Source organism: Macrosteles quadrilineatus, unplaced genomic scaffold, assembly GCF_028750875.1.
Source record: "Macrosteles quadrilineatus isolate MER2022 unplaced genomic scaffold, UCM_ALF_1.0 Scaffold_2__2_contigs__length_208266976, whole genome shotgun sequence".
NCBI lineage: Eukaryota > Metazoa > Arthropoda > Insecta > Hemiptera > Cicadellidae > Macrosteles > Macrosteles quadrilineatus.
Genome location: NW_026542595.1, coordinates 48,015,370 through 48,257,846, shown reverse-complemented (window position 1 = coordinate 48,257,846; position 242,477 = coordinate 48,015,370). Strand labels below are relative to the sequence as shown.

Here is a 242,477-nt window from a genome sequence, read left to right as displayed (position 1 = left end):
ATCATGAACCCCACTCTTGATGCTTAGCTTTGTGTTTGTAGTCTCCTCCAGAGATGAACTTAGCCCCAAGAGTAGGTAGTAAAAAATCTGTCAACATTTTCAGAAGTCATGCATTCCAAGTAAACTATGGGGGTTTTAATTGGCATTTGGTGAGCATACAAGTCAAACTACCGGTTTCAATGAGTAAAGGGGAGAAAAATTCTCTGGGAGTAGCAGTTAAAAGTGTATCTTATTTTGGTTAAATTGCAAACTTTTACATTACAGAGTTGTTATTATTTCAGCGATCATATATCTATGGTTTGTAATAAAAATATTTTTCGTAAATTATAAAGTTATGTTAACGATATTGTTTTAACGATTAAACCCAATTAACCACAACTGAGCAAAGGCTCTGCCCCCGGTACTATGGATTAATCTTAACTAAACAACTAAAGCAATAAGAAAAAATATATTTATCCAACATATGTTCATATTTCTACAGATAATTTATATAGGCTACACAGATTATTATCACTACAAAACTTGATTATACGTGAGTGTTTAGTTCACTTTTCTCATTTACTGAAAATGCAAATACTGTACTTTACGGTAAGAAAAAACAACATTTTGTAAAAATATGTAATATCGTCGATCAATAGGCTTATTTTTGTAAACAAACAATTTGTTATGTAATCATTTTTGTGACATTTTGAAACCCACTGTTCGACCAAATTACATTGAAATATACTGTACTTAAAATAAACAGTTATTTATGTCGGCTAATAATATTTCATAAATAATAACTTGACATCTAAAATACCCCCGCCGCAGAAAACCTGCAGACTTAGCGAATTTCCATTTGCCTGATTGGATTTACACTAAAATGCCTCCTTAAAAATATCATATTTATTCCCTATTTAAATAGAATTAGTTTAACGAGTACTTAGGTTTGCTGCAACAGGGAGGGTAAAAGGTGGTTTTTTATGTTAATAGTTTAAATGGGTCCCGGACCTAGGTCTTACCATGAGACCTACGGTAATAGCTACTTCCTCAATAGGGAAATTCGCTAAAATGGGTAACACTAGGTATTAAAATATCAGCAATTAGAAAACGAGAACTTCATTGGGAATCAAAGTGGAACAAGAATCTGTTTTTTATTGAGTATTTTAAAAATTACAAAAAAATATTTAAGTCAGTGACTAATCTTTCCAAAAGAAGGACAAACAAAGATTATATTAAAAACTCAAATTGTAAGACCAAAGCTTCTTGGGCAGTTGTAAAGAAGGAGTTGGGCCACAATAAACTAAATAATGAGATACCATATAATGTTCAGAGCGGCCTGAAAAATAACTGCCAATCTTTGAAAACTCTGGCAAATTATTTTAATCGTCATTTTTTGAACTTAAGTAATTCAGCAGCAGTAGCTCCGAATAAGAACAAAGCATTGATGTTCATGGTTCGTAACTTAGCAAAGATTGATGAGCCTTTTAAGTTTAAAAAAATTAAAATATCTGATTTGAGAAAAATTGTTTATTCATTGAAAAATACTAAATCTGCAGGATGGGATGAAATCCTCCTATTTGTAATAAAATATGTGACTGATTTGATTCAAGAATCCTTGTGCAAAATAATAAACCAGTCCCTAGAATGTGGAGTTTTCCCTGAGAAACTCAAATTTTCTGTAATCAAGCCTCTTTATAAAAAAAATTGTGTTAATGAATTGAAGAATTATCGTCCAGTAGCTTTACTTCCGTGCTTTTCTAAGATATTTGAGAAGGCAGTTTAACTACAATTCAAAAATTATATGGGAAACAATAATATATTTAATATATCACAATTTCGTTTTAGAAAAGGACTTAATACCCAAACATCAATAACACAAATGGTTATTGGTTAATCATATAGCTGGGGCGCTGGATGGGTCGCACAAGGCTGCGGGTGTGCTGTGCGACCTATCCAGCGCTTTTGACTGTGTTAACCACGACATTTTAATTGAAAAGCTAGGCAAAATTGGAGTTATAGGAAAAGAGCAACTGTGGTTTTCTTCCTATTTAACTAATAGATATTATCAGAGAACTAAAATCAGCAAAAATAGTCAACAAGTAAATTCATCTTGGGATAAAGTGCAATGTGGTGTGCCACAGGGGTCAATATTGGGTCCCTCTTTGTTTTTAATCTATGTAAATGATCTGCCAAATATAACAAAGATGAAACTTTTTCAATATGCAGATGACACAATGCTTTTGTGTAGAGGACCCACTATTGACATCCTGCAGACTAGCATAGACAAAAAATTCTCTGCTCTGGGTAACTGGTTCCGGGCAAATGGTCTGGCCCTAAATGTGGAAAAAGCACAAATTATAAACTTTTCAGCTAACTACAGGGAAGATGATTCAAATCACATTATCCTTTCAAATTATCAATTATCTCCACAAAAAAATGTAAAATTCCTCGGATTAATTTTGAATAAAAATCTTAACTGGGCATCTCAAATTGAAAATTTAAGTAAAAAATTAGACCCTTGCATTTTCTCAATAAGAATAATCTCACAAGTAACGAATCTAGAAACCCAGCTAATAATATATCATGCATATTTCTCATCATTAATGACATATGGTATCTTGATCTGGGGTAACTCTCCTTATTCAAAAAAGATTTTTAAATTACAAAAAAAGTAATACAAATTATTGGCAAAGTTCCTCCTAGAACCCCTAGTAAAAAACTGTTTGAAAACTTTAAAGTTCTTACTTTTTACGATCACTATATTTTGGAAATAGCATGCTGGGTCCATAGAAACCTCTCCACTTTTATGGAGACCCAAACTCAACATAATTACAATACAGGAAAAAAGAATATTATCAAACCTGTAGCACATAATTTACAAATATTCGAGTCATCACCACAATACATTGGTCCAAAAATCTTAAATAACTTAATATCTTACTAATACAGATGTATTAGTTTTATCTATTAGTTTTAAGTCTTTATTTAACCATTGACAATATGTCCTGTTATTATGATGTACAGTAGAACCTCTTTAATCCGAACTAATTGGGACCAGGGGTAGTTCGGTCTATTGAATAGTTCGGATTACAGAACATATTGTTGTTTTTACATAACAATAGCTAAAACATGCCTAAAATTTATCAAAATTATTTTGGGAAAAGTAAAAAAATGTTTTAAAAGTAAAATAAAGTGTTTATTTAATACAGTAGTAAACATGGTGAATAAACAGTACTGTAAATTAAATACAGTATACAATAAAAATTGCTGTACTGTGTATAGAGTACAGCATTGAGGGGTTCGGATTAGTGGACGTTCGGATTACGGGGGTTCGGATTAAAGAGGTTCTACTGTACTGACATGTAACTCAATAAATAAAAAATAATGTCTTTTTAATTGCCTTTAATTACTTTGGACTCTAGGTAGCTACGATGGAATTTATTTTATCTTTACTGCCACTGACATTTTTAAATACAGCAGTGTAAGGTTATTTCGTCGTACAGAGTTGGTTAGTGACTACCAGAGTTAGCGAATTCTGCCGTGGGACAAAATCCAGTTAGCGGGTTGCGGATTTACCCAATTCCTGACTGGGATGGTTCGCCAGTTCCGCAACCCGACCGAGTTAGTGAGTTCCAGAGTTAACCAATTCCTATGTCTCCTCTTTTTTAAACTTTTCCTTAACTTCCCTGACCCTATACCAGTTTTCCTAACTTTCCCAGGTCTGTGTTAACCCTCTATAAACTTGGAATTTTCCAAAGGATGTAGTTAGTAATTTAATAAGGCACTACCCACCCAAGGGGGCCGAGCCATAGGTGAGGATCTACACTAGTACAAAATTTACTTTACAGAATTGAGTTTTTAATTGTAATGGCAATAAGAAATAGTGGATCGATTTCAATTTCCACCTAACTAGGTAGATCTGTATTTAGGTGATTCGACCACCACATGCTAAGTACAGCTCAGATTTTCCCCTATTGTGAAAAAAAGCAAGCGAGAGACATGTACCATACTCATATCATATTTAAACACTTTGGCCAGCCAACGTGGATGCCGGCATCGTACGTGAATCTAAAAAGGGTTGAGAGTTCTATGATCAATATCGTATGGCCGAGTCTGCATCCACTGACGCAGTTCCATTAGTTCTCTTTTAACATCACAAGGAAATTGTGATCACGATTTCAGGAGATCCTAAGATCTAAGATTTGAGTCTGCCTCCAAGTAGGCATACTAAATGTTAAATGTTTTGTCGTACAATGTGTCGTCTTATATGTGTATTTATTTGAATGTTCTTGACGAGTCTGCAATGGATGAGTTGTTCTTGATGGATCACTTGACAATGCCTATGTATAGGCGAAACATGTAGTGAGTTTGACCATACTATTGAACTGTGAAAGTAAAGGTATGTACCTTAAAATAATAGTGATCCTAAGATAGGTGTTGAATCCAGTTGACATTCCCTTGATACCACCGGTTTACATACCGCAATCAGCCCATCCTTATTTTTAACGGTTATAACAAAATTCACAAAACACCAGTAGCGAAACAAAAATCCTGGCTTGTTTTCATGGTTTTCACGGATGTGTAGAACATCAAGAGGAATTGAAAAAACACAATTGTCTAAGATATTAAATGTATTTTACATAATGCATGAATGTATCAAGGTTGTACGGCCAAAAACACTGGAATTGTCATAATTAAATTAAATATTAATTGATAACGGTGATGCTCAGACTCCGGGCAGTCCAGGTTTCCAGTCCGCAGGACAACCGGTTTCTGTCTCATCCACATACTGAAGGGCCCGGGTGATCCGCAACAGTTCATCAATGTTTCTTCCTACACCAAGGTCGTTCACCAACATGTGACGAAGGATACCTCGCCTGTCTATTATGAAATGTGCTCTGAAACAATAATTAATTGTCAAACTCAATTATGATTTTTGGCAAATACAACCATTTTGCTAATAATGGTACGGTAGAAAACGTTTTCAGTACTAATAGCACCACAAAACATGTTAGACGTCCCATCTATATGGACCAGCTGTAGCCAATTTTTTGTTAAAAAAGATTGTAGTTGTGTGAGCCAGACATAGAATGCGCTAGTGGCTAAAACTCTATTTTCTACCTTATTTTTTGTTGCTGGCCAAGTTGATGGGTCATAACAGTTGCTATAGCTCACAATAAGTAATTCCATTAGTTTGAATTGGTTAAAAATATTGTGCATTCAACAGAAATCAGTAATTTAGATCAGCCACAATCTGTCAGTGGCTCACATCAACTATGACGATTTTGGTAAAAAAGCTGGCTACAAATTTAACATGGGGATGGAATGTCTAATGTTAACCAGCAATATCTATATACTTATTTAATACGCAAGCAGAATTTTTGTGACAATTACTCCTCCGAAACTACTGAACCGATTGACATGTTTTTGGTGTCATTGGAAAGAGCGTAACGTGAAGTTGTGCAGGAAACTTTCTTTTTGGGAAAATAATTAGAGAGTGAGGCCTGGGGGCCCTTTGAAGTTTCGTATTTCTCCATAAGATTAACATGGGAAAAAACATTGTTATGAAACTACAGCTGTTGTCAGAAATGCTGTTCTGCTATTTAATTTAATTTTTTTACAAGGAGAATTGTTTCTTGGTACCATGTGGTCAATGAATTATAATTTTGCATATATTTTAAATGCTATACACTATATAAAATGATAGTAATGTAATTAAGAGATCTTAATTTAAATAATCAATAAGCAGGATTGAGCTTTTGCCTATATGTTTCCTGGTGTTGCTGGTGTTGTAACTGTTTCTCATAGTATATAATATTATAGTATCTTAAAGTAAAACCGAATTATTCTTTTCTGCATTCTCACCCCGTAGCGAAGCACGGGCAGAGCAACTAGTTAGGTACTAAAATGAAAACCATGTTTTATGCAGCAGCTGATAAGTACAAAACAAATTTTAAAAAAGTTTTAAAGGGTGGGATGAAAAAAAATACAAGTACTGGTGCAGTTACCTGCTGTCAAGTGATTCTTATGGCCTTGAAAGGAGACTGGTTTCGATCCTCATGGGGTCATCTTCAGGCAAACGTCATCATCTTTATATCATTTATACGAACACACCGATTTAATTTTTAAAACACTGAGAAATTTTTTATGATACACTTAGTGACACACATACACTAAACACTTAACTATTCAACCGATCGTTTATCCAGCGGGCCACACGGAAGTATAGTCTAGGGAATGACCGCTGCATGCTGGTGTCATTGCCTCCTTCTAACCTTAATCTTTCTTATCAGGTTCACGCTTTCTGTTCAGTATTCATAAGTAGGCCAGCTGATCATTGTGTGTATGTGTGTGTGTGTGTGTGTGTGAGAGAGAGAGAGAGAGAGCATATTACAAAATCCCCACATGGCCGCAACAATACAATAACAAAATTAAAATGTAAAGATTGCTGCTTTCAAGTGAATTGCTTCCTCGTAATATAGTTTCTTTGAGTAGCATCTTTCATTTCTTTCACATTTGGACATTCATTGAACATATCTTCTCGATGGACTAAATTACACCAGTGCAGTGGAACATATGGCCATACAACATTTGAATTTGACCAATCTTCCTTCAAGACTCCTAGAACTTCATATGGGGTGGTAATAGTAACTTAACTGTATCTAAATTAAACCAAAAGTCCATAATATTTATGTCATATATGTATGTTCTTATTCTAAGTTGTATTATTATTTAAGTTGAGTTGATACTCTATGTCGAGTCTATATAAGGAAGACCAATTGAATTCTCGATCTCTTTGTTACTTATTGAACTTAATAAAATGGCTGTAACTGAGTTGGGACTATTATTAAAACATCCCATCATTATATGGCGCAGTCAAAATTAAAAGTAATGTTACAGCCACTATACATAAAAAGGAATAAAAATGCCTAAAAGTAATAATGAGCAAGAGGAGATAGATGTTAAAGGGCACAGTGTAAAAGGTTCAAGTAGTGCACCTCACATTCGACCGCCATCAGAACTTCAATGGTCAGGTAACTTAGGAGAAAATTGGAAATTTTTCCGACAGAAATTCGAAATATATCTTGTTGCATCAAAATCTCAAAATGAAGACTCAGAATATCAAGTATCTTTGCTTTTAAGCATAATAGGTGATAGGGCTTTGAAAGTATTCAATAACTTCACTTACACTGGTACAGAATCGGCTAAAGACTTAAAACATGTTCTTAGCAAGTTTGATAACTACTTTTTGCCTGAAGTTAACGTAACTTTTGAAAGACACAATTTCTTTTTAAGAGAACAAAAGGACAATGAGCCTATAGATGAGTATGTGACTGACCTCAGGGATTTAAGTTCAACCTGTGATTTTGGTTCATTAACAGATAGCCTTATTAAAGACAGGATTGTGTTAGGCATTAAAGACAGGGCAGTGAAAGACAGACTTTTAAGGACTAAAGACTTAGATCTTAATAAAGCTCTAGATATATGTAGGGCGTCAGAAATTTCAAAGCATCAGTTGAGTGAAATCTGTACCGGTACATCGACCGATGCAGGTTTAAGCCTACATAAAATCAAGGCTACCAAACCTACGAAGCAGTGGTCGGACAAAGGTAAGGGAAACCAATATAAACCTACCAGTAGCACAGGCGCTACGAGAAAATCTACAAGGCCTATGGGAAAGGTATGTGGAAAGTGTGGTTATAATCATCCGATGTTTAAGTGTCCAGCCTATGGCAAACGATGCATTAAGTGCTCTAGATTGAACCATTTTTCTAGCCAGTGTAAAAATAAAAATGTAAGTTCAATAGAAGTTAAATCAGAGGATGAGCCTAGTGAAGATGAACTTTATCTAGGTTGCATAAATGAAATCGGTTCTAACAATGAATGGTCTGTAAAGCTATTAACGAATGATCTTATTTACATTCCTTATAAGCTAGATAGCGGTGCTCAGGTCAGTGTTTTGACTCAAGACTATCTTGATTTACTTGAAATAGATAAGCACAATTCGTTGCCTACCAATATCAAACTGTCATCATACACGGGTCAGAAATTGTCTGTATTAGGCTTATGTTACCTTGATGTAGTGCATAAAGGTGAAACTCATAAATTACCTTTCTATGTCGTTAACTACAATGCACCATGTATACTAGGTCTTTCAGCTTGTGTAAAGTTAAAGTTAATATCAAGGCTAGACTATATGACAACTAAGCCTAGTGAAATAGGCCTAGCCCACAGTCACAAGAGTAAAAGCGGTAACACTAATAGTGAGTCGATACTAAATCAGTACAGTGACCTTTTTGAAGGTGTAGGTTGTTTTAAAGGAGAATGCAGCATAAAACTAAAATCTGACTGCAATCCAGTAGTACATGCACCAAGAAAGGTACCTTTAGCTTTAAAATCTAGACTTAAGTCAAAACTTGATGAACTTGTTAGGCTTAAAATAGTAGATAAAGTAAGTGAACCGACAGAATGGGTAAATTCTCTGGTTATTGTAGTAAAACCTAATGGTGAGTTGCGGTTATGTATTGACCCTAAAGATCTCAATAATGTCATTTTGAGACCACATTTTCAGATGCCAACCTTTGATGATATTTCCTGTAAATTGTCAGGTGCTAGGTTTTTTAGTACACTAGATACAAAAAACGGGTTTTGGCATATAAAACTCACAAAAGAAAGTTCTCAATTGTGTACGTTTAATACTCCATTTGGGAGGTATAGGTTTTTGAGGTTACCCTACGGGTTATGTTGCGCTAGTGAGATTTTTCAACAAAAGATGATGCAAATTTTTGATGATATGGATGGCGTAGAAGTGTATGTAGATGACATTATTATATGGGGAGCTACTAAGAAACAACATGATGAAAGATTAAAACTAGTCTTAGATAAATTAAGATCTGAAAACATTAAGTTAAATTATGGTAAATGTAAGATTGCTATTACCGAACTTAATTATCTAGGTCATAGAATTAACAGCGAAGGGATTCACATGGATGAATCAAAAATTGAGGCCATAACTAATATGGCTGAGCCTAAGGACAAAAAGAGTCTCCAACAGTTTTTAGGCTTAATCACATATGTCAGTAAATTCATTCCTAAGTTGTCAGAGCATACAGCACCTTTGCGTGCTCTTTTGAAGAAAAACGTTGCATTTGTGTGGTCAAATGAACAACAGGTAAAATTTGATTTGCTTAAAAAGTTGCTTGTGTCTAAACCAGTCTTACAGTTTTTTGACATGAAAAAACCTGTGACCATTACGGTTGACAGTTCTAGCTATGCTTTAGGAGCTTCTCTCCTTCAAAATAATCTTCCGGTTGCTTATGCATCCAAGGCTTTGAATGATGTACAACAGCAGTATTCTCAGATAGAGAAAGAAACATTAGCTATATTGTTTGGTTGTGAGCGTTTTAGGCAATATGTATATGGTACTCATTTCACAGTTGAGAGTGATCACAAACCCTTAATTTCTATTTTTAAGAAAAATATAGATTCTTGTCCTCCTCGCTTGCAGCGAATGTTGATAAAATTGCAAGGTTATAGTTTTGATCTAGTCTATAAGAAAGGTAAAGATCTTGTCATTGCAGATTTGTTGTCAAGAGCTAATTATGATGTGTCTCAGCCAGTTGATGTAGATAATCAAACGCAGAGTATTGAAGCCCATGTATGTACAGTTGTAAATAGTATAAATGTTTCCAATGATCAGTTAACTAAGTTAAAAAAGTTGACAAATGAGGATGAAACCATGAAAGTCCTTAAATCTTACATTGTAACTAATTGGCCTAGTCATAAGAAAAATGTTCCCGACAATGTGAAACCGTTTTGGAAGGTCAAAGACGAGTTGACTTTGGGTGAAAATTTAGTTTTCAAAGGTAATGCATTAGTGATTCCTCATGATCTCAGGCGTGAAATGTTACAGCGTTTACATTTCACTCATTGCGGTGTAACTAAAACAGTTCTTCGTGCAAAAAATATTGTATATTGGCCTAACATGGAAAATCAAATAAGGGATATGATATCTCAGTGTGAACCTTGTATAACTTTTGCAAATAACTATAGGAAGGAACCTTTAGTTCCACATGATGTACCTAAACTTCCATGGTATAAAGTAGGTTTGGACATATTTCAGTTGAATGGTAAAAACTATTTACTAGCAGTTGACTATTATTCTAAGTATCCAGAACTAGCCTACTTGTCCAACATAACAACATCAAACATTGTAAACCATTTGAAGCAAATCTTTAGCAGGCAAGGCATTCCAAAAGAAATATTTGCTGATTCTGGTAGCCAATTTACTTCAGAGGAATTTAAAGACTTTTCTAAAGAATGGGGTTTTGTAGTTAGTTTGTCCAGCCCTTATCATCATCAATCTAATGGTATGGTTGAAAGGGCTATACAAACTATAAAAAGGACTTTAAAGAAAACAATGGTTGAAAAAACTGATCCTTATCTAGTAATGCTTGAGTATAGAAACACTCCTCTTGGTAATGGACTGCCTTCACCTGCAGAGATCTTGTATAACCGCAGACTGCGAGGTATTCTACCTTATCAGAATGTGCATCTTAAACCTAAAATCCCTAGCAATGTGTGTAAGAATCTTAAACAGAGGCAAAATATACAGAAGTTCTATTATGATAAAAAAGCCAGACCTCTGAGAAAGTTGTATAAGGGTGAAAGTGTTATGGTAAAAGTTGGTAGTAATTGGGTAAAAGCAAAAGTAGTAAATGTTGATGTAAGACTTAGGTCATATACAGTCCAGTCAGAAAATGGTAAATTTTACCATAGGAACAGAATTCTTTTGAGACCAGTCAAGAGTGAAAAAGATGCAGAGCTCGACGATGAGGACTACTCCATAGATGATAACCAGACGCCTCGATCCTGCGAAGGACAGCAAGGACCAAGCCCGAACGCTTCTCCACGACAACCTCATGATGTGCGCTCGCCTAGCAAGTCACCTTCATCGAAAAGTCCCTTAAAATCAAATTCAGGTTCTTTATCTCAAACAAAACTGTCCCCTCAAAATTCTAGGCTTATCAAAGAACATGATGGACAGTATATGACCAAGTCAGGTAGAGTCGTAAAACCTAGGCAGCTTCTAGACTTGTAAGTAGGCCTATCTTAGTAAAAAAAAAAAAAAAAATAAAAAAAAAAAATAAAAAAAAAATAATAAAATAAAAAATAAATCAGTGCAGCAGCTATATTTAGAAAATTATATAATTTAGAAGAAATTTGTTTTGGTTTTATTATTGTTTAAAAAATAAAGTGGTAATGTAATTATTTTATTTGTAAAGAAGGGAGATGTCATATATGTATGTTCTTATTCTAAGTTGTATTATTATTTAAGTTGAGTTGATACTCTATGTCGAGTCTATATAAGGAAGACCAATTGAATTCTCGATCTCTTTGTTACTTATTGAACTTAATAAAATGGCTGTAACTGAGTTGGGACTATTATTAAAACATCCCATCATTATAATTTATAACCAAAATTAAACTAAATATCCCATCATACAGTCCACTTTATTATTGAAAAAGACTTCTTTAGGATTACGCAACACTTTCGTTTGTATCCCTCCTAGACTATTTTTAGCTGCATCGAATATAATTTTTAATGCGAAAGAGAGCTTGTAGTTCAAAACTGTTTGCGGGTCCTGTTTAACGGCCTTGTGTATTTTGAATTCCTCGATTGTAGTCATGAATGGCCCTTTATTGCATTTATGGAGTACAGTACAGGGTGAGGCAATGAGAGCGCCACTTTTTGTTTAAGATGTCACATGTTAATTGTTGCAAAAACGAATGATCAGCTGTGCTTATGACATCCATTAAACTATGCCATTTTAGTAAATATTAAGCCTGAGGCTATTAACACTGAGAATTTTATGTGGAAACCTATTTTTAAAAAAGTGATTCTTGTGCAAAAACCCTGAGATTGTTTGGACCACATTCCATCCTTGGTCAACATGGTGCTGTTCCCGATTGGAAAACAATGGTAAACTGGGTAAAATTATTTAGGATAAACGCTGAAACCTAAAAAATAATCGGTGGGTGCCGCAAAACTCTTATACAAGCAAATGTTGAAAGAGTGCGAGTCGCAGTAACTCAAAGTCCAAAGGGATTTTCCAGGAAGCTTTTGTTGTTGAAAGCTTTACGTTGGCTCCTTTTTTGGGAGGGGGGGGGGGGTTGTTCTAGTAAGCTACTTGAAGTTCGAGGTTTTTCAAAGTCACCCCATAGATTTGCTTGAACTGAAGCTAAGAATCGTCCAAAAACTAAAGTGAACCTGAAGAAATGCTGGAGGAGTATTTGATGGAGTTGTCCCTTAAAAGGAATGTCAAGTAGGAAAAGGTCGTCACTTGCAGGATTTTGTTCTCAAGAAATGGAAAAATGACTTTGTTAAGTTAAAATGGCAAAAGATAAGCTGTGTTTTGATGTGCTATTTATATCTATAGGGTGAATATTATTGAGTTTGTACAGCTTATAAATTGGGGTGCTTTCATTGCCCCACCCTGTAGAACCCTGGTTAACCGAATTCCGTAAAGTAATAAATTGCTAAAAATATAAGTAAGATGTAATGTAAAATGCTTTAGTAGCTTCAGTTGTATATTTTAAAGTATTTTCTTACCCATTGTAACATTTCTGTAGCTGAAATAAAACACTGTGTTATTAAATTAATTTTTCCTACACACGGTGGTAATACATAGACTATTTTTAGCATATGATAGGTTTAAAAAACAATTGTTTATCCGAAACGGCGCTTCCCCTTTATTTTGGTTAACCAGGGTTCTACTGACTCTACTGTATTTCTAAATTTTAATCGATTTTAGCGTAGCTGAGGTTATTTATTATTAATCAAGTGGTTGGCTTATGCTAGTAAGTTATATAAGTTTGATTTTTGATTCGACTGTTTAGGTAGATGTTACTTAGTTTTTATGTTGAATGACCTTGCAGTCCGTCCTATGTAAAAGATAGGGTAATCGTTAAATTTCAGTTTATATATTCTCGTTTGTTTATTATCATAAGGCTTATCTTTAAGAATGCTGGCTAATTTGTTGGATGTTTTGAAGGAGATACATCCAATATCTCCTTGAGATCTCCTCAAAAACATCCACCAAATTAGCCAGCATTCTTAAAGCCTCAAAAATATCTCGAAGCTTTTCAAAAAATCGACATGCTCGTAAGAATGAATTAAAGGGAATGACGTTCGCCTGGAGATGATCCCGAGAGGATCGAAACTAGTTGACTTTCAAGGTCATAAGGATCACTTGAGAGCAGGTAAATGTACAGTACATTTATTTGATCAGTGATTCGAAGGCTTAACCCATACAAAATCAAGAAAAAATTTAGATGTGGAAAAAAGTCTGTGAGTCAGAGGTAATTATGTGGCAGAACCTAAATACTAAATATCTCTTAGCAAACCATTAAAGACTATGCTTTTGGAACAAAATCTGATAATTTTACTTGAGTTATCATTCTTACGGTCACATATAAGAGGGCTATCCAGTTAGTGACAGACTATTTGGCTGGTGCGGCAGTGGGCGGGGCTAGGACCGCCATCTTGGCGTCAGAGTGTTCCTACACTCAGTACGCAACCAGCCGTGATAGCAAGAGCATCGTGAAGTGACTTCTGTACTTTGTATGCAGTGGAGTTTAGAGATGAGCTCTACAACTGTATATTCCGCCAGTTGTGAAGTGCAAGGTGTGATAAGGTTTTTATTGGCAAAAAATTACAGACCTATTGAAATTTATCGCTAGATTTGTGATGGCCAAGGAATAATGAGTGAAAGCCGAGTGAGGCAGTGGAGCATTGATTTAAAAAATTGCCGAACCAATATTTAAGACAAGGATCGCAGCAGTAGGCATAGTCATGTGACTGATGAATTGGTGGCAAAAATCGATGAAAAAATCTGTGAACATTGTCGTTTTACGGTCACAGAACTCTGAGAACATTTTCCTCAAATTTAACGGGAGTTTAGTCCATGAAATAAATGAAAATGCTTCTTTATTGAGGCGAACTTAGGACCTCATGGTCCTTTCTTACAGTTAACCTCTAAAAAACTAATACTAGCAACAAAAAATACAATAAAGTTTGTAACATAACTAGTAATAAAATGGCATAAATGTATTCATCTTCCCTTTTAATTTATAAATAGTGCTTGATAAATTTTGGTACTACAAATTTTGTGCCAGGTGGGTTGCAAAATTGCTAATAGAAGACAAAAAAAACCGAGTTGCTGCAGCACCGACATGTCTGGAAGAGTATGACAAAAGTAAAAACCATGTTATTAATTGTATCGTAACTGGTGACGAGACTTGGGTAAAGCACGTAACTTTCAAACAAAAAGGCAGTCAATGGAATGGGGTCACACGTATTACCCCAAGAAACCAAAAAAAGCGTTCACAAATGCTATCAGCAAGAAAAATCATGGCTACGGTGTTTTGAGGTGCTCAAGGAGTGATTTTGGTACTTTCTTGAACAAGGCCAAACAATTAACTCAGAGAGGTATTGCAAAACACTCTGAAAATTAAGACATGAAATCCAAAACAAGCGTCGAGGTAAACTGAGAAAAAAGGTTTAGATTTTTCATGACAACGGCCTTCTACACGTGGCCAATCATACCCTACAGTCCGGATTTGGCACCGAGTGACTACTATCTGTTCCCAGCGATGAAGACGTGGTTCGATACGCAACACTATGACACTGACACTGAACTCTATGCCGGTGAAAACCAGTCCTTAAACTTACAGGTGGCAGTTTTATTTTATGAGGACATTGAAAAGCTTGAACCACACTATGATAAATGCCTTAATAAATGGTGATTATGTAGAAAAAAATATTAGCCTAAAAGTTTGGCTTCAAAATTTATTAATAAAAATAGTTTATTTTTCATTTTGTATAGCCGTCTACTAAACGTCTACAAAACGTCTACTACTTTCTGTATAGCCCTCGTATGAAAACAAAAGTTACTAGGAGACCTACAATAATAACTTATTCCCAAAAAACCTATATACCTGAGAGTGTGACCCAAGTCAGGCAGTAAGACACCGTAGTCGCGGGCAATGCTGTGTGTGGGGTCGGCCAGCAGAGGTATCTTGGGGTTGCCAAGGCCACCCTCATTACGCGGGGTGCGCGCCCACGCCAGGTGTGTTAGGTGAGAGTCCACAGAACAAGCCACGATCTCAGTCTGGACAGCTCGGAACTCCAGCACTCGGTCACTCAGTGACAACAGTTCCGTGGGACACACTGCAGAACTGAAAAATCATTAATTTTAATGTAAACAGGTACAGACAAATGTTTGGACAGTAATATTATCTTATTATTAAACTCTTATCATCAAACCGAAACCATAGTTAACAAAAATCTACAAATAAGCAAACAGCAAGGCAACAGGGAATCGTACACAATGGCACAGATAGTTGGCGCGGCTTGGCCAATGAAATCTAATTGAACAGGCAAAGACATTTAACACAACGAGGCATGATAAAGTTCATACCGTAACAAAGATTCAGAGAGTTTCAATTCTTCAGGTAGTGTTGATCTATGAAAAATTCCCTTTATTTGAGTAAAGTCTCTCCAGTAGACATCTGGTAAGTGGTGTCTTGAGAATCTTGATGGGCTCCTTTCTAAAGTGGTCTGGAAGATAAATTAAGCATAGGGCTCCTTTTTAGGGTGTTTTTTTTTTTTACCATACGGGCTGTTATAAAATGGTGGAAGCGTAAAAGTTTGTAGGGTTGCATGTGTTGTGTTGATGGAGGTCTTTGTGTTTGGTGTGCTGGGTATAAACTGTATGATGTGTGTGATGTGTGTAACAACTGTGAGTATTTTAAGGTCTTGCAGTTGTCCTGGTAGATGCGTCTGCTATAAAATCTGATTTATAAGGGTCTTATTCTGGTGTATAGGGGTAATTCAAAGTTTGTGTTAGGGGTACTGTCGCACAGCAATGCAGTACCGAAGATGTGATTGCAACAGTGCCAAGTAAGAGGTGTTTCCTGTCTCTAAGTTCCTTGACTACTGAGTTTGTCTAATAATAACATAGGTGGCGGAACTAAGCTTCTTGCCCAGAAGGTCAATGTGATGTTTCCAGAAGAACAGAGTCAAAACAGTAACTCCGAGGTATATTTGGTTAGGCTTGGTTAGTTTAGAACAGTTTCAAATGATAATCAACACTTATTTTTTCCCATACAGGTTTAAGAGTTCCTAAGAGGCACATGTTTAAATTTAAAGCACAATTCTTTCCTATTGAAACCAGGAATTTGTGGTACAGTGACCTGTTGCTGCATTGCTATTGGTTGTAGTAAAACAGGTGATGTAAACATGCAGCATTCTTATTAGCTGGTAGTTTCTTTATTAGTTCTTTATTTAGAACTGTCTCCTTTTTAAGTTCAAAGTGAAATAGTGACAATGGCGGACCTAGCTCAAGTTGATAAAGAAATTTGTGATTTACGTTTATACTGATTGTGTCGGGAAGTCGTGTTAGGACATTGTATCATTCCTTGTAGGAAACGATGTCAGGGCACGGTGGTGATTGATGTGTTCGTTGGACCAAGATAAACAGGAAACTTTTGTTTTGTTGTAGGCTAGTTGCTAGGTCGCAATCAGCAAACCAAAGAAGACACGGTGCTGTCCGTGCGTGCCGGTTTTGGTTATTTTTGAGACAGCAGAAAGTGAATACTGTTATTGTTGTTTAAAGATTTTATTGCAGAGTTTGTTATTGCTGGAGTGTGTTATTGTGTAAAAATGATGTTTATTGAGGTTTTGGAGGAACTGTGCTTAGGGTCGGTTTTATTGAATTCCAGTCAATTTTTGTTACCGATATTGCTCTACCCCCTCTTATAATCCCCCAAAACTTCATTTTAGGCCTATACACTTTTTTACACAATTTCACACTTCGGGAAGTGCATTTAGGCTGATGTCAGGGTCCTAAATTTTCCTAAAAAGATACAAGTTTAAAAAGACTAATTTTGAACCAAACAAAGAACTAAAAGTTATATTTTAATTCGTAAACCACTTACAAATCTTGTGGGTAGAAGAACAAAATAAGATATCTGCCTTTGTAGTCATTGAGTTCCAATCGAGTAACATGACCATTTACAATGGCAGTAGCTTTCCACGGAGGAGCTGGCTTGGTCACTAAAAAAACATATCAACAAAATTAGCTCAACACGTCCATAAGTTACTACACTGTTGTAATTGTATTTATACTTAAATTAAAACCCTAATCTATTAAAAAAGGATACAGATTATTATTAAATAGGGATAGTCGGGTCCCAACATTTCGGGAAATTTTCGGGAAAAAAATATTCCCGATATTCGGGACGGGATTAAATTTAATTCGGGAATTTTTCGGGACGGGATTTGGCCCGATCGTCGGTGATTTTGCCGCTTTGCACCCGACGATAACGCCGCTATCGCGAGAGATGTTCCGCGAACGCAGGAGGCGAAGTCATTTTGACGATCGCGCCGTGACCACGGAGTCATACCGACGATCCCGCCCAAACCGCGAGTCATACCGACGACCCGACCGGGACGTGACCGCGGATTCATACCGACGATCACCCCGTGACCGCGAAGTCATACCGACGATCGCGACGTGACCGCGGAGTCATACCGACGATCCCGCCGATACCACGAGTCATACCGACGATCGCGCCGTGCCCGCGAAGTCATACCGACGATCGCGCCGTGGCCGCGGAGTCATAACGACGATCACGCCGTGACCGCGAGTCATACCGACGATCACCCCGTCACCGCGGAGTCATACCGACGATCGTCCCGTGACCGCAGTCATACCGACGATCATGCCGTGATCACGAGTCATACCAACGATCGCGCCGTGACCACGGAGTCATACCGAGGATCGCGCCGTGGCCGCGGAGTCATACTGACGATTGCGCCGTGACCCCGGAGTCGTACCGACGATCACGCCGTGACCACGAGTCATACTGACGATCACCCCGTGACCGCGGAGTCATACCGACGATCACCCTGTGACTGCTGGGTCATACCGACGACCGTCCTGTGACCGCAGAGTCATACCGACGATCACCCCGTGACCGCAGAGTCATACCGACGATCATCCCGTGACCGCCGGGTCATACCGACGACCGTCCTGTGACCGCAGAGTCATACCGACGATCACCCCGTGACCGCGGAGTCATACCGACGATCACCCCGTGACCGCTGGGTCATACCAACGACCGTCCTGTGATCGCGAGTCATACCGACGATCACCCCGTGACCGCGGAGTCATACCGACGATCACCCCGTCACCGCGGAGTCATACCGACGATCGTCCCGTGACCGCAGTCATACCGACGATCATGCCGTGATCACGAGTCATACCAACGATCGCGCGGTGACCGCGGAGTCATACCGACGATCGCGCCGAGGCCGCGGAGTCATACTGACGATTGCGCCGTGACCCCGGAGTCGTACCGACGATCACGCCGTGACCACGAGTCATACCGACGATCACCCCGTGACCGCGGAGTCATACCGACGATCACCCTGTGACTGCTGGGTCATACCGACGACCGTCCTGTGACCGCAGAGTCATACTGACGATCACCCCGTGACCGCAGAGTCATACCGACGACCGTCCCGTGACCGCAGAGTCATACCGACGATCACCCCGTGACCGCTGGGTCATACCGACGACCGTCCTGTGACCGCAGAGTCATACCGACGATCACCCCGTGACCGCGGAGTCATACCGACGATCACCCCGTGACCGCTGGGTCATACCGACGACCGTCCTGTGACCGCAGAGTCATACTGACGACGTCCCGTGACCGCAGTCATACCGACGATCGTGCTGTGACCGCGGAGTCATACCGATGATCGTGCCGTGACCGCGGAGTCATACCGTCGATCATGCCGTGATCGCGAGTCTTAATGACGATCACCCAGTGACCACGGAGTCATACCGACGATCACCCCGTGACCGCGGTAATTTTGACGATCGCACCGTGACCGCGAGTCACAAGTTTCTATATGTACCTGTAAATTGTTGCAACCAAACCATTTTTTTGTTTTTATAGATCAGTGCCAAAAACGTTAAAAATTGATTTCGTTTGTCTTTTTGGTAACTGCAATACTCAAGACTTTCTTTTTATCCACAGGAAAAAAATCCCGTCCCGTCTCGTCCCGAAAATCAAGAAGGAAATAAAAATCCAGTCCCGTCCCGTTCCGAACTAAAAATTCAATCCCGTCCATCCCTATTATTAAATGAGAAAAAAATCATCCAAAATGTACTTAGGTACTTTTAGTTGTTAAAATAAAGTACAAAAAGCAACTTAGTAGCTTAAGAGGGTTTTATAAAAATAGTTTCACCAAGGTTTTTGGCGACCGTAGGTTTCATGGAAAGACCTAGACCCGGGACCGGTTTACTTTTTCGTTTTGAGGTCTCCAGAGGCCAAAAACACCCTCCGTTCAAATTTATATATATATATATATATATATAGTAGGCCTATATGTGTTAGTTAGTGCGATAACCCCGATAACTCAAGGAAAAATTATCCAATTTTGATAACATTTGGTACAAACGTGTAAACCTACATTTATTCTAACGAGTTCGCGAACCAGCATGATCGGACAATGAGAACGGGGGTTTATGGGGGGTTTTGTGGGGTAAAAATTGGGTTTTCCCATTTTTGACCCCAAAACACAAAGTATCACAATTTCTTTCTAGAAACCATTTTGTAGAGATTAAAAAAAGAAATAATTTTGTATATTGAAGCGTAGTTGAATGCCTAACGGTTACGAAGATATTACAAAAATTGTAAGTAAATGAAAATTCTCATGTTATTTTTATGGAGAACTAGCAGAGTACCCGTCCTTCGTATGGGGTTGGCATCTATCTATCTATACTATTCTAAAGAAGAGGTGGTTTCTGTGTGTGTATGAGATAATCTCAAAAACTACTGAACCGACTGGGCTCAAATTGCACAAAAAAGAAGCTACAGCTCTGAGGATACATATAGAACTGTTCCCGCTTCGATACTGTCCTAGGGCTCTGCCCCGTGGGCTTTCAAAAATTTGAGGTGAGAGATTTAAATGTAAATATTGATTGATGGTATCCATGGTAACAAAGAACAAACCTACAAAGTTTAAAAATGTAAACAAGCAGAACTAACTGTCAAATGAATTTTGATTTCACAATTCCACACAGCTGGTTCAAATATATTAAATACTGCATGAATATTAGAACAGATAGGGTAAGGATTATAAATTTAAAATAATGATGTCACTAGCTCGAATGTTAACATTATTTAACATTACTTAAATGGAGCTGTCAAACCATATGTTAATGTCATTTCATTAGTATATGATTCTTTCAGTTACTTAATTTGTTTATGTTTATGATCTATTATACTGAGTGTGTTCTAATATTTGTGAAATGCTGTAATAGCTATTTACCTTACAAGTGTAGTAAGAGCGTTTTTACATCACGCAGGTGAAGGTTGTGCAACGAGCGGAAGCGAGTTGCATAATTTACCTAAGTGATGTAAACACGCTCTTGCGTAACGTGTAACGTACAATATTTTACCTGACCCGACAATATACAGGAGGTTACGAACAATATTAATCATTATCCATTTCACTCATCTTTTAACAGTAACGTTAATTTACAAACAAAAGCTAGGTTAGGAAAATTCTTCAAAACGTAACAATAAAATTCAAGAGCACAGCTGATTTCTAGCGTTGAACGTCGTTGGCTCCATAGAGGTATATTTTTTAAGTTAATCACTCAATGTTATTTAAATGGGTTTCATTACATCACCGAGTGAGTTTTTGATACTTTACATCACTCGAGAAGTAAGGAAGTTGTATACATCACGCTTGGGATAGGGAAGTTTAACATGGCGGGTTAGGTAATAATATTTTACCTAACCCGCCATGTTAAACTTCCCTATCCCAAGCGTGATGTATACAACTTCCTTACTTCTCGAGTGATGTAAAGTTGGAAAAAACTCACTCGGTGATGTAATGAAACCCAATTAAATAACATTGAGTGGATAACTTAAAAAATATACCTCTATGGAGCCAACGACGTTCAACTCTAGAAATTAGCTGTGTGTTTGAATTTTATTGTTATGCTTTGAAGAATTTTCCTAACCTAGCTTTTGTTTGTAAATGAACGTTACTGTTAGAAGATAAGTGAAATTGATAATGAAGCAATGAACGTTACTGTTAGAAGATGAGTGAAATTGATAATGAAGCATATTGCTCGTAACCTCCTGTCGGGTCAGGTAAAATCTTGTACGTTACACGTTACGCAAGAGCGTGTTTACATCACTTCGGTGAATTATGCAACTCGCCTTCGCTCGTTGCACAACATTCACCTGCGTGATGTAAAAACGCTCTTACTACACTTGTAATGTAAATAGCTATTACATGGAATAATTTGTTGTAAAAAAAATCATTTTATGGATATAGGAACTAATTAAGATTCTATAATCATTGCCGTATCAACCTAAGCCCTTATCCTGAATTTTATGAGGTTTATTTTTGTGTGTAAACAGTAATATAATCCCCCTGCCGCAGCAAATCTATAGACTGAGCGAATTTCAATTTGACTGATTATAATTTCACTAAAATATGTTAGAAAATGACCCTATTTTCCATATTTATTTCTATTTTCCTAGTTTTCGGTTTGGAACTATTGTGATAGCTTTTTTGTTTACAGTGTAAACCATAAAAACATTCTTTTATCATACCTTAGAATCTATCATTGGTTTTGTATCGTAGGTAGCCTAAATAAGTATTCACAGTATGAGTAAAAAAAACGTACTATTATCAAATTAAGTAAAACAGTTAAATTTTGTTTCTAAATTAAATGGTAGGAGTGAAACCATTTGGCATTTTCAAAGAACCAACATTGTCTCTTTTGCATACTGACACCGTTGCAATGCAAGGGCATAGCTGCTAGCAAATACGAATAGTATCCGCTAGCAAAAATAACAAGCGGCCAGCGCTACTAACTGTGACCAACGGGATTGATTTATTTAGTAGGCTATCTTATATAAATTAGAGTTAATCATGTACTATAACAAAGTCTTCTTTCTACATCAATTACAATTCCATAATACCCTCACTGCAGCAAACCTGCAGCCAAAACAAATTTCCATTTGTGTGAATTTATTTTCAATTAAATCTATTTCAACAACATTATGTTTAACGAGTACCTAGTTTTGCTGCCTACAGGGAGGGTACTAACGAAGTGTGATTTTTAGGAAAATATTAGTAGCTTAGTATGAAATAAATAAATTTACCAAGTTTAATAAAAAATCCATCCATTAAAAAGCAATATTACAACAGTTTACTTATCATACTAATATTATAATTTAGAAAGTTTGGATGTTTGGATGTATCGATGTATGGATGAATGGATGCATGGATGGATCGATGGATGAATGGATGGATGGCTGGATGGATGTTTGTGACAAGTAAACGCGAAAAATACTACACCGACAAGGTTGAAATTTGGTATGATGATAGCTGACATTCCCGATTAACATATAGACATATTCATACCTCAAAAATCCTTTCAGGCTCCGCCTCAGTGGCTCTGGAGTTTCTCATATTAACCATATGAGTATTCATATTTAAAGATTAATATCATAATCATAAATTTTAATATCATAATATCATAAGATCATAATTTTGTCAGCTGTTTCAACTGCACAAGTTGGTTCTATGATACTAGACCTCAAACGTCAAAATCGGGCGAATAATAACGGAGGAGTTCGATTAACAAAAAACGGCTTAGCCTATTATATATATAGATGCCAACCCCGTACAAAGGACGGGTACACTGCTAGTATAAGTATAAAATGCTTATTGCAGTTATACTCAAGCTTCGCATTTTCAATGGAGTGGACACAGTTTGATAAAATTTGCTTCTTTAAGTCAACGGTATACTATAGTATTACACATCTACCATAACCATTATGTTCTACCCCTTCACCTTTAAACAATAAAGAAAAATTATTTATTAAAAATTCGCAAAATATCACAAATTGTTCATGTAATTAAAAACATAAACAACTGTAAACAATCCTACTTTGACAGTTCTCATTGCGTATCACAGCTTTTTGTTGCTGCTTAGTTCAAATTAGCTGTTTTCATAAATACAAAGAAAAAAATAATAGTGCTGCACTCTGTTGGTAAATCTTATAACTTTTTAATACTTTTGCATATCATAGAACCAACTTTTTTTAGTTGAAACAGCTGACAAAATACTTTAATTCCCTTTAAATATGAAAACTACATGAGGAACTACAGAGCCACTGGGGCGGAGCCCGAAAGGATTTTTGAGATAAGAATATGCCTATATGTTAATCGGGAATGTGAGCTATCATCATCCCAAATTTCAGCCCAATCCCTCCAGTAGTTAATGCGTGATTGAACTCCAAACACACAAACAAACAAACAAACAAACACACAAACTTCCACATTTATAATATTAGTAAGAGTTATTTACATAGGAAATACATCTGAACATTTTAGGGGAATATTTTAGTAGAAATCCAGCCAGGTAAATGGAAATTTGCTTCGTCTGCAGGTTTGCTGCGGCGGGGGTGTATTTATGCATAGCCTAGGTATAGAAGTTAAAGAACTTAAAACAAATTTCAACTGAGTGTCTACCAGGGAGAGTATTCTAAATAGTGTAGGGCCGCACCTACACACAAAAAATAAGTAAAAAATACTCGGGACTCATCAGAATTATTCCTATGTGTGAAGCACATTGCTTAACAAAATATCTACTCGTACACTCATCCTTTAATACATCTGAAATATATGCCATTAAATGCTAACTACGTGAACAGGGACTATCTGTTGTTTTAACACTGTAAATTATCTAAGCCTCTAAGTCTAACTTTAGACATTTATTATTATCAGCATGCAACCTCTCTCTATTCGACTGCGATGCTGTGGTGTCGCACACTCACCTATAGCTTTGCTGGTGTAGGACGGAGGCTCGGCTACAGGCCTTCTCCCGGACATGGCTGACAGTTGCTGTCCTTCCGAATGTTCTGTATAGTTCCCTTCTGCACTCAACTGCTCCTGGAGATGATCTATTGTACAAAACCCAAGTACAGTCATTTACTTTGTTATATATAATACAATATTAGCTAAATAAAATTGTGCTTATATACATTATTTTAAAAAATATAATAACCACACTGTTTGGTGGTTTTGAGCATGGGCAGACCACATACTAATCAGCTTTTGCTTGGAAAATAATATTTGGTTCTCTTTTAAATTGTAAGTCGGGTGGATGTGTCTGGATTATTGGCCTGTGTTTGTCTTATTGAGGCAGTATGTGATATTATATATTATATTGTAATTAAATTGTGTCTCATTAAGGAGTAGAGTAATATTTCAAAAGGATATTATATCATATCTTCAATACTTTACTATTTTTTTTTATCCTGAAAAACCACATTTAAATAGGCCAAAACCGTTTTATAGCCCAACACATTTTAAATTTCTTCATGGGCCTAAGTCAATTTCTGATTAGGCCTATGTTTTGGTCCCATAAGAGCAAGGTGCCTGTAGAAGATTCACCCATGAATTCTGATTGATTTGAAATAATTTTGTATGTTATTGAGAGGAATAAATGGTAATAAAATGTTTTAATATTGATATTTAGTATAATTCGCTCTTAGCTTTTTTCCAAATGTTTAGATTCTAAAACAATTTTGAACTCTATTATTGCTATCCGATGAGAGCTATTTAAAATGAATATAATTGTTCAATTATAGCCTATGCATTTGAATTTAAAACTCCTGAATTTTATAGGCTACTTTCGTTTTACTCCATATTAGTTAGATATATATTTCAATTTAACTGAATTTGTAGGGCAATTCATTGTTTTTTTAAACACTTAAACAAAATAACTAAAAATATGTAAAATAGGTTTTGGTACTTAAACATAATGATAAAAGACCCAGACTCCCTTAGAGGCTTTCTCAACTATGTAAGGCAAACTAATTGTTCAGTTAAAATATCCCCTCAAAATATTTTGGTAGCATACACCCACAATGATGTATTTGAAAGTAAAGCGGAAAATGTGAACAAGGTTATGGTTGCGAAAGTACTCCAAAGAATCTGAGTCTTATGAATGACTTGAATTTTCAGCCAACCTGATATGGACAAACAGTCAAAGTCAATGTCCTCAGCAACTTCTTTGGCTTTCTGTTCTTCGTTTGCAGATTTCCTTTGAAACAATGATCTGGAGGGGGGGTCACTTGATCGCCCACTTCCCACCCCACTTAATGCTTCCAACGTTTTTATTCCCTGACGGAACTCTTCAGAGTTATTTAAATGTTTTATCGCTTGAGAGTGAGATTGAAGCACACTAATATCAGCAACCAGAACCTTGCTGCACACTTTGCACCTCGCTTTATAACAGTTATTTTCAACCTCTTCCAACCAAAAGCTAAACTCCGGGAAATGTTCCCAAGCTTTTCTATACTTTTGCTGTTTTCTTGATTTACGCTTTTTAGGAGGGGTGGCTATAGATTGGGTTGAACTTTCATTTCCGGTATCATCTTGACTCACAGAATTAGCACTTTTCAAAACAAGTAAATCTGAATCAACATCATTCACTCCAACATGTTCTGCCATGTCTCAGTTACTTTTAGGTGGAGTTATGTAAGTAAGGTACAAATACCTGGAGAACAAACAAAGTTTAAAACAATTTGATTGAACAAATAAAACTAAGCCACATTTTAGCTTTTAAAACATAAAAATTATCAACCTAAAAGTGCAATCAATTGAAGATTACACTTTGAAATCTTAAGAGCCTCTAAGAGAACCCGGCCCTTGAGTTGGATTTATCATTTAACCATACACACCGTTGTGCCGTTGTAGAAAAGAGCTGTGAAGTCCATTATCAACATCGGTTACATTGGATTCCACAAGAATCACATTGGGTGTGTTGTTATCGACCTCATATTCGTATCTTTGCTGCTGCTTTAATTCAATTACTTTCTTCTGATGTTTAATAGAGGTTGCATGTTTTTCCAGTTCACTTTTTCCTGCATTCAATACTATGTTGCATGCTGTACACATGGCTCTTTCAGGATTAGGATGAGCTCGTAGCCATCCTTTGAACATATCAAAGGAAAGCCATTCGGCTCGGAACCTCTTTCCTCCTTTGCCTCCTCTCTTTTTTTTGTTTGGTGTTTCATATTCTAAAGTTTGAGACTCATCGGCTACATTAGTTTCGTCTAACAATCGTGAGGGTTCCCCTTCTGTGGCTGGTGTTATGACAATGGTACCAGTTTCATTTATGGTACGTTTGGGAGCAACGGCTGAGGGTTGATTGCTACTATAATAAAAAAGAACACTATTGACATACTAATAGCATAATATGGAAGAATGTGTGAAAGCTTAGTGCAAACTTATTTTGAAACACACTTTAAAAAAGCTAGGACTAATACTTGCGGCAGCAAAGCAGGCCAGTAGCCTTGTTTAAAATGTTTTTGACAAATTTTTGAACCAATTTCAAATAATAGAAGTTAAAAATACAAGCATTTTGATAGTTAGTTACACAAACTGGTACCTACATATTACAAAAGCAATGTTAAGGTTGCCTAATATGTGCGTATGACACATCACACCAACATAGATGGTGCTGCTTTTAAGGCACACAGTAGCCACCAGTCAAACATGATTTTTTTTACATTCCGTTTTTTTGTACATTCCGTGCAATGAAGTACTTACCGTGCTTTTTTAATTTTTAATTTTAAATCAACTAGAATGATTGAAATGCCCAGTGAGCAAATACTGTAAGCAGGCTGTGACAATACCTATAAAAACTTGTGAATTATCTGGTGACAGGCCTAAAATACTTTGTTATAGATTCCCTAAGGACAAAGAACTATGCAAACAATAGGCCTATAGCTGCAAACGGGCAGACAAATAATTCAAGTTCCAAGTGAGATTGCAAAATTATTATTTGCATTTGTAATATAACTTAGCCTATATTAAATTCTTTAATTTTATCGCCTCATAAGTCATAATCAATAGGCCTATCGTAAGGTAGATTCATTGTAAATATAGTAGAATTTATATATAATTTCTATGTACGCTGAAATTGTTTGTAAAAATATATTAGGCTAGCCAAAATAGTTATATTCAATGATTAATCTTGCTGTTTCTCATGCCAACAGCAATAGAGGGAGTAAAGCGATCAGGTCAGCGAATAACGTGACAGTTCCGCAGCCGGTTAGCTGTTTTATATAAGAGTCAGCGTCAAAACCTTTTCATGCCCTCGTATTTTCCAGATTTCTCTATAGGTAGACAGCTGGAAATGCACCCACCGGCTTAAGAACCTCTTGGGGCCAAATTTAACAGTTCATTTTATATGTTAAATCAGTAGGCCTACTTTCCTGTTCAAAGGAACATTCATTATTATCGATGATTTTTATCGATATATTGATATTTTTGTTTTTCTTTACGATCCATATTCCTTCTGTTATAATATCTTCAAACACATTTAAATTACAAATTGACAACTGATCTTGTATAATCAAAAGCAATATACCTATGGATGAAGAAATGAAACCGTTCTAAACTAACCTAACATAACTAACCAAACTTGCTGTACCATTTCAAAATTTCGTTTGATAACAGAAAAGTCATTAGTGGCATAACAAACAGAATTTTGAAATGTTACAGCAAGTTTGTTTGGTTAGGTAAGGTTAGTTTAGAACAGTTTCATTTCAATCCTAATATTTTTATGATTGTTTGTTGATACTGAACAATATTTATTTATCATAATTGCATAGAGCGGGTTCTAGACATTTTTCTAGTGTAAGCGAACATCATTCAGGCATAGTGACATACTTTTAAAAAACTTAAATGTTAAACTTGGTAGTAAGGATTATCTCTGGATACATCTCAAAATACGAATGAATAAGTGCTTAAGAAAGTCTGAAATGTTCGAACGTCTGCTGGACGAGTCCAGTAGAGGGGTGCCCAACAAACAAATCCACTTGTTTTTGTATGTGGTCATTGTTATTTGGGAATAACAATAATAAATTAAGAACATAGTGAGAGTATGGGCATTAGGCCCACCTTCTCACGATTTACCCTAAATCCTTACTCCTATAGTCCTACAATTTGGCAAGTTATAAACTTTTTACTTTGAGTAGGAAATATAGGCCTATAACATTATTTTTAACGAGTAATAGCTAATAGCCTAGATAAGATAAACCATTCTCCCCTTGTGTTGGTTTGTCTGAAAGACAAACTCTGGTTCAACCAAAATGTTTACGTTAACGATAGCTTTATAATTATGTAAAATATGACATATATTTGTGAGACAACTGTGAGATTTGATCTACTAAACCTCTGTTTTGGGTACATCCTGAATTAAAAAAAATTCAAATACCTACTTGTAAGTTATTATCAAGGAAATTGATAGGAAAGCAGGCTCCATAGAGACACATAAATACACAACACAACCTCGTGGCACTAACATTTAACGTAAATGCGCCAGTGCTGGGTGCTACCTCAAGTTGTATTATAGCTCATTGCGGGTAAAGCTTGACAGAACCTCTGAGATGTAGGTTTTCTCTATCAGCCACAAGTGTCGCCCTCGATAGCATTGGGGTTTCGCTTCTTATAGTGTTACATATTGAATGTTTCTAGTCTCTATCTCCCTTCGCAACCGTGTACCTTGCCTACCGCTTAAACCGGCTCTGCGTAGTTGTCGGGTGATATGTTTCAATTTGATAATATCGATATATCGGTTCAAAAAATAAAATATCGTTGTAGACTATGGAAAAAAATTCATCAATAATAACGAAAGTTCCCTTTAACGGGAAAGTACCTACTATTAAATCTTATTCGTAATCATCCACAGTAAACGCTTGAAAAAACAGAAGTAAGCAGATTAAATTATTAGTCTGCCCATTTGCAGTTAGTGGGGGGGAGGGGGGGGGGGGTAGTGTTTGCATAAGTTAGTTCTTCATCCTTTAGGGAATCTATGATATTCTTTAATACTTACTTAGAACAGAATAGAATAGAATAGAATGTTTGTTTATTTTCTCTTTCAGATCGGATACATATAATCATTGACTTTATATCTACACACTGTGTAGATATAAAGTCAATGATATAATACACAGGTCACAATTATTGCATAATAAATTCACATTAATAAAAAGATACAAAACAAATGAAGTTCATTACGACTATAAAGGTTTTAAATAATTATGCTATTTTACTTACCTACTTACTATACTTAAATACTTTCATATGAAACTATTTTAGGCCTGTCACAAGATAATATTCTACAAATTTTTATCCAACAATTGTTACAGAAAGCTACAGCACATTTTTGACAGGCAGATTTTAATTACTTTAATCGGTAGTAGAGGTGTGCAAAACAGATCCAGGATGAGAACCGTTCTCGGTGACCTTCTTCTCGAATAGACCCATAACAGGTTAATGAAACATAGCGTATTTATATCAGATTTTATTTATGGAAATTATCCCCAATGTCTACACTGGGAAACTTAGATGTAATTTTTAAACGTTTTTATAAGCTCGCTTTCTTGTCTGTTCGGTACAAATTTTGCGATCAATTTTTTTAAAACTAACTTCCCGATGAGCTATAGACTTGAAACATAGCTCACAAATTAATGACAATGCAATATTAAATCATTCAATTTCCATATTATGAAGGGTGTACTAACTATGGGCTACACCCCATGTGCGCTCAAAGTTTCAATGTTTACATTTTTGAAGAATGTATCGATTGGAGTAAGATGCTGTTAATTTTGAAACTAAACTTAAATTCATGACAGTTTGTTCAAAGACCAGAGGTTTCTAAGTTTAATGATTATGAGAATATAAGCAACAAAATCTGATTACAGTTAATAGGGTTGGTTTTTATTCACAGGCCATATAAAATAGATTTAATATATTTACACATTCAAGACTAAATACCCCTGCGGCAGCAAACCTACAGGCTTAGCGAATTTCCATTTGCCTGATTGGATTTACACTAAAATGTCTCCTTAAAAATATCACATTTATTCCCTATTTAAACAGAACGAGAGGTCGTCCAGTGGTCGAAACTCGACCAAAAATATGTAATGTACTCACTTAACTATTTTCACCCCACACTGTAAATAAAACATGTGATTGGAGTTTCCTCCATTTGTTTTGATTTTCTGTTTATATTTCGTTGTTATTTCGTAACCAGCATAGCAACGCATAAGATCCATGTTATTTTTTTACAACTTTTAAACTTATTTTTTGTGCTTATCTTTGAGCCTATTTAAATTTATAAAGGGATTCTGCACACCTACAGGAAAATAGCTTTCCAACGGTATGCGTAGATTTTCCCTACGATGCACACGAGCTGAGAAAAAAGGTTTTAAAGAAACATGCTTGCCTATTAATATATAGATACAGTTTTCTGTACCAACTAGGTTGAAGCACAATTTGCCCTATGCATAATGACACTATAGGACGATTATTACCTTATTACCATGTCTTCATCTTTTACCCAATAAGGGATTGATGGCGTCAGAATTTCAATATATACAAAAATACATAATAACAAACTGAATTTGAGTAGATACAAACATATACATATATTTACAATTGCGATGTTGTTATAGAAGACAATAACACTTAATGTCTTCTAAGTGTTATTCATAGAACAAGTAACTTATCACTATGGTTAAAAGTTATAGCAATGTCATTTTTAACATTAAAAGTAAAGAAAGGCAATAAACTCCAATTTCAGTAGGCTAGGCTCTGTAACACAAAAAAGTATTTTTAAATAATCGTTTTACAGTTTTATTGATCTTAATTGTTGATATAAGACATCTATAAATGAATCTATATTAAAGAAATAAAATGAGCTTTTAAAATATAGTTTGGTTGTATGACCTTTGAACTTAATGAAATTTACATATAAGATGCTTAAAAATAATGCAATATTTAAAAATAAGTACTAAGTTTAAATATGATGGGACACCCAAATATTTAGTTCTGTTGTTGTAATGTTAGTTTTATAATGCCAACAAATTAATTACAATCTAGGAATAATTTGTTTTCCAAGTAACGTTAGATACAATACTGACATTTTTTGTTTAAAAGTTTGTTCAATAAAAATGTAGTTGCAATTAATTTTACATTTACCTAATGTGCGTGATATAAAAAGTAACGTCTTTGGAAAAGTAGCTAAAATTGTAGCTGTAGCTACATTTCATTGTAGCTGTAGTTGTAGCTAGCTACTTTTTCGGACCTGTAGCTGTAGCTGTAGCTAAGCTACTTTTTTGGAAATGTAGCAGTAGTTGTAGCTAGCTACATTTTAAAAGTAGCTTCCCCAACACTGAAAAACGTACCTTAGAAAATGTTATATAAATGCATATTTCTTTAATATATATCACTTTTTGCATGCTACAGTTTGTAGCCTACATTATGTATCTAAGAATAAGAGTGCCAAATATCAACACTGTAGGTTTCTAAATACCCCCGCCTCAGCAAAACTGCCGACTAAGTGAATATCTATTTGTCTGAATTGATTATCAATTGAACCTATTTAAATAACATTAGGTTTAAATAACAAGTAGCTAGGTTTGCTGCTAAAAGGAAACAAATAAAGTGTGTTTTTAGTAAAATATTAATAGCTTGGTATAAAATAAATAAATTTACCAAGTTTGATCAAAATATATCCATAAACAAGCAAACTACAGAAATTAAAAAAAAAAAAACATTTTACAATATTCTGCATAAGAATAACAAGGGGAATTTTAAATTTACAAATGTTTGAATTTTCTCCGTTACGGTACCGTACCTACCAACAAACGTACAAAAACACTTTGATATACCTACTATATTATTTGTTTTTTAAGCTCTTTTAATACAATACAACTTGTCCAAAATAATTCTGAGGAGAATCAAAATCTATGCTAAAGAATGTGTAGAAGACCATCAGGCAGGCTTTTATAAGTGGACGCTCAACAGCAAACCAATTACATGTGTTGCAGCGTTGCAGCAGATAATATCAAAGTATTGGGAGTATGATAAAGAGTGCCACATCCTGTTTATTGACTTTATAAAAGCATACGATACCATAAAGAGACCCAAACTCTGGGAAGCAATGCACAAGTTTGGGATACGGGACAAGCTGATTAAGTTTGACAGTTTGACAAATATATGTGTGGATGGATCCAAAAATAAAGTCAAGGTAGAAAGTGAATACTCTGACACGTTTCAGACTAACACAGGAGTTAGGCAAGGTGGGAAGATTTCAAAATGACGATTTGGGACCATTTAAAGTCGACAACCTGACGTTTGAGAGAGAGTTTCTGAATTTAAGTACTTAGGAATAACAGTTAACTCCATTAACAAAACAGAAAATGAAAGAGAAAAGAGACTTATCGCTGCAACTAACTGCTTTCGAAGCATGTCAAAAATCTTAGGATCCAAATTACTGTCGAAAGCCACAAAAATAAGAATTTATAAAACCACTAGCAGAGTACCCGTCCTTCGTACGGGGTTGGAATATAAAATAAAATAATATAAAATGCTTATTGCAGTTATACTCAAGCTTTGCGTTTGCAAAAAGGGAGGACACAGTTTGATAAGATTTGCTTTTTTAAATTTACAGTATTCTATAGTATTACACATCTACCATAGTCATAATGTTCTACCACTTCACCTAAACAATAGAGAAAAATAAATTATCAACAATTCCTAAAATATCACAAATTATTCATGAAATGAAAAACATAAACATACTGTAAACAATCCTACTTTGACAGTTCTCATTGTGAATCACAGTTTTTTGTTGCTGCTTAGTTCAAATTAGCTGTTTTCATAAATGCAAAAAAAATATAGTGCTGCACCCTGTTGGTAAATCTTATAACTTTTTAATGCTTTTCCATATCATAGAACCAACTTTTTTAGTTGAAACAGCTGACTAAATTCTTTAACCCTCCGAGTGTCCCTTGTTTTGGCCTTAATTTCTGCCTATTTTTAGCTCATTTGCAAGGTTTTATTAAATTGGATCTGAGAAGCTTAAAAACAATGTTAATTATACTGTTCTATATACCATTTTGTTTGGAAAATCATGGGCTTCAATATTATATATAAAACATAAGGAACATTTGTTTAAAAAAATATTTTGGAAAATTTTCCCAAAAAAATAAGTTTGCGCTCAATGAAATTGTATAAATTATAGGCCTATAAATATTTGAAAATAGCCACTTTGTTCTAAATTTTATGAGGATTACAAATATATAATCATATAGTGAGGTAAGTTATCAAATAAATATGTTATGAGTGAAAAACAGATTTCAGTCCATTGCGTTTAGCTAAGAATGCATAGCCTAACCATAGCTAGGAATCTGGCTGATAATTTACATCAATATCACTACCTACTTCTTCAGGATCATCAACCAGCCCTTCAAAATCACTTAAATCTTCTTATAATGCACCACGTATATCACTACTTTTGATTTTTAACACTAAAACAATGATAAACGTAATAAAACACATCAGTCATCGGTCCGAGGATAACCAAGCTGTTTACAATTACGCACGTCAGCTGTCTGCTACAATTACGATCGGCTCGGAGAACATACAGCGCTGAGACAGACCTCTGGAGAAAGCTTATAATTTAACGAAAAGAACGATACCTAACTCGATCCAGTTCAATCCAATTCAGTCAGTCATAGAGCCTTTGCCGTAAACAGTGTTCGTGAGTCGCTGCAGCGACGCATGACACTCGGAGGGTTAATTCCCTTTAAATATGAATACTCATAAGGTTAACATGGGGAATTACAGAGCCACTGGGGCGGAGCCCGAAAGGATTTTTGAGATAAGAATATGCCTATATGTTAATCGGGAATGTAAGCTATCATCATGCCAAATTTCAGCCCAATCCGTCCAGTGGTTTATGCGTGATTGAACTTCAAACAAACAAACAAACAAAAAAACACACAAACTTTCACATTTATAATATTAGTAAGATTATCCAACCGGTTCTCTTATATGGATCTGAGGCCTGGACCCTAACCAAACAAAACAAAAGGAGATTAATCTTTATAATAATATAAAGATTAAAATCTTTAATGGTTATTCACCTCCGTATATGAAGGTCGTTATTCACCTCCGTATATGAAGGTCGTTATTCACCTCCGTATATGAAGGTCGTCATTTAATAAATAAGTAGGCCTACATATAGAACACGAACACACACAAAAAAAGATGCGTTTTTGTGTCATTAAAGGGCTTAAATTAAAGGTCTCAATCCCGTGACGGCGGGGAAAATAGTGAAATTCCCCAAATTTAAAATTATATATAACGGAAATATTCTCCATAAGAATAGCATTAGAAGCCATTACTTCTGATTATTGTTTACTTCAATACAGCTGATCGTGATTTATCAATAACCCAGAAAGCAATATTACATTTGGATTAGGTACTCATTTGCCAGTCAATTCTACAATGTACTGTATCACAGCCACCTCTAATACAAGGCCGCGGCAAGCGAAAAGTGGCAACGTCGCATCCGTGTCTTGGTGCGTGGACGTCTTTCCATTACAGTGAATGGAGGAGTCTCGTACCGACGTACGTAATCGCGTTTCTATTACCCTTAATCATTAGTAATGACATTGAGCTTGTTACTACACCATGCCAGATAGATGTGATGTGCCTGGATGCAAGAATAATTACGAAAGCTCAATTAAAAATGAATAATACATACAGTGTTCTAAGATTCTAAGCGATCTGCCGCGTCAGCAACAATGTCTTCCTGCTATTCTTTGGTCAAATAAGACATCTTAAAACAATTCTCGTTTTTGTGTGAAACATTTTCACGAATATGAACTTAGATTTGTAAAAAAATTTAAGAATAAGACATTGATTCGTGTAAATATAGACGCGAGAAGTGATTTTTAGATGAGAATGCCGTACTATTTCCTTATTTATTTGTCTATCTTATTGATAAAAGCTGTTGTTATGTGATAAAAATAACTTAAATAACTGGCACTTTAAAGAAATAAACCGGCGTAAAATATGTACAGTATTACACTATCTAACAATAAAAGCATCATAGTCTCAGACTCAATTTTGAATGTTGATGTTATAAAAAATTCTATTAATATTGTGGAAAGCCATATTATGGAGGCTTAGATTCTGAAATCGTTTACAAAATATTCAAAGTAAATAAATTATTTAGTCAGTATGCCTTCCAAATGAAAACTTCAAATTTTGTTGTTGCTAACTTATGGTTTCCTTGGGTAGTCTAAAACATAATATTTCTATTGAAAATTGAAAATTAATTTTATTTGAACAAATTGTTAGATGTTGGTCTCTACAAATCTCAGAGTCTCTACAAATATTGAAGTGGCAATAAGTTAGTCCTACTGAATTACCATTCTTGGTATAGTAGTTATATTTTGAAAAATTTAACCCCAGTCTGTCTAGTAGTTTTTACTATGTTGAATAACACACATATATACAGACACCATGAGATTGCTATATAATAGTATAGATTATCAAATTGACAAAGGAAATATGTAAATCCCATTTATTTCCACATTCATCGTACTTACAATATGATAAATGCAAACAAAAACATTATGTTTGTATTTTAGCGAATTTCCCATATAGGGAATAAGCTATTACCGTAGTACTCATGGTAAGACCTGGACCCGAGACCGATCTAATTTTTCATTTTGAGGTCCCTAGAGGGCAAAAACACCATCCGTTCAAATTCATATATATATATATATATATTTATATATATATATATATGTGTCCGTTAGCGCGATAACTCGAGCAAAAATGATCCGATTTTGATGAAATTTGGCACAAACGTGTAAACCTACGTTTATTCGAACGAGTTCGCGATCCAGCATAATCGGACCATGGGAACGGGGGATTATGGGGGTTTTTATGGGGTAAAAATGGGTTTTTCCTATTTTTGAACCTAAAAACAAAAAATTTTGCGATTTCTTTCTAAAACATTTTGTAGAGCTTAAAAAAAGAAATAATTTAGTATATTGAAGCGCTGTTGTATGCCTAACGGTCACGGAGAAAAATCAAAAATAGTGTAATTAAAAATTCCCATGTTATTCTTATGGAGAAAATGAAAATTGTTGTAGTTTACTTGTTTATGGGTATATATTGATAAAATTTGGCAAATTTATTTATTTCATCCTATACTATTGATGTATGGTCAAAAAACACTTTTTACCTTCCCCGTAGCAGCAAACCTAAGCACTTGTTAAACCTAATGTTATTTAAATAGGGAATAATATGTCTTATTTATGGAAATATTTTAGTAAAAATGTAATCAGACAAGTTGAAATTCGCTTAGTCTGCAGGTTTGCTGCGGCGGGGGTATTTAGTTTTATACATATTGTGGTATGTTGCAATTATTCACTAAATAAACAACCTAGATTCTAATTTGTATATTTTACCATACCCCAAAATCCACTAAAATATGTGATTTAAATACTTTCATTCATTGATACAGAGCAGTACTCTCATTGATGTTTATAGCCTAGCATGAGTGCCGGACTCAGGCGGCGGGTGAATGCGGGGTTGCCAGTTCGAACGTCGCGGCCTTGTATTAGAGGTGGCTGTGACTGTATACTATAAAACCAGGGATAACGTTACCTATAATAATTCAGACTTTTAGAAACATCTTAGAAAGTTGAAATCAATAGTTTTACTATGAAATTTGCAAACTTGTGTATTTTAAAGTAAAATGTGTTAAGCATATAATAAGTAGTAGAATCATAGGATATGGCGCAAATCAAAGGAATGGAACTCAGAATGGCTGGAAAAATAATGAAGTTTTTTCTTCTCATTCGAAAGTTATTGTTGTGTTGAAGGAATGTTCAACATGAAATAACCCCATTGACTAAATAATAAAACGATTCAAGATTGACGTAGAAAAGTCCAACTGTTAAGTTTGCAGTGCTGGCAACAAATTTCTAACAATCAGAACAGTGTAGTAGGGATTGCTAAATCATGGTATAGAGTGGAGGGTGTACGACTTACGTAGGCTACTAAATGAAGAAATAAATAGGAAAAAATATTTGCATGCTTTATTTTTGACTAAAATTGTTTTAAAGTGTAAGTAAGATACTAGAGTATAACCAAGCAACAAAAAAATGCAATAAGTTACAAAAAATGTTCACAAATTTTTAATGTTTTGGTAAATGGCCCCCTTAATACAGTCACGAACCCACATAAAGTCCAACCTATCTTCCTCACATGTATTTTCTGTCATCAAATGGAATTTTGAAAATTACGAGTGAGGTAGGGTTAGGATAGGATAGGTTAGATTAGAATAGCTGAGCTTAATATTACTGTAGCCTAATACAAGCTGTTGGCCCGCCCTACGTACGGGAATCAAGTAGACCATTTTTTTTTTCTTTTTAAAGAGGTTGGCGGCCTCTTTTAACCTTGCATATGCCCGTCCACATAGGCTAAGCGCCCGTGCGTGGATCGTTTACAGCAAAGCAAGGAGTGAGCCGGTACAGTACAAAGGTGAAGTGTACTGATAAAATGTTATCAGCAGTGACCAGGATCCGAACCCACGACATCGCTGCCTTGGGCCCGTAGTCCGCGACGCTACCGACTGAGCCACCGACTCACTAAAACTGCTCATTAAAACTCATTGAACTCATTAAAACTGTATATAGTGTGTCTATTAGTAATTCAGGCATAGTTTAAGCAGTTCAAAATTGATACGGTAGTAAAAAAAAGCTTCCAAGATGAGTTAAAACATATGATCATTGTTATTTCCCCATCCTTTCCTCAAAAAGTCGATTAGTAAAATAATTTTCATAAGCTTTCTTTTCAAGATTCGTGAGCTTCGATTCGTATCCAGCAATAGTTATAGAATCTTACTTATTTCCTATAATCAATGACAAAATCTCAGAGTAAATAAACTTACCTCATAGGCTAAATCTATAGAATATTTTTTATTCAACCAGCTGTTAGTTATATCAAATTATATTTCACTAAAACAAACTAAATATTTTAAAGACTGCTCAAAAAAATAAATTAGAACATCTATTATTTTACTATGTAGGTAGGGTGAAGTGGGGTAAGTGTGACCTAAAAATCATAAAGTTCATCTTTACAATTTTTTTTCTCGGTTATTTCTAAAGCTAGAAACTTGAAATTTTTAATACTTAATCTTTGGAAATATCTTTATTGGTAAAAAAAAACCAATGTGATAAACTTATGCCTTCACTATTTTTTTTTTACTTTACTTACAAAAAATGCCTGCCAGCTGTCACACTTGCCCCATGGGGTCGGGGCAAGTGTGATAGCGGCCTCTATAAAATTCTGTATCTCTTTTATTGGTAAATGGGGCATTTGTGATAAATACCCAGTTAGTGCTCTTTCAGGAACATTTTGATTTAAGTCCCTATCATTCTTACTTTTTGAGATATTTACAAATGAAATAAAGACGTACAAATCTGCGGAAATTTGTAAAAACTTGCATCAGATCACACAGATTAACATCAGATTACATCAGATCACACTTGCCCCGGGTGTCGGTGTCACACTTGCCCCAGCCATTGAAAATTTCCGGGGTAAGTGTGACATGTGGTTTTAAATTTAATAATAAATTTGTACACGTTTTAAATATTTTTTTTCTAAAAGTTTAGCTTTTAGGCTCTTAAAAAATCTGAGTTTGATATAAATTTGTCAAAATTTAAAATAACTACAAATTAAACAAAATTTCCGAACAAACTTTGATTTTGACCTAAAATGTCGGACTTATAAAAACCAATAAAATCAACATATACAGTACCTAGTTACTAAATTGATAAAAAACTATGTAACTAGATACCTTATATGTCAAACATTATTTCTATGACAAAACCAATTTTTTTCAGTGATTCCCAAAAACAAGATGGCCGGCTATCACACTTACCCCGCTGTCACACTTACCCCACTCCACCCTATATTTAAATAAACTCTCATCTTCTTACCGATTAAATAAACGTATCAATGGTTATAGCATTACACATAGTATAAATAAGTAAATTCTACGTATGTCATTTCATTTTCATCCAAAAGCTGAATTTGTGTCGAAAAACAGGGAAGGTTAACAGCTATTATTATACCAAAAGCTAGAGTAGAATGTTAGCGTCGGCTGTTAACTTAAAAAAAGCTAATATTCATCGGGCAAATGTTTTTTTTTTCAATTATCTTTACCGCATAGCAGTTAATACTGTAGATTTTTTTAAATTTAAAACTTAAGATTTTGGAGCACACAGACAGATGTCAGCTGGTGTGGCAGTTAACTTTTAAGAGACTTTTTGGCAAACCACTTGCTTCTAACTGCTTTGACTATCTTGCCTTTCAACAAGTCCCAGGTGGAGCTGGAGTCTATGGTCTTGTTACAAAAGACAAGTTTAATGCCAAACCTAAACATCCAGATTATGATTCAGCTTTCGAAGATTTAACTGAAGACTTAAAAAAAAAGAGATTTTATAAATTAATCTGCTCGTCCATGGGGTGTGTGCGGGATGGAATACCAGTGGAACATTTTGCAGCCAATATTGTGAAATTTCATAGGCTCACTGGAGCCCAGGTAGAAATAATATCTTACAAACAATGCTGGGCCTTCAGAGTGCCATGGAATGGACTTTCTTACGAGGAGTTTAGTGCCAGTTTGAAACATAACATTCTAACTAAATATTTACAAGCTGAACCTTCCCCTGACGCCTTTCGTGCAAACCAGCCTGAGACCTGTTCTCCTTTAGCCTAACTGTGGCATCTCTACATCTGGAGACAATACCAGTACCACGGATGACTTCCACCCTGACCAACCTCGGACCTGCCCGAGGGGCCACCTCAGGGTTGCATTTTTGAAGTATGTAGTTATTTGAAGTGTTTTTTCTGGATTTTAATTTTACAAAAACAGTCTGCAGGCGACTTTAACTAACAACTCAATACATTACAACCTAAACTTTACCTTCCTAATCTAACCTACCTTCAAAGGACTTGATGCAGTCACCAATTCATATAAAGCACGATCTACCACCCTGACATACCTTTTCTGACGTTAAAAGGAGTTTGCTTACATTCTAGAGGTTTGGTTAGGTTAGGTTAAATATTAACTTACTAGCTGTTGGCTTACTTAACCCATAGTTAAATCCACTTGTAAATGTCATCCATCCTACCTTGTTTATTGTAATGTTGTATATTATTATGGAGAAATATTGAAAAATATCCATCAGCTGTGAAAAATAATGGTATATTTGGATTCAGGGAAATTGTTTAGATGAGGGTGACCAAGCGTTCTATAGTAAGTTATATATCATTGGAAACTAGATTTTTACCTGAAAATAATGGTGCAAAAATTTTTCTGCTTCCACAAAAACTCAATTTTCTACGATTTTTTAAAGTTTATTACTGTAATGCCTCTTGTCGGCTCGTCACTGTCGCCATAACTTTGCTGTGAATTGACTGACCAACACAAACATGAACATGAACGAACGGAGTGACTGAAATTGAAAGGATCGTCTAGGGAAGAAGAAGAAACCTAATATGACAAAGAGTAAGTTTATGCAAAGAGGACAAAGAGGTAGAGGCATTTATAAATTCAACTGAGCGTTGATTATGAACTACTTCAGTTCTTATTTAGACATGTGAGGTTGGTAGGTTGGGTGTTAAAAATGCGGACTCGTGACTGTATTAAGTGTTTTGAAGTTAGGTTAGATTAGGAAGGTAAAGTTTAGGTTATAATGAATCGAGTTGTTGATTTATATTATCTCCAGACTGTTTATACACTTTGTAAAAAGTACTACAAACACAATAAATAATAATTTCAAAAATGCTGCGCATTATTTATTGTGTTTGTAGTACTTTTTACAAAGTGCATAAACAGTCTGGAGATAATATAAATCAACAACTCGATTCATTATAACCTAAACTTTAACTTCCCTAATCTAACCTACCTTCAAAGGACTTAATACAGTCACGAGTCCACATAACATCCAACCTACCAACCTCACATGTCTTTTTCAACTAATTAACTAATTTTAAACTGTCCGAGAAGTTTGGTTGGGTTAGGTTAGGTTAGAATAGTGCCAATATGTTGGTTATACATTTTATATAGCCTAATAAGTCTCATTACGGTAGTTTTTAAGGCTAATCAAATAGGTTAGCACTAAATAAATAAGAACTAATTAGCACTCATTGATTATAATCCAGTTGTATATTTAAAAGGGTTTGGATGCATGGTAATATTTATATTCCAAACTACTTTGAAAAGAGGCCCTTTTCCATAATGAATTACAAACTAATACCTATTATTAGTAAATCAGCTGATTGCTAAATTCAAATCTAATGTAAATAAAACATTTCAAGTTACAGCTTGTAACATTCAGTTTATTATGAAACAGCGTTTAGAATAAATGATACTCCGCGGTGATGAAAATTAACCATTGTTTAGCATTAATCTGACCTATTAAATCATTCCGCATTATTTCACCAGTTTTTGAGAGGTAGGAAGTGTGAAGGATTATGGATTAATTTCTTAAATTTAATTTTTATATATTTATGTGAAGTTTAGATGGCAGGTGGTTGTTTAGGTTGTGAAGTGAGCTATGTTGAATCAATAAGGAAAGACGAATTTAATATTTTACAATTTTACGTTGATCACGGGGTTTACAGCCGTACCAGACGTTGCGGCAATCCTTTGTGCGGTAATGAGTTGGTGGTGAACGATTTGGAAGGGGATTTTAAATTTAGGTGTGGGAAAAGATACGCTCCAAGATTAAACGCAAAGAAAGTTAAGAGTAGATTTATTGCGAGTGCTAGAAAAGGAACCTTTTTTGAAAGGGCCAAACTTTCGTTGCCTGACATTTTTTATATTGTAGCAACCATATTATGTGTTCCACCGCCACGACAGACATTTCTGAGGCATAATTTCGGGTTGTCTTCAAGTAGCATAGTTGATTGGTACAGTTTTTGCAGGGAAGTGTTTGTAGATCACGTGGCCAACAGTGATATTAGATTAGGCGGTGTTGGTCACGTGGTTGAGATTGACGAAGCAAAGTTCGGTAAGCGGAAATATAACAGAGGACGATTGGTAGAGGGGCAATGGGTGTTTGGGGGGATTGATAGAACGACAAAGGAAACCTTTTTAGTGCCAGTGGACAAACGAGACAGGGACACGTTATTAGCTATTATTAAAAGGCATATCTTGCCAGGAACCAAAATAATTAGCGATTGTTGGCGTGCGTATGACTGTTTGGAAAACGAGGGGTTTTTACACGAAACCGTTAACCATTCCATAGAGTTTGTGAACCCACATACGCACGCCCACACTAACACAATAGAAAGAACCTGGCGAGGTGTAAAGGACAAAATACCCCGTTACGGACGTAAACGCACTCATTTTGTGGGGTATTTGGGCGAATATCTGTTCAAAACCAAATATCCAAATTTAAATCAGAGGATCCACCACTTTTGGGTTGCGGCAGCGAGTCTCTACCCCCCTGAGCTCTAAGGTAACTAACTTAATTATTACATTAGGCTTTACCTAATTCAACAAGATTTGGTAAGAGATGACTTACTAAATACTACATTTCCTATTCTGTAGTAACGTTAATGGCTTCAATTATCACACGATTGGTGTTGGCCACACAAATTAGAGCTAGACTGGTTGTAGACATAGCTCTCAGTGATAGGAATGTTTTGAATGATATATCATAAGTATTAATCAATTTACCTGATTAATAGCACGGTCAGTATTTTGCCCTAGTTTGAATATTTCAACAAGCTGGTGAAAATTAAATTTTAGGCTAAGTTGAATTAAAAAACATCAACACACTCTGGTGTGGCCAAAATCAATCACTCTGAAAGTTGTCTTCAGCTGATTCATGACACATGTAGGCCTAGAGTGGAAATCTACTTTTAAGTTTAGTAGTTTTGTTAATGGTTTGGTCATAGATTAAACATATTGGCTAGTGTAGGGTTGGTTAATTCTGCCACTACACTATTATCATAATGGAACATAACGGCTACATGGTCAAAACCGTAGCTTAGCCACTCGGTGAAGCGAAGAGAAGAACGAAAATTTATTTCTTGATGCCTTCTTCATTTTTCATGATCATAATTCATAATCCAGCCCAGTCCATTTCCATTAGTCCGGATCCAGATTAAATATGTCCGCCCGTGAGGGGTTTATTTTAAATCTTAATTAAATTTAAATGAATATAACATAATAGCCTGCTTAAATTAACGTATTTACCTTTCTAAGTGTGGTTTGTGAGGGTAATATTTAATTTCAAATGGAATATAATTAATCAATAAGTGACTTGGGTTATTATCTTTGATTTTACAGTGTAAACGAAGTGCAGATTCAACGTAGGCCTACTGTACCTAAGAAAACATTAAAAAAAACTTCAAAAAATCGTAATAAATTCAGTTTTTGTGGCAGCAGAAACATTTTTGCACCATTATTTTCAGGTAAAAATCTAGTTTCTAATGATATATAACTTACTATAGAACGCTTGGTCACCCTCATCTAAACAATTACCGGATTGAGGAGGTAAAAACCTATAAAGTAAGATATCAAAATTAAAAATTCGTTTGGAGGCACCTATACGGAATAATTACCCATTGATAGGCGTAGTAGGCTATATTTTTACAGACAGTCCTAGGCAAGGCCTAAAAACACTCTTACCTCAATCTCTCCTCAGAATTCATGGGAGATGCTGTTTCAGTAATTTCAGGCAAAATTGACACCTCCTTATCCTCAGATCTGACAACAAATTTCATAAGGTCCATGAAACCAGTACAACAAACCTTATGAAATGCAAAGAAACGGTACTGTCCATAACCAACATTCGAAATGAGATTGATTTAAGTTTTTTGTTTACAAATACAAAATAATTTAAGTTAATTTCAGAAAACCGAGATTCGAGAAGCCCAAACTAGAAAATACGTTTAGTTTAGACAGAGAAGTAAAAGAAGAAAAGTTCTTTTTCTTTCAGTACAAAAACAAGTTAAGTGAACAAACAAGGCAGTTAACGAACCTTCATCTTGGAGAGTGACGTCAGAGCAGAGCTTGTTTACAGAAACACAGGGGGAAGTGGAGTTGACCTAGGAGGCACAAATTGTAAAACAAATTACTGTATTGTAATATTTATTTAAACAAACTCAGAATCAAATTATTCATGTGTCAGGATGGATATCCCGGGATATCCCAGTACAACACATCTTTTGTGTAAAAAATAGTGTGTTGTTTGTCTTTGTTTGCTCTTGTTGATGTTATTTTCAACAAATAAATATTTATAAAGATTTTCAAAATAATCAGTAAATTAAGGGCTTTAATTTGAGCTATTGATCACTTGATTTAGTTATCTTCAAGAATCTGTATTACTCAATTAAAAAAAATTAATTTAATTATTTCTCGTATATGATATTTATTTCAACGCTCGCTGCGGATTAGCATGGGTCCTTTAGTTAGTATATGAATCCTGTGGGGTTTTAAAAACACAACCACGTGTCTTAGAGCCTTATTATGCGCGGCCACTCGAGTGGCGCGCGACCGCGACTGCTCAAAGGCCACATTTAGCGGGCCATGTTATTATATGGCGCTTATTAAGCGACGCGACTGCGGTGGCGAGGCACGCGACAGTCGCCGCGACTGGCCACTCCAGTCGCGCACCCTCGCTACTAGTCGCGAGCCCACGCGACTGTCGCACCACCAGCGGGCCATGTTATCATATGCTGTTTATTACGCGCGGCCACAGTCGCGGGCCACAGCGGACCCTACTCTCTGCCCTCGCCTCAGTACTGATTTTTGTTTCATCATTTTATTTAATTATATTACCTATATATCAATAAATATTGGTTTTCTTTTCCGAGTCGGTTCGGCTCTTCTACCTGACCGATGTTCATAATTTTGGTCTTAATTTCACGAACAGATTCGCCACCAAGCATCATCATTCATATATCTACTGTATCATTCGACAAAAAAATAAATCAGATTTTTTTACCAAATTCTTACTTCAATTAAAGCCGTATCTCGCCAGTTCTGACTACATTATCCTATATGTTTTGGTCTAAGAACATTCAGTGAAATGTCAGCTTTAATTTTGACCTATTAATTATTAATATCGGACGTATACGCTACTGAATCACGAATCAACAATAATAATAATTATTTTAACACTTACCTACAATTGCACTTACGTAACTCCAATTTTAGTTATTCTACATGTCTTAGTCTTAAAATAGGTTTTAAGTTAAGTTATCTGCTGTAGCCCCCTGGTGAAAGTGTTTTTCCTTTTTAATTATGTATTGGTATATGTAGAGTAGTATAAAGTATTGTAAATTGATTATAAGTTGAATGGACATCAACGATTCTGTATTAAATGGACTGATACAACTCGTTCCGCACGCACAGGCTTTGCCTATGTGGGGACCATCCTTTATATGTATATTATAATTTTTGTAACATATTTTTTGTCTGGAATAAATGATTTTTATTTATTTTTTATTTTGATAGGCCTACCCTTCAAAACAAAGGCTTTCATTCGAGATGTTAACCATTTGAATCAGTTAAGTTCAAGATACTGGCTGTATTATTACTCAATTATTACCATTATTGTGAATACAATGTTGACCCGGGCAACACCGAGTTTTGCTGCTAATACAGTATTAATATTATGATTAAATCAAATCAAAACCATTATAATATTTAATTTAAGGTAAGTGCTAGCCTCTCCTTAGCTGAAATAAAATTATTCATTTTCCTATGCGATACGGATAAGTCGCCTTATATTCTTCCTAAAAGGTTATAAAAAGAACGTTTCGTCTCCTGGAAACAACCAAAATACATCTTGTCGTAATCTCTGAAATCATCATATAAAAACTGAAAACCGGAATTTTAGTAACGGATTGCCTCCCAATACTTTTTTCGTCTACGTTTACGACGCTTAAGCAAAAGTAAAATAAACAGTTCAGCTTCTTTACTTATTTACTCTGAGAAACTACATGTATGTCTGTAAAAAATTCTGTCAGACGCGTGACCTCGCCACACCTGTCGCTACCCCAAGCCACACCAGTCGCTACCCCAAGCGTCTGGCAGTCGCGGTCGCGAGCGACTCGAGTGGCCGCGCATAATAAGGCTCTTAATGCGAACAATGTGTATGTGTTTACATGGTAATACATACAGCTTTGTAAATAATAGTGTCTGAGTTGATATTTTTTAGATTGGCTTACTTGAGAAAAACAGAACTTTTAATATTAGTTTTTATAAAAAAAAGTGATAAAATTAGTTTGAATGAAAACCATACACGTTAACAAAATTTACATACATCCATACGCTGGTTTCCTTGAGTAATTGTGGATTTCATCATGGTGGAAGGAAAAAACATAGGTGTGCTTTTCCCACATATTCTGACGTCACTCGGATTGCAAACAAAAGATCACCTGATTGTAACTGTCAAATTAGTTTTCACCACACTATGATGTTTTTGGCTGTATTACATACGTTAATTGGTGGCTGTAAGTTACGTTTTGCTGGCCATGCCAGCTGTCATCGTAATTTGGGGACCGAGCAGGTTTTTACAGGCCGGGGCCGCAAAATCAGCTGTCCGCTTACTTACTTAAAACATGAATGCATTTTAAATACACAATCAAAATCCATAGCATTGCAATAGAATTGTGTTATTGTCACCGTTGCCTAGCAACTATTTATTTTTATTTTTGCTGATTCCTCAAATTATTTCTTCACATAACCTTAAAGTTGTGTTGACTATCAGTGTGCATTAGTATAGTGATGAATAGTGGTAATAGGGTAAAGTGTGGTGAAAAATAGCGTTCGTACCACGGACCGAAATGGTTTTGCAGCTCTCGATCGATTTAGGTTCTCGACTTCGTCTCAAACTTAAAAACTATCTCGAGCCAGCAAAACCTCATTTTCGGCCCTAGGTACGAAATATACTATTTCGTATTTGTTTTTATTTGGTTGTTACATACTAATCTGACAGTTACAATCAGGTGATCTTTTGTTTGCAATCCGAGTGACGTCAGAATATGTGGGAATAGCACACCCATGTTTTTTCCTTCCACCATGGGATTTCATAATATGTTTGAAATGCCGCTACGAAGCAAATAGTTCGATCTTGTCGGGATCAACAAGGACGACTAGGAAGCACAACAATTTTAGCCAAAACTTGACGGCTTCTTCGTCTTCGATCACCTTCCGATTGATTATTCAAATGTATTAACGTGTTACATGGGTTATGGTTTAAACGCTTGAATCAATGCAAATGTTAATGGCAATATAACTTTTGTAACGATAATATATGTCGTAGTTTCACTTATATACTCACCATCACATAAAACCCTCTTATGCAGTTATTAGTAGCCAAAATGGTAGAAAATCCGAAGCTGTAAAGGGTTGATTTCTAGGTTATAACATAGACTAACCAACACAAGTAAGGGAGTATGTTTTATCTATGGTTATAACTAGCTAGAACTGTACCACCCTGTTTTAGAATAAGTTGATAATCTAACCCTGAGGGTTTAAAATTAAAATGTAAATGCAGGTCTCCGAAAATGCCTAAAATTACATCTCTGTGTTTTTTACTCCCCTTTATTACGAAACAACATGTAGCTAATCTAATTACACCAATATTTATCTTTACAGAAATTGTAGGTAAAATAATTATGAAGCTTGATCGTGAAGGTCAATAACTATTATATGGAACCCTTATGCCTGCAGTACACTATCACCGAATGTAGGCGAACTTAAGACGAACGCGATAGTGTACTCGGTGTGCTTGTGTACGTTCGGGGTAGTTCGCATCGCCAACATTCGTGTTCGGGTGCGCTCGCTTTTTTGGCGGTCTCCCGTCGCGAATCAAAGGAGACGAACTAGGACGATTGCCGAGCGCAGAGCGCAGACGGGCACGAACATATAGCCAGTACACACTCGCTGTCATTCGTAGTCACGGACGCTCTCTTTATGGAGTATTACTGCAGTGGTTGTGTAGTTAAGAGTTACTTTTAGTTTTTGTTATTTAATTATTTTCTACTAGATCTTATATAGATAAATTAATTGTACAAAGTACGGAGTGTTCTAATGAGGAAACACTGTTATTTTTGGAACTGTACCATAGTGAGCCTTTTCTGTGGCCGTGGGACATGGTGGAAGGAAAAAACATAGGTGTGCTATTCCCACATATTCTGACGTCACTCGGATTGCAAACAAAAGATCATCTGATTGTAACCGTCAAATAAGTATATGTGTTTGTTTTGATTTGGTTGTTATTGTTTTTATTATTATAAAAACAATAACATTCAAATAAAAACAAATACATACTAATTTGACAGTTACAATCAGATGATCTTTTGTTTGCAATCCGAGTGACGTCAGAATATGTGGGAATAGCACACCTATGTTTTTTCCTTCCACCATGGCCGTGGGATAATTTAATTGAATATATATACATATATTAAGTATCGCTTAGTAAAACAAACATTTTAATAAAAAAAGCAAGCTTTAATTTTAAATTATTAAGCCACAGAGAAGTAAGAATCTTAGGATACATTCAAGTGGTGTCTAACACCAAACGGAAATTCCTCTATAATTACCTAGAATAGTCTTTGACGTTAGCGTCCATGTTGCACAAAGTTTGGTGCGAATGTTTTGCCGAATACGCAATATTGGGCTCAGCCTCCTCAGCACAGTTCGACCGAAGTTAGCTGATAGTGTACTTGGTTAGTTCGGAATGGTTCGGGCTGCACATTCGTCAACATTCGTGGTCGCAATCTTACCCGAACATTCGGCGAAACATTCGGGTGAATGTTCGGCGATAGTATACTGGTAGCATTTTACGACTCCGCTCAATTTTGTGGATGCCTCTGCGAACGCCACCAGTATAGTATAGTATACAAGACATGTTAGCCATAGTCCCTCCCGTGTGCCCCACCACCCACCGGACTATATGATGGACGGTACGCACACAGAAACAAAATAATCACCTGTTCAGTTGTTGTTTGTTTATGTTAGTGACTTTAGCAGGTAGGGCCTATTTTGTGTCAGTATTCAGTGTCAGGTATTTTCCGTTCGTATGTATGTACCACAACTGCTACAGTTACAGTTAGATCCTTTTATTATGTAGCCTAGGCTCTAGTAATATTCGAAATCTAATCTGTTACTTTAGAATTAAATCTGCTTATTGATTCATCCGTAACTTTAACTTAGTTTGTGCAAAGCAAATTAGGCAGAAGCACCATTATATATTTCGAATAAAATAATTCGTCATTAATAATAATAATAATTAATTATTAGTCATGATCAAAGTAAGTAAGTTAGGCCAATACTCTGTAGCATCAATTGTGAGAAAAGGTAAGAAATTAACTTACTGGCTATTTAGCAAGATTTACAATCGGTGTTTTTTAGGCTTACATTACTGTAATTTTTGGTATCTGATAAGTTAGCACTCTGGCTTACTTTTAATGGGTACAGTTTCTTAATTGGGCTATGCTAACTTAATATCGATTGAAACCACCGAATCAATTAGTAAACCTTCATTCGAATTTTTCATTATCAGCAAGTTTGGTTAGGTAGTTAGGTTAGGTTATGACATTTTCATGTTATAATTGATATAGAATCTTTGACCATCGTTGTAGAGGAATAAGTTAACTTCTTGATCAGCGTCTTTTGTGTTATTAACTTGAATTACCTTCAAAAATAGATATACTTCTTATAACACTTGAAATATATCTACACTTAAGCATACTAAGTTATTTACTCACAGAACAGAAAACAGAAAACTCGCCTGAAACACAAGATTTGTTTGTCATTTGTCTGTCAATTGTATGCAAACTGTTTGCAAACTGCAGACTATTTCCAAACATCACACTCCTGTATGAAATGTTTCTCGATTGTTTTCAAAAAGTCTGCAAAAGATCTCGCAAACGAATGAGGAACATTTAAGAATCAATTTTGCAAACAATGTTTCTGGAAACAAATCTGTCGGTGTGGACGAGGCTTTACAGACTCCAAAAGTAGTACAGTTTGCAAACAGTCTACATATAGTCTGCAGACACTGCCGGTGTGGACAATTAAAGCTTTAGCCTCATTTACCTCAAAGCTGTACTTTTAGCGTATTTCCCTATATGGAAATAGCGATTTGCGTAGGTGACACGGTAAGACCTTTTAGTGTAAATCCAATCAGGCAAATGGAAATTCACTTAGTCTGCAGGTTTGCTGTGGCGGGAGTATTTAGTTCCTATGTTCAGTATGATAGTGGTGTAAGTCAATAGTTCAAAAACTGGCCCCCAGGAGCAGCGCAAACAATATTTTTTTAGCGAATTTCCCTACAGGGAAGTAGCTATTACAGTAGGTGGCATGGTAAGACCTAGGCCCAAGACCGATTTTCTTTTTCATTTTGATGTCCCCAGAGGTCAAAAACACCATTCGTTCAAATTTTTACATAAGTATGTATGTATATACGTCCGTGAACGTGATAACTTATAAGTTAGGGCAGCCTAGCCTATCAGTGTCAATAAAATAGTGCAATTAATTCGAGTACAACCAAACTTGGATTTACAACCAGTTTTTATAGCCTACCTAAATTTCCTTTTTGGTACTCACCAACATGGATCAACCCGGCAAACGTTTATCCCTTAGTTCATCTAGACCTAGCCTACGTGGCTTAGCTACCCAACTATCTTAGGCATATGTTGTGGCCTTCTCTAAGAGGAGGCTAATCTCAGGCTCTATGTTTAGCTATGTACAATTTGTAAGATATAGGCCTAGGTTATACGTTTTCAAACTGAGCTAGGATTGGCAAATTGATGATAGGTTAAGTTAAAAATAAAAAAAAGTTTTAAAATAGTGGCGCAGCATGCGTCGCCTATATTATCTTTACAAAGGAGCATGATGATTTTAAAAAGTGTCAAGGGATTTTTCTCCTAAACTACTTACAGTAGACTCCCTCTCATCCGGGCTCCTCAGGACCGAGGCCAGTCCGGATAACGGTTTTTCCGGTTAAGCCGACGTCCCCAAAAACTCATTAAAATGGACCGTTTACGGTGATATTCGACTTAAATTTAGGAGAGCATATTCAACATTATTTCTATTTCAACTTCTACTTGGTTGTGTTCTATGACTTTTTCTATGTTTCCATTGTTTGCAAATCGGCTCTTTCAATGATTGCTCATGAAATGTAGGACAGTGTTAATTAAGTTTTATTTTTAGTACGCCTATATCAAATTGTCCAGGATTTCTCGCTTTTTTCCATTGTAATAATTACACCAACCCAAGTATCATCTACAGATGCAATACGCCAAAGAATATCATCTACGTGCAACACGCCTACGTACAATATCCAAGAATTGGTAAAAAAAGGCAGAAACCAACCCATACAATAGACATAAGTAAATCATTTTAAGAGTTACTGTGATATTAGGATTTTCCACTGATTTGGCAATAGAAAATTATATTGCAAAATATGACACGATGCAGAAGAAAATCTATTTTAAAATCAGTAAAAACCATTGTAAATACTTCATTTTGACAAATCCAGTAAATCACAATTTAAATATTAACAGCTGTATTATTCAAAAGCAGTGTAAAACTACGGTGGGGCACACGGGAGAGACTAAGGCTAACATATCTTGTAGTGTCAGCGTTCGCCGCTAGAACTGCTAAGTTGAAAAAATTTAAATTAATTTTTTTTTATATTTTTAGTTATAAAATTAACTTTTTAATTATAAAAAATTGTTTTAAAATTATAAAATAAATTTGTAATTTTTAAAATTAAACTGTCATAACATAACCTAACCAACCAGACTTGGTGATAATATTTAAAAACTATATAAGATAAAATTCTAATTAATGATTACTTATATTTTTTTATTAATTATAAAATTAATTTTAAAATTTAGTATTATAAAATTAAACTGTCATAACCTAACCTAACCAACCAAACTTGCTGATATGAAAAATTGTTTGACAAAAAGTTAGTGCTGCCAGCGGGATTCGAACCCGGGACCTTTTGAACACCAACCCGAAACGCTACCAACTATGCCACAATCGCCGTTGAAATCACATCGTTTCGTTACGGTAATTGTGTCACCTCAAGGGAAGACATTAGCCACTAGAGATATGACGTCACTACACCTTTAGCCTTAGTCCCTCCCGTGTGCCCATTCCGTAAAACTATACATGGTCATAATGTAAACAAATCTGCTGAGGGGACTTTAAAGGCCTCTGGGGCAGAGCCCCAAGGGAATTTACTTCGTTTCTCTTTTGATCTACAGCCCAAGACCTTTTTTTAGAGACCCCTACCAAGTTTCTACGCCCAGCCGTTTTCTGAAATTAGCTGTGACAAAAACCAGTTTTTCCTCCATAAGAATAACATGGGATGGGAATTTAAAGGCCACTGGGGCTAACACGTTTCTCTTTTGATGTCTCATCTACAGACCCAGCCCTTTCTTTAGACACCTCTACCGAGTTTCTACGCCCAGCCGTTCACTCAAATTAGCTGTCACAAAGAAAAACAGTTTCAAATGAATATATAGACTAGTGTACCTGTTGCTCGAATTCGAGCAATTGCGAAGCATTACTTGCGTTATTTTAAAACGAATAACGGTAATAATTTCTGATGATTTTATAAAAGTCGACTCAAAGATTATGGAAATACTCACAATGTAGACAACAGTTAAATATAATCAAAATTGTTTGTAATAAATATCTTATCTTTTTTCAAAAGCTGATCTTGTTTTTTAGAGTTTTCTACAAATGTTTCCCACTCATAGCCGCATTAGGTTCTCTATAATAACAATTATAAATGAAGAAAAAAACATTATTTCTATTTCTTCTACTTGGTTGTGTTCTATGACTTTCTTATGTTTCCATTGTTTGCAAATCGGCTCTTTCAATGATTGCTTAAGAAATGTAGCACAGTGTTAATTCAGTTTTATATTTAGTAGGCCTATATCAAATTGTCCAGGATTTCTCGCTTTTTTCCATTGTAATAATTATACCAACCCAAGTATCGTCTACAGATGCAATACGCCAAAGAATATAATCTACGTGCAACATGCCTACGTACAATCTCCAAGAAGTGGTAAAAAAAAGGCAGAAACCAACCCATACAATAGACATAAGACATAAGTTAACTCCATGAGAAATAATTGAGTTACTGTGATATTAGGATTGTCCACTGATTTGGCAATAGAACATTATATTGCAAAACATGACACAATGTAGAAAAAAATTGATTATTGATTGATGATTTTAAAATCAGAAAAAACAATTTCAAATCCTTCATTTTGAGAAATTCAGTAAATCACAATTTAAATATTAACAGCTGTTTCATTAAAAAGTAGTGTAAAATTATACATATGGTCATAATGTAAACAAATCTTATGAGAGGACTTTAAAGGCCTCTAGGGCAGAGCCCCAAGGGAATTTACCTCGTTTCTCTCTTGATGGCTCATCTACAGACCAAGACCTTTCCTTAGAGACCCCTACCAAGTTTCTACGCCCAGCCGTTCTCTGAAATTAGTTGTGACAAAAACCCGTTTTTCCCCATAAGAATAACATGGGATGGGAATTTAAAGGCCACAGGGGCAGAGGCCCAAGGGAGTTTACCACGTTTCTCTTTTGATGGCTCATCTACAGACAAAGCCCTGTCTTTAGACACCTCAACCGAGTTTCTACGCCCAGCTGTTCTCTCAAATTAGCTGTCACAAAGAAAAACAGTTTCAAATTAATATGACAAAAACCCGTTTTTCCCCATAAGAATAGCATGGGATGGGAATTTAAAGGCCACTGGGGCAGAGGCCCAACGGAATTTACCACGTTTCTCTTTTGATGGCTCATCTATAGACCAAGCCCTTTCTTTAGACACCTCTACCGAGTTTCTACGCCCAGCTGTTCTCTCAAATTAGCTGTCACAAAGAAAAACAGTTTCAAATCAATATACAGTGATGCAGTGTGGTAAAAAAGTCCCAGGACAGTTAAATATTAAAAAAAATAATGCAGATAGAGCTACAATACTTGGTACAAAGTTACAGGGCATAAAACTCTATTTTAACACATATTCAGTGATCCAATAACTCTTCAGGGGGACGGCCCACAAGGAGTCGGAAGAAAATCTTAAATAGAAGCATAGTCCAATATGCACATTAAATTAAAGGTCTTTTTTAGTAGAATACAATGCCACAAACCGCACTTCAAAAGGTTGATCCTGCGCAAAATGACAGTTGTTCAAAGATTCATTTAATTTACATTACTATTATACGCTTACTCCTCAGGGGGCACAGCCCTAGGAATCGGAAGAAAATTGTTAACTTAAGCATAGGTCGATATGCACATCAAATTAAAGGTCTTCACTAGTAGATTACGATGCCGTAAATTCAAGCTCAAAAGAATGCATGGGTAAAAAATGGCAGTCTTTCAAAGATTCAAAATGGCGGATTCAAGAAATCGTTGAACATCTGCCATTTTGCGCAGGATCAACCTTTTGATGTGCCGTTTGCGGCATTGTATTCTACTAAAAACGACCTTTAATTTGATGTGCATATTGACCTATGCTTCCATTTAAGATTTTCTTCCGACTCCTTGTGGGCCGTCCCCCTGAAGAGTTATTGGATCCCTGAACATGTGTTAAAATAGAGTTTTATGCCCTGTAACTTTGTACCAAGTATTGTAGCTCTCTACATTATTTTTAAAAATATTTAACTGTCCTGGGACTTTTTTACCACCCTGTAAAGATACTCATAAGGTTAACATGGGGAACTACAGAGTCACTGGGGCAGAGCCCGAAAGGATATCTGAGAAAACGGATGAGAAAATTCAAAAAATTGTTTAACCCAAAATTCCCAATTTATTTGTATGGAGAATATTGTATAATTTATTTTTGTAAAAAAATACGACCGACTTCAAAATGCTCTAAAAAGAATGAAATAATTTCAATAAAGTAAACTTTTGTATTAGGCAAACTCACGTATTTCAAGTCAGCGCGGCTCAAACTGCAAATATGATTGAAATTAAATATTGTGTGTGTATTTTGAAAATCAATAAATTGTAGCTGGATAACATAAATATATAAAAAACATACTGAACTGTTTTGTTTATATATTAAAGGAAATATTTTCTTGTATTTTATGTTTACTTCAGAATAAATGCATTATGAAAATAACACACACAAATGTTCTATATGAATAGAAAAATAATTTAGTTTGATATTATGATAGGGAAAAGAAGCTAGCTTAGTATTAAAACGTTACTTTTCCAAGTTAGAAACATTTAAATAATCTAAAATATTATTATATTATGTTATAATCTTTTTAAAGATACTCGTTAATACCACTATAATGCCGATTTCTGATGACGGTAATAAAATAACACTTAACGCATAACTATGAAAAAGACATGCAGATTAACACCTTTAGTTATAGATAGTCACCTGCAATATGGACACACTCTTTCAATTTTGTATCAAAAATCATCATAGAGCCGCGCCGACTTAAAATATGTGAGCTTGCCTAATACAAAAGTTTACTTTATTGAAATTATTTCATTCTTTTTAGAGCATTTTGAAGTCGGTCGTATTTTTTTACAAAAATAAATTATTTCATGATTTTTAGTGACTGTATAATTTGTTATATATTAATTACTTGAAGTTTTTTGATAAGCAAAACTGCTTGAAACAATCAAAAGTGCCACAGAACAATCATTATTTTTAAACTGCTTGAGTCACCTGTTCAGTTTACATAATCAATGGGTATAAAAATTAACATTTTTGGATTTTCCTTAAAAAAAAAACAAAGAGTTGTCCATTACATTAGGCCTAATGAAAAAAGAATGTCTTTCCTAGAGACATTGAAATGCCAGACATCGTTTCCTGCAATTGGTGTACTTCTACATTATAAAACGAAATACAGTAATGTCTCAAGCCTTTTGGAACAATAAGAAAGTTATTCCTCAGCCACCAGCACTAAGAAATCTCTTAAAAGTAGAAAATTGGTTGTTATCACGTATATTACCTTTGAAAAATACGTGTATGAAAGATTGGTTCAGCTAAAAGTGGTGTAAGGGGTAGGTGGTTTTGTTTGCTCAAGATGTAGTTGAAATTGCAAATCAGCTTCCCATTTCCGAAGCAGGCATAATATTATAGACAGTGAAGAATATTAATAAACACTCCACGTCTTCAAATGCATGTTTAGTAATAAAAATATTTAACACTTTTAAGACGATTGACGATTATGCAATCTCACACCTCTTATGTCGTTTAAGGAATAATTGCATCTAATTTATGTTTAGACCTCTTTTACAAATGCTTTGGTTTTCACAATACACATTAAATTGTCAATATCATACAGCTATTCACTATGTTTTTATAAGTCAGAACATTCAATACTCAAAACAGAATCATACACAAATCAGGTCAAACGTTGAAATACCTTTTTTATAGTCACCAAAACAAAATGCATTTTTTCAATGTAACTTATTTAGTCTCCATGGCAAGAAATAGTTTATTAATCAATATGAAGCAACTGTTTCATGAAGAAACTGTCTGTAGCTTCATTTAAATGGTTTTAACTAACAGCTGTAGGAATGTTATTATTATTTATTGCCTTCTCTGCACAAATGTAAACAATCTGCACAAATGTAAACAAAATGAATGTTGAATATTTAAGGTTTTCAGAACTATTCACCGAAACAAATATTATACTTAAACATAATATATAAGGTACCAAATAGAAGCTCTCCTGGTTATTTTGGTGGTGGAACCACACTGATCGGTAAAAGAATCACAGAGAAATTGGTGAACATACATAGAAAAAAAAAAACATCGCCACAAACAAATTGAGAACCTCCTCCTTTTGTTGGTAGTGGGGAAGTCGTTTAAAAATGATGTAGTTTCCTTGTTTATGGATTTATTTTGATCAAACATGGCAAATTTATTTACTTTATACTAAAGCTATTAATATTTTACTAAAAAACCCACTTTATTAGTTTCCTTGTAGCAGCAAACCTAGGTGTTAAACCTAATGTTATTTAAATAGATTTGAAAATCAATTCAGACAAATGGAAATTCACTTAGTCAGCAGGTTTGCTGCAGCGGGGGTATTTAAATTCCTTTGAATATAATTGAATATTCCTTAGAGTATAATTTAAAATAATATGGTATACTATATGGCATGAATAGTTCTACATTTATTTGTAAAATATGCATTGTGATTCAATACTTTTTTCAATACTAGTGTATTTTTTACTTTACTAAGTTAAGTTACATAACTTGTAAGTAGTGGAAATTATTAATGATCTGAGTGTTAAAAAATATTTGCCCTGGTTACTTATGTTTAAACTGAAGGTTTGGTATCATTTAGTGTTATCACTATCAGTCCAATATAATTCAAGCACAGACTATAGAATACTGTAATGGTTTACTCTATAGTCTGTGATTCAAGCCTCACTGGATAATAGTAAGGTAATCAAGATTTTTAGTGTTAACCATTTGCACAAATATAACTGGTAAAAAGGTCAAGTAAAGTTAAGTATTATTTATACATATAAAAAAAAAAATTGAAACTGTTTTAAGTCAACATCAATGTGGTAAAATATGCATTGCAAGAAAAGTTATAATCTCTAACTATAAGATAAGAAACGTAGTGTAGTGCTTCCGACCTTTTTTATCTAAAATTTTATGTATTCATTTGAACTCAAACTTAACTTATTTTAAATGGTCTTTTTCTTTCTCATTTAATTTGACTACGGTACTGCGCTTTTAGCGAATTTGCCTATACAGAGAAGTAGCTACTGCCGTACGGACGGGGATCTTGTAGTCAGTTTAAACCTTCTTATATTCAGAACAGCAGTTGGTTTGCATATTAAGTGTGCATTTTTCCATATATGCTGGGGGTTGCTGGCAAAAATATTATAGGAGTAAATAAAAACCTTCGCAAATACATTATGTGACCGTTTCAAGCCAAAACAAATGCTTTGCCAAAAAACAGATTTATAGATATATGAGGCATAGCCCTAAGGTAGGCCTATAATTGAAAGCTACTTTCCACACTGTTCAAGAGTAGTCATGCTACTTACTACCTCAACCTCACCATTGAACACTTTATTCCGGTTGAAATTTTCATTAACAAAGGTGCTCTTGTCTTTTCCACGAAACACTGAAAAATAAGGACATTATAATGTGTTACCAATAGACATACACACAAATATACAGAATTGATTCAGGACATTTACTTCGCTTTCCAAAGCTTCCTTCATACCTATAAATTTAGTTCCGTATTTGAAATCGTTGTTAGTGTCATCAAATTTTATCATATCGTATACTTAAAGTGCAGTGATAATACCAACCTGAACATAATAACAATTTATATTTGCTAATCCGAAGACGGGAAGCGGATATGCCTTCTCTTCAGACAGACTGGCAGGTGCTTGAGCAGTAACCAGATGTTCCGCGGTACCAAGGCGCCACTTTCCTGCTCTTTCCATGGCTGCCCTCTCTCCCGCACTCCCACCTCTCTCCCGCGCCTACTCCTCTCCCGCTCCTCCCCCTCCCCCGCGCACCACTAACCTCTCCTACACTCCCCCCTCGACGTTTCGCGCTCAACACTACGTTGTCTTTATTTATTGTTTACATTTTGTTCTTTTTTTATTGCCTAACGTTGTCATGGTCATATCTTCAAAGACGGGTAGTGGATATATCCTCTGCTTTTCTACTCATCCGCGGACGGGTAGCAGATCTGCATATTTAAAAACGAGTAAAAAATTATTTTGACGGTATGAAGTGTTTATTTTATGTATACTTGTATAACAAAATACAATTAAGGAAAATTAATTTTTTTTCCTATAATTATTTCCCGTTCTATGTCACGATTTCGCCCGTCCGGGATGGGTTAAAGTATGTGGAAGTAGTTAGGCTAGCCAAGTTTGAAGTCAGGTAAAGGTTGTGGCCTGTGGGAGTGGCCAAGTCTGAGGATTCCTCAGCTGTGCTAGGCTAGTTTACCACAATTTTCACCCTAGTTATGTCAGAGGAGAGAATGGGCAAGATTCCTGAGCCATTTAATGTAGGCAGTGAATCAAAGCAGCAATGACTCACTTGTTACACAATTGTTTTAACTAGTGTTATTAACTTTTAGCTTATACAGCATTTTATTTCAGTTAATGAATGTTGCTCATGGTTGTTCTTTTAATTGCAGCAAGTAACATACCCATGTCAAGATCACCTTTTTCCGGTGGCCCAGTGGAGATGGTAATTCGTAAAAAGCTCTCAGAAAAGTTAAGACCAATCCATTTAGAGGTGATAAATGAATCTTATAAACATAATACTCCTCCTAATGCAGAGACACACTTCAAGATGGTGGTGGTTTCTGAACTCTTCAAGGACATGACTCTTGTCAAGGTATACTTCCACCTACTATTCTTGTTTTTCAGTATACCATTTAAAACCATTGTTTATTGAGATTGTATAATTACTGTGCACAGTGACAGTGAATAATTTCCTAACATTTAATAGTCGTTTTGGCTGGACTCTTAACAACATTGTGATGTACTTAACCCTTTCAATGCTACAATTTTTTTTTTAATTTTCCAAAAAATGCTAGAGTTATTTACTTATTTTGTCTGAAAAGTGCTAGGCTTGCCATGGGGGCAAAGTCTAGTGTGCGAGAAAAAAAAATGGTAAAAATAATTTATTCATTTGAAAAGTGCTAAGGAACGATATATTGGGCCTCGACCATATGAGCAATAAAAAAAAACCATCGCTGTTTCGAAACTACAACCGAGTCAACCGATATGCTCATTTAAACTCACATGATCAAAAGGCTTAGCGCTTTTCGGATGAAACGCAAACAACGATACATCGTTCCATAGCAATTTTCTGGAAAAAGACGCACAAGGATATATCGTTGCATAGCATTGAAAGGGTTAAACTAATCATGGTTAGTTGTATAAATGTTTAACAACTCACAGAACCCTGTGAAGACGTATTTGAGTTGCATTAAAGCATTTTACTAGTGCCCTACATGAGGGGTCTCCAACCTACAGCCATAATCCGGCCCATAAACTAATTTTTCCGGTCTGCCAAAAGGTATCATAGGCTAATACAAATATTATAGTGGAGACGATGATCTACTAGTGGTCTTGGCAACACTCTTGACATATATTTTGCGGTCTCTGCAATATCATGTGGTCGTTTTCATATAACATAAAGCAATCAATACCCTATTTTAACCCGTACAAAAATGGAGTCTCAGTCATGTGCTAACAATGATCATACCGGAATTCAATATAAAATTGAAAGATTATACCGGCCATCAAAATTCATTTAAATTTCTGGTTTCCAACTTGTAAATCTGTTTGGATTTGGTTATTACAGGTCTCTCATATGCTACTTTTTCTTAATAAAAGAAATAAATTAGCTGTACAAACATTGTAATGGAGGCATCTAAATACAAGGCCATATGCCTTGATGAATTGTAATTTTAAATCAATCTTAATGATCAGAACTACAAGGGCTGACATTTTATGGCCTTTATGAAGTATTGAAACATATAATAGTCAAAGTCCTCACCAACTCACTAACTGACTGACTGACTAATCAATAAGGCTACGATTATACTCGGACGCTGGCGTCCGAGAGGCTAGCATCCCACTTCGAGCCGAAAATGACGTAATTTGTGTTGGGATTCTTGCCTCTCGGACTGCCATTTTATTTCAATGTTTTGTCACTTTTTGTTTATATCTATTTAAATAACATTAGGTTTAACAAGTACCCAGTGTGTTTATACCTAGTAAAATATTTATTTATATAGGTAGATTAATAACTTAGTATAAAACAAATTGGCCAAGTTTGATCAAAATACATCCATACGCAAACAAATTCCAACAGTTAACAATATTTCCTATAGAATAACATGGCAATTTTTAATTTATATTTTTTTGAATTTTCTCCGTAGCTAATAACCATACAAAAACACTTTAATATACTAAATTATTTGTTTTTAAGCTCATTAAAACTGTCTAGAGAGAAATTGGGAAATTTTTTTGTGTCAAAAATGACAAAACCCCTTTTTTACCCCATAGGCCTAAATGGTTTGCGAACTCATTTAAGTTTATTCCGCCCTTCACCTTTTAAGCCAAATTTAATCAAAATCTGACAAAAATTACTCAAGTTATTGCGTTTATGGACAGATATACAATATTTAAATCTATATGAACCAGAGGGTGTTTTGGGCCTCTGGGGACATCAAATCGAAAAAAGTAAATCGGTCCCTCGTCCAGGTCTCACCATGTGACCTATGGTAACAGAGTATTCCCTATATTCTTGTACATGTCGATAGAGAGCGTCTCGGATACTAGCCGCCTAGTATAATGTGCCACATTTGAACCAATGCCCCACAACCGATTTTGTGCATCCGGGGAGGCAAAAAGTCACCGGACACTCGAATTTCAGCCTCCCAGCTGGTAGGCACAAAATCGAGCGTCCGGTGGCTTTTTTAGCATCCGACGCTGGCATCCCTAGTATAATCGCCCCCATTTGATTTAATGCCCCCCTAGCGTCCCGGACGCCAGCGTCCTAGTATAATCGTAGCCAAATTCTCTAATTTCCAGACTAGCTAGAAGTATTAAATTTGGGATAGGCCTACTCATTATTGAGGTAAAAAATGGAAATTCAAACAGTTTTTACAATGATTTTACTAAAGGGATAAGCCCTTAAAGTTCCTATGTTATTCTTATGGACATTCAATTAATATTATACCATCTGATAGAACATTTTGATTTAAAACATCTGTCTCAACATTTTTGTTTTAGAGAATTTATCATATAGGAAAAAGCTATTACCGTAGGTCTCATGATAAGGCCTAGACCTAAAAACCGATTTAATTTTTAATTTTGATGTCCCTAGAGACCATAAGCACCATTCAATAAAATTCACATATATAAAATGTGTGTCCGTTAGCACAATAACTCGAGCAAAAATGTTGATGAAATTTGGTACAAACATGTAAACTTAACGTTTTTTTAAAACAAATTTATGAACCAGCAAATAAGACCATGGGAATAGGATGCTATGGGAGGTTTTGTGAGGGTAAAAAACTCGGCTAATTGTTTACTCTAATTGTTCTGGATTAAAATATTACTGGCTCACCTTTACTCCATAAATTTACATTGTGGCCCTTGAGTATAAAAGTTAGAAAACCCCTGCCCTGAATGTATCTCAATTAATTAATTATCGAGAGCAAAAAGTTGAGACACTGAGGAAAGGGTGTAGAGTAAAATTGTAAAATTTGTTAGGTAAGGTAAGAAGACTTTTTCTCCCGACAGCGTCATAAGCTTTTGTATAAAAGCAAGGAGAAAAGATGTACGGTATAAGTTGATCACAGCAGTTGCGTCCAGTCTAAAACTACCTTGTTTGGCAAGTATATGCCAAAGCTGCCAGCACAATTTAACAAGTAGGCTGGGACGCTGTACATTTCTTTAGGAAATTGCAAAAAATGATTTCTTATATACTGTACCCCTTATTTCATTCTTAACAATTAAATATTTTCCTTGTGACGGATGTATATTGTATATAATATCTATCTATATTGTTTGTGAGGATGGCAATGCAGCAATGTACGCTAATTTGTAATACATTGTTGAGTCTTAAATGATATCATATTTCTAGCGCCATCAAGCAATTAATTCACTGCTAACAGAAGAACTGAAAACCTGTGTCCACGCCATCTCTATTGATGTAAGTTATTTTTTACTTCTTATACAGTACCTTATAAAATTGTATTGCTGCTACCTAATAATCAAATCAAATCAAATCAAAAATTCTTTATTGCCGTATAAAACACAGTAACATGCATGGCTTGAGTCACATTATTCAAATACAATACAATAAATAAAATACAACATTCACATGAGTAACAAACCTCTTTACCACCTATTTTTAACACAATTTTCTACAGAATAAAAACGTTTTTCGATTAGAAATATTTTAATTTTTCGTTTGAATAAGCTGATGTCACTTATTGACTTAAGCTTGTTGGGCACGAGGGATGTCCATAAATTAAGGTCTCTAATGAGCTCCTGTCATTATTCAAAGAAGACTTGAAGTATATACGGATTCCTTTGTCGGTGAACAGCAGGCTGGATTCACCAAAGGCAGGTCCACTGTGGATCAGATTTTTATACTTAAGGAATGCTTAGCAAAGTACTGGGAGTTCAACAAGGAATGCTATTGTTTATTTATAGACTTCAAAAAAGCGTATGATAGCCTATTCAGAGCAAAGATATGGGAGAAAATGGAAAAATTCGGAATACCAGATAAGCTTATTAAATTAGTAACCACATGTGTTCAATAAAGTTCTTCTTCGTCTTCAATAAGTTCTTCGTCTCAATAAGGTTCTTTCTCGTTGTAAAGTGAAGATAGATGGAGAAACCGCAACTAAATTTAATGTGAATACGGGGGTGAGACAGGGGGATGGACTCTCCCCCCTCCTATTCAACATTGCTCTAGAGGAAGCACTACAAACAATAAAAGATGCACACATAGGACTAAAACTAGGAACGAATATTAATATATTAGCTTTTGCAGATGACGTAGTACTGATGGCTGAAAGAAAAGAAGATCTTAGGGTTTTAACGGAGATACTAATAAATGAAACTGAGTTCGTAGGGCTAAAAATAAATGATGCAAAAACCAAATTCATGATAGTAACAAGAGGAGAAGCTGGAAATAATGAAGAGTTTTTTCAAGTCAACAACCATGAATTCCAAAGAGTAAATAATTTCACCTATCTAGGCGTTCTACTATCTGACAAAAATACGGAAGACATGGAAATTCAGAATAGGATAAATTTAGCAAATAAGAGTTGGTACGCATGCAGTGAACTAATGAAATCAAAACTTTTAACGAGAAAGACAAAAATTAGAATCTACAAAACTATAGTAAGACCTGTACTTTTATATGGAGGGGAAAATTGGATCCTGAGCAAGAACTCAGAAAAGAAAATAATAACTTTTGAGAACAAAGTTTTGAGAACTATACAGGGTGGTAAAAAAGTCCCTGGACAGTTAAATATTTAAAAAAATAAGGTAGATAGAGCTACAATAATTGGTACAAAGTTACAGGGCATAAAACTCTATTTTAACACATATTCAGTGATCCAATAACTCTTCAGGGGGACGGCCCACAAGGAGTCGGAAGAAAATCTTAAATGGAAGCATAGGTCAATATGCACATCAAATTAAAGGTATTTTTTAGTAGAATACAATGCCACAAACCGCACTTCAAAAGGTTGATCCTGCGCAAAATGGCAGATGTTCAAAGATTTCTTGAATCCGCCATTTTGAATCTTTGAACGACTGCCATTTTTTACTCAGGCATTCTTTTGAGCTTAAATTTACGGCATCGTAATCTACTAGTGAAGACCTTTAATTTGATGTGCATATCGACCTATGCTTACGTTAACAATTTTCTTCCGATTCCTAGGGCTGTGCCCCCTGAGGAGTAAGCGTATAATAGCAATGTAAATTAAATGAACCTTTGAACAACTGTCATTTTGCGCAGGATCAACCTTTCGAAGTGCGGTTTGCGGCATTGTATTCTACTAAAAAAGACCTTTAATTTGATGTGCATATTGACCTATGCTTCCATTTAAGATTTTCTTCCGACTCCTTGTGGGCCGTCCCCCTGAAGAGTTATTGGATCACTGAATATGTGTTAAAATAGAGTTTTATGCCCTGTAACTTTGTACCAAGTATTGTAGCTCTATCTGCATTATTTTTTAAAATATTTAACTGTCCAGGGACTTTTTTACCACCCTGTATATGGGCCAGTATGTGAAGATGGAGTATGGAGAATCCGCCACAACCGGGAGCTAAGAGAATTATTTCAAGACCCTGATATCATTGGAGAAGTTAAGAGTAGAAGATTAAGGTGGGTTGGCCATATCCTAAGGAGAAAGGAGGAGAGTCTACTGAAGATAGCACTCAGAGGAAATCCGAGGGGAAGAAGACCAATAGGTAGACCGAAAGCCAGGTGGTGGGGTCAAGTACGAAAAGATTTGGAAAGGATGAGGCTTGTAGAGGAAGATGCATGGGACCGAGACTATTGGCGACAGCGTGTTGGCGAGGCCAAGTACCAGCTAGGGTACAAGTGGCCATGGCAGTAAGCAGTAAGTAATGAGCTCCTGTCAGGGTTGATGGAGAGCTAGTCTGAGACACACTAACTCTGTGTTCTTCACAGAAGATCACTGTGCTTAACCACCATGGTGTTAAAGTATTAGGAAATCAAACAACCTTAGTCACAAAATTAATAGTGTTAACCATATTCTTGTGTCAACGCAGTTGATACTATTGTGAGTCTTGTATAGCGTTAGTTGTAGTGTGCTTGTGGGCCGTAGTGATGGCAGACAGATATTCATGTTGATAGATTTTTAGTTTTTTGTTGAACTTAAACAGAACATTACAATATTGTTTTTTATGTAATGTATAGCATACTGTAGTATTATCAGTAACGTGTGTATTGTTATACATGTTTTATGTTAAATGATTGGTTTTTTACTTATTCATAGTACTGTATAAGGAGAATTTATTGGTTTTGTCAACATGTTCATGTTTGAGTTTTGGGTGGGAATATCTGTTTTGGGTCTGCACTGAACCAAATACCTCCGCCGTAGCAACCCTGCAGACTAAGCAAATTTCTACTTGTCTGATTACATTTTTACTAAAATACTAGTGGCTTGTAGGGACATAAGACCCTAAAAAGCTCAAATGTAAAACAAATTATTTTAATATTTAAACAAACTTAGAATCAAATTATGTGTCAGGATAGATAACCCAGTACAACATATCTTTCGTGTATAAAACAATTTGTTGTTTGTCTTTGTTTGCTTTTGTTGCTTGATGTTATTTTAAGCTTAGTTCTTGGTCAAAACCGTTAAGTTCATACTGTACTCCTTTTGTAAAGGGTAAACAAAATTAGTGTAAAATAAAGGCATCTTTTGACCAAACTTAACCCTTCTTTAAAAGCATAGGATGAAATAAAAAAATTTGCCAAATTTTATCAACATATATCCATAAACAAGTAAAATTATGATGTTCCCAGGGGCGAAAAACACCATTCATTCAATCAAAATTGTTATATAGGTATGTATGTACATATACAAACGTCCGTGAACACAATAACTTGAGTAATTTTTGTCCGATTTTGGTTTAAATGTGTAAAGTGGGATAAACTTTAATGAGTTCGCAAACCAGCATGATCGGACCATGGGAACTGGGTTTTATGGGGGGTTTTGTGGGGTAAAAAATGGGTTTTCTAATTTTTGATTCTCAAAACACAAATTTTCCAAATTTCTCTCTAAACCGTTTTAAAGAGCTTAAAAAACAAATGATTTAGTTAACCAAATTTTTTATTTTAAATTCCCATGTTATTCTTATGGAGAATATTGTAAAATGTTGTAGTTTGCTCGTTCGTTTATGAATATATTAATCAAACTTGGCAAATTTATTTATTTCATACTAAGCTATTAATATTTAAAAAAAACACACTTTTTTAGTTTCCTTGTAGCAGCAAACCTAGGTACTCGTTAAACCTAATTTTATTTAAATAGATTTGATTAAAAATCAATTCAGATAAATTCAAATTCACTTTATTGTCACATAAAAACATTTGTACATAGCAAAGCTATTAAACTGGTGACATTGTCAATTCAATATAAACCTAAAAATACAATTAAGTTACAGAACATTTTTGTCTGACTCTAAAACAACAATTACATATAACAATGCTGCTTAATTTTGTAAAAAGTCACTTACAGAGTAAAATACTTTGTTTAAAAGATAACTTTTTAGAGTATTCTTAAAACTCTTTAAACGGATTTGGCTTTTAATGTTTGTCGGTAGATTATTAAAGAACTTCATACCCATGTAACTAGGGCCCTTTTCATAGATTGTTAAGTTATGTATTCGGTATTGAAAATTGTCTTTGCACCTTGTATTGTATGCATGTAAATGCTGCTGTCCACAAAGAAGATCAAAATTCTTCTGAATGAACAGTAAGCATGAATATATATAGAGAGAGGGAAGGCTCAATAATCCTAACTGTTTAAAGATTGGCTTGCATGAGACTCGTGGCCGCGAAAATGTCATAATGCGAACAATTCTTTTTTGAAACTTGAATATTTTTTTCCAATCAGCTGATGAACCCCATAGCTCAATTCCATATTTCATAATGGAATAAAAATAGGCAAAATAAACCATTAATCTATAATAAATGATAAATCTATAATTAATTAATCTATAATCTATAATTGATTAATCTATAATAAATGGAAATTCGCTTAGTTTGCAGGTTGTTTGCTGCTGCGGGGGTATTTTTAAATGTTCTCTGAATCCTTTAGGCATACAACCGACCTTCAATATACTAAATTATTTCTTTTTTTAAGCTCTACAAAACGGTTTAGAAATAAATCACAACATTTTATATTTTTAGGGTCAAAAATGGGAAAAACTCATTTTTCATAAATCCCCCCATAAACCCCTGTTCCCATTGCCCGATCATGCTGATTCGCAAACTCGTTCAAATAAATGTGATAGGTTTACACGCTTAGACCAAATTTAATCAAAATTGGATCATTTTTGCTTTGAGTTATCACGCTAACGGACACATATATGGTAGGCCTATACTGTACAGGGTGATTGATACAAGTGTGCCAGCTGTTTTATTCGAAAACTATAAGAGATATCAAACAAAGTTAAATGGTAAGTGCCTTGGATTTTTTTGTTTTAAAAATTGTAGTCAAGTTTAAAAAAATATTTTACCCACCATTTTTCCAATATGGCCGCCAACTTTGATTTTTCATATAGAACACCCTGTATTTTATGGTGTATTCCGGTAGAAAATGTAATTTTAAGGCAGTTTTACTCTTGTGTCTTTTTTCATTTCAAAGATAATAATGGTTAAAGTTTTTAAATTTCGGCATGAAAAAGAGTTTCAATAAAGGTCTAAGCTAGCATGCCAGCTGTTTTATTTGAAATTTCACAACTTTAACCATTATTATCTTTGAAACGGTTAGGTTTATGAAAAAAACACAGGAGTAAAATTGTCTTAAAATTACATTTTCTACCAGAATAAATCATAAAATACAGGGTGTTTCATAAGAAAAATCAAAGTTGGCGGCCATATTGGAAAAATGGCGGCTAAAATATTTTTTCTACTCTACTACAATTTTTAAAACAAAAAACCCAAGGCACTTACCATTTAACTTTTTTTGATATCTCTTATAGTTTTAGAATAAAACAGCTGGCACATTTTTATCAATCACCATGTATAAATAAATTTGCAAAAAATGGTGTTTTTGGCCTCTGGGGACCTTAAAACGAAAAAGTACGTTTTACCAGGTCTTACCATGAGACCTACGGTAATAGCTTATTCCATATATGGGAAATTCACTAAAAAGTGGTCTTAGAAATTATGTGTGTGTGTGTCTGTCTGCATGTGTGTGAGTGTGAATGTGTACAGGGCTACAAACTACACCTTTTGTCCGATTTTGATGATATTTTTATGCGGGTACCAAACTATAGTATCTCCATAAGTTTTTTTTTTTTTTAATATCTTCAATTTTTAATTTTCTTATACAAAACACAAAAACGGCTTGTTTGATTTTGGTTAACATTTAGTATGCTATAGTACTTAAAACTCCAAACAAAATGGCATAAGCCTCAATGCTGTACAGATTACAGTTCAAAAGATAGTGCTTTTTTTATTCTTCCCATGAAAACCAAGTTACTCCTCCTGCTTACCCATCAAAATTGTTTTCCCCTTAAAAAATTAGTAAGATTTTTGATTTTAATGTCAGGCCAATGTAAGGAAGTATACGTGTCTGTTTTCTAATCCCGTTTTATAATTTGTGATTACCTACCAAAAACATGTTGCAACTGTTTATGGAGATAAATAAAGGTTTTGTTACATTAGGACAGGTATAATAATATCCAATACAGTAGAGTCCCACAAACTCGATAACCCGGCAGTCTGGATAACTCGGCCATCACCTGGCTCAGAAAATTAGTGATTTTTTGAGTCCGAGTTAAACATGGACTCAAGTCAAATAGTTCGCAGCTCATACCAAGGATTTGTCGTACTATATCTGATAACTTAATATTAACTTGTATTATAAATATAAATAAAAGAGGGAGTTAATAAGCTTAAAAATGTTATGGTTCTTATTTTTAACCCTAGTTTCCGAGAACCCGGCACCCTTCCTTCCAGCCCACATTACGCCAAGTTTGTGGGACTCTACTGTATAGTATATTTCGTTCCTAGGGCCGAAAATGAGGTTTTGCCAGCTTCGAAGTCGAGAACTTAGAACAATCGAGAGCTGCAAAACCATTTCGGTCCGTGGTACGAACGCTATTTTTCACTACACTATACCCTATTACCAGTTCACCACAATAATAATGCACACTGATAGTCAACACAACTACAACATTAAGGCTATGTGAACAAATAATTTGAGGAATCAGCAAAAATAATAATAAATTGTTGGCTAGGCAGCGGTGACAATAAAACAATTCTATTGCAATGCTATAGATACTGATTGTGTATTTAATATGCATTCATGTTTTAAGAAAGTAAGGGGGCAGCTGATTTTGCAGCCCTAGGTATGTATAAACCTGCTCGGTCCCCAAATGACGATGACAGCTGGCATGGCCAGCAAACTGTAACTTTCAGCCACCAGTTAACGTATGTAAAACATCAAAAAACATTATAGTGTGGTGAAATAGTATATTTCGTACCTAGGGCCGAAAATGAGGTTTTGCCGGCTCGAGATAGTTTTTAAGTTCGAGACGCGAGAGCTGCAAAACCATTTTGGTCCATGGTACGAACGCCATTTTTCACTACACTATACCCTATTACCACTATTCACCACCATAATAATGCACACTGATAGTCAACACAACTACAACTTTAAGGTTATGTGAAGAAATAATTTGAGGAATCAGCAAAAATAAAAATAAATAGTTGCTAGGCAACGGTGACAATAACACAATTCTATTGCAATGCTATGATTTTGATTCTGTATTTAAAATGCACTAGTTAACCGCCTGTGCTCCGCCACGGGAATATTGTCAGCAATAAAACACATAATGATTAACAAATACTGTTTATCTTTGTATTTTATTTAGGGGCTGCCTAATTTTTTATATAAAATAGAACAGGTAGTTTGCCTGTGTAAACTATTTTATGTTAATCAAACCGATATATTAATTTAACCAAATGTATGTTTTATATTAATTCGAGTTTCGTTTGAAAAATAAATAGTATACGAACTGCGCAATGCTGATAACCTAATAAGCAGGCTACTTATGCTAAGGAGATAATTTGTTCAATTATATTCCTGTATTCGTTGTTTTTTTCGTTACATTTGTTGTTAAGGAATAAAGATAGTCACTTACATGTAAATCACGCATCAGCAGTTGGTCGCATTTCACGAATCTTTGACCCATTCTGTGAGTAACAGCTGTGTTTACATCTTATATATAAAGTTGGGCATACTTTGGTTCAATGTTAGAGTGTATTAACGGTCCAATCCGATTTATAGACTAACACTACCAGAAAGATGTTGATTCAAGTGAGACTTAGAACTCGCCATTTCAAATGCAGATTTGTATGATATTATTAGCTTTTTGTTTCTTTTGACCCTTAATACTTTTTTATAGTCGCTGTAGCCCTGTTGATTTTCCATAAGCTCAAAATGTTGATAAGGAGCTCATTTTACCTTCCCCTTGTGACAACAAAGGAGAATATATTTGTGTCCTTTTTAGTCTGTTCTGACTGGAAATTCATAGATTTGCAGTAGTGAAAAATCCAATTTAACAATCCTAATTGGTTGGTATATTTTTAGGGACTTCCAGAGCACATTTAACACCATTAATGCTCTTTACCTTTTTAGTTCGATGGTTCTCTACGTGTTTTTTTTTCGTTCTGTATGTCTCTTACGCCCGGGTTAATGATTACCTTTTCTTAATCTTTTTGTACTTTTCACACCTTGGGGTTAATGATAAAGTATTAGCCTATAACGCTATAATGACCCGAGTCAACATTGCCATTAAACATCAAGTCACATACTTCTTCGCCAGAACCGTAATCGTAAGTCACAGTTTCACAACAAGCAACTTCCCTGTGTACTCGAATGAAAAATAGGGTATAGTTCACTGATATATTGTAGTTCCACGTATCCCAGCGTACTCGCCCATCTCGAGAAGGTAAAATTTGGTACTGCTGAACGTCAAACATTGATCTTGAGTAAGATTAATCACTAAGATAAAATGTTTTCCACTCATTAGCAATTATCTGTACAACTTGCAAGCGGATTTCCCCATGATTGTTCTGGTGGCTATGGAAGAATAAATTATATTGATCAAAAACAATAAGTTTCCGTCCCCTACTATGGGTATTATTTCACATTCCATACTCAAATTGTAAACTCAATTACCACTTTCCTTCAGATCACTTTGCAGGAAAACTAAAACATTTCAAAAATACAAAATTTACACCAAAACATACAAATAATGTACAAAAATACACTTTCCTTGATCAAAATTGTGTGTTAATAAATAGAAACTCCAAGATTAATAATTACATACTGAAAGTGAGGTTATAAAAATAATAACAAATGTCTGACAAAAATTAAACAGCTGACGAATAATTTATAAACTGTGTATTATATTCTTCAATAAGAATTGTATTGACTCAACCTTTGAAGGGCTGTATGTCTTAACCCTTAGAAAGAACGTTAATTCTAATGAAGTTCAGCAAATCTATGCATTATTCCCTTTAATTTGACACATAGATCTTGTGGATCGGTTCAGTAATTACTGAGAAAACAGTGTTACAACTGTGTATTAAATATATAGATTCATGTTTTAAGTAAGTAAGCGGACAGCCGATTTTGCGGCCCCGGGATGTAAAAACCTGCTCGGTCCCCAAATTACGACGACAACTGGCATGGCCAGCAAAACGTAACTTTCAGCCACCAATTTACATATGTAATACAGCCAAAAACATCATAGTGTGGTGAAAAAGTATTTGTAGAATTTGCAAAAATTTCAGGTTTGCCACTGTACATTCTTGCTTTGTGTATGTTCTGTAAGACTTATTTGTCTTTTTAATATTGCTCGAGTTGTATTTTTAGGCAAAAACACCTGATCAGTGGAATGCTAACCCAGAAGTAAATCCAACCCCTAAATGCCTTGGAGGATTTGGTAGGTGATATAGCAATATCTACTAAAAATTGATTAACTGTTACCAATGTATATTTTACATAGATTGAAATAAAAATTTCTAGTAATTACATTTTAGTGTAATTTTTTACACGAATCCTTTTTTTACAATTGAAATTTTAAAATGGTACTTCTTATGTATGATTTTATTATTATACAGGCTGTAATCACCAAAGGTTGATTTATTGGCCAAGAAGAGCCCACTTACAAGTGTCTGTTGCAACCTAGGAGTCGCCTGAGTCTACCTCAGTGTTGTTACAGTAGTGTGATCTGATCAATGGCCAAGTTGTGGCAGAGCTTGGAGGGAGAGGATGGCTCAGAAAGAATTTCACAGGATTAGTGTACTCTTAGTGAGTTGTGCCTTAAATTAGACATTTTACCTATCCTTACTTGTATCCATGTATCCACCAATAGTATATTTCATTACTAGGATCAAAATCAGCATTTTCTTACACACTCAAGTTCCATGTGTAAGGCTTTGCCTCACACAGGAATACCAAAATCAGAGTTATTTTAAGTATGGAGCGAAGGCGAGGATGTAATTATTTTCAGTAATTGGGAAACATATTTTCAATTTGAGAAACCTAAAACTTTTAAAACAAATTAAAAAACCTCAACATCTTAATGCGTGGGAACCTTATTTTATAGAAAATACCGCCGCTGCAGCAACCCTGCCGACTAAGCGAATTTCCATTTGCCTGGATTGATTTTCAATTCATCTATTAAATCAACATTTATGTTTAACAAGTACCTAGGTTTGCTGCTACAGGGAAACTAATAAAGTGTGTTTTTTACTAAAATATTAATAGCTTAGTTTAGAATAAATAAATCTGCCTAGTTTGATCAAAATATATCCATAAACAAGCCAACTACACCATTTTACAATATTCTCCATAAGAATAACATGGGAATTTTAAATTAAAATTTTTAAATTTTCTCCGTAACCAATAACCGTACAAAAACACTGATATACTAATTTATTTCTTTTTTTAAACTCTTTAAAAAGGCCTTGAGAAAAATTTAAAAATTTTGTTTTAAGGGTTAAAAATTAGAAAACCCCATTTTTATCCCATAAAACCCCGTTCCCATGGTCCAATCATAATGGTTCGCGAACTCATTCAAGTTTATCCCGCCTTACACCTTCAAACAAAATTTTATCAAAATCAGTCATAAATTACTCAAGTTATCGTCTTTATGGACACGTAAACGAATAGTGTTTTTGGCCTCTGGGGACATCAAAATGAAAAAGTAAATCGGTCCGGGGCCTAGGTCTTACCATGAGACCTACGGTAATAGCTACTTCTCTATAGGGGAATTCGCTAAAAACACACCAAAATGATTTAATAATGAAGACAGTCTAATTATTAACTTGGAATTACTGAAAAATATTACATCATGAACAATACATCCAAAATTAGATTATTTGTCCAATATCCTTTACATTATCCGTTTTAAATTTATTTAAAATTAATTTATTACTAAGTAAATATTTACTTTTTGTACTAGTGTAAACACAGCCTGATGATGGAAACCTAGTTTCCGAAAGCGCTTGTAAATAAAACAAATTTGTATATAAATCAAATAATAATATCAAATAATAATTCCTGGCAAATGCCCTATCTTTTTATAAAATTTGTATATTAGCCTTGTTGAAAATTAAAAAAATTAGTTGCCAATTGCCAATAACTCCAATATAATGGTTATCATGTTGGCCTCGATGAACGTATCAATAACCAATGAGTCTTTTTGCATTATCTCATTCTGATGATAACAGATATTGGTGGCAAAACATCATTCAGCCACACACCTGATTCTGCTGACCACTCGTACTCCTGTCTCATAATAAACTAGTTGAACTAAATTCTTCCTCTTATGTTGAAATATAATATAAAAAATCCCTTTTGTTGACCATAACCACTGAATTTGAACAATAACCAGATAGAAGCTGTACTGAACTTGGTTTTAGTACCCTCCTTTAAACGTACAACTATGTTGATATATGCACACAACCGAGGTGTATTTCAACCCAAATATGGCTGGAAGTTCATCAGGATGATTTGTGTGGTATTTTTACTTCCGTTTCATTTGCTAAAACTATTAATTACTAAAAGTGCAATAATAAAAGACAGTTGGGTTTAGCTTTGAACCATCAAAGTGCTTCTTTCCTCAGAATCAAAGGCAGAACACTATAACCACTTGACAGCCAGCAGATAAGGGTGGATACTCCATTGCTGGTCTTAAAACATTCTTGCGATCTGCTTCCATTTTCCCAAGAAAGTAACAATAGGCTAGGACTAGTTTTTTAATCTTAGCTCACATCTAATGCCCGTGATTTGTCCTCCATTAGTCGCAAGAAGTCCCCTAGAATCAAAATACTATGCATAATCTGACAGGTTATCTTCACTTTTCTTTTGCCGTAGAAGGTTGGGCAAATTAAAACAAAATCACTACCAAATGTCTGTCTTTAATATATTAATCTATATTATGATGTTTTGACATACAAATAAATAAAAGGAAAATACTGGATAAATCGTGAGACTAACCTAAAAACAGCTAGTAATATAGGGAACAATTAGGCTTTAGTGATTTTAATGGTACAATTACGCTTTAGTGATTTTAATGGTACGTAAAAACAATAACTGATTGAGGTTTTTCATCAATAAAATTTGATAGTGTAGCAAACACAGAGCCAGGAGAAATCGGAGGAGCACCACCATAAATGTTTTGTTGTGGCACACTAACAACCAACCGTCTTTGAAAACCTAGCTTTTATCACAATTTGGTTGTGTAGGTTGAAAGGGTATTCAGTTGCCTTCTTGTTTCTTGAAATCCTCCTGGAAAATGAATTAGTTACATTATTTACAAAGTTTTGAAAACATATTAGAATTGAAATAGGACAGTTCGACACAATCACTCCACAATTATATGCATAGACTAAACATGTTTAACATACTTAACGGTTTTTAAATCTCCATAGCCATGTTAAAAGAACATCCATAATATGTGAATTAAATTATAAACTTAAAGTGTAAACAAAGCTTAAGCAATTTCAAGCTTTCTTTTTAATTCAACTTTTAGTAATTGGCTAACTATGAAAACATTTGTTTGGTAATATTTCATTTTGAGAATAAGACACCTACCAAAAAGAAACATAATTATTCAAAATAGGCAAGGAAAAGTTGAATTTTTGTTGACATCATCCCAATAACACAAGATACTTTGTAAGTTTAAGATTTTCTTTTCTCACACAAAGATTCTAGATTTAAAGATTTAAGATGCCACACCGAGAAATGCATAGGGTGACACAAACATCTTACCTTCAAGAACTCGGGAAAAACAACAAAGGGAAAGTCTAATATAATTTTAGTTCTTGAAACTGGGATAGCAAAAAAATATCCTGTATACCCACCATATCAGTCAATGTACTCGGCCAGCCAGCGGAAGCCGTCACCGTACCCTTGTCTCTTGAGCACTGAACACATAAACAGCTCTAGAGGTCGTGTGGGGAGTTCACTCCTGGGGACCTTTGCCTGTCATCAGATTAAACTGTTAGTTGATTGCATATCTTTGTGAAGATACTGTCTAATAATAAATTATGGTAAAAAGTTAAGCCAAATATTTGCTCTTAATAGACAGATAGTTGTTTCACATTACCTTGCCTGTGGTCTGGCCATAAAGGTTGAAGAAACCACGTAGCTCGTCCTCCGATGCAGCACCTGCTCGGTCTATCTTGTTCCCCAGGATAAGGACGGGACAGCTGGACAGGGACTCGTCTGTCAACAGACTGTCTAACTCTGCCTTGCTCTCAGGCAGCCTCTCTCTGTCACAAGCATCCACTAGGAACACAATGGCGTCTACTGCAGGGAAATAGTCCTTCCACACTCTGCGAGCTGTAACATTCAACACAGTGTTCAGGAAGATAACTCAAGTAAAAATTTTTATGTTTTAATGAAGTTTTCTTAAAAACACAATTTACTACCCTCCTTGGAACAGCAAACATCCGATTTTTGAGAACAGAACTCCTCCCTCATTTTTTGACCGATTTTAATGATATATGTGTCAAAAAATGGCCCTGATCTGTAGTTTTGCAGTGTTTTTAATTTTTTGAAATCTTTATTAGTTTGGGCAGGATCTTCCATCAAAGTTGGGTTTTCTCCCATAAGATTAACATGGGGGAATCTATACTTATAAAAGGCAAAGCCCTCACTGACACACTCATCACTAATTCTCCCACTTCCCATTTACCTAGGAGGCTGAAATTTGGTACATTGATTCTTTAGGCATTTAATAGGAAAACTAAGTTGTTTTTATTCTGATCGGACTCTCGGGCTCCGCCCCAGTGGCTCTGGAGTTTCCCATGTTAGCCTTATGATTTTTCATATTTAAAAGGAATTAATGAATCTTAACAGCTGTTTCAATTAAACAAGTTGGTTCTGTTCTATGATGTTCAATTGCATTAAAGTTACAATGATTACCAACAGGGTGCAGCACTATTATTTATTTTAATTAATGACAACAGCTAATTTGCAACCAAAAGGTGAGTGAGCGTAGCGAACGAACTTCAACCTGGAGACGAGTTAGCGTAGCGAACGAGCTAACCTGAAGGCAAGTGAGCGAAGCGAACGAGCTCCAACCTAAAGGTGAGTGAGCGTAGCGAACGAACTTCAACCAGGACGTGATTGAGCCATGCGAACGAGATCATCTTGAAAATTAAGAAGTTAAACGGGGCAAAGCCCGCGGGTACAGCTAGTCTAAATATAATTGGAAACTTTGGCTCCACTAATTTGAGAGAACGGCTGTGCGTAGAAACTTGGTAGAGGTGTCCAAAGAAATGTCTTGGTCTGTAGATGAGTCATCGAAAGAAAAACTAAGTAAATTCCCTTAGGGCTCTGCCCCAGAAGCCTTTAAAGATCCCTCCACAGATTATTTGTTTACATTTTGGTCATGTGGATAGTACTTTTTAATGAAACAGCTGTAAATTTTTGAATTGTATTTTAAACAACACACAAATTTATTGGGAACTGAATTGTCTCAATGTTATTTTCTGATTTTAAAATTGATTTTCTTCTGTATCATGTCATGTTTTGCAATATAACGTTGCATTATGAAATCAGTGGAAAATCCTTTTATCACAGTAACTCCTTGCAATTATTTCTTATTGAACTATCTTATATCTATTGTACGGGTTTGTGTCTGCCTTTTTCAACACTTTTGGCTATATTTTATTATATTATTCTAGATTCTAGACATATCATCATAGGTTCATGAGATTATTGTCATACATGTTTTCAATCATTGGAAAAATCTTCAATTGTGTAATACAACACAAAATAATACAAGTTCAGAAGTGTCTTATTTACTTTAACAGTAACCCCACAACCAATTTCTCAAAACTATGCTAGAGGGTTGTTCATTGGCACATAAGTTAGTATGATATGAACTGACGCGACGTGACAAAAGAAAAATCAAACTTACGCTCTAACGCATGGACCTCCCTTTGAAGTTAGAACGTGTCTCCTCAACAAACAGATATTTTTCCTCAAATAAAATCATAGATTAATCTTTACTAGTGGTCGTCCAGTGGTCGAAAACTCAACCAAAAACATGTCATGTCAACGTATTGACTATTGGATACTGAAGTTGAAATCCCATCTCTATGGACTAGCTGTCGCAATTTTTAAATTAAAAACATGTAGTTGTGTGAGCTAGTCACCGAATGCGTGTCTTAAATTCAATTTTCTACCTTAGTTTTTTTGCTGACAAAGTTGATTGGTCATAACAGTTGATAAAGCTCATAATAAGTCATTCCATAAGTTTGACTTGGTAAAAAAAACATTGTGTATTCAACGGAAATTAGTAATTTAGATCAGCGCAGTCTGTTGGTGGCTCACATCAACTACGACGAATTTAATAAAAAAACTGGTGACAACTTTAACATGGGGATGGAATAAAGGTACAGGCTTCTCTATTTTCACTTTACGCTGTAAATAAAACATGTGATTGTAATTTCCATTTGTTTTTATTTTCTGTTTATATTTCATTGTTATTTCGTCACCAGCATGGCAACCCATAAAAAGCCCATGTTAATTTTTTCAAATTTCAAATCTATTTTTTGTGCTTATATTTGAGCCTATTTTAATTTTTAAAGGGATTCTGCACTTCTACAGGATAATGTCATTCTAGCTTTTGCACACGAGCTGAGAAATAAGGTTTTAAAGAAACATGCTTGCCTATTAATATATAGATAGATTACACTGATGAAATCGTGGAAGTTTTTAACTACAACAGATCCACCAAAACGATTTTAATACTATCTAAAGGTTCTTCCAAAAGAAGAGATACCAGTTAACATACTAATAATAACTCCGATGCTGTACGGTGTGGGAAGTATTTCATTCATGAATGATCTATATTTGGTAACTAACACAATTACACTTTAAACGCTAAATGCTCAAAATATGTATAATTTCACTCAATTTATCGCAGTTAGATGAATTAGTGTAAGCCTTGAAAGTAACCATCGTTTTCAACGGGTTTCACCTAGTAAGCATTGATAAAATAAAGGATTACCTTATCCAACAACAGTTGTTAGTATGGCAACTAGTTTTGTTCCTTAGAACTTTGTCAGGTCATTGTATGCAACCACATCATTAATGTATTCACGGAAAGTAAATAAAGATTCGCCCATTGGGTCTGATGATTGGAGTGTCCAATCGAAATTGATCACCACTTACCATCTTTTGTATATTTACCGTCTTGTGAGTAACAGTATAAGCGTAAATATATGTTTTAAGTGTTATAAGACGTATCTTTATTTACTTTCCGTAAATTTAACAACATGTACAATGCTGATCAAGAAGTTATTTAATGTATTCACAAAAATCGGCTTAGCGTATTATATACAGTAGAGTCCCGCAAACTCGGCGTAATGTGGACTGGAAGGGTGCCGAGTTTGTGAAATGCCAGGTTATCGGGAACTAGGGTTAAAAACATGAACAATATAATTTTTAAGCTTTTTAACTGCCTCTTTTATTTATATTTATATTACAAGTTAGTATTAAGTCATCAGATAAATAAAATAAATCATTTGTACGAGCTGAGAATGATTTGACTTGAGCTGGCTTGAGTCCATGTTTAACTCGGACTCAAAAAATCACTAATTTTCTGAGCCAGGTGATAGCCGAGTTTGCGGGACTCTACTGTATATAGATAGATGAGCATAGGAAATCCAACACAACCCCTCCCATAGTGGTTTTACCAGATGGCCTTAATAATTATTTTGTATAAGTAGCTGATGGCATCATTACTAGGTGGCGTTCGCAGAGACATCCAAAAAATTGAGCGGAGTCATCAAGGGTTCATATTATATTGTTTTTGTCATACTGCAGTAAAAACAGTAGTTTTTAATGCATGCGTTGCTGGTCTAAAGTAGCATTTTTAATATTTAGGGAGTAAAAATAGTTTTTAGCCTCTATGGAGTAAAAATCAGCTGTTGTCAACTCAGTTGTAAATTTTGATTGTAAACGATTGCAAGTATCGAAAATATGTATCGATTCGTGCTTCGTAATCATTTTAACATACAGTCTACAGTCTCTTCCAGTAGCATTTTAGCATTGCAGATATATTAATCCATTCCCACACTCAACACTGCTCCCCTTTACTACTTCCTTCACCACTCCCTACCTACGTCGTGGACCTGTTTCCCTCTCTTCCCATATAGCATTTTAGGATTGCCAACATTAATGTAATTGCCAAAGACAGTTCCCACACTCTGCACTGCTAGCCTTACTACTTCCTTCACCATTTACTACGTCATAGACCTGTTTCCTTCCTTTCTCATAGCATTTTAGTATTACAGATACATTTACTGCCCAAACGGTTCCCCACCCTGCACTGCCAGCCTTTACTACTTCTTTCACCATTTCCTACGTCGTGGGGCCTGTTTCCTTCCCTTCTAATAGCATTTTAGTATTGAAGATACATTAATCTGAATGCCACAGACGGATCTCTCACTATGCTGATGCTCATACTTTACTACTTCCTAAGCCACTTCCTACGTCGTGGACCTGTATTCATCACTTTCCATAGCATTTTAGTATTTTTGATAAGTTAATCTAATTGCCACAAACATTCCCACACTCCGTACTGCTAGCCTTTACTACGTCATTCACCATTTCCTATGTCGTGGGTATGCTTCCATCCCTTCTCATAGCATTTCAGCATTGCAGATACATTAAAACTGCTACAAACAGTTTCCAGTTCCCACACTCCACACTGCTCACCTTACTACTTTTTTCACCTCTTCCTACGTCGCGGATCTGTTTCCCTCTCTTCCCATAGCATTTTAAGATTGTAGATACCTAAATCTAATCTTCATAAAAAGATCCCACACTCCGAACAACTTGCATTTACTACTTCCTTCACCACTTCCTACATTGCGGACCTGTTTCCCTCCCTTTCCATAGCATTTTAGGATTGCAGATACCTTAATCTAATCGTCATAAACAGTACCCACACTACAGACAGCTCGCCTTGACTACTTCCTTCACCACTTCCTATGTCGCGGACCTGTTTTCCTCCCTTCCCATAGCATTTTAGGATTGCAGATACCTTAATCTAATCATCACAAAGAGTTCCCACAGTCCGGACTGCTTGTCTTTACTACTTCCTTCACCACTTCCTACGTCACGGACCAATTTACCTCCCTTCCCATAGCATCATAGGATTGCAAATACCTTAATCTAATGGTCACTAACAGATTCCACACCCCGAACAGCTCGCCTTTACTACTTCCTTTACCACTTCCTACCTCGCGGACCTGTTTCCTTCCCTTCTAATAGCATTTTAGGATTGCAGATACCTTAATCTAATCGTCCTAAACAGTTTCCACACTCCAGACTGCTTGCCTTTACTACTTCCTACGACGCGGACCTGTTTTCCTCCCTTCCCATAGAATTTTAGGAATGCACATACCTTAATCTAAATGTCATAAACAGTTTCCACACTCCAGACTGCTCGCCTTTACTACTTCCTTCATCAAGGACCAATTTCCCTCCCTTCCCATAGCATCATAGGATTGCAAATACCTTAATCTAATGGTCACTGACAGATCCCACACCCTAAACAGCTCGCCTTTACTACTTCCTTCACCACTTCCTACGTCGCGGACCTGTTTCCTTCCCTTCTAATAGCATTTTAGGATTGCAGATACCTTAATCTAATCGTCATAAACAGTTTCCACACTCCAGACTGCTTGCCTTTACTACTTCCTACGACGCGGACCTGTTTTCCTCCCTTCCCATAGAATTTTAGGAATGCAGATACCTTAATCTAAATGTCATAAACAGTTTCCACACTCCAGACTGCTCGCCTTAGCTACTTCCTTCACCACTTCCTACGTCACGGACCTGTTTTCCTCCCTTCCCATAGAATTTTAGGAATGCAGATTAGGTACCTTAATCTAATCGTCATAAACAGTTGCCATACTCTAGACTGCTCACCTTTACTACTTCCTTCACCACTTCATACGTTGGATTCCTGAGAGACTTTTTTAACGCCATATAGATGTTGGCACTCACCGATATGGTCTTTATCACCATGCAAAATTTGAAAACGATTGATTCAGCCGTCTAGGAGGAGTTTGCGTATTACGAAATGCATAAGAGTCAACGTATAAGAGCTTCGCTCAAAAAGTATGCCTCTGTTAAAGCACATGGACCCTCTGGACAACATAACTGACACATACACACCAATTTTTATCCCATAAAACCCAGTTACCATGGCCCAATCATACTGGATTGCAAACTCATTTAGAATAAACATAGATTTACATGTTTGTACCAAATTTCATCAAAATCAGATAATGTTTGCTCGAGTTTATTGTGCTAACGGACAAATATATATGTGTGAATTTCAACGGATGGTGTTTTTGGTCTCTGGAGGCATAAAAAAAAAGCAAAAAAGTCAATCGGTTCCGGGTCCAGGTCTTACCATGAGACCTACGGTAATAGCTTATCCCCTATGGAAAATTTGCTTTGACAATGTCACATGTGTAATAACTATGCTATGTAGAAACGTTTATGTGAAAATAAAGTTTGATTTGATTATTTTATAAGAAGTAGTTTCTGCATCATATGTGCTGAAATACGTCAATAAAGTTATGATAAATAAGTAAATATTATTATTGAGTCAAGGAAATGTCAAACATGTAATAGCAGCATGTAGGGTTAAGGTTATCACAAACAGGTTCAGATATCAAATGAAGCTCATGTTAACTGATTAGGCTATGTAATGTAGAAGACAATAATATAGAAGACACATACCTTGTGTGTGGCCTCCAAGGTCAAATGTTGTAAACCTCATGTTGCCAATAGAAAGCTCTTCTGAAGCTGAAAATAAATATAAAATTAAGACATTAAAAACCTAAAATCATAAATGTAAAAATAACCAAACATTAGAGCTGTAACCCGAAACAATAGGTACTCATCAAAATTGTTCATATAAACAACTACCTAACATTAATAGTGGTCTCACCAAATTCAATGTATCATACAAGGTGTCCAGTAAGTAATTACTTGTGTGTCACATTTTTTTACTTAGTGTTAACATTTATGGGACAGAAAAAAACAAAAAATCAAGAATAACTTTTTTTTTAAATACCTTGTTAGCAAGATACCTGCCATTTTGTTGTTTTGTATTTTTAATGTAAATACCATCCTTTAAATTGTTGTACATATCCTAATGAGATTTGGTACCCAATTTTAAGTAGCAATAAGCTATTCACAAAAGATTATCACAAAGTATTTTTTAGTTTTAAAATGGCAGTCATTACATTTCTATAAATAATTTTTTTTAATTGCTGACTTATTGGAAAACGTTTTGAGCACTTACATTTTTCTAACAAACGACGCCAAGTTCAAAAAGATTGAATAGAATAAATAGCTAAAAAAACAAAAACGATTTTTAGTTGTTCAGTCCAGGCAAAATAAGGGCAAGCTGTCAGGGTAAGCCCTACACCTAATTTTTCACCTAAATTCATGATTTTTCAGTAGTTTACTATTCGGTCTTAGATAACTTGGTGTTGTTAGGAAATTCTGTTACAAAAATTAAAATGACCGCCATTTTGAAACTAAAAGATATTTTATTTTACCAAAGCGTATCACTATAACTTAAAATGGTATACCAAATCCTTGATTATTCTTTATCTTTGATAATTTTAAAGATTTAAATAAAAAATACAAAAAAACAAAATGGTGTGTAACTTACTAAGGAGGTGTTTTTGAATAAGTTTTATATTCATGATCTTTGTTTTGACCCATGAAACCTATTCCCACATGTTTTGTACTTAATAACAGGAATTTATGGATAAAATCATATTATTCATTTAATACTTTAACATATTAATTTTGTTTTGTAGTTGTTGATATTTTTTATTTAATGGCTGTAAAGAACTAATACCCTGGAAAAAAACTAACTTGCCAACATATCACAATATTTTGCCAAAAATAATCTTACTCAAACGGATCAAAATTATAAAATCCCAATTGAGTGCCTATATCCCACAACACATGACAGAATGATTCTGCTAATAATAACTTTTAGGCTATGTTACCACCTACAATATGGACTAGGTGAACCCGTGCGAATTTGCACGAATAATAAATTAGGATATTATAGCAACGTCGATAGAAGTTACGTCGTTGTATCGACGTTGGTCTTGAGCTCGATCGTTGGCTTTATGCATTCTAAGTTCTTTTGCTGTTCATTAGGAGTAGTTTGCAGGACGGAACTAATCATGCTGAAAACTTGCGCGTATGGATTAAAATCAACCAAATGTTGAGTCAAAATGTGCATGAGTTTAGTGTTGCAAGAACCATTAGCTTTGTTTAGCATTCTTCCTTGAACAGCGGTTTTGACGTCCGTAGATATAAATTTGGGCATATGTTGGATGCTCCCCTTCTGACAGTTGAAAGGTGCCAACTGAGTGATAAATTGTGCACCTTATACATGAAAGGCCCTCCACTGTTATGTTCTTCAATTTTAGCTCGAGTGCTGACCATTGCGAGCGCATAGTTAGATCGTACAACTCTGCGCTCGCAATGGTCAGCACTCGAGCTAAAATTGAAGAACATAACAGTGGAGGGCCTTTCATGTATAAGGTGCACAATTTATCACTCAGTTGGCACCTTTCAACTGTCAGAAGGGGAGCATCCAACATATGCCCAAATTTATATCTACGGACGTCAAAACCGCTGTTCAAGGAAGAATGCTAAACAAAGCTAATGGTTCTTGCAACACTAAACTCATGCACATTTTGACTCAACATTTGGTTGATTTTAATCCATACGCGCAAGTTTTCAGCATGATTAGTTCCGTCCTGCAAACTACTCCTAATGAACAGCAAAAGAACTTAGAATGCATAAAGCCAACGATCGAGCTCAAGACCAACGTCGATACAACGACGTAACTTCTATCGACGTTGCTATAATATCCTAATTTATTATTCGTGCAAATTCGCACGGGTTCACCTAGTCCATATTGTAGGTGGTAACATAGCCTAAAAGTTATTATTAGCAGAATCATTCTGTCATGTGTTGTGGGATATAGGCACTCAATTGGGATTCGTTGGTGTTGCACCTTATTTATTACAGGCTTATTCAATTTAATTTATGTCTTAACTGTGTAAGTTTTGCTTTTTCTGTCTGGATTCCAAAATGTTAGTTTATGCTAAGAAAACGATAACGCATTTTAGTAAAACATTTATTCAGCAAACCATCATGAATTGTTCAAACGCTTTGAACGTTGTTTATGTAGGCCTATCAATAGTTCGTGGCCTATTTTGGTAATTTTTACTATAAATTACCAATCTAAATCGTCTATAGATTTACTGTACTTCATTTCATATAGCAAACCGATTCATATAGCATTTCGACAGAATTTCGGGTCATCTTCGGTCCAAGCAAATATAAATTGTTATGATAAAATTTTATGACATTAACAAAGATTTCAAATACTAATTTTATATGTACTTTGTTATGCTTAAAGCGTAGCAAATTCCCTAATTAAGTTCTGTATTTTTGTGTATATGTCTGTTGGTAACGCATTAATGTCCTTATTTCTCAGTGTTTCATGGAAAGGACAAGAGCACCTTGATAATGAAAATGTCAACCCGAATAAAGTGTTAAATTGTGAGGTTGAAGTAGTACCTTAAATACTTTTAACCATTGTGGAAAGTAACTTTCAATTATAGGCCAACCTTAGGGCTATGCCTTATAAAAGCTGTGTCTAAGGAATAAGTCGGCCTTAGACTACAAGATCGCGCCACTCATCCTACACTCATCTCCATTCATACTTCGCTTAAAATACCTACTTTGTTTGGTCGCCATTTCAAAGAAAAGTATTAAAGTATAGATCTATAAAGCATTTTTTAGTTTAACGATTGGATTTAACATATGGACCAACAAGATCCAGGTGACATTTAATTGCGAAGCATTAGTTTTGGCTTGAAACTGCCAGATACTGTATTTGCAAAGGTTTATATATAATAGTTTTGTCAGCATATCTGAAAGTATGCAAACCAACTGCTGTGCTTAATATAAGAAGGTTTTAACTGACTTTGATAAGATCCCCGTGCGTAGAACGGGCACACAACTAGTTGTTCACAAAGTTTCATGTTGCATATTAAATATATAGATAGATGTATTGGTAGCCTAGTGGTTAGCATCTCTGACTTGGGTGCGAGAGGGACAGGTTCAATTCACGGAACACTTTAAATGGTTTTGAACCACTTTCCAAAAAGCGTTTGTATACCTCCTTTATAGCTCCTTGAAAAATGTGACAGACGTAGACAGTAAAAATAAAAGTAACCATATTTTTTTTATTTTGACGATGAAAAAATAAATCTTAGCAACACAGCTAATTTTTAGGAATTGATGTAGATAGTTTATTGAATTGGAAGAATCACATTCATAACACCTCTAAAAAGTTAAATGATGGTCTTAAGAAATGTTGTTGAATGATTTATCACGCTTTATTTTCAACAATTTTACAGTATGGAATAGAGCTTTGGGGCGTCACCTCTGATTCGTATCAACTTTTTAAACTTCAAAAAAGAATACTTAGAATTATGACATTTAAACCCGTAAAACATTCTTGCAAACAACTTTTTAAAGAACTAAAGATTCTAACCGTCCCTAATTTGTATATTCTTAAATGTTTATTGTATGTGAAATCAAAATTTGAAAAACTCCACAGTGAAAATAATCGGCACAATTATAACACTAGATTTCATACAGATTTTCAATATCCTATACACAGATTAAATCTTGTGGAAAGGACACCTTCCTATATGGGTTAAAGATTTTTTAACAATTTGCCTGGGTTTTTATTGTACAGTATGTGAAATCAAAATTTGAAAAACTCCACAGTGAAAATAATCGGCACAATTATAACACTAGATTTCATACAGATTTTCAATATCCTATACACAGATTAAATCTTGTGGAAAGGACACCTTCCTATATGGGTTAAAGATTTTTTAACAATTTGCCTGGGTACTACAAATCAATAATAGGATTAGTATCTTTTAAAGAAAAATGTTTTGAATTGTTGTTGGAAAAGAATTATTATAGTATAGATCAGTTTCTCGAAGACAAATCATTGTGAATTGTTTGTTTTGTTACTATGTATTTATTTTTACCAATAAGCTAGTTTATTTTAGTATAGTTTGACAATGTCACCTGTTTTGTCTGGCTGTGCCAGAGAATTTAAAAAAACGTTATGTGACAATAAAGATGACTTTGACTTTAACCAGGGTGTATATAATTAATTACTGTCTTAGACTTACTTGGATGCAGGGTGGGAACTGGCTGCGCAAGACGGTCATCTTTTAGCATGTGAAGCAGCGTTGTTTTGCCAGCATTATCCAAGCCCAAGAAAAGCAATTTGCCAGACTTCTTATACAAACCTGAGCAAATACAAATTTTAATTTATAACAAACAACTTTGACAAATATGTTCAACATAAACATGGCAAGTTACTCCCATAAACGACTCTTGATTAAAACAAATTTATATTCTTTCTCTTAATTTTCTGAATGTCTATAAATAAAATACAGGGTTATTCTAAATGATGGACCCATTTTTAATGCTTTATAATTTTTATACTACTAAACTTACCGCTATAAAATACACATCAAACGAAAAAGCAACTCAAAGAGTTTATGCCTTCCAAAGACACATCATTTAACAATATCGATCCAACAGAACTGTAGATTTAATTGTACAAAGTTAAAAAGTAATCTCCAACTTTTTTTACCACTAGAAATTTGGAGGTTACTTGACGTATCCAACAGAACTGTAGATTTAATTGTACAAAGTTAAAAAGTAATCTCCAACTTTTTTTACCACTAGAAATTTGGAGGTTACTTGACGTTTTTGCAAATAACTTTTAAGTGGTGAGGAAATCGACCAAAGTGGAAGGTAATATTCCGAAAGAGAATAAAATTTCCTACAATCTACTACTATGCATTTTTTGAAAATACTCAAGAAAGGTACCAAAAATTGCCTCAAAATGAAAAAAAATTGAAAATCCCCGTCTTCAATTGTAGACAACAAACATAGCAAACATTAAATTTCACACTTTTTTATTTTAAGCCAAATTTAGGCTACTTTTATTGAGTATTTCCAAGATATGCGTAATAGTAGATTGTAGGAGATTTTATTCTCTTTCGGAATATTACCTTCCACTTTGGTCGATTTCCTCACCATTTAAAAGTTATTTGCAAAAACGTCAAGTAACTTCCAAATTTCTAGTGGTAAAAAAAGTTGGAGATTACTTTTTAGCTTTGTACAATTAAACCTACAGTTCTGTTGGATCGATATTGTTAAATGATGTGTCTTTGGAAGGCATAAACTCTTTGAGTTGCATTTTCGTTTGATGTGTATTTTATAGCGGTAAGTTTAATAGTATAAAAATTATAAAGCATTAAAAATGGGTCCATCATTTAGAATAACCCTGTATTTCTAGAAAGTATTAAAAGAGGTTAAACAAATAATATGTTTGAAAGTTTTGTTTTACTCATTGATAGAGGTAGCAGATTTGACTATGACCAGAAATAGATATTCAAATGCCATATAAAATGTAAAGGCCATTTTTAAAGTGAAAATAAACCAAATTTAAAATTGAACTTCCCAGATAGAATGCTGATGAAAATTACTGACTTCTGCTGAATAGTCTATGTTAACATTTTAAAACAGAATAGACAAATTATTGTAATAGAACATTCACTATGTAACATCAACTATCACAGTAACAAAAACTAAGGGAGAAAATACAATTTTGGACTGTAGCACACTCTGTGGTTAGCTCATTAGTAATGGCTACTATGACTGTGGGTCCATAAAATAAAAAGTCAATGGTAACAGGTATAATATTTGTTCTGAGTTTGTACTATAAATACTGAAAGTGTGGTAGGTTTATAAAATAAACAGTATCAGCAATCTGACACTACTTTCTCCCATTAGCTTGTCAACAACCTATATCATGAATGCAGGTTAGGCATCAGGGTAGGCCTATGATATTTTATAGGAACAATCACAAAAGTTGCAATAACTTTTAAACCGTAAATGTTACAGCAATGGTGGGTTACACTATACTGTTTAGAACTATAATGACCATAACATACTAATTTTAATCAAGGTGTAGCGTCAGCTGATGACGTTGTCATAGCAACGCATTAAGTTAGTCTGATCTTTGTTTTTCTACAGGAATGTACACACAATTTAACTCTTATTAAAATACTTTTCTATTACTTATTTGGTCATAATTTTATTCTATGTACACGAACAACCACGACCAAAACCAGCACTTTTTCAAATTGATTTTCCGTTATTTTATGGGGATTTAATGAGAAAATAACAAAAGTTACAATAACTTTTTAACCGTAATTTTTTAAGCAATGGGAGTTACGCCATTTTCTTCAGACTCTAAAGGGCTATAACATACTAAGGTTTTATCAAAATCGTTCAGGCCGTTTTTGAGATAGTCAGATTTTTCTGTTTTTATGAGAAAATCACCATTAAAAATAAAAATTTCTAAAGAGTGAAAAAAATGCCTAGAGGTACTATGGATTAGAACCTACATACCAAATTTAATCAAAATCGGACCACAGGTGTGGTCTGTAGCTCTGTACTCAGACACACACACAGACATCACTTCGAAAACCACTTTTTTGGGTCCAGGGGGACCCAAAACGGATCCACCCAAAACGCAAACTAGAAAATTTGTGACGAAAACAATACTTTCTCCATATACTATAGTAGAGGGTAGGGGGAGAAAGTCAAATCAACTTGTAGTAAAAGAGTATCTTTATATAAGGCTTAAAATACCCACACCTAGATGTGCATGGCTGTTTTAAAGTAATGATAATGTAACTGTAATATAAATAGAAGGAACTTTAATCATGACGGAAACAAACAAATTTAAACCCATCTTTATAAAGAACGAGAATTGTTTGTCAATGAAGTTGTCTAGGCGTATTTACTATGACCCTTTGACCGTAAGCAGGGAAAAAAATGTAACAATTGAATTTTTTTGGACTGCATTACATCAAACCTCTGTCTTGCTAGTTATTATTTAAGTAGTTTATTTAAACATGCAATATTTCAGAAAACTTATTTAATAAAGTTATTCTAGTATTTTCGTTTGGGTGTGATAATTGAAGTTAAGCTCTTTAATTTTTTGCGTTCTGGCGGTGTAAAGTTGCCAGTCAGCATGTGAAGGACAACTGCCCAAAGTCAAGATGATCTTGTAGTTGTTATCTCAAGGACAACATACAGCTGAATGATATGACGTTCAACCTTCCACGTTATGTCATTGTAATTTGTATTTTACAAAGGCGTTCAACATTTTCTGGTGAATGGTTAAAATCTGTTATTTTATTGTTAAACGAATACACTTTAAAACTTATTCATTTAGATTATGAAAGACTATAGACTGGTAATTTAGCTGACATATTTTCTTTTGGTGGAAAATTACATTTTGTAAGTGAAGATTTATGTTTCAAGTATCTATTTCCACTAATAAAATCATTTGTATATTTTATTGAAAACTGTTTTGTTTCTTTACACTAATTTGAGAGAACAGCTGGGTGTAGAAACTTGGTAGAGGTATCAAAGGAAAGATCTGTAGATGAACCATCAAAAGAGAAACGAGATAAATTCCCTTGGGGCTCTGCCCCAGTGGCCTTTTAAGTTCCCTCCCCATGCTATTCTTATGAGAAAATATTTTTTTACATTATAAAACAGCTGTTAGAACTGAAATTACAGGCCAAGAAAACATGTGTTATAAACACTCACTAAATTTGTTAAAATAAAATGTTTTATTCTTTTTATTTAATAGTATATTTCGTACCTAGGGCCGAAAATCAGGGTTTGCTGGCTTGAGATAGTTTTTAAGTTCGAGACGAAGTCGAGAACTTAAAACGATCGAGAGCTGCAAAACCATTTCGGTCCGTGGTACGAACGCTATTTTTCACCACACTATACCTTACCACTATTCACCACAATAATAATGCACACTGATAGTCAACACAACTACAACATTAAGGTTATGTGAAGAAATAATTTGAGGAATCAGCAAAAATAATAATAAATAGTTGCTAGGCAGCGGTGACAATAAAACAATTCTATTGCAATGCTATGGATACTGATTGTACGTATTTAATTATGCATTCATGTTTTATGAAAGTAAGCGGGCAGCTGATTTTGCAGCCCTAGGGATGTAAAAACCTGCTCGGTCCCCAAATGACGATAACAGCTGGCATGGCTAGCAAAACGTAACTTTCAGCCACCAATTAACGTATGCAAAAAAGCTAAAAATATCATAGAGTGGTGAAAAATTTATTTCACTGCATAATTATGTTTACTAATAGTTTGAAAGAAATTTTGTGTTTTAAATAGCCTATATTCTCACTACCTATTTGTTTTTGTACTAAATTATAAGCTTGAATACAAGTAACTAATATTACATTATGAAAATAGTGGAATAGTCAGTCTCTGAGGTTATTCCTACGTAGAGTTAACGTTCATCTACAGTATAGTAAGGGTTGGTATTAGCTTTTTTCTATGACATTCAAAGAAATTGTTTGAAAATCAAGAACGAATGTCCGAGATTTGTGGGATTATTGGCATAATATGATTTGGATCATTGGGAAGAACTTAATGTCATACAATAACAACCATGCAAGTGTAGAAGAGTAATATTGCTGATTATGAGCTGTGTTCACATTTTGCCGAAATTACGTGAATTAAAAGTTGACTAGGTTGAGTTTTATAATATATGTCTTAGAAGAGAAGTTTTTTTCATGGAGAAATGTAGACAAGATTTGGAAATGAAAATCATAAAGCTGGAAGATTGAATTTTACTATTTTACTGAAAAATGTTGATGGGGTGTTACTTTAAAATATCGGTATAGCTTAGTGAAACGATAATACACACTAATTTAACTAAAACCCTTTAGAAATCATTAAAATATAATTGAATTAGCAAAAATTTAATGCCAGGTTTACTAGACATACTCGGCAAAAACTATACAAAAAATATTCTAAAAGAACATCAAGCAGCAGCCTTAAATACCAAAAAAGTTACCCAGATAAATATAAACTGCTCAAACCCAGTACTATGAAAAGTTCCAGGCCATCTACATGCATTTGGGTTGTGATATTCATAATCTGGATTGAATTGCTCTTGGACCAACAGATTCTTCTTCCTCTGAAGAAGTTTATTGTAATCCAACGTATAACATCCGATCATGGAGATCTTCCCTAATGTTAGCCTTACAGTTGGCCTATTAAGACCTTGGACTACTTAATGATAATATATACAATGAAGGTTATATCAAATGAAGGATAAACTTATTACTTATGTAAATAGTACAATTTAAAAGTAAATAATAACTTACCTAAATATCCAAGAACTCCGGTGAACCAATCCCACAAAAACATGATATATCTGTAGAAAAAAATAGGCCTAGTTTAAAATTGGCAAGGCGGAAAGGACAGGAAAGACTGTCAAAAATATAAATCAAGAGTAATTTCATAAACCAAATGTCAAAGAAATATCCAGAATATATTTCTAATTCCTAGTCGTTTGAATAATATTTTGTATGATAATTCAGTAAAATAGGCTATAGCAAATAAAATGCAATGAACGTTTACTGCATGACATTTAGAAGAGGTACAGACAGTTCTCAACTACGAGACCTGTTTTGTAGAAAGAGGCGTCTTAGGAGGACCATCAGTTTAAGGAGGGTTTGGGTTACCGTACTATAAAAACTGAACTATTTAAACAGTAGGCCTAACTATTTAAAACAACTTTTAATAAACTTTTATTATTAAAAAAATTATTAAGGACATTAAAATGAAAAAGTAAATTGGTTCCGGGCCTAAGTCTTACAGAGCCGCCTACGGTAATAGCTACTTCCCCTAAGGGAAATTTACTAAAAATGGTATGGATTTTAACATAAAACAAATCACGTCACTGGCCCAAATGTCTATAATAACTGTAACAGCTGGTTTGGAAGTTTTTTGACAGTGCCATGATCTGACTTCCTCTTTCAGTGTTGCTTCTAGAACTTTGACTCGTCCAAACCACAAATATGTGAATAAATCAATAAAACTTAAGCTTGACATTAATTATTTAACTCTGTACGGCCACTTAGGAATCTCTCCAACAAAAACTGATTGCATTTGAGTAGACATCTCAAAATTACATCATACCGTATTCCAATGTAGATAGAGTAAATAATTACCAAATTATGCACTACGGTACGTTTTAAATTGTAGGTACTGTGGGATTGTGGATTATGCACTATGGCACTGTTTCCACTCCACAAACCATCCTCCCCTTTCAGTGTTAGTCGCCGCTAGAACTTGGACTCGTCCAAACCACAAATATCTGAATTAACTCAACGAAACTGAAACTTTATATTAATTATTTGGCTGCACTTTAAGTTTGTTTACGTCCTACATTAACTCACATACTGCAGTTTGGTTAAGGTTAGGTTTGGAACAGATAACTAAAGCTGGGTTTTCCTAAGCGCGGAGTCGGCCAGCGGAGAGAGGAACGCGGAGAGCGGACTCAGCTTGTCTTAGGCAATTTAATGTTACTGTTTTCCTAGAAGCGGAGCGGAATGCCATGTTAATTTCAATTCCGCTCTCCGCGTTCCTCTCTCCGCTGGCCGACTCCGCGCCTAGGAAAACCCAGCTTAATGTACACGTTGCTCGAAATCGAGCAATTGCAAAGAAGTAGTTATTTAAAAATAAATAAAAGTCATCATAATTTCCGATGAGTTTAAACAACTCAACTCATAGAGTATACATACCTAACAGTTCCATATAATCGAAATTTCTTGTAAATATTTTTTCATTTTTCAATAGCTGATCTGGGTTTTTAAATGTTTACCACTGATAGCCGTATTAGGTTGCCCACGTTGATCTTCGTCAATGATAATGTAGTCTGCATGGTACCACCCATTGTCTCCAGTACGTTTACAAATTTCAGTCAATTTTTTTTTAGCGATAACATATTGTTTACATGACTAAGAACTAGGCTACCTGATTTTCTGCATAACCTCTATGTCGCAATTTTATTTGCATCAATTGGCATTCATTTGGCTAGTTACTGTTATATCGTAAATTATATTTAGGCCTACCTACCTGAAAAAATTGCAGAATTGAAAGGCCTAATGTCATACTCGTACAGATGGCTTTTTGTTTCCCTTAAATGTGAATAATAATGTGAATAATGTGAATCCTTCAATGAAAGTTGTATTAAGGTTTCTTGGATGTAGTCACATTCTTTTAAAATCATTTGACTTTTATGGAAACATATATTTAATGATTAGCCTAATGTCCTTGCCGTACCAGTTTAATTCAGACTTAGAGGGGTTTCCTTTGCCAATCATCATAAAGTTTTAAGTCCATGTTTCCCTACAAAATAGTAGCACTTCGGCTAACATCCTTGTTCATTGTTTGTGGGAATCATCATATTGTAGCTGTAGGTGTTCTTCATTATAGGCCTATTTTTATTTAATTAAAGATTTTTACTGTTATTAACCTTTATGTTTAGAACTTGTTATTTATTCTTAAAAAAAACTACCAGTCATGGTCCTGAATATAGAAGTACATCCCTACAATACTCGTGGTAGACATCAAATAAGTTACCAGCACCTCCGTTTAAGCAAATCTTTAAATAGCCATGTTGTTATGTGTAAGAAAGCTTATAATAAGGTAATTATTATTGTAAATAAGTATCCACAAAAAATATTTTTAAAAAAATTCAGTGACTGACTCTTAAGAAATCCTTTTTACAGTATTGAAGAGTTCCTGGAACAACCTGTGATACGTCTGTAACTTTGTATCCAAATCTGTTAATTATTTCTATATAGTCTATTTTTGTTTTCTTCAACTTTGTTAATTATTCATAACTTGTTAAATTGTTTATAGTCTATTGTGATTGTTAACCCTGTAGTTAAAAGGAAGTTGTACAACATAGACTCATACCCAAGTTACCTCTGATTATTTAGACAACAATGAACATTGAAATTTTATGTTCTGCTCCACTGACATTGTTTATAGTCTATTGTGATTGTTAACCCTGTAGTTAAAAGGAAGTTGTACAACATAGACTCATACCCAAGTTACCTCTGATTATTTAGACAACAATGAACATTGAAATTTTATGTTCTGCTCCACTGACAATGTCAATGCATGTAAATGTCCATGATAATAAATGATTTGATTTGATTTATATAGGTTGACTAGCTGTACCCGCGGGCTTTGCCCCGTTTAACTTCACAAGTGAGCTCATTCGCATGGCTCAATCACGTCCTGGTTGAAGTTCGTTCGCTACGCTCACTCACCTTTAGGTTGGAGCTCGTTCGCTCCGCTCACTTGCCTTCAGGTTAGCTCGTTCGCTACGCTAACTCGCTTCCAGGTTGAAGTTCGTTCGCTACGCTCACTCACCTTTTGGTTGCAAATTAGCTGTTGTCATAAATGTAAAAGAAATAATAGTGCTGCACCCTGTTGGTAATCCTTGTAACTTTAATGCTATTGAACATCATAGAACAGAGCCAACTTGTTTAATTGAAACAGCTGTTAAGATTCATTCATTCCATTTAAATATGAGTACTCATAAGGTTAACATGGGAAACTCCAGAGCCACTGGGGCGGAGCCCGAAAGCCCGATCAGAATAAAAACTACTTAGTTTTCCTATTTAATGCCCAAAGAATCGGTGTACCGAATTTCAGCCTCCTAGGTAAATGGGAAGTGGGAGAATTAGTGATGAGTGAGTGAGTGAGTGAGTCAGTGAGGGCTTTGCCTTTTATATATTTAGATAACGATAGTAGGCCTAATTTTTTTAAAATCCCTATTTCTTCTACTTGGTGGTGTTCGTTCTATGACTTTGCTATATTTCCATGGTTAACAAAGCGGTTTTTTCAATGATTTCTCAAGAAATACAGTACTATGTCAATTCATTTTTCTTATTTGGTAAAATATATCAAATTGTCCAGGCTTTCTCGATTTTTTACATTGTAATATGTAGGCCTACGAATGTAAATTAAAATGGTAAATATTTAATTTCAACAAAATCAGTAAATGTACCCAATGCGTTTCATTGAATTGAAAAATAAATAACAACAATTAAACTATACAGCTGATCAAAATGTAAACAATAACATCTATATCTATAAAAGAGGAACTATGTATGTGTGTATAAATATATATATGTATATACGTTATGGACTCCGAAACCGCTCGACAGATTGTAATGAAACTTTCAGGCATTATTAAGCATCTTTCAAGGATGGTTCGAGTGAAGTTTGGTGCAGATCTGTCAAAAGGGCTCTGCCCCAGAGGGTTTTAAGTGGGCCAATGTCAGACTTTTTGATCTACAATGTTTACAAATAAATATAATTTAAAAGCAGATGTTTACTTTCACCAACTGTGTTGTAGGTTTGAATAATTACAACATTCTGTATTAGCATTAGTCATGATTTGAAATAGTGCCACAGTGTTTCTACAGAGTGCAGCACAGAAAACTATTTTACTTTTGAATAAGTCCAAATGTATTAAACCCCAATCGCAGCACACCTGTGCACTTAACAACGTTTAAATACTCCAATGTTAAATATTAAAACATAAAAACCTTTATCAAAGTATTATAAACAATAAAAGGGATGACTTTTTAAAATTTATGACAACAGCTTATTTGCAACCAAAAGGTGAGTGAGCGTAGCGAACGAACATCAACCTGGAGGCGAGTTAGCGTAGCGAACGAGCTAACCTGAAAACAAGTGAGCGCAGCGAACGAGCTCCAACCTAAAGGTGAGTGAGCGTAGCGAACAAACTTCAACCGGGACGTGATTGAGCCATGCGAATACTTATGAAGTTTAACGGGGCAAAGCCTGTGGGTACAGCTAGTTCTTCATAAGGATAACATTGGAACTTTAACAGCCACTGGGGCAGAGCCCAAGGGACTTTAAAAAAAATGTAAGGTCAGTTTGCAAATCTACGCGACAGGCTCTTTCCAATGAGACGTCAATGGCCTGTTAATACTGCTCAATGAAATGGCGACCATACATAGTAGGTACCGGTATTTTAAGCCAAGTATGAATGAAGATGAGTGTAGGATGAGTGGCGCGATCTTGTAGTCTTGTTAGTGACTAAATGGATAAAATCGGTTAAGAAATGGCAGAGGAGTTCAACCGACAAAGTTTCATGTAGGTAGCGTATTTAATTATATAGATTAGCTGGTAGTTAATGTAACTTATAATGTATAATAGTAAATGTAGGACGTAAACTAAAGTCTAACTAAATTATTTAATTGTATGGCCACTTACAAATCTCACTGACTTTTAGATCCAGCATGAGAAAAACTGTAATTAGACATCTAAAAATTACATCCTATTCCAATACATACTGAATAATTAACAACAAGATATAGTAATTTACCTTACGTGAGACGACCAAACCAACTAAGCTGGGCCCCTTGCCAAGCCCTAAAGTAATCAAACATAACCTATAACCTCAATTGAGCCCTTTTCTGGCTTCAAATTGAATTTAACGACCTAACAAATACTGTTGAACAATATAAGTAGCTTAATAGACCAGTAGAATCACAGACATGTAGAAACTCGTGTAAAAACGCTAAACATGATTCAGCAGCTTTAGATCAGTTTCCTTCCTTTGTGATCAATACAAGTAACCCACAAGACTATTTAAGTCTACTAAACCACACTGTAAATCAATCCGTGATAGTTAAGATTAAATTAAACTAATCGAAATGCAAACTTAAGTATTCTTATTACATCATGTATACTCGGAATATAATTTGTTTATTGAAAATCAGTTATATTCTAATAGACGAGGAAAGCAAAGATGACACTGAAGAAGAGGCCATAAGTTAGCAGCAAGCGTAATACACAAAAATACAAATTCACTCTAGATTTTCGAATTTAAAATAAAACTAGAAACTATTTTTATAATTTAACTTACATTAAAAATAGTTTTGAGGCCGAATCTGATGCACAAAATTATTCAGTGACGTCTGACAACCGTCAATAAGAATTATTTGCCTTTCCAAATTCCAACCTTTAACCTTATTTTTCGTTTCGACAAACCGGAAGAGTGCGCTGTTGGCAATAGTGACGTTTATCCGGAGGCAGCAACGGTAACGAGCTCTACCCGGCTCTACCACGGCCTGACGCCCCTGATGGGTGACGGCCTCCTTAGCTCTTGGAGAATATAAAGCGGTAGGAACTAGGAATCTGAAAGAAGTTATAGAAATAATTATACAGTAAAAGTAAAACCTTGATAACCAGACTCTCATGGAGATTATAAAGTAAGACTTGTTATCAAGCTTCTCTTCTTACCGAGGTTTGCAATAACATGTGATTAGGGGTAAAAGTAAAATAAATGCTAGGGGGTTTAAAAATAACACTTGATAAAGGTGACTTCTTATCGAGGATCTTGGGTTAGGGTTCACTTACACTACAAATCATAGACACTATGAGCCTCCAAATATGTAATTCAAATATGTGACACATGGCTCACTTACTCTACGGATCATAGTCTATACGAGCCTCGTAAATAATATTAAGGTTCACTTGCACTACAGGCTCTCGAAAATATCAAATATAAATGAAGAGGATTCACTTACTATACAGATCATAGTGCATATGAGCCAAGCGTATGAATTATTTTTTCAATTCAGGAATAAGTTCGTTTAGTATATGAGCCAAAATACTGAATTTATATATTTTACAGAATAGGCTCGTATAATATACGAGCCGATTTCTGAATTATAAAATAATTCGTACGCTTGGCTCATTGCTCATTGAGTAAGTGAACCTTCCTACTGTATTTTTTTTAATATAAGACACGAGGCTCATAGGGACTATGATCTGTAGAGTAAGTGAACCCTCTTCATTTGTTTTATATCTTCGATCGGCTTGTATAGTATACGAGCCTGTAGTGCAAGTGAACCTTCTATTATATATACTATATATAATATCTATCTATCTATCTATATATTAATAGGCGAGCATGTTTCTTTAAACCCTTTTTTCTCAGCTCGTGTACATCGCAGGGAAAATCTGCGCATACCGTTAGAAAGATATTTTCCTGTAGAAGTGCAGAATCCCTTTAAAAATTCAAATAGGCTCAAATATAAGCACAAAAAATGAGTTTGAAATTTAAAAAAAAATTAACATGGGCTTTAAAGGTTGCCATGCTGGTAACGAAATATAAACAGAAAATCAAAACAAATGGAAGAAATTCCAAACACATGTTTTATTTAAAGCGTGGGGTGAAAACAGAGAAGTCTGTACATTCGATATTTATGGTCGAGTTTTCGACCACTGGACGACCTCTATAGTTCGGCCGCTTAGAAAACGACCTGCGCGCTAATGCTAAACCAATGCTAGAGGAGGTCGCTTTCTAAGCGGCCGAACTATAGTACTTATTTAATACGCAAGCAGATCTTTTGTGACAATTACTCCTCCGAAACTACTGAACCGATTGTCATGTTTTTGGTGTCATTGGAAAGAGCGTAGCGTGAAGTTGTGCAGGAAACTTTCTTTTTAGGGAAATAATGAGAGAGTGAGGCCCTGGAGCCCTTTAAAGTGTCTTATTTCTCCATAAGATTAACATGGGAAAGAAAAATTGTTATGAAACTCCAGCTGTTGTCAGAAATCAAAAGTGAGAAGAAGAGGTATTTACTCAGGGGAGGTATAGAAGAGGATACGATGACAGCTGTGGGCTTCTTTTTAGCTGAGGGAACGTCTTTACCGTAACAAAACGGTCGGTAGCCATCGTCCTAGGTGGTCTAATGGATAGCGTGCCGGACTGATATACTGTAGGTCCCGGGTTCGAATCCCGCTGGTTTCATTAAACTTTTTGTCCAAGATTTTTTATTATCAGCAAGTTTGGTTGGTTTGGTTCGGTTATTATAATTTCATTTTATTATTTAGTCATTAAAAAATTTTATTTGAGCAATTTCTAGTTTTATTTAATAAACAGAATTATTTTTCCGATTACTACACTTTTGTTATATTTTCTTTATCAGCAAGTTTGGTTAGTTCGGTTAGGTTATGATAGTTTAATTTTATAATTAAAAAATAATAAAATTGAATTTGAGGCATTTATAATTTTATTTTATGAACAGAACTATTTTTGCGATTAGTTAACCTTCATTGCCAAAGTGCTCTTTACTACAGCGCTGTTCACGGAGGAATTTTGAACTAAATGCCTCATTCGTACCTCCCCTAAGTCAGACCCAGAAGAAGAGCATAGGTTAATTGTAAACAGTCAATAAGTTTGCTAATAAAACAGTTTGCTACAAATATTTGCTGACTTGGTTGAAGATTGTGGTTAGTCTATGGCATAGACTAACCAACACAAGTAGACTTCTCATCCCATTGTAAATTTTGAAGCACGTTTTTCGTGTCTAGTTCATGTACGTGACACATGGGCGCTAGTGTCGACGAAACTTTGTTTCTATTATTTTAGGGTTAATTTCTTGATTTGTGCTTTACTGTTTGGTTATATAACTAGGGGACAGGTTATTGTTTATGATTAGATCGTATTATTTGGTTAAACGAGGTTTTAAATGGCTGTAATAATGGGAAACAAATTGTAAACAAAACACGACCTCTACAGAAAACAGTACAGAACTAACAATAAAATTGTCTTCAGCTGTTCCATAAGAATGAGAAATCTACTAAGGGAGTATGTTTTATCTATGTCTATGGTAATACCATAGTAGACTTCTCATCCCATTGTAAATTTTGAAGCACGTTTTTCGTGTCTAGTTCATGTACGTGACACAAAGGTGCTAGTGTCGATGAAACTTTGTTTCCATTATTTTTGGGTTAATTTCTTGATTTGTGCTTTACTGTTTGGTTAAATCATAGATAAAACATACTCCCTTAGTAGATTTCTCATCCTTATGGAACAGCTGAAGACAATTTTATTGTTAGTTCTGTACGGTTTTCTGTAGAGGTCGTGTTTTGTTTACAATTTGTTTCCCGTTATTACAGCCATTTAAAACCTCGTTTAACCAAATAATACGATCTAATCATAAACAATAACCTGTCCCCTAGTTATATAACCACACAGTAAAGCACAAATCAAGAAATTCACCCTAAAATAATAGAAACAAAATTTCGTCGACACTAGTGCCCAGTGTGGCGTACATGAACTAGACATGAAAAACGAGCTTCAAAATTTACAATGGGATGAGAAGTCTACTTGTGTTGGTTAGTCTATGGTTAAATATAACTAGGGGACAAGTTATTGTTTATGATTAGACCGTATTATTTGTTTAAACGAGGTTTTAAATGGCTGTAACAACGGGAAACAAATTGTAAACAAAACACGACCTCTACATAAACCGTACATGAACTAACAATAAAATTGTCTTCAGCTGTTCCATAAGGATGAGAAATCTACTAAGGGAGTATGTTTTATCTATGGTAATACTTAGCAATTGCTCGAATTCGAGCAACAGGGACACTAGTTATTTACAAAGCTCGTATAGACTATGATCTGTAAAGTAAGTGAGCTGTCCCCGATCTTGTTATCGAGGTTCAACTGTATAATAATATTAGAAATAATTATTTGTTTTTCTTCTTTACAAAAATGTATGGGTTACAAAAATTATGTTACCCTCTCATCAAACCTTAATTATGACAGTATGTTTTATCTATATATATATATATAAAATCCAATGTATGTTTGTATATTTGTATGTTTGTCCTTTATGGACTCCAAAACTGCTCGACAGATTGTAATGAAACTTTCAGCCATTATTAACCATTATTCAAGGATGGTTTGTGTGAAGTTAGGTGCAGATCCGTCAATAAGGCTCCGCCCCAGTGGCTCTGGAGTTTCCCATGTTAACCTTATGAGTACTCATATTTAAATGGAATTAAAGAATCTTAACAGATGGTGCAACTAAACAATTTGATTCTGTGATGTTCAATAGCATTAAAAAGTTAATAGGTTTACCAACAGGGTGCAGCACTATATTTATTTTTAATTTATGAGAACAGTTAATTTGCAACCAAAGGCAACCTGGAGGCGAGTTAGCGTAGCGAACGAGCTAACCTGAAGGCAAGTGAGCGCAGCGAACGAGCTCCAACCTAAAGGTGAGTGAGCGTGGCGAACGAACTTCAACCAGGACGTGATTGAGCCATGCGAACGAGCTCATCTTGAAAATGAACGAGCATGTGACATAAAACCACAATGGGACAGGACGACGTCTGTCGGGCCAGCTAGTCATAGATGAAACATACTCTGGTTTTATCTATGTTATGACTAAGCGAATTTTATATTGCCATATAGAAGAGATATACTGTACCATTTCCTTGGATCAGCTGAAGATAATGTTATTGTTAGTTTTACAATTTTTATCATGTTGACAATATATCTTGTTATTTCAGTAATTTAAAACCTCGTTTTACAAAAAATCGTCCCTAGTTTTATAACCAAACAGTAAAGTACAAATTATGAAATTAACACTGAAATAATAGAAACAAAATGTTGTCGACACTAGTGGTCAGGGTCACCGAACATGAACTATAGACACGAAAATAAGCTTCAAAATTTATAATGGGATTAGAAGTATTGCCATTGATAAAACACACGTGTTGTTGGTTCACGGCCACCTTTAACTCCAGGCCGCGGCCTTCGAAGTAGCAACATCGCAAGTAGGGTTGTAACAGCTGTTTTGTTTGGAGGCGGCTAATGGTAATTTGTGTATTTTTTTTAGAATACAAAAGCTTGTTTACTGGGCTATACTTTAATACTTTAATCTATATATATAAAATCCAATGTATGTTTGTATGTTTGTATATTTGTATGTTTGTATATTTGTATGTTTGTCCTTTATGGACTCCAAAACCGCTCGACAGATTGTAATGAAACTTTTAGGCATTATTAAGCATTATTCAAGGATGGTTTGTGTGAAGTTTGGTGCAGATCCGTCAATAGGGCTCCGCCCCAGTGGCTCTGGAGTTTCCCATGTTAACCTTATGAGTACTCATATTTAAATGGAATTAAAGAATCTTAACAGCTGGTGCAGCTAAACAATTTGATTCTGTGATGTTCAATTGCATTAAAAAGTTAATAGGTTTACCAACAGGGTGCAGCACTATATTTTTTTTAATTTATGAGAACAGCTAATTTGCAACCAAAAGGTGAGTGAGCGTAGCGAACGAACTTCAACCTGGAGGCGAGTTAGCGTAGCGAACGAGCTAACCTGAAGGCAAGTGAGCGCAGCGAACGAGCTCCAACCTAAAGGTGAGTGAGCGTAGCGAACGAACTTTAACCAGGACGTGATTGAGCCATGCGAACGAGCTCATCTTGAAAATGAACAAGCATGTGACATAAAACCACAATAGGACAGGACGACGTCTGTCGGGCCAGCTAGTACTTTATAAAAATATTGACTCCAATTTTATGTACAAAAATAGATTTACAATTTAAACATTGTTTTCGTTTTCAATTCTATATGTTTTATTTTTAATCTTTTAATAAATGTATGTTCATACAAATTTAAAGTTAAATGAATAATATGCGAATTAATGTGCTGGTGTCACCTGTCTGCCATGTTATTTTATGAGACGTCTAGCGCTAGACAACACCACTTGCAACGTTGCCAATTCTACCAGGCCGCGGCATCGATCTCTATTATTATAGAGATCGATCATGGTGGAAGGAAAATACGGCTCCGTGGTTAGCCTGGACGTAGGTGACGCGGACACCCTCAAAATGGTGGTTCGTGCGGACGGACGCTTCAGAAATCCCCGCACCAAGGCCGGGTGGGTAATTCAGATTTTTCGCCCCCATTATCGAGTAAGGACGCTCGGTGGCGTTTCCCTCACAACACAGGGATTTATAATTATCGTAACCAGAAATGGCCCGTAGCTACAAGTGGGAGAAACAACTTTATTTTTATTTATTATTAATTCCATTCGGATTTCAAAAATTAAACGTTATTGTTATAAGACCTGTAGGCTATAATTGCAAGCACGTTGCAATGTGCAACGGAATCTATACTATTATAAATTATAAATATTGGTTTTAGTAATCACTTTTAAATTTAACAATAATATAAAAAATATTGAAAGTAAAGCCTTTAAATTTTAGTATTACATAAAAGATTGCACATGCTTATGAACAATGAACCTGAGCATGTTCCATAACAATTTACTTGATAATGATTACTTAGGTGTCTATTTTACAATCAAAATTTAAACTTCACTTTTAGTCCTGACCCACGAATGGGAACAAGACTGTTTCATGATTCTCAGCCTGTATTTTATATACTGCTTTACTGCGGTACCGGATTCTTTTAATTATGACACATCTATATACTGTATATTAACTAGGTGGCGTTTGCAGAGGCATTTACAAAATTGAGCGGAGTCATACATAGGTGTGCTATTCCCGTCATATTCTGACGTCACTCAGATTGCAAACAAAAGATCACCTGATTGTCACTGTCAATATATATTGTTATTTCAGTAATTTAAAACCTCGTTTTACCAAAAATCGTCCCTAGTTATATAACCAAACAGTAAAGCACAAATAATGAAATTAACACCGAAATAATAGAAACAAAATGTTGTCGACACTAGAGGTCAGGGTCAGCGAACATGAACTATAGACACGAAAACGAGCTTCAGAATTTATAATGGGATGAGAAGTACTGTATTGCCATTGATAAAACATGCGTGTTGGTTCACGGCCACCTTTATCTCCAGGCCGCGGCCGTCGCAGTGGCAGCATCGCAAGTAGGGTTGTAACAGCTGTTTTGTTTGGAGACGGCTAATGGTAATTTGTGTATTTTTAAGAATACAAAAGCTTGTTTACTTGGCTAAAACTTAGTCCCTTAGTAGATTTCCCATCCTTATTGAACAGATGAAGCCAATTTTATTGTTAGTTCTGTCCGGTTTTCTGTAGATGTCGTGTTTTGTTTACAATTTGTTTCTATTATTTTAGGGTTAGTTTCTCATTATTTGTGTCTCACTGTTTGGTTATATAGCTAGTGGACGAGTTAATGTTTATGATTAGATAGATTCATTTGGTTTAACAAGGTTTTAAATCACTGAAATAACAAGAAACAAATTGTTAACAAAACACGACATCTACAGAAAACCGGACAGAACTAACAATAAAATTGGCTTCAGCTGTTCCATAAGGATGGGAAATATACTTTAATACTTTATGAAAATATTGACTCCAATTTTATGTAGGCCTACAAAAATAGATTTACAATCTAAACATTGTTTTGGTTTTCAATTATATATGTTTTATTTTCAATCTTTTAATAAATTTATTTTCACATATTTAAAATTATATGAATAACGAGGTGTTAGCCCGTCCCAAAATTAAAAAGAAACAACAATAACAAAGTACTTGACAGGTGACAGCTGTGTGAATTAAAAGCAGCACCGTCCGGGTCGGCGGGTGACGTCATACGCGCGACTGAGGCAACCTCTTTTTCTTTTTTAATAGCCTTGAGCCCGTCCTACGTACGGGAATTTAAAACCGTGTACAATTCAGATCAGCTATAGTTTACACATATAAAGACAAAGTTTCTTGCAGTTTTAATGTGAAAAAATCATCTTGTAAACAAATGTTGTGTGAACAAATATGTTTTTATTCCATCATAGGCCTATACGATATGCATTTTAAATCCAATAATTTTACAATAAAACAGCAATTCTGCAATTTTTACGATGTGAAAAGCGTTGAAGTGAGATTTGCAGCCAATTCGCACATACGCACACTGATTATAAGTAGCCTACAGTAGAGAGAGTAATTGTCAATTGAGAAGTGTATAGACCTAGTCATCGATTCCACCTTCCATAGCATACCTGCCTCTTCCATAATTATCAACACCACAATACAACTACTATACACAATTTCCAGTAGGTCTGAATAGAAACGACCTAAAATAAAACGATAATATCCAATAAAATTCACAGTACACATAATTTAACTTTGTTGTTCTAACATCAAAACTACTCGTCACACCTATCCCTTGTATAAATTTCACTGCATTAATTGCTAAATAAATAAGTGTAAACAAAGAAAAGTAAAAACAATAACAGTTTATTTTGAAACAGCTGTTTGGTTCAAATAACATTCATTTGAAAAAAAGAACTGGTCACATGTAGCAGGAATATAAAAAGTAAACACGCTAGTAAAGCTAATGAAGTAATTGTCAATGTTTATTATCCATACCGTTATCAGTTCTAACCTTGATAATTACCCACCCTCATTGAATAAATGTACATCGTAATTTCCTATATTAGTTAATTTAAACTACAATATATTCATAGTTGAAATAAAAGTGATATTTTCACGTTTGGGGCAATGATGGCACCCCCAAACGTAACCACAACCGAACACTATTTCATAAAAGGATGGTTTGTCTAATTGCAGTATCCTAGGTCAATGTTGACGTTGTGTTCAATCTATGTCATCTATCTATCTATCTTTGTATAAAACCCGGCTGAGGTTGTGGTGGTAATTTAAAATCGTGATTCCTGATTATTCTTGATCTTCTTTTTATGACATCAATATTTCCGGGCCTAATCCAAACAAAGTTAAAGCAGGCAAACATTAATTGTAAAAAAAGCTACCATGAAGAATTAAAACATGTAAACATTGTTATTTTTCTATTCTTTCCTTGAAAAGTGGAGCAGTAAAATAATTTGCATTTATCCTTTTGTATTGAGACTCGTGTACAGAGCCTCGCTTTGTACTGTGGTTTAATTTAATTTTGGTCTAAACCATTTTAAACTGTGGTCCAATTATCTCTACTAATCTTACTTATTTCCTATAATCAATGACACAATAAGAGTAAATAAAATAACCTCATAGTGCCATAGTTTATATTTAACCAGCTGTTAGTTCAAACAAATTATATTGCTCTAAAACAAATCGAAGATTACAAAGATTACTTTAAAAAATATTTTGAACATCCTAGTATTTTACTATGTATATTTAATTAATCTGCCATCCTCTTACAGAAGAATTGATCGTATCATTGATTAGTATTACACATAGTATAAATAAGTCAACGCTAAGTATGTCTTTACATTTTTATCCAAATGCTGAATTTGTGACACAAAAGCTGAATGTTTACAGCTGTTATGTTAAGCAAATTATTTTATGCCGAAAGCTAGTTTAGAATCTTAGCGTCGGCTGCTAGACTTTTTAAAAATTAAAACTTAATTTCTAAAAAACTGGGATCCAAAACTAAAATTATGGCTTCGACATTCCCTAGTTCTCAAAATTATCTTTCTTTCAACACAAAAATCATGTAAATCCGTCGAGTGGTTGATTCAGAATCGTGAAATAAAAAACACTGTTTCGTTTTAATATTATAGATATGCAAATTAATGAGCTGGTGTCACCTGTTATGACATGTTATTTTATGAGACGTCTAGCGCTAGGCAACATCACTTGCAACGTTGCCAATTCTACCAGGCCGCGGCATCGATTTCTATTATTATAGAGATCGATGGGCCGCAGCCTGGAGTTAAAGGTGGCCGTGGTTGGTTAGTCTATGGCATTACTTTAATGAGATTTTCATAATGTATTAGATAATGTATTGGAAGAGGTTATGCTAGTGATGCTAGTGTACTATAACAGACCGTGGCCTGATAGAATTGACAATGTCGCAAGCACGATTACTAGTAATCGTGGTCGCAAGTAGTGCTGCTAAGCGCCATACGTCCCATGAGTTAAAAATGGCAGACGGGTGACCACCGCTCATTTAATCGTGTATAGTTTATTAAAAGATTGAAAATAATGCAGTACCTATAGTTCTTATAGTTCTTGGACCTGATACAATTGAGTTAGGAAGAACTGTTCGCGAAATTTATATAAAAACTAAGGATCTTACCTCAACACATTATATCATGAGACAATACTACTTTCACATGAAACAAAAATATAGATACCAAATTAGACAGATAAAATCATCCCAGATACTAAAAGAAATCAACGGCTCCGACAACAAATCTAAAGCAATATGGCAAACAATAAAGAAAAATAAAAAATGTAAGGACAATGAAATGAAACCGATTAAGATTATCAATGATATTGGTCAAGTGGTAAGCGATCCCACCGCTGTTGCTGGGATGTTTAATACATATTTCTTGAACGTTGGAAACAAGTCCAAAGGAGTCCACAGCTTAAACACTATAAGCTCAGTAAGAGACTCGTTTTTCCTCTACAAAACAGATGAAATTGAGATCTTAAGAACAATTCATGAGATGAAAAATAAGAAGTCTTCCGGGGTGGACGAAATTTCTCCCAATATAATTAAAGAAATTGGACATATAATAGCAAAGCCCCTAGCCAACGTGGTCAACAGTTCTTTTGAAGCAGGAACCTTCCCTGACCTATTAAAGACCTCCGTTGTTAAACCACTGTATAAAAAAGGCATACCAACCACTTGCGATAACTACAGACCTATCACTATAGTTTCGACCATTTCGAAAATATTTGAAAAAGTAGTAATAACAAGATTGGTACAATTTTTAGAAAGAAATAATATTATGTTTAAAAACCAATTTGGATTCGTAAAAGGGAAATCAACCACCAATGCAATAATGTTTACACTTATAACAAAAGTAGTACGGCCTCTTGACTCAGGAGAAAATGCTTTAGGGGTTTTCTTTGACCTGAGCAAGGCATTTGATACTGTAAATCACGATATGCTAATCAATAAACTAGAATCTATTGTTGTTAGGGGGCTGGCACAGGAGTGTTTCTCCTCATACTTAGAAAGAGGGAGCAATTTGTTGAGGTCAGAGGTGTTGACAGTTATTCTGGGTGTGCTCGACCCTTTGTCTCCTCTCGGGACACCGTCACTTGTGGGGTTCCCCAGGGATCTGTCCTCGGACCTGTGCGGTTTCTGATTTATATCAATGAACTGCCTTCAAGTGTTGAGGCTGGAGAGATCTGTCTTTTTGCGGATGACACGTCTTTAGCTCTGTCTGGCTCAACTTACGAGGAATAAGAATTAAAATCTTTTATTGAAGCAAATAACGTAAAGCAGTGGTTTGACTCCAATTTATTAAATCTCAACCCCAACAAAACTGAATTGCTCCGGTTTTAAATCCAAGGCAATCCACACACAACTATCCTTTTAGACAACGTGGAAATTGAGTCAACAGAAGGCGTCAAGTTCCTTGGTTTAATATTAGACAAATACCTTCGTTTTTATGACCATATCGACAGTTTGTGTACGAGGCATCTTTCTTTTAAAACAATTGTCAATTTTTTCTGATCAGAACGTCCTTATGACCGCCTATTATGGGGTCATTTTCCCTCATTTAGTATACGCAGTGCCAGCATGGGGATGTGAGAATGGAAGGACCAGATTTCTATTTCGACTTCAAAAGAGAGCAATTCGAACCATCTTTAAAATCAACTCACGAACTTCATGCACACATTTTTTTCAGTCTTCAAATATTTTAACTTTTCCATGCATATACATCCTTGAAACACTCTATTTTCTGAAAAAGAACATTTTCATTTTTCAAGTTCTAGATCATGTCCATATTCTTTGCGAAACAGTCTTAATCTTCAGATACCAAAACATTCAACCACCTTTTTTAAAAAAAACATCTTTATTATAACGGTATACTGCTTTTCAATGCACTTCCAACACATCTAAAAATTGAGTCAAACCCTGTTGTTTTTAAAAAATCACTTCGAAAATTACTGGTGTCCAAGTGTTACTACCGTGTCCGTGATTTTATTGCTGATGGGTAGTCATGGGCATATGGTATGCTTGGTTCATGAATTGTACATGTAAATATTGTTTATTTTAGTAGTTATTTTATCTTACTAATATTATAAATCTGAAAGTTTGTGAGTTTGTGTGTATGTTTGTGTGTGTGTTTGTTGCTCAATCACACATAAACTACTGGACGGATTGGGCTGAAATTTGGCATGATGATAGCTCACATTCCCGATTAACATTAAAGCATATTATTCTTATCTCAAAAACCCTTTCGGGCTCCGCCCCAGTGGCTCTGTAGTTCCCCATGTTAATCTTATGATTTTTCATATTTAAAAGGAATTAATGAATCTTAACAGCTGTTTCAATTAAATAAGTTGGTTCTGTTCTATGATGTGCAATAGCATAAAAGTTACAAGGATTACCAAGAGGGTGCAGCACTATTAATTGTTTTTTAAATTTATGACAACAGCTAATTTCCAACCAAAAGGTGAGTGAGCGTAGCGAACGAACTTCAACCTGGAGGCGAGTTAGCGTAGCGAACGAGCTAACCTGAAGGCAAGTGAGCGCAGCGAACGAGCTCCAACCTAAAGGTGAGTGAGCGTAGCGAACGAACATCAACCAGGACGTGAATGAGCCATGCGAATACTTATGAAGTTAAACGGGGCGAAGCCCGCGGGTACAGCTAGTAGTTTATAAGACAATCTGTATTTTTTATGTATATTGACTTAGCCAATGCATTAATGTAAATCTGGCCAAATAAATGACAAAAAATAAAACAATGTTGTGATTTGAACCAAAACAATACAAATTGAAAATATATGTCTGTACATTAGAGTAAATATTTTCATAGCACAGTAACCAAGCTATCGTATTCTTCAAATATACCCCCGCCGCAGCAAACCTGCAGACTAAGCGAATTTCCATTAGCCTGATAGGATTTACACTAAAATGCCTCCTTAAAAATATCATATTTATTCCCTATTTAAATAGAATTAGTTAAACAAGTACTTAGGTTTGCTGCAACAGGGAGGGTAAAAAGGTGGTTTTTTTTATGTTAATAGGTTAGTAAGACATTAATGTATTTTCAAAATTCGATCAAAATATGTTCTTAAACAAGCAAACTACAACAGTTTACTTTTTCTCCATAAGAATAACATGGGGATTTTACAATTACAGTTTTTTTTTAATTTTCTCCGTAACCATTAGGCGCACAATAACGCTTCAATATACTAAATTATTGGTTTTTTATGCTCTACAAAATGGTGTTAAAAGAAATTGTAAAATTTTGTGTTTTTAGGGTCAAAAATGGCAAAAACCTATTTTTACCCCATAAAACCCCCCATAAACCCCTGTTCCCATAGTCCGATCATGCTGGTTCGCGAACTCGTTCGAATAAATGTAGGTTTACACGTTTATACCAAATTTCATCAAAATCGGATGATTTTTGCTCGAGTTATCGTGCTAACGGACACATATATATATATATAAATATATATATATATATATAAATATATATATATATATAAATATATATATATATATATATATATATATATATATATATGAATTTGAACAGATGGTGTTTTTGGCCTCTAGGGACCTCAAAACGAAAAAATAAATCGGTCCCGGGTCCAGGTCTTACCATGAGTACTACCATAGATAAAACATACTCCCTTAGTAGATTTCTCATCCTTATGGAACAGCTGAAGACAATTTTATTGTTAGTTCTGTACGGTTTATGTAGAGGTCGTGTTTTGTTTACAATTTGTTTCCCGTTATTACAGCCATTTAAAACCTCGTTTAACCAAATAATACGATCTAATCATAAACAATAACTTGTCCCCTAGTTATATAACCAAACAGTAAAGCACAAATCAAGAAAATAACCCTAAAATAATAGTAACAAAGTTTCGTCGACACTAGCGCCTTTGTGTCACGTACATGAACTAGAAACGAAAAACGTGCTTCAAAATTTACAATGGGATGAGAAGTCTACTTGTGTTGGTTAGTCTATGGTACTACGGTAATAGCTTATTCCCTATATGGGAAATTCGCTAATACACAAAATACGCATTAGCAGCCTGGAAAAAAACAACAGCTGTTTCGGCTCAGCACAGCACTCAGCAGAAGGCAGAAGCAGAAGCAGAAGTGTCGAAGTGGATATACTGTCTGTATTGTGTCCCGAGTGTAAACAATACATTTTTAGGTGTTTTTTATTAATGTTTAAAGCAGTCAAATAAAAACCAAATTAAACATTTTTTTAGTTTCTGGTTTCGGCTTCTGAATTCCACAAAAAATTATGACTATTAGAATAGATGTTTGTGTATTTGTTTAACATCGTGTTAATATAAATATGGAAGTTAGTACCGGGAGAGTAACTGGAAGAGTGTCTCTAATAAACCTGATAGGAATATCATCGGCGCCGACTGTGTTACTTGTCATCCTCAGAATTTTCCTGCGGACTTCAGATTCACTAACTGGGGAAAAGAAAAACTGGGTTTCTGGCATATCAAGTGGTCTAGATGTGATATCGGCAACATAGTTAAATGCACCTACAGAACTTATAGGGATATTCACAAAAAAGTTGTTAATCGTGTCGAGACTAATAGTTATTTGATGTAAATTGTCAGATTTGCCGATACCAAGGTTCTTAAAACTTTGGTCCACAAAGTTTTGGAGGATTGTTTCTGGGAGAAAGATGTATAATAATACCTAGCTTTTGAGTTTCTGATCTGTTGTTGGGTTTGATTCTTGAGCCTTTTGTAACAGGCCCAGTCATTAGGTAGCTTGGTGCGCTTGGCTTTACGAAATGCAGCATCTCTTTTTTTTTAAGTTGTCTAATAAAATCATTTATCCAGGGAGCAGGTGGCTTCCAAACTCTTTTAGATACAATTGGACAGTGTTTATTATGAAGATTAGAAATGAGGGAAGTAAAATGTTCAACCATTGAATTGACATCAGGATCATTAGTAACCACATCCCACGGTAGGGTAGAAGCGTCTAAAAGCAGAGCAGTGAGGTTGAGATTTCGATAGTCTCTGTATTTGATAAAATTTGGGCTAAATTTGGGCTTTTTTAATTTATATACACAGAAAATCAGGTCAGGGAGGGTTAGCCTATAAAGTGTTTTTAGTAGAATCAATAGCTTACCAAACTACTAGGTATAAATTATAAACTAGAATATGTAGGCTAAATAAATAAAAATAAAAATACATTGTTTACAATAGGTCTCGTCAAATTAGTCTACAAAATTTAAATCCAATCAGAGAAACAAGGGTAGGTAAGGCTTTAAAGCTAAATACAAATTTCTATTTAAGCTATGTAGGATGACAGCATAAATAAGTTACTTAAATAACTATTTCAGATTTTAAAAAAAACTCATCAATCTGGTACATTGGGTTTTCTAGGAGCCATTTGTAGAGTATTTCAAAGAATACCGTAGGCCTATTACTTAGAGATTAAGGCCGACATATTCCTTAGACAAAGCTGTTAATAATTAATAGCCAATATTGATTTATTTTGATTTATTGATTAAACTGACTTCTTTGTAAATTTATCTATAACAACTAACAACAACACCAAATATCAACTTTTGCTTTTACAGTAGACTCTCTCTTATCCGGACACCTTTTAACTGGGCAACGGTTTAACCGGACTACACCCGGCGGAAATGACACATCTTTAACCGTACAATTTTTATCAGCACATCAGTTTAACCGGACTAGATTGGCAGGAAGTGGGCCGTACTGAAACGTCTGTTTTCGTAGGAAAGATTTGAGGCCAGTGATCATGTGTCTAAATTCATAATAATCAATATTTGCTTATACAGTATGCATTTAAACAGACCTATTTAACGAGTTTTTGGTGACGTCGGTTTCACTGGAAAACCCGTTATCCGGAATGGCCTCGGTCCCGAGGAGTCTGGATAAGACTGATAAGAGAAAGTCTACTGTATAAATAAAATGTTACCTTATGAATAACGTACAATCAATATAAGTTATTTAAGTTAAGATTGGCTGAAAACTATTTTATTGGCGTGAACCTGGCAATAACTCCAGCCATAAGTAGTGCGCTCGCCCGCTAAAATCTATTGCCGGCCGTTTTGCGGAAAATACATCCGCGATCCATATTACCGATGATGCCAACAGATAGAGGACACTTTAACGGACACGACAGTATCAACATTATGTACTGGGGAGTAGAATAAGGGGGGTAAAATCAGCAATAAGTTGTGCGCGCGCCCGAAAAAATCTATTGCTGGCCGTTTTGCGGCAAAATAAGTCCGTGATCCATATTACCAATAATGCCAACAGATAGAGGACACTTTAACGGACACGACAGTATCAACTTTATGTACCCGAGGAGTAGAATAAGGGGGGTAAAATCAGCAATAAGTTGTGCGCGCGCCCGCTAAAATCTATTGCCGGTCGTTTTGTGGCAAAATACGTCTGCGATCCATATTACCGATGATGCCAACAGATAGAGGACACTTTAACGGACACAACAGTATCAACTTTATGTACCCGAGGAGTAGAATAAGGGGGGTAAAATCAGCAATAAGTAGTGCGCGCTCCCAAAAAAATCTATTGCTGTCCATTTTGTGGCAAAATACGTTCGCGATCCATATTACCGATGATGCCAACAGATAGAGGACACTTTAAAGGACACGACAGTATCAACATTATGTACCCGAGGAGTAGAATAAGAGGGGTATTTTGCCACAAAACGACCGGCAATAGATTTTAGCGGGCGCGCGCACAACTTATTGCTGATTTTACCCCCCTTAACCTACTCCCCAGGTACATAATGTTGATACTGTCGTGTCCATTAAAGTGTCCTCTATCTGTTGGCATCATCGGTAATATGGATCGCAGACGTATTTTGCCACAAAACGACCGGCAATAGATTTTAGCGGGCGCGCGCACAACTTATTGCTGATTTTACCCCCCTTATTCTACTCCTCGGGTACATAAAGTTGATACTGTCGTGTCCGTTAAAGTGTCCTCTATCTGTTGGCATTATTGGTAATATGGATCACGGACGTATTTTGCCGCAAAACGGCCAGCAATAAATTTTTTATGGCGCGCGCACAACTTATTGCTGATTTTACCCCCTTATTCTACTCCCCAGGTACATAATGTTGATACTGTCGTGTCCGTTAAAGTGTCCTCTATCTGTTGGCATTATTGGTAATATGGATCGCGGACATATTTTGCTCCAAAACGGCCAGCAATAGATTTTTTAAGGCGCGTGCACTACTTATTGCCGAGTTATTGCCAGGTTCACACAAGTAACTATTTTAGCCTCTAAAAGGATATACCAATTATCAAACTAATATTTCATCTGATAATATTAGTTAGTTATCAGTCTCTGAGGAACTGAACCCCTAGTTACAATAACATATAGGCCTAATTTGGTAATGTTGTAGGCCTTATTTACTTAATTGTGGTTAGGGACTCCCTATTTTGTTGACCTGGGTCAACAATATTAGTTAAATAGCAAAATAGGTAAATATTTTTAAATCGTTACCAAATTTTACATACGTGTAGAATACATGTTGACATACCTTCATTCCCCGTTTCAAGAAAATATCTACATTCTAAGTTGAGTGGTTATTTTGCTAAATGTATTGCATTTGTTGACCCGGGTCAACAAAATATAAAATAAGCTAGGCTGTTTATGGCGGTTTTTTATATAGTAAAATAGGTAAATATTTTTCAATCGTTACCAAACTTTACATGCATATAGAATACAAGTGGATAAACCTTGGTTCCAAGTTTTATGTATATAGTTTACTTCTAGGTACCTTTTTTTGGCGATTGACCCGGGTCAACAAAATAAAATTAGCTATTTACGGCAGTTTTTTGTTAATAATATAGGCAAATATTTTTTTCGTTACGAAATTTTACATACGTGTAGAATATCAATTATCAATTATCAATTAGTTAAGATGGGGACGCCACTATGTGCGTATTTTAACCCAAATATGAGTGAAGGATGAGTGTAGGATGAGTGGCGCGATCTTGTAGTCTTGTTAGTGACTAAGGCCGACATGTTCCTTAGACACAGCTGTTAATTAATAGCCCATACAGCTAATGGCAACTAAGGGACCTACAGTTTATAGTGGAATCCGAACCACATTTTTCCTTGTAATTTACGAATACATGTGGATATACCTTCGTTCCAAGTTTCATGGAAATATCTACATTCTAAGTGGTTATTTTGCTACATGTATTGAATTTGCTGACCCTGGTACAAAATAGTCAGTCCCATGTGGTTATTATTAAAACTGAATAATAAGCTAGGCCTAATCGAATTTGTAAAAATAGGTCTAATAATGTGTATAGTCTATCTGAGTATCATGTGGTTTATAGGCAAAGGATATAATGATAATAATAATTAAATATGATTATAATATTATTAAGTTATGTCTTAGTTGTACTCCAACTAACCTTACTGCAATCGCAATGAAAAAGAGAAAGTATAGAGCCTAGATGATCATAACAGATCATTAGCAACTTCTACCTTCCCCTCCATCTGGAAATCTGTCATTGTTCGCCCACTTCAGAAAATTTCTTCTCCCAATACCCCTTCTGACTATAGACCAATCAGCATTCTTCCTGCCCTTTCTAAATGCCTTGAAAGAATAGTGCATAATAAATTCTCTGTTTTTTTTTAAGAGAACAAAATTATATCGGATTTTCAATCTGGGTTTCGCGCTAAATATAGCACAACCACTGCTTTGTTGAAAATTACAGATGACATCCGCCGTGCAATGGATAATAGACATGCCACAATTTGACTTTTCAAAGGCGTTTGACTGCGTATACCATCCTCTTTTGCTCCTTAAACTGCGCTTGGCTGGTTTCTCTGACAACTGTGTTGACTGGATTGAGTCCTATTTATCTGATCGTCAGCAGTGTGTCAAAGTCGGTGACAAGTGTTCCACCTGGGAACAGATTACTAGAGGTGTTCCTCAAGGATCTGTTCTTGGCCCACTACTGTTCTCAATTTACATCAATGACATCACAGAACATATCACTAACTCACGCTACCATTTGTATGCTGATGACCTACAGATTTACTCCCACTTCAATGTAGACGAGATGGATATTGCTGTACGACTCATGAACATTGACATTGAATCGATAACTCACTGGGCTATAAACAACGAACTTAAACTCAATATTGACAAAACACAAGCGATGATTGTTGGCTACCCCAGACTAATGACTAAAATCAACTTACTCACTGCACAACGACTTAACTTTGACGGAAAGGATCTCACCTACTGCGACAAAGTGAAAAACTTAGGACTCATCATGAACAAACATTTGAATTGGTCTGACCAAGCCAACTCCACTTGTGACAGGGTCTTTGGAGCTATTCACACCATCAAACGTTTTGCAGACTACCTTCCACTGAACTTGAAAATCATGTTAGCAAAAACTCTCATCCTGACTCATTTCAACTACTGTGATGTGGTGATCAATGACATGACTAATGAAGTTTCTAGTAGACTTCAGCGAGCTCAGAATTCCTGTATCAGATTCATGTTTGGCCTAAGGCGATATGACCATGTAACTCCCTATTTTAACCTGCTTTCATTGATAAAGTTAAATGAACTTCGGGAATTTCACACCCTCCGTCTTCTACACTCCATTATCAATAGTAAAATTCCCAATTATTTATCAGACAACTTCCATTTTATTTCTAACATCAGCACCCGTGCTACTCGTAGAGGCTCTCACCTTTTATCTACACCAATTCACCGGTCAACCGTTTTTAACAAATCCTTCTTGGTATCTGCAATTTGATTGTGGAATTCTCTTCCTGACCATATCAAATCCATAGGTAACTGTGCGAGGTTTGGGACAGAGATTAAATCTATTATATTGAGCAGCAGGCTTGAGTGAGTCTCTGGCGCTGGTGTGAGGGGTTGTTGGCGGCTTGTGTGAATGGGATTTTTTTAGGATTACTTAAGTTATTTTTTCATGTTACAAATTTAATGTATTACTTTAGATTATTTAAATTTACTTATATAAGTGAATAAGTTTTTATTTATTTATGTTTTAGAGGTTAAGTGGTAGAGAGGACTTGCAAGTCCTAACTTCGCCTCTTAAATAAAGACATTTTTCATTTCATTTCCCCGCAGCAGCAAACCTAGAAACTTGTTAAACCTAATGTTATTAAAATAGATTTGAATGAAAATCAAAAGGAAATCCACGGTACTTTCCTGTTAAAGAGAACATTCATTATTATCGATGATTTCTTTTCGATAGATCAATATTTTTGTTTTCCTTTACGATCCATTTTCCTTCTGTTTCAATATCTTCAAATGCATTTAAATTACAAGTTGAGAACTATAAGTTAATTTTGTTTAGGCTAAAATAATATATATATATTATCAGAACTAGTTTCATAGGCTATTTCTCTGCACTTAGAAAACAAAACTAAAGAAAAAAAAATCTGTAAACTTTGTCATTTTTTGAATCTATTGGTCCTCGCCGACAAGTTTTTGTAAACTTGGCGAGGCCATGCTTGTAATATCTTAAATAAATATACTTGAATTTGAATATATAACTTAACTTATATGTATATATGGATTGAGGAATGAAACTGTTCTAAACTAACCTAACATAACTGACCAAACTTGCTGTAAGATACCATTTTCAAAATTCCATTTGATAAAAGAAAAGGCATGTGGTGCATATCAAACGGAATTTTGATATGTTACAGCAAGTTTGGTTGGTTAGGTTACGTTAGTTAAGAACAGTTTAATTTCAATATCATACTTTTTAAATTGTTTGTTGATACTGAAATATTATTTCTTATTATTATATTAATTATTATTATTATTATTACTTACTTACTTCCGCAGCTCTACAGGCCTTGGTGGCCTTTGGCTTCTGCTACAATTCGCCTCCAATCGCCTCGATCTTGCGCCATCTCTTTCCAATTCCTCACTCTCAACATCCTCAGGTCATCCTCCACCTCATCAAGCCATCTTCTTCTCGGCCTACCCCTTCTCCTAGTCCCTTCCATGTTCTGGCACAATAGTTCTTTGGGCTGTCTTCCTTGAGGCATTCGCTCCACATGGCCTAACCAACCGATCCTTCTTGCTTTGATGAAGTGCACAATATCCTCCCCTTGCAAAATGTCGTTTATTTCAGCATTCTTCAATATCCTCCATCTATCCCCTTCCTTCACCGCTCCATGTATTCTTCTTATTATTTTCCTTTCGAACACTCTCAGTGCGTTTGTGTTCACTGCAGATAGGGACCAGGTTTCTGCACCGTACGTAACAACCGGCCTAATGAGAGTCTTGTACAGCTTCATCTTTGTGTTGCGGGTCACCAGCTTGGATTTGAGGATACCAAGGTTAGCATAATATGCCCTGTTACCAGCCATGATTCGGTTTGTGATTTCTTGCGCAACAGTGTTTTTGCTGTTCAGCTCTGCCCCAAGGTAAACAAACCTATACACACCCTTAAAACAATAATTGCCTACATCCAAGTTTTGGATTCTTCTTATGGCCTCTGCTTCAGACATTTTCATGTAGTGTGTCTTTTCCTCATTTATTTCCAGACCCATACGACTAGCCTCCTCTTTAATAGTCTGAAACATTTCTTTTAGGTCTTCAAGGCGTCTAGCAACAAGCGCTATGTCATCAGCATAGGCATGTGCTTGTATCATCCTACGAGTAATGTTCCCTCTCAGGTCTAGCCTACACATAGCACTATGCAAGGCCAAATTAAAAAGCAGAGCTGATAGCGCATCACCCTGCCTGACACCTCTTGAAATCCTGAACACTTTACTTTGTTTACCACCCACTGCTACTAAACTATAAGTGTGTTGTAATGTAACTTTTGTGAGCCGCACCAGCTTCCCTGGAAAACCATAACACTCAAGGGCATCAAGTAGTTTTCTCCTGTCTATGCTGTCAAATGCCGTTTAAAGTCAATGAACAACATGTGCAAATCAACTGCGTATTCATAAGTCTTTTCCATAGTCTGGCGCATGTTAAATATTTGATCAATAGTTCCTCTTCCTGGTCAGAATCCACATTGGTACTCCCCGAGTACATTCTCTGTGAAGGGGCTAAGTCGCATGGCCAAAATAGCAGAGAATATCTTGTACGCTACATCCAACAAAGTGATACCACGGTAGTTACTGCATGCTAGTTTGTCACCCTTTTTGTACACAGGAGTAATTACTCCATTGTTCCAGCTGCTGGGAAGAGATTCCTGTCTCCAAATCATTAATATAAGTTTGTGTAAACAGCACGCCAATTCTTGACCACCATGCTTCCAAAGCTCAGCATTAATATTGTCTTCACCTGGCGCTCTGTGGTTCTTCTGCTTCTTTTTACATATCTCGACCTCTTCTAAGGAGGGCTCTTCAATCCAAGGATCAGCGGTGTGATATTTTGGCTGCCAGTCCAACGCTCGGTCTTCTCCGGTATGGTTTCCATTTAAGAGTTCTGTAAAGTGTTCAGCCCATCTGTCAAGGACTCTGGTTGCTTCCTCTATCAAATTTCCATCCTTGTCTTTGCAAGCGTTGACTCGCGGCTGAAAACCTTTAGTCATACGTTTGATCGCAGTATAACATTTCCTTGTTTCATTTTGGTCATCTAAATTCTGAATTTCCTCTATCTGGGCCTTGATGTGTTGTTTCTTTTTGTTTCTTAGTATTCCATTTGCTGTTCTTCGGCTTTCTTTATATTCTTCAGTTGTCTGTCTTGTTGGCCTTTGCAACATTCTTTGTCTCTTTCCATTCTTACGCATGATTGCATCCATACACTCATTGTCGAACCATTCTGCGTTTCTTACTAATTTTTTTTCACCTATAGTACTCTCAGCAGCTGTGTGTATAACTTCCTTGATCGATTCCCATGCTTCTTCTATATTTCCATTATTTGCATCTTGTAAAATAATATTTTCATGAATAGCCTGCTGGTATTCTCGTTCTCTGACGTTGTCATTGAGCAGATCACAATTCCACCTTTTCTTTTTCACTCCAGGGCCATTTGCAACTAAAGAGATTTTCTCCTTCACAAAAGCTTTAACCAGAAAGTGGTCAGAGTCACAATTAGGTCCCCTACAGGCTCTCACATCCATGATTGAAGTTGCATGTCGCTTGCTCACCAGAACATGATCTATCTGATTCACACAATTCCTGCCTGGCATTTTCCATGTACCTTTGTGGATATCTTTATGCGCAAAGGAGGTACTCATTACTACGAGGCCATGTTCTGCGGCAAACTGGGCCAGCAGCCTTCCGTTTTCACTTGTTTCATTATGTAACGAGTGTATACCAGCAATTCCCTTCAGGAAATCCTCCTTGCCAATTTTGGCATTAAAATCGCCTACAAGGATACACATGTCATACTTGGCAATTTTCTTACATGTGTTGCTTAACTGATCATAAAAACTTTCCTTTTCGTCATCACCTGCATCCTCAGTGGGCGCATATGCAGAAATCACTGAGATGTTTCTGAATTTCCCTTTCAATTTGAGTTTGCATATCCTGTCACTTACTGGTTCAAAGGCCAATAAACTTTTACGGGTTTTAGCGTTTAATATGAATCCAGTTCCATTTAGTCCTGTTCTCCTTTCCGGGCCACTGTATAACACACTATAGGTTTTCTTGTCTATTCTTCCATTTCCCTTCCACCTAACCTCTTGCAAGGCCAAGATGTCTAAATTGAATTTTTCCATCTCCAGTGCAATTTCCTTCATTTTACCTGGCATCAACATCGTTCTCACATTCTATGTTGCTGCATACAAAATATTTTCCTTTTTCCGTTTCTGAGTCCATTGAGCATTTCCAAGTCCGTATCCTGTATTTCCATCCAATCTCCGAGGCTCATTTTGCAGATTCGTAGCCATTTTCTTTTGACAGGGTGGGGTTGCTAACCTCACGCCCAACCCCCAGCCTGGAGAACCAGGAGTTTATTTAGAGTCCTCTTCTCCTAGGTCAATTGCTTCCACCACAGCTTCCAGACCCCGACCTGGTTTAATTTCAGAGTTTCCTTCTCCTAGCCTTTGGGTGCCTAACCCTATCGTACAAGGCAGTACGGGCAGTGCTTATTTAATGGCGGCACTTCCTCGCCATGACACAGCACTATCATCGGGCTCATGTGGACTTGCTGAGTGTGACCCCGCCACAGATCACCCTCCCACGCCCTCTGGTGCTGCCGCCTCGGTCCGGGACTGCTTATTCGGGTTATCCCTTATTCACAGCTGTCCACCATATCTGATGGAACGTTCGCCATCCGCCAACTGCGACCCGCCCTGTACCTGAGGCTCGGTTCCCCTATTAGAGCTTGGACTAAAGGGGAGGGTATTATTATTATTATTAGGCCTATTACAATATTCTTTATCATAGTTGTCAGCTCGTCAGCTGATATGTTTCAATTCGTTAATAAATAAATAAATAAGAATTTTATTGCTGTTAGCCTAAGCTTTACAGCAATAGACAAAGTCAAGTATTAAGCTAAATTAAATCTAATTGATATATCGGATCGAAAAACAAAATATCGAAAAGAAATCATCAATAAGAATGAATATTCCCTTTAACAGGAAAATACCAAACAAATTCACTTAGTCTGCAGGTGTGCTGTGGCGGGGCATTTTAATTTATGTTATATCCAGACTTTTAATTTATTGTTTTTCACCCACTATTTCATTTGTGCAAACACAAAACTCAAACATAAACCGAAGTCAAAAATGGCAGCCGTTGAAAGATTCTTGAATTTGTAATTTTTTACTCAGTTGTCCGTTTAAGTTTTGGTTTGTGGTATTGTATTCACTAATAAAGACTTTATTTAGGCCTAATGTGTATATCAGGCTATGCTTGCATTTATAATTTTCTTCTGACTTCTAATTGGCCAGTTGCCTGACTTTGAGGAGGCGAATCATTGCTTTGCAAATTCAAGAAATCTTTACTGAGCTGCCATTTTTGACTCAGTTGTCTGCTTAAGTTTGTGTTTGTGGCATTGTATTTTACAGCAAAGAATCTTAATTGTATGTGTATATCAACTTATGCTTACATCAAAGATTTTCTTTTAACTCCTAGCGGCCGCTTCCCTGAGGAGGTAGCGTAACACTGAATACTTACTTAGGCATACTTGATGCTTACTTGAATGAACACTGGTATCCTAAAGAAAGATGTTCTTGGCCTCACCCACACACTGCCTCCAGGTGTCTCTTTTCTTGAGCATCATTCTCCCTCCTTCCTAATCTTCTAATATCTTTTTAAAGATGATCCTTCCATCTGAGCTTGGGCCGTCCTGGTGGTCTCTGTCTTCAAGGTTTCTATTACGTATGTTGTTCATGGTGGAGTTTTGCATTCTTCCATACTAATGCCCAAACCGTCTCAACCATCTACTTTTGACTTCTGCTACGATGTCTGGGTCTTTGTAGCATTCTATAATCTCAGTGTTATGCCTTTTCCTCCATACTCCATCCTCGAGCGTCGGGCCAAATATCTTCCTAAGTACTATGTTTAAATAACAATTGCTGGGACACAAAGTCTGCCGACAACCGACTCTCGACTACAGACATTTGACAACAAAGTCTTAGCATTGTTACAGAAATAACAGGGTGCGGAGTCCTGTTATTGGCAGGCAAAAAACGTTGCTGGGAAATAGCAATAACTTGTATCTGTACTGGCTAAGTAATAAACAGTAACTTATTATTACAATTAAAAAAAACTTGACACCTAAGAAAAACCCTCTAGCTAATGAATGACAGTGGAGCTATTAGAAAAATATTAACTGTCACAAAACCAATAAACAAGTTTCTCCTAGGCAACTTAACATTGTGTCACATGGTAAACAGCTTGTAACAGCCTGGGAGACACCTTTTGCAAAATACCCTACTTTCAACCCCTGATGAAAAGTAAAAAAAAAAGTAGACCCTAACTTAACACAGCCCTTTCATAAAAGTTACTGTACTAAACCACTAAACTTCTGCTGGTTTAAATTGGAAAATTGAGTTTATTTATTTATTTAAATAGACGGCATACACAATTTTTTTTCACTTGTTTAAAGGAATTAAATAGAATATTCCAGGTCTTTTCAGGTGACATAACTCAGCAAAAAAGGTGTTCAATAGATAAATAAAATAACAAGAGTATTCAGTTTTTGTAACTATTGTAGTAGGACTCATTATGGTATGTTATTTTTAAGAAGATGCAGTATCTTTTCATGGTTAACAGTTTCAATTAAAATAACTCTTGATTCATTTTCAAATTTGTAATAATTAGCTTGCATATGAATCTAAAATTCTATCTATGTTTTACAGATGCAATCAAAAGAAAAAACAAATAATAAGGTCAAACTATGTTCAAGCTCAGTGTGTTCTCCAATACCATCAAATTCACCTACATTAGGATACAGGTAGAATCATATTATAGAAACCTTTTATTTACTTAAATTTGCTGTTTTTAAATAAGTATAGAGCTTACTTTAGTTTAGTTGCAAGTTGAATTTGATAAACTGTGCATTCAGGCAGACATTTCCAAAACAGTTTCATAAACTATCCTTCAAACTATGTCAAAAAAAAAATGAATTTGGTAACTTGGTCATGGTAACACATTTTAGCCCAATGTCTATTTCTTTCTAATAAAGCATACAAATAATAACGTTAATTTGAAAAGAAAATTATTTTTCACCACATTATCATGTTTTTAGCTGTTTTACATACCTTAATTGGCCATGTTAAGGTAGTAGACTAGCTGTCATCGTCATTTGGGGACCGAGCAGGTTTTTACATCCCTATGGCCGCAAAATCAGCTGTCCGCTTAACTTTCTTAAAACATTAATGCATATTAAATACACAATCAGTATCCATAGCATTGCAATAGAATTGTTTTACTGTCATCGTTGCCTAGCAACTATTTATCATTATTTTTGCAGATTCCTCAATTTATTTCTTCACATAATCTTAAAGTTGTAGTTGTGTTGACTATCAGTGTGCATTATTATTGTGGTGAATAGTGGGACAGTAAATAGGTTTTAGTGTGGTGAAAAATAGCGTTCGTACCACGGGCCGAAATGGTTTTGCAGCTCTCGATCGTTTTAAGTTCTCGACTTTGTCTTGAACTTAAAAACTATCTCAAGCCGCCAAAACCTCATTTTCCACCATAGGTACAAAATATAGATAGATAGATAGATAGATAGATTTATTTGATCATTAAACATTATACATAAAATGCAATAGATCATGTCAATATAGTAAACAAGTACATGCAATCAAGCTACATCAATTAAGGTTTACATGCACAAAAAAAATAGGTACTTATAAGATAAATTATGAATAATACAGACAGGCTTACTAAATAATATATGCAATAGTAATTAAGTATAAAAAAGTTAAATCACAGTGGGCGACATACTTGAATAAATAATACACTAGGCAAGCAGCTAGCAATGAAAGTTTTACAAGTTAGAAATTTACACAAGATAAAATCACAATATAAAATCACAGATAAAAGAAAAATCAATGTGGTTAAAAAACTAGGCTAATTTCACAGGCAAAGAATTCTTCAATACTGTAGAAGGGTGTGACTGAAAGCCACCTTTGAAGTACTTGAAGTATACTATTACAGGTTAGCAAGTTTCAGGAAAATGAGCTTATGAAATCAGATAGACTCATTTAAGCTGTGTAATGAATAGTCTTTATGGTATTTACCATATTATGGTAAATTTTATTATGGTTATTATGGTAAATTTTTATCATTTTTTACTACACCTTTAACAGTTTGTTTTTAACATGTGATGGCTTACATGTAAAACCTTGCAAGTCTGATTTATTTTATTTTCGATAATTCTATGGAAAAAGATTCTACTTTTCATTTGATCCAAAATTACACAAAGGCTTGTATGTCTAAGTTAACCTTAACGCTATCTACAGGCAGTTGAAAAAATGTGTGTCTCTTGTGTCTGGAGCAGGTCAGTGAGTTCAGGTCATTATCTTTTTTCTATGGGACCTAGCACTTTGCATTTGTTTTAAAATTATTCCTAATGAAATTCTACTTTAGAATTAGTAAATAAATATACAGAAATATAAATTTATAGTGTTGAAAAATGTTGATAATATTTTTGTTTAGTTGTGTAAGCAATAACTTTGAACACATACAACTAAAAAATATAAAATCCCTGTAAACTCATGTTATTATCTTGTTCCTTGTTTAATCCTAAAGGTCCAATTCCTATCCTGTGACTGTTATGACTCTAGCCGCGCGTCTAGAGTCGTACGGCTTGAGACGCTTGCTTCAATTCCTATGCCGCGACTCCCACGACTAGTGACTAGTGCAATTGCATTATTGACCGTCATGGAATAAGCACAGTTGGCAGCGAATATATTTCTTGGAGAAAAGGAGGAAAAGGAAATATTAATGTTCATGGTAAAAAACAATGAACAATGAACCTATTGATTGATTGTAAGAGGGTGGACTCATGGTCCAAGCACGTCAACCGAAGCTTATTGTGCATCCCGCTTGCCACTAACTGGGTAAGCCTATGTCTGTGTCCCTAACTAGGTGCAGGAGTTTTTGCCCAATGTTAGCATCTGGTTCCTCACCTGGCTGCTTTAGACCAAACAGAGCCCTTCTCCTAGCCCGTAGTCCATCGCAGTCCAGAATAATGTGTTTTGCAGTCTCATCGGACTGGTTACAAAGTCGACACTCCTGCTGGTAATTGACAATTCCTAGAGTGTGGAGATGTTTCCTGAAATGGCCGTGTCCAGTGATAAGAGCAAGTACCTGCTTGACCTGCCCTCTCCCCAGCTTTAGCATCCAGCGAGTGAAGAGGGTGCTAGGTTCTGAGAGCAGTTTTTTGCCAAGTGATTGTCCAGGATAATTACGCCACCGCTCAAGATGTTGTCCCCTGGACCATTTGTTGATTACATGTTTAGCGGCCGCTTTTCTGATGCCACAAAATGGCTCTGGTCCAAAGAGTGGCATGCTTGCACCTTTTTTTGCCAGCTTGTCTGCACTCTCGTTGCTGCCAAAGCCTACATGGCCTGGGACCCAGCCGAGAGTTACAGAGTTCTGTGATGCAAGTCTGCAGAGGGTGTTGAAACACTCCCAGACCAGTTTTGAGGTGACTTCATTTGAGTCAAGAGCTTTGAGAGCAGCCTGACAATCAGATAAAATCACTATCCTTTTGTCTTGGTACCGTCTGGCTAGTCCTAGGTTGGCACAAGCCAAGATGCCATAGATTTCTGCCTGGAAGATGGTACAGTATTGTCCCAGACTTCCTGATAGTTCTGTTCTGGGTGATCGACAGTAAACCCCAAAACCAGATTTTCCATCGATTAGGGAGCCGTCTGTGTACCAGACGAAGCTCTCCATATCTTGGAGATGCCCTTCCTGATGTTTCCACTCATCTCTGGAGCGGAATTCAACATTAAAGGGTTTGGTGAAAACTGCTTCCTTGCTTAGGAAGTCCGAGGTCATGTCAAGCACAGGGCACTCATCCAAAGTCTCAGCAATGGCGCAGTGGCCTGCCCCTGACAGGCCTTCACTCCACAGATTTGCAACCCTCAGACGGTAAGCTGCCTTGAGGGCCTCAGATCTGATGAAGATGTCCAGTGGTAGCAGCCCAAGAGCGACTTCTAGAGTAGCTGATGGACTGCTCCTGAAGGCTCCAGTGGCCTGTAGCGTGCCGAGCCTTTGCATGCTTTCTAGCTTGGCTATGACAGTTACCTGATTCACCTTTGTCCACCAGACTAGTGAACCATAGGTAATCTGAGGCCTGACCACAGCCTCGTATAGCCAGAGTGCTATGTGGGGTTTAATTCCCCAGGTGGTTCCTGCAAACCTCCTGGACGTCATGAGCGCCCATTTGGCCTTATGCAGCGCGTTATTCAGGTGGTTGTTCCACGTCAGCTTGGAGTCAAGTGTCAGTCCTATATACTTGACCGCACTCGACACTCCCAGCTGAGTAGTGCCAATTTTCAGCCTGGAAAGAGAATCCAGGTTCTTTTTCCTGGTGAAAGGAACTACGACTGTCTTAGAAGGATTAATGTTGAGTCCCTCTCTGAGACACCATTGTTGAACACAATGAACCCATAATAAAGCATAGTGTGCATAAAGCATAGTAAAGAATCCATTGTTCATGGTATGGCAAAAATAGGGGTTTCAGAGTATTCTTATTCAGAGACATCTTCTTCAAGTATTGGGGTTGAAAATGTATGGGTGGTGACGAACCAGTTCCATCAACTTTGAATCATCTATGAAGGTACACATCTCAAACTCCGTATGTAGGCCTATAAACTGTAAATTCATTACAGCCACGCGCTCACCGAGCAGTCCAGTTGCGACGGCTCTAGTGCGGCTGTAGACGCTCGATAGGAATGGGTTGCATTTACTTTGCATTGAAGCAGTCAATTTTTTCAGCCGCGCGGCATTCGTAACAGTCGCAGGATAGGAATTGGACCTTAAACAGGCACATGACATTTCATGCATCTTACTTAAAAAAAAAATACCCCCGCTGCAGCAAACCTGCCGACTTAGCGAATTTCCATTTGCCTGGATCGATTTTCAATTAATCTATTAAATTAACATTTATGTTTAACAAGTACCTAGGTTAGCTGCTACAGGGAAACTAATAAAGTGTGTTTTTATTAAAATATCAATAGCTTAGTATGAAATAAATAAATCTGCCAAGTTTGATCAAAATATATCCATAAACAAGCCAACTACAACATATTATAATTTTCTCCATAAGAATAACATGGGAATTTTAAATAAATTTTTTTTTGAATTTTCACCGTAACCAATCACCGTACAAAAACACTTTGATATACTAAATTATTTGTTTTTTTAAGCTCTTTAAAAACGTCTGGAGAAAAATGGATAAATTTTGTGTTTTAAGGGTAAAAAATTAGAAAAACCAATTTTTACCCCATAACACCCCCCGTGAAAACCCCGTTCCCATGGTCCGATCATGCTGGTTCGCGAACTCATTCAAGTTTATCCCGCCTTACACCTTCAAACCAAATTTTATCAAAATTGGACAAAAATTACTCAAGTTATCGTGCGGATGGACACACATATATATATATATATATCTATATATAGATATATATATACATATATACAAATTTGAACGAATGGTGTTTTTGGCCTCTGGGGACATCAAAATGAAAAAGTAAATCGGTCCCGGGCCTAGGTCTTACCATGAGACCTACGGTAATAGCTACTTCCCTATAGGGAAATTCGCTAATACTTCCCTATAGGGAAATTCGCTAAAAAAAAAAAAAATAGTTAATAGTTTATAAGCAAGGCCGACACACATTATAACCTCAAATGAGCGAAACCAAAAGGAGTGCAGAAAACTGTTGGAACATTTGCACACCGATGTCACAACGACACAATCTCACGGCGAGCACAATAAAAAAATAAAAATTCTTCTTCCTTCATCTTTTCCAAAACCCAAACCACCCAAAAAAACAAACCCACCGGGGGGAGGATGTAGCGATTCGCTACAAGACAATAGCGCAAGTCACGTGACTTAGGTGCGCGCGCAGTCTCCCCGCGACAAACACGCGCGATGTGAGGAGAGTACAGTAGTGTCTTGCGTGCCCCCAGCAACAGTCGACTAGCCAGATAAGTACTAGCATAAGACTATGTCTAGATAGGTTCGTAGGGGTTGGGGAAGGGTGTAGGTTAGGGTAGATAGTAATTAATTATGTGATTTGTTAGGTTCACCAATGGTCGTGGTCTGGTATTTAATATTCCAAATTTAGAATTCACATTTGCTAAATCTAGTTACTTTTCACGAATTAGAATAAGTCCAGATATATATTTATTTCTCTGTTCACTACATTATAATTAGATATATTAAATAACATAAAAGCTGGCTGTGATATGCAGCTAAGGTAATATTGTGCACTTTGACGAGGTAGCTAACTTCCTTGCAGTAGAGTTGAACAACAACAGGAAATGTGCGTGATTTGGTAGTGGTAAGAGGAAGGTATATAGGGCCCAGGTATCTTCATTTACACTCAGTTCAACCAACATTTTCCAGTTCTCTGTCATACGTTGTCCTGAGTTTTTGAGGAGTGCTACAACTTTTTTAAACTTTCAACCCATTGTTGTGTTGGTATTGCAAAACGACCGGTGAAAAGCTGTTTTAAATAGGCACACACAGTCAACCTTGATGTACCCAATACAAACCATGATAGCAACTAAACAGTATAAGTACAGCAGTCAATGTCTACTGTTGGTTGTAAACAAATTTAGGCAGTTAATTTTGTTTTGTGCTACTTTTTACAAACATGGACACATTTCACAATCCTGGTTACATAGCGTTTGTCTGACTCAAAAGCATAATTAAAAACAATCAAAAATTGAAATGAAGACAATGTTACAATGAGCTATGATTGATACCAAGAAAGGATTCCTTCTCCCTAAGCAATTAATTAAAGGTTTGGACCATTCCCCTACTAAACCCAAAAAAAGTGAAAAATGCCACTGGTGTAGATAAATACCAAAATAAACAAACAAAATTATCTCCAGACTCTTTGTATACTAACTTTTTCAATAGTCGTACATATCAATAATGTAGTTCTATTAAACTATGATGAATAGAGAAACAGTAGATTTCCTTGACAAAAGCTGATTTTTTTTAGGTCCTAGGCCTAAAAAAGTACTTAGCACCACAATTAATTTGTTAGAAACAGCAGTTTTTGCAACAGCATGAAGAATAATTTTTACATGATTTTTTTAGAAGTTTTTCTAACTGGCCCAATGAGTGGGGAGGAGTGGCCTATTATGACTCTGGTAGCTCTGATCTTCTCAGCCAAAGTATCGGAAGCTCCACATCCTGGTCAGATGTAAGTTACTTTCAGATGAATTTCAACTCAGTTCAACTAAGTTCATAAGCTTTTTCAAGAGTTTGCCATGTTATAAATAATTACCTTACATAAACATTTTTTGTAAATGTTTGTAAATGAAGTGAATTGACCATTGTGTTATAAAACTTTTTAGCATAATGATGTTACTATTTAGTGACTAAGAAGAACAAAAAATCTTAAAGTACTGTAGGATAAAACTTTGTCATGACAAACCATAGACACTTACAAATTTTGTATTTTGTGTAAGAAGAAGTCTAAGACATCCTCTTTAAGCACTAAACAACTTCAACCAGCACACAACTGATCTGTACATATAAAAAGCAAAGCCCTCACTGACTGACTCACTCACTCACTCATCACTAATTCTCTTACTTCCCATTTACCTAGGAGTCTGAAATTTGGTACACTGATTCTTTAGGCATTAAATAGGAAAACTGAGATGTTTTTATTCTGATCGGACTCTTGGGCTCCGCCCCAGAGGATCTGGATTTCCCATGTTAACCTTATGAGTACTCATATTTAAATGGAATTAATGAATCTAAATTATGGTTCAAAAGTTATTGTAAATTATGTTATTTTCCCATATAAACCCCATTAAATAACGGAAAAATCAGATTTTCACAAAAATGGCCCGAACAATTTTGATAAAAATTTAGTATGTAGTCCTTTAAATTCTGAACAAAATTATACAGATCCCATTTCCGTATATTTACTCTCACCGCTTACACATGATAAAGGTTGTTGACAAACTTATGGGAGAAAGTATGAGTCAGAATGCTGATACCGTTTATTTTAAATTTATGACAACAGCTAATTTGCAACCAAAAGGTGAGTGAGCGTAGCGAACAAACTTCAACCTGGAGGCGAGTTAGCGTAGCGAACGAGCTAACCTGAAGCCAAGTGAGCGCAGTGAACGAGCTCTAACCTAAAGGTGAGTGAGCGTAGCGAACGAACTTCAACCAGGACGTGATTGAGCCATGCGAACGAGCTCACTTATGAAGTTAAACGGGGCAAAGCCCGCGGGTACAGCTAGTACAATATAAAGGGTAAATGAAAAAACTAGATGTTTATAAAAATGCATTAATCATTTTTTTTTGTGTCAGTTATAACATTAGTTTCATTAAAATGTTCGTAAACTCTTGTCATTTAAGTAAATACACTATTATTTGCTAAACATATTTGGATACACTTCAGGTGGTGTCCACTTTCATTTATGCAGATTTTAATAATTTATAATTTATACAGGGTGTCTCACGAGAGGTGTCTCAAATTGATTACGGAAAAACGGCTTAACGTACAAGGATGAAATAAAATTATTTCCCGCTAAATCGACCCCAAGGAATAACGTAAAAATATTTTTAACTTTTTCCCAATACAGGGTGTGTCAAAAACTGAGGGTCACTAGTTCGAATCTCAGAATTTTCAAATGTAAACATATGTCATGTTATACATCATTTTAAAGGTATTTGATAGACAAACATTTTGGCGAAAACAGAAATAAGTTACCTTTTTCCATTTCAAAATGGCGGCAGTTTTTTTGGAAAAAATCTATATTTTTTTAATACTCTGTGTTCCCTATACCAATGCATTTATCCCTTCTCCGGTTGAATTTTCTTACTCGTTATGAAATTAGCTTTACTTTGATATGCTACAAGTAACGGTTTTATGGAATTATAAAAATTCCAAAAAAAATTATTTTTGAAAACTTGCAAATGCTCATTTTTCAAAAATTTCAAATAGCAACATATGTCAAGTGGCACATCATTTTATAGGGTTTTTAATTCCTAACAGCTTTGTAATTTACACTTACTTCGTATCTCTTTTAGCGAATTTCCCATATAGGGAATAAGCTATTACCGTAGGTCTCATGGTAAGACCTAGACCCGGGACCGATTTACTTTTTCGTTTTGAGGTCCCCAGAGGCCAAAAACACCATCCGATCAAATTCATATATATATATATATATATATATTTATATATGTGTCCGTTAGCGCGATAACTCAAGCAAAATTGATCCGATTTTGATGAAATTTGGTACAAACGTGTAAACCTACATTTATTCGAACGAGTTCGCGAACCAGCATAATCGGACCATGGGATCAGGGGTTTATGGGGGGTTTTATGGGGTAATAATGGGTTTTTCTAATTTTTGACCCTAAAAACTTAAAATTTCTAAATTTCTCTCTAGACCATTTTGAAGAGCTTAAAAAACAAATAATTTAGTATATTGAAGTGTTTTTGAATGTTCATTGACTACGGAGAAAATTTAAAAAATTGTAAATTTAAAATTCCCATGTTATTCTTATGGAGAATAAATAAACTGTTCTAGTTTGCTTATTTATGGATATATTTTAATCAAATTTGGCAATTTGGTTTATTTCATACTAAGCTATCAATATTTCAATTGAAAAACACATCTCAACATCTTCCCCGTAGCAGCAAACCTAACTACTCACTAAAATTAATGTTATTTAAATAGGAAATAAATCTGAAAATTTATAGGGAATATTTTAGTAGAAATCAAGCCGGGTAAATGGAAATTCGCTTAGTATGCAGGTTTGCTGCGACGGGGGTATTAGTTTTTGCGTAAATAACAAAAGACCTAATTTTCCTATATCAAATGCATGTTATTTGGGTTTAACACTAAAGGCCCAATTTGATTAAGTGTTAAACCACGTCAAACCCAAATAACATGCATTTGATATAGGAAAATTAGGTTTTTTGATATTTAGGCAAAAACTAAAAGAGATACGAAGTAAGTGTAAATTACAAAGTTGTTAGGAATTAAAAACCCTATAAAATGATGTGCCACTTGACATATGTTGCTATTTGAAATTTTTGAAAAATGAGCATTTGCAAGTTTTCAAAAATAATTTTTTTTTGAATTTTTATAATTCTATAAAACCGTTACTTGTAGCATATCAAAGTAAAGCTAATTTCATAACGAGTAAGAAAATTCAACCGGAGAAGGGATAAATGCATTGGTATAGGGAACACAGAGTATTAAAAAAATATAGATTTTTTCCAAAAAAAACTGCCACCATTTTGAAATGGAAAAAGGTAACTTATTTCTGTTTTCGCCAAAATGTTTGTCTATCAAACACCTTTAAAATGATGTATAACATGACATATGTTTACATTTGAAAATTCTGAGATTCGAACTAGTGACCCTCAGTTTTTGGCACACCCTGTATTGGGAAAAAGTTAAAAATATTTTTACGTTATTCCTTGGGGTCGATTTAGCTGGAAATAATTTTATTTCATCCTTGTACGTTAAGCCGTTTTTCCGTAATCAATTTGAGACACCTCTCGTGAGACACCCTGTATAAGTGAGTGAAAATTTAAAAACGTACGTTTTCAGGAAAAGCACTTTGCAAATTCTTTTCCCCTTTTTTCAAAAATGTATTATTATTTTTATTTCATTAACATTTGAAGTTTCATAAAATGTCCATGGTAACACAATATCTTTGGTAGTTTCTTTTTAAATGAGCATCTTTAGTGGAAATACACAAAATCCTGTCACGACCATAACGGACGTTTAAATGAATATTAAAAATAGTTAATATTATTTTATAACCATGTTTTGCTATAAACTTATTTACTTTTATGACCATTATACAATAAAAAGGTCACTGAGCTTTTGGTATATTTGGTCTTTCTAGAAAAAAATAAAAAAACTCAAAAAATTGAAAAAAAATGAATGAATGAATGAATGAATGAATGAATGAATATAGTTTATTCCAAAAAAACATAGGCTACATACAAGCTGTGATTATAACTAAATAAAGTATAATAGACAGAGACTTTTGTCACTAAAATATTTTATACGAGTTTTAAAAAGCCAAAAATTATAACAATAAAATAAAGGAACTAGCAGACATAGGCAGTGCTACCTGTGCGTCTGCTAAGTTGCTGTCAAATAGAAAAAAGAAAATTGTTGAATTTTGGAATAGCAATTAAAAAAAGACAATAGGTCGTTATTATTATTAGTTAAATAAGTGAATGTATTTCCATGAACACAGTGCTGGTAAGATAGCGCTTTATAGATTTCCGTGGTGGCCAGGAGAGAGAGAGAGAGAGAGAGAGAGAGAGAGTGTGTGTGTGTATGTATGTGTGTGAGTGAGTTTCGTGTGTAATGGTGGTAGTGAAGAGAGTGATGAGTGGATTGTAGGGTAAAGAGTACAGTGGGGTGGAGGAGAGTGGTAAATTCGACTGCGGACAGTCCTAACAAAGTGCCAAGGTCAGTCAGTGCAAAGGTCGGATCAAGTGCGCCGGTAGTCCGCCGTGATAATAGAGTCGGCCTCGTCGATATTTAAACTGAATAGGAAATCATTAACGCGGAATTTAAATACCTTTAATGAGTCACAATCAAAAAAATTGAAATCCCTAAAAATGTTGCATATGTTACGATAGACTAGGTGTGAAACATAGTATGAATTAGTCGTAGAAAAAGTATAATTCACTTGAATTGTGGTGATTCCAACTCTAGAAGAATATCTTGTGTTATATAAATGTGAAATATTTTGAAAAATGTTATTGTAATTTGTATGAATGTTTATTAATATTGATTTTACGTACAACTGGCGAACAGTGAGGACTCCTATTTCTTTAAATAGAGCGTCAGTCGGGTAACGTTTGCATTTCCCAAATCCTATTTTTAAAATCAATTTTTGAGCAATATTTAATGGTTCCAAGATACTCCTATAACAGCCACCCCAAGCTATAATACCAAACGAAAGTAATGATTGAACAAAAGCAAAGTAAGCCATTTTTAATTCCTTAACAGTCAAAATATCTCTCATGTGTTTGAAGGCAAAAATTAATTTCCTAATTTTATTTCTAACATAATTAACGTGATCTATCCATTTTAATCGTTCGTCAAACAATACACCTAGATATTTATAAGAGTTTACCTTTTCTATACTTTCACATCCACAAGAATTACTTTGATAATCGTCACATTCGTGGATTGTGAGATTGCCTAGATTAAAGTCTGTACTCTTACTAATAGATATAGGCATGAATTTTGTCTTAGAAACATTTAATGAAAGAACATTTTGATTTAACCACTTCTTAATTATCATGAGGTCGTGTGTGGCTCTGTCATACACTTCGGGCCAGGTCCTTCCTTGCAAGAAAGTTAGGCTATCATCGGCAAATAAAAAGATTTTACCAAAGATGTTTAATCTTGAAATATTATTTATATAAATTAAGAATAAAACTGGCCCAAGGTTGCTGCCTTGGACCACACCATAGTCTACTGGCAATACATTACTAGTAATGTCATTAATGGAAACAAATTGTGATCTGTTACAAAGGTAGCTTTGGAACCATGCAAGGGAGTTTCCGCGAATACCAATGTGTTCCATTTTTCTCAATAATTTTGAACGGTCAACAGAATCAAAAGCTTTTTTTAAATCAAGGAAAATTAATACTGGATGGTTTTTTTCTGAAATCGCAGAATTTAATTCTTTATTAATATCGAACAACGCATCTGAAATATTTTTGTCCTGACGAAACCCGTACTGACGCTCGCTGAGTATATTATTGATTTGTAAGTAAGTAACTAATTGGTCTTTCACCACTCTTTCAATCACCTTAGTAAAAACACTAAGCAAGGAGATCGGTCGGAAATTAGTTTTATTTGTGATGTCATTTGATTTGTATAGAGGAAATACTTTGGCTAATTTAAGACATTCTGGGAAGGATCCTGTGGTGATACTCAAGTTGACTATATGTAAAAGTGGCTCCCACAAAATATTAAAATTATTTTTTATGACGTCGGCCGATACACCATCATAGCCCGGAGCAGACCCTCCCCTTAAACTGAAGACATAGCGTCGGAGATCTAGTTCAGTGATTGGTTGAATCGTAAAGTCGCAATCAAGGCGGTAGTCAGAGTCATTCAAAACTGGGTCCCCACTATAATCAATTGCGTCAGCGAGTGATTTACCTACTTCCGAAAAAAATTCATTGAACTCATCTGCTACTTGTTTGTATGTTGTAGAAATCGGAGATTGCGAGCTAGAAACAAATTTTCCAATAGGAAAGGGTTCTTTTTTATTTACCCTGCCAGCCAGTTCATTGATTAATCCCCATAGTTTCTTGGGATTTTTAGATGCTTCATTAAGTTTTGATCGGTAATAATTACGTTTGGTTTGCTTTAAGTTAGTATTAACATTTGTCTTTAAATTATGGTAAAATTGTTTCAATTCTAAATTAAAGGGTTGTCTTTTAACTCTTTTGCTGATTTTATCTCTAAATCTGATCTGTCTGATTAAGTCAACGGTTATCCATGGTTTGAGTTTATTGAGCCTTGTTGATTTGTTACCAACTAATTTCTTTGAAGAATTTATACAATTAACAATTATATTACTAAAATGGCTAGAACAAAAATTAATGTCGTTTGAGTTTAAAACAGGGGCCCAGTTAGAATGTGTCAGTAGGTGTGATAGTGACGTATGGTCTATGTACGTGTGTGGAGTAGTGTCTTGTGACAAAGCAGGTTGTGTTGTAGTGGGTTTAGTAATAGTGAGGCCAGTGCTGTAGTGATCAGTGATGGTCGTTTGAATCACAGCTGATTTAATATCGCATTCGTCGTTATATTTTACAAAAATGTGATCCAAGCAGCTCTCGGATACCCCAGACACTCTTGTAGGTTTGTCAATACATTGTACAAATCCTCCTCCTATTAGACAATCCAAATATTTTTCTGTTATACAATCTTTTCTAATAAGGTCAAAATTAATGTCTCCCATGAAAATGCAGTTTACATTTTTATTGATTCTATTAAAATAATTTTCAATTTCATTCACAAAACTGTCTGGGTTACTATCAAAGGTACGATAAACAGCAAGTATTAACATTTGTTTTTTATCAAACAAGAAGGCTATACTCAACCCGTAAACATCTCCCAAAGTGACCTGTGTTGCAGTAGCAGAAAGTCTTTTGTTAGTGTAAACAATGACTCCGTCATTTTTGTTTTTGTGTGTATCAGTCTGGTGCATGTCAAATCCGTCCAAACCGGTTCCCTCCCCTCCCTCCCCCAACCAACACTCTGTTAACACTATGACATCTAGAGAAGAAATAAAATCATTTAAATAAACTAGCAACTCATCTGAGTTTTTATTGAAACTTCTAATATTGGTTTGAAAAATACACAAACCATCCCCACCAGCACCGTGATCATAAAAAACAGAATATTGTGAAATGGAACTTAACTCTAAGCAGTGAAATGGTTTATCTAAATTATCATCAGCAGTGTCACACAGCATAGGTCATTGCCTTGTCTCCTGTCTGCAAATGTGTATTATTAAACTATTAACTATTGTGCCATAACAGTAAGAAAAATAATGTCAAATAATGTAAACAATTCAAAACTTTTATCAAATGTAAACAATTAAATCACTTAAAAACTAAACTACAGTATTAAGATAAAGAGATTGGAATGAATTATAATGAATGATATATGGTGTCCTTGATTTGATAATATCAATGTTATAAGCTAATGAACCTTATTTTTAGGATTGTAATAACCAAAAGAGATTGAAGCTTTCAGCGGGAGAACATTTTTTAACTGGGTAAAATGATTGGAAAATCCGATAATGATTTACTAAGATTATAAATCAAATTATACTATAAGATTATGAATGACAATTAAGCTATATCCTCCCCTTAAAAAACCAAAAAAATTAGCATTTTGCTTTTTATTATTTAACAATAAGATGGTGAAAAATATTTGATTTTAATTGCATAAAATTGGTTAACGTATGTTTTAAAATTAATGGTTGGATAATGAATTTGTAAGGTATAAGGCAGCTAGCATCTCAATTACGAATATCTTATCTAAACTATATCACAATATCAAATAACTGCTTTGTAAAACATCTGTACTTAATAAAAAGGTTGATTAAATCGTTTATAATTATGAATTTATTCATTTATGTACCAAGATGAGTTAGACAACAATTAAAACAGAACAAAGAATAATAATACATATTTTCATCGATTGAAAAAAATTAAAATTGAATTTCTTATGATTGTTGTTTAAATTAAAGATAAACTTATTAGAAATACTTTACTAAAATTATATAGAAGGCCTACATACATGAAATGCGTTCCTATTTAGATTGAACTTGATGTGTGTCCAACTCCTCCTGATGACAGATCGCAGCATTCTTCTCTCTTGGCTTGACCAGGACCTTGCCAACTTGATATTTGTCTAACTCCTCCTGATGACAGATCCTAATCGCAGCATCCTTCTCTCTCGGCTTAATCAGGATCTTGCCATTGAAGTACCCAGCGAAGTGGATGAGGCCGTCGCGCTGCATCCCTCTCGCACGTCCTAGGAGTTGTTTGTTGGAGGCTGTTAGATGGTCATTGACGTAAACATCGCTCGGGTGTAGGATGGGTGACAAGTCGGTCGACTTCAGATTCCTCTTCTTCCTCGCAGCTGTTAACCATTGATCCTTGACAGTTCTTGAGATAAATTGCGCTATGATAGGAGGGTGCGCTTGTTTCTTGGAGTATAGTCGTAGGCGGTGAGCGATCGACACGTCCTCTCTTCTATAGGTTAGATCCAAAACAGCGGCAAGTCTCCGCAGGACATCATAGATGTTCTTACCGGTTGTCTCAGGTATGCCTACAATCTCAATATTCGCACAGCGAGAGTGTTGCTCGGCGTCATTGAGCCGAACCTGTAGCGTCCGTACCTCATTATCTAGTGCAGTGTTTCCCAACCTTTTTTACTGGTGTACCACTTCACTAGACCAAAAAATGTCACGTACCACCTAGTCGTGAAGTATGAATACCTAGTTAACTATGGAAAAATCTTTAATATTGTGTAAACCTAACTAATCTTTACAACCAAAAGGATGAAATATAAAATTCTGTGTAGTGTTGCAACATTTAATGAATTACAGTAAAATGAACAAGAAACAAGCTCTAGATATGACACATAGGCCTATTGCAACAAAAAATGGAAAAGACAACAGAATACAAAAAAACGTCAATGAGAAGGTTGAGCTTGAATTTTGGAAGCTAGCTTTGGAATGTCTGGTCGAAGATTGCTTAGCCTTAAACGGAGATCATTTTCCACATTTAGAAGTCTGTTTCGATATTTGTTCTTAAGGTACACAAGAGATGAAAAGGCTGTCTCACACAGGTATGAAGTTGAAAATGGAAGCAAAAATTTAACTGCTTTGTCAGCTACTTGTCCGTAATCCACACGCCTTTCGACCCAGAAGTCCACAAGCATCATTCTTGAAAATTGTTGCCGAAGTTCCGAATCACAGTTTAGTTCAAACAACTGTTCTTTTTCTGGTGCAGTCAAGTTGTCTGGTGCCATTTCTATCTCTGCAAACGGGTTTTGGATCCAGGAATATTCATTCAAGTCCTCAGGAAAGTAAAGGTTGTAGCTGTTAATTAAGCTGAGACAATGGTTTTTAATGTCAGCCAGAAATTCAGGACTAAGTTGGATGTCATTTTCGTCAACAAAACTCTCAAGAGTAGGAAACAGTGAAATCTTTTTTTCTTCTGCTTCTTTCGCTCCTTGGTTCAGCTTCTTTTTCATTGCAGATACTTTGTCATTAACTCGAAAAGGGGTGTTGTTATTTCCTTGCAAACTTTGGTTGAGTTCGTTGAGCTTTGAAAATATTTCTGCCAGATACACCAACCTACTCATCCACAGTTCATCTGCGAAGCAGTCCTTAAATTCAAAGTTTTTGTCGGACAAAAATACAAAAACCTCATTGCGTAGCTCAAACAGACGAGTCAAAACCTTTCCTCTCGATAGCCATCTGACCTCGGTGTGTAGCAATAGCTGTCTGTGCAAACTACCCATATCATCACACAGTATTGCAAACAAACGAGAATGTAAAGCACGTGCCTTGATAAAATTTACTGTTTTAACAGCTTGGCTTAAAACCTTCTTTAGGCTCTCAGGGCAATTTTTGCTTACCAAAGCCTCTCGATGCAAACAACAGTGAGTGAATGTTGCTTGGGTGGCTACTTGTTTTACTCTAGCCACAACCCCAGAGTGGCGACCTACCATTGCGGCGGCTCCGTCAGTACAAAGTCCCACGCACTTGTTCCAATCCAGATCATGCTCATTTATAAAACCATTTAATTTAACAAAAATGTCTTCACCAGTTGTATGTGTCGGTAATATCTCACAAAATAACATGTCTTCATTTACCCTGTTACTGTCTTCATATCTAACATAACACAGCAAATTCGGCATATTTGTAATGTCTGTTGTTTCGTCAATTTGCAGTGAAAAATATGGACTCTTCTTTATTTTCTCGATTAACATGCGTTTGACATCTAACGCCATGTCTTTTACTCTTCGTGTTACCGTGTTGTTAGATAACGACACAACATCAAGCAGCTTTGCTTCTTTTTCTCCTAAAATTGAAGAAACCATATCTTTGGCAGCAGGTAGGATTAAGGATTCACCAATCGTATGTGGTTTAGCTTCTTGAGCAATTCTTAAACTTACTTTGTACGATGCTTCAACTGCTCGAGTGTTAAGAGATGAAAATGAGCTCATTGTGTTTTTGCTACCTTTAAGCTCACTTTCTTTATTTTTAAAATAAGCCACAGGTTTCCCTTTTAAATTATGGTGTTTTGTATTGAAATGCCTCATGAGAAGGGACGGTTTCATACTATGTTTGGATAATGTTTCCATACAAATAACACACTGTGGAGTAGGCTCATTTAAATCCCCAGTGTAAGTAAACCCAAAAGCTAAATAACTAGGGTCGTACTTTCGTCTGATCTCTTTTTTAATTACCTTAGCTGTACTTTTGGATGACTGAGTAGGCCTACTAGTCGGGGCTACATCACGTTCAGTAGGCGTGTCCGTACCTTCAGAACTACTGCCAACAGTTTTCATATCACTTTGAATAGTTTTAGACCCATAAGAACTGGTTGAAGGACCACCAACAGTGTTCAATTCACTCTCACTAATTTTGAAAACTTTAGGTTGAGAACTACTGGTTGAAGGACCAGGTTGACTTCGTTTTAAAAACTTATCCATATCAACAGCGTACCGTAAGCACAAAGGAAACTAACCTCAAACAAATACACAGTGAATCACACAGTGAATTCCACTAAACTGACACTGACAGAAATAGAGTAGCGACTGACTAGTGAGCGACTACAGAGGTCAATGAACTGTGGTGGGGAATCGCAGCGCTGACGAGCCGAGTGCCGAGCCATCCCGATCATTTCCGAATCCGTGCATGTACTGTACTCGTACTGCCTATCGCCTGATGACTGGGGGCATGAATTTTGAATCTCGCACATATTACTTGACTGCTACTGTTATAAGCCAGTAACTGTAATAGCTATCTAACAAATTAACTCGTCCTTGTTCTAATGCTAATGTATTGTTTAACTAGATAGGCCTACAGTTGCCGGTGGTCAATTAATTGTTAATAGTGGCACACCGGTGCAAAAAATGGTGAAATTACTATGCCTACTCGTACGTCACTGCGTACCACCGCAGTCACCGTTGCGTACCACTAGTGGTACGCGTACCACAGGTTGGGAAACGCTGATCTAGTGCATCATTGACTTTTTCTAACTCATCACAGCGCACGTTCAACGACTGCTGGCTTTGATCTAAGGTGTTAAATTTGATATTAAGTTTTTCCATATCTTCTTTTAAGGAATCTAGACGTGATATTACATTACCAACTGCGGCGTCCGTGTGGTTGTTCAAATCCATCTTGAAACTGCTCAGGGCCTCAACCAAGGTTCTCTTGTCGACGGCGGCAGATGAGTCGTTACTTCGCTGAGAATTAGAAGATTCGCTCTCCATCACACAGTTTTCACACTTATATGACTTAAGCTTAGTTTTAGTATGATTTTGAGAGCCTAACGCAGTGCACGTGGGGTGGAATTCCGAACCACAGTCAGAACATTTAGCGATTAAATCACTCTGTTTGAAGTCTACACTACACTTCACACACTTTGCAGGCATTTTTAGTCTGTCACACGCAATTAAATTAACAAAAAAGTAATAACTGGGGAATAAACCGGCACAGTTTATAGGTTATGCAGACAGGAATAGACGTTGACTAGATATGCGGCGAGCCAACTGATAACAGGTCCGCACACATTGAACTCTGGACAGCAACTGTCCAAAAAAGCCAATAAAATCTTTTTAAGTTTGTATAACTCCGAAAAAACTTACCTGAGACCCGAAAAATCGTTATGTTTGTATAGAGGTGTGCTTCTTTTGTGTATAAAACATTGAAATATGACGATATTTTAATTTTTGAAATTTTTATGATAGAAATAATTTAAAACGTGATGGTCAGGGACAAGCTGTATGGTCGTGAATTGTCTGGAATAATCTACATCTTTCTAAACAATCCTTCAATTATCCTGTTAGTTATAATAAAAATATGTGTTTCAATTGAACTAAACTGTTCAATTTACAATTATATTAAAGTTATTGTCACGACCAAACACACTATAATCCATAAGGCTGGATGGTCGTGAAAAAACCAGCGATGGTCGTGAAACTTTGGTCGTGAAATTACGTGTTATTTGGCTCTGTTCTGGCGGTAGCCCTGCACCTCATGTTCGAGGATACAAAGTGGACTTCTAGGTTAATCTAGCAATTGAAATATCTTGTAAACAAAAATTAACACCATGTCTACTTCATCGAATGACTACGTACGGTCATGGACACACCAAAATTACAAAAAACACAATCTTTCCTTTATTAATCTTGCAATTCCTCCTTTCAACTCGAAACGACCGGCACTACAATCCTGACATACACCCCGAACTAGTCTCTAAAACCAACTGACTCCATCGACGCCAGGCTTGCCACTGTCGTGCTCCAAAGTTGAAAATTTTTCCCAAATGGTCGTGACTCCAAATCGAGGGACAGACTTATTTTGTCATGGTAGTCAGTTTGTAATGACAATAAAATTATAATATGCTCCTTTCTTGTAAGTTTAATAACCATTGATGACATAAAAATATGGCTTTATATATTTCGGCATGAATAATTAGTCTAAAAACAGCGTGAAAGTTGGAAAATGTACCCTAGGGACACGTCATGGTCGTGAATTTGGAGACTTTAAAAATATGAAAAAAATACCTAGAACCTATTTAAAACAAAATAAATGTGTGTAACATGTTGCCCCTGTCCCAAAAAATATTAAAACACATAATAATAAACTACAAATCCAGTATCTACGAAGTAAAAGGCCAGGGACATGAAAACGTACGTTTTTAAATTTTCACTCAAGTACTTCCATTACACATTCCAGAATTTCAAGGTCACACTTCATTGTCGCCCCTTCCTGGTTAGTTGTTTTCTTAAGATTTGCCAGGGATTGGTGTTTGTGAGTGTAAACAAAACATTTGAGATAACCCCCACCCAAAAAAAAAAAATCAAATGGTCAGGTGACCTTGCGGCCAAAAAATATAACCGAAACTAAAATAACCATTCCTAGAACCATAGTAAACACCACGGCCATTGAATCCTGAGCAGTGTACCCAGTTGATTTTCATCTTTTTGAAAATAAACATTTAACTATTGTTAATGAAATGTTGCCGTCTCACCTGTGACCTTAAAAAATTGTGTGAGCATATCAACACTTAGGAATCAAAGCTTGCCTAACCGTTTCAACATTCTGCAGCGCCGTTAAAGTTTTTTTTTATTTTTTCGGGCGACTGGTTTTGTTTTTCTGATGGATAAATTTTTCTTAAAATAATGTCAACCCACCTGAGGATTTATTGCATTTTGGCTGGAAATTATATCATGGTATCAAAGATGAAAGTTAACAAAGTCAAATCACTGTGCGGCCGTGATAGGCTCGCCGTTTCATATATACACATCCTAGGCCAACATTAGATGTTGTACTGCTCCATACTTACTAAAACAATATACAAAAATGGATTACACCTCTTCCCCCCTTGAGATAGTAACTCTGATGCATATACTACCCATTTTAAATACATCCAATTTCGGTCAGTCACCTTGTACTTTTGACTCAAACTTGTGGAGATTGTCACTGGGGGCAGTGGATTCATGAGCACAAGACAATGGATTTTCCAGTCTACTTTATTATCAGTCAACACTCAAGAGTACAACAAATGCATTCTCCGTTAGACAAAGTTCTACTTATAATTTTAGCGAATTTCCCATATAGGGAATAAGCTATTACCGTAGTACTCATGGTAAGACCTGGACGCGGGACCGATTTTTTTTTTCGTTTTGAGGTCCCTAGAGGCCAAAAACACCATCCGTTCAAATTCATATATATATATATATATATATATATATATATTTATTGAATGAACGAAGTGAATTCTCATACTGGTGTAAAATGCATCTCATCAATCTCCAATAACTCGAATATAACTTCGTATATGAAGTTGATGTTTTGCACAAAGGTTCTTTATCATATTATCTCGGTTAAGTTCGTTATTGGAGATTATTTGTTCAGTAATAATTATAAAATCCTAAAAAAACCATTTTAATTTTCCCCCATAAGAATAACATTAGGAGCTACCTTCTTCTTCTTTTTTTTGTTTACATTTTACGAGCAACAATTTTGTTGTGAATTCTAGAGACCGGAGTGAATTCTATTATTTCTTTTATCCATGGAGTAAACAGTTTTAACATCTGTAGGTATATTATATTAGTCGATGGTTTTATGCATAATAAATCTTTTAATTAAAATTATTCTAAAAACTTATTTATCGAATGAAATAAATATGGGATATAAAAATATCCACCAAATGTAAGTTATTACAATCGATAAAAATGTCACATGTCTGAACTTTTTACATGTTTTTATGGTTGTTAGTTTAGTAGGCATAGGCTTGTTGAATTAATTAAGACCACAGTCCTTGGGCTGCTTGTTAAAATAATATCACTTGGTCATGATGGGTTTCTAAAAATACTTAACTTAAGTGGTTTTAACATTATTGTCTTGAGCCTTTTATATTATTAATTGTCAACATTATTGTTATAGCATACTCTGCCTATGCCAATCAGATTTTTTTAAGAGTTTTTTTTTCAAACATAGGTTAAGTAATGGTTAAGTTACATGTCGTCTGTTGTTTGTGTTTTCTATTGGGTGTTGGGTGTGTATTTGTTATTGTTGTTAATGTTGGGCTGTAAAATAAAATAGTAAAAATTTTTATACAATCATTTCACTTACTCCTCGTAGTTAGGGTGTAAGAGTTAATTCACTTTATTCCTATCTTTGTGACTGTTAGTAAAGTTGTCATTGGCAAACACAAGATCTAGGTTAGGAACTGAGGGAGCCATGGTCATTGGTTAGAGACTAAGCAAGGAAGAAGGAACTTAAATTCCTGTCATTATTGAGATAAGTTATGATCTTACAAGTGTTATTTTGAATTTAATATTAGGCCTATAACTTAATGTTATCCGGTAAGGGGTACAGTTTCTTAACTGGGCTATGCTAATACTGATTGAAACTATCGATTCGATTAGTAAACCTTAATGCGATTTTTTCATCATCAGCAAGTTTGGTTGGTTAGGTTAGGCTATAATACTTTTATTTTATGATAAAAATGTTTTAAAATATCGATTATTTATCAATAGGCCTATTTTCAATTCGATAGTTTCAATCAATATTAGCATAGCCCAGTTAAGAAACTGTACCCCCGGTAAGTTATAAGCTATTTAACTTAGGCCTAACTTAGTTACACTAACTTATCAAGTGTAACTGACAGAGTGTTCCCTATGAAGTTAGGGTAGCCTGCAATCAAAGGTAATAGGCCTAGCCTACCTTAGCCTTTTCTACAGTCTAACTTAATTAGCTTAAGTTAAAGGACCTAGGCCTAAGTTAATAGAAAAATTTATTCCAACCTTTAACTTGGATAAGTTAGCCTATCTGTGGCCTTAAGCCGGGTTTTCCTAGGCGCGGAGTGCGAAAAGGCGATTTAACGTCTTCCGACGCGCTTCTAGGGAAACAGTTAACTTAACATTAACTTAAATGACTGTAAGATGCCTACCTAAGATATGAGGAGGGCTACACTTTCGTTTACGTCCTACACTCATTCGAATGAATATCGATGGGTATAAGTTATCGATTATTCCATTCGATAACTTATATCAAGTTTGGTAAGTTAACTACGTTAACAGAATGAAATACTTACAGTAATCGATATAATCAAATAATTTGTATCTTAGGCCTATCAATATTTTTCATTCGAATTAGTGTAGGATGTTTAAACTTAAGTGCAGCCAAGAAGAGTCTGTGTTTTGCAATCCGTTTCTGTGCCTAACTTAGGCCTAACTTAGGAAACTCCAGGTTAAGTAGGCCTAGGGTGAGTTAAGTTAGGTAGACCTAACTTATCTGTCTGCAGTCAAGTTTCTGTAAAAAGCCTACTACATGCAGGCCTAAGTTAGGTTTAAGGCATTCATAGCTCATCTGAATCTATAAATAGTTTAAACTTATGTAACGAGTGTTCTAAAAGTCAGTTAACCTCAGAATTTCTCATTTAAGTTAGTAGGCCTAGGCATGGGTGGAGTTCCGCTAAAACCTGCGATATTTTATCAAATTATAATAGGCTAAGATCATATGATTCGGTTGGATGAATTTTAATAACTTAGGTCTAACCTATAGGCCCTACCGGTAAGCAATAACAAGCAAAAAATATCCAATTTTAATGAAATTTGGTATAAACGTGTAAACCTAGGCTAGGCCTACATTTATTTTCGCAAACCAGCATGATCTAACTATAGTAACGGGGTTTTATGAGGTAAAAATAGGGGTTTCTCATTTTTGACCAAACACAAAATTTTACAATTTCTTTCCAAACCATTTTGTAGAGCTTAAAAAAACAAATAATTTAGTAGGCCTATTATAATGAAGCGTTATCATGCATCTAATAGTTACTGTATGGAGGAAATTCCAAAAAATTGTAAATTTTAAATAGCTATATTATTCTTATGTAGAATAATTCAACTGTTGTACCTACCGGTAGTTTGCTTGTTTTTGAACATATTTTGATCAAAGTGCTTTGTATATGGTTGAATATCTGAAAATACATTCATTTCTTACTAAACTACTAACATTTTAGGTAACCTACAACAAAAAACACTTTTTTACTCTCCCTGTTGCAGCAAACCTTAGTTCTCGTTTAACTAATTGAATTTAAATAGGTATTAGCCTAAATTTTATATTTTTAAGGAGACATTTTAGTGTAAATCCAATCAAGCAAATAGGCCTTTATAAGCCTACCTAGACCTAAAAAGGTAATGTATAACTTTCTTCTAGCTACTAGACCTGTGTCCTTAGTAGGCCTACTTAGGTTAAGTTAAACCCATTTTCAGGGGGACAGTTTCGCAGGGAACCTAGCCTACGATAAAATACCTAGCCTATAATTTTAGGCTATAAAATATCGTAATCAGTTAATTTCTAGGTGATGCAACTTACCTTAATCCATTTATCATGTAGGTCTAGGTCTCTTTCAATATTGAACAATTTATGCCTAACATGTTTTTTAAGGATACTCTTTACACTGTGTAGCTTACTTTTTAGTTTATAATAGGTAGGCCTAACAACAAAGGTAAGAAAAGGTAGCATTTCTAAAAAAAACAACATCAATCTTTGGTGTATGATTTGTTTAAAAGATAAATTAAAAAAGACATTGGCTACGGTAAGTTAACTTTGATCTTTTTCATGAGTTTATAAAAAGGTACCTAACATAACTATAAATCGGTTAAATAATAACTTAACTATCGTATCAAATTTGAGTAAATCTTAAGATACCACATGATATAAATAAAAAAAAAATAACAAAAATATTAACGAAGCATTTGGTTTTATTATCCTTAGTTGTTTTGTTATTAGGTGACCTAGGCCTATTTGTTTTGTTTCCTTTGGTAAATTATAGTCCTAGACAGTAGTTTAATTTATGAAATATAAACAAAAACCGAACTAACCATTAATCAATTTTATGTTTAGGCTACATCGGGGAAAAATAAAGAATATTTTTAATACACAAATTTAATAGGATAAATACCGATATGTAATGTTAAGTATTAATCCGAAAAAAATACTTCACGGCAATTATTTAGTATATCATCATTGGGATATGATGTACTTTTTAGATGTTTAATCACAGTTTCTTTCACGCTGAATCCAAAAATGCAATTGGTTTTTGTCGGTGAGATTCCTAAGTGGCTGTAAAAAGAAGGTTAAAATTACGAATCTGAGGTTCATTTAGCGGTTCGGATGATAATATGGCGTGGTATGGACGGGTCCGTAACTTATGTGTTATTGTCTGAAAGTGTTGTTGTAATTTGTATACAAAACCTCAAGAACCCTTCATAGTTCGCTAGCTATAGTAAGTAGTTGTAGCTTAGTAACAACTCCGTTACTAAGCAGAGTAGGGCAATTAATGTTTTTGGTACTGTACAGTAATACATTGAAATACATTCAACTTATTTGGCCATGTGTCACACACAATTTAGTTGTGCATCATAGAATACGTTAGTTTCAAAAAATATGTTCATAATTCATTATTAATTTAAAGAAGTGATACTCAGCCCATGATTTTTAATCACTCTGTCACATGATTACAGGACCACCGTTAGGGGGGGCTAAGGGGGCAAATGCCCAGGGGCACGGGCCCTAGGTTGGACAATTTTTAGTGTCAAACTGACCCCAGTTACTTTATGCCTTGGGGCTATAAAAATTATTACCGGTACCTTGTGAATTAACAGGTCCAAGGTTTAGATTAACATCCCCAGTCAAAAACATAACAAATACCACTGACGTTATAATTTATGATATACAAAAGTAGAGCTTATGCTATTTATATTTGATTTTTGGATAGATATATGCGGCATTAGAATTATTTCTAAAATAAAAGAGCATTACGCCCGTAGTACAAAATACCCCCGCCGCAGCAAACCTGCAGACTAAGCGAATTTCCATTTGACTGATTGGATTTACACTGAAATGTCTACTTAAAAATATAACATTTATTCTTGATTTATATAGAATTAGTTTAACAAGTACTTAGGTTTGCTGCATCAGGGAGGGTAAAACTGTTTTTTTTTTTTTTAATGTGAATTGTTAGTAAGAAATAAAAACATTTCCCAAATTCGATCAAAATATGTTCACAAACAAGCAAACTACAACAGTTTACTTATTCTCCATAAGAATAACATGGGAATTTTTAATTTACAATTTTTTGGAATTTTCTCCGTAACCATTAGGCGCATAATAACGCTTCAATATACTAAGTTATTTGTTTTTTGAAGCTCTACAAAATGGTTTGGAAAGAAATTGCTAAATTTTATGTTTTTTGGGTCAAAAATGGGAAAAACCTATTTTTACCCCATAAAACCCCCCGTAAACCCCCGTTCCCATAGTCCGATCATGCTGGATCGCGAACTCGTTCGAATAAACGTACGTTTACACGTTTGTACCAAATTTCATCAAAATCGGATCATTTTTGCTCGAGTTATCGTGCTGACGGACACACACACACACACATATATATATATATATACATATATATATATATAAATATATATATATATATATATGAATTTGAACGGATGGTGTTTTTGGCCTCTAGGGACCTCAAAACGAAAAAAAAAATCGGTCCCGCGTCCAGGTCTTACCATGAGTACTACGGTAATAGCTTATTCCCTATATGGGAAATTCGCTAAAAATCGCAGTTAGTCTGGCCACTGCCGCCGCACAAACTTGCGGCGCGCCGCGCTGCAGGGGCAGGGTGAGGGGCCAAAGACAGATTATATGTACATGGAATTGTCTTCTTCGTTCATTCTCATACGCGACTTCGGAGCGTACTCCTAGTATATTTATATATATATGTGTCCGTTAGCACGATAACTCGAGCAAAAATGATCCGATTTTGATGAAATTTGGTACAAACGTGTAAACCTACGTTTATTCGAACTAGTTCGCAATCCAGCATGATCGGACCATGGGAACGGGGTTTACGGGGGGTTTTATGGGGTAAAAATAGGTTTTTCCTATTTTTTACCCAAAAAACATAAAATTTAGCAATTTCTTTTCAAACCATTTTGTAGAGCTTAAAAAAACAAATAATTTAGTATATTGAAGCGTTATTACGCGCCTAATGGTTACGGAGAAAATTCCAAAAAATTGTAAATTTAAAATTCCAATGTTATTCTTATGGAGAATAAGTAAACTGTTGTAGTTTGCTTGTTTATGAACATATTTTGATCAAATTTGAAAAATATTTTTATTTCTTACCAACTATTAACATTTTACAAAAAAAGAACAGTTTTACCCTCCTTGATGCAGCAAACCTAAGTACTTGTTAAACTAATTCTATTTAAATAGGGAATAAATGTTATATTTTTAAGTAGACATTTCAGTGTAAATCCAATCAGTCAAATGGAAATTCGCTTAGTCTGCAGGTTTGCTGCGGCGGGGGTATTTTTTTATTGCCGTGCTTCGGGTGATAGTTTCAATAGATTATCATCTAAAGTTTATCCTTACATCAGGTTGTTGTGATGACAGGAGCTGGAAGGGGACCTGACCGCATCACTACAGGCACAGCTGCACCTGGTAGAACAGACTCTGTACCATGATGGAAGACAAGAACTGCCTATCCATAGCCCTTTGAGAGAGGAATGCAAACTGTGGCAGCAAAACTTCCCTCATCTCAGGTATGTATTATATTTCAATCACATGGGTGAGAACCAGGTTGTCCATGATGACGAGGGAAGAGAAGTTGGTGATGTGTCCCTCTCCAGTAAATTGTTCCAAACATCTACAGTCTACTCTTTGTTATTAAAACATAAGGCTGATTAATTCAGACTTTGATTACACTAATCATAAGAGTCTTCATCAATCATGGGCCAGTTGGGTTTTGGGGGTATGACCTTGGGGTTAGGTGTGACTTTTAGTGGTTTTGTGGGTGGGCGGGGTCATTATGCACCCATTTTGTGAATACACCGTAAACACACAACTACTATAAAGACGTGACTCTGCACCTACGCACGTGCAGCGGCAAACTTCTCTATCCTTGAAGAAGAAGAAGAAGAAGAAAAAGTGTTTATTGAAATAAAATATCAATACAGTGTTTTTACATAAACACAAAGAACAATGGTCAAAGACCGTCTGTTTTGTGGTTGACATACTGATTTTACAATATTTTAAAACACATTAAAAAAGAGTCCATAAATCACAAACTATAATTCATTAAATAAACTGATTTCTAGTAACAAATACACAAATAGCACTACATAGTAAAAAGGATCAGTTAGCAAATGAATCAAAAATAAAATTTAAAATATAGCCTATTAAGAATCTGAATTTATTCTACAAACAGCAATAAAATATAAGTAATAATAAAAAATAAAATAAAAACAAGCCTATTTTTACTTAGACAAATACTTAACAAACAATATTTTATACATTTTTAAGTACATAAATTTTTCCACTTTTGTATTGATATCTCAATTATTAAATTTAATAATTAAACTCCATTATCAATTCCCACCTTTTACACCACGCCTCTTTAAGATAATTTCCCAATGCCCGCCAATCTTTGCCATTTAAAAATTCAAAAAACTCATATTCATTTAAATATAACTTGTTAAACCAAATTTGACGTACATTTTTTAAAATTGGACATTCTGCTATAAAATGGTACACCGTTTCATCTCGGTTGAGATTACATAGTGAACATAAATAAATTTGATTTTCCATCCAGGGCTTATAGTTAAGATTTATTAACTCTGTTCTAGCTTTTATAATCCAGGACATAAGTTTAACATTTAGGTCCGCAAAAAGGAACGATCTATCTCCAAGGTGGAGGTCAAGGTTCAGATACTGCTGGTGATAACGACTAGTCAATGCCGAACCCAGACAATCCTGTCGCCAAGCCGTTCTCTCTAACTCTAATAATTCAAACAATCGAGATTGAAAAATTTGCAATCTGTTAAAATCGACGTCCAACGCTACTCCCCGTCTTTCGCCCATTTTTAACATCTCCCTGTACCAAAATATTTTTTTCAAAATTATCTGCCTAGCCAAGATATAAGGAAGTCTATTCACTGGTAAAAACAATACTCTAATAATATAACCAATGTGCAAACTTAATGTGTAAAAATAAACCTGATCAAACTGACATTCTAGGTGTAATACGTAATTTGGAGTATTTTGAGGCAATCTAAATAATTTTTTGACAAAGTTATTTTGAGCAGATTCAACCGTTTTACTCTTAATAAAACCCCAAACTTGTGCTCCATAACTCAGCAACGCTCTAACTATTGAATTATAACACACTATTTTTGCATTAATCGGCACTTGATTATTACTTATTAAATTACTCCAGATTAAATTAACAGCTAATTTGGAAGCTGACGATTTTTCTTTAAAATGCATTTCCCACGAGAGTGAACTTGTAAAGTTTACTCCTAAATATTTATAATTGTTTACAATTTCGATTTGTTCACCCTTGTACCACCATTTAGAACTGGACCCAAGCCTCCCACCTTTTCTGAAAACCATAATTTTTGATTTAGCTAAATTTAAGCGTAAATTCCAAGTTTCACAGTAATTCTCCAATCGTTTAATCATGTGTTGAAGGCCGGTTGCAGTTGGAGATAAGAGAACGATATCGTCAGCATACATCAGGACATTGACTCTTACTCCACCATAACAACATCCTCCCTCTAGTACATCTGGCAAGTCGTTTATAAAAATAGCAAAATTCGTTGGGCTACATATACAACCTTGCCTTAAACCCATGGAGGTGCTGAAGTGCTCAGTAATTCCCTCCTGACACCACACTGTTGCTTTTGTGCCTTGATAATAATTTTTTAGCATATTTCTGTATTTTGACGACACACCCATACAAGACATTTTATAAATTAAAGCCTCCCTATCTATCGTATCAAATGCACTTGAGAAATCCACAAAAAAAGTAAATAATTTACCCTTTTTTTCCGCTAATTGCAGATGAGCTATACAAGTGAGATTAAAAATGTTATCTATAGTCGAGTAACCTTGGCGAAATCCTGCCTGGAATTCCGTGAACAAACCTTTACCGTTGACCCAATTTACTAATCTGTTATTTGTTAGACTGATAAAAATCTTTCCTACACAGTCTATAAACGACAATCCTCTGTAGTTTTCAACTAGGTTAATATCTCCTTTTTTATGTAATGGATACACTATCGACCTTTTAAACGATTCTGGAACATTCCCAGTTCTGTAAATATTATTAAAAATAGATAATAATTTGATATGAAATGAATCTGGAGCATACTTAAAATATTCATATGGGACTCTATCAATCCCTGGGGCCTTGTTACATTTAACCTTTTTTAGGACGTTTTTCAACTCTCCCATACTAAAGTCGCTATCTAAGAATGCATCTAAAATCAATGGTTCGGCAAACTGTATCTTTCCAGTCAGCAATGGAGGGTTGAGCAACGTTTTAAAATGTCTTACCCAGTCCAAGGGCGCGATGCTTCCAATCCTGTTATTATCTTTCTTTTTAAAGCTATTAACTGCCCTCCAAAACTTATTTGTATCGGTTGCTTGCGTAATACTACTTATTTGAGATTCTAAATATGCTCTCTTTTTATCTTGGCACATTGACTTATACTTTCTGCTCTCGTTAATATATCCAATTCTAAACTGATATTCGCTGTTTTTTCTAAATACATTTAATGACCTAAAAACTCTCTTTCGTTGTAAAAAACAATCAATATCAAACCATGGTTGCCTGAAAGTAAGATTATGTTTTTGTTGCTTTGTAGCATTATCAGTTGAGTCTTTTATTATTTTAATTAAATTAGATATATTATCCTGATTACACTCGCCTATCTCAACAGTCTGAATGTTTACATCAATTTTTTCTCGGTAGTATCTTTCGTCTTTAGCCTTCCATTTCAATTTAGGTAACAATGGAAGTGTTTTCACACCCTCCGAACCCTCACCACCAACTGCAACCGGACTCACACATTTCAAACTCAGTTCAATTGGGAGGTGATCTGACCCTGGATGGTTCACAACTTTAAAATCGTGGATAAAATTTAAGCAATTTAATGATACCATGGCGAAATCGATTACTGAACTCCCCATCGCCCCTATAAATGTAAAATTACCGCTTGCATCACTTTTGCTCCTGCCGTTCAAAATAACTAAACCTAGATTTTCTATAGCCCTTAAAAGTTTTCTACCTCGAGTGTTAATTACCGAATCGTTTGATTTCCTTACATCACTTAAATTATTGTTTAGAGTTTCTATTATCCTATCAGAAAATGTTTGTTCACAAGCAATTCTACCATTCATATCACCTAATATCAGTAAATTGTCTCTATACTTTGTATTCAAGAACAGTTCAAAATTAGTAAAATCATATTCCCATGAATTAAAATTAAGATACACAGGCATAACACAGATTTTACGATTCTCAGGCAAACTATTGTGAATTTCAAACAAATTATAGCCACTATCTTGTACAAGTTTAATGTTCTTAGCAAAAGGTGAATTTAAGTTTTTCAAGCAAACTATACCTCCTACATTTCTACCATAATTTGAAACCCTAGTTGCAAACACAAAATATACCTCAAAATTTTTTAATCGTTGGATAACATAATCTTTTTCCCGTTCAGATATAAACGTCTCAAGTAAAAATATTAAATCATAATTAACAATCAAATTTAAAAAATCAAAATCATTTACCTTATTTTTAAGACCAGAAACATTATAACACAATACATTCAAGTGTCTGCTGGTTACCGGATGCTGCTCTGTTGCTCGTACTGCGTTGTCCTCCAGATCGGCGTGGCGTCCTCACACTCCATTGGTGGCGGCGGCGTAGCTTAAGGCGGCTCCTCTGTTCACAGCAGGCGTGGTCGGACTCATCGTCGACCCGTGGTCCAGAGGCAAGGATGCTGCTGTCGACTCTCTGGATGGAATATCAGGAGCTTGTTGAGGCTTAGCTTTCGTGGGACCATCTTGCTTAAGCTTCTCTATAAATCCTCTGAAGTCATGTTTAAACATCTTGCTTAACTTCTCTGCTCCGTCCTCGTCTCCAGCCATTAGTTGATCTTGGTCCCATGTGAACCTGCAGTTCTTCACGATGATATGGTCGAAAATCATTGGAATTTTAGTCTTTCCACCAACGCGTTCTAGTTCATCCCGCACTGCGGCTAGTCTCGCACGTTTGTATCGCACCTCTAGCGGGAAATCACGAAATACACTAACACCCGTGCCCTTAAGATCCCTCACCCTCGCCATTATATATTGTATATCATGATCATCGGGAAAGTGTGCGATTATTAAGTTTCTGTCCTTCCCTAGTGGATGAGCACGGTTAACCCATAACGTATCACTCATTCCAAACTTGTCATTGCAGAATTTACCAATTAACTGCCTAAAGTCCTTGGTTTGAGGAGAAACTTTTAAGCCTTTAAAAATCAGATTATTCCTACGGGACCTTGATTCTAGATCAGTGAGTTTGTCCATGATTTTTTTCTCACTCAATCTCAGAGACATAACCTCCTCACGCAAACTAACGTTTTCTTCTTTCAGCAGATTAATTTGAGTTGAAAGTACACTCAAGTCATTTTTTGTTGCTAAATTAGCAAGTTTTTCTTCCAATAATTTACTCAAACCTGAAACTGAGAGCTGTCCAACTAACTCGTTTTCCATGTCGTCCGATTGTAGGTTAAGATCACCTGGAGAGCTCGAACCACGTTGACGTTTAGGGTTTCTCGACGCTGGCGTGAAATACTGTTCAATTGTCTTCGACATACGAATCTGACTACGATGCACAAACAGTTAGTAAAGCCACTAGACACAGAACACGACACAACACTGATCGAGATCTGAGAATAACCTTCGAACACGGGTGAGCGTGGACTGATACACGTGGTCGGACCCGCTGTTATCAATGTTCGAGTTAACCAGTTTTAAGCACTAACAGTCAACGTTATAGCTAGGTAATCACGACCCAAATAGGTTAAAATACTGATTTTATACGAGATTTGTCACAAACAAGCACTATAAATAGCAATAAAGTGGTAAAAATCGGGAGCAGATTCAACGGACGTGTTGTTCAAACTGCACCAGTAGTGCCAACCTCTATCCTTGAAAATTGAGCAACACATATAACTGATGTCACTACTCTTCCTATTTAGATTATTTCTTGCCTTTGAGAGGCAACAAGAGCGATTCCGCCGTACAATTTAATATTGGAGCAAACTGACTGAAACTCACAGTGGAACAAGAATACTAAACATAATTTTAAAAATAGGTATGTAGCAAAAAAAATTTTGATCAGATACTGTAAAATCTAACGCTTTAAACATTAATTCTTATTTTTATTTGAATGAGTTCGCAAACCAGCATGATCGGACTATCGGAACGGGGTTTTTACGGGATAAAATTGTTTTTTCTCATTTTTAACTCAAAAACATTAAATTTCCCAATTTCTTTCCAAACCATTTTGTAAATCTTAAAAAATTAAATAATTTTGTATTTTGAAGCATTGAATGCCTAACAGTTACAGAGATGATTAAAATATTGTAAATTTAAATTTTCCATGTTATTCTTATGGAGAGTAAACAAACTGTTGTAGTTTGCCTGTTTATGGATAAGGCTATTTTTTATCAAATTTGGTAATTTATGTATTAGGCTACGGTTTGTTTTATACTAAGCTATCAACATTTTAATAAAAAAATACCCCCGCCGCAGCAAACCTGCAGACTAAGCGAATTTCCATTTGACTGATTGGATTTACACTGAAATGTCTACTTAAAAATATAACATTTATTCCCTATTTAAATAGAATTAGTTTAACAAGTACTTAGGTTTGCTGCATCAGGGAGGGTAAAACTGTTCTTTTTTTGTAAAATGTTAATAGTTAGTAAGAAAAAAAAATATTTTTCAAATTTGATCAAAATATGTTCATAAACAAGCAAACTACAACAGTTTACTTATTACCCATAAGTACATAAGTACACTTAAATCCACATTGGAATTTTAAATTTACAATTTTTTGGAATTTTCTCCGTAACCATTAGGCGCATAATAACGCTTCAATATACTAAATTATTTGTTTTTTTAAGATCTACAAAATGGTTTGAAAAGAAATTGCTAAATTTTATGTTTTTTGGGTAAAAAATAGGAAAAACCTATTTTTACCCCATAAAACCCCCCGTAAACCCCCGTTCCCATGGTCCGATCATGCTGGATTGCGAACTCGTTCGAATAAACGTAGGTTTACACGTTTGTACCAAATTTCATCAAAATCGGATCATTTTTGCTTGAGTTATCGTGCTAACGGACACATATATATAAATATATAAATATATAAATATATAAATATATAAATATATAAATAAATATATAAATATATAAATAAATATATAAATATATAAATATATAAATAAATATATCTAATATATAAAATTCTCGTGTCACAGTGTTTGTCTGCAAACTCCTCCGGAACGACTTCACCGATCGTTATGAAATTTGGTGTGTAAATTCTGTAGGTATGCGAATCGGACGTAAACTATTTCCCGTTTCGAAATTCTTAAAAGGGCTCCGCCCCAGCGGCTCTGGAGTTTCCCATGTTAACCTTATGAGAAATGGAATTAATGAATCTTAACAGCTGTTTCAATTAAACAAGTTGGTTCTGTTCTATGATGTTCAATAGCATTAAAGTTACAAGGATTACCAACAGGGTGCAGCACTATTATTTCTTTTACATTTATGACAACAGCTAATTTGCAACCAAAAGGTGAGTGAGCGTAGCGAACGAACTTCAACCTGGAGGCGAGTTAGCGTAGCGAACGAGCTAACCTGAAGGCAAGTGAGCGCAGCGAACGAGCTCCAACCTAAAGGTGAGTGAGCGTAGCGAACGAGCTCCAACCCAAAGGTGAGTGAGCGTAGCGAACGAACTTCAACCTGGAGGCGAGTTAGCGTAGCGAACGAGCTAACCTGAAGGCAAGTGAGCGCAGCGAACGAGCTCCAACCTAAAGGTGAGTGAGCGTAGCGAACGAGCTCCAACCCAAAGGTGAGTGAGCGTAGCGAACGAACTTCAACCAGGACGTGATTGAGCGATGCGAACGAGATCATCTTGAAAATTAAACGTAACGGTACTTTCTTTCCATCGGTATGTCTTAGGGGAAACCTATAACTTAGGCGATACGAAGTTCGCCGGGTCAGCTAGTAAATATATATATATATGAATTTGAACCGATGGTGTTTTTGGCTCTAGGGACCTCAAAACAAAAAAAAAACCGGTCCCGCGCCCAGGTCTTACCATGAGTACTACGGTAATAGCTTATTCCCTATATGGGAAATTCGCTTAAAACAAACACCTCATTATCTTCTCTGTAGCAGTAAACCTAAATCCTACTCATTAAAATTAATTTTACTTTGCGACGAGATTTTCTGCACTGGGAAAAATAAATATTAAAAGTGCGTGCAGTCGCAACCGTTTGCCGGGGATAGCTCAGCCTACAATGGCTGGGTAAAATTCCAGGGTCTGCGATAAGGTCAGGGAAACCACTAGGCCAAAAGCCGGGTCTAACCGGTATAGGACTGGCTCATACACGGGCACTGTGAACAAGTCAAAAACAAGTCACCACAACAAACGTGCAATAATCACTACCAGACCTACGCCGATTCTCCACACTCCTAGGGGGTCGTTGCTGACTACGCAACTCGGGCTTCGTCCTAACTATCCAATAGTTAAGCCCAAAGTGCCTAAAACACGGTGAGTTACACGACGACTTGCTAATAAAAACCACAACGCGTGTTATCACCAGGCGGGGTCTACTAGGCCACTATAATCCAATACACAACTCTAATGCCCAAGCTAAGAATCAAACAGTTCACTCAATAATCGTACCACATAATAATATACAAGTACACTATAGGTAGAATGACTACGCCACTAATAGCTGGTCTCAATAAATACCAAGCCAAACAAGCAAAATTAAATGGCAATTGCACTATTAAAATATTGAGCTACTTAGTACCAGATAAATAAATATTAAATACGTTCCAAACACTAGATAAATATATTATCTGATAGCCGGTACTCCGCTATCCAAGCTACCAAGATAACGTGTTGGATTACCAAACAAGCTGTTCAGGTTAAATTAAAATAATCAAATGAATAAACAATAACAACCCTACTACTGCTACTGCTACTACCAACTTTGTGTTACTTAGCTGGGCTTCTGTTAATAGGCTAATAATATTAGCTAGAGATATAAAGTCAATGCTACTAGCCTACTGGCCACGTGTTTCCAACTACGCACGCTAAATCGTGCAGCCTAGGTTTGTCGGGCCTCAGAGTTATTAGTAATATAACTAACTCCTGGTACAACGCAAAATAATTACTACTGCAGTCAATCAAATTATATTATTTGCGCTCTAGCACCTGCCCAGAACCGTCAGGAATACACTTAAATATTATTCCTGACTAATATAAATCCTAACTACCGTCAGGCTTTGACCAGCACGGTTACAACTCTAACTCTCGCAATAAAGTGTAAGATTAATATTAAATCAAATCCTAAACCAAAGTGTAAGGAACGTCGTCCACTCACCAACAGTGGGTCTGTACCGTCTGTACCCAACTTACACCAACACTCGGCGCGATCACACCACGTACACTCTGTACCTCCAACGTACGCCAGCCGTTTACACAGGACACCAACACTGCCTTCTTCACTGTCCGGGATCCACCACTAGAATGTCCTTCTCGGCTATCCAGTAGTCCCAGGATACCCAAGCTTATCCGAACTGATAAGCCGGGTCAAAGGGCGCTCGCTAGCTTCACCGCCGCCGCTTGCTGATGCCAGCAATAGGTGCGCGGCTAAATAGCAAATATTTACCCCCCTAGGGAAAATAACTCGTTACATCCCCCACTTACATCGGGATGAAAAAAAAAGAAAACGGCCAAAAAGAAAAAAAAATATTCAAACTCCGGCCAAAACAAAATACTCCAACACCTAACCCAATGGTGAATCCTACACCACAGGTCTCAAACTCAAAACAAAGAAAGCTCTTCTCCTAGCCACTACCAGCCAACATGGTGCTGAATGATTTGGCATCAGGAACCAGACGGGGATTTCCATTGCAAGGGCCTTCGGGGTCTTCGTCACCAATTTTGACACTGTCTATGCGGCCCACTTGACCAGAACAGTCCTCACCCACGCCCATTCTTATCACCTCCGTCACGACCGTCACAAGTCCGAGATGTCGTATGACATCCATACCCAAAATCATATCTGTGGTAAGAGTGGGAACGTACAAGGCGTCTCCAACCCACCGTCTTCCCGCAGCCTCCCCTGCCAATCGGAACGAATACTGGGCCCTAGACCGCGACCCATCTGCCATCCTTAGAGGAGCGGGTTTCTTAAAAGGCTCGACCCCCTGGCGTTGAAGATGATCGGCGACTTCTCGCCCAACCAGGTTAACTACGGACCCAGTGTCCAATAACGCCTTAAAAACGCTGCCCATCAGCACAACTTCAACAAAGGGCCTTGTCTCCGAAACCAGCCGGTTCTCGTCTACTCCACCAACCAGGCTGTTTAGTTTTCCGAGCCACTCGGACCACTCTTCTGAGGTCGTTCGTTTTGGGTGGCCTTGCCCAGTTGACCTCCTGATGTCTGAGCTGGCCTGCCGTTTCCCGCCCGACATCCACACTGACTCACCGTCAAACCAGGTTTGCCACACCCAAAACAGGAGACGGTCCTTGGTTTACCACATTCTCGGGCAAAGTGACCAATCTCCTGGCACCTAAAACATTTCACCGTCCCATTTGGACCCTCAGGCGCTCTAGCTGCTGTCACGGGCCGTTGACCGTGGACCCTATCCGACTTCGAAGCCACCCGCCCAAGCGACTCAGCTTCCGGAGATGGTCTCTCGAAACTCCGCTTCTCGACTGCGGCAGTTTCGGCGCGCTTCTCCGCCTTCTTTTTGGGCGTGTAGGCGGTTTCCAAAACCAGCGCTACGTTCGGAGAAGGAGGAGGTCGGAAGGCTGCCTTCTCGCGCATATAAGCCTCATAATCTTCGGCCAACTCAACCATCTCGGCCAGGTTCCTGAAGTCACGCCGGCGTACCATAAGTTTGTATTCCGGACGCATGTTGCTGTAGATTAAGTCTAATCTACCATGCTCCGACAACGTACCGCTACGCCTAAGCAAGGTACTTATGGCAACAACGTAGTCCCGGAAGTGCTCGCCTTCACCCTGTGTCCTTTTTCGGATCTCCTCATCCAAATTCCTCTGATAACCAGGTGGAAGGAACTGGATCTCAAATTGATGCCGAAAAGCGTCGAATGAATACAGGAGCTCCTTGCAATTCCTGTACCATAGAAGCGCTGAGCCTTGCAACAGCTCCGGCAGCGCTCTGAGCAGGTCCTCTGGTGTTATAGAGTACGAGACCATCAGCTCTTCAAGGCGCTCCAGGAACGACACAGGGTCTCGTCGGCCATCAAACCTTAAACCCCACTTCCGTACCGTGTTGCATACTTTGGAGCAATCCTTTGGCTCCACCCTGCTGGCCTCATTTGAGAGCATATCCGAGCCCCGTGGCAGCTCCAAGCTAGAAGGCCGGGCTGGTCTCTCAGAACTATCATTGGGCCGCTGCCATCCCTCGGGTCTACTAGGTAACCCAAAGGTAGGCATTGGAGCAGCCACAACAGGGGACGTAGGGTTGGCGGGTCTTCCGAACCCATAGCCGACCTCATTACTCGGCGAGCCCCTCGCCTGTCGCACCACCAATGCAAGTTGTTCTCGAAGAGTCCGGGTATCAGTCTCCAAAGACAACCCAAGAATCTCTCTGACCGCCTCTAACTCCCTGCTAAGCCTGAATATCTCTGTTTGGTCCGATTCAGTACTAACCAGTACCTGAGGTACGGTTCTCGGGGGGTCTGGATGCCCTATGGTTGTAGTAGCCGGCGGTACATATGTCGGTGCAGCAGCCCCAGCCGTACACAGCCTATCCTCGCTGTACCGACGGGCATTCCGCTGCTTCCAAAACGATGAAAATCTCTGCCGTAATTCAGCAGAAGTCCCAGTGGTCACCAAACCATACTGGTCCATCGTCCTCATGAGCTCCCCTTTCGAGAGGTCATATATCCAACCCACGCGACCGTCCCGGGGCTGCGACCCCAAGGACATAGTCGCTGGCGCGGAATAGATCAACGAAGTTGTCACCGTCGTAGCCACTACCGAAGAAATTGTCGGCCAAACGGGCGAAGACGCCGGCCACAATGACGATGTCGTCATCACCGACAGTTCGGAGCTAACCCCAGAACTAGTCGTAGTAATAGCAGATGTAATAGGTGTACCGCCCAGCACAGACGTCGTACTCGTAGTGACAACCATATTTAAAATTCAAAACACCACGACAAATCCGCAAAAATAAGGGCGTAACCAATTAAAATCTATTTAACACCGTACTATTAAATCAAACCAATTATAGGTGTGAAAGTCAAACCACAAATGCACAGTAAGGGTTCTCACTCAAATAATATTCAATAATAAAGCTCAATTAATTAGCAAAATAATAAATCAAACCAATTATAGGTGTGAACGTCAAACCACAAATACACAATAAGGGTTCTCACTCAAATAATATTCAACACTAAAGCTCAATTAATTAGCAAAATAATATTTACCAACTAATATCTATGTATCCAACCACTAAATAAATTAGGGTTCACAACACACCACGCTGTAACAGAAAACAGGTTAGGCCTACCCAACCGACTATAAAATCACAGCAGGTCTGCCTAAAACTCTGCTCAACAGCTCAGGTCCGCAGCCAATCTGCACAAGTCCGCAGCAAATCTGCACAAATAAAATTATTTTGTTCGGGCGCCGTTAATACGTCAACAACTCAGCACCACTGCCAACCTCAGTCCCTGTTCGCAGGCGCCATCTTGCGACGAAGCCTACAATGGCTGGGTAAAATTCCAGGGTCTGCGATAAGGTCAGGGAAACCACTAGGCCAAAAGCCGGGTCTAACCGGTATAGGACTGGCTCATACACGGGCACTGTGAACAAGTCAAAAACAAGTCACCACAACAAACGTGCAATAATCACTACCAGACCTACGCCGATTCTCCACACTCCTAGGGGGTCGTTGCTGACTACGCAACTCGGGCTTCGTCCTAACTATCCAATAGTTAAGCCCAAAGTGCCTAAAACACGGTGAGTTACACGACGACTTGCTAATAAAAACCACAACGCGTGTTATCACCAGGCGGGGTCTACTAGGCCACTATAATCCAATACACAACTCTAATGCCCAAGCTAAGAATCAAACAGTTCACTCAATAATCGTACCACATAATAATATACAAGTACACTATAGGTAGAATGACTACGCCACTAATAGCTGGTCTCAATAAATACCAAGCCAAACAAGCAAAATTAAATGGCAATTGCACTATTAAAATATTGAGCTACTTAGTAGCAGATAAATAAATATTAAATACGTTCCAAACACTAGATAAATATATTATCTGATAGCCGGTACTCCGCTATCCAAGCTACCAAGATAACGTGTTGGATTACCAAACAAGCTGTTCAGGTTAAATTAAAATAATCAAATGAATAAACAATAACAACCCTACTACTGCTACTGCTACTACCAACTTTGTGTTACTTAGCTGGGCTTCTGTTAATAGGCTAATAATATTAGCTAGAGATATAAAGTCAATGCTACTAGCCTACTGGCCACGTGTTTCCAACTACGCACGCTAAATCGTGCAGCCTAGGTTTGTCGGGCCTCAGAGTTATTAGTAATATAACTAACTCCTGGTACAACGCAAAATAATTACTACTGCAGTCAATCAAATTATATTATTTGCGCTCTAGCACCTGCCCAGAACCGTCAGGAATACACTTAAATATTATTCCTGACTAATATAAATCCTAACTACCGTCAGGCTTTGACCAGCACGGTTACAACTCTAACTCTCGCAATAAAGTGTAAGATTAATATTAAATCAAATCCTAAACCAAAGTGTAAGGAACGTCGTCCACTCACCAACAGTGGGTCTGTACCGTCTGTACCCAACTTACACCAACACTCGGCGCGATCACACCACGTACACTCTGTACCTCCAACGTACGCCAGCCGTTTACACAGGACACCAACACTGCCTTCTTCACTGTCCGGGATCCACCACTAGAATGTCCTTCTCGGCTATCCAGTAGTCCCAGGATACCCAAGCTTATCCGAACTGATAAGCCGGGTCAAAGGGCGCTCGCTAGCTTCACCGCCGCCGCTTGCTGATGCCAGCAATAGGTGCGCGGCTAAATAGCAAATATTTACCCCCCTAGGGAAAATAACTCGTTACAACTTTAATACTGTAGATATAAGTGTACTTTAATTCCTTCTGTGTTCCGTCCATGTTAAAGACAACCTATTAAATTTCCCTACAAGAAGTACCATACATGCACATCAAACCAGGCGTAACAATGAAATAGACATCCCTTTCTGCAGACTCTCAAAAACAAAAAATTCATACCCGACCATGGCACTCAGGATTTACAATGGTCTACCCCAAACACTGAAGAACCTGGAAGCTCCTAAGTTTAGCACTGCCCTGAAGACATGGCTAAAAGATAGGCCATATTATAGCCTGAAAGATTAAGTATGGGTGTATCCACCGCCATGACATAAAAGTTTATCTAAAGAGAAAAGTTTTATTTTTAGTAATATGTAAATAGTATTGACACAACCCATCCGGCATCGCTGGTCTTGGTGACGAAGGAGGTAATTAAGGTAATTAAGTGAAAATCAAGTCAGGCAAATGGAAATTCCCTTAGTGTGCACTGTGCAGGTTTTCTGCGGTGGGGTATTCAACATTAAATTATTCAATTAATTGAGGTTTATTGTGAGAAAGGTATATTTTTATTTCAATAATTTTAGATGTAAGCAACATTTTTTACATTACAACTGCAAAAGAACTTCAGACATTTTATGACATTTTTTTTTAAAGTTTGGAGTAGCCTACGGATACTATCCAACTGATATTATAATGTTTAGATGTGTTGGATGATTATTCTTCTCTCCTAATCTAGAAGAACTAATTACTTTTAAATAGTTAAAAAAATAGATATACCCTTATTAAAATAGACAGTATTTTTCCTGTAACCATATTCTCAAAACAGTAGATCAATTTGCACTGAAAGGTTACATTTGTACACCCTCTGCCCTCTCAATACATTGCATGTTACAGTTAGGCCAATATTACATAGCAATAATTATTGTTTTCTGTTGCCAAGGTAACATTCTTGACTTGCCACCTTAAGATCATTTGTATTGATTCTGACTCAACAGTAGTCTGAGTTACGTACTTGATATATCACATTTCTATCAGTGTATCTTGATTTTGAGTATTTTAATTATAACACGGTTTTAAGCTGTCTTTTTTAACATGGACTAGTATTTTTAGATTTTACAGTAAACCTTTATTAAAACTTACTCTTTTCATGGGATTATCTGCTAAAACAACATTGAAAGAAATGTTTTGGTACATCACATTCCCATTTATTTGACGTTTCATCGCTCCTTATTTTAAAATAAAGAGGGAAGCAATGTAAGTGAAGTAAAAAAAAACTTGTTATTTTCAGCGTTTGATAATATACAGTGATTTATAAAACTAGTAGATAAGTTTAAGTATGGGCAGTTTAAGAATAGGTAACAGTTGATTTTCAATGTGCCAGTTATATTTGAGCTTATACATGGCATTAAAAAAAACTTTTTACTATACACTTATCACACACCACTTATCACTTATCACTTATAACTACTTATGGCTTATCACTTATAACTTTTTACTTACATTATCAGACATTAATGTGATTTTTTAAGTAAGTCACAACACTACAGTAGTTACTTTAGTTGTAGATTTATTTATTTCAAAATTCATGTTTTTGCACCCTGGACTATTTTGTTAAGACAATAATAGGTTTTACGTTCCTCCGTCAAATAGTACAACGATGAAGATTGCTCAGTAGCTTAGATGTTTTGTTGAGAAGACAACATTCTCAAAGCTTGCACCTTGTTAAAAAAAATACAAATACAATTAAAACATGTATGACATGAACATAAAAATGGTACATATACACAAACATTTAATAGCGCTATCATGATAATACTGATTTAGTCCGGTGTGGCGCGGGGTTGGTAGCAGACTGGAGGTCTACGTCACGTTGTCTCCTCTCTTTCTGTTATCACTGATGTTATTGGATGAGTCAGCTAGTTTTGAGTGTAGAATTTTATCGACAATCCAGTGAGACCAGAACTGTAACTTTTTGTTGCGTATATGGTCTTCAAATAGTTCGTCATTGTAAATTTGATAAATCTCAAACTCCTCCAAGGTGTCAAGTTTGCTACCTTTCCCACAGACATGGAAAATTCTAAACCATCGTCTATGCTGCTCATTGAGTAATTTGAGTCAACCAGGTAATGGGCAAAGGCTGATTTCTATTTAGTAATTTTTGGTGTTGGCCTGTAATCCTAGTTTTTAATATTTTTAAGTTTTCAATGATTTAGGGTGTAGCCTCCAAATCCTTAAGATATCTACAAGGGCATCCAACTTCATCGGTATGGGTTAAATTCATATTGGGCATGTGAGTTGTTAGGTTGAGATCCACTCCTTGAAAACCAATGGAGAGGAGTTCTTACCTTTGCGGCTGACCATCCTTAAGTTGCTTGAAAGTACCTCTTAACTTAAATTGGCGTTAAAGCATCAAGTTAAGATTATCATTTGGGTGGTATTATAAATTTGGAATCCAAACCCATCTATTAAAAATGTATGATTTTTGTTGCTCAATAATAATTAGACCTGATTTATTAACATTATTGAGACTAGTTGCTTTGCCCGTGCTTTGAAACAAGTTGGAACTAGGAATTTCTTATCAAAACCTATGTGGTTGATAGGAGTCCGGCTAACTGTTTTATCAAAACTTTGTGTTCTTTATGAACGTTAAGGAATAGATACAGCTTAATTATCTGCAGGAATGATATTTTAATTAAAAAAACACACATACAACTATGGTTTATTTTTTGTTTGTTTCTACATCTAGGATTTATGGCGAAGCAGTAAAACCTTCTGTTGGCTGTCAAACCCGAAGTCGACATGAGCAAATTCAGGAGCAGCTGGAGGAAATCATCTCTGCTCATGGTGACAGTGAAGACGCCTTGGCTAGGACTGTTGTTAAAAAAGACAGTGTGGTAGACTGCAGTGAACTTTATAAAGAAAAAATTAAAAAGGCTGTGATAGACCAAATATTTTTAAGAATCTGGCCTGAAGTTGTGAAAAAAATAGAACCAATTTTATGCAAAGTAGCTGCTGAACAGAATGACCCGTTCAGTGTAAGCCCCGAGCCGAGGTTAAAGTGTGATAGTTTGAGTACAGAGCTTACCAGTGGCTTCAACAGTTTGAATATTATTGAGGATGTGACAACGAGGCCCAAGTCTGGTAGAAGATCAGGTAGAACTTTATCAGCCAAGGTCCCAGTCAAACCCATCGTACTGGAGTGTTCCATCCCCGTACCAATGTTAGTCAACAGGACTTCCTCTCCTCTGAGAAGGTATTTAAACATGCTCCTACATGTGTCTTATATCACACTCTTCTATACAGGGTGGGAAAAATGTTCCGGGCCGGTTCAATATTTCAAAAAATAATCAAGATATAGAGGCCCTGAGGACAGTTGATGCAACCCGCGTGATCGATGACAATTTTTTGACTTAGATTAGTAGAGAATTTCTATCGATCGGGCAATTAGTGTCAGTTTAGCTGTTGTAAACTACTATTCCTAGCGCTTTTACTGTTTTTAAAAAATTTTCATCATATACAATTTTTTGTAATTCTCATATAAATATTGTTGTGATAGGGAGTCCATGTGGCAAACACCCGTCGTGGGCCTGGGTCCCGGTAAAATTTTCCGAAAAACCCTGGTCACCTAGCTCACGCCCCCCCCCCCCCCCCCGCACCACTATTGCCACCACTGTATTTAAGCACTTAATCTTTTCACTAAAACAGCAAATTACTTTTTCATCATACTGTTCGGAATACAGCCGTTTTTAGGTCTCTAAATCGTTCTCAAAATCATCGTTTTCAGGTAACTTTAAGGGAACAGAAAAAACATAGGCTATGGTAAATTTTTCGGTTCCCTAATCCCAAAATTTTACTGCGTAATTTTATTAGTACATTTTGAAAAAGCTAGTAAAAGCACACTATTTTTAGTTATGTTTGTAAACAACAGAAATGTAAACATTGATGACGACTTTATATAGGCCTACCTCAAATTAAGCGGTCTAATTTTGTAACGATTAGAAGGTTATTTCAACAGTATGATGAAAATAGTTGTTCATCTCACAAAGCAAAAGTGTCTTTTGGTATCGTGCTCAATCGTATTACCAAGAGCCACTTCGCTCCTATTGATGACAACTACTATCACTTTGCATATATTTTAAGCTGATTATGAATTAATGGAGTGTGTAGCTTTGTTATGGACAAAGATCTGCTGTCTCTCTAGCAAAGATAATTTATTTAAAGCTAAAGGACAGCTTACTCCAGTTTAAACCATCAAAAAGCTGCTGACTTTTTCACGACCTTCTGATTATTAGGCGAGCACTACAGCCACTCAGCTCTCCAGCTAAGTATACGTATATAAGGTATAAGTATACCTTTGTATGAGTGTTATATTGAAACTAGCAGAGTACACGTCCTTCGTACGGGGTTGGCGTATAAGTATAAAATGCTCATTGCAGTGGGCTCTGCCATTGACTATACACAGAATAGACTTCCGATGCAATATAAAACTTTAAAGCCAAAAAAACGGGGTGTAATCTGCTGAGATGGTCTACACTAACGACAATATTACAATATTCTGTGTCAAATGATAAATCAATCAGCTGTTTGCTACAATACTGCATTAATCTATATATTAATAGGCAAGCATATTTCTTTAAAACCTTTTTTCTCAGCTCGTGAGCATCACAGGGAAAATCGACACATACTGTTAGCAAGATATTTTACTGTAGATGTGCGGAATCCCTTTATAAATTAAAATTGGCTAAAAAATAAGCACAACACATGCTTTATTTACAGCAAGGGGTGAAAATAGAGAAGTCTGTACATTATATATTTTTGGTAGATTTTTCAACCACTGGACGACCTCTAGTTTTGATTAATATTTAACCCAATACACTAGTACCCCCTGGTGAGATGGTCCTGAATTTCATCTATTTTCCTGGCTTCAAATTTTTATATTACAAGTATTCTGTATTTAGTCAATGGCTCTGCGTTTGCAATGAGGGAGAACACGGTTTGAGAAAATTTGGTTCTTTAAATTCACGGTAGCCTATGCTATAGTATATCACATCTACCATAGCTATAATGTTCTACCACTGCACCTAAACAATAGAAAATACCCCCGCCGCAGCAAACCTGTGGACTAAGCAAATTTCCATTTGCCTAATTGGATTTACACTAAAATTTCTCTTTAAAAATATCAGATTTAAGTTATTCCCTATTTAAATAGCATTAGTTTAACGACTTCTCTAGGTTTGCTGCAACAGGGTAAAAAAGTGTTTTTAGCTAATTTCCTATATAGGGAATAAGCTATTACCGTAGTACTCATAGTAAGACCTAGACCTGGGACCTGTTTACTTTTTCGTTTTGAGGTCCCTAGAGGCCAAAAACACCATCCGTTCAAATAGGTTGTCTGATGGTGGTGGGGGTAGGCTCGTTGGGAAGCCTATTCGATGCCATTTTCTGTAGCCATAGAGCATGGGTCACCTGAGCAACGCGTGTTTGTAATCAAGTCAAATTTAAAAAGTAATGATTCAGTCATTGCAACTCAGCGGCACTTTCATGCATTCTTTAAATTAGGTCGATATGGAGAGGTTCCATCACGCTTAGGTTCCTTATGGATAATAAACAAAACTAAACAGATAAATACAAATTAATCTGTAGGGATAAAAAATTTAAGATCGAACTTCAAAATTAGTGTAACCGAGAGGGCAGACATGTTCAAAGCAGATGCTGGTTTTTGGGCGGGCCTACGAGGATTGTTTTCCACAGCAGCACAAACTCTTCTGAATTTTAGTTGTCTGGCGTCCGCTCTGCTTTGGATGGCTTGGCAGATTCTTTTTGAACGCTAAAACCGTTGTTCTAAAGTTGGTAACCCACCACATGATTGTGCCACTTGACGGAATCCACGTCGCCCCAATTAAAAGAATGCACGGAAGTGACGCTGAGTTGCTTCCTTGGAATGAGAACTGTCAAAGTAGGATTTTTTACAGTTATGTTTATGTTTTTAATTTAATAAATAATTGGTCATGTGGTGCGAAGGTTTTAATAATTTACTTTTACCGAATTTGTATAGGGAATAAGCTATTACTGTAGTACTCATGGTAAGACCGGGACCGATTTACTTTTTTGTTTTGAGGTCCCTAGAGGCCAAAAACACCATCCGTTCAAATTCATATATATATATATATATATATATATATGTGTGTCCGTTAGCACTATAACTCAAGCAAAAATGATCCAATTTTGATGAAATTTGGCATGAACGTGTAAACCTATATTAATTCGAACGAGTTCGCGAACCAGCATGATCGGACCATGGGAACGGGGGTTTATGGGGTATGGGGTAAAAATTCCTAAAAACAAAAAGTTTTGCAATTTATTTCCAAACCATTTTGCAGGTCTTAAAAAAAACAAATAATTTAGTATATTGTAGCGTTATTATGTGCCTAATAGTTACAGAGAAAATTCCAAAAAATTTTAAATTTAAAATTCTTATGTTATTCTTATGGAGTGGAGAATAAGCAAACTGTTGTAGTTTGCTTTGTTTATGAGCATAGTTTGATCAAATTTGGAAAAGGCCTTTATTTCATACTAAGCTATCAACATTTTACAAATACCCCCGCCACAGCAAACCTGCAGACTAAGTGAATTTCAATTAGCCTGATTGGATTTACACTAAAATGCCTCCTTAACAATATCACATTTATTTATCACATTTATGCAAAATTTCATCAAAATTGGATCATTTTTGCTTGAGTTATAGTGCTAACGGACACAATATATATGAATTTGAACGGATGGTGTTTTTGGCCTCTAGGGACCTCAAAACAAAAAAGTAAATCGGATTTTAAATTTGACTTGATTACAAACACGCGTTGCTCAGGTGACCCATGCTCTATAACTACAGAAAATGGCATCGAATAGGCTTTCCAACGAGCCTACCCCCACCACCCTCAGACGACCTGTCCCTGAACAGTACGGTACAGAAAATAGATCGGTTTTTTTGCCGCACCCTGTATAACCTCAAAAGAGACTTAAACAATACTTTTGACTATATTTATTGATTACACATTTGTATTAGGTACAAATCATAATTTTTGTAATAGATTGGTTTATTTGGCCAAATCTTTATCCATGGGGGGGGCTTGGTCCTGTGGTGGCCAGATATGGGAGGGTTATACTGTAACCTATGGATATAATTAAATTGAGGTTTTGTTCAATACCTTTTAAAACCATGGACTACCTAGGACTACCCAGAAAAAAAAAAAGTCATTCTAGTACTTTTTATATCTTGCCATATCTAAACATTTGTAAATGCAATTACACCAGGTCGCCTGGAAGGTTGTCGCAGGGAATGAAACAACCTTCCCCAGAGAGACTGTTGTCCCCCCTCCCTCTAGAGGCTCGCAGTGCCACTGGACGTCGCCTATCCAGACCCAAACCTCAGTACGACGCACGCACTGGCCGTATGATCAACAGAGATGACTCTAGGTACATACATTTCCTGCTACCATAACAATTTTTTTACTAACCAAGATCCTATAAACATGATTTTTTTGTACAGGTTACACAAATACTTCCTACTAAAACTATATTGGTTGAAATGACTATGTTTACGTGGAATGAACGTAGTTATAAAAACTTCACTGTCGAGGATATAATATTTTTTTCAAGCGATGAAACACTTTCGCAAGTTGGCTTTTACCTTACCTTACCTATGTGGCCACTCAAACTGCAGTAGGTTTTTGGTCTCACCAACAACAACAACAACAACAAGTCGCCACCTCTCTGTCTTCCATCCATTCTGTCTCTGCTCTTCGCTTCCCTATGTCTCTTTACACCTGGTCCTACTATCTTAGCCGAGGTCGTCTTCCCTGAGGAAGATTTTTAGATACCATTCTTAGCGTAGAATCTTTCTCTCTTCTCTTCACATTACCAGCCCGTCTCCTACTTTTTATTTGTGCTATTACGTCTGGGTCTGTATGGACTTTTTACCAAAGTACCAACTCCATTGATCAAAAGGGTGAAGCTGAAAGGGCCTATGAAATGAAGGGGAACCTTCCCCACGAGGAAGGTTTCTCTGGAAGTAGAGACCATGTTTTCAGGATACTTTAAAAATCGAGAAATTTATAGAACTTTCGAGAAGACAGCTAACACAAAAATTCACAGACAACGTACAGCAGTGGCGGCAGTCTGCCAACGGCGCAATAACAAAACCTATGCTGTTGAGCGTTGAGCACGTACACACAGGACAGATTTCCCTTAATTCTTTGTTTGTTCTGATCCTCCACACCCCATTTTCGTTGATGGGACTGTAGATAGTTCTTATTTTGTTTTCAAAAACAAAATCAATTATCTTCTTTTCGTTGTTCATTGTCAATGTCCAGGTTTCAGATCTGTAGAGTGCTATTGGCTGTATTATAGTTTTATAGAGTTTTTCTTTGGTTCTCCTTGACAAAAGTCTACTTTTTAGCAGTGATTTAAGGGCCCTATAGCATTTATTAACTAAAATTAACTTAAAGTTGGCTTTTAGTCTGGACATAATAGATGAGTGAACGAAGTGAACGAATCTATTTATCGTGTATAGCGGAGTCGGAGAAAAGTTGTCCGCTTGTCTGTGAGTGTGTTCGCATCAAAAACTCAAGAACCGTTGCACTTATAGCGTTCAAATTTTGCACAAATAATCATGACACCAGTGTGAAGACACCATTAAAATTCTAGACGATTCCGATCAGTAGTAATTATAAAACCGTAAAAATACATTTTTAAATTTGTCCCATAAGAATAACATTAGAAGCTACCTTCTTCTTCTTTTTATTTGTTTACGTTTTGCGACCAACAATTTTGTTGTCTACTTAAGACAGAGAGAACGACTTTTACTCTAAGCTCTTTCATTCATGGAGTAAACAGTTTGGCACCTATAAATATATACAATGGTTAAAGTTCGTTCGCTACGCTCACTCACCTTTAGGTTGGAGCTTGTTCGCTCCGCTCACTTGCCTTCAGGTTAGCTCGTTCGCTACGCTAACTCGCTTCCAGGTTGAAGTTCGTTCGCTACGCTAACTCACCTTTTGGTTGCAAATTGGCTGTAGTCATAAATTTAAAAAAATAATAGTGCTGCACCCTGTTGGTAATCCTTGTAACTTTAATGCTATTGAACATCATAGAACAGAACCAACTTGTTTAATTGAAACGGCTGTTAAGAAATTTCTTTTAAATATGAAAAATCATAAGGTTAACATGGGAAACTCCAGAGCCACTGGGGCGGAGCCCGAAAGCCCGATCAGAATAAAAACTACTTAGTTTTCCTATTTAATGCCCAAAGAATCGGTGTACCGAATTTCAGCCTCCTAGGTAAATGGGAAGTGGGAGAATTAGTGATGAGTGAGTGAGTGAGTGAGTGAGTCAGTCAGTGAGGGCTTTGCCTTTTATATATATAGATTATAATTTCACAACTTTCAGAATATTTAATTGAACTTTACAATAATAGTCGGCAGTTATATACAGTTTATGTTCAGTATTAAAATTCACCTTTACATTACAAATATATATATATGTACATATTTAGTACTAAGCAGCTTTTTACATTATTTTAATGTTGGCATTGACTATTAAATGTCAAAGATGTTAGTCTATTTTTATAATAAAATGCTATGTGAAGGAAGGGAAACAGGTCCACGAGTAGGAAGTGGTAAAGGTGAGCTGGGAACCCTTTGTGACAGTTAAAATAATGTATCTGCAATTCTAAAATGCTATGGGAAGGGAGGGAAACAGGTCCACGACGTAGGAAGTGGTGGAGGAAGTAGTCAAGGCGAGCAGTCCGGAGTGTGGTAACCCTTTGTGACAGTTAGATTAATGTATCTGCAACAAGAAAATGCTATGAGAAGGGAGGGAAATAGGTCCACGACGTAGGAAGTGGTGAAGGAAGTAGTCAAGGCGAGCGGTCCAGAGTGTGGGAATCCTTTGTGACAGTTAGATTAATGTATCTGCAATTATAAAATGCTGTGGGAAGGGAAGGAATTAGGTCCACGACGTAGGAAGGGATAAAGGAATTAGTTAAGGCGAGGGGTCCGGAGTGTGGGAAGCCTTTGTGACAGTTAGATTAATGTATCTGCAATACTACAATTCTATGGGAAGGAAGGGAAACAGGTTCACGACGTAGGAAGTAGTTAAGGAAGTAGTCGAGAAGTGCGGAGTGTGGGAACCGTTTATGGCATTTAGATACATTAGTTAGATAAACATATATTGGATATTTAATCAGTTTTAGTTGATATAATAGCTCTATCGGTAGTATGTGGTATATATCATTATTATAAGCCATACGATATTTTTAAGAAGACTCCTTTACAACGTTCTGAGGCAATTAGGTTCATTTAGATTAGTTCAGTTTGGCTTAGTTTAGTTTATGATAGGCCTAATATAAAATAAGGAAATATACTTCAAATTAATCAAAAGACGTTTTGTACAGGAATGATGGATTTACCTCCTATCGATAACTGTTCGAAATCCATTATGTATATTACCAATGACTTTGTTTAATTAATGGACGAGAACTTAGGATTGTTGTTAACTGAGATTTGGTTGATTAGCCCATACAAATAACTTTGTGTTCACCAGTGACACCGGTAAGTAGGCTAGGTGCGGGTGGACTCTTCCATTTTTGCGCTCACGTTCACTCATCCCGTTACGCGCAGAATAAGCGTACTACTAGTAGTTAGGTTGGCTGGTAGTACTATCCTGATAATTAGACCAATTCATTAATACCAAGGCAAGAATGTGGTTCGGATTCCACTAAACTATAGGTCCCTTAGTTGCCATTAGCTGTTTGGGCTATTAATTAACAGCTGTGTCTAAGGAATATGTCGGCCTTAGTCACTAACAAGACTACAAGATCGCGCCACTCATCCTACACTCATATTTGGGTTAAAATACGCACATAGTGGCGTCCCCATCTTAGACATAGACATAGAAATATTTTATTTGCACATAACATTCTTTACATGTGTTGGTACATACAGAATAGGTGCATTGTAAGAGTTAGATTATCAGAATATCTATAAGTATAAAAGAGGATGTTTGTATATATATATATACTAGCGGTTACCCAGCGCGCGTTGCTGCACTCAACAACTATTATTTTCCATCCCTTTTATTGTTTATAATACTTTTATAAAGGTTTTTATGTTTACATATTTAACATTGGAGAAAATGTTGTTGAGTGCACAGGTGTGCTGCAATTGGGGTTAAATATATTTGTACTTATCCAAAAGTAAAATAGTTTTCTGTGCTGCTTTCTGTAGAAACATCGTGGCACTATTTAAAATCATAACTAATACAGCATGTTGTGATTATTCAAACCTACAAAACAGTTGCCTGGTAACAGCTGTCATATTTATTTGTAAACATTGTAGTTCAAAAAGTCGGACATTGGCCCACTTAAAACCCTCTGGGGCGGAGCCCTTTTGACGGATCTGCGCCAAACTTCACACAAACCATCCTTGAAAGATGCTTAATAATGCCTGAAAGGTTTTTGGTCGTGGTTGTTCGTGTACATAGAATAAAATTATGACCAAATAAGTAATAGAAAAGTATTTTAATAAGAGTTAAATTGTGTGTACATTCCTGTAGAAAAACAAAGATCAGACTAACTTAATGCGTTGCTATGACAACGTCATCAGCTGACGCTACACCAGCCCCCCACGGAGAAAAGGAATCTATACATCATTTTGAAAAGTAACCCGTGGTCGGATTTGTCTTCCAGAACGAGTTGTATAAGAATTCGTAGATGGAGTTTGACAAGATGGTGGTAGTTTTGAGGATTCCTCTGCTTGTCCAGTCGGCACCAAACGTTTCGTGGGCTCAGGAATAGGACTTTCATCTGCAATAATATAGGCTGGCTTGACCCTGTCCAAAGATACCTTAGTTTCTTGGCCTCTTACAATGATGGTAATTGTCTTTTCGTCACGGCATATGACCTTGTAAGGACCAGAATATGGAGCCTGTAAAGATTTTCTTAAGCTGTCTTGTCGGAGGAATACAAAGTCACAAGTATTGAGGTTCTTGAACACAAACGACCCTGGTTTAATGTGGCGTGATGCGGGTGTAGGTCTTAGTCGATTCATATGCTTACGCAGCCCTGATACCAATTCTTGTGGCTCGTTGCTCTCGTGGGAAGGTATTACGAAAAACTCTCCCGGAAGACGCAGTGGTTCTCCGTACACCAGTTCAGCTGATGAAGCAGTGATGTCCTCCTTGAAGGCAGATCTTATTCCGAGAAGGACAAACGGCAGTACTTCGGTCCAGTCTGATTTGCTGTGAGCCATTATAGCAGCTTTCAACTGGCGGTGGAGTCTTTCAATCATACCGTTGGCTTGTGGATGCCAGCTGGTAGTGAACTGGAGCTTTATGCCCAACTGTCGTGCTAGGTCTTTAAACAAAGTCGATGTGAACTGGGATCCGCGATCACATGTCAACTTTTGTGGGCATCCAAATCGAGCTATCCAAGTAGAGACAAACGCTCCAGTAACAGATTCGGCAGTTATTTGATCAATAGGACAAATTTCAGGCCAACGAGTAAATCTATCTATGATAGTTAGACAGTACCTAGAAGATTTTGATAAGGGAAGTGGGCCAATTAGGTCAATGTGGACATGAGAAAAACGTTCTGTAGGTGTATGAAAATCACCAAGGGGAGTAGAAACATGTCTAGTTATCTTAGATCTTTGGCATGAGAGGCAAGATTGAGTCCATTTGTGGCAATCCTTACGAATGGAAGGCCAGACAAAACGATCGCAGATAAGTTTTGTTGTGGCACGTATTCCAGGATGACTCAGCTTGTGGAACTGGTCGAAAACTCTACGTCGCAGTTCTGATGGCACAAAGGGTCTAGGAGTTCCTGTTGAGGTGTCACAGATAAGGCTCAAATGGGTTCCAGGAATCGGAACTTTCTCCAATCTAAGAGATGTAGTACTTTCTGAAATGAGATTTTGAAGTTCTTCGTCTGACTCTTGTGACTTGGCTAAGGATTCATGATCTAAAACAGTTGAAATGGCTTCAACACGTGACAAAGCATCAGCAACTATATTTTGTGAACCACTGATGTGCTTTATGTCTGTCGAAAACTCAGAGATAAATGAAAGTTGGCGTAACTGAGCTGGAGGCAACTTGTCACGGCGCTGTTGAAAGGCATAAATAAGTGGTTTATGATCTGTGAATATAGTGAAAGAAGTTGTTTCCAAGAGATGACGGAAATTCTGCACAGCTTCATAAATAGCGAGGAGTTCTCTGTAGTATGCAGGCCAGATGCACTGTTTGGATGATAGTTTCTTGGAGAAAAAACCTAGTGGTTGCCAAGAGTCATCGACAAACTGTTGGAGGCAAGCACCTACACTTACTCCAGAGGCGTCTGTAAAGAGACCAAGAGGAGCATCAGGTTTAGGATGAAACAATAGTGTTGCTGATGATAAGCTAGCCTTGCATGCTTGGAAAGCTTCTTCTGTCTCTGGAGTCCAGGGCACAGGGAGGGAACCTTTTGAATCAGCGTCACTAAGTAGGGAGTGCAGAGGTGCTTGAAATTCAGCGGCCTTTGGCAGAAACCTACGATAAAAGTTCATAATTCCCAAGAATCTGCGAAGACCACGCATTGTCTGAGGTAACTGGTAGTCTTGTAGAGCAGTGACTCTCTCCTGAGGTGGACGTGTCCCAGCAGATGAGACTAAGTAACCTAAAAATTTAACTTCTGGTACACCAATTACACATTTAGATGGATTTACAACTACTCCATAGTCAGAAAGTCGTTCAAACAACATTCTTAGGTGTTCTTTATGTATTTCTTCAGACTGGGAAAATACTAAAATGTCGTCAATATATGCATAACAAAAATCAAGGCCGTGAATAACTTCATCTATGAATCTTTGAAATGTTTGACCCGCGTTGCGTAAGCCAAAAGTCATGAATGGAAATTCAAACAAACCAAATGGAGTGGTGATTGCTGTTTTTTGGATGTCATCTTCGTGGACGGGAATTTGGTGGTAAGCCTTGGTCAAATCAATGGCAGAGAAATGCGTACAGCCTGCTAAATTGAACGAGAAATCCTGAATATGTGGTACAGGGTATCTGTCAGGAACAGTACGAGCATTTAAAGCGCGGTAATCACCGCAAGGACGCCATCCATTTTCACCTTTAGGCACCATGTGCAAAGGTGAGGACCAGGGGCTTTCAGAGGGTCGAGCAATACCAAGCTTAACCATCTCCTCAAATTCTTTCCGGGCAGCTTTCAATTTTTGAGGATGTAAGCGACGTGGTCGACAGTGAACAGGAGGACCAGGTGTAACATTTATATGATGAACTGTTTTATGTTTCACAGCACGAGGTAAGCCTGGAGGACGAATAATATCAGGGAATTCAGAAAAAACTTCTGCCAATGGCGAAGAGAAAGATATAACTTTAATACTAGTTTGATTGTTGTTAGAAACTATTCCCTCGGCATTCAATCCCGTTTTCTTGTCAACCAAACATTTCATTTTGCAATCGGGTAATAAGTGATAGTGTGAAAGGAAGTCTGAACCTAATATAGGTATTGAAACATCCGCTACCACTAAACTCCAAGGGAAATTACGTCTAAGGCCTAAATTAAGGGTGAGAGGCATGGTACCATAAGTCTTTATTTCACTGTTATTGGCAGCACTTAGTGAATAGCTAGTAGGAAAACGTTTATATTTGATAAGGCGTTTAGGAAAACACGACACATCAGACCCGGTGTCGATAAGGAACCTAGTTCGTGAATTTCTGTCCATCACAAAGAGACGGCCGCCAGCATTTGAACAATCCGTTGCGGCCTCTACGGATTGTTGCTGAGGTTTCCCTGAAAAGAGCACGGAGAAAGACATTTGGTAGCATTGTTTTTGAATTTTCTATGGTACCAGCACCAGTTCTTAGAGGGATTAGGTTCGTTTCCTGATCCACCACGAGACTGGGAACGACCCCTAGGTCTCACCTGTGTATCTCGTACTCTGGTTTCTGATAATGCTTGAACTTGTTTAGAGAGGGATTCTATTGCATTTAATAAAGAAGCGTTACCTGAAGAGACTTCACAAATACCAGGTGTTGAAGGAATGTCAGCTACCTCCATGATCTTATCAGCCAGTTCTGCCAGTTTGTCCAAGGAGAGCTCAAGTTGCGTAGTCAATATGGCTTGTGAATGAGGAGGGAGTCGTCTGAGCCACAGTTGACGAAGCATGTTGTCTTGAAGGGGAGTCGAGCCCGCAAGAGACCTAAGATGCCTCAAAAACTGAGAAGGCTTGCGGTCTCCAAGGTCCTCTTCACTCAGCAGCCGCCGCACACGTTGCTCTTCGGATGCAGAGAGGCGTTCAATCAGTTTCTTTTTTAGATGTCCGTATTTGTCGCCTTGAGGAGGGTTTGTTATGATGTCTTCGACTTCAGCAGCAATTCCTGTGTCCAATTGCGAGACCACGTAGTGAAACTTGGTGTCGTCGTTGGTAATTCCAGATATAAGAAATTGCGAGTCAACTTGACAGAACCACAGACTTGGTCTTTCAGGCCAAAAGGGCGGAAGTTTGACGGCTACTCTGTTCACCGACATGTTTTGAGAAGTGCTGGGTTGTCCAATCCGTTGACGCAGTTCTTCATTCGCAGTTCTAAGTTCGGCGAGTTGAGTCTGCAGGTCTTCTAATGACATCGTTCGAAGGAGGAAACACAAAAGATTTAAACTCTTCAAAGAAAATAAGTCTTTAGATAACGGTTGTAGTCGGGGTCACCATTTTGGTCGTGGTTGTTCGTGTACATAGAATAAAATTATGACCAAATAAGTAATAGAAAAGTATTTTAATAAGAGTTAAATTGTGTGTACATTCCTGTAGAAAAACAAAGATCAGACTAACTTAATGCGTTGCTATGACAACGTCATCAGCTGACGCTACAGGTTCATTACAATCTGTCAAGCGGTTTCAGAGTCCATAACGTTCAAATATATATACTAGCTGACCCGGCGAACTTCGTATCGCCTAAGTTATAGGTTTCCCCTAAGACAGACCGATGGAAAGAAAGTACCGTTATGTTTAATTTTCAAGATGATCTCGTTCGCATCGCTCAATCACGTCCTGGTTGAAGTTTGTTCGCTACGCTCACTCACCTTTTGGTTGGAGCTTGTTCGCTACGCTCACTCACCTTTAGGTTGGAGCTCGTTCGCTGCGCTCACTTGCCTTCAGGTTAGCTCGTTCGCTACGCTAACTCGCCTCCAGGTTGAAGTTCGTTCGCTACGCTCACTCACCTTTTGGTTGCAAATTCTGTTGTCATAAATGTAAAAGAAATAATAGTGCTGCACCCTGTTGGTAATCCTTGTAACTTTAATGCTATTGAACATCATAGAACAGAACCAACTTGTTTAATTGAAACAGCTGTTAAGATTCATTAATTCCATTTCTCATAAGGTTAACATGGGAAACTCCAGAGCCACTGGGGCGGAGCCCTTTTAAGAATTTCGAAACGGGAAATAGTTTACGTCCGATTCGCATACCTACAGAATTTACACACCAAATTTCATAACGATCGGTGAAGTCGTTCCGGAGGAGTTTGCAGACAAACACTGTGACACGAGAATTTTATATATTAGATATATATATTTATATATACACAAACTTCCTCTTTTATAAATATAGATATATATTTGGCAGTGATAAACTCAGACACCGCTGAACCGATTGCCACGAAACTTGGTACATACGTGTAGAATTTCATGGAATAGGTTTATTTATACACCATCAATTTCGTGATCCGTCCAATCGGCTCCGCCCCAGTGGCTCTGGAGTTTCCCATGTTAACCTTATGAGAAATGGAATAAATGAATCTTAACAGCTGTTTCAATTAAACAAGTTGGTTCTGTTCTATGATGTTCAATAGCATTAAAGTTACAAGGATTACCAACAGGGTGCAGCACTATTATTTCTTTTACATTTATGACAACGGCTAATTTGCAACCAAAAGGTGAGTGAGTATAGCGAACGAACTTCAACCTGGAGGCGAGTTAGCGTAGTGAACGAGCTAACCTGAAGGCAAGTGAGCGTAGCGAACGAGCTAACCTGAAGGCAAGTGAGCGCAGCGAACGAGCTCCAACCTAAAGGCGGGTGAGCATAGCGAACGAGCTCCAACCTAAAGGTGAGTGAGCGTAGCAAACGAACTTCAACCAGGACGTGATTGAGCCATGCGAACGAGATCATCTTGAAAATTAAGAAGTTAAACGGGGCAAAGCCCGCGGGTTACAGCTAGTAAAAAATAAAATAGTAATCAAGAAGATGATGTAAATTAACAAAATTGAATGATAAAACTATTCTAAACTAAAGGAGTATTATGACAATCTGTAATTAAATGAAAGGCTCTGTCAATTAAAAGTTTACTTATTTTATCTTTAAAATTATTTTCACTTAACAATTTATAGTTTGCAGGCAGCACATTGTACAGCCTCAGCCCAGCATATAGCGGACTTTTTTCATAAAGGGTTGAATGGTGCCTTAAAAATCTAAAAATGTTTTCATTTTGAGTATTATCGAATCAAATCAAATCAAATCAGTTTTATTTCCACAATATATACAAAATTTACAATTTTTCAAAAAATAAAATACGAATTTATATAGTCTTGAAGCATTATACAGTACATTGTTTATGTAAAATTCAAGTAAAACTAGGTGGCGTTCGCAGAGGCATCCACAAAATTGAGCGGAGTCATCAAGGGTTTATATTATATTGTTTTGGTCATACTGCAGTAATACCAGTCGTTTTTAATGCATGCGTTGCGGGTCTAAAGTAGCATTTTTACTCTTTAGGAAGTAAAAAAAGTTTTTATCCTCTATGGAGTAAGAATGAGCTGTTGTCAACTCAATTGTAAATTACTATTATAAACGATTGCATGTATCGAAATATGTATCGATTCGTGCTTCGTAATTATTTTAACCTACAGTCTACAGTCTCTTCCCATAGTGTTTTAGCATTGCAGATACATTAATCCATTCCCACACTCAACACGCTCACCTTTACTACTTCCTTCACCACCCCCTACGTCGTGGACCTATTTCCCTCTCTTCCCATAGCATTTTAGGATTGCAGATACATTAATGTAATTGCCAAAGACAGTTCCCACACTCTGCACTGCAAGCCTTACTACTTCCTTCACCATTTCCTACGTCATAGACTTGTTTCCTTCCCTTCTCATAGCATTTTTGGATTAAAGATACATCAATCTAACTGCCATAGACGGATTTCACACTATGCTCATACTTTACTACTTTCTAAGCCATTTCCTACATCGTTGACCTGTTTTCATCACTTTCCATAGCAATTTAGTATTTTAGATACATTAATATAATTGCCACAAACATTTCCCACACTCCGCACTGCTAGCCTTTACTACTTCTTTCGCCATTTTCCGCCGTCGCGGACCCATTTTCCTCCCTTCCCTCATAGTTTTTGGAATGCAGATACCTAAATCTAATCGTCATAAACAGTTTCCACACTCCAGACTGCTCACCTTTAGTACTTCCTTTTAATATCTGTGGAATAATGCTATCAGCTATTTCTTTATCTACTGCATTCAAAAGTCAACAGCTGATCATATGTCTTTGTTTATGTGTCAAATACTGCTTCCATAAGGATTACATTGAAACTTTGAGACCCAGTGGGGCGGATTCCTGAGAGTTATTTTTAACGCCATATAGATGTTGGCACTCGCCGATATGGTCTTTATCACCATCCAAAATTTGAAAACGATTGATTCAGCCGTCTAGGAGGAGTTTGCGTATTACGAAATGCATAAAAGTCGACGTATAAGAGCTTCGCTCGCTCCGCTCAATTAAATTTAAATTATATCTATGGTTGATTTGAATTGATTCTGGGAGGTCGTTTTTAGCTGAATGAATGTAGTTTAGTGATTCCAAAATGTACAGTCCTGTTAGAGTGTGGATTTTTAAATTTCGAAAAAGGTTTTTGCATGAACTACGTTGATGAGAGTTGGTCATAATACGGATAATGCGTTCTTGTAGCCTGAATATTGATTTGACTCCGGTAGCCTGACCCCATAAGATTATACCATACCTCAATACTGATTCTACATAAGCATGATAGACCATTTTCAGAGTTTCGTTAGGAACGCAGTCCCTTAAGTGCAAAAAATACAATTGACATGGATCTAAGTTTACTTTTTAATTGATTTAGATGTACATCCCATTTAAGTGATTCATCTTTATGTAAACACCTAGAAATGTATGAGACTTAAATAATTGACTGGGACGGGTGGCGTCGTCCTGTAATCCATCTACTAGGAGGTCACAAATTGTGGATATTTATAGGCATGCACTGTGGATGCGATACTCTCTGGTGTGGATTAACGTCCGCACGGGTGAGTACTACGACTATCCGCAGTACTATCCTGATAATTAAACCAATTTGTATATACCAAAGGCAAAAATGTGGTTCGGATTCCACTACCTATAAACCGTAGGTCCCTTAGTTTCCATTAGCTGTATGGACTATTAATAAACAGCTATTTCTAAGGAATATGTCGGCCTTAGTCACTAACAAGACTACAAGATCGTGCCACTCATCCTACACTCATCTCAATTCATACTTGGCTTAAAATACCTACTGTGTATGGTCGCCTTTTCATTGAAAAGTATTAAGATATAATTGATTAACCTATATTTGTAGGTTAACCCTATAAACTACCCCTATAACTATATTGAGGTCAACCCTATATTTTTTCACATCCTGCTAAAACAGAGCCATAAACCAGGAATAAGGTTAGTCTTAAGGTCTTAAGGAGTGTAGACTATTTTCCTCATAGCTCGAGTTAAATTTAAGAAAGAGTAATGTGGTTAAAAAATTAGTACTATATTTAAATTGTAGTAATAATAATGAAACCGCATATTTTTTGCACTGAACTATGTTGTGAAATTAATCTTACAATGTAGGTCTACTCAAGTACTAAACAAATATCCTACGTTAATTAATTTGTGTGAATATACATTTTCCGTAGCGTAACATAAAAAAATACAGTACACTAATCTTCTTGAAAAAAAATTTATCATAGAAAATCATTCTAAAGCAACACACTGCAGGATTAAAAACATAATAGGGCGAATCAATCCACTTTTAAAAGTATAAAATTTCTTATTGTTTGAGTTCTTCCTGAGCTATACTTGACATAATCATATCAACATCAAAACATCGTATTACACATTCACATTGAACATTCGCTTGTTAAAAATAATACTTGCAACAATTATTTCAAGAATTGATTTCAACAAATTGCAAATTAATTGCTATCTATACTTTACTTTAAACAGAAACCTACATTAATAAAAAAATTATTGTTTTCCAAACCAAAAATAAAAAGTATATATTATGTAGGCCTAAAACAACTTCTGACAATCTGAGGGCTCAGATAACTGGGTTCGGATAATGTGTAATGTATGTGTTTTTGCATGTTTGCTACAATATTTGTGAAGAGATTAAGACAGTCAGTAAAATGTATACATAAATATGACGGTGTCCAACTAGAAATATAAATAAGTTTAAAAAGCCTTGTTAGGTATTGCTGCAAGAAGTAGTAACCATTGTTGGAGTTGATAAGTTGATCACCACACCACACTTGTTGCAGGCTTGACTGTCGCAGGAATCTCAAAACATCACCCCCACTCCCATGGTCCCGCCATGTTACTCTGCCTCCAATAGAAACCATGGATATTGTTCCCAAGGTAAAAATTGTTTTCTATCATGAACTCTGTTGGTTCAACTCATGTTTAATAAACAAAGAATTTTCACAAATGTAACAATAAGATAATTGCGGGTGAATTACCTTTTGGAGTGCTCCAATGATAAATTCTGGACCTTATTAACTATCTAATGAGTAAACTTACATACATGAGTACAAATTTTTTAACTTTTGAGTTCTGAAGGTTGGTGTATGAGACGCAAGCAGGGCTAGACTGAGACCCCTAAACAGGTGCTGCCTTTCACTTAAAAGATCAGGTGGTGCCAGCTCACCGGAGGGTCTGAGGGTTTTGTTATTCAATAAGTCTTTTGTTTCCCTTGTTTTTCTGTAAGTAAACTATACCATGACACAGAATTCAATAATATACCAAACCAATCACAGAATTTTTTTCACATTTTTTTAACATGGGTTGCTGATGATGGTCTTATGGGTTGCTAAGTAACCATGTTGGTTGAATTGAATAACAAGGAAAAAGTAAACAAAAGACTTGTAAGTAGTCTATCCACAGTATTTTAGCAATTACAAAATACAGTACAAAAGGGAAAACATCAGTTGTTACTATTGAGCAAAGATTATACTGAAGATTACTCGATACATAGTAGCAGGACTTTTTTTATCTATGATTGTAGTAAAGGCTAGCAGTGTGGAATGTGGGAACTGTTTATGACGATTAGATTAAGGTATCTGCAATCCTAAAATGTGATGGGAAGGTAGGGAAACAGGTCCGCGACATAGGAAGTGGTGATGGAAGTAGTAAAAGCAAGCAGTCCGGAGTGTGGGAACTGTATATGACGATTAGATTAAGGTATCTGCAATCTTAAAATGCAATGGGAAGGGAGGAAAACAGGTCCACGACGTAGGAAGTGGTAAAGGAAGTAGTAAAGGCGAGCTGTCCGGAGTGTGGGAACTGTTAATAAGGATTAGATTAAGGTATCTGCAAACCTAAAATGCCGTGGGAAGGGAGGGAAACAGGTCGACAACGTAGGAAGTGGTGAGGGAAGTAGTCAAGGCGTGCTGTCCGGAGTGTGGGAACTGTTTATGACGATTAGATTAAGTTATCTGCAATCCTCAAATGCTATGGGACAGGAGGGAAACAGGTCCACGATGTAGGAAGTGGTGAAGGGAGTAGTCAAGGCAAGCTGGCCGGAGTGTGGGATCTATTAATGAAGAATACATTAAGGTATCTACAATCCTAAAATGATATGGGAAGGGAGGGAAACAGGTCCGCGACGTAGGAAGTGGTGAAGGAAGTAGTAAAGGCAAGCAGGCCGGAGTGTGGGAACTGTTTATGACGATTAGATTAAGTTATCTGCAATCCTAAAATGCTATGGGACAGGAGGGAAACAGGTCCACGACGTAGGAAGTGGTGAAAAAAAGTAGTAAAGGCAAGCAGGCCGGAGTGTGGGACTGTTTTTGATGATTAGATTAAGGTATCTGCAAACCTAAAATGCCGTGGGAAGGTAGGGAAACAGGTCGGTGACGTAGGAAGTGGTGAGGGAAGTAGTCAAGGCGTGCTGTCCGGAGTGTAGGAACTATCAATGACGATTAGATTAAGGTATCTGCAATCCTAAAATGCCGTTGGAAGGAAGGGAAACAGGTCCGCGACGTCGGAAGTGGTGAAGGAAGTAGTAAAGGTGAGCAGTCCGGAGTGTGAGAACTGTTAATGACGATTAGATTAGGGTATCTGCAATCCTAAAATGCCGTTGGAAGGAAGGGAAACAGGTCCGCAACGTCGGAAGTGGTGAAGGAAGTAGTAAAGGCAAGCAGGCCGGAGTGTGGGAACTGTTTATGACGATTAGATTAAGGTATCTACAATCCTAAAATGCTATGGGAAGGGAGGGAAACAGGTCCACGGCGTAGAAAGTGGTGAAGGAAGTAGTAAAGGTGAGCAGTCTGGGGTGTGAGAACTATTAATGACGATTAGAGCTGCAGGGAAGCATTCAGGTCACTCAAAGTACTTACCCTTGTAGCACTCTACATCCAGGAAGTTGTGTTATTTGCAGTAAGAAATAACCCTACAAGGCGTGGCGAAATGCACCAACACAACCTGAGAAACACCATGCAGTACAACCTTCCACAACATCGCACGGCACAGTTTGAAAAGAAACCTTCATACGCAGGAATGAAAATCTACAACAGGCTACCTCCAGATCTAAGAAGCAAGTCAGAAGATGACCTCAAACCAGCTTTGCATCAATGGCTCATTAATCGACCTTTCTATTCCTTAGAAGAATACCATCAACAGATCTTTGACCAAACAACACCTCAACCAAACATTTAGAAAAAATTGTAAATTGACGCTACTACTATTCTTAATGAATGTGTAAATAAAGATTATTTGTCTATTGTCTATTGTCTATTAGATTAGGGTATCTGCAATCCTAAAATGCCGTTGGAAGGAAGGGAAACAGGTCCGCGACGAAGGAAGTAGTAAAGGCAAGCAGTCCAGAGTGTGGGAACTGTTAATGACGATTAGATTAGGGTATCTGCAATCCTAAAATGCCGTTGGAAGGAAGGGAAACAGGTCCGCGACGTCGGAAGTGGTGAAGGAAGTAGTAAAGGTGAGCAGTCCGGAGTGTGGGAACTTTTAATGGGGATTAGATTAAGGTATCTACAATCCTAAAATGATATGGGAAGGGAGGGAAACAGGTCCGCGACGTAGGAAGTGGTGAAGGAAGTAGTAAAGGCAAGTAGGCCGGAGTGTGGGAACTGTTTATGACGATTAGATTAAGGTATCTGCAAACCTAAAATGCCGTGGGAAGGTAGGGAAACAGGTCGGTGATGTAGGATGTGGTGAAGGAAGTAGTAAAGGTGAGCAGTCTGGGGTGTGAGAACTATTAATGACGATTAAATTAAAGTATCTACAATCATAAAATGCTATGGGAAGGGAGGGAAACAGGTCCGCGACGAAGGAAGTGGTGAAGGAAGTAGTAAAGGCAAGCAGTCCGGAGTGTGGGAACTGTCAATGACGATTAGATTAGGGTATCTGCAATCCTAAAATGTCGTTGGAAGGAAGGGAAACAGGTCCGCGACGTCGGAAGTGGTGAAGGAAGTAGTAAAGGTGAGCAGTCTGGAGTGTGGGAACTTTTAATGGGGATTAGATTAAGGTATCTACAATCCTAAAATGCTATGAGAATGTGGAAAACAGGTCCATGACGTAGGAAATGGTGAAGGAAGTAGTAAGGCTAGCAGTGCAGAGTGTGGGAACTGTATTTGGCATTTATGTATCTGCAATTCTAAATTGGTATAGGGAAGGAGGGCAAACAGGTCCACAACGTAGGGAGTGGTGAAGGAAGTAGTAAAGGTGAGCAGTGTGGTGTTTGGGAGTGGATTAATGTATCTGCAATACTAAACTGCTTTCAGAGTTAACTAATGATTTTCCCCGAGCAAAGCTCGGTCCCCAGGTACTTATTGATAAACAATGAAAAAAGTAACAGTAATAAAAGGATTTTAACAATTATATAAACTATTAAAACATTAAAAATAATTAACATTTGGAACAGTAAACAACAATGATAAAATAATATAATGAAACACAGTTATTTTCAACTCAGATCTAGATATAAATTCTTTAACTTCATCGTTAAAACTCAACAGTGAAATTTATTCCTCAGCTGTACCGGTGAACTATTTAATGAGAATGGAACTAAATATTAAATATTCCCTTGTTCTTTTAATTACCGACGCACAATCGTCCACTCGCAATTCTCGCACAATACGCCAACTCACTAACCGTCGTCCACGACTCAAATGTCCAACTCAAACTGTCCTAGACAATCATGAAGTTCCAGGATACCCGATGCTTGTTGGAACTGATAAGCTGGGGTCAAAGGGCGCTATCTCGCTTCGCCACTGTCATTTGCTTACTTCAACAATCAGCGCGAGGCTAGACAACAAAAACTTACTCTACTAGGATAAAGGCTCGTTACAATTGTATTAGTTTTTAAAGTACCTACTTCTTTTCCCACGTGAAATCTCTTGATTGTATACACTGCTTTCAATTCTTTTTTCACAGATGACGGAATCCAAAGGCAAACGTTCAGTGTCAGCATTATTCAAAGGAGGGAAGCTTAACAGTAATTCTAGACCTAATACATCTATTGCTACAAAGGTATCTACTCAAGTTATAGTATTTAATTCAAGCCTCTTTTTCTAATTTGTGAAATATTAACATGTGTAAACTTATAACTTTTTCTGTGTAGTTTCATAATATTATTGTTTGAACTCATTCTACATGACAGTATTTTTTAGGTGTACACAGTTGCCAAGCAGTGTATTCAGGAATAACAAAGTATAATTGACAGAGCATCCTAATCATCAGATTAAAGTTTAGACAATTGAAAAAATTCCTTGGTTTCAAAGGGCTTAAGATAGTTTTACGAATGGTGAGCAGTCCTTCTTTTCCCTGTCTTCTTTTGAACTACCAGGACAAAATCAAGAAAATAAAGTTATAATAGGACTTAATAAAGAACCTTTTTGAACTTATTCAATTAGCTGATATTTTTAGTACTGTAATATTTAAAAAATCAAAAGCTTTCTGTTTACATTTTCAAGTATTGTTCTCTGTTAAGCAGGTGGTGTTGAGCCCTTTAGATTCTCTACAGATCAAGCAAACACCTGTGACCACCTCACGACCCTGGCTTCACCACTACCCCCAAGAAACATGTAAATATATGTCAGATCAAACAAATGATCACAATAGTCACTAGGGATGGGCGAGAAGTGTTTTTTTGAGTCGAGTCGAGTAATTAGACCTAATACTCTAGTATCGAGTGGAGTCGAGTAGTTAACGAGAAAATCAACAATTTTATTTGACATATTCCATCTTCATTTTTACGAACAAAGCATTTCTCAATTCACCAAAAATAAACCTGGTTAAAAACTGTTATACCACAAAAAAAAAACACAATATGTATGTGTATCGAACTTATATTTTGGTGTTAAAGGTTTATTATTAATTGCAAAAACATTTCAACAGTTTTTCACTTATTTTAATATTATAATTTTTGAAAGAAGTCTACGTGTGATCTATGAAGTGAAGAGCAGACAAGAGACATTACATCACTGCCACAAAAACTCTTCTCTACTGTGAATGAATGAACTGAGTGTTTATTAGTGTGAAGCCCTGCCCACCGTCTAACGGGACATGGGGTAGGAAAAGAGAAAGTTTTTGCTCTAAAGCTTGGTTAACATGCCCTCCCTCACCTTCGGCCTCAGTCGCTTGCAGATTTCCATTACACAAAAGTTTCTGAGTGTTAATTATTTTAAAATACTGTAAATGTTTGAATTTGAGTATGATGAGATCTAATAAAGTTTCCTCTAATTTATAAATAGGCTTATAAGTATTAATCTAAGTCATTTGTCAGTTTTTGTATTTCTTTTTAAAAGCAATTGCAGTTATACATTTAAATAAAATTACAAACATCTTGGCCTACAAATACTTTTTGTAAGCAGAGTAATTTTTGTCCGATTTTGATGAAATTTAGCTTAAAGATGTAGGACGAGATAAACTTGGATGAGTTCGTGAACCAGAATCGTCGGACCATGGGAACAGGGTTTTATGTGGTAAAAATGGGGTTTTCACATTGTTTACCCTCAAAACATAAAATTTTCCAATTTATCTACAAACCAACATAAAGAGCTTAAAAACAAATAATTTAGTATATTGAAGTGTTTTTTACCATTATTGGTTCGGATAAAATTTAAAAAAAATTAAATTTTAAATTCCAATGTTATTCTTATGGCATATAAGTAAACTGTTGTAGTTTGCTTGTTTTGGATATAGTTTGATCAAACTTGGCAAATTTATTTATTCTATACTAAGCTATTAATATTGTACTAAAATAACACAATTAATTACCCTCCCTGTAGCAGCAACAATTTAAGTGAAAATCCAACCAGGTAATGGAAATTCGCTCAGTCTGCAGGTTCGCTGCGGCGGGGGTATTTTTTACCCTAGGGCTAAAAAGAACTGCTTTTGTTTACCCTGCAATAATTTATTGAAAGTTTGTACTGTCATTTTTGCTTAAGTATGGCAAAAGTAGATTCTTGTTTTTTCAAATAATTTTAACTTTGATAAGTGAGTGGTGTTGTTGCAGACGACTCCGTCTCCGTCCATCAGTCCAAGCCGTCAGATCAGCGACAGAGGTGGCGAAACAGAACCAACCAAGTTAAAAGATGTTGATATATTTTCTTATTGCTAAAAAAAGGAACCATTGTCTGTTACACTGTATTAAATAATTTTGTTGAATAAATGTGTTACTTAAAAACTGTAATAGCTTTGTTTTTTTTATCATAAACTAAATGCTTACTACAATAATCGATGGTAAAATAAAAATGGGACAACTTTAAATTGCAAATCCCATTCCAAATCTGTTAAAACTTATTTTCAAATTTTAGATTTTAGCGAATTTCCCTATAGGCAAGTAGCTATTACCGTAGGTGGCACGGTAATACCTAGGCCCAGGACCGATTTACTTTTTCATTTTGATGTCCCCAGAGGCCAAAAACACCATTCGTTCAAATTTTTATATATGTATATGTATATATATATATAGAGAGATTTATATATATATATATATACGTCCGTGAACGCGATAACTTGAGTAATTTTTGTCCGATTTTAATGAAATTTGGTTTAAAGGTGTAATGCAGGATAAACTTGAATGAGTTCGGGAACCAGTATGATCGGACCATGGAAACGGGGTGTTACGGGGGGTTTTATGGGGTAAAAATTGGTTTTTCTTATTTTTTTACCCTCAAAACACAAAATTTCCCAATTTCTCTCTAGACCCTTTTAAAGAGCTTAAAAAAACAAATAATTTAGTATATCAAAATGTTTTTGTACAGTTATCGGTAACGGAGAAAATTCAAAAAACTATAAATTTAAAATTCCCATGTTATTCTTATGGAGAATATTGTAAAATGTTGTAGTTTGCTTGTTTATGGATATAATTTGATCAAACTTGGCTAATTAATTTATTTTATACTAAGGTATTAATATTTTACTAAAAAATACACTTGATTAGTTTCCTTGTAGCAGCAAACCTAGGTACACGTTAAACTTAATGTTATTTAAATATATTTAATTGAAAATCAATTCAGGCAAATGGAAATTCGCTTAGTCGGCAGGTGTGCTGCGGTGGGGGTATTTAATTATATTTTAATGAAAAAAAATTGTAACTAAATAGAACAGTCTATTTGTAAAGTATTTCATGTCCTGTGGTACATAACCCAGAAGTAAAACAAAACCAACTCTAAAAAGTTGCCTACATTAAACCCACAAAAATACTTTAAATTTTACAATATGATGAAAATTCTACTTGTATATAATTCAAAGTCAATGGGGTGTAGTGCAAAAAAAGGAAAAACCAAACAACCCTTAGTTATTACATGCCAGAGTCCAGTCACACACTAAATATTTTCACGTTAATGACCAAGGAAGTTTTAAGTTTAAGATAACAGGTACAAATTTAACTACTGATAAATAAAATATTTAGAATAAAATAAATTACAATACATAAGTTCTGTATTGAATGTATTAATTACTTGCGGAGTAATTAATTAAGGGTGAAACTTTGTAATTATTAAATCTCAGTTTTCATTTCAATCTCAATATAACTTCATTTAATTTGTAAAGTTTGGTTGATGGTGACAATAGTTATAACCACATAGTGCTTATTTCAGTAGCCTATTAAAATAAAATGGGTATTTAAAATTTAATCATGAATTAATTAGGTTTGTATGCATATACTATCACAATCATGTCGTGTAAGGTTTAATTTTCTTTTAGATTGAATGAACATTTAGAATATCCCTTAAATTTATTAAAATTTATTGTTTATGGGTTTGCTTATTGGATACCATAGTGGTGAGTCATCTGTCCGGCCGGGCAGGTCAGACCCAGAAGCTCGTGAGTGTGCGTGTGAGAGTCAAGGGCCTCCTTGGGGGGGGGGGGGGATCTGTCAGGTGACACAGTTGGTGAAACACACTATAGAGCTAAGGGATCGGGAAACTTGTTTGTTATTTTTTATTTTTATTTGTTTTTTCATGTTTTTTGTATCCTGATCATAATAGTTCAGCGATTAATTCCACTTGTTATTTTAATGTCCAAAACTCTGTTATTTCTATTCCTGTAATTTGTACATGGTGATAACTAGGTGGCGTTTGCAGAGGCATCCACAAAATTGAGCGGAGTCATCAGGGGTTCATACTATATTGTTTTTGTCATACTGCAGTAAAAACAGTCGTTTTTAATGCATGCGTTGCGGGTCTAAAGTAGCATTTTTACTCTTTAGGGAGTAAAGATCGTTTTTAGCCTCTATGGAGTAAAAATCAGTTGTTGACAACTCAGTTGTAAATTTCTATTGTAAACGATTGCATGTATCGAAATATGTATCGATTTGTGCTTTGTAATCATTTTAACCTACAGTCTTACAGTCTCTTCCCATAGCATTTTAGCATTGCAGATACATTAATCCATTCCCACACTCAACACTGCTCACCTTTACTACTTCCTTCATCACCCCCTACGTCGTGGACCTGTTTCCCTCTCTTCCCATAGCATTTTAGGATTGCAGATACATTAATGTAATTGCCAAAGGCAGTTCCCAAACTCTGCACTGCAAGCCTTACTACTTCCTTCACCATTTCCTACGCCATAGACCTGTTTCCTTCCCTTCTCGTAGCATTTAAGTATTAGAATTGACTATATATTGGTATATTGACTATATAATGGTATTAGATACATTTATCTAACTGCCCAAACGGTTCCCCCACTCTCCACTGCCAGCCTTTAAATCTTCCTTCACCACTTCCTACGTCGTAGGGCCTGTTTCCTTCTCTTCTCTTAGCATTTTAGGATTGAAGATACATTAATCTAACTGCCACAGACGGTTCTCACATTATGCTCATACTTTACTACTTCCTAAGCTACTTCCTACATCGTGGACCTGTTTCCATCACTTTCCATAGCATTTTAGTATTTTAGATACGTTAATATAATTGCCACAAACATTGCCCACACTTCACACCGCTAGCCTTTACTACTTCTTTCACCATTTTCTATGTCGTGGGCATGCTTCCATCCCTTCTCATAGCATTTCAGCATTGCAGATAAGTTAATCTAACTGCTACAAAGGGTTCCCAGTTCCCACACTCCACACTGCTCACCTTACTACTTCCTCCACCTCTTCTTACGTCGCGGGCCTGTTTCTCTCTATTCCCATAGAATTTTAAGATTGTAGATACCTTAATCTAATCGTCATAAACAGTTCCCACACTCCGAAAAGCTCGCCTTGACTACTTCCTTCACCACTTCCTACGTCTCGGACCTGTTTCCCTCCCTACCCTTAGCATTATTGGACTGCAAATACCTTAATCTATTGGTTATAAACATATCCCACACTCTGAACAACATTTCCTTTACTACTTCCTTTGCAACTTCCTACGTCACCGACCTGATTCCCTCCCTTTCCATAGCATTTTAGGATTGCATATACCTTAATCTAATCGGCATAAACAGTTCCCTCACTCCGGACAGCTCACATTTACTGCTTCCTTCACCACCTCGTAAGTCACGGACCTGTTTCCCTCCCTTTCCATAGCATTTTAGGATTGCAGATACCTTAATCTAATCGTCATAAGCAGTTCCCAAACTCCGGACAACTCGCCTTCACTACTTCCTTCACCACTTCCTACGTCACGACCCGTTTCCCTCCCTTTCCATAACATTTTAGGATTACAGATACCTTAAACTAATCGTCATAAACAGTTGCCACACTCCGAAAAACTCGCCTTTACTACTTCCTTCGTGACTTCCTACGTCACAGACCTGTTTACCTCCATTCCCATAACATTTTAGGTTTGTAGATACATTTATCTAATCGTCATAAACAGTTTCCACACTCCGGACAGCTCGCCTTGACTACTTCCTCCGCCACTTCATACGTCGCGGACCTGTTTTCCTCCCTTCCCATAGCATTTTAGGTTTGTCGATACCTTAATCTATTAGTCATAAACAGATCCAACACTCCAGACAACTCGCCTTTACTACTTCATTCACCACTTCCTTCGTCACGGACCTGTTTTCCTCCCTTCCCATAGAATTTTAGGATTGCAAATACCTTAATCTAATCGCCATAAACAGTTTTCACACTCCGGACAGCTCGCCTTGACTACTTCATTCATCACTTCCTACGTCGCGGACCTGTTTTCCACCCTTCCCATAGCATTTTAGGATTGCAAATACCTTTATCTAAGGGTCATAAACAGATTCCATACCCCGAACAGCTCGCCTTTACTACTTCCTTCACACATTCCTACGTCTCGGACCCCTTTTCCTCCATTTCCATAGAATTTTAGAAATGCCTTTTATATTACCTTTATCTAATCGTCATAAACAGTTTCCACACTCCGGACAGCTCGCCTTGACTACTTCCTTCACCACTTCATACGTCGCGGACCTGTTTTCCTCCTTTCCCATAGCATTTTAGGTTTGTAGATACCTTAAGCTATTGGTCATAAACAGATCCAACACTCCAGACAACTCGCCTTTACTACTTCCTTTACCACTTCCTAAGTCACGGACCTGTTTTCTCCCTTCTCATAGCATTTTAAGTTTGTAGATACCTTAATGTAATCGTCATAAACAGTTTCCACACTCCGAACAGCTCGCCTTTGACTACTTCATTCATCACTTCCTACGTCGCAGGCCTGTTTTCCACCCTTCCCATAGCATTTTAGGATTGCAAATACCTTAATCTAATCGCCATAAACAGTTTTCACACTCCGGACAGCTCGCCTTGACTACTTCATTCATCACTTCCTACGTCGCGGACCTGTTTTCCACCCTTCCCATAGCATTTTAGGATTGCAAATACCTTTATCTAAGGGTCATAAACAGATTCCATATCGCGAACAGCTCGCCTTTACTACTTCCTTTACCACTTCCTACGTCGCGAACCTGTTTCCTTCCCTTCTAATAGCATTTTAGGATTGCAGATACCTTAAAATAATCGTCATAAACAGTCCACACTCCCTACAACTCGCCTTTACTACTTCCTTCACCACTTCCTACGTCACGGACCTGTTTTCTCCCTTCTCATAACATTTTAAGTTTGTAGATACCTTAATCTAATCGTCATAAACAGTTTCCACACTCCGGACAGCTCGCCTTGACTACTTCATTCATCACTTCCTATGTCGCGGACCTGTTTCCACCCTTCCCATAGCATTTTAGGATTGCAGGTACCTTAATCTAATCGTCATAAACAGTTTTCACACTCCGGACAGCTCGCCTTGACTACTTCATTCATCACTTCCTACGTCGCGGACCTGTTTTCCACCCTTCCCATAGCATTTTAGGATTGCAAATACCTTTATCTAAGGGTCATAAACAGATTCCATATCCCGAACAGCTCGCCTTTACTACTTCCTTCACCACTTCCTACGTCGCGAACCTGTTTCCTTCCCTTCTAATAGCATTTTAGGATTGCAGATACCTTAATATAATCGTCATAAACAGTCCACACTCCCTACAGCTCGCCTTGACTATTTCCTTCACCAATTCCTACGTCGCGGACCCCTTTTCCTCCCTTCCAATAGAATTTTAGGAATGCCTTTAATATTACCTTTATCTAATCGTTATAAACAGTCCCCACACTCTGGACAGCTCGCCTTGACTACTTCCTTTACCACTTCCTACGTCGCGGACCAGTTTTCCTCCCTTCCTATAAAATTTTAGGAACGCAGATACCTAAATCTAATCGTCATAAACAGTTTCCACACTCCAGACTGCTCTCCTTTACTACTTCCTTCACCACTTCCTACGTCACGGACCTCAAGCTAGTGTCGTCATTTGATTATATTTATGATCCATACCGTTTCTGTTCTAATATCTGTGGATTAATGCTATCAGCTATTTCTTTTCTACTGCATTCAAAAGTCAACAGCTGATCATATGTTTTTGTTTATGTGTCAAATACTGCTTCCATAAGGATTACATTAAAACTTTGAGACCCAGTGGGGCGGATTCCTGAGAGACTTTTTTAACGCCATATAGATGTTGGCACTCACCGATATGGTCTCTATCACCATGCAAAATTTGAAAACGATTGATTCATCCGTCTAGGAGGAGTTTGCGTATTACGAAATGCATAAGAGTCGACGTATAAGAGCTTCGCTCGCTCCGCTCAAAAATTCAAATGTAAAAAAAATGGTCAATCCTTATTAATTTTTAACCCTCGTGATTATTTTTGGAACACTCTCAACTTTATAGTTAAAATGTCGAAATATAACTTTAACTTCATTAGCCGTATTTGATGTCTTTATGTAACCGAATTCTGTTGTTTTTGTAAGACTTAAAATTTAATGAAACAGCTGTTAGTATTTAAATTGTAATTTATTGAATTTTTCAAAATGAAGTACAGTATTTGCAATGGGTTTTTCTGATTTTAAAATTGATTTTAGTCTGCATCGTGTCATGTTTTGCAATATAATGTTCTATTACCAAATCAGTGGAAAATCCTAATATCACAGTAACTCTTAAAATTATTTCTTATGGAGTTAACTTATATCTATTGTATGGCTTGGTTTCTGTTTTTTTACCACTTCTTGGAGATTGTACGTAGGTGATATTCTTTGGTGTATTGCATCTGTAGACGAAACTTGCGTTGGTGAAATTATTACAATGGAAAAAAGTGAGAAATCCTGGACAATTTGATATAGGCTAAAAATAAAACTGAATTAACAATATGCTGCACTTCTTGAGCAATCATTGAAATAACCGATTTGCAAACAATGGAAACATAGAAAAAGTCATAGAACACAACCAAGTAGAAGAAAAGAAATAATGTTTTTTTTTTTTTATTTATAATCGTTATTATAGACAACCTAATGCGGCTATGAGAGGGAAAAATTTGTAGAAACACTAAAAAACAAGATCAGCTTTTTGAGAAAAGATAAGATATTTACAAAAGATTTTGATTATATCTAATTGTTGCGTAGATCGTGAGTATTTCCATAATCTTTGTGAGTCGCCTGTAATGCTTCGCAATTGCTCGAATTCGAGCAACAGGTACACTACTACAGTAGTCCATATATAATTCCAATGTACCCATGAACTTTTGAGAAAACTACAAGTCACACCCCCATAAACCATATACTTAAAAGTTAAAATGTTCGTCATGACGCACAACCTACACCTTGCGCAAAACTATCCATTATTTCATTAATTGCCCTTTAAGAAGGTTATTCCTTTCTAAAGGGAACTTTCCATATACCTAATGTTAAAAAAATAACTGAGCTGTTATTATTTGTTTGTTATTCTTTCAATTTATTACCTTATTAAAATTAGGTGTGATTATTTTTTTATTCTGTATTAGCGAATTTCCCATATAGGGAATAAGCTATTACCGTAGTACTCATGGTAAGACCTGGACCCAGGACCGATTTACTTTTTCTTTTTGAGGTCCCTAGAGGCCAAAAACACCATCCGTTCAAATTCATATATATATATATATGTGTCCGTTAGCGCGATAACTCGAGCAAAAATGATCCGATTCTGATGAAATTTGGTACAAACTTGTAAACCTACATTTATTCAAACGAATTCGCGAACCAGCATTATCGGACTATGGGAACGGGGTTTATGGGGTGAAAAAAGGTTTTTCCCTTATTTACCCTAAAAACACAAAATTTCACAATTTCTTTCCAAACCATTTTGTAGAGCTTAAAAAACAAATAATTTAGTATATTGAACCATTATTATGCGCCTAATGGTTACGGAGAAAATTCCAAAAAAATTTTAATTCAAAATTCCCATGTTATTCTTATAGAGAATAATTCAACTGTTGCAGTTTGCTTGTTTATGAACATATTTTGATCGAATTTTGAAAATACATTAGTTTCCTACTAAACTATTAACATTTTACAACAACTAAAAAACACTTTTCTACCCTCCCTGTTGCAGCAAACATAATTTAAATAGGGAATAAATGTGATATTTTTAAGGAGGAATTTTAGTGTAAATCAAATCAGGCAGATGGAAATTCGCTTAGTCTGCAGATTTGCTGCGGCGGGGGTATTCTTTTTTGTTTATTTCAGCTTAACTTAACCAATAGTTTTGTTAATACTTATGAAGTCAAACGGGGTGAAGCCCGTGGGTAACAGCTAGTCTTATTTAACTGTTAATTCAGTATCATTTAATCTACTAAAATAGATAATAACAAGAGGTTCTACCCGCGAATTAAGAGTGTACAGAAGCTACCATTAAATTAATTTAATCAACTTTGACTTTATATTTCATTTAAAGGGCCCAAGTTCGAGAAATTGTCATCTGAAAGGATGTTAAAAGCAGTGGAACCTTCATACCTTACGTCCTAAGGTGGCCGAGTTGGGTACGGTTGTACCTGAACTCGCCGCTCTCTTTCACGACGTATTTAATACTTTTCAATGAACTGGCGACCTATTAAAGATCCATGACAACCTCTTTGAACAAACAACATACATGGTTTGTTAATCTCATATTCATCGTGTTTCGAACACCTTTAATCATTCACTTGTATCAAACAGCTAGAAATAGCTTCAGAGTCCATTCACCACACCTTTTAAGAACATAAAAGTAAATAATAAAAAAATTAAACAAAAATGTAAACAAACTATATTGTCAATTGCATTGACCAGCTGTTGTTCACTAAATTAATCGAATAACGTTAACTTCCAAAACATGCAAGGCATAGCCCTTTGGAAATCAGCCTGTGGGGCAGATCCCTTAGGGAGTTCGTCCATATCAATACTTTTCGGCAAATCTACACACTCTAAGCTTAATTTTGATATGCCATCCCTAGTAGCACAAATATGTATTTTATAAATATTTTATATATTTAAAGTTGTATTTGATAGAACCTCGAATAATTTATATATAAAATATATCTTTAATAATAGTTTGATATATTCAAATATATATTAAAAATATTACCAAAAAGCAATGCAAAATATAAATTAAATATAAGTTTTAAATATATATAATAAATTCATAATATATATTGATAAAACAAGTATAGAATCTATAATGTACATATTTTTTATGTATATTTTTCCTATTGAATATTAAAAAAAATTATGTGTTGAGAATATTTTAAATATATATATAAAATATTTTTGAAACTATATTATATATTTAAATTATTTATAAATATATTTTGAAACACGTCAGATATTTTTATTAATAAAATAATATTATATTTGTAGAATATATAGCCTATAATCTTTTATAATTAGCAAATAAATAATTTGCATCTTTTTGTTTTTTATAGTGTCTATCAATTTATACATGCATTTTTTGTAATTGCTATTGTGAAAGCGTTAAAATTAAGTTAATATTAATACGTACTCTGAATGGTGTCACTCTATCATACACGTAAAGAAAAAATAGCATATAGTTAAGAGGCAGTATAAATGTTCGACAGCTAGGCCTACATTTGGGTCAAACGAAAAAAAGTGTTGATGGGTTTTATTTTTTTAATTGCAATATGTGACAATGAATGTGATCATAGAGATCTCGAATGATTGGCTAGAAAAGGGTGCTAGTGACTGGCGACCTTTTAAGAAACTAATTACGGTTGTATATGACGTTCTAAAAATAATTATTTTATTTACATATGCCATAAATTACATGATATTTGTCATAGTATTTAAATTAATTTTTGTAGTTTACTGTATTTGTATTCGTGGAGACTACTCACTATTCACTACAGCATTATTCAACTCAACTACTTGATGCCAAAACAGATTAACAGAATCATATTATACTGTAGTATCAAAAATATTTCAAGTATTGCAACCATTGCAACTGAGGGCCACTCTTTCACCATTTGAAAACCAATGCTAACAACAGTCACAAGTAGCTCAGAGGTAAGGTAGGAGGCTCGTAAGTCGAAGGACCCAGGTTCGAGATCCACCTGGGCTGAAAAAATTTTATCCAGTAATTTTTTCAAAATTTGTTTTTATGAACTATTTATTTATTTATTTATTTATTTGAAACAAATTGAAACACACATTTTGACATATCATTTTTCACCATGCTGCAAAAGCCTGACATGGCTTGTCTGCAGCTCATTAAACTAAAGGAAATCAAGTCCAAACTCTTATCACTTCCATCAGTCAGTGTGTGTGTCCTCCTTATCTCTCTAGCCTGTTATCACAAACATCTTGAAGTCCCAAAACTCTTTACAATAAAACAAAAACCTAATATGATTTAAAAAATTGAAATTCTTGACAAACACAATCATTTAAAAGCTGAATAAAATTTTTTTTTTTGTGTATTTATGCAGTATAAATAAACTCTATTTAGTCGAAGACAAAATAACTATTAAACAATTTACAAATTGATAACATTTTTTTTTTTTTTTTTTTTGTAAACAAAACTCTTTAGCCCAGATGAAATAACTCTAAAATTGCCAACTAAATAACATTTCATATACCTATGTGAAACAACAATTAACATCTTTAACAAGAATAAATGTATCTCTTAACAATATATAATACAACATAATTTATACTGACTAAACTATTTCTAAATAAAATTGTTTTAATTTTAATTTAACCATTCTATATGTTTGTAAATCTCTATGTTCTTTTTGTAAGCTATTGAAGAGGGAAGGAATCAAAAATTTTCTTGTTCTCTTAGAATATTTATTTGTTGATCGCGGTACGATATAAAATAGTCTTCTTGATCTATATTTATGTTCATTTCTTTGCTTAAAATTGTCTGTGAAATAGTTATCAACAATAAGCAGATATTTAAACAACCGGTCTACTGGCAAAACATTTAACAACTGAAACCCAAGCATAGGATTATCCAACATAACAGTAGAATCAAGCTTAGCCACTATTTTTATGATTCTGGATTGCACAGTTTGAAGTTGCTTCATGGCTGTATTGGATGCTGATCCCCAAGTCCTCAATCCATACCTGATTAATGATTCACAAAGGCTGGTATAAATCAATTTCAGGGTGCTGGTTGGTAAAAATTCTCTTAAATAATAAAACTTAACTGCACATGTTCTCATCTTATCAGTTATACTTTTTATATGTAAATCCCATTTAAAGTTGTGATCAATTATTATTCCCAGATACTTATAGTTCGTAACAATTTCTAATACTTTACAGTTACAAATATTTGCCACATATGTTTTTCTATGCATTTAATCAATTTACTCAACTGATAATTGTGTTTTTCATACTAAATCATTATTATTTTGTGTTTTTATGTTTAGGCCCCATGGGATGTTTGGAAGAGATATTAAATACATTTTTTATTTAAATATTATTCACTAAAATATATTATTGGAACATATTTTTTTATATTTAATAGGTTCAAAAACATATCATTTATATATTTAATATATTTTAAATATTATATAAAATTGACATTAATACACACTTGAGATATATAAAATAGATTTTAAATATATTTATTCATATGTATTTAATATATATTTGTGCTACTAGGGATATGCCTCTATTTTTATTTGGTAAATGACCTTAACCGTTTACATAAAATTTGACTGTATCACTTTGATAATATAATAGATATAATAGATATAATTGATGTAGTTTTGTCATAAGTCCTTAAATAATGTACATTGTGGTGCTGAGTGGGGCCATACATTTTTGGCAATGACTGCTGTTTGTGCTCGTAATACACACAACATTTTTCTTACCACCATAACTCATCCCAAATACACAGATTTACTTTTTAGTTGTAAATAAAATGGCATTTAGGTTATATAGGCCTATGCTTTTCTACTTTCTCCCCTATACAGTATATGGAGAAAGTATCGTTTTCGTTATTATTTTCGAGTGGATATATATTGGTTGTGGGTCCCCCTGAGCCCAAAAAAGTGGTTTTCGAAGTAATGTGTGAGGGGATGTGTACAGAGCTACAGACCATGTCTGTAGTCCGATTTTTTAATGAAATTTTTTACCTATGTCGGTAATAATCCATGGAACCTTCAGGCGTTTTTTGCATTTTTTTGAAATTTTTATTTTTAATTGTGATTTTCCCATAACATAATAGAAAATTTGGATTTTATAAAATACGGTCCGAATGATTTTGATAAAAATTTAGTAATGTTATAGTCCTTTAAATTATAAACAAAATGGTACAAATCTCATTCCCTTAAAATTACTGTTTGAAAGTTATTGTATCTTATGTTATTTTCCCATAAAAAACCATAAAATGCATAGTTACTCCCACCGCTTGCCCATGTTTAAAGTTGTTGACAAGAAAATGGGAGAAATTATGTGTCAGATTGCTAATACCATTTATTTGGGCTATGTTGTTTGCTTACCAAATGTTTGTGTTTTTTATAGAAACGCCAACAGTAAGATCAACTGATTAAGCGAGTGAGAATGAATAAAGGAAATAGCTAAATGTGAACTTTATTAAGAGAGCAAAGAACGTCATTGCCGCTTGACACTGTAGTTGGCCCGCACAAAGTATTAGCTGAGTGGGGCCATACATTTCAAGAGCAGTAATGACTGTTTGTGCCAGTAATACACACAATTTTTTCCTAACACCATAAATTAACTCGTCATAACACACAGAAAAAGTATATCTTCTTTTTTGTTTACAACTCGCTAACAGATAACCAATTTTGTCATTCTTCCGTTTTTTTCTGTTTTTCATCTGCTTTTTGTACTCGAGAGTAATGGAAAACACCGATATCTCAATACTTGACAAAAAACATCGGCAACCTACCACGATGTAAAAAACATCGAATATCGATGTTTCAAAAACATCGACTATCAATGCTCATCCCTTAGGCCTCTCGCCCACTATACGATATCGGTCGTACGACACTGTGTCGTACGATATTCTTATCGTATGTGTGGTCCTCGCCCACTTTACGACACTTTATCGGATAAATGACCAGGTAGCCCTGGAAGAGTGAGGTGTGTTGCGCAATTCTTAAAACAGTGGTTCTGTATCAATTAAGTAAAACAATGAATCTGTTCCATGTTGTTGCAATGTGTCTGCTGTGGCGCAGATTAAGCGATAGTGGCCAATGTAGGCCCACAGCATTAAAGAAATCATTTTTTTCATGTGTAGATTATTTCCTAAGTTAATGTATTTAAAGAAATTTTCAAATTATACAAGTCCATGCCTTTTACAAGTTTTTAAATTTACCATAACTATCATAGGTTTTTAAGAAAGTCTGGTGAAAGGTTTGTATGTTTCAATCTTTTGGATTCGTTTTTAAACAGTAATGATTTAATTTTATTAATATAATCTGCAAAAAGTAATATTTAGGTATTAGTGAAACTATTTCACACAGAATAATCAATGATTATAAAATATTAAATAATAACCAAACTCGCATGGTTTCAATAATTATTTTGGTATATTTACTTATATAAGTGATGCAGCATATAAAAATATTATAAAGAAAAAATATGATCAAATTGTAAAAAATATATAGGAAGATCAAAATAATGGTTGAAAAAAACCAACGATATATCAAACATTATAATACAAAAGTATGAATGAATTGTAAAAAAAATATTTATTCACTATAAGAAATACGCAAGAGAATGGTAAAAAAGGCAGAACCGAGTGATATAACAACTATAATAATGAAGAAGTTTGAGTTAATTGTAAAAAGTATATATAGGACTACTGGGGAGAATGCACGACAAAAATCGTATAGTGGGCGAGCGCCCATTTGATCGTACACGCCACTGCGAGGTAGACAGTCGTGTATCACAGTGGCAGTGGACGACTGCTTCACGACAGTTTGTCGTAGTCGTGAGATTATCGTATAGTGGGCGAGCTCTCATAAGATCCAATGGTTCACTGTTGAAATGTTGTCGTTCCGACACAGTGTCGTACGACCGAAATCGTATAGTGGGCGAGGGGCCTTATGGCAATGTGATCATTTCTATGCAGTGGTAGGAAATAGTATATTACGTTACTATTCCTGAAAATAAGTGTTTACCGGACGAGTGTGGTCATTTTGGACAAGCTACGTACGATAGTTTACGCCATACTACTAAATCTATACAAATCCTTATATTCTACCACCAACTAAAGGACTAAACATCACTAAGAGAGGTTATGTTTTTGTTTATAACCACTCATTTCCACCCAAATACAGTATAATCAGCTGATTGCTGTCCGGTAAAACTCATTACAGTACAGTGGTTAATGAAAATGAAACTCCATTTTGATTAAGCTGGCTGCAAACAGCTGTCTGGACTAAATCCTTGCCTGGGAAGTTCGTCAAAATAGTGTAGTGTGGAGTAAAATTTATTTATTTGGCTCAGCTGATTGCATGTATTCCAGTATGTATGTACCACAGTGGAGTACATCAAGATTATTATAGCTCAAGAGGCACCTATAGTTCGGCCGCTTAGATAACGACCTGCGCGCTAATGCTAAACCAATGCTGGAGGTCGTTTTCTAAGCGGCCGACCTATAGTAGGCATATAAGTGTGATGGTAGGATAAACTTAATTTTTGGGCCAAAGAATTTAATTTTATAATAATAAATTTTAAAATTCATAATTCATATTTTTAATGATTTTCTATCAATCAAACAATTGTAGGAGTATCAGTTACAACAGTTGGTTGTGTAAAGGCTAGTACTCACTAGGACACCCTGTGACAGTTTTGTGTATAATAAATACTTGTTCTGAATGATCAATGGCCATGATCATTATGAGATCAAATGGGAATTTAGGAGCTCCTTCCCATGAGAACGCAACATTATTTACTTTGCTGTCATGACTTTGTGTCAGGGTTTTGAAGGCATTAAATAAATCCCATCAGCTGAAATATTAACTTGGTGAGCAACAGCCTGTGCCTAGCTGGACTTTGTCCACTCCTATTCCCCACCCCCTGCCAGACAGGAAATTTGCATCCTGACATGTCACAGTTACAACTATGAGCAAATCTGACCTCTTCTACAAGGCAACTCCATGCAGTGAGGATGTTTTAAAGTAATTCAGTATAGTTTAGCCATTTTGAAGAGTTTGCAGTTAGAAGACCAGTGTCCAGCCTTGTGAACATCAACCTTTTCCCTTGTGTCCATTCCTTTTGGATTTATTTGGCAGAGGTAAGATTAGTCAATGATCAATTTTGTAAATAATTTGAACACAATTTTAATCCATTTATGATTTAAATACATTTTAATTTAATATTTTCTGGTTCTTGATTTGGAACTAATGGCCAGACATGCAAACTGAGAATTTGGAATATTTCAGAGTAAATCATTATTATTTAATAAGTAAGATATTTTGTCAATTTGTTAGTCATATAGTTTTAGTCAGTCTTAAAGAATCATAAATATGACATTTTCATGGTTAGTTAGTATGATTGGAATTTTACAATTTTGTAATATAGTGCAAAGTAAAACTTGTCTAGAGGAAAAAAAAAACATGAAAATTGCTGACCATGTGCTTTCTAATTTTAACTTGCTAATTTACCTGAGAATTTAATTAATTGTAATAGTAATGCTGTTCTGTACCCCAATGTAAGTTTTAAATATGTGTTTCCTTTGTATAAATTAATTGTTTTGTGTAAATATGAGTCAAATAGGGTAAAGTATTAATGATTTTGATGATTAACTAATGACACTAAATGTAGGCTAGTAATTATTATGTTTAAAGAAGATTTACATGCTTATTGAAGATTCCAAAATATTAAAATATTATGTTATGTTTGATTTACTGTAAAATTCAGGTGTCAAAAGGTTGTGTAGGTTAAAGTCGATGAATTTATTTAAATGTTAGTTATTCTTTGAATTATTATTAATTAATTTCAACAAAATATTCCAAATTCTCATTAGAACTGCGTTATTATTTATGTTACTAGTTAATTTAAATGTTGTTTAGCTATGAAATATTTGTCCCTGTAAACTTTAGTTGTAAATATTGAGTTAGGAGTGATTTTATGTCTCAGTAATGATTGCAAATTGGGAACACAGTTCAAGAAAGTGTAGTACACTTGGAGCAATTAAAACAATGTTTCATTTGGTTTATAGGTTTTAATATCATTCTATAATTACTTCTGATGCTGGGTAAAATATGTATATACTCTCAGAGATTATTTGTCCAAATGTTTAATTAACTTTATAGTGCTTTAGTAGCTACTGAACTCAAAGTAGTAAATTAGCCCATTGAATTGAAAGTCTCAAAGGTAAATAATGCTATACACCGAATAATATGAAGTTATATGCGTTATTATGAACTTTAACCAATTCATGTATAAACCTCTGAATTCTTCTGGACTTACCCTTTGTGTTAACGGACTTCTGAAAGATTTAACATAATTTACTATTTTAAAGTGTGTTAATCTTCAATACTAGAGTGTGTGGGTTTTGCACAGGGAAAGTCTGCGGACTTGATTTTGGTTACCTATCGCCCTTTGGATGTGGACTGTGGTATCTTGGACCTGCTCTGGCATTATTCCATTTGTGGCTAGAGGACCTCGACTTCAACACGACCTGTGACTTTGACAGACTCACCTGTGTCCGTGCAGTCAACCTGTGTACAACCTAACTTCAACTATACCAACGCTCTCAAACAACAGATAGGACAATTATTTTAATATTACATTAGTTTACTATTTTGGGATTTATTATGAGATATTTGGACATTTTCAGGATCTATTTTGTTTAGATATAAGTATTTGTTCCAGGGTCATATATATTTATTACTGTGTATTATATGTCTTTATTTGTGCTCAATAATTCATCTTAGTGTCGGCCGACAATTTCTAATTAATTTTGGTAGTTATAAAAATGGAAGTTAAAGGTACAAATGTTTTGCAACTGATCAGTAAATATTTTCTTGGGTAATCAAATCTTTGGTATTCATTCACATTGCCTAGTAGCCTTATCTTAGAAGTGATAGTGTTTCAAATCAAAAATATCAGTTTTGTTTGATTGAATATTTAGCTGGTAGATAAAAAGAAAAGATAATAATATCTGCTTTCATGGATAATAGTTGAATTTTTATAGAAATATTATTTGAGACTTGTATGTTTGGTCAATTTAATTTGTTTTAATAGTAAGCCTCTGCCATTCCCTTTTAGTAACTTATTTTCAAAATTAATCACATCATCCTTTACCTTGGAATATTTCCTAGTTTGGTTCCTAGGAAGGTTAAAACTAGGTGGCGCCCTTCTCATGAAGAATTTCGATTTATTAAGGATAAACACTCTGTTCATTTACATCGACCCACCCCAGACTGAGCGACCTGAGGCCAGAGTGTAACAAATGGCTTTTCCAACGTGGGGCTCGAAGAATTTTGGAAATTAATAAGCTGCTTTTATTATTATTGGGATTATTAAGAAAATTTGCTACAACAATTTGGACTTAGAATTTCAGCATTGATTAGCCTACATCTCTGGCTGATATTATACAGTGATTACATTATCGTTTTGGATTGGAGGACTTTACTGATTGGGGTCTACTGTTATTTTGTGTGTATATTTGTTGTATTTTGCAATTTAATGGTTTTATTGAAGAAATCTGTTGTCATTGGCCATTGATGATTATATCTGTACATATTTATGACCTGGTAGTTGATGAGCATAAGTGTCTCTGTGTATAATCTAGTAGCAACAATCAATATGAATGCCTACCATTTACGGAAAACCGAAGTGGAGTATGAGTTGAAGATTAGGAATATTCCTGTGGAAGGTACTGCTGGGGAGAACCGGAAAAAACTTTCTCATTGTTTCAGATCAAACACAGAGGTGGTACCAGGTTGTGTAAGTGATCTTGATCCTCAATCGGAACTTGATATTTGCAATGAAATATTTCGGGACTTGTCTTCGTTGATAGGGGCATACGAAGGAACTTTTAAAGATAACGAATATCAACGAATTGTTGCTCGGCTTTGGCATTTGTACTTAAGGGTTGATAGGATTCCTGTACCTGCTTCATCGGACAGCGACGAAGAGGAAACAAAAGCTGATTTGAAGATCCAGACAAAGAAGCTTCTAGATGATTTCAAGGAACCTAAGACATTAACTCAACATGAGGAAGAAATCGAAACTGAGTCTAAGGAGTCTGAGGGGCAAATTATACCGCCTGACTTAACACAGAATAATGAATCGACAGTTAAAGAAAATAAACCTGTTTTTCGGACTTCAATGAATTTGAGCTGTAATCCAGGGGTCTCTGAACCACTTGGTGGATCAGTAATGTCAGGTCCCCTTATTTCGCATAAGGTGAATAGTAACTCTAGTCTCGAGCTGAATGAACAGTATCAGAAGCCTGGATTTGTTCCCGTACACAAATGGGGTCTACAGTTTTCCAATAGTTCTGGTCAGAGTGTTGGCAGCTTTTTACAGAGAGTGGAGGAGTTGCGACGAGCCAGAGGATTAACGGAATCGCAGTTGTTTAAATCTGCAGTTGACTTGTTTTCTGGGAGTTCCTTGATCTGGTATAGGTCTACTGTAGGAAGAATCTCAAATTGGCCTGATCTTTGCAAGGAGATGAAGGAGGTTTTCCAAACACCGGACTACGATGACATGTTGATACAGGAGATTATGAATCGTAGACAGGGAGAGCTTGAATCAATAGATCTTTACATAGCGTCTATGGAAGGGCTGTATAGTCGTTTATCTGTTCCTGTAAGCGAAGATAGTCGATTGAAGCAGATGTTAAAGAATTTGAATCAATATCTACAAGAAAAATTATGTATGTTTCCAATAGTTTCTGTAGGTCAACTAAGGGTTGTAGGAAGAAAAGCCGAGTTAGGTCGATTGAGGGCGGCTAACTGGAAGGCCATGTCTACCCATGCTCCAATATTAGAACCTGACCTAGCCTACCAAAAGGTCACTGGGATTAAGCAGCGTGTTGCTGAGGTGTCTCATGCAAGTTATTCTCGCAGGTCAACCAAGATGAAATGCTGGAATTGTGATGAAGAGGGACATGCACAGAGAGCGTGCACTAAACCCAGAACAACTTTCTGCTATGGTTGCGGGGCCAAGAATGTTAAAAAATTTGAATGCTCTTCATGTTGTCCAAAAAACGCATAGAGTGGGGAGCCAGATTGGGTAACCTCGCTGCCTCCCCAAATAAAAATGCAAAGTTCAGAAACAGTGATGTCAGTCAAAGGAAAAGCAAGGTTGCTTTTGTTATCGAATCAGTTGAGGGAGATTCCCGTCCGTATTTGGATGTAAGAGTTTTTGGTCGTGAGATGCGTGCACTCTTGGATTCTGGTGCATCTCGTACCATTCTGGGCAAGGAAGGAAATTGGGTTTTCAATGGATTTCCAGCTAGGCTTCGATCACCTTCTGTTCAATTTGTTGAGACGGCGGACTCAAAAAAGCATTCTATTCAGGGAACCATTGTTCTACCCATCACTCTTGAAGGACAGACTAAGTACCTTGAGGTTTTGTATGTTCCAACACTTAGGCATAATCTACTATTGGGAATTGATTTTTGGGAAAAATTCCACATTGTTGCTGACCTTCATCACCGTAGATGGGAGTTTTCCAAAGCCATTAACACCTCTTACTGTAGCTCACTCAGTGGTGGAATTCAGGGAGAAGAGCATCTTACAGCTGATCAAAAAAATCAATTGAATGAATTAGTTAACAAACATTTCAGTGGACCACAACCTGCATTAGGAAGGACAGATAAAGTATTTCACACTATTGATACCGATAATGCCCCAGCTGTGAAGCAGCGTTACTATCCAATGTCTCCAGCCCGCCAAAAGATGGTTAGCGATGAATTAGATAAGATGTTGCAGCTTGGTGTAGTTGAACCTTCAAAAAGCGATTGGTCTTCCCCAATTCTTTTGGTTGACAAGCCTGATGGCTCTAAAAGGGTCTGTGTGAACTTTAAGAAACTAAATTCAGTATCAAAAAAGGATGCTTATCCCTTACCACAGGTTACAACTATTCTAGACAGACTTCGAGACGCCCGTTATCTTTCAAGCTTAGACATAAAAAGTGCCTTTTGGCAAATTCCATTGGATCCATCCTGCCGTGAGAAAACAGCTTTTACTGTGCCTGGTCGAGGACTTTTTCATTTTGTCACAATGCCCATGGGACTTAGCAATGCTCCAGCGACATGGCAAAGGTTTGTGGATAATGTTCTAGGAGCTGACTTGGAACCCTATTGTTTTGTTTACCTTGATGATGTTATTGCTGTCACCCCTACGTTTGAAAAACATATTGAAGTATTGTCTGAGATTTTGAGAAGAATTAAAGAAGCAAAGGTTACCCTAAACAGAGACAAATGTCAGTTTTGCCGTCCTGAATTAAAATACCTCGGGTATGTGGTCAGTGAAAAGGGCCTTAGAGTTGACCCAGAGAAGGTCAAAGCGATTATTGATCTGCCAGTTCCCCAAAATCAAAAAGAGGTCCGTCAGTTTTGTGGGACAGCCTCATGGTATCGGCGGTTCATTCCAAATTTTGCTGCTCGTCTTTTCCCACTTACCACATTACTCAAGAAGCGTGCAAAATTTGTTTGGTCAAAGGAGGCTCAAGATGCATTCTTGGATATTAGGTCTTGCCTTGTAACCTCACCGATTTTGTCTTGCCCAGACTTTTCCAAGCCTTTTGTTATTTCATGTGACGCATCAGGTGTTGGTGTGGGTGCTGTGTTGTCCCAGGAAAGTAATCAGGGAGAAGTTGTTGTGGCATATGCGAGTCGAACTCTGAGCCAACAAGAACAAAAGTACTCAGCTACTGAGCGAGAGTGCTTAGCAGTGATTTGGGCGGTGGAACGTTTCCGGCCTTATGTTGAAGGGACAAAGTTCAAGGTTATAACTGATCACTACAGCCTTTTATGGTTATATAATTTGAGAGATCCTCAGGGTAGATTAGCAAGGTGGGCGTTGAGACTGCAACCCTATGATTTCGAATTGGTCCATCGCAAAGGGGAGGAGAATATCGTTCCTGATTTGTTGTCTAGGTCTGCCGCTATTGAGCCTGATGAAAATTTTCACTGTGATGTAGTCATTCCGGTAGATGTCAAGGATAAGTGGTATGCAAGGATGCTCAAAAATGTCAGATCTGAGGGTCAAAAGTATCCACAGTGGAGAGTGAAGGACCATCAGCTATTGAAGAGACTTAATGATCAAATAGGATTGTCAGAAGAAGAAGAAGATGACAAAGTTTGGAAATTGGTACTTCCCAAGGAGAGTAGGGCTTCAGCTTTGGAAGAATGTCACGACCAGCCTACCGCAGGGCATCTAGGCACTTTCAAAACATACAAAAGACTTCAATTAAAATATTATTGGCCCAAAATGAGGAAGGACGCTGCTAGCTATATTTCTCGTTGTAAAATCTGCCAGAGAACTAAGTACAATCAAAATGTACCTGCTGGGTTGATGGGTGAAAGGCGGGGTGTTGATGAACCCTGGAAGATGGTCGCAGCTGACTTAATGGGTCCCTTCCCAAGATCGACCAAAGGTTTCAAATACATCCTAGTAATAACTGATACTTTCACTAAATTTTCTATACTCAAACCACTTAGAGCAGCGACAGCTAGAGCAGTGGCTCAACATCTGGAAGAAGACATTTTCTTAGTTTATGGTGTCCCAAAATACTTAGTTTTCGACAATGGTTCAGAATTTACGGGTGCACCAGTTAAGAACTTAGCGGCAGGTTACAAATGCAAGATCCTCTATAATCCTAGTAGACATCCTCAATCTAACCCTACTGAAAGAGTGAACAGAAATGTAATCACTATGATACGTGCCTATGTTGGGGCAAGTCATCGAGAGTGGGACAAGCATCTTGCTCAAATAGGATTTGCGCTTAGGACGGCTGTACATGAAGTTACAGGATTTTCGCCTGCGTTCCTCAATTTTGGCCGTGAACCATCTGCTTCTGGAGTTGGTGTAGATCTTCAATCTGATGATGTTGGGACAGTGGAAGACTGTGGACCTTATGGAAGAAAACTTCAAGAACTTCAAGATATCTTCAAGGAGGTTAAGGATAGATTGGTACAGGCTCATGAGAAGAGTAGTCACCGCTATAACCTTCGTAGAAGACCTCAAGAGTTCAAGGATAATGACCTGGTGCTCAAAAGGAATTTCTCACAGTCGGATGCCGCTGCTGGTTTCTCTGCTAAATTGACTGATCGTTTCGTTGGACCCTTCAGGATTACCAAGAAGATTTCCAATGTGGTCCATTCTTTAGAAGATCTTCAAGGGAAAGATGCTGGAAAATGGCATGTCAATGACTTAAAAAGATACATAAACTAAAGTCTATTGGATTTTAGAGAAATTTTAGGAAAATTTCTTCTGGTAGGGGAGTGTTGTGACAGTTTTGTGTATAATAAATACTTGTTCTGAATGATCAATGGCCATGATCATTATGAGATCAAATGGGAATTTAGGAGCTCCTTCCCATGAGAACGCAACATTATTTACTTTGCTGTCATGACTTTGTGTCAGGGTTTTGAAGGCATTAAATAAATCCCATCAGCTGAAATATTAACTTGGTGAGCAACAGCCTGTGCCTAGCTGGACTTTGTCCACTCCTATTCCCCACCCCCTGCCAGACAGGAAATTTGCATCCTGACATGTCACAGTTACAACTATGAGCAAATCTGACCTCTTCTACAAGGCAACTCCATGCAGTGAGGATGTTTTAAAGTAATTCAGTATAGTTTAGCCATTTTGAAGAGTTTGCAGTTAGAAGACCAGTGTCCAGCCTTGTGAACATCAACCTTTTCCCTTGTGTCCATTCCTTTTGGATTTATTTGGCAGAGGTAAGATTAGTCAATGATCAATTTTGTAAATAATTTGAACACAATTTTAATCCATTTATGATTTAAATACATTTTAATTTAATATTTTCTGGTTCTTGATTTGGAACTAATGGCCAGACATGCAAACTGAGAATTTGGAATATTTCAGAGTAAATCATTATTATTTAATAAGTAAGATATTTTGTCAATTTGTTAGTCATATAGTTTTAGTCAGTCTTAAAGAATCATAAATATGACATTTTCATGGTTAGTTAGTATGATTGGAATTTTACAATTTTGTAATATAGTGCAAAGTAAAACTTGTCTAGAGGAAAAAAAAAACATGAAAATTGCTGACCATGTGCTTTCTAATTTTAACTTGCTAATTTACCTGAGAATTTAATTAATTGTAATAGTAATGCTGTTCTGTACCCCAATGTAAGTTTTAAATATGTGTTTCCTTTGTATAAATTAATTGTTTTGTGTAAATATGAGTCAAATAGGGTAAAGTATTAATGATTTTGATGATTAACTAATGACACTAAATGTAGGCTAGTAATTATTATGTTTAAAGAAGATTTACATGCTTATTGAAGATTCCAAAATATTAAAATATTATGTTATGTTTGATTTACTGTAAAATTCAGGTGTCAAAAGGTTGTGTAGGTTAAAGTCGATGAATTTATTTAAATGTTAGTTATTCTTTGAATTATTATTAATTAATTTCAACAAAATATTCCAAATTCTCATTAGAACTGCGTTATTATTTATGTTACTAGTTAATTTAAATGTTGTTTAGCTATGAAATATTTGTCCCTGTAAACTTTAGTTGTAAATATTGAGTTAGGAGTGATTTTATGTCTCAGTAATGATTACAAATTGGGAACACAGTTCAAGAAAGTGTAGTACACTTGGAGCAATTAAAACAATGTTTCATTTGGTTTATAGGTTTTAATATCATTCTATAATTACTTCTGATGCTGGGTAAAATATGTATATACTCTCAGAGATTATTTGTCCAAATGTTTAATTAACTTTATAGTGCTTTAGTAGCTACTGAACTCAAAGTAGTAAATTAGCCCATTGAATTGAAAGTCTCAAAGGTAAATAATGCTATACACCGAATAATATGAAGTTATATGCGTTATTATGAACTTTAACCAATTCATGTATAAACCTCTGAATTCTTCTGGACTTACCCTTTGTGTTAACGGACTTCTGAAAGATTTAACATAATTTACTATTTTAAAGTGTGTTAATCTTCAATACTAGAGTGTGTGGGTTTTGCACAGGGAAAGTCTGCGGACTTGATTTTGGTTACCTATCGCCCTTTGGATGTGGACTGTGGTATCTTGGACCTGCTCTGGCATTATTCCATTTGTGGCTAGAGGACCTCGACTTCAACACGACCTGTGACTTTGACAGACTCACCTGTGTCCGTGCAGTCAACCTGTGTACAACCTAACTTCAACTATACCAACGCTCTCAAACAACAGATAGGACAATTATTTTAATATTACATTAGTTTACTATTTTGGGATTTATTATGAGATATTTGGACATTTTCAGGATCTATTTTGTTTAGATATAAGTATTTGTTCCAGGGTCATATATATTTATTACTGTGTATTATATGTCTTTATTTGTGCTCAATAATTCATCTTAGTGTCGGCCGACAATTTCTAATTAATTTTGGTAGTTATAAAAATGGAAGTTAAAGGTACAAATGTTTTGCAACTGATCAGTAAATATTTTCTTGGGTAATCAAATCTTTGGTATTCATTCACATTGCCTAGTAGCCTTATCTTAGAAGTGATAGTGTTTCAAATCAAAAATATCAGTTTTGTTTGATTGAATATTTAGCTGGTAGATAAAAAGAAAAGATAATAATATCTGCTTTCATGGATAATAGTTGAATTTTTATAGAAATATTATTTGAGACTTGTATGTTTGGTCAATTTAATTTGTTTTAATAGTAAGCCTCTGCCATTCCCTTTTAGTAACTTATTTTCAAAATTAATCACATCATCCTTTACCTTGGAATATTTCCTAGTTTGGTTCCTAGGAAGGTTAAAACTAGGTGGCGCCCTTCTCATGAAGAATTTCGATTTATTAAGGATAAACACTCTGTTCATTTACATCGACCCACCCCAGACTGAGCGACCTGAGGCCAGAGTGTAACAACCCGGTCGCTTATCAACCGGCGATCTGGTTGACGAGCGACCAAATTGCACAAATATCGCCGTGTGTGTACGTGTCTTTCAATTTGGTTGACGGCGATTTGTAAAAATAGCCAGGCAACTTTTTGGTTTTCGGACATGTATCGAAAACCTGGGGGTTTCCGATCAACCATTTTATCGCCGGGCAATCAGATTTCTCAAAAAACTAGAGTGTGTACGCTTCAGCGACCAAGTTGATCAACTATAGACGGCTAGCGCATACGCAGTCCACTGTTTGTGTCAACTGTCAAAACTAAACAATGCTAGTGCTAAAGTAAACGTGGTACCTTTTAAGCTAGAGGGGTTTTTCGATTTTTTGAGTTTATTGTAGACTGCTCCAGTCGCTAGATATCGAAGTGTTGCTACGAGTCTTTCTTCGGCGGGGATTGCCTGTCTTAATCGGGTGTCCTTTTTTCCAATATGAGGCGTCACCAATTGCAAAATGTGATGGAAATTGTCGTCTGACATCCTCAAATAATTCTTGTAATCCTGAGGATTATCATCTCGCAAAGTTCGTAGAAGTGCTATGTGGCTGTAACTGTGTCTGCGTTGAAGCCACCCTTTAGCCCAAAATCTGTTGAACAATGTCTACCTTCTTCTATGGTTACTGCAATTAAATAGAATTATAACTGCGGCAGCAATCACTTCTTCGTAGGTGTGCATGTTGTCACAACACACAGGTCAGTGCAATTAGAGCTCGAACCAGATTCCAGAACCAAACACAGTCCATCCCCACCAAATTTTGATTTCCTGCTCGGTTGAAAGTGCTAGGTATCCTAGTGTGTACCCCCCGGCAATAAAACGTTCAATCATCAACTTAGTAGCTCGTCAACCAGGTCGCCGGTTGATAAGCGACCGGGTGTCCTAGTGAGTACTAGCCTTAAAGGTAGGTTGCTGAGTGTAAGCAGTTTTGTGCTGCTTCTTGCATTCAGTACGTTCAATATCCAAAAAATTTCTGATCATGGACTTACGCTCTCTCTTTGTAGCTAAATTGTAAAATACCATGGGTGGTAGAGTTTGACCAAAAACCACACACTCCCCCTGGAACCAGCGCCAGTTCTCAACTTCGTCTCAAACTTAAAAATTATCTCGATCCGGCAAAACCTAATTTTCGGCCCTAGGTACGAAATATATAATTGAGAATATTAACGTAATAGTACTAGTCCTGAACTAAGTGTTACTAGTCCTGAAAATAAGTGTTTACCGGACGAGTGTGGTCGTTCCCGTGCGAGACGAAGTCGAGTACGGGATTACCATACGAGTCCGGTACACACATTTTGGACGAGTTACGTACGATAGTTTACGCCATACTACTAAATCCGTACAAATCCTTATATATTTCCACCAACTAAAGGACTAAAAATCAATAGTCATAACCTCTAAGAGAGGTTATGTTTTTGTTTATAACCACTCACTGCCACCTAAATACAGTATAATCAGCTGATTGGTGTCCGGCAAAACTCATTGCAGCACAGTAGTACGCAATGAAACCCCATTTGAATAAGCTGGCGGCAAACAGCTGTTTTCTGGACTAAATCCTTGCGTGGGAAGTTCGTCAAAATAATGTAGTGTGGCGTAAACATTTATACTTGATTGAAAATCATATTTTGTCCTTTAGTACTTGCCGTTCTTTGTTCTTGTTATAATATCTCTATTCTATTATCTATATCTCTATAACATAAAAAGTAGGCCTAAAATCAAAAGGTTCAAAAACTAAGTACATGCACTTTTCAAGAAACCTGGATAATACTGAAGAACCAATAGAAATTGATGGCCATACATTTGAAAAAGTCAACAGTTAGGAGTAATTATATCTAACCAAAATACTGACGTTTTCTTGCTTGCAATAAATTACTTTCATCTAAATCTTTGTCCTGCAAAACAAAAATCAGGCTGTACAAAACAATAATTTGCCCAGTTCTCCTATATGGATCAGAAACCTGGAAATTAAATAAAAGAGATGAAAAGAAACTAATAGTATTCGAAAATAAAATTTTAAGGAAGATTTTTGGACCAATATTTGAGCAAGGAGAATGGAGAATGGAGAATAAGACACAATCCTATACTCTAATACGAGCAATGTTTGCTTGTATGTATGTATGTATGTATGCTTGCTTGCACCAAGATCTCGGAAACGGTTCCGACGATTTTCTTCAATTGTTGTAAATAGTTTATTTCTGGCCTAAAAACGAGTTTACTGCAGTTAGAACTGCCAACAAAAATCTAATTACGTAGAAAAATGAAAATGAAAATCACATTTTTTTTAACATTAGTCTTATGAGTTGCTAGGTAACCATGTTGGCTGAATTAAATAACAAGTAAAAAGTAAACAAAAGACTTGAAGTTGTAGCATGTGTTCATAATAAGCCAACTACCCACAGTATACTAGCAAATTACAAATACAGTACAAAAGGATAAACATCAATTATTAGCAAAAATTATACTGTAGATTACTCGATACATTGTAGTCAAGGGTAGCAGTGAGAAGTCTGGGATCTGTTTATGACGATTAGTTTAAGGTATCTGCAATCCTAAAATGCTATGGGAAGGGAGGGAAACAGGTCCGTGACGTAGGAAGTGGTGAAGGAAGTAGTCAAGGCAAACTGTCTGGAGCGTGGGAACTGTTTATGATGATTAGATTAAGGTATTTTCAATCCTAAAATGCTACGGAAAGGGAGGAAAACAGGTCCGCGACGTAGGAAGTAGTGAAGGAAGTAGTCAAGGCGAGTAGTCCTGAGTGTGGAAACTGTTTATTACGATTAGATTAAGGTATCTGCAATCCTAAAATGCTATGGGAAGGGAGGGAAACAGGTCCGTGACGTAGGAAGTGGTGAAGGAAGTAGTCAAGGCAAACTGTCTGGAGCGTGGGAACTGTTTATGATGATTAGATTAAGGTATTTGCAATCCTAAAACGCTATAGAAAGGGAGGAAAAAAGGTCCGTGACGTAGGAAGTGGTGAAAGAAGTAGTCAAAGCGAGTAGTCTGGAGTTTCGGAACTGCTTATGACGATTAGATTAAGGTATCTGCAATCCTAAAATGCTATGGGAAGGGAGGGAAACAGGTCCGCGACGTAGGAAGTGGTGAGGGAAGTAGTCAAGGCAAGTAGTCCGGAGTGTGGGAACTGGTTATGACGATTAGATTAAAGTATCTGCAATCCTAAAATGCTATGGGAAGGAAGGAAAAAAGGTCCGCGACGTAGAAAGTGGTGAAGGAAGTAGTCAAGGCGAGCTGTCCGGAGTGTGGGAACTGTTTATGACGATTAGATTAAGGTATCTGCAATCCTAAAATGCTATGGGAAGGCAGGAAAAAAGGTCCGCGACGTAGGAAGTGGTGAAGGAAGTAGTCAAGGTGAGCTGTCCGGAGTGTGGGAACTGTTTATGACGATTAGATAAGGGTATGGGCAATACTAAAATGCTATGAGAAGGGAGGGAAACAGGTCCGTGATGTAGGAAGTGGTGAAGGAAATAGTCAAGGTGAGCTGTCTGGAGCATTGGAACTGTTTATGATGATTAGATTAAGGTATTTTCAATCCTAAAATGCTACGGAAAGGGAGGAAAACAGGTCCGCGACGTAGGAAGTGGTGAAGGAAGTAGTCAAGGCGAGTAGTCCTGAGTGTGGAAACTGTTTATTACGATTAGATTAAGGTATCTGCAATCCTAAAATGCTATGGGAAGGGAGGGAAACAGGTCCGTGACGTAGGAAGTGGTGAAGGAAGTAGTCAAGGCAAACTGTCTGGAGCGTGGGAACTGTTAATGATGATTAGATTAAGGTATTTGCAATCCTAAAATGCTATAGAAAGGGAGGAAAAAAGGTCCGTGACGTAGGAAGTGGTAAAAGAAGTAGTCAAAGCGAGTAGTCTGGAGTTTCGGAACTGCTTATGACGATTAGATTAAGGTATCTGCAATCCTAAAATGCTATGGGAAGGGAGGAAAACAGGTCCGCGACGTAGGAAGTGGTGAAGGAAGTAGTCAAGACGAGCTGTCCGGAGTGTGGGAACTGTTTATGACGATTAGATTAAGGTATCTACAATCCTAAAGTGCTATGGAAATGGGGGAAATAGGTCCATGACGTAGGAAATGGTGTAGGACGTAGTAAAGGCGAGCCGAGTGTAGTTTGGGAATGGATTTATGTATCTCCAATACAGTACTAAGACTGCTTTCAGAGAGGACTAATGATTTCCCCCGAGCAAAGCTCGGTCCCCAGGTACTAGGGAATTAAGGCAACTGTATAATAGCACAGATGTGATTGGAGAAATCAAGTGCCGAAGAATCAGATGGGCTGGTCATATATTAAGGAGAGGCGAAGATTGTAGACTGGGAAGAGTTTTAAAGGGAAACACTACAGGAAGGCGACCCTGGGGAAGACCTAAGCAGAGGTGGTGGAAGCAAGTGCAAGAAGATTTGGAGAGAATTGGGGCAACGGAGGATGACGCGAAAGACCGGTTAACTTGGCGAAGATTTGTAGGTGTGACCAAATATCACCTCGGATATAAATGGCCCTGGGAGTAAGTAAGTATATCTCTATAACTGTTTAAGAATGTTTGGATTGAGAATATAAAATATAATTTTCTATAATAAAATCTCCAGTACCTACCTTTCTTTGGGTTCACTGCCAAGCGACCATACCCCCCACAATATACTATAACTATAAATACCATTGTACCAAAAAGTAGTAACACTTAAAAATACAACTGTTACATAAGTTAGTTACTTCTTAGCAATACAACTGTTACATAAGTTAGTTACTTCTTAGCAATACAACTGTTACATAAGTTAGTTACTTCTTGAATACGCTTATGCGAATTATGACAATGGAAATTAGTAAGGGCTGGTCTGTCCTCATAGGGCATCTTTAAAAAATGTTTACAAAAAAGTCTTGACCCTAAGCACAGAAAACATATTACTATACCCAGAGTGCCAACCGCATGGTAAAAAGCATTAAGTGTTTTGAGAGAGCTTTGCCTGTCAATCGTAGGCAGCGCCACCAGCGTTGCCATGCACTCAGCATAGCAACGCTGGTGGCGCTGCCTACGATTGACAGGCAAAGCTCTCTCAAAACACTTAATGCTTTTTACCATGCGGTTGGCATTCTGGGTTATAGTCAGGGGTGCCCAGAGGGGGGGTACTGTGGCGCGTTTGCGCCACAGGAATTTTTGGGGGGGACTTTTTTGAGGGGATTTTGGGGGGGATGTTTTTTGCTAGCTCTGTCATAATGAATGAATAATTTTGTATAAGCAGCCCGAAAAAGTGTTTCTAAGTAGCTCACTATCAACACCAACAACAACAACATTTTGCCATTCGTAATTAAGATTTGCTTCTAAGAATGGTAAAAACGCACCTTGTCAGACAATCCTTAATATACCAGTGTCAGTGTCGAATTGTATTTGCTACATTATGTTTTGGTGGTTCTTTACCTCCACCACACAAAACACGAATCGATTACAGATAGGCCTATCAATTCACGCGTATATATTGCCGTCGTCAGAACTGGAAGTAAACTGAATCAGGTTCAGGTTATGACGGACAGAGACGTGGTCTCTGGATTGTCGTCTGCATTGTCACCAGCTGATATAGGACTATTGTAGTGACTGAGAAGAGTGTTAAAAGTATAATGGGATTCATAATTGAGTGTTTTCACTCAACAATTTTGCGCTGTCCCTAGTTTTATGTATTTATATATTTCAAACTCCTCAAAGTATTTAATAAATTTCCTTTGTGCAGTACTGTACAATTTCGAGACCATAATTTATATCTAGCAGATAAATTGGTTATTATTGTCAATAATTTTAAATGGAAAACTCAATTATGAATCCCATTATATTTTCAACACTCTCCTCCGTCACTACAACTAGTCCAATATCAGCTTTTGAGACGACAATCCAGAGACCACGTCTTTCCGTCATAACCTGATTCAGTTTACTTCCAGTCCTGCCCGCGGCAACATACTCACGTGAATTGATATAGGCCTATCTGTTATCGTTTCGTGTTTTGTGTATAAACAGATTGTCTGACAAGATGCGTTTCTACCATTATTAGTCATAAAAGGCAATCCTGGGGCTATCAAAATTAATTATTTATAAGATTACTTCGTCCTAAAAACCTTTTGTGGGTATTTTGCCTGGCGATTTTTGTAGAGTAAAATCGAGTTTTTGGAGTGTGTTGTTTGGAGTGGCGGTGTTTGTAGAGCCAGGGAGTGGCGAGCAACAAGTCTGTCTTATTTCGTGACTGCCTATAATTTTGAAAAAAAACAACTCTTTGCCAAGGTATTATTAATGCATTTTTAAAGCGGTTTGATTTCTTAAAATTCTTCTCTGAGATTCTTTCTCTGTAAAATTTAACGCCACCTAATATATTGTACAGTTACAATACTGTGTTGGAGTAGAGTAATTCACATAGTATATTGTTGTACTTTTTGAAGACGTTGTCTATTGCAATACTGAGCACATGTTAGCTGACAATAGAGATTCTGAAATGTAAATTGAAACACTTCTAATTCGTCCATTAGTTAGATACTAGTTTACATGTTGCTCGAATTCGAGCAATTGCAAAGTATTACAGGAGCTATTTCAAAACGAATAACGGTCATATTTACAATGAGTTTGAAAGAGTCAACTCAAAGATTGCCGGTGTGTAACTCAAACCATGTTTATCTTCGTTATTGATAAACCTAAAGCATTCCGACCGGTTTTCTCCTTCTCAAAATGCCTCGCTGTACAGGCAACACATATCATTGATAGAGGGCCAATTGAGAACGAAAAGTCGTTTTGGGGTAGTGTTAGGGCGCATTGGAGTATGTTTTCTTGTATGTATTCTTGAGGAGTATGTTTTATCTATGGTTAAGCCTATAGACGCGCCACTGATCGGTAGGTGCGGTCGTTATCACGATTGGGTACGCCTCTTGTCTATGTTTCGTTGTCGTCGCGTCGGAGACATTTAAAATAAAAAACAACAAATAAACAAATTATAGCTACAAAAAACAACGATAAATGCCCAAATTTCAGTTACAATCATGCTAACACGATCCGTCAAAGCGACACAAAACAACGATAAATACATAAATTTAAGATACAACCACACCAACACGATCCGTCTTGGAGGTTATGTTTACACAAACTCAAATAGTAAATAAATGTACTCAGTGCGTTTCATTGAATTTAAAAATAAATAACAACAATTAAATTATACAGCTGATCAAAATGTAAACAATTATGTTCTCCATGAGGATAACATAGGAACTTTAACAGCCACTGGGGCAGAGCCCAAAAGACTTTTTCAAAAATGTAAGGCCAGTTTGCAAATCTACGCGACACGCTCTTTCCAATGAGACGTCAATGGATAAAATCGGTTAAGAAATGGCGGAGGAGTTCAACCGACAAAGTTTCATGTAGCGTATTAATTATATAGATACCTAATGAAGTATTGTTAAATGTTGTTAACATTTCCTATTACACATTTAATTTTTATTATCAGCAAGTTTGTTTTTCTTTACCTCAAGTTTACCAAATACTAAATTGGAATGCTCGTTTTATGAGGTAAAGGGAAAATTGTCAGATAAATTGGTGGGGGGAGGGTAGGTTTAAATAGAAGGCAGCATAAATTGGGGGGGAGAACTACTCCTTTGGCTTGGGGGGGGGGGTTGGGCCTCTGGGTTTGGGGGGGATGGGCACCTCTGGTTATAGTACAGTAGAGTCCCGTTAGTCCGAAATGGTTGGGACCGGGCCCATTTCGGATTACCAAATATTTCGGATTAAACGTTTTTTTGGTTTTTTTTACTTTTTTAAAATTTTAGAAACAAATTTTTTTACTTTTTTGAAATTTTTGAAAATTTTTTTTATTTTTTGAAATTTTTTGGGATTGTTTTTTAGATTACTTAGACCTAGTGGCTGCAGCATTATCACTTCATAAAATCCATTTGTGATTTGGGGGGATTGTTATGTTTGTGTTGTGGAGGGTTCCCCTGGACGAAAATAAAAAATGTTAATAACAAAAATTGTGAAATATTTACTAAAATACTCAAAAAAAAGTCTATCTTGCCCGGCCGCTACAGAATACTTTGACGAGATACAGCTAACTGTGTTAAAAGTTTAATAAACAAAAATTTAAAAAAATTCCTAAATAATTTCAAAAAAATTTCAAGTTTTCAAAAAAATTTCAAAAGTTTTCAAAAAATTTCAAAAGTTCTAAAACAAATTTTAAAAGTTTTCAAAAAAATTTCAAAAGTTAAAAAAAAATCAAAATATTTTCAAAATTAAAAAAAAAAATCAAAAAATTTTCAAAAAAATTTTAAAAAATTCAAAAAAAATTTTTTTTAAATTTATTTTTTGGTTTTGGATTAAGCGGACTTTCGGATTACCGAAGTTTGGATTATCGGGACTCCACTGTAGTATGTTTTCTGTGCCCTAAGTCAAATTGTTTAGGTGAAATTGTTTTAATGCCAATCATTTGCACTTAGGCCTACAGATTCTGATTGAGGAACAAAATGATTTCTAGAAGTATAGTACAGACTATTTAATAATTTACATTTATTTGTACTCTATAAGTTTCTTGCTCCAAGTTTTGCTGTATAGCATTATGATTGTACAAAAATAAGGGTTGGATCACAATCAAATTGTAACCATTTCACTTGTATTGATTTCACAAGGTAAATCATTCACCACACTGTTGTGTTGCACTCAAAATTTATTTTCCACACAAATAATAAAGAATACATTTTACAATTATAAAAACTACTTAACTACATAAAAGCATCACTGAAAGTATATTCTTAATCCATGCCAATTGTTGGCTGATGTTTAAATTTTGGATTCTTTAACCAACAAAAATGTTACAAAAGAAGAGGTTTGGTAGTTTTAACAGGTAAGAACTAAGTTTATAATAGATAACAGGAATCATTAGCTAAAGAACACTCTTCTGTCCGTGGAATCAGAGATTTTTCTTTAGACAGCAGTGACAAGTAAAATTGGCATGGTCATGGTAGGCTATATGGTTGTTTTTTTAAGTAGGCTACCAGAGGGTTTAATAATCACACCTTAGAGTGCCTATTCAAATTTCAAGAAAATTCAATTACAAAAAAGAAGTATAATAGACTAAACTTAACATAATTCTCATATCACGGCAGAATGGCATGTTTAAAATTTCTACCATAAGCGTTGATGATAGGCTAATCAATGTTAGAAAAACCAGAGTAAAACCTGTTAGTTATTGTACTTGAACAATCTTCCAGAGTGAGAACTTTTTTGTACATTAAAACATTCAAGATGTAAAATTTGATGTGTTTACTTATAAATTAATACTGAACGAATGTCACACTAGTGAGACAAAAATACTAACCTAAAACCTAAATCCATACCTTCATTTACATTGAGAGCAATATTTGTCTAAACGGAATGTACCTTCTGTTTGGACTTAAATCACTATAGGAACATTGTAATCAATGACAGTATAATGAACTTCTCTCACAAACACTAAAGGAACACAGATTCACTTGTAGATTCACTCATCATCACCTTCGTCCTCATCTGCAGCATCGTCTTCTTCTTCTTCCTCTTCAGACTTCTCTTCCTTGTCCTTCTTGGGTCGTCCTCTGCCTTTACCAGAACTCGCCTTGGCCTAGTTAAACAGCTTCAGTTAGTAATCATCCCTTTCCTTTATTTTTATTTTATATGTCTAAAGCAGCAGTTCCCAAAAATCTTGGTGTGGAGACCCACCAACTTCTTGGAATTTATTTCACACCCACCTCTACCTTGGAATTTTTTTCCTGACCCACCTATAAATATTATTAATAGGATATTATGATTATTTACTATCATAAAATTTCTCAATAGCATCATGTACACTGAGAAACACACAACCAAATAAAAATTGGAGGATGATATTTTTGAAAATACAATATTTTTAATCCAAAACATTAATATTTGACAAACTTGTTGTTTAACAGGAAGTTTATATTAGCCTAACTAAGCCTTCCTGTTGATTTTATTTCTAAAACTCAATAATTATCATAGTACAATTTACCTCGTCAAGTAATCAAAATTTTGTAGATTTAATAACCTAGGTACATGTTTTGCTGTTAATACGGACGGCATTGTCAGTGTTACAAAACATCGTTGTCGCTGTCACATGCATACAAAATAATGAATGTTCTCTTTAACAGGAAAATACCAATATAGATAAGACGAAACAATAATTTAATTACTATTGATAGGCCTACCACACTACGCGGTCGGTCCTGGCTCAGGTAGAAGACTGCAGTGTCTACTTCTTGTTTTTGTCCACGTTATCATACTCACAACCACAACAGAAAGAACTGTAAGTTTTTCAGGGTGACTACTACATTCTGGATAAAAAATTCATGGACAATTCCCGTACATTTAAGGACACTTTGCCGTAACCTTTGTCGGTGTCATTAGGCCTACCGAATAATTTTCCTGATTTGTCAAACTGTATTAATCTTGTTATTCACTGTAGTTGTACGAGAGAGAAAAGTAAATAATGATAGATAAGAGTTAAAAATTACAAAATAGAAATTTATTGAAAGTAAACAAACATAGGCCTACCTATACTTTAGGTAGGCCTAAAGCTTTTATAGTGTAACAGAGAAACGCAATCATTGTCTCCTGCGATAGCGACAAATATCTCCATCCGTCACGTAAACTTCATAACATAGCTTATCCGATCCAGGCGGATTAATTTGGCATGATCCGCCCTGGCACAACGTTAGGTTCTCGACTACTTTTGAAAAAAAAAAATCTTTAATGCATATTGTTACTCAATTCTTAGTACAAAATCAAGGTATGGTAAGCGGCTATTAATAAGCAATAAGCACAGAGTAAGGTTATTGTATTTTCATTTGTAAAGTTAATATCGACACATAGCAATCATTAGTTGTTTATCTTGGGCTCAATTACATTTTCTTAATATATTTTACAGCTCTTTCAAGAATCAAAATACCCAGGCCTAAGCCTAATTATTTAGGAGGGCCTATATAAACTGAGTAACAAACAATGAGGTTATAATAGCAGCAAAGTTACTATCATCATTCTAGTTCATAAGATTTTGATTGCTTAAAGCATACAACTCAATAAATAAATATATGGGAAACAAAAAACATTGAAACCTGAATAGCCAACAATATAAGACAAAGATACAGAAAATGCAATGACATAATTTGAAACCAAGCAGGCCTTATAAAAGGGGTTAACTTACAAAATAAGACTGTAGATTATTTACATGTTTAATATGAAACCATAAACAGTTTTATGGCACTAGGCACTGGCCGCGGCAAATTGAATCTTCAAGCCAAAAGTACAAGTAAGAAGTGAAATTTAACAGCCATTATAAAGCTATTATTTTCATGATAAAATAGGTTTGGGATCTAATAATAATACCCTAGTAATAAAAAAAGAAGTTGTAAATGAATAAAAGTGATATAACTTTTATGAGCTAGCTGCTGAGTCAACAGTTCTTAGAAGTACTTGACTTGACCCTTGATTGTCGTGATAAAATATTAATGGGTTTGAGATTGTTAATGGGATTTTTATTGCATAATTACTCTAGTAATAAATTATGAAAATGTAAACAAACATCTGATAAACCTTTTATGTGCTCCTAACCAACTAGCGATCAATAAAATTATGGCCCATTAAAAATTTAAGGACATTGTCTGGCATTTAAGGACAATTCCCGTACATTTCATGGCCAATAAAAATTTAAGTACAATTCCCGGTTTTCCCGGATTTCCCGGTTGGTAGACACCCTGTTTTGCAATATAATTTTTATGAAGAAAAGTGAAGTAAAACAATTTTGTTTAGGACTCTAGTTCTAGCCTGGAATTGTTTTACACATTACTTCAGGCTAGTCCTAGTTAGTTGCGGCATTGTCACGTAGATAAAATCCAATATTATAATGATTGGCGGGATTTGAGCTCGGGACCTTTGGCACCGAAGCCCCGCGTTCTAAGACCAGCTCGCTCCCCAAGAAAACTGCACTGAGAAGATAGAAACTTGCAACTGAAATAGACACCAGTAACAAGACTCTTCCTAAAAATAGTCTCGGTTGATAAAAATATTGTACTATGGGAAATGCTTCGCTGTACACACAACACAGGTCAATGCCAGAGGGCCAATCGTGAAAGAAGTCATCTCTATCAATGCAAAAACAAAAGGTTATTTTATAATAAATTTCCCACATTTACCTTAGGTTTTGCAGCAGCTGATGTTCCTTTTTTGGGTCTTCCCCTTCCTCTTTTAGCCGGAGCTTCACCATCTTCCTTTTTTGCCGCTGATTTTTCAACTGCAGGTTTAGCCCTTTTCTCGGCCTTCTTTGCTTCTTCAGATTTAGGCGGACGACCCCGGCCTTTCTTCTCAACAACTACTCCGTCGTCAGACATATTAGTGACAAATGGATGACCTAAAAAGGATGAACAAATTAATAGCTGGGTAGCTGAGTGGTAACAGTGCTAAACTAGTTAGGTTATCAGAAGTTTGCCTGTTTGATCTTGTGAAAAAGTTAAATATGGGTTTGATCATTGGGCTTTCAATGAATGGCCCTGGCTAAAGAACACTGATCTTATGCAGTAACAAAAATATCATGTCACTTTTCCAACACCTGCCTTCACAAAATACCCACCCAGGTCTGTCGGCATCTTAAAAGCTAATCTAATTTAACACCTTAATAGAGTAATCCGATCCAATCGCAGTTCAGATCAGACAATCATAGTAGGCAGTTCAGATTACCAATTTGTTCAGATTTTCAAACATAACCTAGAAATAACTAAAGCTGGGTTTTCCTAGGCGTGGAAGCGGAGAGAGGAACGCGAAGAGCGGACTCCACTTGTCTTTTAGGCAATTTAATGTCTCAGCTGTTTTGCTAGAAGCGGAGCGGGACGCTACATTAATCGCTTTTCCGCCCTCCGCTCTCCAAGCTCCTCTTCTGCGTCTAGGAAAACCCGGCGTAATAGACACATGATTAGGTCTAAGAGTATTTAAAATACAGTTATAGGATACACTAAATAAAATCAAAACAAATGTTTTGTACTTAGGTATTTTTGGTACATTACTGTAGTTTGTTTTTTGAAAAAATAACTCATGTAAAGTTTATGCATTGGAAACAAACAAAACACTGACTGGCACAGCGCATTATCTCATTCCTCCACTGGGCGCTGACTGTTAAGCCCGCAAAATTGTAAAACATCTGTTGTCTCTGTGCTAATTCAATATATTTTAAAACCCTCAGGAGTAGTTCGGATTTCTGACGTTCGGATTTTCGACACTACTGTATTACATACGAGTAGCCTGCACAAAGTAATAGCCTATTATGGTTTCTCTTAAAATGTCTGTTGTTTATTTAAATTCCCAATTTAAATAAACATTAGATTTAACGAGTGCTTAGGTTTGCTGCTACGGGGAAGGTAGCCTAAAAAGTGTTTTTTGACCATATGTCAATAGTATAGAATGAAATAAATAAATTTGCCAAATTTTATCAACATATATCCATAAGCAAGTAAACTACAACAGTAGTTGTATATATTTTCTCAACTAAGATATTTTCATATTTTCTTTTAAATATTTTCTCATATATTTTCTCCATAAGAATAACATTGGAATTTTAAATTACATTTTTTTTTTCTCCGTGACCGGCATAAAACAGAGCTTCAATATACTAAATTATTTCTTTTTTTAAGCTCTACAAAATGGTTAAGAAAGAAATCTCAAAAAATTTTTACTTTTAGGGTTAAAAATTGTAAAAATCCATTTTCACCCCATAAAACCCCCCATAATCCCCTGTTCCCATGGTCCGATTATGCTGGTTCGCGAACTCGTTTGAATAAACGTAGTTTACACGTTTGTACCAAATTTCATCAAAATCGGATCATATTTGCTCGAGTTATCGCGCTAACGGACACATATATAAATATATGAATTTGAACGAATGGTGATTTTGGCCCCTGGGGACCTCAAAACGAAAAAGTAAATCAGTCCCGGGTCTAGGTCTTACCATGAGACCTACGGTAATAGCTTATTCCCTATATGGGAAATTCGCTAAAAGACCAATGTAAGAAAAAATATTCATATTGATTCAACTAAAAATTTCAAAATGGCTGCAATTTTAATTTGTTAAACGTAAATAACTCAACAACGGCTAATTTTATGAAAAAATGTCAAGAACACTATTATTTAGCATTTTTAGCGAATTTCCCATATAGGGAATAAGCTATTACCGTAGTACTCATGGTAAGACCTGGACGCGGGACGGATTTTTTGTTGTTGTTTTGATGTCCTTAGAGGCCAAAAACACCATCCGTTCAAATTCATATATACAGGGTGTCACAAAAAAGTGTGATGGGCTATACAGGACCTAATTCTACATGCAAAAATAAGTCAAAAATGAAGGATAAGATTTTTTGGATTTCGGCTTAGTTTAGCCGTAATCCGCCATTTTGTTTTTTGGGGAAAATATTTATTATTTCAAAATCCCTTTGAGATATTTTTACGAAACTTGGCAAAATTGTTTACACTATAGTAAGTAACATTTATAAAAAAAACTATTATTTTAACTTTCCAAATTTCAAAATGGCGGCCGTTTGAATTTTTTAATGCCAAATTTCATGAAAACCGGTACCTAAATCAAAACTTTGTAAGACACAAAAGTTTTAGTATTTATTATGACAAATCCAACAAAACAAAAATGAATAAAATCGGTTCATAAATAAAGAAGCTGTGTTTATTTTAGTAATTTAGACTGAAATTATTAATATTAAAATGTATTAAATGTAATGTAATAATTTATGTAACGTATTAAGTAATTTCAGTCTAAATTACTAAAATGAACACAGCTTCTTTATTTATAAACCGATTTTATTCATTTTTGTTTTGTTGGATTTGTTATAATAAATACTAAAACTTTTGTGTCTTACAAAATTTTGATTTAGGTACCGGTTTTCATGAAATTTGGCATTAAAAAATTCAAACGGCCGCCATTTTGAAATTTGGAAAGTTAAAATAATATTTTTTTTTTATAAATGTTACTTACTATAGTGTAAAAATTTTTGCCAAGTTTCGTTAAAATATCTCAAAGGGATTTTGAAATAGGCCTAATAAATATTTTTCCCAAAAAACAAAATGGCGGATTACGGCTAAACTAAGCCGAAATCCAAAAAATTTTATTCTTCATTTTTGACTTATTTTTGCATGTAGAATTAGGTCCTGTATAGCCCATCTCACTTTTTTGTGACACCATGTATATATTTTTATATTTATATATATATAAATAAAGATTAAACATTAATAAACTTAGTACCCAAGTAAAATTATCTATTAAAATATTTACTGACTATAGTTTCGCCTCTAAGGCCATTTTCAAAGACTTTGAAAATATAGTATTTTATTTATATATATAGTAGCCCTATTTTATATATAGTAAAATATTTATATATAGTAGCCCTATTATTTATTTTATATATATATATATATATAGTAGCCCTATTTTTCTATCTTGCATATATATATATGTGTGTGTCCGTTAGCATGATAACTCGAGCAAAAATGATCCGATTTTGATGAAATTTGGTACAAAAGTGTAAACCTACGTTTAATCGAACGAGTTCGCGATCCAGCATGATCGGACCATGGGAACGGGGGTTTTATGGGGTAAAAATAGGTTTTTCCCATTTTTGACCCAAAAACCATAAAATTTAGCAATTTCTTTCCAAACCATTTTGTAGAGCTTAAAAAAAAACAAATAATTTAGTATATTGAAGCGTTATTATGTGCCTAATGGTTACGGAGAGAATTCCAAAAACTTGTGAATTTAAAATTCCCATGTTATTCTTATGGAGAATAAGTAAACTGTTGTAGTTTGCTTGTTTATGAACATATTTTGATCAAATTTGGAAAATGTTTTTATTTCTTACTAACTATTAAAATTTTACAAAAAAAAAACAGTTGTACCCTCCCTGATGCAGCAAACCTAAGTACTTGTTAAACTAATTCTATTTAAATAGGGAATAAATGTTATATTTTTAAGAAGACATTTCAGTGTAAATCCAATCAGTCAAATGGAAATTCGCTTAGTCTGCAGGTTTGCTGCGGCGGGGGTATTAATTCCCTATCAGACGATACCAAGTTCAAAAAGATTGAATAAGAAATAGCCGAAATATTAAGATTTTTAGTTGTAAAATGGGGCAAACCTGACCTTATATTATTAGTTTCTGCCTTATTCTACCCCATTTTAAAACGTTTTTATTAGCTCGCTTTCTTGTCCGGTACAAATTTTGCAATCAATTTTATACTAACTTCCCGATGAGCTTGAGACTTGAAACTTGAAACATAGCTCACAAATGGAAGACAATGCAATATTATATCATTTAATTTTCATATTTCCCTTGGGCTACGCCCCACGGGCTTGTTTTTATAAACTCGCTTTCTTGAAAATTTTGATACTTCCCGATGAGCTAGAGACTTGAAACTTGAGACATAGCTCACAAATGGATAACAATGCAATATTATATCATTTAATTTTCATATTTCCCTTGGGCTACGCCCCATGGGCTTGTTTTTATTAGCTCACTTTCCTACAAATTGTGATATCAATTTTAAACGAAGTTCCCGATGAGCTAGAGACTTGAAATTTGAAACATAGCTCACAAGTGGATGACAATGCAATATTATAGCATTTAATTTTCATATTTCCCTTGGGCTACGCCCTACTGGCTTCCAAATTTTTCATGTTTACATTTTGAAAGAATGTAAATATATCAATTAATTAAAGTCAGCTGTAAATACTTAAATTTGACAGTTCAAAAAGCAGAGGTTAAGAGGTACAGGTTCTGCTCCCAAGAGATTCTTTATACAAATAAACATTTCAAAATAAATATAAACAATCTGATTGCAGATATAAAGGTGTTTCTTAATAATGTCATTTGTTATTTATTTAATATTCTATAAAGTAAACAATAAACGATTGATATATTTATAGTTAGTAGGTAGGCCATACATTCAATCTAATACATAATTATATGAAAAGAAACTCAAATAAACCTTAGATTTCCCACATGCATCTGTCCTAATCTGATATAGATGCATGAAATAGATTTAACATCCACACATTAAAAACTAAAAAGTAGAAAATAATTTATAAATAAAAAACTTTTTTAAAACAAAACGTTTTTAAATGCACTAAAAAGTAGAAAATAATTTATAAATATGTGGAGAGTATAAATACTTGTAAGATTTAAAACGAAAAACGTGGGGTGCATGCAGTTGATAATAATACATTAGTTCAATAGGTGAAGGTAATTGTAAATTATCTATTGCATGCACCCCACGTTTTTCGTTTTAAATCTTACAAGTATTTATACTCTCCACATATTTATAAATTATTTTCTACTTTTTAGTGCATTTAAAAACGTTTTGTTTTAAAAAAGTTTTTTATTTATAAATTATTACAACTAAAAATCGTAATATTTCAGCTATTTCTTATTCAATCTTTTTGAACTTGGTATCGTCTGATAGGGAATTGAAAATGCTAAATAAAAGTATTCTTGACATTTTTTTCATAAAATTAGCTATTTTTGAGTACCAGTACCTAATTTACGTTTAAAAAATTAAAATGGGCGCCATTTTTAAATTTGAAGTTGAATCAATATGAATATTTTTTCTAACATTGCTTTTTTCTACCTTAACCTACATACCAAGTTTTATAAAGATCGGTTGACAAAATTAAAAAATAAAAATTATTATGTAAAAAACACAAAATGGCGGATGTCTGGTTTAACGAAGTTGTGTGAGCCAGTCACAGATTGCGCTAGTGTCTAAAACTCTATTTTGTACCTTATTTTTCGTTACTGACATAGTCGCTGGGTCACAACAGATGCTACAGCTCATTAATAAGCCATTCCATCAGTTTGACTTGGTAAAAACCATCATGCGCAATCTGTAGGTGGGTCACATCAACTAGAACCTACTGGCGAAGTTAACACGCTCAGTAGAAACTCACCCTGTATAGATATATATGAATCTAAACAGATGGAGTTTTTGGCCTTTAGGGACCTCAAAATGAAAAATTAAATCGGTCTCGGGTCCAGGTCTTACCATGAGTACTACAGTAATAGCTTATTCCCTATGCGAAATTCGCTAAAAGTAGAAAATGATATATAAATAAAAATACTTTTTAATAATGTCATGTTTTTGAAAGCACTAAAAAGTAGAAAATAATTTATTAATATGTGGAGAGACTAAATACTTGTAAGATTTAAAACTTAAAACGTGGGGTGCATGCTTATTTAAAATATCTTCACGAAAATAATTGTAAATTGGCATGCGCCCCACGTTTTTCGTTTTAAATCTTACAAGTAGCCTATTTAGTCTCTCCACATGTTTATAAATTATTTTCTACTAATATCTTCACAAAGATAATTGTAAATTGGCATGCGCCCCACGTTTTTCGTTTTAAATCTTACAAGTATTTAGTTTCTCCCCATATTTATAAATTATTTTCTACTTTTTAGTGCGATTAAAAAGGTGACATTTAAAAAAAGTATTTTTATTTATAAATTGTTGTACCTTAAACCACTACTGTAACTTATTATGATGTTAAGCTTCGTAGTCACTTTTCAATGATTTTTACACAAATATTGCAAGTAGGTACTTTCAGAATAAATAGCAAATGCTGGAGCTGGAATTACCGTACGCCAGACCAATAAATTTAATATCTCATGGGTGAAATAAAAATATTGGTAGTGAACTGTCTAAAAATATAAAACGCCCGTGGAAGGGGAGGCAGAAATATGTCAAAACCACAACCCTTCCTGCGACCCGCCACACAGACTTAGACGGCTGCTCTAACTTACTGACCTTGGACGTTAGTCAAGGGCATTAGGCTAACTGTATTTCAGAACTCACTAATGATGATGGGGGGGGGGGGGGGGGTAGATCTTTGGTTTTAACTTTGATATTGAACTGTAGGCAGTTTTGAGATATGAATTTGCCAAATTTTAATTTTTTTTATATCAAGAATGGTCAATTTTATGCCTCTCCAAAAGGCTTGTCCCACACCCCTCAGGCAATTTTATGCCTCTCCAAAAGGCTTGTCCCACACCCCTCAGGCCGGCCCTACTAATAGTCCAGTCAATGAATGATCCAAAAGTAGGTGTAGAGTGCGTGAGCAGGTAACTAAGCGATTCCTTCAGAAACTTGTTCAGGGGGCTTAGGGTGTTAACATACCAAAAGTCCTGACTCCTAGGTGGTGAGCCAGGGGGTGGAGGGGGGAAAAAGGGGGGAAAAGGTACGCATTTAGGGTTTTTTGATTATATCTCGAAAACTATCAACTTTTTGTATACTATAGTAAATTATAAAATTGAAGAAGATTAAATTTTCTACAAGAAAAGTATATAATGTGTTTATTTTGGTTCAACAGATTACGAGTTATAACTTATTTAATTGATATCTTATTGAAATACTCCTTCCATAAGAAATACATGTAAATTAGTATGCGAAATGGGGCGAATCCTATCCGCCCAAAGGAAATATAACTGATATTCTGGAAATCTTGACAAAATTTCCAGTAATTTGACACTTTAATCATGAAATTTTGTCAAAAATTAAAGCGAGGGTGAGTGTTTAAAAATGGGATGATTTAAGGTTTTTTTTATATTTCCAATAAAAAAACACCAAAACTCGACATTTTGTTACCTCGCCCTCGCCTTAATTTTGGATCAATTTTAATGATTAAAGTGTCAAATTACTGGAAATTTTGTCAAGATTTCCAGAATATCATTTATATTTCCATTGGGCGGATAGGATTCACCCCATTTCGCATACTAATTTACACGTATTTCTTATGGAAGAAGATTTTAATAAGATATCAATTAAATAAGTTATAACTCGTAATCTGTTGAACCAAAATAAACACATTATACACTTTTCTTGTAGCAAATTTAATCTTCTTTAATTTTATAATTTACTATAGTATACCAAAAGTTGATAGTTTTCGAGATATAATCAAAAAACCCAAAATGCGTACCTTTCTCCCCCCCCTTTTTCCCCCCTCCACCCCCTGGCTCACCACCTAGGAGTCAGGACTTTTGGTATGTTAACACCCTAAGCCCCCTGAACAAGTTTCTGAAGGAATCGCTTAGTTACCTGCTCACGCACTCTACACCTCATTCCTTGACTGGACTATAAGTATGGATTAACTTATGTAAGGTAAGGTTAGATTAGATTACTTAGATTAGGTTAAATTAATTTAGTTTTGATTATATTTAATTTGGTTTACTCAAAAATGGGTAATTTTTCGCACTTTGCCATTTTTATATTACCTACGATTTTCGGTAATTCTGAGCAATTACTTGTGGTCAACCCCAAACGTTTTCATATTTCACTACGGTCATAAGGTAGTTCTCAGAAAACAAGAAACATATAATTCAAGCCCCGCAAGGCTATCGTACAGGTTGCCGAGCGATAAGAAGGTTCAAAGTCCATGCGATAAAAGTGGCTTGCGGGAGACCAGTTTTGGCAGTACCGTTATGTTAGGTTAGGTTCGGTTAGGTTACAACGGGGAACCATCACAACAGAACACTGATCATGTTGCTGCTGACTCGGATGAGGACGTCGAACCTGGCGATTACTGAGGTAATTTCTATTTGTATATAGAATATTAACTTTCCGGTGCATAAATTATGTTTTTTTTTTAACATAAGTTAGGCCTACATCTCTGCATTAAGATCGTGGTAAAATATGAAAAAGTTTGGGGATGACCAAGTAATTGCTCAGAATTACCCGATTTTCAAACCGGGTTTTCTGGGTAAAAACGGCATTTGCCAAAAGAGTATTTGAAACGGACTAATAAGTTAAGTTAATAAGAAAAACACATTTTAACTTAGGATTTTAAAAAAATTCAAATTTTCTAGCCCCAATTTAATTAAGTTATTGTTTTCTAGCGCTTTTCCCGATGTTCAATCGTGATTTTCGGGGTTAAATAACTTAGGCCTAACTTAAGTCACTTAGGCGTTTTCCCCAAAATTGTCAAAGATATGTAAAAAGTGCTTAAAATAGACTAATTTTGGTAAGTAGATAAGTAACGTAAAAAAATGCAATAGCATAGAACATAACTTAAGTAGTATAGGCTAGCCTAAGTTAAGTTCAGTATTACCCAAATGTATTAACTTATAAGCTGGAAGTTCACTTGCCCCGGGCGTACACATGCCCCACTTGACCTTAACTTAAGACATTTAAATAATTTAGTTACCTAAGTTAAGTGCATCGTAATAATGGATTTTTTACAAAACTAATTTAATAACTACTTAAGGCCTATGCCTAAATAATTTTCTTACATCGGTTAATTTTAAAAGGCTATAAGTTAGGCCTTAATGAGTGAAAATGGCCATTGGCCTAGGCTAACTTTTTTTTAAACTGAGGATCAACCTAAGTAACAATCCAGTATTTGGTCTAGAATTTTTTGTAGAGCCATACACCTACCCCAGGATTGATCCCTCAGGATCTGACACGTAAAAATCGGAAATGGCCACTTTAAGCAGAATAAAGAGTGAGCCTTGAACTAACTTGTGCAAATTGCATTATAGGTCTAATACCTTTCAAAGTTAATAAAAATAAATTAAGGACGCGGTAACAGCATAAAATCAAATAAAATAAACAAGATTAAATAACCGAGGTCGATAAAAATCGTACATAGCAATGTTCAGAACGAAATTTTTAAATATTAAACTTGACAAATCTGGACAAGGTATGCGTTCCTATAATGAAAATGGACGCCAAGCTAAGAAATTAATAGCCCTAGCTTGACTTAGTATTGATTATAGAACAGTACAAAGAAACAGAATAATATCAAGACAATTTCTGAAATAACTTTAAATACCAAATCACCAAAAGAAAATTTGCACGCATACCACAAAAATCATTCTATTTGCAAATAAATTTTAATAGGAAAATGAATTACCTGAAAATTCCGAAATGTACACAACAGGCGCCAGGAGTGGAGTATGCCACCGGTACGCATGCAGGCAACCTCACGGAAAAAATGTTGCTCACGTATGAAGGAAAAAATACTGCATAGGGCCTACATATAATAATACTGTGGGCTGGAATAGTTCTTTTTACAATTTCCACACAACAAAAAAGTGTTTAAATAGTTGTTTATTTATCCGTAGAAATTAAAGTAAACTTATCAAACCTTAAGAACCGTTTGGAAAAGAATCATTATGTAACATTACTATCTTTTTCCCCCCTTTCTTGTGCCTAACAGGCAAGACTTGGCATAACAGCCATGAACCTACTTGGGTAATGAAATATTTACTTATCTTGTTATTAATTTCTTCTGTGGTTGCCTGGGCTGGTTATCTTACTATAATATTATAAATCTGAAAGTTTGTGAGTTTGTGTGTATGTTTGTGTGTGTGTTGCTCAATCACGCATAAACTACTGGACGGATTGGGCTGAAATTTGGCATGATCATAGCTCACATTCCCGATTAACATTAAAGCATATTCTTATCTCAAAATTCCTTTCGGGCTCCGCCCCAGTGGCTCTGTAGTTCCCCATGTTAACCTTATGATTTTTCATATTTAAAAGGAATTAATGAATCTTAACAGCTGTTTCAACCACTGAGCTAAAATTATAACTGGAGGTAGCACTGCCATGGCAGAAGTCTGTCAAAAGCGTGTCGCTGATTTTGTTAGGTTGGTATAGCAGTAAGTTTTCTTATCATAGCAATGACATGGCTTCTTATAACTAGGTTAATATAGCAGTGAGTATTTTTGTCATACTTGAATACTTTTAATACTTTAATAATTTTCTTTGAAATGGCGACCATACAAAGTAGGTATTTTAAGCCAAGTATAATAATAGTTATAGCAATAATATGGCTTCTTATGACACCAGACTCACGCAAACATGGCGGCTGGCGACACGCATCTTTGACATTCAGTGCTACCTCCAGTTAGAATTATAGCTCAGTGGTTTCAACTAAACAAGTTGGTTCTGTTCTATGATGTTCAATAGCATCAAAGTTACAAGGATTACCAACAGGGTGCAGCACTATTATTTTTTTTATGACAACAGCTAATTAAGGTGAGTGAGCGTAGCGAACGAACTTCAACCTGGAGGCGAGTTAGCGTAGCGAACGAGCATACCTGAAGGCAAGTGAGCGCAGCGAACGAGCTCCAACCTAAAGGTGAGTGAGCGTAGCGAACGAACTTAAACCAGGACGTGAATGAGCCATGCGAATACTTATGAAGTTAAACGGGGCAAAGCCCGCGGGTACAGCTAGTTTTTTCATCTTTTAAACCTGAGAACATATATATATATATATATATATATATATATTATATTTATAAATATTTATCTTGTAACTTGCCACTCGTGTGTTATTGATTGTAAAAATGGTATGAATAAACAAATAAATAAACATATATTGGTTGTTAGTGACTTATTTATGTTAAGAGTAGTTTTAGTGTTTCTTTGTATGTTTTAGTGTTTCATGTAAAAGAGGGATTAAACATACTCCTATGTTTAATGGTTTAATCTATGATATAAATCTAAAGGATGGTTTTAACAGAATTAAGGGTTAGGGTGCATTTTGTGACATAATGGCCAAGTCACTGCCTGGATACATTTTGGGGGGAAAATACATAGGTACAATACAAATGTATTTTCCTTCCACCATGGTCTGGATATGCTCCTGATTTGATATTATTGTTGCTTTTGTTGTCTCGTCTTTTGACATTTCTTGGGCTACCGAGTACCGATAAAACCTTAGGCCCTGTACACATGAGGGTGGTAGCCGCCGCGGTTGCTATTGCGCGGGAACGCGGCGGTTGAAAGTACAAGAAGCAAATGGGACCGTTCACATGCGACCACCCACTTTCAATCAACCGCAACAAACCGCGGCGTTGGAATGTGCAGAATCCGCGGCGGTTGTAGATTTCCATTCGACTGCCGTTGATTCGCCGCGGTCGACTGCAGTTACTAGGATCAGCGACATCTGCGCGCTCGCCCTACGGATATCGCTCTCTGTGCGTTGGTGTAGTGTGTAGCTGTAGCTGTACTGTAGCTGTAGTCGATGTGGTGTAAGTTTAAACACAGAGGATACGCGTCCGGTAACCAGACGTGGATTAGGCGTCCGGTAGGGGGTCCCGGAACGCCATTACCACAATGATACGATGTTTAGCCATCAGTGTTCGTGGTGTAGTGGATAGAGTGCTCGACTGATATGCGAGAGGTCCCCGGTTCGAAACCCATCGGTAAATTTTTGTCACAGATTTTGCTTTGAATGTAATTTCTTCTTAACTGTACATCTTTTGTTAGAATTTTTGGCATTTATAATTTTATGTTATGAAGAGAATTGAACCTTCATTTGATTTTTTTCACTATCAGCAAGTTTGGTTGGTTAGGTTAGGTTATGACAGTAACTGCCGGAGGCGCCCCTAGGCACGTGCCTAGTGTGCCTTATGGTAAATCCGCCACTGTGCCGGACGCCTAATCCAAGTCCGGTTACCGGACGCGTATCCTCTGCGAAGTTTAAATGGCCATACAAGCTGATGTGGAACCAGTCTTTGACACTGAACTGTTCATTGTATAAGTTCAAAAAAGACGATGCATTTGGGACATGTAAGGCTACGGCCACACGGGCGTTTTTTCACGCAAGAACGCAGCGTGAAAAAACGCGAGAATTATGGGCAGCATTAAATGTAATGAGGTATGCCACACGGAGTGTGTTTTCACGCAGATTAGGCGCGTCTTCAAAATCAACCGCCGCGGGCCCGCACAAGAATGGACCGGGGTGCATTTTTGAAGCTTGTTTTCACGCTCTGTCCCTGGCCACACGGGCGGGAGCAACACGCAGCTTTGATCAAGTCGTTCTAGCAAGTTAAAATAAAGTGAAATGTATAAAATTTTTTCCAGGATAGCGTAAAATATTTTTGGGTCTAGCCAATTATACATTAGGATCTTAAACATAGGTCGACCTTACTGGGCCACTTAATAATTTCAATTTGTTATTAAAAGGAAAGGCATTTAGTTGGACTAAAAAATGTAAAGAGGCATTTATGTAGTAGAATATTCAAAGATCTAATGAAAATCTTGTCATAAAAATATTTATATTATATTTATTTTTTATACTAAATGTCAAAATAAAATAATTTTTGTGTTGTTTTCGTATCGAAATTAATATATTAAATTTATTTTTCATACTAAATGTAAATAATTAAATGAAAGGTTAACAAAATAAAATAATTTTAGAATTGTTTTCGTACCGAAATCAATATACCATTCATATTTCTTGTTCACTAGTCGGAAACAAGGTTATTATTCCGGCCATGAGGAAGATATATAACATAATTACGTGAATTCGTCAATCAACTGCGGGTTCCCACGGCTTTTTGCCGCTCCTGCCGCAACCTGCGTGAAAATAAGCTAAATTTTTCCGCGTGAAAAAAACGCACGTGTCGCATACAACAGCGGGAATTCAAGCAGCGTGAAAATAAGCTACATTTTACCGCGTGAAAAAACGCCCATGTGGCCGTAGCCTAATGCAACTACTATAAAATCGGGTTTTAACAAAGTTTGTGTGGCAAGTGTTTTAGTTGTACATTTTCTGAAAAGGACTGTGAAGTGGAATAAAAAAATAGGTAAATACTGCACTGGCTGTCGGTTGACGGTCAATTCACACCGCAACCGAGGCGTGAGCCGCGGTGGCAGCCGCCCTTAGTCACTAACAAGACTAAAAGATCGCGCCGCTCAGCCGAAACTCATCCTTCACTCATATTTGGGTTAAAATACGCACATAGTGGCGTCCCCGTCTTCAATAATTAATTGATATCATTGATTGATAATTGATACATTTGAATTTTTTACCTGAGTTCATAGTACGGTAGGCAGTTTTGGAAACGTATTCTCGTCACGCTGTAGCAAA

At 35.9% G+C, this 242,477-nt stretch overlaps 6 protein-coding genes across 20 annotated transcripts; 2 read left to right on the top strand and 4 right to left on the bottom strand.

The window, feature by feature from the left end:
• Positions 1–4,595: 4,595 nt before the first annotated feature.
• LOC128984750 (peroxiredoxin-4-like) lies at positions 4,596–44,039 on the bottom strand. 3 transcript variants are annotated; one of them, XM_054404104.1, is made up of 6 exons: positions 43,689–44,039; positions 25,837–26,309; positions 23,926–24,051; positions 16,984–17,101; positions 14,983–15,222; positions 4,596–4,880 (listed from the first exon to the last, which is right to left on the bottom strand). In XM_054404104.1, exons 1-6 carry the CDS (start codon positions 43,790–43,792, stop codon positions 4,709–4,711), a joined length of 1,233 nt encoding a protein of 410 aa, XP_054260079.1. In that variant the 5' UTR covers positions 43,793–44,039; the 3' UTR covers positions 4,596–4,708. The 3 variants fall into 3 exon arrangements, with proteins under 3 accessions (XP_054260079.1, XP_054260078.1, XP_054260080.1); XM_054404103.1 differs by having other exon boundaries at positions 25,837–26,312; positions 43,689–44,037; XM_054404105.1 differs by lacking the exon at positions 25,837–26,309 and adding an exon at positions 25,123–25,652 and having other exon boundaries at positions 43,689–43,812.
• LOC128984756 (DNA-binding transcriptional regulator BolA-like) lies at positions 23,990–72,355 on the top strand. 5 transcript variants are annotated; one of them, XM_054404113.1, is made up of 5 exons: positions 23,990–24,069; positions 43,347–43,471; positions 59,204–59,406; positions 62,674–62,742; positions 72,197–72,355. In XM_054404113.1, the coding sequence occupies exons 1-5, from the start codon at positions 24,005–24,007 to the stop codon at positions 72,272–72,274; spliced, it is 540 nt and encodes a 179-aa protein (XP_054260088.1). In that variant the 5' UTR covers positions 23,990–24,004; the 3' UTR covers positions 72,275–72,355. The 5 variants fall into 5 exon arrangements, with proteins under 5 accessions (XP_054260088.1, XP_054260089.1, XP_054260093.1 ...); XM_054404114.1 differs by lacking the exons at positions 23,990–24,069; positions 43,347–43,471 and adding an exon at positions 49,003–49,094; XM_054404118.1 differs by lacking the exons at positions 23,990–24,069; positions 43,347–43,471 and adding an exon at positions 49,010–49,043.
• A 2,377-nt stretch (positions 72,356–74,732) lies between these two features.
• LOC128984755 (GTP-binding protein SAR1b-like) lies at positions 74,733–97,999 on the bottom strand. 3 transcript variants are annotated; one of them, XM_054404110.1, is made up of 7 exons: positions 97,842–97,999; positions 92,245–92,294; positions 87,130–87,249; positions 82,607–82,672; positions 75,939–76,174; positions 75,694–75,814; positions 74,733–75,118 (listed from the first exon to the last, which is right to left on the bottom strand). In XM_054404110.1, exons 2-6 carry the CDS (start codon positions 92,285–92,287, stop codon positions 75,698–75,700), a joined length of 582 nt encoding a protein of 193 aa, XP_054260085.1. In that variant the 5' UTR covers positions 92,288–92,294; positions 97,842–97,999; the 3' UTR covers positions 74,733–75,118; positions 75,694–75,697. The 3 variants fall into 3 exon arrangements, with proteins under 3 accessions (XP_054260085.1, XP_054260086.1, XP_054260087.1); XM_054404111.1 differs by lacking the exon at positions 97,842–97,999 and adding an exon at positions 97,299–97,712; XM_054404112.1 differs by lacking the exon at positions 97,842–97,999 and having other exon boundaries at positions 92,245–92,312.
• Positions 98,000–111,871: 13,872 nt separating this feature from the next.
• On the top strand, positions 111,872–191,885 carry LOC128984749 (uncharacterized). Of its 7 annotated transcripts, none has more exons than XM_054404096.1 (10): positions 111,878–112,605; positions 123,930–124,024; positions 130,364–130,469; positions 151,022–151,170; positions 167,596–168,102; positions 172,161–172,322; positions 185,497–185,593; positions 189,626–189,721; positions 190,182–190,275; positions 191,709–191,885. In XM_054404096.1, exons 2-10 carry the CDS (start codon positions 123,930–123,932, stop codon positions 191,792–191,794), a joined length of 1,392 nt encoding a protein of 463 aa, XP_054260071.1. In that variant the 5' UTR covers positions 111,878–112,605; the 3' UTR covers positions 191,795–191,885. The 7 variants fall into 7 exon arrangements, with proteins under 7 accessions (XP_054260077.1, XP_054260076.1, XP_054260071.1 ...); XM_054404098.1 differs by having other exon boundaries at positions 111,881–112,605; positions 190,185–190,275; XM_054404097.1 differs by lacking the exon at positions 111,878–112,605 and adding an exon at positions 112,614–112,896.
• LOC128984157 (uncharacterized) lies at positions 119,676–121,379 on the bottom strand. The gene has a single exon (XM_054403448.1). The coding sequence runs from the start codon at positions 121,377–121,379 to the stop codon at positions 119,676–119,678; it is 1,704 nt and encodes a 567-aa protein (XP_054259423.1).
• A 33,330-nt stretch (positions 191,886–225,215) lies between the features above and the next one.
• LOC128986257 (high mobility group protein I-like) lies at positions 225,216–238,565 on the bottom strand. Its single transcript, XM_054406520.1, has 3 exons — positions 238,506–238,565; positions 228,748–228,962; positions 225,216–226,163 (listed from the first exon to the last, which is right to left on the bottom strand). Exons 2-3 carry the CDS (start codon positions 228,940–228,942, stop codon positions 226,047–226,049), a joined length of 312 nt encoding a protein of 103 aa, XP_054262495.1. The 5' UTR covers positions 228,943–228,962; positions 238,506–238,565; the 3' UTR covers positions 225,216–226,046.
• Between the last annotated feature and the right edge of the window lie 3,912 nt (positions 238,566–242,477).

Bases quoted from the DNA above. Each gene is read 5' to 3' on its own strand.
- LOC128984756 (XM_054404113.1), top strand. From the start codon at position 24,005: ATGTTCTGTATAGTTCCCTTCTGCACTCAACTGCTCCTGGAGATGATC. The intron at 24,070-43,346 runs GTACAGTCATTT...TTGATTTTACAG, and splicing joins ATCTATTGTACAAAACCCAA to TGTAAACGAAGTGCAGATTC. The intron at 43,472-59,203 runs GTAAAAATCTAG...TTTTAATTGCAG, and splicing joins TTTTGCACCATTATTTTCAG to CAAGTAACATACCCATGTCA.
- LOC128984750 (XM_054404103.1), bottom strand. From the start codon at position 43,792: ATGGACCTTATGAAATTTGTTGTCAGATCTGAGGATAAGGAGGTGTCA. The intron at 24,052-25,836 runs GTGTGTATGGTT...TTTGTACAATAG, and splicing joins TTTTCTACAACGGCACAACG to ATCATCTCCAGGAGCAGTTG. The intron at 17,102-23,925 runs GTGAGTGTGCGA...ATGTTTTTTTAG, and splicing joins CTACACCAGCAAAGCTATAG to TGACCAAGCCAGCTCCTCCG.
- LOC128984755 (XM_054404110.1), bottom strand. From the start codon at position 92,287: ATGTTTTTGTGGGATTGGTTCACCGGAGTTCTTGGATATTTAG. The intron at 87,250-92,244 runs GTAAGTTATTAT...GTATTTGCTCAG, and splicing joins CGGAGTTCTTGGATATTTAG to GTTTGTATAAGAAGTCTGGC. The intron at 82,673-87,129 runs GTAAGTCTAAGA...ATTTATTTTCAG, and splicing joins AGTTCCCACCCTGCATCCAA to CTTCAGAAGAGCTTTCTATT.
- LOC128984157 (XM_054403448.1), bottom strand. From the start codon at position 121,379: ATGTTGATGCCAGGTAAAATGAAGGAAATTGCACTGGAGATGGAAAAA.
- LOC128984749 (XM_054404096.1), top strand. From the start codon at position 123,930: ATGCAATCAAAAGAAAAAACAAATAATAAGGTCAAACTATGTTCAAGC. The intron at 124,025-130,363 runs GTAGAATCATAT...TGATTTTTTTAG, and splicing joins TCACCTACATTAGGATACAG to AAGTTTTTCTAACTGGCCCA. The intron at 168,103-172,160 runs GTATTTAAACAT...CAATTACACCAG, and splicing joins ACTTCCTCTCCTCTGAGAAG to GTCGCCTGGAAGGTTGTCGC.
- LOC128986257 (XM_054406520.1), bottom strand. From the start codon at position 228,942: ATGTCTGACGACGGAGTAGTTGTTGAGAAGAAAGGCCGGGGTCGTCCG. The intron at 226,164-228,747 runs GTAAATGTGGGA...CTGTTTAACTAG, and splicing joins CAGCTGCTGCAAAACCTAAG to GCCAAGGCGAGTTCTGGTAA.